Source organism: Giraffa tippelskirchi, chromosome 8, assembly GCF_054371585.1.
Source record: "Giraffa tippelskirchi isolate mGirTip1 chromosome 8, T2T-mGirTip1v1.2.pri, whole genome shotgun sequence".
In the NCBI taxonomy this organism is placed as follows: Eukaryota; Metazoa; Chordata; class Mammalia; order Artiodactyla; family Giraffidae; genus Giraffa; species Giraffa tippelskirchi.
Genome location: NC_137282.1, coordinates 109,704,058 through 109,992,415, shown reverse-complemented (window position 1 = coordinate 109,992,415; position 288,358 = coordinate 109,704,058). Strand labels below are relative to the sequence as shown.

At 44.0% G+C, this 288,358-nt stretch overlaps 2 protein-coding genes and 4 long non-coding RNA genes across 8 annotated transcripts; 3 read left to right on the top strand and 3 right to left on the bottom strand.

Annotated features, from left to right (window-relative positions):
- Positions 1 to 9,169: 9,169 nt before the first annotated feature.
- On the bottom strand, positions 9,170 to 12,709 carry LOC145516593 (uncharacterized). The gene is made up of 2 exons (XR_014061529.1): positions 12,179 to 12,709; positions 9,170 to 12,069 (listed from the first exon to the last, which is right to left on the bottom strand). It is a non-coding gene; the product is annotated as an uncharacterized LOC145516593 (long non-coding RNA).
- Positions 12,710 to 14,852: 2,143 nt separating this feature from the next.
- Positions 14,853 to 20,650, top strand: LOC145516592 (uncharacterized). The gene is made up of 3 exons (XR_014061528.1): positions 14,853 to 16,725; positions 17,680 to 17,769; positions 20,331 to 20,650. It is a non-coding gene; the product is annotated as an uncharacterized LOC145516592 (long non-coding RNA).
- A 78,780-nt stretch (positions 20,651 to 99,430) lies between these two features.
- On the top strand, positions 99,431 to 186,289 carry LOC145516591 (uncharacterized). The gene is made up of 6 exons (XR_014061527.1): positions 99,431 to 99,482; positions 113,390 to 113,503; positions 117,085 to 117,242; positions 184,294 to 184,521; positions 184,891 to 185,016; positions 186,061 to 186,289. It is a non-coding gene; the product is annotated as an uncharacterized LOC145516591 (long non-coding RNA).
- A 19,679-nt stretch (positions 186,290 to 205,968) lies between these two features.
- Positions 205,969 to 206,890, bottom strand: TMEM174 (transmembrane protein 174). The gene is made up of 2 exons (XM_081517971.1): positions 206,265 to 206,890; positions 205,969 to 206,074 (listed from the first exon to the last, which is right to left on the bottom strand). Exons 1-2 carry the CDS (start codon positions 206,888 to 206,890, stop codon positions 205,969 to 205,971), a joined length of 732 nt encoding a protein of 243 aa, XP_081374097.1.
- Positions 206,891 to 228,540: 21,650 nt separating this feature from the next.
- On the top strand, positions 228,541 to 271,023 carry LOC145516832 (uncharacterized). Of its 3 annotated transcripts, none has more exons than XR_014061797.1 (4): positions 228,541 to 228,854; positions 237,437 to 237,542; positions 263,243 to 263,332; positions 270,044 to 271,023. It is a non-coding gene; the product is annotated as an uncharacterized LOC145516832 (long non-coding RNA). The 3 variants fall into 3 exon arrangements; XR_014061798.1 differs by having other exon boundaries at positions 228,542 to 228,854; positions 237,437 to 237,546; XR_014061799.1 differs by having other exon boundaries at positions 228,553 to 228,622; positions 237,442 to 237,546.
- Positions 261,996 to 272,735, bottom strand: TMEM171 (transmembrane protein 171). The gene is made up of 4 exons (XM_081518549.1): positions 271,666 to 272,735; positions 268,859 to 269,568; positions 264,849 to 264,990; positions 261,996 to 262,270 (listed from the first exon to the last, which is right to left on the bottom strand). Exons 2-4 carry the CDS (start codon positions 269,499 to 269,501, stop codon positions 262,075 to 262,077), a joined length of 981 nt encoding a protein of 326 aa, XP_081374675.1. The 5' UTR covers positions 269,502 to 269,568; positions 271,666 to 272,735; the 3' UTR covers positions 261,996 to 262,074.
- Positions 272,736 to 288,358: the final 15,623 nt, after the last annotated feature.

Genomic DNA, 288,358 nt, shown 5'->3' with positions numbered 1-288,358 from the left:
GACCAGCAAGTCTGAGGTTTATTCATGCATCTCTGGCTTATACTGGGTATGTTATAATCTGTATCTAACCACCTAATTAAAAATAAGGATGTGAATGTGAAAATTCATTTTAACTGAGAGGGAGAGTAGTTCAGTAGACTTGAAATTTAGAACAAAAGTGATCAACTGAAATCATTCCAACTGTATAGCATTACAGGGTAGCCTTGAGAAGGACAATGGGAGAAATTAGAGGCTAGTTTTTAGAAATGATCCTGCAAAACTCTTTACTAGTTTATACAGATGTAAATTATAACATGGGCAGTTGAAGAATAATAACTTCATCTTTTTCTTTAGTACACTGTAAAAAATACTGTTTTTCATGATCATAATCATCTTCATCATCTCCCAAACTAACAAAGTTCATTCAAACTTAATTATTATATTTTAAGCATTGCTGGTATCAGACTGAATTTATAGCCCAAAGAAGACAGCAGTGACACAGATTCCTGTGCAAAATACACACAATTAAATTAATTACCTAAAAGGAGAAAGGATTTTTCTCAAGAGAGAAAATCTATGATCAGAGGTAGGTAGTCATAAGAGTGTCAGAGGTGGTAAAATTCTTAAGGCAAGTCCATTTTAAGTTCATTTTATATTTCCCATAGCAATTAGCACAATGCCTTGTACAAAATTAGTGTCAGGAAGATTCTGTCAAGAAGATAGGATTTGCAAACTTTGTTTGGAAAATCGCATAACGTTTACCTTCAAAACATCTTAAAGAAAATATAAGTTGTTATTCTGGTTCTGTTTTTATGTATTCTCTCTAAACTTTCCTCTTTAAAAGAAGGGGGGAAATGTGCTCCCTCAGTTTGTCCCAAGTCCTTCCTCTTAAATTGGGATCCTCTCATGGTTCATTCTATTTCTCCCACTTCCTGGAAAGACATGTTTCCTTGTGGAGGCTTTTCAGTGACTGCTTCCTCACAAGAGAACCAGAAACAAGTCTGGAGTGTCCATTCTCGGAGCCCTCACCACATTGTTGTCTGGACAATGTCTTGCAGCTCACACTGGAAAATTGTATTGTCTGTGTAGCTCACACTGGAAAATTTCACAGAGACTGTGCTTCTGAGTGAACTATTTTGGACTACTGACATTAGTTGACAATGCTTGAAAAAGACATGCGTGTGTGTTAATTGTTCGGTTGTGTCCAACTCTTTGCGACCCCATGGACTGTAGCCCACCAGACTCCTCTGTCCATGGGGATTCTCCAGGCAAGAATATTAGAGGGGGTCACCATGCCCTCCTCCACTGGATCTTCACAACCCAGGGATTTAACCCACGTCTCCCCGCATTGCAGGCAGATTCTTTACTATCTGAGCCACTAGGGAAGCTTCCAGGGAAGCCATAAATAGCCCTAATTCTTAGTCTGATTTTGAGGGTAAGATTACTAAATGTAAAGTAAAAGTAAAAGAATTCCTAAACATTCTGGGTTTGATATTATCAACCACTCTTGTCATGGTCTTATTTTTTCTCCTGAAGAGGCTTTCTCTTGCTTGTTCTGAAAAGAGAGTGAGCGCTGAGGCTTCCAGTTCTACCTCTAATTAATCAGCCTCACCTTGTGGAGGATTCTGAGGAGCGTCATGCTGGGTTAGGAAACCAAGAATAACTGTTGAAGTTTCCCACTAGAATTAAAACAAATGGGTGCATGAGACCACCAAGGCTTTTAGAAAGCAGCATCTATCAACATGTGTTCAAAGTCAACAGTGTTCAAGAATGTGCTATGCAGAAGCCCTGTGATGATGTTGTTTCACCAAAGGTACATGTACACTCTTGTAAAGAGGCAAGAAGTTGTTAAAAGGCTTGGATGGAAAAAAAAAAGCCTGGGCTCTCTGTCTCTCCTCATTCTCACTTTCTGAAGGCAAACCCACTCTATTTTTCCAAACAATTATTTGATATTCACATCTGATGATTTATCTCCAAATTAAGTGATTTTATTGCTACTTTTTGAGCTTTCACTCTTAACTATTATCTTTTGACTTCCTAGAGCAGACTACAAGGATCAAACACTCTTTTTCACCCCCTTCTATTGCCCATATTCACATGACCCATCAGTCTCCAACCCTGCACTCCCAAATATTTCTATATGCTTTTAGTTATATATATATATATATATATATATATATATATATATACATTCCCATTTTATGACCATTTAAAATGCTATTGTCAGCTGAGCTATGTAGTACACTATGATTGCTTTTCCTTTTCCCCACAACTTACTGTTTTCCCTGGCATCAATAATTGCCTTACTGCTTTTTTGCTTGGTTTTCTATATATTTATCACCAAATGAGCCCAAACTCTCTTCCAGTTATGAAACTTTCCTCTTAATAAGCTCAAATGCTTATTATATGTCCATTATATGTCACTCCAAAAGCCTTCTAAACCCCTTCAATCTTGCTTACTTTGTCTTTAGGCTTGTTACATATCTGTTGTCTTGGGTTTTCCCTTCATTACTACCTTGAAAGTTACCTTGGCCTCTGTCTTACGTTGAATTCTCTGTTTCTTGGATCTCATGTCTTCCTCTTTCTTGGTTTATTCAATTGTTTTGATGGAACACATCCTCCAGGAGTTTTCTGAGAAAGGGTAAATGGTGATAATGTTTTGAGAATTGCATTTCTGAAAATATCTCTATTCTACCACTCCACTTGATTAGTGCTGGGACTGGGTATAAAATTCTAGGTTGGAAATAATTTTCCCTCAGGAATGGAAGACATTTCTTCTTGGCTTTTATATTTCTAGCATTGCTGTTGAGAGGTCAGATGCTATTTTCAATTCCTGGTTCTTTGTACCTAAGTTTTAGGATCTTCTCTTTGTCATAAAGTGTTAAAATTTCACAATGATGAGACTAGGTGTGAATCTATTTGTATCCACTTTGACCAGAACCTAGTAGGTAATTACCTCTGCCAATTTTAATGAGTTATTGGATAATCTACCCCCTTACCTGTTTTCTTTGTCTCTTTCTGGAACTCCTATTCATCAGTGATCAATGTTCAGGGCTGGTCCTCGAAATTTCTTACTATTCTTCTCCTATTTTTCTATCTCTTTATTTTACCCTCAGGGATATTTTTTCAATTTCATTTTCAAAACTTTTACTGAGATTTTCATTTTTACTTCCTATGTTTAATTGCCTGTTTTTTTCAGTGTAGCATCTTGTTCTTGTTTCATGTATGTAACAGTCCTTTGCTAAAGGTTTTGTTTCCGTACGTTATTTTCTTCCAAGTTGTTGTATATTTGCTTGTTTGTTGATTTGGCCTCTTTTTTCTTATTAGAATTCTTCTTCCTCAAATGTTGGTAATCTTGCCGTCTATTGGTATGTAACAGTAGGATGCTACAAAGCTGAAAGGAAGTTCTGTGTGCAAAGCAGGGCTTGTCAGACTCAGCTTCATCTCACTCTGGGGTGATCGGGGTAGACCGTTTCATAGGTGACTCCCTGACGTCAGTTTCTAGGTCTTTTCTCCTAAGCTGGCCAGATTTATTAAAGAAGTCTCTTCTAATTAGGATGTCAAAATACTGTGGGATTAATTTCAACATTCAGTGTGTCAGCTTGCACTTATTCACCCTTTTTTTTTGTTGTTGGACACATTGTCCACCTTGATTTGTTGGTGTTCCTCAGCCCAACAGATCCTTGTCTTATCTTCTTTAAGGAAAACATCTCTATCTTCTTTCAGAGCATTGGAAGAGACGTGGTGTGGGTTTGGGCTCACTGCTTCTTAAGCTCAACCAGTCCTCTGGATATTAGCCCCATCATTATCCCCACTTCCAGAGGTAACTGGTACTGCCAATTCTTAGACCTATTGGGGATTTCGTGCCTCTCAGCTTTTCCTTGGGCTTCCCTGATAGCTCAGTTGGTAAAGAATCCACCTGCAATGCAGGAGACTCCAGTTCAATTCCTGGGTTGGGAAGATCCCTTGGAGAAGGGATAGGCTACCCACGCCAGTATTCTTGGGCTTCCCTAATTTCTTGGGTCTACTAAGTCATTGCCACTCCTTCAAGGGCTTTTCAGCTGCTAAAAGCACTTGTTATTGTTTCACCTCCTGTCTTCATTTACCTTTTGTTTTTTATTTGTTTGATTCCTTAGTTGTCACTTTAGTGGAATTTATGGAGGAAGTGGAGGCATATGTGTATCTAACCAACTATCTTTAACTGGAAGTTCACTCAGTAATCTGATATATTTATTAAAGAAAAATAGAAGTAACGTTCTACAGAGAAAGCTTCCCTTTTGTGCCTGACGTGTAGAATCTAGGGCTTATCATACATTGCTAAGTGAAATAGAAAATAATGTCTTTATCAGTTCTCTCTAATATCTGATCTGTAGGTTGCATCCTTGATTCACATCCCGGCCATGTTGGCCAGAGGTCCTGTGGCAGTCCCACACCATTGGGCCTATACTAACAATACAAGAGTCTTAGAAAGGGTTTCAGCCTCTCATTTTAGCACTCCGTTCTCTTCACCTACAGCCAGTCACTGAGTAATACCAGGGATGGGAGAGGAGGATCTGAAACTCTAAGAAATGCATTATTTCCCCTCCGTTATGGCATAGCCATGAGTTTGCCCCTCCAGCTGCCCTTCTTGACCTGTCTTTTCCCTGGTCACCTTCACAACTCCAGGACAGAGGGACAAGTACACACTTCAGTAATCCACTAAGGACTGCCCAGTCAATGGAATCAGGAACTAGATTCTGCCAAGTCACTCTTCTCAGAAACCCAGTGGATAAATACATGGCTGCAAGGAGGCAGCTTATCTGCCTCCCATTTGCATTACTTCTTTGGAAGGGGAAGAAGAAGAAGAAGATTTAAAAGTTTTTAAAGCCAAGAGCTCTCAATAGGGTTGATTCTTTGTAGGTGAGTTTACATGTGGGACTTCCAGCTATCTATTGATACTTACATACACATGCAGACACACACACACACACACTCCCCTTAATGCTTTTATGTAGGGCCAATGAGACCTAAATGAGTACCAGGCAAGCCTGTAATGGGAGAGAATCCTCAAAATGGGAATTCCGTAATCTCAAGGCAGTGTTCATGGGATGGGGGAAGGGAGGACTCTTGGCTTGGCAAGCGTGGGATGAAAGTCTGAGTGCACTGACTATGTAGACAGGCCTCAGGATTGCCTATGTGTTTGCTTTTAAAGTACCACCTAGGGACTTCCCTGGCAGTCCAGTGGGTAAGACTCTGTGCTTCCACTGCAGGGGGCGTAGGTTTGATCCCTGGTTGGGGAACTAAGATCCTGCATGCTACATGGCAAGGCCAAAAACACAACAACAACAAAAAAATAAAATACCACCTGGCTGTCTAGTATCTTAAGCTCCACACCCTGGGCATTTGTCAACTTTCGACATTTAATAGCTGTATCCCAGACATATCTCTGGCTCCAGAGCCGAGGCTTGCTTGATTTATGGTTTGGATGATTCACACAAAAACTTCTTGACATTCCTGCTTGGGTATGGAGTGTTGGCAAGAGTTCTCATCTAATGGGGCCTTCCTTTCCCTTTTCCTGCCAGCATGCTCCTGTGTTTCGAATTCAGATTTCTATTACTCAATCTGCTGCAGGGCTCAAGAGCTTGGGAACTGGAGGAATTCCTAAAGGTACAGGGAAGCTGCTCAGGCTTGGACATTAATGATACTGCTTATTTCAGCTACTTGGACAAGTGCCGCAGGCTCCATCCTGCTCTTGCTCCAAGCTTCTTTCAGAGCCAACACCATTTTCTGCATGTGTGTCTTTATACATAATTTTCAGTAAACTTTGCAGGCAGCTGTCTTTCTACAAAGGGGATCATGTGCCGGAAATACAGGAAACCACACAGCCCAGAAACAAAAAGACACTCGAGGTATTGTTTGGAGAACACATGTAAGATGTTAGAAACCACAACATCCTACACCTGTAGCAACATCTACTGCAGATGGGTATGTGCTTTGCAGTCCATTTTAGACTTTCACGCAAATGACTTCTAAGAAACAAACTCAGGCTGCCTTTCTGCCAAGTTCCCTGCTGTAGATGATTACTCCTGAAAGACCGCATACATTACAACTTTACTACCTCTGGAGCAAAGAGGAGACTTTATTTGCAAGGCTTTGCCCAACTCAAGCCAAGGTCATCAACTGAGGTTTCTGTCAGAGCAGTTTTGGCCCCAGAGATTCTGCTTGCTCTTTCAAAGTAAACAGGAGACCCAAACAAACCCTACAGGGCTCGTGCCTAACAAAAAGCAGACCCACTCAGTCACTCACTCACTCCTTTTTGTCCAAAAGTAGCACTTGCCACGTCAATATTAGTTCTAAGAAAAGCACATTAGCTCTGTGAGCTTTAACTCCCTCCTAATTGCGTTTTCTGAGGCTGGACCCAGGGCTCAGTGATAGACTCAAAGAACTCACTGTGTAGCAGGAAACTTTCCATTGACTGGGGTCTGAGCACCTTATCAAACAGAGATTTTATCTTTATTAGTTTCCTATTTAAACCCAAGCTATAAACACCGTAACCATTAACAGTTTCACTGTTCAGAATACATGAATGTTCTTAAAACTGATGACTATCTGCAATTTTGGGCAAGATCCAAGACTATAAACTCTTGTGTGCAATGAGAACCACAAGGGCAGTGAGGCTGGGAGCATCGGGAGTGTTATGTGTGGTTGACTGCCTCTTAGGAGGTATTTTAAAATTAGGGACTCCTTGGGGATTTCTTTCATTTTTGTTTTATTTTGTATTAATTCTGGGTTTTTCTGCCTGAGCCGACTTCTAAACAGGAATACTGGGAAGGCTTGGCGAAAAAGACCCAGAATGTTCTTCTATTAATTTTGTTCCTGGCTAACTTGAGTACCTTGAGCATGTGTGTCTGATGATCAGTTTTCTGAGCTGGTGCTTTATTCCTTTTATGGTGTCATGTGCATTCCTGCGTGCTCAGTGGCTTCCATCATGTCCAACTCTTTGTGATCCCATGGACTGTAGCCTGCCAGGGTCCTCTGTCCATGGAATTCTCCAGGCAAGAATACTGGAGTGGGTTGCCATGCCCTCCTCCACGGTGTTGTGTGAGGACCACATATGTCTCTTTGCAAAATATAAATTGATAAATCTAAGGCTCCTTTTGCCTTTAAAGTGAAGAAGGTTATTAAATTACCCAGTGTATTAATTTATCTGTTGCTATATATCAAATTATCCCCAAACTGAGCAGCTTAAAGCAATAAACACTGTAAATTTTTTTTTATTTTATTGAAGTACAGTTGATTTGCAATGTTGTGTTAATTTCTACTGTACACCAAAGTGATTCAGATATCTTTCTCTCTCCATATATATATATATATATATATATACATGCTTTTTCATATTCTTCTCCATTACGGTTGATCACTGGATAGTGAATATCACTCCCTGTGCTATGTGGTAGGACCTTGTTGTTTACTCCTTTTATATAAAATAGTTTCCATTGAGTCCCAAACTCTCACTCCATCCCTCTCTCATCTCCTTTTTCCCTTGGCAACCACAAGTCTGTTCTCTATGTCGTTGAGTCTGTTTCCCTTTTGTATAAAAGTTCAATTGTCATATTTTAGATTCCATATGTACGTGATATCATATTTGTCTTTCTCTTCCTGACTTACTTCACTTAGTATGATAAGCTTTAGGTCCTTCCATGTTGCTGCAAATGGCATTATTTCATTCTTTTTTATGACTGAGGAGTAGTCCACTATATATACATATACATATATATATGTATAAAAAACATCCTTTTTTATCCATTTGTCTTATAAACAAAAGTGGGGTCTGGCTACTCACTGTTCAAAAGCCATTAAAGAGACAAGGTTGGTGGAAAGGAAAGTTTGCTTTATTTTGGATGCTGGCAACCACGGGGAGGGTAAACTGTTCAAGGGCTGACTCCCCCACAACTGGCAATCAATGGGCAAGAGATTTCATAGACAGGAGGGGGTTACAGGTAAAGACAATACAGTTAGCTTTGATAGTCATCTTAAAATTGGTCATGTGGTGCTCCGACCAGCCTCAGTTGATTGTTTTAGGTACAGTTAGTCTTCAGTTCTAGGGTTGGTCTGTTCCCACTTCTCTGCGGTCAGTTCTTGGAACTGTGGCTATAGTCTACAGTATGCTCATCATGTGGTTAACTTCTTCCACCTGGTAGGGGTTTCCGTATCTATAAGACAGCTCACAGGATATGGCTCAGAATATGATCTATAGCCCATGAAGAAGAACTAAACTATTATTATTTAGTCTTGTTGCACTGTTTTCCTTTGTTTCTGCGTTTTTTCACTTTTCTAATTAAATTTATTCTTTGGCTAAATTTTTTCCACAGACAAAAGGCAGGCAGAGGACAATGGAGGCGAGGGCAGGGCCACAGGGTCCTTCTCCATTTCAATCTGTTGATGGACATTTAGGTTGTAAAACAATAAACACTTATCTCATAATTTCTATGGGTCAAGAACTCAGGATTAGCTTAGCTGGGTGGTTCTGACTCAAGGTCTTTCATAAGGTTGTAGTCAAGTGTTGGCCAGGGTTGCAATCATCAGATGTTTGTCTGGGGCTGGAGGATCTACTTTCAAGATGGCTCACACACATGGATATTGGCAGGAGATTTTGGGTTCTTGACACATGGACCTCTCCATAGGGCTTCTTCAGTGTGTGTGACACACCAACTGGCTTTTTCCAGGGTGAGTGATCCAAGAGAAAGCAAGGCAGAAGCCATGATGCTTTTATGACATAGCCTGGGAAGTCACACATTGTCAGGATATCCTGTTGGTTACACAGGTCAGCCCTATTCATTAATGGAGTGAGCTACACAAAAATGTTAATACCAGGAAGTGAAGATCATTGGGGGCCATCTTGAAGGTTGGTTACCACAAATCAGAACAATATTGGCAAATAACTAAGTGAATTAAAAGTGGTTATTAAGACCATGTTTGAACTCAGCATACTTCAAACATTTTCCCATGCTCCATTCACATCTGTCCTGAGCACAGAGTAGGAATAAAATATTCAAACCTTAGAGTCAGAGAGTAATGGTTACAAATCTGGCTAATTCATGTACTTGTTGAGCCAATATGCCCTCATTTGCAAAATGGATGCAATTCTGTACTTATTTCACAGGTTTATCAGAGACATTAATCAAAAGAACAGTACCTAAGTACTCAATCAATAGGTGGCATTTTTATTGATTATTATTGCTTTCACTATACAATTCAGCTTGAGAGATGAGCTCAAGTGCCCAACGTTTGCATCCTGGCATTCTTGAAACAATAAGTCTGGATATTGCCTAGGTTCAGGTTTGAGGAATACAATGGCTCAGTGACATTATCAAGCATGAAGGTTCTTTTTATCTTTCTTCTCTACCATCCTTGATATTTGTGTTCCATCCTTGATAAGATAACTGCACATGGTAACTGCTTCCACGTGGAGCATCATATCCTCATTCAACTACATACAAATGAAGAAGTCCCCTTCTTTTACTTCTTTTTGATGTGAAGAAAATCTTCCCCCACCCCCAGTAGAATTTTCCTGATAGTTAATTGATCTCAGTTGTGTTAAATGCCTATTTCTAAGCCAATCATGGGCAAAGGGTAAGGAATTACAACATGTTGGCTTAGATTAATCAAGGGTACTCCTTGGAGCTGGGGAAAGGCTTGACTTCTCGGAAGCACATGGTTATATGATGCCTTAAAAAATAAAATGAAAGCAAGATGGAGATGGCTTTGGGGTGAGTCAGCAGCATCTGTTTCAGGGTACAGGGAGATAAAACTTTTAGAATTTTGCATGGCTGAAAATGTCTTAATTTTGTCTGCACACATGAGTAGTTCAGCTGGCTGTAGAATTCTGGACTGGAAATTATTTTTCCTTAGAATTGTAAACACATTGCTCTATTCATTATCTTTTCACTTCTAGTGTTATTTTCGAAGTTTAATGCCATTCTGATTTTTGGTCTGGGACCTGTTTGTCTTTCTGGAAGGGTTTTGGAGTTTCTATTTATTCACAAGTTTCTGAAATTCTGTGAGTATACCTTTTGGTATAAGTCTTTTGTTAGTCTTTGTGCTATGCATTCAACTGGCCCTTCTGTAGTCTAAAGACTTAGTAAGTTCTGGGAAATTTTCTTGTACTGTTTCTTGGAAAAAAAAAAATCCCCCTCTATTATCTCTGTACTTTCTTCCTGGAATTTAATTTGAGTGTAGGATTTCCTGCATTGATCTTCTAGTTTTCTTATCTTTCCTCCCCCTATTTTCCATCTGTCTTTTTGTTCTTTTCTGAAAAAGTCTTCAACTTCATCTTAACTCTCTTTTACTGAATTTATTTTTGCTACCCTATTTTTAATTTTTATAATTTCTTTCTTGTTCTTTTAATGTTTCATTTTTAGAGCATCCTTTTTACGTTTTCTGGATGCAATACCTTTTCTCGTCTCTACAAGGATTTTACTTGGAAGATTTGTGCGTGTGTGTGTGTGTGAACATTTAAAAAGTTCTCTAACTCTTCTCAGCTACTTAGTTTTCCAATTTGGTTTCTGTCTTTTGTTAAGTAACTTCTTTAAAATATCTAGTGACTCTTCTTCACATTTTTACATATAAAAGAAAAAAGCACTTTACTCACTTCACTGTCTGCTCATAAGATACATCTTAACAGAGCAGACAGGAATGCCAGAGGCCTAATGACATTATGATGTAGTGCTCCCAGGTGAAATTGAGAGCAGTCATTGCTAATGTTTATTAAGTGAGTGTTATTTTATCTAATCCTCATAACTCTGTGATCTATGTATTATTACCATCCTCATTTTGCAGGTGAGGAAACTGAAGCTCATAGGGTTATACCATCTGTCCAAGGAGTGAGGAACATGAGCTCTAAATCATAATACCATACTACCTCTTAGTAGGTGAAATTTGTCCTTAGCATGGCCCACTTTCCCTCTCTCTCCTGGGCCCACTATTGAGTGTTCTTGCTTCCTAATTCTTTGGTGCCTTCCTGGTTTTCTTAGGTATCCTTACTTTGTCTTGATGCCCATTCCCTATTATTTTTCAAGATCCTCTGCCTTCCTATATTTCTTTCCCCCCTCTCCATTTCTCCTCCTACAATCAAAATGTCAATTTCTTAAATGGCACTATCTCAATCTGGCTTCAGAAGAAAAACAAATATATTGACATATCTCAGAATGAACACCCACCACTACCACTCCAATAACTAGCCTTTTAGAGGGGACTGGATCAGTTCTAATTAGTTGTGGAGTCAACATAGGTAACATTTCTTGATCCAGCACTGCACTGGAGGACAACAGAGACAATTGGTCTTGCTCATTGTTCCTAATGTGTTAAATTTTTAGTTGAGGAGACAGTTTGCCAAAAAGATAATCATAGTACATCAAGTAATTGTACGCTACTCTGTGAGATATTGAACCTTTAAAGACAGTGACTGCTTGACATCATAAAGGCAACTTGACCTTCCAAGTACACTGAAGTTTCAGAGGAAGGTGTGGACTCAGGGCAGCAAAGTCTGCAAGGGATGGTGCCCAGAAAATGCTTAGAGGGATGTGTGTGGAATCTAGAGAAGGGACAATGATGAGTAACTGGGGTGTCATGAGAGGTGGCCTAGGGCTATCCTTACTCAGGTCATCAGAAGAAAAGGGGTCTGTGGCAGAGTGCTCTTTGAAGCAAGGATGAGGAAGATGCAGAAGTAACAGATGATTCAAGGTAAATGTCACACCAGTTGCTCCCAACTTTGGTTCTCAACAGCAACAAAGCTGCAGAAAAAGAGGGCTTCTTCTTCAGAGCATGTCTCTTCTGAACTTTTGAATGTTTTTTTAGATGAAAATGCTTTCTTTCAGGCTTTCCAGGTGGCTCAATGGGTAAAGAATCCATATGCCAATGCAGGAGATGCAGGAGACGAGGGTCCCATCTTTGGGTGGGGAAGATCCCCTAGAGGAGGAAATGGCAACCCACTCCAGTATTTTTGCCTGGAAAATCCCTTGGACAGAGTCTGGAAGGCTACAGTCCATAGGGTCGCAGAGTCCGACAAGACTGAGCATGCACGCACGCTTTCTTTTAATATACCTGTAAAATCTGGAAGAAATACGATAAATCAATGTCTCAAGCTTTATCAGCTTCAAATTTAATCATGTTTCTTGAACCGAATTCCTCATAGTGTTTAAAGAGCAGTAAGAGAGCAGACCTTCAGTCAGTTTTCAAGACTTCGGATGAACTAGCAGATAGATCTTCATTCAAAACAAACAAATCCCTTTTCAACTTTAATCTTTGACTTTCAAAACCGAGCACCAGCCGCAGATCGAAAAACGCCTTCCGTGCTGGCCTTCCCGACCCCTGCTGCTGGGAGTAGGTCCTGAGTCCCTCTCGGCGCGTGCTCGGAGTCTCGGGTCCTCGGTGTTCAGGAGGCGCCGATTCGAGGCCGCCGCTCTAGGCGCCGCAAAGACACCGAAGGGTCTCCAAGCCGCAACCCAACGACCCGTGTTGAGCACGTCTGGCCTGTGCGGCTGGGATGTTAACTGTGGGGTGTGTATTTTTGGAAGAAAGCAAGACAGACGTTTCTCACAGAGTGGCAGGTCACTCGGCGCGGCCTGCGCCCTCAGGGCCGGTGGGAGAAGGCGCGTGGAGAACTGAGCGCGGCCCCGCGCGGGCCTCGACGTCCCCGGCCGCAGGGACGCCAGGCAGCCTCTGCACTCGTGTGGGGACGCCCCTCCCCAGCGGCCCCCAGCTCATTTTCCACTCGGCTGCTTCCCGGCCGAGCTGTAAACCCAACCTGACGTGGGCTCATTAATTTGGCAGCGACTGGAAGCCTGGGCCAGGGCGGCGCACCCGGGAGGCCTTTGTGCGCTCAGGGTCAGGTCAGAGGGCAACCGAAACACGGCTGAACCCTGCACGCGGATCCTGGGCGCGGGGCGGCGCGGCCCGAGCCGCTTCCTCCCGCCTGGCCGCCCAGCCAGCGCGGCTTCCGGAGCCCGGGAGCGCGGTGACCCGGGCCCAGCGCAGCGCCGGGCGGAGCCGGGAGCCGGCGCGCCCCGCCCGGCCTCTCTCCTCCAGCCCCGTCCGGGTGTTCTCTGGGAGGGTCTCGGGCGGGCTGGGCGCGCCGGCTCCTAGGCTTCCCGCCTCGGAGATTCAGTCTCCTGCCTGGGAGACTCCCTTGAGTTTCCGCGCCCCGCACCACCCCGGAGGCGCCGGCCCGGCCCGGAACTCAGAGCTTGCCGCCGACTCCGGGGAGAGCCCGCCCGGCCTCTGCCCCCGAAGCCCTGGGGCCGGGTATTGTGGCCTCTCCGGAGTTTTCTTGGGGATTTCGGCCCGGCGCCCGCGACGCCAGGCTCCGTGTTCTTCACGCACATGGTGCAGCCCTGACTTAATCGGCTGGCATCGAAGGCAGCCTCGTGAGCCTTTGTTTCCTCGCTCGAGCGGCCGAGGCGTGCATGCGTGAGGAGGGACGCACAGGTCCGGGCGGGGAGAGGAGACCGTGGCCCCTCTCGGGGCTCGCGGTCTAATTCCCCCGCGTGCTCCTTGGACCCACCAGGCTGGCAAGGGGCCTGCCAGATTTCCTTTCCCTCCTCCAGTTTTCCCGACGGGCGAGTTCAGACTTCGAAACCCCAGAGCCCGGATCACCAACCCAACTGTTCAGTCCTTCCCAAGGGCCTGCAACCCGGTGGCCTGGGGGGCTGGGGAGTGGGGGCGGGGCAGAAGGGTGGCTCTGTTTTTCACAAGTGACTCCAGCACAGATTAATTCTAGTAAGTTTCTCAGAAACAGAGCGGCTTCCTTCTGTGCCTTTAGGTGACTTTTGTGACATTTAGCAGCAAAGAAAACTATTTCCTCTGCCATTCAGAGCTAACCACGTGTAATTGGCCCAGAAGTCTGTTGTATTTTGGGAAACTGTTTGCGATATCCCATCTGTTTTCATCTCGCGGTTCAAACGAGTCTGTGTTTACCCTTCTGTCGGGGAAATTGGTTTACATGCGTAGCAATTTCAGTGCGACACCGAAATATTCCCTTGAACTAACGCTACGGGTCGGACAGGCTTTGTACTGCTAATAACCCTCCATTACGTCTGTCAGGAGACATTTACACAGCTTCTCGGTCGGTCCCCCATAAAGGAAATTTAGATCCTAGGTTTATCTTACTTATTTGAAAACCAACTGGTCTCCGGCAGTGGCCAGAGACGCAGACGCACGGGTCGAAGGAGGCGGCGGGGCAGCCCGGGAGCAATCGGGTCGTGGTGGGCAAAGCTCTGACGTGTCCTGGCGTTTGTGGGGTGGGCTAGGCTACGCTGACACTGAACGACCCCCGCAGCAGCTCCCTCCTTCCACCCCGCAGACTCGTTTGCGTCTCTCGATCCGCAGCTTCCCGCCCAGCTCCCTGCGTGTTTCGCGGATTGAGGCTGGATTGGAGGCGTAGGCGGCTCCGTCTAGTCGTTTCGGGAGCCGCAGGGAGATGGTTCCGGGCTCCCAGAGGAACACGGTTTCTTCCCAGGGCCGGGGCGAGAAAAGGGACCCAGTCAATGGAGCTTGAAGCGCCGGCCGGCATTGGTGCGGGTGGGTGGCGATCTCGGGGTTTAGGCCCGCCGGCAGCCGTGAGGTGGCCTCGGAACAGGCTCCGCAGCCCGGGAGAGTGCGCTGGAGTCGCGCCCCGGTTGTCCTGGGGCTGAGTAATTGGAGAAATTGCTCAGAAGTAGTGTCGGCTGCCCTGGCTGAGAGGCCCGTAATCAGCCCTTGGCATGTGTGCAAATGCTGATTTTGCGGGTGTTACTTAATCCACGCTGGCGGTGAAAAGCCTCGGGTTGGTGGCAGGCTCACCTCCCAGCGCCAGGCTTCTCGGTCTGGTCTGGGGAGCAGGACGTGGGGTGGGGTGACCGGGTGAGGGTGCGAGTCTGACGTTGGGGCTTCTTTGGCGCACGGATTGAGGACTGAAAAAAAGAATGTGAAAACGAAGCTGCTGACAGACGTCTGCCGCCTTTATTTGGGCTATTGTCCCAGGGTCCTGGTAGAAATTAGCCATTGCCTCTGCATCCCATGCTAACTTACTCTTTCAAGGGGAGGACTAGTTGGTAGAGGAAAAAACGGTAGTGATTTACACACAGTACAAAATGTGGCCGAGGTCGACTTGAAGAACGTACAAGAAGAGCAATATTCATTGATCATTAAACCTCCGCACCAGAGTCTGTGGAAGGCCGTAAGATCAATAAAGGGCTCATCTACAAAGGAAGACCCAAATTTTAGTCCTAGCGGTTAAAGTGACCTTTGTTAATTCCATTAGGGCAGAGACCCTCTCCTGGGTAAATGCAGATAAGGCCAGAACCCATGTCTCCACAGATAAAGTGTCCATCTTTTCCAAAGTTGAAAGGAAAAAGCTCCCACACAACCCTCATGATAACCAGCCGCCAGTTCCCTGTACTACCCTCCATTCCTTGTGTCATTTGACTTACTATCACACTGGCAATGAGTAATTTAAAAAAGCAAGATATTCTGGGAGAAAAGGAATGAAAATTCCAACCTACTTCATCCCTTATATTTCAAAAGGCAAATAATCCATTAACTCATGACTGTACTTCTTCCCACCCCCTCCAACAAAGGAGTGAGAACTTAAATTTATGTAACAACTTGGCTTTGGTCTCAATTATAAGGGGCAGTCTCTCTTTTCAGATCCTTGAGCACTTTATTTTGTGGCCTTTCCAGTACTTTCTACTGAAAACAAATCTACAGAGGATGTGAAAGGATCCTAGGTATAGAAGCTAGTTTTAGTCAATTGGTGAAGACAAATTGGAAGGTTTGTCCTGAAAAGTAATAATTTTAAGGTTAAAATTATACTTTTTTATTCATAGTTAGCATAGCCACAAAGTATGAAGAAAGAAACAGAATTATCTCAGAATATAGTAAAGACAAGGTGTTAATTTAATAGTTTTCTTTGTAGAGGCCGGCTCTGCCTTATTGTCATTCTTGATATTTGCTTTCCTTTGTCCGCCTTAGGCATCTAGTACAGCTGACAAAAACTGACACCAAAGAGAGTCCTCACACAATTTGTTTTTGAGAGACTGCTATTTGCTTAGCACTAGCAATAATGAAGGATATGACACGAACAGATATGTTCCCTGCCCTTTTGGAACCTCTGATTTGCTTAGGGAGAAAAGACCTAGAAAATTTACGGTATTCATGTCCCTTAAAGAGATAGGAAGGGCTGCACAGTGTTGCTGAGGGGACAAAATGAGGGGAGCAGCAGTTAGAACATGAAGAACGTCACAGTTCACAGGAATCTTTTCGGGGTCATCCAAGTGGTCTTCGGGTCATGTGGGAGACAAAACTGGATGAGCAGATTGGGAAGCTAGTATCCAGATGGGGCCTGGCTCAGCTTTGCACTTTTTCCCCTGACCCTTCTGCACCTGCAGTGGGCACTGGAAACAAGGACAAATCTAGAATTCATGGTGTGTGTCTGCCTTTGTAGGGGTGAGTTGGACAGGGCAAGGCCAAATACATTATCTGATCATTCTTTATCTGTGGGGATGTTAGGGAGCTCCATTTCCTAGCTGTTGACCCAGAGCCACTTACCTTGCTACCTGCATGGATAGGATGCCCAAATGTAACATCAGGAAAAGAAACTAACTGGATTATGAGCTAAAAAGTCATGTAACTTTTTTTTTTTTCCTGCCAGGATCTCAGCAGCTGTGTTGACAAACATGGCCCGATAAGACTGCCACCATCACAGGATGAATCTAAAGGACTTAATTGCCTGTGAGTAATTTACAGAAAGTACCTGAAATTTGGTATGTGATTGGAAAGAATAATCACAGTGGCACATCAATTGCATTTCTAATCATTTTAGAGACCATATTTACCTGGTTGGTGTTTGAAAGCAAAATAATTTTCTCTGCTTGAGAAACATGTTTGATTCTGTTCCTCCACATGCATTTATTTGGGAGAGTTAAAAACACATCCAGATAGAGTTGCTGTTTTGATTTTGCTCCCCCATCCCCCTCCCCTGCCCCCCTCCACCAAAACCTACACTTTGTCTGGTTTGATTTTTCAGACCACACACACAGAGGACTGAATGTTCCATAAGTGATTGTAGTCTTATCAGCTCTGTAGTTGGCAGAAGACTTGATCTTTGGCCACTTGCCTCTTCATGTTATTGCTCTGTGGGAAGAGGTGCCCCCGTCCCTTAATAATACGGGATGTGGTAGGATGACCCTCATGGCCCATCAGCTCTGTCATTTAAAACATAGCTAGTTTAAGTCCAGTTGGTCTGAAACCTGCTTTCTTCAGATCTTGCCCAAGATTTTAACCATAATCATCCGCAATGAGCGTATGCTGTCAGATCTACCAACCCGTGCCGTGCCAGAAGGCTGGGGCCTAGGCTGTGGTCAGTACCATGGCCTGGAAGAGCCTGGAGGAGCCCTTTGGGTGACATACCTTTTGGCACTTCCCTAATCACTCCATTTCGCCCTCCCCATCTGAGGGCTAAAAGCCCCACCTGCCCCTAAAATACCTGAAACAAAATACACATTTAGAAACTTTTGTTCACCTGTAAATGGTTAAATTTTTTCCCATGAATGAAATCATCAAGTACTTAGTTTTTATTTCCTACTTGAATGGGTATTCATGGGTGCATGGAAATCTTGCCCAGCACACAGAGCATTTAGCAGTCAGTTTCTTCTCCTTTGGAAAACCACCTATGCACGTTTTCAGAGATGAGCAGGGAGACCCGGAGCAAGTTCCTGTGCAGCCAGTGAGGCCCCAGCTAGTGGATGCCAGGCTCCTGGCAGAGCGGTGGATGAGGTAGGTAGAGGCAGTGGATGGGGAAGGGGAGGAAGATTGGTATGTGATCTAGAAAGTCTAGATTCTGATTTTCTTAGCTGGTTCTGACTATGGTATCCTATGCTGGTAGCCCTTCAGATGTGGTAAAGATTATGAGTATTGGGTGAAAAAGAACAAAAAGCCACTTTAAAAAAAACAACTCAAAAAGAAAAAAATTATCATGCTTGTTTTGATTCTAGTAGAGCAACAATCATACATAAATAAGATATAACATAGTTATTCCTAATGCATGTATATTTTTCCATCTATATTTCTTCCCTCTAGATACCCAAATAAAATATAAAATCAAAGTCAGCATTTACCATTTATCATATCAGTTCTGTATACTAATTTTTCCTTAAAATATACAGAATTTTTATTCTATGGACTTCTTTTGGGGCATAAAACTCACTTTACATTCTGAAAAACATTTTAAGTTGTTTCTTTAGCCAAGTTAGCTTTGCCCATTTTATTAACTGCACTTTTATACATTTGTTTATTTTTGTGATTTATAAAAATGTCCTCATCATTTTAATAGTCACCCCTGGGTGCATAGGCAATGGTTTAGAAAACTTCCAAAATATGGTAATACCACTATAGCAAAACACCATTACAGCAACAGAAAGCACAAACCCACTGAACATGAGCCCAGAACAACATTCCTCCAACTATCTGGGGAAAATAAACCAAAAAGAGCTATCTTTCATCATGCCTGAAAGGTCAACTAACCAGGGCTCTCAGGAGAACAGAGGAATGGTATTTTACAGAGGAGGGCCCCTTATGGAAGACCCTCTGCTTCCAGCTCCCTAGAAATGCACTGCAGGGTGGGGTATGGAGACTGAGCTCATTCGAAAAGCTCAGGAAGGAAGCAACAGAGAGCCTGTCCTACCTCCTGTGGCTATCTGGGGCTGCACGGGCGAATAGTCACATGTGGTCCATTAGAGCCGATGACCACTCTCGTTCCAGGTGTGAGGTCGGAGCTCATTTTTTTTTAGTTATTGTTATTTAGGGCTAATAAAGGGCTAAAGGAAAGATTCTTCCTTCGTGTTGTAGCATCATGATACAGAGATGGATTTTGAGTCCCAGCTGTGATTTTTTTCGACTTTTTATTTTATATTGGAGTACATTTAACACTGTTGTGTTAATTTCAGGTGTACAACAAAGTGATTCAGTTATACATACAGATGTGTCTATTCTTTTTCAAATTCTTTTCCCAGTTAGGTTGTTACAGAATAGTGAGCAGAGTTCCCAGTGGTATACAGTAGGTCCTTGTTGATGTCCATTTTAAATACAGCAGTGTGCACGTCAGTCCCAAACTCCCTAGCTATCCCTCCCTCCCTTCCCCTCTGGTAACCATAAGTTCATTCTCTAAGTCTGTGAATCTGTTTTGTAAATAAGTTCATTTTTATCATTTTTTAAGATTCTTCATAATAGCAATGTCATACAATATTTCTCTTTCTCTGTCTGACTTATTTCACTTGGTAGGAAAATCTCTAGGTCCACCCATGCATCGCTGTTTACACTAGCTAAGACATGGAAGCAACCTAAATATCCATTGACAGAGGAATGGATAAAGAACATGTGGTATATATATACAATGGAATATAGCTCAGCCATAAAAAGAATGCAATAATGTCATTTGCAGCAACCAGCTGTGATTTTTACTAGATGTTTGATCTTGGGTAAGTCACAAAGTTTCTCTTGGATTTTAAGTATGTCTCAATGTTAGAGACAACAGTGATGATGGCTTCTCCGAGTCGATAAGAGAATTAAATGAACTAACCTGTGTGAAAGCACCAGAGTCATATGTTGAAAGTGCTCTGTATGAGACTGTACTGCTGCCCCAATTTTTTCTTGAGTCTCAGTCATCTAGACTCTCTATTTGTCTTTACTTATGTGTAGCAAGCCTTTGCTGTTGTGAATTGGATCTGAGCAAATGCCTAAAGAACCCAGAGAAGGGAAGGGTAGCCAGTCTGAGCAAATGGCCCCATGTTGCACTGTGTCTGACAGCACTAGGCATGCAAATAAACACTGAGTCACCTGGGGGTGCAACACAGATTCTGGCAGAGCCTGGAGTGAAAGAAAGTGCAATGGAGCCGAAGGAAAGATGAAGGGGACTAGAGGATGTTCAGATGACTTTTGGCAGCCGTGTGGGAAGCAGTGTGGGGTCTTCATTTTTCACTTGTGATTTTTCACCACCTTCGGCTCTTCTATTTGTGTTTTCCCTCTTCCTACTGCTTCTTGAGTGGGACCAAGGGGTTATTCTGAGTTCTGTAGACCCTCAGGGGATCTTGCATTAATTAGACCAGGGATGCTCTTGGTTGGGATGAACCCATGGGCGATGGACTCAATGGACAATGCTTGATTTCTGGTTTTTATGAAATCAACAAGAAATGAAAAATGGAGCATAAAATATTAAATGCCCTGTTGGTTTCTAGTTAATCCAATAATCTCATTCTTCATGCTACTATAGATCCAGAATGATACCACCATTATTTGAAGAGATGGAGAATAAATACTAACAACTTCCCAAAACATTGCAGGGCTCTACAGTTTCCTTGAAACCTCCTTTTCGTTTGTGGATGGACTTGAACTTGACAGACCATGGAGCGTCATTGAGCATGCCCACTTTCATAGCAGTCTGAGCTTCATAGGCCTTGAGCTTATGGCATCCCTTCATGGTGGACATGGCGAAAAGTGTCGGACATGCCATTTTAGACTGAGCTCTGATCTCCAGACTGTGAGTAGTATAATTCATATCCTCCATGTAGCTTTGCCATTGACAGTTATTAGCCGAAAGCGTTGCTGCCAACACAAGTTTTGAGTAGATTGTGGTATAAACAGATTTCCTCTTTACACATTCTAATCAGTGCGGAAGGATTGTTTTTATTGAAACCGTATCTCAGCCTGTTTCTCCACACATGTAGGCACACATGTACAGAGTTTAAATTGTATTTATGGTTGGTAAATGTTCTAATTATGGAGCTGCATGTGTTCAGAGGGGAAAATTAAATCAGTGAACGTGGGAGGCCAAGATGCCCTTCCGCTCTGGTTTAGGTTCTTTATGGTTTTAGGCTTTGAGAAATCAATGCTGTGAAATGGTGGGTGACAATCCAGGAAGACATTTGATTCCTGACTGATTTATAGTGTTATCTATAGATTTTTTTTTCTTGATGAGGTGAAGTCTGATTCCTTATTGCCTGTGTCTTCTTAATGCGTCACAGAGCAGTTTCCAAAAAGCTGTTCTTCTGGAAAATGTCTTAGTCCTCTTTTTCCATATTAGAGTACATGAAATGCTAAAATAGAAGAGGGATGTAATTGACATTGTACCCCCTAACCCCTTCCCACACTACTGCCATGATGATGACAATGAGTAGATTACTAGTCACCAAGCAGTGCCCAGTCTTTGGAACTCACCTAAGGAGAGATTTTGACATCTTCCCCAGGGCTACTAAAGAATGCAGTCCTAACTTTAGCAGGCCAGTGTGTGCTAAAGGGTTTTGAAAGTAGCTGCTGCCACTGCTATATAGTTAGCTAAAGGATGTTGTAGTTTGCAAAAATGGGCAAAATATGTACTCCAAGGATATGTAGAACATAATCTAGCCAGCTCTACTCAACCACAGTAATTCTGCTGCCTCAGGCAAAATGCTTTCCTGGTATAAGTTCGAGCTGACAGATTACTGAGGGAAATTTTTGTCTCACCCACACTCCCAGATTATTCAGCTCACTTTTTTTTTTTTTAACACACCACTCAACCCTCCATGCAGACTGTGTGGTGTAGACCTGGCACCCTAAACTGAATAATCTCCTTGCTGACAGCCGAAAAGTAAAGGCATCTGTGGCAGTCGGATGGGGTGCCTCAGGTTGGTTCCAGATGTCAAGCTGATTAATGTTAGAGTCAGGGCTGCCAGCAGCTAGGCCTCGTGAGGGCACAGATCCTGGTGGTTGTGGCATCAGTGGGTAGAGACGTATGCTCATGTACTGAATACACGCCAGTCCTTCTGTGGCAGCTCAGTAGAATGCTCAGCGAATCATGGATTCTTCCAGCACGCAAACTCCAACACATCAAACTTTTCAGCCCTTCTTCATGGTTCCTAACCTAGTGGGTTTGTTCCCTTAAATTAACATCAGTATTTCTATGCTAAGAAGTCCAGTCCAGGAAGGCCCTAGTGGAAAAGCCCAAGATAAAGTTTGGATCTTTGTGATAAAAAAGCAATATATTTCTACGGTACTTCCAATTTTCCAAAGCATCGTTGTATTTACCTCCTTTCTCATTTGTAGCTTTAATCCCTGTGAGGAAGGCTGAGACAGGTGTAATCATGTAAGTGATCCAGGGTTTGTGTTTTGAAATACGCTGTGGATATAAGGTGTTATTGACTCTCCCCATCTTCATGAGCCCTATGAGATGGATGAAAAGTCTGAAGGTCATGCAGTTTAGTCAACTTGAGAACTTACTCACCACCACCCTGCTTAAATCAGTGTTTCTCAAAGTGTGGTCCCTGGACTAGTAGCATCAGCATTATCCCAGACATACTGGGTCAGAACCTCTAGAAGTGGGCCCAGCAATGTATTTACAGAAGTCCTTGAGGTTATTCTAATGCACACTCAAGACTGAGAACCACTGGCTTATATCAGTAATTCCCAGCTTGGGTTTCTTGGACTCCAGAGCTCAGTGGACATAATGATAAAACCCCGTAAGTGGTCTTTAAAACTGCATGAAACTTAATGAAAATCATACTTTTAAAAAACTGTATATTTTACTACACAGGGCTGATAAATGAATGTTGGGAAAGGAAATTGATTATTCATCAATGCTATTTGATATGCTTTCATGCATGCAGTCACTCGTTTAATCATTTATAGGTTATCTAATATGCTCTGTGTTAGATATTGAGAGATTCAAAGGTGGTATCGTCCCTACTCTTTTTTTTTCTTTCTTTTTTACTTTTTAAATTATGAAAGTATGATGACACATTTACAGGAAACTTGGAAAATACAGAACAAAGTTACATATAGTTCCACTATATATTACAATTATTTTTTAAGTAGATAAATATTTTTAGTTGGAATTTCAGTATCTAACTCTCAAAAATTAATAGAATAAATAGACAGAAAAGTAGAAGGGTATAATAGACCTGAAAAGTAATGAACCAATTCCACATAATTAAGATTTATACAATTTTCATGTAACAGTGAGATACAAATTCTATTCAAATTCCCATAGACTATAAATGTGGAGACACTGTGGTCCCTACTTTTGAGATAACTATAAGCTTATAAACAAATTATTGCAATACAATATACTAAGTACCAAATGACACATTAAACCGTACTGTTTTAGAAAGAAAAAAATCTGAACTTGGGGGAAATAATCTTCAGACCTGGCCATGTTACTGTTACTTTGTTACTTTAGGGCTTTGTGCTTGAACTTGGACAGTTCAGATGGGGAGAGATGGGATGGCAAGACAACACTCTCTTGATTCCCAACCACTCAGCTGAGAGCTGGCAGAAACACGAGCCCACCTCTGGGTTCTGGGTTTGCCCTCTTCTTGGAACTTCCTTTGTTTCCTGGGCTATAGCATTTCTGATTATGAGGAGTACGGAGGGAGTGTTTGGAATAGGCTCACAAAGGCTCTGTTAATAAGGAGAACTTGAAAAGGAGACCTGCAACATATTTCTATAGACTTGCCTCATTTTTTATTACAATGGGCAGTTACTGAAAAGGCACTTCTCTGTTTAACCAAGGACTTGAAACCAAACAAAATGTCCTCTTGATTCAGAGTCTGCTTGAACATTTCAGTTTTCAGTACAATTACTTTGGAAAATAATAGGTTTAATTTCAGTTCAACTGTTTCACAGGTCTTTGTCTTAAAAAAATAAATCCTTGATTATGTGGCGGGAAAAGAAAATACTCTGGGTTCATTTTGCTTTCAAATTATAGTGAGGTTTGTTCCTATTTGTCAGTTTCTTGGTTCTAGAGTCATAAGCCTAAGCAGATGCAGGGCCCACCTCTGTGTTTCATCTCAAGTTTGCTTTCTGTCTGTAATTCCACTTCTAAATGTCTGTATGCATGAAGTATATCCAGCATAACTAAAACAAGAGGGAAGGGAAGGGGCAGGGCAGAGATGTTAATACCGGGAAACTTCATATGTAACAACTGAAACTTACATGGAGAACATTAGCAATGCCTTTCTTCTGGTGGGGGAGTGCTTCTGGTTCTAAATGAGGTGTTAGTGTTTGTGGGGTGATAACCTTGTCCCACTGAATTATGATGAGAAAACAACCCAGTTGCCTACAGAGCCAAAAACAAATCTCAGAACTGCTTAACTCATCCGTCAAACAAATTGTATTTTAGGAAATGCAGGACAGACAAAAATGCACAAAAGAAAGGGAGATTTATTTATTTGTACAAAAGTAGAACGACAGGCGTTTGAGTGGATCCAAATAGCATTTAGGGAGGAAAAAAAATGTGATTCATTGCCAGCTATTAAATCTTGTTTATCCTTCTTTAAACTAACCAGAAACACATTTTGGGAAAATGCTAGTTAACAGTTTAAGCATTGACAGCCTCCTGTTGTGCCGCTCTGCCTTCCCTGCCTTCCAAGGGGAAGACGACGGGGTGAAGCTGTGAGCACTGTTTCCTCAGCCCGTGGCAAGGGATGAATTCCAGTCCTGCTTGTGAAGCTCACTCTCAGACTCTGAGAGAATTCTGTTAGTTTCCTCAAAGAGGAATGCTTACCTCATGATGGGGGCAGGAAGGTCCGTGTTTACATGATAGTTTCAGATGAAACACCCTGAAGGACACAAGACATTAATCAAAGACACAATGACTGATGAAGTCATGTGTCCTTTAGAAACGGCCATTTCCCCGGTAGCCAGTCATTATTACAGTGTCTCCCAGACCAACAGCTGGCCTTACCAAAGCTGGCTCCAGACCCAGCTCTGTGATCGAAATTCTTCCCAGCACTTGACAAGGATCTGAAAAGTTTGCTGAAATCCCACGACCCCCAGGTGGGAGAAAGCCCCTCAGGTTGCAATACATGTGGTGGTGGCCCCTTCCAGCCCTGCCCTGCGTTCTTCCTTCTACGGGGCTGTGTGGGAGCAGGCTTCTATGATTGTTTCTGCTGCCCTGTCCCCTACTCCAGTACCCCTTTATTAAATGTACTAGTATAATTATTTGGGTTGTCAATGCCCTTAGAATTTAAAGGGACTGTACCTACTATAGACTGTAGGGATTAACTTAATTAATTTATAAAAATATGCACATTTTTGGAAAAAAGCCACTACTATATATTTGCAGTCCAAGCAAATCATTCTGCCACCATGATTATCAGGATTTGTAGTCTTCATACTATCTAGAAAGGTGACTCTGTGAGTTTAAGACCAGAAAGAAAGGCCCAAGTGGACTGATTAGGTCCAAACAACTCCTCTCCTCTTCCCACTGCAGCGGTCTAGGCAGAAGGAAAATTCACGCAATGATTTGCTGACCTTCGAGCCTCAGAGCACTCATGGAAGGAACGTGCTCTTTGCCCTTGGTGGTTGCCTTCTCTCCTTTTTCCTCATAACCTTCAACTGTTCTCCTTCGCCCAACACATCACATTCCCTCATGTATTTCTATTAATACTATAAATTTCTTGAGGACACAACTTATTTGTTTCTGTATTCTCTTCTCTTAGCAGAGCACGTACCACATAAAGTTAGGCATTGAAAAAGAGTGGTCAAAATGCTCTTCTCACAAGTATTTAGGGCCTTCTCACCTGCCAGCATCATGAGCTACCTAGGCAGATCTGGAATTCCAGTTGTGCTGTTTCAAATCTTAAAAGATTATGCTGTGAAAATGCTGTACTCAATATGCCAGCAAATTTGGAAAACTCAGCAGTAGCCACAGGACTGGAAAATGTCAGTTTTCATTCTAATCCCAAAGAAAGGCAATGCCAAAGAATGCTCAAACTACCACACAATTGCACTCATCTCACACGCTAGTAAAGTAATGCTGAAAATTCTCCAAGCCACACTTCAACAGTACGTGAACCGTGAACTTCCAGATGTTCAAGCTGGTTTTAGAAAAGGCAGAGGAACCAGAGATCAAATTGCCAACATCCGTTGGATTATCAAAAAAGCAAGAGAGTTCCAGAAAAACATCTGTTTCTGCTTTATTGACTATGCCAAAGCCTTTGACTGTGTGGATCACAGCAAACTGGAAAATTCTTAAAGAGATGGTAATACCAGACCACTTGACCTGCCTCCTGAGAAATCTGTATGCAGGTCAAGAATCAACAGTTAGAACTGGACACAGAACAACAGCCTGGTTCCAAATCGGGAAAGGAGTAGGTCAAGGCTATATTTTGTCACTCTGCTTATTTAACTTATATGCAGAGTTCAGTACAGTTCAGTCGCTCAGTCTGACATCTGACTTTTTGCGACCCCATGAACTGCAGCACGCCAGGCCTCTCTGTCCGTTACCAACTCCCAGAGTCCACCCAAACCCATGTCCATCGAGTTGGTGATGCCATCTAACCATCTCATCCTCTGTCATCCCCTTCTCCTCCTGCCCTCAATCTTTCCCAGCATCAGGGTCTTTTCCAATGAGTCACCTCTTCGCATGAGATGGCCAAAGTATTGGAGTTTCAGCTTCAACATCAGTCCTTCCAATGAACACCCAGGACTGATCTCCTTTAGGATGGACTGGTTGTATCTCCTTGCAGTCCAGAGGACTCTCAAGAGTCTTCTCCAACACCACAGTTCAAAAGCATCAATGCTTGGATGAAGCACATGCTGTAATCAAGATTGCAGGGAGAAATATCAATAACCTCAGCTATGCAGATGACACCAGACTTATGGCAGAAAGTGAAGAACTAAAGAGCCTCTTGATGAAAGTGAAAGAGGAGAGTGAAAAAGCTGGCTTAAAACCCAACATTCAGAAAACTAAGATCATGACATCTGGTCCCATCACTTCATGGCAAATAGATGGGGAAACAATGGAAACAGTAAGAGATTTTATTTTCTTGGGCTCCAAAATCATTGCAGATGGTCACTGCAGCCATGAAATTAAAAGATGTTTGCTCCTTGGAAGAAAAGTTATGACCAACCTAGACAGCATATTAAAAAGCAGACACATTACTTTGCCAACAAAAGTCTGTCTAGTCAAAATTATGCTTTTTCCAGTAGTCATGTATGGATGTGAGAGTTGGACTATAAAGAAAGCTGAGCTGAAGAATTGATGCTTTTGCACTGTGACTCTTGAGAGGCCCTTGGACAACAAGGAGATCCAACCAGTCCATCCTAAAGGAAATCAGTCCTGAATATTCATTGGAAGGACTGATGCTGAAGCTGAAACTCCAACACTTTGGCCACCTGATGTGAAGAACTGACTCATTGGAAAAGACCCTGATGCCAGGAAAGATTGAAGGCAGGAGGAGAAGGGAATGACAGATGATGAGATGGTTGGATGGCATCACCGACTCAACGGACATGAGTTTAAGTAAGCTCCAGGAGTTGGTGATGGACAGGGAAGCCTAGCGTGCTGCAGTCCATGGGGTGGCAAAGAGTCAGACACAACTGAGTGACTGAACTAAGCTGAGGCAGGATCTGCACAAGTTCAAGGTGGTAAGACACATTTCCCCCCAGATAGCTGCCCAATATCTAGTATTTGGATGAGTCTTCTTTTTTCATTTTAATTAACTCTAGAAACAACATTTCAACCTTTTCCACCACTATCACCATAGCACCACGAAAACAAAAAAAGCAGCTCTCATCAACATCCTGTGGGTTTCCTGAGCATCTGCATTTTGAGGATGAGAATCCATCTGAACTATTGCAACAGTACCTACAGGATTTCTTGGATGAGAGGAACAACATAAAATATCCTGAGAGGTCAGAGGAAGATAAACTTCGATTAGAAGAAAGGTGTGCATTCTCTTCCAGCTGTTTGGCGGTTGACAGAGGGAATGAAGACAAAGGCATAGAAAGGAATGAAGAGCGTCATGGAATGAAGGAAAATATGGGCAGGAGATGGATCAGGCAGAGTGTTAGCAGGGGAGTCCAGCCTCGTAGTTCTCTGGCTTTCACTGCAGAACACAATGATAAAGGGAAGAAAGGCTTTAGAAAGTAAATCATTGAAGTTTCCAGGCACTATAGACTGTATTCCTCCAGAATTTGTATGTTGAAAAACCTAATCCTCAATGCAGTGGTATTTGGAGGTGGGCCTTTGGAAGATGATTGGGTCATGGGGGTGGAGCCCTCATGAATGGGATTAGTGCCCTTATAAAAAGAGGCCCCAGAGAGCTCCCTCACCTCTTCCTCCAAGTGAAGACATAATGAGAAAATGGCTGTCAGTAATCAGCAAGAGAGCGTTCATCAGAACCTGACTGACACCCTGAGCTTGAACTTCCAGCCTCTAAAACTGTGAGAAATAATTTTCCATTATTTATAAGTCACCCAGTCTATAGTATTTTGTTACAGCAACCTAAACTAAGACATCAGAATACAGTAGTGGGTTAAAAAATCTTATCAGCTCTTTGCACCTATTCACTTGACCACTGATGCATATTTTGGTGTTTCTGGAAAGAGAAGTATGAATGGGCTGTGGATGGGACCATAGGTTCAGGGGAGGAACTGAGCTCACAGCTGGAGGCAGTGGGAACTGCCTCCAAGGGCCCTCTGACTCTGGCCTGGCTTCCTTTGTTACACCACCTTCTTCTTCCTCTTTCCAGGAAGGCTGTGGTCTTCATCACATTCCAGCAGCAGACATGGGTTCACATCAAACCATCACACTGAACCCTCTGTGCTTAGAGCTTTATATCCAGGAGCATGACAGCAAGGACTGTATTGTCATTTTGCTCCATACTCCTGCACTGAGAACAAGAATCTCAAGAAGTAATGAAGTCTGTGACCCAGCAATTCCACTCCTAAGTGCACATGGAAGAGAACTGAAAACATATGTATATAAATGCTGACAGCGGCGCTATTCGTTAACAGCCAAAAAGTGGAAGCAATCCAAATGTTGATCAGCTGATGGATGGATGGATGAACTAATGTGGTATGTCCATACACTGGAATTAATATTAAGCTCAAAAGGAAATAAAGTAATGATACATGGTATAAGATGGATGAACCTTGGAAACATTATGCTAAGTGAAAGAAGCCACATACAAAAGGCTGTATACAATGCGATTCCATTTGGATGACATATCTAAAATAAGCAAATCCATAGAGAATGAAAGTAGATTTGTAGTTGCAGGAGGCTGGGGGTTGGAATAACGGGGCATGTGTGTGTACATGAAGTTGCTTCAGTAGTGTCTGACTCTTTGCAACCCTCTGGACCATAGTCCGCCAGGCTCCTCTGTCCATGGGATTCTCTAGGCAAGAATGCCGGAGTGGGTTGCCATTTTCTCCTCCAGGGGATCTTTCCCACCCAGGGATCGAACTTTTGTCTCCTTCATTGTCAAGTGGGTTCTTCACTACTAGCACCACCTGGGAAGCCCGGAATAATGGGGAGTGACTGCTAATGGGTATGGGATTTCTTTTTTGGGTGATCAAAATGTTCTGGAATTAGATAGTTGTGATGGTTACTCAACATTGTGAATATACTAAAATGCACTGAGTTATACACTTTAAAATGGTGAATTTTATCTCAATAAAAAATACAATTAAAAAAAAGTAATGAAATCAAGTTGCTGGTGAGCAGCAGTCCCCTTTCCTTCTTTCTTCCCTTCCTCAGCCAGCAGGGAACCTTGTTCAAACACTTGTACACCCTAGATCTGTATTTTCAGCTCTTCTATTGGGTCTTCCATCTTTTCTTCAATCTTCCAACCACTTCTCTGCCCTTTAGGGACCATCCTTTGAGACTCAAGTGGGTATTCAGTTCTGAGTATTCCTTTTGGTGCCTGCAGTCTGCCTTGGGTCTTAGGGACTTGATTGATCCAGATATAAATACCAAATTGCCACTCTGTCTCTGGGAACACTACACCTCTGAGCTGCTCTCTATGGAAGCTGGATTTCTCAAACATTGGAAGGCAGCAGGGAGGCTGGTTTAAGAGACTGACTGATAAACAAGGCTTGGCAAAAGGCCAGTTTAGGCAGTCTGGGTTTTGTTAGTATTTTGCTGCTGTCATTTCTGCTGTCATGAAACAAAGCCTTAGGGTGAAGAGTTGCCTCTATTACAGGGTTCCTGAGGACCCCTCAGTTTGCTCCTCTACCTGTTCCCTCCCCAGCAGGTGCCAGCACAAGCCCCTCCCTCAGCTGCTTGTGTGGAAGCCACACATCTATTTAGCCGAAAGCATGAGAGTTCCTCAGGGTACAAACCTCATAAAAGTAATAGCTGGGGCACTCATTGTGCCCATTCTGAGGGCTCCTGGCTGCAATCCTACCCCCTCCCTGCCCACCTCACACATGTGACTTCCTGCTTTGCTCTCTGGGCGGATGACTCGCTTTCCTCCTGGTCACAGGTGCCTCAATCTAGGCATTCATAGTCCGTGCTTATCTTTCACTCATTTTCTGATAAGCACATCCAGGAGCACTTTTATTCCCACAGATGAATCTGAAGGACAGACAAAATGGGAAGCTTCTTATCATACAAGGTCTGGGAAGAAAAGGGAAATCATATCCCACCCTGGTTTTTAAGCAGCATGCTGAGATGTGAGGCAAATGAGGTAGTACTGCCTTATCCAGACTAAAATAGTTTAAGCTGGTTAATAAAAATGAAAGCTTTGGGGTTTATTTTTTTAGCTGACAAATAAAGCTCAGAATAGTCAAGTGGGTTGAAAAATATTCAAGTGATTCACAACAGAATGCTGGCCGTTGGTTAGTCTACAAGGAGCACCAGTAGAACAAGCCAGGTCATTATCTGCAGATTTATTGAAAACACACAGCCCTAATCATTAACAGCTTACTGAGCTACCTCCTACCAGCCAAAGAGAAGATATTTTTGGAGTCAGCATTATATTTTTCTCAATTGTGTTTGTGGGTTAGTCAGAATTCTGTGGTGTAAGTAGCAGACAGAGATTCTGGATGAAGCAAGGAGAAGGGATTTTACTAGCATCTATCTGGTGTTCACAGATTGACAGGGAGCCTGGAGCACCAGGCCTGGGGAGGACAGTAACCAAGACTGCTCCAGAGTAAGGAAACCTGTAGTGTGGGAATGATACCATAGCTGGAACAGTTGGGATAAGGCGTGGGCGCCACCCTTGGGTCACTCAAGATTCAAAGTCTTGAGAGGAAGTATCCAACTGGTTGAGGCCTTATTGCAAGTGTGCCAGTCACTTTACTACCACAATGAGAGGGAAAAGCATCTAGTCTCTCAGTTTTTGTATAGGAAGTGGGTATCATCCCATCAAAACTACAGGGACTTCCCTGGTGGTCCAGTGGTCAAGAATCTACCTTGCAATGCAGGGGACGCAGCTTTGATCCCTGGTTGGGGAACTAAGATCCCACATGCCTGAAGCAACTGAGCTGCAGCTAGCGAAGCCTGTGCGCTCTGAGCGGCAAAGATCCTTCATGACGCAATGAAGATCCTGCCTGCTGCGACTAAGACCCCATGCAGCCAAATAAATTAATACTTTTTAAAAAACTGCACACGGGGGGAAGAGGTAATTCCTCCCAAAGATATCAGGGTGCTCACTAGGAAATGAGAACAGATGCTAACTGGATCAAAACCAATCATTGCTTCTTTCATTTGAAGCAGAAAACCACTTGAAACAAATGACGATAGCTTCTCTGTGAAAGAGTGTCCAGTTATCTGTAGGAAGTGTTTACAATGAGGCCTTAATTTTATGGGCATTCTGGCAAAGGTGATGTATGAGTATGAGCTAAAGGAATATCTGAGACTGTTACTAGCACTCCTGCTCAGCTGGTTGTGCAGACTTGACTGTGTCAGTGGAGACGATGTGAGCTAGGATTTATACACAGACAAATGACACGTGTATATAGCAGTCAATCAAATTAGGTAAAGGTGAGCTGAATAAACCTCCTTTGTGAGGGACTTTAGCCATTTTTTTTCTATCAAAAGACTTAATAGGTGATGAGCCCTTCAGGTACTGAGAGGTAGGGCGCTAGGAGACTCACAATGCACTTAGAACCTCTGTGGACTCCATTAGCATTCACAGTATATATATATATATTTCCCATTTACATATGCTGTTAGCCAGGGTCAGCAGCATGGCACCCGAGGAGCAGCAGCCTACCATCCTGAACAAGCACTTGGCCCATGAGTGCCCCTCTGGGTAATCCTGGGTAGGGCATGGTAAGCAATATTGTTAAGTGGGCTGTTTACTTTGCCTCTCCTATCATTTACACTTTGTTCTGGCAAAAAAAAAAAAAGTGTGGAACGTTGATGGCTGAAAAAGATCTACTATGATGGTGCCGGACCTGTTCCAAAGAAACTAAGGCGATGATCATGCTGGACCACATTGTAAGCTTTACAGCAACCCGTGTTCCCCTAAGGATGTGGTTGAGCAAACATGGGATAAAGTTCAACAGGCAATTAGGAACTGCAAGTCTTGTGACATTGTGGAAGAGATCTGAAATATCACAGCAGCCTTGGGAGACTTAGTAACAATTATATGAATGGGAGCTGGAAGAACTGCCCCCAGAGACATGTCATGACTTCAGGGGACTGGAGAGGATTGGGGGTGTGCTTGCCACAGCTTAGTTTTCTTGGAGCATGGAAGGAGGGAGCAGGCACTACTCCCTCTCCCAGAAACACCTCGTCACTCCCAGGAAGGTGCCTGCCTTGAGTAGCTGCTCTTTATCGACTGGTTTCTCAGAGAATTGACTCAGCTTTTCACTCTTGCAAAGCAAGTCAGCAACACTTTCAGAGAGGAAAGTCTGTTTGTCTATATAGTATTTAGCATGGTTTTGTGGTTGCAGTAGATATTCCATTAGGATTCTTGGTGGATAAACCGCAGATAACATTCTCCATGCCTCTTTGCATGTAATCTTAATAATGAAGTGCTTGGCCAATATTATATTGATTGTTGAGAATTAGGAATAATAATGGTTGTGTTTGCTGGAGAGCGTCTGGGGAAAGATAATTAGAAACATATTTTTGTCACAGCAATGAAACAGTTGTCATATTAGTTTTTTAAAGAATTCTTCTAAAAGAATTAGGATTACTTCTTTTTTAAGAACAGCTTCTAAAATAAAGACCATGATGTAATGCTAAAAATTAGTTTTGCTTGGGCAACTTAGAAATAAGTTTGTGAGAAGTAGAATACTATTAATAATGAAGAACTAACATGCAAGCTTAGCTGTTATGGTTATGCAGCCCCACCTCTAGAAAATTGGGCTTCCAGGAATGTATACACAGAATCAGTTCAGTTCAGTTCAGTCGCTCAGTCGTGTCCGACTCTTTGCAACCCCATGAATTGCAGCACGCGAGGCCTCCCTGTCCATCACCAACTCCCGGAGTCTACCCAAACCCATGACCATCGAGTCAGTGATGCCATCCAACCATTTCATCCTCTGTCATCCCCTTCTCCTCCCGCCCCCAATCCTACCCAGCATTAAGGTCTTTTCCAATGAGTCAACCCTTCGCATGAGGTGGCCAAAGTATTGGAATTTCAGCTTCAACATCAGACCTTCCAATGAACACCCAGGATTGATCTCTTTTAGGATGGATTGATTGGATCTCCTTGCAGTCCAAGGGACTCTCAAGAGTCTTCTCCAACACCACAGTTCAAAAGCATCAATTCTTCGGCGCTCAGCTTTCTTCACCATCCAACTCTCACATCCATACATGACCACTGGAAAAACCATAGGCTTGACTAGACGGACTTTTGTTGGCAAAGTAATGTCTCTGCTTTTAAATATGCTATCTAGGTTGGCCATAACCTTCCTTCCAAGGAGTAAACGTCTTTTAATTTCATGGCTGCAATCACCATCAGCAGTGATTTTGGAGCCCCCAAAAATAAAGTCTGCCACTGTTTCCACTGTTTCCCCATCTATTTCCCATGAAGTGATGGGACCAGATGCCATGATCTTAGTTTTCTGAACGTTGAGCTTTAAGCCAACCTTTTCACTCTCCTCTTTCACTTTCACCAAGAGGCTCTTTAGTTCTTCTTCACTTTCTGCCATAAGGGTGGTGTCATCTGCATATCTGAGGTTATTGATATTTCTCCCGGCAATCTTGATTCCAGCTTGTGTTTCTTCCAGCCCAGCGTTTCTCATGATGTACTCTGCATATAAGTTAAATAAGCAGGGTGACAATATACAGCCTTGACGTACTCCTTTTCCTATTTGGAACCAGTCTGTTGTTCCATGTCCAGTTCTAACTGTTGCTTCCTGACCTGCATACAGGTTTCTCAAGAGACAGGTCAGTTGGTCTGGTATTCCACACAGAATAGAATCCAACTATTCAGGTTTCTCCCATATTTTGTGGCTTCTTAATATAAGAATCATGCATTTTAATATAAGTTTATAGAACATTCTGGAGATACTTAAAGTCTGTGTCAGTTTGAAAAGGATTTAAATAGCAGTGACTAAATTGTTTTCATGTATAGTGTAGCATAAGAGATGGATAAATGTGGAAGGAGTATGCCATAGTCCTAGGCAACTTGATTTTTTAATTATAAATCTCTAGAGCCAGTTTAGGATGGATTCTTTGTAAAATCAAACATTAATATAGAATTAATATTGTGCCTATGACTTCATATATTCCTTTGGTATAGATTTATAGGGAATATAGTTTCAAATCTGTGTTAATACATGATTCTTCGCATTTCTCAAGCTTTAATATAATGGTGTAAAAACCACAGCATTTTAGCATGATGGAAACTATCATTGATTGGAGTGAGCACCAATCAGGAGGTTATTGTAATAATTTGAGGAAAAAATGCCAATGGAGCTAGTAAGAAGTAGCTGGATTGTTAATAGTTTTCGAAAGAAGACTCACCAGAATTTGCTGGTGGATTCCTTGTGAGTGTGGAAGGAGGACTCAAACATGGCTGCAGGGTTTTTGCTCTGAGCAGATAGAAGAATGAAGTTGCCATTTACTGTCATAAGGAGAGCTATGAGAAGAGCAGATTTTAGGGGAGAAATCAGGAGTTTGGTTTTGGATTACTAAGTTTCAGATGACTTTAAGACTTCAGGTATGACCTGGATCAAATCCCTTATGAGTATACAGTGGAAGTGACAAATAGATTTAAGGGACTAGACCTGATAGACAGAGTGCCTGATGAACTATGGACAGAGGTTCGTGGCATTGTACAGGAGACAGGGATCAAGAAAATCCCCATGGAAAAGAAATGCAAAAAAGCAAAATGGCTGTCTGAGGAGGCCTTACAGATAGCTGGGAAGAGAAGAGAAGCGAAAAGCAAAGGAGAAAAGGAAAGATATTCTCATCTGAATGCAGAGTTCCAAAGAATAGCAAGGAGAGATAAGAAAGCCTTCCTCAGCGATCAGTGCAAGGAAATAGAGGAAAACAACAGATTGGGAAAGACTAGAGATCTCTTCAAGAAAATTAGAGATACCAAAGGAACATTTCATGCAAAGATAGGCTCGATAAAGGACAGAAATGGTATGGACCTAACAGAAGCAGAAGATATTAAGAAGAGGTGGCAAGAATACACAGAAGAACTGTACAAAAAAGATCTTCATGACCCAGATAATCACGATGGTGTGATCACTCACCCAGAGCCAGACATCCTGAAATGGGAAGTCAAGTGGGCCTTAGAAGGCATCACTACGAACAAAGCTAGTGGAGGTGATGGAATTCCAGTTGAGCTATTTCAAATCCTGAAAGATGATGCTGTGAAAGTGCTGCACTCGATATGCCAGCAAATTTGGAAAACTCAGCAGTGGCCACAGGACTGGAAGAGGTCAGTCTTCATTTCAATCCCAAAGAAAGGCAATGCCAAAGAATGCTCAAACTACCGCACAATTGCACTCATCTCACATGCTAGTAAAGTAATGCTCAAAATTCTCCAAGCCAGGCTTCAGCAATACGTGAACCGTGAACTTCCAGATGTTCAAGCTGGTTTTAGAAAAGGCAGAGGAACCAGAGAGCAAATTGCCAATATCCTCTGGATCATCAAAAAAGCAAGAGACTTCCAGAAAAACATCTATTTCTGCTTTATTGACTATGCCAAATCCTTTGACTGTGTGGATCACAATAAACTGTGGAAAATTCTGAAAGAGATGGGAATACCAGACCATATGACCTGTCTCTTGAGAAACCTGTATGCAGGTCAGGAAGCAACAGTTAGAACTGGACATGGAACAACAGACTGGTTCCAAATAGGAAAAGGAGTACATCAAGGCTGTATATTGTCACCCTGCTTATTTAACTTATATGCAGAGTACATCATGAGAAACGCTGGGCTGGAAGAAACACAAGCTGGAATCAAGATTGCCGGGAGAAATATCAATAACCTCAGATATGCAGATGACACCACCCTTATGGCAGAAAGTGAAGAAGAACTAAAGAGCCTCTTGGTGAAAGTGAAAGAGGAGAGTGAAAAGGTTGGCTTAAAGCTCAACGTTCAGAAAACTAAGATCATGGCATCTGGTCCCATCACTTCATGGCAAATAGATGGGGAAACAGTGGAAACAGTGGCAGACTTTATTTTGGGGGGCTCCAAAATCACTGCTGATGGTGATTGCAGCCATGAAATTAAAAGACGCTTACTCCTTGGAAGGAAGGTTATGGCCAACCTAGATAGCATATTTAAAAGCAGAGACATTACTTTGCCAACAAAAGTCCGTCTAGTCAAGGCTATGGTTTTTCCAGTGGTCATGTATGGATGTGAGAGTTGGACGGTGAAGAAAGCTGAGCGCCGAAGAATTGATGCTTTTGAACTGTGGTGTTGGAGAAGACTCTTGAGAGTCCCTTGGACTGCAAGGAGATCCAATCAATCCATCCTAAAAGAGATCAATCCTGGGTGTTCATTGGAAGGTCTGATGTTGAAGCTGAAATTCCAATACTTTGGCCACCTCATGCGAAGGGTTGACTCATTGGAAAAGACCCTAATGCTAGGTAGGATTGGGGGTGGGAGGAGAAGGGGACGACAGAGGATGAAATGGTTGGATGGCATCACTGACTCGATGGTCATGGGTTTGGGTAGACTCCGGGAGTTGGTGATGGACAGAGAGGCCTGGCGTGCTGCAATTCATGGGGTCGCAAAGAGTCGGACACGACTGAGCGACTGAACTGAACTGAACTAAGACTTCTAAGGGAAGATGCCAAGGAATTCGCTGCAATAAAAGTCTGATATTCAGGTGAGAGGTCTGGGCTGGAGGTAGAAATCTGCGCATCATCAGTGTATATGTATATGGGAAGACTTGAGAGTGCGGAAGGATGAGGACCAAGGATGGAGAACCCTGGGACGTGCCAAGATTCAGAGATCAGGCAGATGGATGGAATCAGCGAGAGTTAACTCTGAAGTGGCCAGAGAGGGGGAAGAACCCAGGGAGAGTGGCGTCCCAGAGAGTTTGTAGGTGTGCTGATTAGAATTTATGAAGACATGGAGCTTTGTCTTTTATCTGTTATCAGAATGAAAGATATAATGCTTAGTGGCTTTCCAGTACTTTCTCAAAAACTTGTGAACACATCACTAGGACCTCAAAAATAATTTTGTTGGATCTATAAAGAGACCTGTGTATCAGGGCCTTCTGTGGTATGCCTTGCTGGAACCTGTGCAGGAGGACGCAGGAGGCCCAGCTCCAAGCCCGTCTCTGGGCAAAGCTCTCTCTGACCCACTCACCCCAGACTCCCTGTTCTGTGAAGTTCTGTGGAAGCCCTCACACCACTCAGGTGACCCCTGAAAGCAACCTTTGGTTGTTTTGCCTGAGTCTTACATCTCTGCACAGATGGTTTCTCGTGGTCCTTTAAGGAATCTATTATTTTGAGTCTCACACATTGCTTGGCATAAAGTAGGTATTTAATGGATATCTGTTGCATGAAGATAAAAAAATGCATGAGCTTATTTATTTATTGAACACCTTATAGTTTGCAAACATTGTTTTAGGTACTAAGGAAATGCATGTAAATCAAAGAAATAAAAATCTCTGCCTCACCCTCGTGGGTCTGACCTTTTAGAGAGAGGAAAGCAATGCATGTTCTTACAATACATGAGGAGAGGGCAGGGTGGCGAAAACTGAACTGCGAAGTGAAGAAGTCTTACTGAGTGCCTATCACGTGCCGATTGTTTTAACATGCCATCTGGAACTTCCCTGGTGGTGCAGTGGTTAGGACTCCGCCCTTCCACTACAAGGGGCATGGGTTTCATCCCTGATCAGGGAACTAAGACCCCGCATGCCTCATGGTGTGGCCAAGAGAAAAAAAATGTCGTCCAACATGCCACCAGTATGCAGTAAGTAGTATTGATCCCCATCTGAGAAATATGCAAACTGGGGCTCAAAATGCGAGATTCCCAAGATAATGGTGCTAAATTGGCAGAACAAGAATTAGAGTGCAGATCTCTCTGACTTCAGGGCCCAGATTTCTCACCAGTACACTGCCCTGCTTCTCAGTCTCTATTGAGCGCTAGTAGGTACATTCCTGATGGGAGAGTAGGTTCACTGGTGAATCTGGAATCCTCCACTCTCTCTTCCTGTCTTGGACAGGATCTAACTGAATAGCAGACACCTCTCTTGCCACCGGCCTTTGACGCTAAAGGGGCTTGATAGCCTTAAGCTATCTAGCTCTCAGGTTAATTTCCATTTAGCTACAGGTGCAAATCTAAAAGCCACTAGAACTTAAATCCAGGAGCCATTTCACAGTTTGTTAAAATGCCAGTTCCTACCGTATGACTAAGGAAACAATGATTCAGCTCAACAGTCTACCCACATCACCTAAAAATCAACAGTAATGCCCTCATAATCCCTGTTCCAAGTCATGCTCTGAATCCTGGACAACATTCCTGATTTATTGTTATTCTAGTGAGGTATGATTGACATAAATTATTAGATTGATTTCAAGTATACAGCATACCAATTTGATACTTCTGTATATAGTGAAGGGATCACAATAAATCTAGTTAGCGTTCATCACCATGTGTAGTTACAAACTTGTTTTTCTTGTGGTGAGTTAGTGTTTACGCAGAAGTGGAATTACTAGATCATATGGTAGTTGTATTTTTATTTTTTTGAGGAAACTTCATCCTATTTTCCTTAGTGGCTGCACCAACTTACATTCCCACTAATAGTGTAAGAGGGTTCACTTTCTTCCACATCCTTGCCATCATTTGTTATTTGTAGACTTTTTAATGATAGCTGTCCTGACAGGTGTGAGGTGATATCTCACTGTGTTTTTGATTTGCACTTCTTCATTGATTAGTGATGTTGAGCACCTTTCCATGTGTCTGTTAACCATCTGTATATCTTTCTTGGTAAATTTCTATTCAGATCCTCTACCTATTTTTCAAGTGGATTTTTTTCTGTTAAGTGGTAGGAATTTTTTTTAAAAATGTATTTTTGATATTAATGCCTTATGAGATATATGATTTGTAAATCTTTTCTCCCATTTGGTAGGTTGCCTTTTCATTTTGTTGATATCTTCCTTTGCTATGTAGAAGCTTTTTAGTTTGATGTAGTCTCATTAACTTAATTTTGCTTTTGTTGCCTTTGTGTTTGGTGTCAAATCCAAAAGTCACTGCCAAGAGTGATGCCAAGGAGCTTACCACTTATGTTTTTCTATTAGGAATTTTATGATTTCTGGTCTTGCATTCAAATTTTTAATCCAATTTGAATTGATTTTTGTGTGTGGTATAAGATAGTGGTCCAGTTTCATTCTTTTGAATATGACAGTCCAGTTTTCCCAGCACTGTCTGTTGAAGAGACTATCCTTCTCCATTGTATGTTCCTGGTTCCTTTGTTCTAGACTCACTGACCATATATATATATGGCTTTATTTCTGGGCTCTCTATTCTGTTCCATTGATCTGTGTGTTCATTTTTCAATCCAATACCATACTATTTTGATTACTATAACTTTGTAATATAGTTTGAAATTAGGGAGTATGATGCCTCCAGCTACGTCCTTTTTTCTCAAGATGACTTTAGCTATTCGGGGTCTTCTGTGGTTCCATAAAAAATTTTAGAATTGCTTGTTCTATTTCAGTGAAAAATGCCATTGGAATTTTAATAGCTATTGCATTGAATCTGTAGATTGCTTTGGGTGGTATGGGCATTTAAACAATTTTAATTCTTCCAATCCATGAATATAGAATATTTTTCACTTACTTGTATCTTCTTTAGTTGCTTTTGTCATTGTCTTACAGTTTTTAGTGTATAGGTCTTTTACCTCCTGGTTAACATTTATTCCTTAATATTTTATTCTTTATGGTACAATTGTAAATGATATTGCTTTCTTAGTTTGTCTTTATGCTAGTTAAATATTGGTGTATATAAATGCAACAGATTTCCCATATTTTGATTTTGTAGCCTGCCAATTTGTTTATTATATCTAATAGTTTTTTAGTGGAGACTTTAGAGTTTTCTTTATATGAATTCATGTCTTCCACAAATAATGCCAGTTTTATTTCTTCCTTTCCTTTGGATGCCTTTTATTTCTCTTCTATATTTTCTCTAACTAGATTTCCAATACTATGTTGAATAAGTGTCAAGAGTGGGCATCTTTTTCTTATTCCTGATCTTAAAGGGATAACTTAGCTTTTCACCATTGAATGTGATGTTAGCTGTGAATTTGTCATAAATGGCCTTTATTGTGTTAGGATATGTTCCTTCTATATATATTTTATTAAGAGTTTATATCATAAATGGATGTTGCGTTTTGTCAGATGCTTTTACTGCATTTATCGAGATGATCATATGGTTTTTATCCTTTCTTTTGTTAACATGGTGTGTTATGTTGATTGATTTATGATTGTTGAAGCATTTAATCATCTCTGGAATAAATACCGTTTGATTAAGGTGCAGTAAGTCTCCTACAAACGAATAAGTTCTGGTCTGAAAGCATGTTCTGGGTCCAATTTGTTCCTAAGTCCAACAAAGTTAGCCTAGGTACTCAACTAACACAATTACTGTATTGTAACAGGTTTATAATACCTTTCACACAGATAATACATAAAGAACAAACACAAAAATAGTACTGTAAAGTACACAAAAAAACAGCCACTTTTAGAGGATGCATGCATGTGACAACGTATGCCAGACACATAAACTAACTTACGTGGACTGGACATGTGAATCTGTGCAAGTTTCAACTTGAAGGTTCGTATATAGGGGGATTACTGTATATGATGCTTTTAATGTATTGTTGAATAAGGTTTGTTTATATCTTGTTGAGTATTTTTGCATCTTTGTTCACTGGCTTGTAATTTTCCTTTTTTTGTGTGGTATCATTGTCTGGTTTTGGTATCAGAGTAATATTGGCCATGTAAAATAAGTGTGGAAGTATTGCCTCATCTACTTTTTGAAAGAGTTTATGAAGGATTAGTATTAATTCTTCTTTAAATGTTTGGTAGAATTCACTAGTGAAGCTGTCTGGTCCTAAACTTTTATTTGTGGGGGGTTTTAAAATTACTGATTCAGTGTCCTTACTAGCAAGCACTCTGTTCATATTTTCTATTTCTTCATGATTATTTCTAGGAATTTACCTATTTCCGTTAGGTTGTCCAGCTTCTTGGTATATAATCATTTGTAGTAGTCCCTTGTGATCCACTGTATTTCTGTGAATTTGGGTGTAAGGTCTTCTCTTTCATTTGTGATTTTATTTATTTGAGTATTTTCTCTTTTCTTCAGTCTATTTTGTTGATTTTTTTTCAAACAAGCTCTTGATTTCATTGATCTGTTCTCTTGTTAGTCTCTGTTTCATTTATTTCTGTTCTGATCTTTGTTATTTCCTTCCTTTAGCTTTGAACTTCATTTGTTCTTTTCTAGATCCTTGAGGTATAAAACTGTTCATTTGAGATTTTTTAAATTTCTTGAGGTAGGCATTTACCACTATGAATTTCCCTCTTAGAACTGCTTTTGTGGCATTCCATAAACTGTGGTATGTTGTATTTCCATTTTCATTTGTCTCAATATATTTTTTTAATTTCACATTTGGTTTCATCTTTGACCCATTGGTTTGTTCAGTAGTGTGTTGATAAGTTGCCACACATTTGTAGATTTTCCAGTTTTTTTCCTTTTAGTTGATTTCTAGTTTTATTGTGGTCAGAAAAGATTTTTGGTATGATATCAGTCTTATGTTTATTAAGGCTTGTTTTGTGGCCTAACATTTGATTGATCCTAGAGAATGTTCCATGTGTACTGGGAAGCATATGTATTCTATTGCTTTTGGATGAAACGGTTTGTATTACATGAAACAGTCACTTCTCCCAATCTACCAAGACCAGTCAGTGTCCCTAGGGCTTCCTAGGTGGCACTAGTGGTAAAGAACCCCCTTGACAATGCAGGAGACATAAAAGATGTAGGTTCAATCCCTGGGTCAGAAAGATCCGCTGGAGGAGGGTGTGGCAACCCACTCCAGTATACTTGCCTGGAGAATGCCATGGACAGAGGAGCCTGGTGGTCTCCAGTCCATAGGGTTGCAAAAAGCTGGACACAAACTGCAGCAACTTAGCATGCACAGTTAGCACCTAGATTCAGACTGATTGGAAGCCAGACCCTCAGGCAACAGCTTTTAAAGAATGCAATATATACAGGCCTATGGGACTACAAACTTAAGCCCTGTTGTCCCCCAAGAGCCAGGTGATCTGGAGGTGTCCCTAGGGCTTCAGAAGAGTATGTACGCTACTTTCTGGGAGATAACCAATGAGTTGAAATGAGGCAGAAGGAGAATGTAAAGATGGCATTCCCCAACCTACATTTCCTGAGAGCACCTCCACATTCCCTAGTTGTGTGCCAAACCTGAAGCCTACCCCTCAGCAACTGCTCCAGGAGCAGCAGCTCAATATCTGTCATGGAAATGCTAGGGGTGTGCTTCAGTCTTCTGTCTGTGCATTGCCCTGGAGGTAGTTACCAGTCAAGGACTGTCTCTCTGACAGTTAACAGTCCCACAGGACCTGATAAGCAACCTGGCTTGTTTCAGTTTACTGTCTATGCAATCTACTCAAGAGCTGTCTCCAGTTTTTAGAGTCCCATGGGACCCAGGAACTCAAGTCCTTCTGGCTTCCAGAGTCAGGTGATCAAGAGGCATCTTCTGGGGGGCAACCACAAAAACCAGGTCACCAGATATAGCAGCCAGGGCACCAGCCATGTGTAGATGCTCCCCTCTAGGAGATACAGTGTGTGGCAGAGAGAGGGCAAAGGCAAGGCAGAAATGGAGTGTAAAGATGGCACAAGCTGAAAACAAAAAAAGGGGGGAAACAAAAAGAAAAAGAAGAAAGGAAAAAAAGAAAAAGAAGAAAATGATGGTTTCTGCTGGCTTAAGCAAGGCAGAGAAAGCTCAGGAAGATGGTGCCCACCAGCTTCTATCCCAGCTGATTATTCCAGCAAGTCCCTTCCCTTCAGACCAATCCTTTAAAATTAGGAAAGGAGTCTCTCACATGAAGTCTGAGTGCTTTTCAAAGGGCTGCTTCTGCACTGGGCCCTGGGCAGGCTGAGTCTGCATGTAAGCCATTTAAGAGATATTTCTCAGTTCACTACAGCCCCGTGGGTCCCCAGGCCATGCACCCCATTGGTTTTCAAAGCCAGATGTTCTGGGGGCTCTTATCCCAGGTGCTGGTCTTAAAACCCGGGGTGCCCAACATGGGGTGCAAACACTTTGCTCCTCAGGGAGAAGCTTTGGGTTTGAGTTCCCTCCCAATTTTGGGATGCCATGCCAGGTGTGGGATTTAGGAGAGATTGTGTCTTAGCCTTTTCTACCCACTTCGATGAGCTTTCCCTCTCCTTTGCCCAGTGTGAAGGGGTGGTTCCATCAGTTTTTATGTTTTTTTTTCCCCAGAGGAAATTTTTTCATACCTATGTATATATTCAGTCTGTCTGTGGGAAGAGACGCATTCAAGATCTTCTTGTGTCATCATCTTAAGCTGAATCCCTCTTGTATTATTATTTTAAAAGTATATTTCTGAATGACTCTGAGCACAGGGGAAAGCGGAAGCAGAAAAGGAAGATGTCCAGTCAAGACCCCAACTGTGAGACCCAAACTGTATGTGTGAGTAGTAATTACTTCCACGCCAGTAGTGGGTCACACCAATCATGGGCCACACTTCGCCTTGTACATCTTCTGGAGCCATGCTGCAGTGAAGGGCAGGGTGCCTGCAGGTATCCAGGAGGTAGCCCCCGTGTGTTAGTTCCACAAGAGCTGCTCCCCCCCAGGATGTGTCCCACAAGTACAAGCACAACGAGGCCTGTAGGACCTACTGCTCTCCTGGGATCCAGCCTCTGCATCCCCCCTTTCTTTCACCCTGAATTATGTATTCCCCACTGTGCCCAGAGAAGGCTGCCACCTGGGGACTTAGGGTAAGGCTGGTCAGCACTGGGGGTTCCAGCATGCTGTAAGATCACCCCTACAATGTCCAGTTGAGTCCCTGATGGGGTAGGGATGTGGTCAGTGAGCACCAGCACAGACTCTTTCTTTACCCACCTCTGAGGCCCTGGTCACCACGTGCAGAGGACTTGAAGAAAAAGGAACATTTAAACATATTGAGTTTCCCACTGGAAGTTAAAACAAGAAATGAAGCAACAGGGATTTGCTCCGTTCAGTTGCCTGAGAGCAGCTGCTGACCATGTCTTCAGCCCCCAGTGAGCAGAAAGCAGCACTTGCCCCGGGTCGGTACTGCTTCCATCCAAACCAAACTTCCCCTCAATGACTTCATTGAAAGCTGGTTTACATCATGAAGAGAAACTCCATTTATTTATTTGTAATAACTTTGGGATTTTATGGACCCACAAGAGGATGTAATTTAAGAAAATATTAGCAAGCTATTTCAAATACCCAGGTTTTGAAACTTGCTATGCCAAATAATCATCAATAGAAATATTTCAATATTAAGAATGAAAAGCTGCAGCATAACTTCCTTTGAGCAGGGCTTTGGAGGTGGAGAGGTTTTGCAATGTATATTTTTGGTCATGACATCCTGGGGTCCTAAGAAAAGACAACTGGATTTTCAGGAACCCGTTATGAACAACATATGACCTAATAGAAGTGGGTGCATCTAATGCCTCCCTTGTGGAGCTTTAGCCCTATAAATAACTTAGAAAATTCATGGGCTGATCCACTCTCTGTTGCTTCACTTTGAACATGGTGTTGGAGGGAATTACATGATGTTTTTATTAGGGTTTTAGAGACAAAATAATCCAAGGTTACCAAGAAAGAGGGTGAGCTAAGAATGGCCCCTTGCTGCAGAAATACGGTATTTTTCAAGTTTCCATACTATTAACAATCATATGTTAGTGATGTTCTTATTTCCTTAAATAGCCAACATCAAAAATCTCTGGAAATCATTCTGAACCATGTTCAACCCTATCCTCCTATTGGAAGCATGAGGGATCCAATGGTGGAAGACACAAATTCTTCACCCATCAAATCTTCATCTTTTATCTCCAGGAGACATGTGTTGAAAAGGGTGGATGTGTACACATGATCACGTGCTCATCTCACTGTAATTACATGCACATGCATTATACTTACGAATTCAGATATCCCTAACCCCGCCCCACTTGACTGATCTTCCTGAGTACACAAGTCTTGTTTATGTTTACAGCCCTAGGCCTACACTGTTGCTCAGTTGTTGAGTAAGTTTATGAAGTATTTACTATCCTGAACACTCTATTAAGTACTGAGGGCCAAGAAGAAGCAGAATCTACAAAAGTGACTGGGCCACTCTATCTCAAATTTTATGGAAAGAGAATTACCATTTCAGAGAAAAATTTAAGACCATAGCTAACACTTAAATCATAGTTTGTCGGTTATAAGGTCTTCTCTGACTCATATAAAAACACTTTGAGGGGGATACTTCCTCTATTTTTCAAGTGAAGAAACAAGAATCTGAAGGATAAGTGGATTTTTACAAAGTTGTAGAGCAGTAAGGGTTAAGTTGGGTCTTTCATCCTCAGGTTTGGTTTTTGCCCCATCATTTGGGTTTTTGCTTCCTCTCCCCATACCACAGTTTTCCCCAAGTCAGGGCACTGACACATACACACCTATTTTTTTCTTTCATAACAGCTTTATTGAGATAAAATTGCATATCACAAAGTTTACTTTTTGAAAGATATAATTCAGTTGTTTTTAGTATAGTCACAAGTAATCACCTCTATATAATTCCAGAACATTTTTTTCATTACCCCCAGAAGAAACCTCATACCCATCAGCAGTCACTCTCCATTCCCCCTTCTCCATTGCTCCTTGCAACCACAAATCTGTTTTTTGTCTCTGTGGATTTGCCTGTTCATATAAATGGAATAGAATGTATATGGAATGTGGAATATATATGAATGTTTCATATAAATGGAATCATGCAATATATGGCCTTTTGTGTCTGGCTTATTTAAGTTTGCATAATTTTCTCAAGGTTCATCCATGTGGTAGCATGTATCAGAACTTCATTCCTCTTTATGGCAGAACAATATTCCACTATGTAGATATACCACATTTTGCTTATCCATTCATCAGTTGTTGGATATTTGCATTGTTTCCACTTTTTGACTATTTTAAATAGTGCTGCCATGAACATTTGTGTACAAGTTTTCATATGAAGATACATTTTCAGTTCTCTTGGGTATATATACCTAGGAATGAGAATTGTTGAGGCATGTGATAACTCTATGTTTAACATTTGGAGGAACTTCCATACTGTTCTCCAAAGAGATTATACCATTTCACATTCCCCCCAACAGTGTAGGAAGGTTGCAGTTTCTCTGCATCCTCACCAACACTTGTTATTTTCTGCTTTTTTATTATAGCCATCCTGGTAGATGTGAAGTAATATCTCTTTATGGTTTTGATTTGCATTTCTCTGATGACTAACAGTGTTGAACATCTTTCCATGTACTTGCTAAATTTACATACCTTCTTTGAAGAAATGCTTATTCAAATCCTTTGCCCATTTTTTTAAAAGATTTTTTCTTGATGTGGACCATTTTTAAAGTCTTTACTGAATTGTTACAATATTGTTTCTGTTTTATGTGTTATCTTTGGCTGTGAGGCATGTGGAATCTTAGTTCCCAGACCAGGGATCAAACGTGCAACCCCTGCAATGGAAGGAGAAATCTTAACCACTGGACCACAGGGAAGTCCTAGATGGCATGTTTTTGTTTTCTTCAGATAAATATCCAGAAGTGGAATTACTGGATCATATGGTGGTTGTATTTTTAATTTTTTAAGGAACCTCCATACTGTTTTCCATGGCAGCCGTATCAATTTACATCCCCACCCACAGTGCAGGAGGATTCGCTTTTCTCCATATCCTCTCTAGCATTTATTATTTGTAGACTTTTTGATGACAGCCATACTGACCAGTGTGAGGTGGTACCTCACTGTGGTTTAGATTTGTATTTCTCTGATAATTAGTAATGTTGAGCATCTTTCTATGTGCCTGTTGACCATCTGTATTTATTCTTTGGAGAAATGCCTATTTAGATCATCTGCCCATTTTTTGATTGGGTTATTTATTTTTTTAATATTGCATTATATAAGCTATTTGTATATTTTGGATGTTAATCTCTTGTTGGGCACACCAGACAAATAGGAAGTCTTAAACCCCGGAGGTTTGGTCATCTTTCAGGTACCTCCTTCACAGGCGGCTGCTTGGGTCTGAGCCTCCCTTCCATTTAACCTGAAGATCTGTATATATCTAGATATCTGAGTTGAAAGGGGTGTTAGAACTGGTGCAGTTTAATCATGGCTTAGTGCTGCAATCACACTGTCCCAAGAACATTTTATGACTAACAGTCCCATCTCCAGGGTGTGCTGGGGGCAAGAGCCCCAAGGGAGGTGGCAGCAGTTGTAAGATGTCGAATGATCCTCTAGCATTATTTTAAACCTCCACAGAAACCTTGTCACCACATCATGGTTCTGGTTATATCCATAGCTGGAGCTACTTTAAGCTGTTATTACTCCCATGGTGGCCACGTTTTGGTTTGCCTATAGGCAGGGACCATAAGGCAGAGGATGGGCCAGAGGTGCCACTAAAGTAGCCACATGAAGATGTGTGGGATATAACAAAGAAACCATTGTCTTCATCTTTTTCTTCTGTACTATCTTAAAGAGTTTTTTTCTGGTATGATGTTAATTCTTGTTTGGCTACAACTTTGAAGTTTGTATGAAAAGACAACTAGCTAAAGGGGGGTCAGGAAAAGGGAACAAGTGCACTCCGCAGCAGAGGACCGTGGACATGGTGTGTAAACATACCAGAGGGAGAACGTTTTCACCTCTTCTGATTATATACTGTATGCACAGCTCGTGCTTTCTCCGGGTGTGGGTTTTGACATGGGCTGCCTTCCAGTATGGAGCTCTGGGAGGAAGCTCAGACCAGCCAGGGCTTGCCCTCACTGTGAAAGTGGGTGCAGTGATCTGAATACTTAGGCACTGTCCGTATCTCATCACCCTGCATTTTCCTCCAGAGCCACATGAGAATTTCTGGTGACCCACTGCTCACAGAGCAAGATTAGTAAAAGAAATCTATGGGAGACAGCAAGCTATGGGGACGTTGTGGGTAGGGTCCTGAGCCTCTCAAAGCTGCTTTCCCTTCCTTGCTCAGTTTATTTTGTGAGGAGTGTGGGTCAGCAGTAAAGGGACAGTGGCCACTTTTTGTGAGGGATTTGAGGAGCCTGTTCATACCCCTTCAGCTCAGGGAAGCTGCATCTGAGCCTTTGGACTATTGTTGGGTGCCTAGGAGACTGCGGGTCTGTAGTGAAAACCATAACAGAGACAAACAGCTGTGGGTATTTTCAGCTGGGGTTTTGGTGGGAAACCTATAGGCAGTGTGTGAGCACTGGGGGTGGAGGCTGTGAGGACGAAGGGAAGGAAGGCCTTTTATTTATTTTTTAAATTAATTGATTTATTTTAATTGGAGGCTAATTACTTTGTAATATTGTGGTGGTTTTTGCCATACATCGACATGAATCAGCCATGGGTTTACATGTGTCCCCCCATCCTGAACCTCCCTCCCATCTCCCTCCCCACCCCATCCCTCTGGGTTGTCCCAGAGCACCAGCTTTGGGTGCCCTTCTTCATGCATCGAATTTGCACTGGTCATCTATTTTACATATGGTAATATACATGTTTCAGTGCTGTTCTCTCATATTGTCCCACCCTTGCCTTCTCCCACATAGTCCAAAGGGAAGGCCTTTTAAATGGATCTTTCAGTATGACTGGTGGCTCAGACAGTAAAAATCTGCCTGCAATATGGGAGACCTGGGTTCGATCCCTGGGTCAGGAAGATCCCCTGGAGAAGGGAATGGCTACCCACTCCAGTATCCCTGCCTAGAGAATCCCATGGACAGAGAAGCCTGGTGGGCTACAGTCCATGGGGTCGCAAAGAGTCGGACACGACTGAGTGACTTTCACTTTCCGTATGACTGTGCTGCTTACTGAACATGGCAGCCTATTGGACACAGTCAGCAACTCCGCGGTGCTGGGAGATTTGCACCGGATTCTGGCAATGATGCAGGCTGGTGGAAGAGAGATTTTACAGAAGCAACAGGAAGTCTTTAAATGGCTTATAGATCACCCAACCTTCTTACTTCAGACTGTTCTTAAGCTACCTTTAAGATCTCCCCTGCCTTTCTTTGGCTCATCCTACTTAGCCAGGTAGATGACACTGCACCAGATGAGCAGTGGAAGAGTAGGCTGGGGTGGCTTCTGTTGAGGGTCACCAGGAGGCTGTGCAGGTGGCTGCGCTGGCTCTTTGGAGACCGCTTAGCTAAGAGACCAGGGAGAGGAGCTCTGTGCAAGTCCCTGAAATCACTCCCCACCTGACCTGCCACTCACTACAGTCCAGACCCCTTTTCCAGTGTGGTCCCCTTTCCTCTTGCCTCCCAAGAGGGGGCTTCCAATACCTTTATCTTCTTTGTTCAATTTAACTTCAGCTCATAGGTTGCTAATGTTGCACTAGCAATATACCTGTTGCATATCATAGTTTTTTTTTCATATTGTTGTGCAACTATTACTACCATCCGTCTGCAAAACTCTTTTCATCTTGCACAACTGAAATTCTATACTCACTGCACAATACCTAACTCCCAATACCTCCCTTCCTCCCAGCCTCTGGCAATCACTATTCTACTTTTTGTCCCTATGATTATGACTTCTCTAGGTACCTCATATAAGTAGAATCATATAGTATCTATCTTTTTGTGACTGGCTTATTTCAGTTAGCGTGATGTCTCCATGGTTCATTTATGCTATAGCGTATGTCTGAATATCTTTCTTTTTTTAAGGCTCAGTAACATCCCATTGTATGTACATACCACATTTTGCTTATCCGTTCATCCACTGATGGACACTTGCGTTGCGTCCATGTTTTGGCTATTGTGAATAATGTTTCTATGAACATGGGTGTACAAACATTGATTTGAGACTCTGCTTTTGATTATTTTGGGATATATACCTTAGAGTGGGATTATTCTATCACATGGTAGTTCTGTTTTTAATTTTTTGAGTATCTTCATTTTACATTCTTACCAGTAGTGTACAAGGGCTCCATTTCTCCATATCCTTGCCAATATTTGTTATTTTCTGTTGTTTTGTTAGTAGCCCTCCTAATAGGTACGAGGTGGTATTTCATTGTAGTTTTGATTTGCATTTCCTTAATGATTATTCATGTTGAGCATCTTTGCATGTGTTTATTGATAATTTGTGTGTCTTCTTTGGAGAAATGTCTATTCAAGTTTTTTGCCCATTTTTAAATCAGGTTGTTTGTTTTGTTGTTGTTATTGTTGAATTTTAGGAGTTCTCCATATATTCTGAGTAATAATTACTTATCAAATATATAGTTGCAAGTATTTAGTCTCTCCTATAATTCTTTATGATAAAATATTTAATCCCTGCCAGAACAGTGATACTACTGATAACTAACATTGAGCCTTTACCATGTGCCTGGTCCTACGTGCTTTACATACATTGTACCATATATTCCTTAAAATAAAACTAAATGATTATCTTAAACAGCATATTAAAAAGCAGAGACATCACTTCACTGACAAAGGTCTGTATAGTCAAAGTTATGCTTTTACCAGTAGTCATGTACGGATGTGAGAATTGGACCATAAAGAAGGCTGAGTACTGAATTGATGCTTTCAAATTGTGGTGCTGTAGAAGACTTTTGAGAGTCCCTTGGACATCTAGGGGATCAAACCAGTCAATGAAGGAAATCAATCTTGAATACTTATTAGAAGGATTGATGCCGAAGCTGAGGCTCCCATACTTTGGTCACCTGATGCAAAGAACTGACTCATGGAAAAGACCCTGATGCTGGGAAAGATTGAGGGCAGGAGGAAAAGGAGATGACAGAGAATTAGATGGTTGGATGGTATTATCGACTCAATGGACATGAGTTTGAGCAAACTCTTGGAGATTGTGAAGGACAGGGAAGCCTGGTGTGCTGCAGTCCATGGGGTCACAAAGAGCTGGACATGACTGAGTGACTGAACAACAAATGATTATCCCCAGTTTGCAGATCAAGAATCAGTGCTGGGGTTTGAACTCAGGTCTGCTGATGTAACAACCCTGCACTGAAGTTCTACACTAGACTCCTTCACAGGGATGTGTGCGGCCCAGGGGCCTGATGTAGCACAGGCATATTCTGTGGCAAGTCAACAGACCCACTTCTAGTCCTGACTCTGCCACTGACTCAAGGACTGTAGTGGGATGAATGGTGGTCCCCCTTCCCAACGTATGTCATGTCCTAATCCTTGTAACCTGTGAATATTACCTTACATGGTAAAAGAATGAGTATTTACCTTATGTAGCAAAAGATGTGATTAGCAATTTTGAGAGGAGGCACATATCTCAGTTTATCCAGATGGGACTTACATGCCATCACAAATGTCCTTATAAGAAAAAGACAAAGGAAGATAGCACAGATGGAAGATGAGAACATGGAGAGTCTCCCAGAGGAGAAGGCAGTGTGAAGACAGAGCAGAGAGATGCAGCCACAAGCCAAGGAAGGCCGACAGCTCCCAGAAGCTGAAAAAGGCAAAGAAGGATCCTTCTGCAGGACCTCCAGGGGAAGAGCCTGGAGGCTCTTCCTGGGCAACAGCCTGGTTTTGGAATTCTGGCCTTAGAACCATGAGAATATTTTCTGTTATTCAAGCTACCCAGTTTGTGGTATTCATTACAGCTGCCACAGGAAACAAATACAGACTCATCAGACCTGCGAGCAACTTCTCCGTGAAATTAGCATGTGGAGTGAGAACACAGTTTGGCTTGGTTACTTGGTTGCTGCACTGGAATCACCCACTATAGGAATCTCCAAAACTTAAAAACATTTGGGGGATTGAGCATCACCAAAAAGTGAAGCAGAACCATTGGGGTCTGGGCTCAGAAAATGGCAACTATAAACCCCCTCCAGGTCATTCTACTGGGGTCCAAGGTGATCTATCCCTGGTTTCTGAATCTCCATCCTTAAGGCTCTGAGAATCTATGAGTCTATTTCAGAGAGAACTCAGCATTCCCTGTCATCACTTTCCTCCAGAGTCTCAAGAAATGGTCTGAATTTCTGAGGAGAGAAGCAGAGCTTGCCAGAATAGAAATGGATGTCAGAGGAAGTCTTTCCAGGACCGCAGAGGGGAACAGAGAGCTTAGGGAGAAAGGGAAGAAGCCAGCAGGGCAGTGGGTGGAAATGAAAGCGCCTGGGAGGTCTGGGGAACCTTCAATAACACTGGATCGGACAACGGAGGGGGCTGTGGGGCCAGGGGGAGGCACCTGTGAAAATAGCAAATACTTGAGCCAGAGACGGTACACATCCTGCCCTGGATCCTTCAGGTTCCCCGCAGAGGCAGGGATCACAGGGCCAGGGTGACGTGTCTCCCACGATGTCAGCGTCCCTGAGGGCCTGGCAGGAATGTGCCGAGGAACTAGCTCAGGGGCTGCGGAGACATTTGAGAACGGCACAGGAGAGAGATAGAAGAAGGGATAGTCAGATCATCATTCCCAGAGACATAGCTTTAACCTCTGCCCCTTCCTGCCTGCCAGCCCTGGGAGATCCTGACAAGCCAGGAAACTTCTGTAGAAGGGGTGGGTGGGGCTGCGGGTGGGGGGAGGGCCTCTGCCAGGCGCCACGGTCTCCCCTCCACCACACAGCTGACAGACACTTGAGAACTTTCCTTCCCAAGCCTGTATCCTGCTGGTTCAGGGCAAAGTGTGCAGCTTTCCCACCAGGATCAGTGAGGAAATGGCCTGGTTTGGACTCAAACAGACTGCTGTGTTTTCCCAACAAGGCCTCAGCTCAGTTCAGGGAGCCCCAGCAATGCCCATTTTTCCAGGGTGCCTCTCCTGCCCTGCCTCCTCTGAGAACACATCACCTAGTGTCTGTAAGGCTTCTGCTTCTTGTTTGACACCCCTTATTTACAAAGCAAACAGAATGTTCCTTTTAACACACATCATGCTAAGTTTATTAATGCAGAAAACAATCCCAGGGGGCCGACCCCGGGGGACCCTTGAAACCTGCCAGCACAAACTCTTCAAACGCTCAGTGCGTCAGATCCTCCAGGACAATATTTCACACAATGGAGTAAAAATAATATTTTTCTTTGGGCCTTTCCAGCCGCTTTTGTGGCGAGCAGACAGAAATTATTTTCTTACTCTGCTCCCAGAGCAGAAATCTGGACGAAGCTGCGTTTATTTGTTTAACACAATGATTTCATCCTAAATGTCTCGACAGCAAATAGTTGGTGGTTTAATAAAGGGCCTTTGAAAGGAGGCTGGAGCTGGGGAGATGCGAGGCCTGTGGCTCTTGGGGCTGAGCAGCCACGGGCTACTGCGGCTGGGGCAGAGGAGGATGGGGGGCCCCCCTCCGGCCGTCTGGGGGCTCGGGGACATTTTGTGCTGCTTCCATCCTGGAGAAGGAAAGAGACGGGCCCTTTGGTCACAAACGCCAGCTCTTCTCCAAGACCAGCTCTGCCAGATACAGACAGACTCAAGCCCAAAAGCAGATACTCAAAGTTGTTTAAAGGAGAGAAGCCTTTTGTATTCATTCCTGCTTTTCCCCGATGAAAAATTATGTCCGTGTCAACCAAATGTTGGTTGCTGTTCTGATGCCAGCCCAGAGTTCAGAAGCCAGGGCTCTGATTAGGAGGAGGGAGAGGGAACCACGCGGGCTCAGGCTCATTGACTCCACCAACAAGCAGAACCTTCACTCCAGCCAACCGGGTCTTCCAACTTGCAATTAGAAGTGTCAACAGAAACTCAGAGAGGCTTGTTTGCACTTTACTTCTTTTCTTTGGGAAGAATTGTCAGACAGAGTAAAATGGAACCAATATACTCAGAGGAAAAGAGCCAGGGGAAGGTGGTGAGTGATATAAAAGTTGTGCAGGTGGTCCCAGATCTTTGGAGTCCAGCTCCCTCATTTTACAGAGGATGAGACAGGCCCAGAGAGGGCCTGTGATATGTCTGAGGGCACACAGGTAATTAGAGCTGTGACTGGAACCCGGGCATCTAACTTCCGGGATAAAGAGGGAAAGAGCCCAATCTAGCCTCACCGCTAACAAAACCAAAAAACTGAAAGACAGGTCTCATTTTTGCCAGTTGGGACTTCTGTGAAGCATCTGATTCAGTTCCTGCTGATTTGGTGCTTGGAATAACTGATTTGGATCTGAATCATTTTCCAGAAGAGATGCAAGAACCAGCATAGAAGAGAATATCTGTTCATGCACAGAGATATATTCCCAATTATAAAAGTAATACTTACTCATTGAAGATTATACAAGGATATACAAGGATAAACAAGACAACAAAGATTACTTAATTACTTTGCATACTAAGTTGCTTCATTTGTGTCCAACTCTTTGTAACCCTGTGGACTATAGCCCATCAGGCTCCTCTGTCCATGGGATTCTCCAGGCAAGAATACTGAAGTGGGTTGCCATGCTCACCTTCAGGGTATCTTCCTAACCCAGGGATCTAACCCATGTCTTTTATGCCTCCTGCATTGGCTCTTTACCACTCCTGGCAGGTTCTTTACCACTAATGCCACCTGGGAATCCCAATTACTTTAAGTACCTGTAATAATGTATTATTGAGCCTCTTGATGAAAGTGAAAGAGGAGAGTGAAAAAGTTGGCTTAAAGTTCAACATTCAGAAAAATAAGATCATGGCATCCGGTCCCGTCACTTCATGGCAAATAGATGGGGAAACAGTGAAAACAGTGGCAGAATTTATATTTTTGGGCTCCAAAATCACTGCAGATGGTGACTGCAGCCATGAAATTAAAAGACGCTTACTCCTTGGAAGGAAAATTATGACCAACCTAGACAGCATATTAAAAAGCAGAGACATTACTTTGCCAACAAGGTCCATCTAGTCAAGGCTACGGTTTTTCCAGTAGTCATGTATGGGTGTGAGAGTTGGACTATAAAGAAAGCTGAGCGCTGAAGAATTGATGCTTTTGAACTGTGGTGTTGGAGAAGACTCTTGAGAGTCCTCTGGACTGCAAGGAGATCCAACCAGTCCATCCTAAAGGAGATCAGTCCTGAGTGTTCATTGGAAGGACTGATGTTGAAGCTGAAGCTCCAATACTTTGGCCACCTCATGCGAAGAGTTGACTCATTGGAAAAGACCCTAATGCTGGGTAGGATTGGGGGCAGGAGGAGAAGGAGATGTCAGAGGATGAGATGGTTGGATGGCATCACTGACTCGATGGACATGGGTTTGGGTAGACTCCGGGAGTTGGTGATGGACAGGGAGGCCTCGCGTGCTGCAATTCATGGGGTTGCAAAGAGTCAGACACGACTGAGCGACTGAACTGAACTGATGCTGGGAAAGATTGAAGGCGGGAGGAGAAAGGGAAGACAGAGGATGAGATAGTTGGATGGCATCACCGACTCAATGGACATGCTGCTGCTGCTGCTGCTGCTGCTGCGTCGCTTCAACGGACATGAGTTTGGGTAAACTCCGGGAGTTGGTGATGGACACGGAGGCCTGGAATGTGGCAGTCCATGGGGTCACAAAGAGTCGGACATGACTGAGTGACTGAACTGAACTGAATTGAATAATGTATTACTGTTAATTTATTGGTATATCTCCTCTTGGAGAATGCTTTTGTCCTTGCTTCTATATGCTTTTAATTTATTTACTTAATCTTTAAATAAACTAAAATCTTCACTGCTTAAAAAAAAATGATTTGAGTTTATTCTTAAGCTTCTTCCCATATCATTATAGTCTCTCTGAAGCATGACTTTAGAAAGACTTTGTGGTATCCATCATATTAAATGACTGTCATAATTCCTTTCTCTAACACCCTTGAGTTTGGTCATAGGACAGAATGTCTTGGTGTAGGTCTTAAAGAAGAGTCCTTGAAAGACTGTCAGGCTGTGTGGGAAATGAACCCCAAATTCTTGCAACAATTGAAATCTTTCCTCTACTTCAGAGTAGCTTTGGATACCTCTCAAATCCAACTGCCTGTCCTGCCCTCAGCTCACTTTCATCCTTCCCATTTCTCTCTTTTTCCTACTTTCTTTCTAGACCTGAGACAGGCATATATTAATTCCTTACATCTTCATTGTATTTAACAACCTCAAAGAGTTTTTATAGAAATGGTCTCATTTGATCTTCATAAAGATCGTTTATGCCCCTACAACAGGGGCAAGGCAGAATGACCTCAATTTTATATTCAACGAATGTTGCTTGAGTGCCAACTGTTTGCCTTTTAGTAGCCACTGAAGGAGGGATGCAAATAAGTAAGTCTTTATTTCAAGGAATTTTTAGCCTAGTGAGCACTTTGAAGAACTTCTGTAGGTGATGGCTGTAGTTTTTATTGGCTTAGATGACCTACCTTCTGTCACATGGCTAGTTAATGGCTCTGGGAAGTGACCTAGCATGACTTCCACTTTCTGGACTCTATCCCTATACCCCATCAGTTAGTTAGGAGTTGATTCAGAACTGGGGACTGGTCAGGGCAAGTGGTTGATAGGAAGCCTGTAGAATTTCCTCCACCCCTTCGTCTCCAACCCTAGTATGAGGTCCTAACACTCAAGATGCTGAATTTCCCTAAGAGGAGTCCATGGACTGAAGCTTTCTTTGTGTTAGAGATAGTCATAATATAATTTATCTTTCAATGAACCAGTGGTTGTTTTGGATTAAACTACTTCTGCATTCCTCAAAGGACAAAAAGGAGGAAGGAGTTAATAGTTTCGGAGCATCTCCCAGGTCTCTGCTAGTTTCTGTACCCTATGCTTTACATGTATTATTTTGTTTAAATCAGAACACACAAGAAGTTTTATTCATTGCTGTATTGCTTGGGATCTAGTGCAATATTTGCCACACAATAAGCCTTGAATACATATCCAATGAATTAATGAATACTCAGATAAGAAATAGAGAAGGCAATGGCAACCCACTCCAGTACTCTTGCCTGGAAAATCCCATGGACGGAGGAGCCTGGTAGGCTGCAGTCCATGGGGTCGCGAAGAGTCGGACATGACTGAGCGACTTCACTTTCAATTTTCACTTTTCACTTTCACTTTTCACTTTTCACTTTCATGCATTGGAGAAGGAAATGGCAACCCACTCCAGTGTTCTTGCCTGGAGAATCCCAGGGACGGCGGAGCCTGGTGGGCTGCCATCTATGGGGTTGCACAGAGTTGGACACAACTAAAGCGATTTAGCAGCAGCAGCAGGTAAGAAAATGGAAATTCTGTACTAGGCAATCAGTACTAGGTCACATAGCTGTATGTGATGGACTTGGGATTCTATAGGGATTCTTCCTGGCTCTAGAGATGTGCTTTCCCAGCAGTCCACTCTGTGTCCCTCGGTAAGCTGTGTGCATGCTTGAGGCCATGGAGGGATTCAGTCGTCATGGGTGTGGTGGCTTGGAGCATCTGGTGCACTGCGCATGGACTCTCCATTTGGTTCATTTTTGCCTCTTTCTACAGTTCCTAGAACTTCGCTATGAAAACAGCACATGCCATCGTGTCTGCTGATGGACTGTTCCCTTCCTCTAAGTCTTTCTGAATGCTCTTTCCTTACATCATCATTTACAATGGCAGTTTGACTCCTTGAGAGTAGAGAGTGTGTTATTTTAAGTCCTGTAGTGTTTTTACATTCTTTTCAGAGATGTGGATAACACTGGCCTTCTTCTGAAGAAGTTAAAGCAAAACAAAACAAAACACAGTCAAGTTTTGTAAATGTTATCTCTAGATGCAGACATGTGCCATTTCTAGGGACCCATTGGGCAGGGTTTGCAGAGCTACTGCTGGAGCTGCACTTTTCCTCTGGGGATGGCAGTACTCTTCTTTGGTTTGAGTGCTAGGTCCTGGTCAGGGAGCTAATAGTTAGATCTTAAAGCAAAGACTCTTGCTAGCGAGACTGTCTGCCTAGCATGCATATTTTTAAATCCATGTATATGTCATTGTTCAAATGTCTTTGGAAATTTAGAATCTGGATGCTTATGTTTCATGCATTTCCAAGATGTAACATTCCTTCAGATTTGGAAAATAGAGCCTTATGAACTAAAATTATAGTTCCTTACTCTGAAGTTGAATAACATTTTACCATTTCTTCTTTCTGAATAATGAGATCTTTGCTAGTTATGTACATATTGACATCGAGAACACTGATGTCTAAAGGGTTATAGGCACTCTCCGGGAACATCTAGTTGATACTAAAATGCTCTATTAGGACTATTTGGGAAAGAAAATTAACGTGTGCCAAGGAGAGTGCTTTCAACTCGGCCTAGAACACTTTGGGTTCCTTTTTTTATTATCTTTACCCCTCTCCTATCCCAAGACTCACCCATTGCTCAAGTATGCAGTGCTCTTGACTGAAATAACACCAAGCAAATATTTCAACACCAGCAATTACTGACTGCTCCAGCAGGATTTGTCTTTGCCTCCCAAGTCTGAGTCTCAGTCCAGCATCTCTGAGAGATTTTTTTTTTTAAGGTGGGGAGGGGGCCTTCCAAAAGTGATGGTTTTATATACAACTTACAAAGGGTAATAGGATCCAGCCTGAAATTTTTTTTTTTTTTTTGGAATCCCAGAAAGTGACCTGACACTCCTGATCATGACTTTCCCCTAATGGAACTTAAATTGTGTCTTGGGGGCTCAGTAAGTTATCCAGTCAGCCCATTCGTTTCTAATCTGAACCAAATGTAAGCACACCCATGTGAAGGTGACCCGGGGAACTTTTTTCCCTGCCTTTTGAGACTTGCTGTGTGTATTCCTGACATGCACGCAAATGAATGATGTAATTGATCGGGGATACTAAGCAGACCACTCAGATGTAGCACCTGACTTTAGAATAGCTTACCTTCTGACTCAAAGTGACTGGGCATAGAGTCCTCCTAAAGCCTCAAAGTGCTACTGAATATATTAAATCTCCTTTGCTTATCATCAAATCACTTAAAGCACAATGACAGCCTGGCACTTTTAATATTCTTTTTATGACATGTCATGTCTATCACAGGTCAAAAGGGGTCTCCCAAACAAAGCAATAACTTTGAGTGAAAACTTATATAAAGTCTCTCTATTAGAAAAGTTTGTTTTGGCCTCCAAACATTGGCTTTTATGGATTCCTATAAAATCGTGACTATTTCTTAGTAGTAGGATTTTCCAAGCTTTGCAATGAAATTCTTGGTAATACTAGTTCACTTTAAAATGAAGAATGAGAGACTTTGACCTTAGGATAGACAGGCTGGCATGTTTTTCCCTATTCATGCTACTAAATACAGCTAGAACCCTGACATTATATATGAAACAAGTGTTGGGAGACTCTGAAAGATGGAAGGAAGAAGGCAGACCAGCCAGGGACAGGAGGCCCCGAGGAACAACATAGGGGTGAGTTCCCTGGGTTTTCTTGTTGCCTCGTATGTTCTAGACTTGGAGCTGAAGAAGTTCACCCCAGAAATGCCAATGGGTGCAGACATCAAATGCCCCAATAGAAGTCTGCTTTTTTTTAGCCAAAGCACTAGGAGGAGTGCAGCCCAGCAAAACAGAAAACTCAGCGCATTATAGGTCGAGGGATTTTTGCAGAAACTAATGCTTGTGACATTCATATGTCTTTTTTTTTGCTGTTGAGTAGGTTTGCTGAGAGCTCTTAGTGACCAATTATTTCTTTGGAATTTTCATTGGTTTATAGTTCACAGAATTGAAAAGTGAGACTTGCTTATGATATGATTTTGGCAATTCATTTACTATCCATGAATTTTCAGCAACTCCCCCTGCAAATTGCAAATTGAAGTAAGCAAAATGTCAGAAAATAAAGAGTATTTTTAAAGGATAACAAGCCAAAAGATATGCTTAGGAAGAGGTAGTGGTATGGAACCTTATCTCAGGTATACGAGTTCTTTATTTCTGTTGATTATTATGGGAACACAGTGCCTCATGGCCACAGGTGAGCTGTTCATAAATATTTATTGAGTTGAATTACTTTCTGCTAATTCTTCCTTTCCATTAACTAAGAAATTATTAAGAATAGTCACAAGCCCTCTGAATGTTTTTAAGTGAAAAATTGTTCAGACTTCTTTAGTGTGAGTGTCATCGGGGAGAGCAATTACCCCGTGCCAGGCACTGTTCTGAGAATTTTACGTATTTATTTTATTCAGTGATGATAACAGCCCTATGAGGTCATGTGGCTGTTGGTAGTCTGCCCGTATCCACACTCACTCTCCTCTACACCACAGACTCTTACTTCAAGCGCCTGAAATTCTCTGCTTTTCCCTCCCTGGCTACTGGAGCACATTCGCCCCACATGCAGGACCCTGGGATGTTAAGACGCTCAGAAGCAGCCCCCAACCAATGACAGAAGGGACTTGGTGGTAGTAACCCAGCTTCCTTACCCCTCAGGTGGGGGTATCTGGTATACATTGTACACACTCTTGTGTGAAGAGTACACACTCCTCGTGCAAACGAGCCCCAGTTGCTCACAAGTAACTGTTTCTCACTGCCTCCCCTTCCCGGTTTTGCTTCTCTACCCCTAGCAGGGTGTCCCAGGAGCACCTTCCAAGTAAACTCCTTCCTCTCAAATCGCTGTCCTAGAGCTTCGGGAGGCACCCAAACTAACAGCCCTGGGTAACATTACTGTCCTCATTTTGGAAATGAGGAAGCGGAGGCATTGAGAGGCTGGTCACTTGAATGTGGACAGAAAGTACGTGGCAGAGCCAAGCTTCCAAATTCAAGTTTTAGCTACCATTTTATAATGCCCTAACGACTCTGAGTGCTGACTGGGCATTAGGTGCCATAAACACTTCGTCCAACTTATTGGGCAGGTGATAAAATAGTCTCACATAGGTAATGTGTCAAATCCAACATCACAAGTAGTAAGTGGCAGAGTGAGGATTTAAGCTCAGGTCAGTGCACTTACCATCCTGCCACACTGCCCCTTTGGCACCTGCTGTGTTTAGCCACTTTTTGAACTAGATAGCTCTCAGATGGAGGTAAGCAGGGTCCAGGGCTCTCACTGGCAGGTCCAAGGGGGCACAAATTATAATCCTCAAATGGGCTGCACCCCTTGTCCTAAGTCTTTCTGCTGTTTTCTTGGTGTGAATTTCATGAGTCTGCCAGTCATCCTGGATCAGAGTCTCCAGGCTGTTTTCTTCCCTCAAGTATTACCTCTTCTAGTACTTACCTCTGCTCAGGAGTGGTCTGGATGCTGGTCTTCTCCTTGAGGAACGATGGAGAGAATCCAGGGGTGGTAAGGCAGTCAGTGATGACTGAGCCTTTTCTCTGTGAAAGGGAATTTGGAAAAGTTATATCACTTAATCCTCTTAGAAATACCTTAATAATTTCTCTTTTTCCCATTTTAAAAGCCAGGAAATGAGGTTAAGAGAGGCTAAGCAATTTGCCCAAGGAATTCACCCAAGGTTAAATAATTTCAAGCCTAAGTCTCTTGGGCTCTAAAGCAGTCCTCCTCCACTGAGCCAGGTGAGGGTCTGGCAAATCAAAGATACGTAGGAAGCTGCCAGCAACTTCCAGGGCACTTCTTGTCCAGCACCTGCTGAGAGGTGCCAGAGCATTCCTGATTATGATACCTAAAATCCCTGCTCAAATCCCAGCTGGCTGATGTTAATGCTCTGCACAGGGGCAGAGCTGTCATTCAAATGTTAAGCACTTTCCCTTCCCATCTATGAGCGTTCTCCAAGTGTTGAGCTTCGTGCTTTTACAAGATGCTAGTGAGAGAACGAGGGAAGATCTGGTTCCTACTTAAGAAGACTCTAATGGCTGGTTTGGAAAAATGGGCCACATGCAGATGAAGCAGCCAAATACCCATGTGACACTTGTATACATGTTACTTCTTATGAAGAGACTGGTAAATAGCTGGGTTTGCTGGTGTGGATTCGAAGCCCCTGTCTGTACACTTAACATCCAGTTCAGGATGCCATCACTTGAACAATACAGGAAAAATTGGAAAGGAACCAGAACAATATAGATTGCTCCATGACATTCAAACGATAAGAAATTTATTTTCCTAAATAAAAATAAATCTGTTACACATACTCACTCCTCTGGATGTTGAGAATCCTGAGACCAGTTGTTGGGATTCTGTATCCTCCCCACGTAAGAATCCTTGGGCTCATGGGGCAGCAGAGTCTATCCTCAGTCTGGTGGAAGGAAGCTGGCTCCCCTAGCATCCTCTCCTCTCCATACCAGACCTGGCTTCAGGGGCCTTCATGGAGAGTCCTCAGTCACGGGGGTCAGTGTCCCTCTCCATAGGCACTGGGCATCCTGATCCTGCCCCCTGGGGGTCCCTGTGTGTGGGTGGGCTCAGGCTTCTGTTACTCCTGGCACACTGTTAATGCAGAGCCCTTCCAAATCTTGGGAGACGATCCTGGGGTTGGGGTGGAGGGCTCTTACACTCAAGCTCAGAGTCCCTATTCCCTTCCTACTGTTAGGCTACCAGCCTAAGCTCACAGTCAAATTCCCTCCCTGGGCCTTCATCTTTGAAGTCTAAGGCCTAAATAAGGCCTAACTATGGGCGATCTCCCAGGCAAATTTTCTGAACCACCCTACATAAAACAAAACAAACACAGAGAAGGTGTTTATCGCCTCCCTCCATTACACATAAACAGACACACACACATGCACACACGCACACACACACATACGATGAGTAAGCAAACCGAGTCCTTTGGAAATGATAAGCTACTCCCCTCTCCCCATGTATTTATTAATATTAAAGGCTTTTACATACCAGCATATTATAGTGACTAAGAGCATCACTGTTTTCATTCATTTCTCAGCTCTGCCACTTGTTAGCTGATTAACCTTGGGCAAATGGTGTCACCTCTCTGTTTTCTGATGTGCAGGCTGGGGGTAATAACTATTTACATCACAGGATGTTGAGTTATGGCTACTAAAGCATTTCTTTAGCACAGTGCTTAACAACCACCCTTAGAGCAGAAGCACCCACCTTGTTCCAGCTCTGATGAGCTCATCAGAGCCCTCTGCTGAAGTCTAGGCAAAAATGGAGGGAGTACTTCTGAGCATCAAGGTGTTTTGAAATAAAACCCATCCATTATGGATTGAATTGTGGCTCACCTTCGAATTGATCTGTTGAGGTCCTAACTTCCAGCACTTCAGAACGTGACTGTGTTTGAAGAGAGGGCCTTTAAGAGGGTGATCAACTTAAAATGAAGCCAAGAGGGTGGGCCCTCATCCTATATAATATCCTTATAGGAAGAGATTAGGACAAGCAAGGAGACACAGCGACATGCAGGAACAGAGGGAAGTAGCAGAAGACAGTAGCTATCTGCCAAGGATAGAGACCTGGAACAGATCATTCCCTCAGGGCCCTCAGAGGAGCCAACCATACCAGCACCTGGATCTTGGACTTCCAGCCTCTAGAACTGGAAGAAAATACATTTCTGTTGTTTAAGCCACCCAGTCTGTGGTACTTTGCTATAGCAGCCTTGGATGACTAAGACACCATCTCAGAGCTAAACTACTGCCGATGTCTCTCAAGTGTATCATTGCTAGTCCTTGAACCTCACTCAGAAGGGTACCCATTGGCTTCAGGAACTGAAAATTGGTGATGTATAACATAAATCACTCTTCTGTTTTCATGCACTTACCTCTCATGGCACCCATAGGTTGGACATGTTAAAAGAACACCAAAATAACAGGTGTGGGGTCAGAAATTCCCAGAATGCACTAACGGAAAGGATTTAGTGCTGTCCACCTCAGGAGGTAAAATAATGCTTCTGGAAATTGAGTCAAAGGTTTACACAATGGTGAGAATGTGGAACTCTATGGAGAGGCTCTCTTCCTTATCCCATGGTTTTAAAAAAATAATCATTTAAGCACTACAAAAGCCCAGAGCCTAGGGCTTTTCAAGGGTCTACAAAATGTTTCGGAATGAAAAATTAAACTGATTTCAAGATAATTTCTTATAAAATGGCCAAGTTAAAATAAAAGCTAAAATGAAAACAAAGTTATAAAATGCCTTTCAAAAGGTTTTCAACCACATTTATGTTTAAACTAAGCTGCTGAAACATTTTAGTATAGTTGGTATCATGGGAGCAGTACCAGTAAAAGTTAATATGCCTTTGCATCTGTGAAAGAGTTAAACCAGTTCTGCCTCCTCTCCAGCCACGCCCTCCAAACTCGGACCAGGCTTGTCTGGGTTTAGGAGATGACAGTAACGGGGACAGGGTCTGCAGTGTGGGATGGGGAGAGCGAGAGGCTGAGGCTCCTAGTGAAAGAAAGACACGCCATATAGGAAGGTGGTCAGGAGTTCAGCTTAAACCAGGGTTCAAACCTGAATTCCGCCCCCCTCTTTGATCCTTAGTAACTTATTAAACCTATACTATAGATCCTAAACCTAAGCACAAAGGGGATAAGAATGCCTACCTTATAAAATTTTCATGAGAATTAAGGGAGAGGAAGAATGTGAGGTGCTTAGCTGTGGGCCTGGGGAATAGTAAGTGCTTAACAAACGCTATTGTTGCTATTGTCGTTGTAATTGCCTTAAACAGAGTCTCACAAGGGAGGGGGTGGGAGGAGTCTTGATTACTAAGAGTTTTTGAAAAATAGCAACTCCAATTTGTTTCTATTTTGGAAGGACTGATGCTAAAGCTGAGACTCCAATACTTTGGCCACCTGATGTGGAGAACAGACTCATTGGAAAAGACCCTGATGCTGGGAAAGATTGGAGGCAGGAGGAGAAGGGGATGACAGAGGATGAGATGGTTGGATGGCATCACCAGCTCGATGGACATGAGTTTGAGCAAGCTCTGGGAGTTGGTGATGTACGTGTGCTGCAGTCCTTGGGGTCGCATAGTGTTGGACATGACTGAGCGACTGAACTGAACTGAATTTTCTTTCTTTACTGTTGCAAACATTGCTTCCTCTGCCTCAAATCTCCTCCAAGTGTCCCCTCCTGGCACATTCCTACTTGATCTTTAAGGCTCAGTGCCTACATTATGGTACTAGTCATATATATCATAGTTAAATAGAGCTGACTTACCATCCATCCCAACCTCCTGTACTGGAAAAGCCTCCTCCACAGACAGTGGGAAGGTAAAAACTTTATTTTCTAGACTTTTGCAGCCTGGGTTGGCTAGAAAGTCTCTATCAGTCAAATGTGCTCTAAATTTGGAAGTCAGAGGGAAGACAGAGAATTTACTTCTGCTGCTGTTGATCACTAAGACTTGTACTTAGCTTGAGCCACAGAGAAAATAGTAAGTAGCTGTTGACTGGTTGTTGTTCCTGTTAGGGGAAGCACACTGACTGAAACCACCCACCCTGGCCAGGCACCGTAGTAACCATTTGCATGAGTTGTTTTACAACAGGAGATCCTGGTAAGGAACACGGAACTAACAAGCCACCACCAACCAGAAGAGTTTGGGAAAGGTCAAAAAGTGACACCACGGGTCCGACCACCTCCCAGAATCCTTGCTGACATCCATCTTGGATGAGCAGTGCATGCGCCACCAGGAAGGACTCTGAGTCAGAATGATTGATCAGAGACAACCTGGAAACTAATCCCATCACCATAAAAGCCAAGACTGCAAACCATGTGGCAAAGCAGTTCTCCTGGGTTCCCTTACCCCCCTGCTCTCTGCCCCTGGGGGCCCCTTCCCAATAAAATCTCTTGCTTTGTCAGCATGTGTGTCTCCTTGGACAATTCATTTCCAAGTGTTAGATAAGAGCCCCATTTGGGCTCTGGAAAGGGTCTTCCTTCCTGCAACATTCCCACCGTCAAGATAAATCAGCCTTGCAGAGAGGTTATGTGACTTGCTGGAACACAGGCCCCTAGTGAGGAGTGGCAGGCAGGCAGCGCTACAGAACCCTCTACTCGGGAGCCACTGTGCGAGGCCCCGGGGACTGACGGGTGGTTTCTGAGGATCCTGTGGCCTCAGGCATCTCTTCTGCAGCTCCAGTGCAGCGGGGGAAGAAATTGCCAGCTGGCATCCTGTTGCAGGAAGGGGGACCCCTTCCAGGGCCCGAAACGGGGCTCTTGTCTAACACTCGGAAATGAATTGTCCAAGGAGAGACACGTGCTGACAAAGCAAGAGATTTTATTGGGAAAGGGCGCCGGGGCGGAGAGCAGCAGGGTAAGGGAACCCAGGAGAACCGCTCTGCCACATGGCTCGCAGACTCGAGTTTTATGGTGGTGGGATTAGTTTCTGGGTTGTCTTTAGCCAATATTCTGACTCAGAGTCCTTTCTGGTGGTGCACGCATTGTTTAGCCAAGATGGATGCCAGCAAGAAGGATTCTGGGAGGTGGTCAAACATGTGGTGTCTCCTTTTGACCTTTCTTGAACTCTTCCAATTCGTGGTGGCTTATTAGTTCCGTGTTCCTTACCAGGACCTCCTGTTGTAAAACAACTCAGGCAAATGGTACTATGGTGACTGGCAATGGTGGGCGGATTCAGTCAGTGTGCTTCCCCTAACAATCCTAGGAATGCAAACTGCTTTGCAAAGATAGTTAAAGTTTGCTGGTGTTGGGGGACCAGTTGTATTTACTCTTCCAGGAGCAGAAAGACTTAAGACAAAACCCCTGAGAGCTGCAGTCCTCTCACATAAGGCGGTGTTCAGGACTCAAAGAACACAAGCTGTTTGTTCACAAACTTGCAGCCAGGGAACACTTTGGCAGGTCACTTTTGTTTCAGCAGGGGTTGGAAGGTGTTAGGGAGGTTGAAAGTAGCTTTGTAGAGTAAAAAGAGGAACTAGACCATTTCTGATAGGTTCTCTTCAAGGTGGGAGTTTGGGAGTGGAGTGGGAGACTTTCTCATTGGTCTTTGGGTACATGTGGAAGTCCTTCATTGGCTGCAAGGTGGCATGTGAGCAATTTGGAGACATTTCAAAAGAGTATTTCTTGTTCGGAATGGAAGATATTTTGAGTCTGGCCATTTCCTGGAATAAGGGGCTGGTGGGCGGTTGATGGGGTGATTTTTGCTGTCAAACTGTCATCATGGCCCCAATGGGGGAGTAGGGAGGCTGCCATCAAGGTAGTTTCTCAGCAGAGATCCAGAACAGAAGGCCCTTGGCTGGCTTCTCAGCCCAGCTGGTCACTAACTGGATGAGTCATTTCCCTGGACCTGCTTTTTATCTGTACATTGAAGGGTGGGACCACCCAAGAATGTCAAATTGCTGACCCTTGGGCCAAATCCAACCTGATTGTGTTTTCTTTGGCCCACAAATTATTATTAAGATTTTTACTTTTCATGCCATTAGGAAGGGTGCGCCTTCTCCAGTCCACAGCCCCTCTGCTTTCTGCTGTGTTATACCTGCCAAGTTCCTACCTGCAGGTAACCTGCTGCCTTGTAGACGTCAGCCCTGTGCCCCCTGACCTAGATGACCTCTAATGCCTTCCTGGTGCTGCCGCTCCTGTCTGTGGCCCTACCATTCTCAATGGCACCTTCTCACTTTCGCTGCCTCCTACAGTCATCTCACACCACCCTCTACAAATATTTGACACTCCTGCTTCTTGAGTCAATTATTCCTTTCAGAAAACTGGAGAGAATGATGTAATTAACTACCTGAAAGAAAATGAACAGAGAAACAAACTATGACTACCGAGACCCACAATGGAGGTGGAAGCCTGGGGCCTCATTTGACCTCATCCAGCTAACAGCAGTCTGATGCTTCCATGCTTGGAAGGAATCTGTCGGGAGAGGCCCATTTCACACTTGGAGCCCCAGCCTTCCCAGAGCAGGGCATAGAGCGGCCTCAGCCAGCCCCCAGGCTCCAGGGCCCATAGGCCAGCAAGTGATACACCCTCCCCCTCCCCACCAAGCAGCCAGGATCAGAATCAACACCCCAGGAGGGCAAATCCTTTCCTCATGCACTATGCCCAGGAACCAGTTACTCTGTCCCGATGTGAGGCCTGGATACTGTTGTGTCTTTGGATCCTTGCATCCTATCCTCAAACCACGGACCAGATAAATCAAGTTGAACTGACTTCAAAGCAAACAGTGAGCAGAGCCATCTGTGATTCATTCCTGAGCGGGGCCCTTTTCTAGTTATGTAACCAGAGAGATCCAGACAGAAAGACACAGATTGGAAGAACTTTTTTTTTTAAACACAAAACTTTACAGTATTGGGATAATTATAGCTGTCATAGCACTGATTAATTTAACCTGTCAGTGATTTGAGTCTTTCTCAGAGTGAGTGACCAGCTTTTTGTAATTGCATTCTATCTTCCCACTTCCATCCCTAAGTAAAGGCAACAGCATCCTGAGTTCACAACAGTTCCTTCAGAGCATCTGACCCTGGGCACCTTATTGTCAGGATGCTACAAAGGACACATCTCCCTGCAGACATCCACCTGGGCTCATCACACAGTTGCTGCCCAAGCCACAGTCTTATTAGAGAATACTCCTTGGTTCCCTACCTGAAAGAAGTGTGAAGCTTAAGTTGACCTGGGCTTTTGATGTGAATCATTCACAAATCACCCAAAATATACATTGTGGTTTGTAGATAACGGCAAATACTCCAGACTTTAAGAAACTATATTTTCCACACATTTGCAATTTTAAAACATTTTTTTCTAATTAAAAAAATTAAAATCTATCAATAAAGCAAACCAATGACTATAACAAAAATATATAATAGAGAACAAACTAGCACTTATCAGTGGAGAGAAGAGGGGAGTGAGGGGTGAGATAGAGGAAGAGGGTTAAAAGGTAGAAACTACTAGATATAAAATAAATAAGATATAGGGATGTAATGTGCGGCACAGGGAATATAGCCAATATTTTATAATAACTTTAGATGGAATATAATCTGTAAAAATATTGAATGACTATGTTATACACCTGAAACTAGTATAACATTGTAGATCAACTGCACTTCAATAAAAAATAGACATATTAGAAGTATCTATTAATGTTAAAATTCTCAAAAGCATAAACAAAAAATAATTATCCCTTATCCTTGCCTTGGAGGATTATTTGAATGGTAAGTGATGATAATATTTCTCTCCAGTATTTGTTTAATCTTTGCTCATATTTCTAGAATTGAAGCTATATTACATGGATAATCTTGTATCCTGAACTTCTACTTAAATATTTGCCCACATAATGAAAAACTTTGCAATCTTTAACTAGCAGCACTACTTCAAATGAAATGGATGTACCATAATTTTTAAAAATCCCCATTGGACAAAGGTTGTGTCCAATGTTTTACTAGTGTAATGCTTTTCAGGGACCATCTTTAACAATTCATTTCTATCTTCATTTCTGTTTGCTTTCATAGCATCTATTCCTAGTAGTGTAATCAACTCTGCATCAAAGTGTATGTAAATTTTGGAACATTCTTAATACATTTCACAAAGATTGAGCCACCTTTTCACCATTAAGTATAAGTATTTTTTTTAAACCTTGCTATTTTGACAAGTAAAAATGGAGAGTATCATATTTGCATTAATTTACCCTGCTTTGTTTACCAATTAAAAGTTACTTTTTAAAAAACTCTTTCTTAGTAATTTTCATTTTACCTCTTATTAGAGTAGACACTGTGCAAATCCACAGACTGAAGCTAGAGATGATTGTGAGATTCTTGGTGCAAAGATGCTCCCATCTCAATGCAGACCCTCTGAAGGCAAGAGTGGTGAGGTCCGAAAAGAATTGAGCCAGGATAGCAAGAGGAGGAGTAAGTCAGGGGTGGTTTCCATTCCTGGTTATGTGGGTTTATGTTTGTGTGTGACAAATTGCCCTCAGAACTGAATGGCTTAAAATAACAAATGGTTATTATGTCAGCTTCTGTGGGTCAGAAACTTGAGGGCGATTTAGCTGGTGCTTTGGGGTTTCTCCTGGAGTTTCAGTCGAGGCATTGACAGGCTGGAGGAGCTGCCCTCAAGGTGGCTCATTCACATGGCTGTTGGCTGGAGGCCTCAGTCCTCACACAGGGGCATCTTCACAGAGTGTCCTCACAATGCGAGGACAGCCTCCCCCCGAACAGATGATCAGAGAGAGAGAGAGATTAAAATGGAAGCCGCTGCCCCTTTTAGAATCTAATTGTAAAAGGGATGTACTGTCACTTCCGCCGTGTTCTGCTGGTCATAGAGACTCACACTATTACAGTGTGGAAGGGAAGGATAAGGAGCATGAAGGCCAGGAGGTAAGGATTAGTGGAGGCCATCTTGAAAGTTGACTTACCACCCTAGCTGGGCTCCTTTTGTGAGGAGAGGAGAGAATTAGCAGATAGTGGGAAAACTTCTCTGTGATTTGCAGTTTGCTTAACCAAATACAGTTCTGTTGTCATCATAAGGCTGATGATATCAGCCAATTTGCTTTGTCTCCATAAAATCTGTAATTAAAGGACCCTTTGCTTATAGTTAGAGACAGAAGAAACCCAGGGCCCAGGAGCTTGGCTTCTGGTCCATCAGCAGTAAACAAGCCATTCCTCCTCTTCTGGGGAGAGGGTAGACACTGCCGTGGTCATGCTAAGTTCCCCCTGACCTGTGTAATTGTCCATGTGACTAGCTATAGCTACAGAAATGACTCAGAGACCGTCAACCTTGCAGTGTGGCAACCTCAGCAAGGACGTGCAGGGAGACACAGGGTCCAGGCTGCATCACCTCTCCCCAACACGGAGTCCCCTCCCTGTGCTTAGAGCCTGCTCGCTCACCCTCAGCCAAGCCCCAGCAGGGCTGAGAAATGGCCGTGGTTCGCCTTAGAGACGTTCATTTTCAGGCCCCAGCAAATGCCTCTTTGTCTTCCAGGCAGTTCGTTTCAGCTGCCAGGGCTCAAAAAGTTCTTGCCTAAGATGGAGAATTGGGCAGAAGCGTTCCTACTTGGGACCGCATAAATGCCCACACAGTCTTCAATGGGCCAAGCAAGGTCAGCAAGCAGCTATAAATGCCTCCCTGACAAGGCCAGCAAGCCAGCCAGAGCTGAGCCTCAATCAGACCACTGTGCAGGGCAGCTGGGTGCCCGTGAGAGAACCTGGAGGACAGACTGGCTGGGCCGCCACCTCCGGGGAGGGACTGAGGCTGGGTTTCTTCTCCTAACCCATCAGTGTGCAGGAGGGAGATGACAGCAAGAAATGGCCTCCCAGGTAGCCTCCTTATGACAGGGTTCGCATTTACTCCTCAGAGGAAGCTACTGGGGCCTCGGCAGTAATTAGCTAATGCTGACTCCAGGGTTCCGGGTATGTAGACTGCAGACAATCAAGGCTCTAAGTGTGCACATGTGTGTGTGCACACATGCACAAGTATGTTTTTCCACTCATGTCATGAAAACACAAGAAACAAGGAAATTCAGAAGCCATCTCTAAAACATTATGCTTGACTATTCCCATTCCAGAATACTATTTGAGCCAGGCAGAAGTTTCTCTACAGTGTGTGAGAACAGGCTTGCCTCCTGCCAAGGATTGTTTTTTCTTGTGGTTGGTGGTCTGACATAGGCATAACTTGGTTGTAGGAGGGGGATTCCTAACCCCTCACTAGACATTAAAGAACTGCAGCTACGCTGTATTACATGTCAACGATCCTCAAAGGGAACAACAGGAAGACAAAATATATTCTTGTCTAAACTCAAAGATAAAAATACCTTTTGGTTTCCATGAGATGATACAAAAATGTATGTAATAAAGCCCTATTAGTGAATATATTTGGTTTAAATTTTAGAATTTACTGTATATTACCCCAAGGAAGTTTTGCAACAGATGCTTTGGCCAGTAACTAAAATGTGATTTCCCAAAGGTTCTAGAGGCTGGTGACTAGCATTCACAGTGACATGCTAAGTAGCCCCTCCCTGATGTATTTGCCAGACCCAACTCAGTGAAGGCTCAGTAAGTGTTCGTTGGATGGATTAATGAGTGAAAGAGATCCTTTCCTTTGAAGGCTAGCCTAGACTGTATTCTATCATGCAAACTTAAAGAAATCTCACTAAGAAAAAAAAACCTGAAAGGCAGTATTATAGTATTATATCTTTTGCAGGGGAAACTTAAAATAAAAAAAAAAAACCAACTATATATAACTATATATTTAGAAGAGCACAGAGAAAAATGACTGAAAGATTACACCTGGCACTGTTTTATTTATTTCACTGCCAGGTCTTATCTGTGGCATGTGAGACCTTTAGTTGTGACATGTGGGCATTAGTTCCCTGACTAGGGATTGAACCCAGGCATTGGGAGTGTGGAGTCTTAGCCACTGGACCCTCAGGAAGTCTCCACCTGGCACTGTTAGTGCTGATTACCTCTGAAGACTGAGACTGACTTTAGGTAAGAAGACTACCACATTTTGCATAATTTCTGCCCTTCTGCATTGTTCAACCTGGTAAAGCAAGTTTGTATCACTTTTTTTGGTTAAAAAATAAGAATTTTTAAAGGAAACTCACAATGTTCAGAGCACTCTACTATGTCATTCTATGGGAAAAAATGTTAATTTTTTATCAACAGAGAAACCAAAGTCTAAGAAAGTTCATCAGTTCTGAAGGTCAAGAAATTTCCTAACTTTGCATGAAATGATTTGAACTACCAGGCCAGTTATAAAAAGTTAGTATAATATTGAGAGCTACATCAGGTTCAATATTTATTTATTCAACAAGTACTTATTGCATGCTGTGGCTAGCTGATAGGTTTTTAAGTACAATAGGAACTGTGGCATAAAGGGTAATATCATGGAAAGAAGTCAGGGTTCTAGATGGATTTTTTTTAAGTCACCTAAAGTTCCTGTTGGAGTCAGAACCTCAGACCATGGTATTTCCTTTGTCAAGGTTGGTTATTACAGCCTGTTTTTCATCTCAATGCTTTATTTTTATTCCTTATCATGTAGAATGCCCATTTAACATGATGTGGTCATGTGATGTTTTTCCTATAGCTCTGTCATAATTGCAATTTTAAATATATAACAATCTATACACTCAAATAAAATAAACCTGCTAATGAGGGCTCAAGCTAACTACCTCAGGGAATTGCTCTTTTTGATTGTATTTTAAGGCCATTAAAATATTTGTTTAGTGATTTATTCATCCTGGAGACAGATGTAAGGGTCGGTCTATTTTTCACATTACACTGGAGTTTTCTTTTTAAATATCCTCCTTGGCCTTGTGGTGAAATGTACATTATGATACTTCCTCACAGTGACACATGCAAAAGTGTTATTCATCAAATGGTATTTTCGAGCATACTTCTCATTATTCTTTCAAGTACATAAACATAAGGAAGCCCGGTACTCTTCCCGCAGTATAAAAGGAATCAAAGATGTAGTACAATTCCTGACCTGCTTGGACTGTGTTTTAAGGACAGGGTCACCATATTTCACATAAAGTTCCCTCTTGTTCTTTTTCTTTCCCCTCCCTCCCCCTCACCGAATACATAACTGTACTTGGTCTGACGCTAAATCAAGGTAAATGAGACGTGACCTATTAAAAAGGAAATGAATAATTCGAAAGAGAGGAAAATTGCATTCCTGGCTAGAAGCATGGACGTCATGGCTTGAATGTATAGGTTTATTCCACCACTTCACTGGATGACTTTGCTTTTTGGGTGGCATGTCTTCCATCATCCAAATTACCTCATGAAATCAGCAAAGTAAGTCAAGCCACATTTTGGTGCTATCTACTTTCTATTTTTTTTTCATGGTTCTTTTTAATGGGTTCTTTTTAATGAATGAATGTATTACAGCAGACTTGTCTTTGAGGGGTCTGTGGGAATAGTTCTTATTAAAGTCCCTAAAATTTGATCCAAATCAGGAAGTAAATGATCTGTGAGAGTAGGCACATATATCAGTGTTTCATGGGTGAAACTTATTAGTAGAATCCCTCATGTCTCTAGTAGAGCCAGCCTTGCCTCTCCTTGCAGAATGTGGAGGAGGTGGTGAGCTTGGGGACCCATTCTCAGAAAGTCACTCAAGCAGTTCCTTCATGTCCAGTGGGCCAGCCTGAGTGGCACAGGGCTCATCCAAGGAGGCCAGGTTTAGCCAAACAGAGAAAAGGGTCAGAGGGTAGAGATTCTTTGGCTGCAGGGTGAATAGAACATCGTCTGGGTGCCTCTATTATATGTTGTGACCAACATGGCTTTGATCAGGCAACTTGCATAAAAACCACTCAGGGAGCTGGTTCCTTAGGCTCTGTGTCCCATGTCATTATCTTGAGAATTGCCACATCCTGCTCTTTGCACAACTTTTTGCTTTCTTTTTCTCTCTTTTTACTTATAATAAAGAGAGAGATGAGAAAAAGTTTTTTAATTAATTTTTATTGTCGTATGGGACTTCCCAGGTGGCTCAGTTGTAAAGAATCCACTTGCCAATGCAGGAGATGCAAGAGATGTGACTTCAATCCTTGGGTCAGGAAGATCCCTTGAAGGAGGAAATGGCAACCCACTTCAGTATTCTCGCCTGGAAAATTCCATGGAGAGAGCAGCCTGGCGGGCTACACTCTATGGGGTCACAAAGAGTCGGACATGACCGAGCATGCACGCAGCACACCTTGGAGTATGGTTGCTTTACAATGTTGTGTCAGCTTCTACTGTACAGCAAAGTGAATCAGCTAGTTCAGTTCAGTTCAGTCACTCAGTCATGTCTGACTCTTTGTGACCCCATGGACTACAGCATGCCAGGCCTCCCTGTCCATCACCAACTCCCGGAGTTTACTCAAACCCATGTCCATTGAGTCAGTGATGCCATCCAACCATCTCATCCTCTGTTGTCCCCTTCTCCTCCTGTCCTCAATCTTTCCCAGCATCAGGGTCTTTTCCAATGAGTCAGCTCTTTGCATCCAATACTTTGGTATTGGAGTTTCAGCTTCAACATCAGTCCTTCCAGTGAACACTCAGGGCTGATCTCCTTTAGAATGGATTATCAGCTTTATGTGTACATATATCCCCTTTTTTTGGATTTCCTTCCCATTTGGATTACCACAGAACACTGAGTAGAGTTCTTTGAGCTATACAGTAGGTTCTGATTAGTTATCTGTTTTATACCTACTATCAGTAGTGTGTATATGTCAATCCCAATCTCCCAATTCATCCCAGTCCCCTTTCCTCCCATGATGTCCAGTCTGTATCTCTATTTCTGTTTTGCAAATAAGATCATCTATACCATTTTTCTAGATTCTACATATATGCATTAATATATGATATTCGTTTCTTTCTGACTGGCTTCACTCTTTATGACGGTCTCTAGTTCCATCTGTTAAATACTCAGTTGTGTCTGACTCTGTGACCCCATGGACTGTAGCCCACCAGTCTCCTCTGTCCATGGGATATACCAGGCAAGAATACTTGAAGTGGGTTGCCATTTCCTTCTCCAGTGGATCTTCCCAACTCAGGGATCGACCCTGGGTCTCCCTCATTGCAGGCAGATTCTTTACCATCTGAGCCACCAGGGAAGTCAGTGGGTCCACCTATGTCTCTACAAATGACCCAGTTTTGAGTTTCAATACATTATAATCTGTTGTCCTCTTATGGAGTGAATAGTTCCTCTTATTTCCAGCCGGTCAAGGCCAATGTTGAGAGTAATAAGAAATAAATCTCCCTTACTATGATTAAAGCCACCATCAGCAAACACACTTTGTCAATGGGATTTTTTTGTATTAGTGTTTTTTTTTAAGTAATGGGGGTGTGAGGGGAGGAAAGCCCCCTCCAGTACACTGTTGCCGTGGGAGGCGCGCAGCAGGGGGCCCATGAGAACTGCTATTAAGTGAGTGTTCCTTTCTATAAGAGAGTCCTCAGGGCTCTTACTAAAGAGTTATGCACACAAAATCAAGAAAGGAGGTGTGTTTGCAATTGTCTTTACAAAAACTAACGAGGAAAAGCTTGAGTTGCCTATGAGAGACAAAAGCATGGTGCCGGTAACCACAGTATAACTTCAGAACATCATACTAAGTGTCGGGACAGCCAGTTCTCTCAGAGAAGGGGTTCAATTGTACTAAGGTTCTGTGAAACAGCGATACTTTAACCTTGGTGTATAAATATCCCTACATCTTTCCAGATTTGAGGAAGGACACAGTAAGAGCCCGACATTGATAGGATTACCAAACAGTGTCAAGTCGCTGCCAGAGAGCACTTCTGAAATGGAGTCCGCAGATGGAAAATGTCATTTTAGCATTTCACGTGAGCAGTGATCATCATTGCAATCAAGACTAAAATGGCCTACCTGTGCTTTCTGCTCACATAGAGATATTTGCCTTGGGACTATGTCAGTTACTAAGTTCTGACATATATAGACCTGAGATAAATTTGGACTTGCCCTCTCTCCCTCCTTCTCTTCATGATTCAAAATAACATAACAGCTTTCAGAGTTATTTATAACAGCCCCAAACTGGAAAAACAACCCCAATGTCCAGATGAGTGGATGAGCAAATCATGGTACATCCATATGGTAGAATCCTGCTCAGTAACAGAAAAGAACAAACTACTGTGCACAGTGACGTGAAGGGATCTCAAAAATGTTATACCGAGGAGGAAAAAAGATACAAAAGAGTACATGCTGCATGATTCAATTTATATGAAATTCCAGAAAAAGCAAAACGAATCTGTAATGACAGAGGACAGAGCAGTGGTTGCCTGGGGCTGAGGTGGGATATTACCAGCAAAGGAGCACAGAGGAACTTTCTGGGTGATGGAAATGTTCTGTATCATGACCATGGTGATGGTTATGAGGGTGTATGTATTTATCAAAACTCATTGAAATGTACACTTAAAATGGGAGTATTTTATTGTACGTAAATTTATCTCAATAAAGTTGGTTTCAAAACAAGAGCTGAAAACAGCATCAACAACAAACACTTGGCCCTGGAGTATTTAATTTGGGTCATGGAAAGTGCCTGTGATCTCAGAGGAAACACTCCAAACTGTTAGTTTTGTTTACTCCCAGGAAGTAAGAATTAGGAAGAGAGATGAGAGGAATGTATTTTGTTTTGTTTTATTTACTTTGTGCCCTTCTCATAAGTAGGTTATTACTTTTGTACTATGAAGAAGAAGAAAGAAGAAAGGATAAAGTCCGGGATAAGATAATGGTAGGCTGAGTGAGACCACCCCTTGCTCCTAACGTGCTTTCCTCTCTGGGATGGGTGTAACTATGTGTGTGGTTATTGTGTGGTTAAATCAACATCAGGCTGCAGGCTTGCAAGGGGGCAAGTCTCTATAAGACCCCCCGTGTGGAGGCTGAGGGCCCATAATCTGGGATGGGGGTGTGTGTGCGTGGGGGCACAGCTTCCCCAAGCAGGAAATAATGGGCCAGTCAGGTAGCCACAGGGATGGCTGGGGGAGGGTTATGCCAGCCCCACAGGACAATTAGGATAAGGGCCTTGGGGCTTCCTAAAGAGCTTCCCCGACTTTGCACAGATTCGGTGTTCCTGCCTCCCATCCCCTGGGGTTTTTTAAATTTCTTTAACAAAAAAAAGAGTTGGTGCATCTCAGCTGGGTTAAGGGGATAAGAAAGACTTTTATATTGCTTCCGTGTTTGTCGCTGAGTTTCAGAGAAAAGGAGAGCTGGGTGTCCTTGATGGCCAGACTTGGTGGTGACAGAAGGCATAAAAATGAGGAGAAAGAACCAAGGCTGCTTAAACAGACATTCCTACTGCCCACCACCCCCTACCCCCCAGCAGTTCTTCCAGGATTTTCTGTGAAAATTTGGGGGTGAGAGGTGGGCAGAGGGATGCTTGGTTATAATAACATATACCCAATAGAAAACAACTATTTAAAGATGAGCTACACTGCAATGTGGCTTTCCACATGGCAAGAAGCAGGTTTGGTTGGCCCCCATTTGCCAGGGTGATTTACAGAAGCCTTTGAACACCGATGCTTGTGGCCCTGTGAAGGCCAGTGACTAACTGACCTGTCTGTGTATGGTCCACTTCGGAAACAGAAACTTCCCCGGTGGCATGGGAAAGAAAACACCAACCTAATCCTGAAAGGGTAACTTTAAACCAAAGCCCAACCGAGAAAGAGAGCAGGAGAGAGACTGCCAGCTGAGCCAGGCCAGAAATAAAAGTCCCATTGTCCCAGCTGAGGCCAGCTCCAGGAGCACGCTCCCACCCCGCCTGGCTTGCTCTGCACGCTGACACTTCTGGTACCCCAGAGAGCGAGAGAGTGCATTCCAGAGGTGGGCAGCCTTCACAAGGAGCTGCAGCTAAAGGAGAAGTCACGCTGGAGGCACAGGGGTGTCAGGGAGGGGGAAGTTATGTCATGGAAAATCATTAAGCACTGATGGAACCAACCTCAAACCTGCCAGAAAACAGGGCTGAGGAATTTGGGAGGATTGGGTCCAGGAGAGGAGAGCAAGGGGTGGGTTAAGAATAGCAGAGGTGAGAAAGCGGAACAGTTCCAGCTCAGAGCAGAGGATGGAGGGGGGAGTCCAGGTGCTCGCAGGCTGCAGTGGTCATCTGGGCTTCCTGCTGGGAGCCGTCTCCATACTCAGGCAGCAGCTCACTCTTGGGGACAGGGACGTCTGGGGCTCATCTGCTTAACACTGGAAGGATAAAAATCCCCAAGATAAAAAATTTAAAGTAAAAGAAGGGAGAGACCACTGACAGAATGCAAAGTGGAAAGAGATGAGATGGGTGTCAGGAGCCATGGGTTTTAGTCTGTGACCCCAGCAAGTCGCGTGCCAGCTCTGGGTTGGATGTCAGAGTGAAGCCATCGGGCACTGCCTCTGCTGTCCTTTCTCCTCTTGATGTGCTGAGATCCTCTGAGTATGTGCCTCCTGGGTCCAAACGAGGGGTGGGTGGTTCTTCCCTGCCTTCTTTCCCCTTGTCATCCATTCTCAGGACTGCTCTCTGGAATCACCGAGGTCTCCCGCAGCTGGGAAATTGCCCCGTTCTCTGACTGAAACCTGTTCACATCAGAAATCTCAACCCCTCAAACTGGATGAAGGTGGGTGAGTGGAGCTTGGAGGCCTTCAGGGTCCTGAATGTTGGGCAGGGAAGATGCTGCCACTGTGGTGACAGGAGCCCAGGCAGAGGAGTCTGGGCATGATGCAGCTGTGCTTAGGAAAGTGTAGCTTTACATCCCGGGTCCTCCATCCTCATCTTCAACTCAAGAGGAAAAAAAAAAAGGAAGCTATTTCCACAATTTAAGAATAGTCTCAAAACATGTCCTTCATTATAAATGGGCTGCATTCCCAGAGGAGTTATTCATCTAGGTATGGTTCTGAAGCTCCTGGGTTCACACTCAAGCCTGGGGGTTTAGCCTCAGGTTTGGCTTTAACTAGTTCTGTAACCTTGGTAGAACCAGGATGCCTCTCTGGGACTCAGTTTCCTCATCTGGAAAGCAACAGGCTGTCAATATCTCCAGGTTGAGCCCTGAGGTGGTCCAGAACTACAAACATTTATTCAAGGTGAATAATGGATCCATAGGTGGCTCCTACCTGCAGTCAAAGGAGGTCCCCACAAAGGAGTGCTCGATGAGGAACGCGGAATCCAGGCAAGGAGGACAGAGAGAAAAGGCACATTCCCAAAATATGATTTCCTATGTCCCCTCACTCCACCCCATCCCGCCCTTCAGCCTCTAATTATTAAAAAATTAAAAAAGTGAGAGGCTGGGTCCTTGCAGATGTTTGCTGATGCCATGAGCACAAGCCATCTTTAGTGCACCGTCTCTGCCATCCTCTCCTACTTTTCCATCCTTGTCAGCCTGTAGAGGTAGAATTGGTGGGATTGTGAGCTCATGGAAGTGACATTCGGAGAAGGCAATGGCACCCCACTCCAGTACTCTTGCCTGGAAAATCCCATGGACGGAGGAGCCTGGTAGGCTACAGTCCATGGGGTCGCTAAGAGTCGGACATGACTGAGCAACTTCACTTTCACTTTTCCCTTTTATGCACTGGAGAAGGAAATGGCAACCCACTCCAGTATTCTTGCCTGGAGAGTCCCAGGGATGGAGGAGCCTGGTGGGCTGCCGTCTATGGGGTCGCACAGAGTCGGACACGACTAAAGCGACTTAGCAGCAGCAGCAGCAGGAAGTGACATTTAGCAGTGCCCTTGGTAGAGATACCTAGGAGCACATCAGGGCAGTCTTTTGCCCTGATGCATGCCCTTTCTCAGCAGCACAGAGAGCCAGAGCAGATGGCAGGGATGACTTCACAGTTGTGTGATCTTGGAAGGGCCCCTCACTTGGTTTAATGCTCCGCTGTCACCATTTTAACCGTTTAAAATAATTATTTAACAAGGGGTCCTGTATTTACATTTTGCACCAGGTCCCACAAATTATGGAACTGTCCCAGGAGGGAGCCTCGCCAGGGGGCAGCTTCCTGGATCAGGGATTAGTGGGGACAGATCTGGGCAGGGTATCCTTACCATAGTTGCCAGCTCCATAGACTGAGGGGCAAGAGATCCATGGAGTATGTGGACATTGCTAAATATATAGGTGTACAAGCACATGAAAGGAAAATATACTTGTAACTTTTAAGTAGGGAGGTTTTTTTTTTTCAATAAGCACAAACAAATGTATATATCTAAGGGGGTAGATACACTCCTGTAAATATATATGTGTATATTTGTTTACACATACCCAGAGATAAACCTTAAAATGGCTAGAGAGACCTTGAGCAATTTAAGATCAATAATGACTCAAATGTGCATGTGCTTTGCACTGAGCAGATTTTCTTAACTTGTTCAAAAGATTCTAGCAAGACATTTAGACTTTGAAAACTTTACAGAGGTGACTTTTGAAGAGAATATGATGGAGGACTCAGGGCATAAACCTGGGTCAGGACTGCCACTTGGACAGGAGGAAGTTTACACATTCGTCACTGTTATTATCTTTCAAAGGAGGTGTGCATATGCACCCTCTGGAAGGTCACAGAATCATGAGAATAAGAACTAACTTGTACTCATCTTTGGGTCTACCGTCTGCCAGCAGAGAATCTGTTAAATTAATATTTGCTTAATGAATGATTACTCATCTCTAAGGGGACAGAAATTTTTTCTTAAAAACCATAACATATTTAATTAAGGTGGATGATTATATATTTAGCTTTGGAAAAGTATCATGGATTAGTACAACACTGGATGACAAAGACCATTGACTATTATCTAGTCCAACCCTCTCATTTTATAGATTAGAAAATTGAGGCTCAGAGAGCCTAAAGAAGTTATCTGAGGTCACCTAGCTAATCTGTACCAGAACCGAGCTTTTCTGCCATCTAACCCAAGTGAATTTTTCCACTAACCCACCCTGCCTTAAGAATCAGGAAGCATAAATACAGAGTCTTAGGTGTTTACTCACCACTTATATATAGTTTCCCTAACCCTTCATTATGGAAAAGAAGAACGTAACTGTTTTAATTGCCACCTGCAAAAGGACTTCACAATCTGCTACAGTTGCTCTTTGGCAAACCCCTCGGAGAGACAATTTGAGATCTGAAGCAAAATGAGGAGGAAAGAAGGTTTAATAAAAAGCTTTTTATTTGTAGATTGGAATTAAGTGCTCTGTGCCAGACTGTTGGCTTTCTCCTGACTTCACCACTTGCTGCTTTAACGCTTCAGCGAGCAGAAAATTGGAGAGTAAGAGTGTCAATCACTCGGTCCTGCCAAGTGACACCCCCTCAAACCTAAGCGAAACGTAGTATTCTGCTTGCTCAGAACAGCTCCCAAACCGCCTCATCTCCATCCACACCACAGGTTCTGAGGAAGCTGCAGTAGTTATTTTGTTATATCAGAGCCTCTACCCGTTTGTATGATTCCTTAAAGCTGCATTTCTAAATAGGACCGTCTGGGTCACAGGTGGCCAATCAGATGCAGCCCCTAAGCCCCAAACTGCCAGGCAGGGCCGACATCAGAGCTCTCCTTTCAGGGAGGGTGGAGCACTGACCAGACAGCATTAAGGCTTAGCCAGGAAATTAGTGAGGTGCAAATTGCATGGTGGTGGCTGCAGGGCAAGAGGAAAATTGCAGGCCATTGCCTGGAGAGAGAGAGAAATAGCAGGGTGGTATTTTGGGGCCTGGCGACACTGGGCCACTGGGCATGCTCGTCGTCGTCATTGCCTTAAAACACCCATGCACGCGCGCGCGCGCACACACACAGCAACAACATTTTCCTGAAGTACAGTATATAAAGAGAAAAGTGCACAGTCATTAAGTTCAATGAACTGTCATAACCCTAACTGGTAACCTGGACCCAGATCAAGACAGTGAACATCCCCTCCGGTCCCATCCAGTCACCCCATTCCAAGGGGAACATCTGTTGTGATTCAGCCCTATCTCTTCAATGGTAGCCAGCTGAGGAGGAGACAGCCTGGTGGAGACAGTCCAGGTTCTTCCCACAACCCCAGGGCTGCAGGCTCCGCCTGGCCGCCTGCCGTGTCCTAGCCAGCTCGGCAGCACCCATGGATTTTGACCGGGAAGGGCTGGGAGATGAGCCGTGCGTGGGCAGCACCTGGAGGGAGAGGCCTGCTGACCGCAGTGGGCGGTGGAGGAGAGCGCGCCCTCGGGCCACTGGTCCCGCCTTCCCCGCGGCGGAGAAGGTAAGACTCCGGACTCCAGGCGCTTGGTCGTACTTGACAGCATCTGGCTGTTCACAGAGGGCTTCTTCTGTTTCTTTTTTGGTGTTTTTGTGGGTTTTCTCTCTTTGTAGGCTCTCCGAATTGCTTTATAGTGGTCAACCATTCTGAGGGAGGAGCAGGGGCGGTCTTGCTCCACCAGCTTCCTGTCAGGCGGCAGAGTCAGGCCTCCATGGCTTGGCAGCTTCCAGCCCGATTCTTGTGGCCTGGAGTCATGGCTGGTTTGGCTTAGTTTGCCACCTGGGTACAGTGGACTGTTTTACCCCGAGTTAGATGCTATTTCTGAGGAGAAGTGAGCCGTTTCAAACAAGTTTCACGTTCTGCTCTGAGGGATGGTTTGGTTTCTCTCTGGTGTAGAGTGCCCTCAGTGCTGGAGTCCATGTTTGTACCCATGAGAGAGAACCCATTTCCATGTGGGCATCAAGACTGACAGCCAAATTCTCTTCGTATTTTCAGTGGAGTGGGGAGAGGTGTTTACACGCTTATGGGAGGATATCTGTCCTGATTGGACAGACCTGTGGCTACATCCATGGTGTGGGGAAAAGAGTTCTCTTGCCTCTCTGGGTTTGCCTCAATATTCTTCTCAATGCCCTGGCCTCACGAGGTTTCTCTTCTTGCTAACACCACTCCAAACTTCTCAGACCTCAAGTCCAAGGAAGGCTTTTTAGCCTAATCTTAAATCATCCCAATGACAGTGATGGTGCTGTTGACCTCTCTGTCTACAAGGACATTCTCTTCTCCTTCAGCTGTAGGGATGTCACACCTTCAGAGTCTTCTCCTGCATCTCAGGTTCCTCCAGTTCAGTCTTTCATTGTCTCTTCTTCCACTCCTCTTCTTGGGCTTGTGCTTTCCCACGCTTCCATCCTTCACTCTCCGACTCTGCACCCTTCTGCTGGACCATCACATGCACCCACGTGGCTTCAGCCTTACATCTAGACTGCCAACCAGACTTATTTACTGAGTCTAAAGGTCCAGGTTCATCACTGGCCTCTTCATGGATCCTCTACAAGCATCCACAGCAATTGCTTTCAGCTCTGGGTGCCCACTAGAATCATGACACCTTTAAAAAAGTGTACCCTTTGTATGAGCTTCACTACCTGAGCTACTGATTCAGTTGATTTGAATGGGACCTGGACATCCGTATTTTTAAATCTCCTCAGGGAATTCAAATGAGCATTCAGAAATTAGGAGACTGAGGCACAAGATACATAAAGGTAAACAGCTGGGATGCTTTGGACAGAAAGTCCTTTGCATTCCTACACTAGGCCCTCCCCCAGGAAAATAAATCACAACTCTGGCTCTAGATTTTTCAAATCTCTATAATAGGCATTAACTGATGAATCCATGGCCCTGCTGGGAATCAAAATTGACTCTTGGGTTAGACATGAAAAACCTGAGGCTGAAAGATAAGACTGATTCAGAAGATTAGTTCTCCACTCCTTTCTCAGCATAACTGTCCTCTAACCCTGTTGGAATTCTGGGGTTGGTTTAGGGTGTTTTAAGGCCTTAAGCTCAGTTTCCCGGTCAATCAAGTGCTTCCCACTTTTCCCAATGCCCAAGATTCTCTGACTATAGCATGATCAGCAAAACAAGAACAGAGGGGCCGACAGGAGATGTGTTTCTAGACTAGTATTAGAGGCCATTAGAGGAGTCAGAACAATCCTGAGCCTCACTCAGTTTCTCTAACAATCAAAATGAAGGCAATTCCTACTTTTAGAAGGCGTGAGAAGCAAGCAAGAGATAAATGAAGTTGCTAAAATGTTATCATTATATTCTAATTTAATCCAGAAGTGAGTTTACTCACACAGGGCCTTAAGAGACTATCAATCATTTGCTCAGGAAACAGCTTTAGAGATAATCCCCTCCAGCCGCTTCATCTCACAGCAGAGGAAACTGAGCCCAGCGGTTAGGAGACTTGCCCAGGGCAAAGCATTGCTGGCCAGGTGTCAGGTTTCCCAGTCCAATGTGCTCTTCACTCCAGGCTTCCCTAGAGATCCATGCCACACCCAGGTGGCCCGGCTGGACCCTTCACACATCACCTTTCCAAACAGAGTGCCCTGTTGGGGGCCCAGGGTCATTTGTGACCTACCTTTGCCAAAGAGAACCAAAGCTCTTGTTCCCTTCTCCCCATCCTGCTTCCCTCTACTGAAGACTCTGAATGTAGGTGGTCTGAGGTTCTCTGCTTAGAGCTTCAAAATGTCCATGGCCTTCCTGCCTCTTCCTGCTGTCGCCTTGGGGTATCTCCCTGGTGGGATAAAATTTGGCAGTAGAGGGAGTTGTTAAAACTAGAAGAGTCTTGGCCCAGAGAGGATACCTGTTCTCTCGCACCAGAGAAACCTATGTTTGACCCTGGGCTGACCTTGGACCAAGTATGAATCCCCTTTAAATCTTCAGCTCTCTCACCTATGAAATGGACATCACAATGAGATCTACCTTGTAGGGGTTATTATGAGAATTAAATGAGACAATTTCCCTAAAGTAGTGATTCCTCATACATGACTGCACATTGGAACTACCTAAGGTACTTAAACGCACCCATCTATACACACACACAAACGCACTGATGGCTGGGTAATAACCCTAGAAATTGTGATTTAGTTGCTCCAGGCATCTGGAATTTTTAATTCCCTCAAGCAATGTTAACTGTGCAGCCAAGATGGAAAGCATGGCTGTAAAGGGTTCAGCATAGCACTTGTGCAAGTGATCAGTTAACTGATTGATTAACTTCTCATACAAGTTAGATAATGTTGATGACTCAAAGCTCCCTTCCCTACTGAAACCTAACAGGCCCTTTAAGGACCTTTCCTTTTGGATGTTCTGGGGAGGATCTTCTTCCCTTTCCCCAATCTCAGTTCTGCCCAGGGCTTGCTGAGTTTTCAGACACATTGGACGGTTTACTCCAGTTTTAAGAGGTCAGTGGAAGTGAAAAAGCTTCCAGATGGTAGGTGCCTGTCCCCAGACCCATTCCAAGTAGCTCCTGGCTGTGTCTATTGTGTCTATTAATCTTTTGGTGCCTTCCTTATATAAAAGGAAGGGCTGGGTTTTGTGCTAAGCAGTTAGGACACTGTCTTCTATAAGTGGGATGATAACTTCTGCCTTGAAAATAATTAGCTGCAAGGGAGAAATAAGGCCAAGTCCGTGCGCAAAGAGCTTTGAGACAGGCCAGGCATGCCGGCGGCCCCAATAAGCACTGGTTTCGGACTGTTATCTTCGCGGTGCAGATTTGTAGGTCAATGCTGATACCACCTTACAGAGATGGGGAATTCCGCTCGGGAAGGCAGCGGTAGTTTCCCAGCTGGTTTTACCAACACGTCGCAGACACAATCCCGAGAACCGCTCCCTTTGAGGGCATTTCTAGGGCCCTTCCCCACCCAAGTTCACCTCTCAGCTGCGCCCCGACAAGCTCCAGCTCGCTGCGCGAAAGAAGCGTAGAGCACAAGATTCACTTGCGCCGGGCGCTGCCTCTCGTGGAAAGTCGTGCGCCTCGCTGGGTTGCGCGTGGCGCGCCCAAACGCTCTCCGAAGGCAGCCGAAAGCCAGCGTTCTGGGCAGGGCGCGCACGGGTCAGTCGCCGGCCGGGCCCTCTCCCGGCCTCTCTCAATCTGGCAGGCCAGATCCCCGAGCCCCTAGGGGTCTGGTGCTCCGGAGGGTCGCGCCAGGAATCCAGACAGACGGCCCCTCCTGGAGGTTCCTCCGATGTGTCTGAGAAAACAAACCGCTGCCCAGGCCGCAGAGGACCCGGCGGCGGAGGAAGTGGCTCAGTGCTTGGCGGGACACACCACGCTTGACGCTGACTGCAAGCGGAGCACAAGGTCCACGCTCACGGTTCTTTGCCGCGATCGCGCGGTGGACTGCGAGGGCGATTCGCGGCTCTCCGTGCATTTCTTCTGAGACGACGCACTACAGTTCCAGCTCACGACCACCTGGGTTTTAATCTCAGAGAAGCCTCAGAGAAGCCTCAGTTGCTCCTAGCCCGTCACTCCTTTTTAGGTGGCATATAGTGTCAAGGCCAAGATTTAAAAGTCTGGGTTCCTATCCCTGCCTTGCCATTTATGGCCATGTGACCCAGAACAGATTACATGATCACTGCCTCAATTCCTCATCTGTAAAATGGGCACGATAATATGCCCACCTATGTCGGGTGTTGTGAGGAATCAATGAATGTAAAAATACCACAGTGTGAAGCACGTGATAAACACTATATAAGTATTTGACATTGTTAATAGAGATTATAATATTCACCTTGCAGGGTTGCTATATTAAATAAAATAATGTAGGTAAATTGCTTGTATTAGGTGGGAGGCAGATAAATATTATTTATTAGTATTCCTATTACTCCTGGGAAATCGAATTTCTTTCTTTTAAAAATTTTTTTATTTTGATTTTTGTTTTGATTAACAAACAATATTGTGATAGTTTCAGGTGAACAATGAAGGGACTAAGCCATACATATACACGTATCCATTCTCCCCCATCCTTTTTCTTTTTGTCTTTCTCTTCTTCTTTTTTTAAATCTTGGCCTCCTCACTTGCATGTGCTCACAGGGACAGAATGCTGTGATTTGGGGCTTCAGGCTCAATGTAAAATGGCCGCTGAATTCGTGCCCAGTTGTAATTTCCCTGGGCGTTTGGAAAGGTGTTCTTCAGCGTCGTCAGGCTAGGGCCACGCTTTTGTTTGCAATAGGGCAGTGAGTAAATTATATCCTGGGCTTAGCAAAGCAAGAAATAAGCTCATTCACAGTAGAACTCTTCGGATCGACTATTTCTCTTTTGTATTTGTTCTTGGACGTTGATGGTCCACTGCAGATTAATGCAACGCTGATGTGTCTTAATGTTAATGGTTGGGAGCTGAAGACACCCTGTCAGGGCCGCCTGGGCTGCATTTGGAACCACCAGCAGGCCCAAACTAGGGCAAAGAAGGATTCATATTGTCACTTTCTCCCTCTTTCATCCAATACTTCACATCTGAGTTCCTGCGGAAACACCTTTCGGGTTGCTAGTGAACTTAAACATCACTGCTTCTGCTCTTATAATTTTCTGCTCCAGCAAAAAGTGGAAGTGCCCTCCTGCGACCCCACTTTTGCCGCGGCTGGGAGCATTTAAACTTTATATATAAAACTTGGCTGGGCCAGGCAAACCGGCTCACCCAGGACACCTGCTGTGAAATATTAAAGGACAGAAGAGGCTGTCGGTGGCCTGAATGTTGGTGGTGGCAGTATCCTAAAAATCAGCCTGGGTGGCTGCTGAGACCCAAATCAGGAGTTGTACTCCTGTTCCCTCCCCAGGGTGCTGCTGGCCTGGCAAAGCACTGGCAATAAGGTGGATGCCTCTGGAAAAAAGAACTAGCAGCCTCTGCCTTTGCAGTTCATTTGGGGATCTCAGTCACTAGGGTGCTTCCAAATGGATTCAGACTCCTTGCCCAGGCCCAGAACTCTCCCAAGCACGACCACCCACCCCCACCCCCCCGCCCACACCTGCAACAGAATTTGAAGCAGAGGAGGGCCAGCGCGCCCCAGGCTATGGAGAAGCTCTGGGGAAGCGGGGCAACCGAGGAAAGAGAGATGCGCGCGTGTGGGCTCTGGATGCATCCAAGTTTCTACTTTTAAAGGAAGAACCAAGCGCCTTCCCTCGGCTTCACCAGAATGACAAATGCAAAAGAAAAATTTATGGCGGGGAAGATTTTAAGAAAGGGGGTCGGGGCGAGGGAGCGGTAGTGAGCCCGCGTGTGCGCGGGGGGAACCGGACTCGCCCGGGGATGTTCGCGGGCGCGCTCGGTTGCCCTCGCCTTAGACACGCTGTTGCTTATAAACTTGTTCCGGGCTTCAGGGCAGCGACGCCGCCGTTCGTGTTGGATGCCTTTCGTTCTGGAAGGGAAGGGCAAACAAACCAATCTTTGGCAACGCTCAACCTCCCTATGGCATTGCGATTCTCGAAGGTTTTCAATGTAAATGCGTTTCCTAAACTCCAAAGCGCCGATTCTGTTTGTTTGGGTGCAGGAAGGTTAAGCAAAAGCACTGGAGCAGTTCTTCGCGTTTCTCTTTGATTCTGCCTCAGATTTACGGGTTTTTATTCGGCGACCCGGCTCGGGCCGTCCACCTGCCCTCCCATGCACCCGGCATATCGAACCCCAGACCCCGGGTCCCCGCAGCAGCTCAGAGGGAGGCGATTGCAGAACTTAACAACCCCCTCCCCAGGACCTTGAGTTTCATCTCTTTCTTTTCCCGCTGCATGTTCAGTTTGTTTTCTCAAGACCTAAGCAATTTTTAATGTACTCTATACTTCCCGCTTAATCCTCATCGTTTATTGTATAATTATAGTTTCAAAGTGATTATGTAATTAAAATCATGTTTCGTTGCAGCAGGACTTCAAAAGGGCGGCAGACCCCCGCTCTGGCATTATTTTCTGGTGATGTAATAATTTCCCTGTGATATTTAAAATAAACACATTAGTTCAAGAATTCTAAACATGTCTCAAAGTATATAGTAGGCTTGATTGGCACGAGGCTGTGTTGTAAAGAAATGGTAAAACCTATCACTACTTTAATATATTTCTATGCTCCCATGCAGGGTAAATTATAGGGTAATGGGGCGCAGGCGATGGTAAGCTCTGTTTATATAATCCATTTCTTCACACGAGTTCCCATTGCTTTCCCTTCCCTTTGCTGTATGTGGTGGTTCTCTGATCCCCTGACCTCAGCCATGTGTTTTCACTTTTTCTTCTGATCTCAATTCCATGACCAGCGGGGAATAAAATACAAATTGAATAGTAACCATTCACAGGCCGCTCTTTTCAAACTGTTGTTAAAACCTCTTTGTCTTGTCTAGCGGTTGATAGATAAATGTGTTGTATTTCTCCCGACTTTTTCCCCTTCTTCTTCTTTTTTTTTTTTTTTTGCGTCTTGCAAAGGAAAAAATAACCCTCCTCAGCCCAATATGCTCTTTAAAAATTAAAACCTACACCTTTCAAACCCTCCCTTGCGCAGCCCGCTCTCCCTGCTCGACCCATTGGTTCCGCGGAGGTGGGAGAGTTGGTGGATGCACCGCGCGGAATAAAGAAGCGGCGGGAGCCGAGCTCGGCTTGGGGATAGACGCGGCGCCCCTGTGTGAGGTCCGCACCATTGTCCCGCGGCCCGAAGGTTCTTTTAGCATCGAACCTGTATCTCCTCTGAGGTCTTAGCGGAGCGCCCAGCATTGGCTCAGAAGTTAGGGGGCTGCCTCTCCTAGAAATCTGGAAGGAGCCTGGGAGAAGGAAGTTATCGTGAAAAATTCTTCCTTCTCCCGCCTTTTTCTTTTCATGGATAGATCTTCTTTGAAGGCGAGGTTGACAAGAGGCCCAGGTTTTACAGCTTTTCTCCCAAAGGAGAAACACATTGCCTCCTGATTTCTGCGCCTTGCCTTTACCAGATCTCTCTTCCTTCTACCTCCTAGGCTTCTTTTCGGGAACGTAAAGCCAAAGAAAATAATTGTAGAAATTTCCATCCTTGCAGCTTGCCCTTCTTTTCATCAGAGCTTCTTCGGGGTCAACGGCGCGGCAATGTCTTTGTTACTCCGCTGCCAGCGGGGGGCAAGTGGGGGCGAGGCGAGAGGGTGGAAAGGAGAACTTCTGGGGGCGCGGAACCCACTATCTCTGCATCTCCAAACTGCCGAGTGCTCCTTACTGTTTTAAACCGAGCTGACACTCCCTTCCGGGGAAGGGAGAGCGCCGCCGCAGGGTGGCTCGCCGCGCCCTGGGCGCACGGCTCTGCGGCCGACTGGGGCGCCCAGCGGCGGAGAGGGGAGCTCGCAGCCACTAGCGCCCGCACCGCCACGTCGTTCAGGCTGCCTGCCCGGGTAGGGTTTCCCGAGGGTGCAAACCAACCCGCAATCGGCGAGGCGACTTGACAGCGCTCTTCGCCGTCGGCCCGCGTACCTGTAAGCTGAGCCCGGCTCACATGCTTCACATTAAACCTCCGTGCCCGGTGCCTTTTCTCTTTTTTTCCTCCGAAAGGGTTCTTATAAACTTCCCTTCGTTTATTTAGCCTGGTTTTCATTGCTCCAGTTTTGCATGGGTTGCCTTTGTTTAGTTTATTAACCCACGGGGTTACTTTAACTAAACATTTGGGCTGAATACTTTGGGGTTGAATTTCAACGTTTTCTAACGAAATTACCGAGTTTTTTGAAGCCGCACAGAGAACACTGTGTTGAGTTTATTAGTCAATTTAACAGACTATAAGGGAGGGGAAAATATAAATGTAGGACAGTGCGGGCTCGTACCCAGTGGGCGGAAGCAGCTTGCGAACCCTCGGGGTGGAGGCTTCATTGGCGCGAACGGCGCGCGGGGACGGCGAGGGCGCGCTCCCAGAGACAGCAAAGCGCGCCCCGGGGGGCCCAGGCCTCCGCCGCCCGCGAGCCCAGCTCCCCGAGGCGCGCGCCCGAGCCAGTCTTGCGGCGCCAAATTCCGGTGCAACCGCGGGGCTCCCATGAACCAGCCGCCTGCGCAGAATTAGGGGACCGGAGAGGGGGCGGGGCTACGCGACTCCCGCGATCTCCCCAGGCTGTCTCCCGCCACGTGTTTATTCGGTGCCAGAGGAGGGGGAGAGCTCTGCATCAACAACTACACCCCCCCCCCCGCCCCGCCACCTCACACCTCGCCCCCCGCTCCCCGCCGTGGGATGATCTAGGAAAAGGGGATTGTGGTGGAACCGGTCTGAAAGATTGGAGACTTTCCGAGGGCAAACTCCCGTGGTGGGTGGCGAGCAGCCTGGCCGCTCCATCGTCCTGGAGACTGGAGGTCTTTGTTCTAAGCCCGAGGAAGACCTGGGGCGCCCTGGGGAGCTGGCCACACAGATCTACTCTTCGTTCCGGACCGAACTGCGCCATCGCACCGCCTGCTTGGTCAAAGGGAGCAGAAATGGTGAAGGGGGACATCCTGTCCCTGCTTCTCTGGTCGCTCCAAGTGGAGCAGTGAGAAAGACTAGTTTCCACAGCTTCTTTTCCTAGCCAGCCACTTCCCCTACTTCTCACACACTCTCATCCTCCACCAGAGTTTGGCACAGTGATGCCCAAGAACAGGTGGCCTGGCTAAACCATCCTTGACCCCTAGGCCTCTCAGAGGAAGCTGAGAACTTTGCTGTGTTTCATCACAGCAAAGTTGTGAAGGATGAAGTGGAAGCTGGAACACAGAAAAAAAACCCTTCAACTAGCTGTGGAGGGAAGAGGGGCTGGAGGGAATTTAACGCTGAGATTCCTTAACTGGTATAGCAGATTGATGAGCTTTACCTGGGTGAAAAGCGGGGTTTCTTACTACAGCATGCAGCTACTAGGGCCCTGGACCCCAACATTTTCAAATTTAGTTATAAGAAGTAGTACACACAAGAAGTTCAAAATTCACATACAAAAAGGGTGTAACAGAGAAAACCTCTCATCTCTCTCAGGCTCCCCATTCCCCTTCCTAGAGGCGACCACCACTGTTAGATTCTCGAGAACTGTTCTGGAGAAAATTGCAAGCTTTTGCTAAAGGCCTATCCACTTCTTTCCTTGCTCTGCTTCCACCTTCTGGCACTCCCTGTACACTTGCTGACCATTCAGTGTCTCTAAGAGAGCCCTTCCCACCTTAGAGGTTGTTGTTTGTCACCCCCTTTTCTCTAAACTTGTCCACACATCCCCTAGAGTTCTACTAGCCTGTCAGACTCAGCAGAGTTGGAAGGGATTTGCTGGTGACTTTTCCTTCACACAGAGAAGTCCAGTTACTTCTCCTCATGGTTCTCTGAGTCCGTGCTTTTCTTCTTCTACAGCATGATTTTGGGCTTTCTGTTCCCTTTCCTCTGTCACTACTCCAGGTCCTCTTTGGATCATTGGAACAGCCTGCCAATCAGCCTCCTATTCTTCCATTCTCTTTCTTTCAATCCACCTTGCTCTCACCACCACAGTGATTGTCTGAGGCCAACTTTGATGACACTCATCTGACCGAGAACCCCCATGGCTTTCCACTGCCACTAAGTCACCAGGCTGCAGACTGCTGCAGGATCAAGAACCCATCAGACCCCTTGCAAATGGTCACGTCTCAGCTTGCCTGACTCCGAGTCTACTTGGGATGACCTCAACTCCCCTCCCTGCCTTCCTGCCAGCCGTCTGCTGTGAGCAATTGTCTCACCTTCTTCTCCAGCACCCGATCCCTCTTCTGCCACCACCCAGACCTTTCCTCCAACCTTCTGATACCTGGCAGACCCTCATTCCATCTCCACTGGTCAAAATTCTTGAAGGTCTTGGTCAAAAACTACTCCCCACCATATGATAGCATTTCTTCCCCTGACCCTCAGAATGATTTGTTTTGACAACCACTTCTATAGATGTGTGGAATAATCATTTGGGTGTCTGTCCTATTTCCTCTCCTAGATTTTAATGAGTACATGTAAGTTCAGTCGCTCAGTCATGTCCGACACTTGGTGACCCCATGGACTGCAGCACGCCAGGCCTCCCTGTCCATCACCAACTCACAGAGTCTACCCAAACCCATGTCCATTGAGTCAGTGATGGCATCCAACCATCTCATCCTCTGTCATCCCCTTGTCCTCCCGCCTTCAATCTTTCCCAGCATCAGGGTCTTTTCAAATGAGTCAGCACTTTGCATCAGGTAGCCAAAGTGTTGGAGTCTCAACTTCAACATCAGTCCTTCCAGTGAACACCCAGGACTGATCTCCTTTAGGATGGACTGGTTGGATCTCCTTGCAGTTCAAGTGACTCTCAAGAGTCTTCTCCAACACCACGGTTCAAAAGCATCAATTCTTCAGCACTCAGCTTTCTTTATAGTCCAACCCTCACATCCATACATGACCACTGGAAAAACCATAGCCTTGACTAGACAGGCAAAGTAGTGTCTCTGCCACAAAGTACATGTAAAGCAAGCAATGATTTTTTCAGTTAATAATACTTCTCTCATGGGCTTCCCTGGTAGTTCAGTGGTTAAGAGTCCACCTTACCATGCAGGGGACACTGGTTCAATCCCTGGTCCAGGAAGATCCCACATGCTGGGGAGAAACCAAGCCAATGAGCCATAACTACAGAGCCTGTGCTCTGGAGCCAGGAGCTGCAACTACTGAGCCCACCTGCCCCAGCTACTGAAATCCACACACCCTAGAACCCACGGAAGCCACCTCAGTGAGGAACCCTTGAACCGCATAAAAGGAGTAGCTCCTAATCGCTGCAACTAGAGAAAGTCCTCACAGCAATGCAGACCCAATACAATAAAAAAAATAACAAAATAAAAATACTACTACTCTCACTATTCCTCTTTTCTCTCCCTTCTCATCCACCCAAAAAGAAGAAATAAAATTCCAGTAAACACTAAAATTCCTTTCTCTTTCTTAAATACGAGTTAATATTAGCTGTTAGATTATCTCATTGAAATGAATCTCACTGAGGTGTGACCAGTGTGTGGATTAACCCTTCTAGAATAACATGCTCCCACTTAAGAATGTGTGTGTTATAACTGAAGATCAGGGTTAAGATGACTAGCCAAATTCAGTTTCACAGATGGTCCTCCTCATGCTCTCTGTTCTTTAGGGATAGGAAAGCCAGCTACAGGGAGCAGAAGGAAATTCTCTCCCAAGTCCCCTGTGTCTTTTTGGTCAGTGGACTCCAGATTTCCATTAGCACAGCTTTACACCTCTAGTCTTCATACCTCCAGCCAGTGGGGTGCTGGGGAGTGGGGAAAGAAGTCAGAGCTCCACTTCTCCCCTTTCCATAGACTCCACCAGGAACCCTGAAATAAAATGCAACAGAGGTAAAACTGTTGGCCATGCCCATGTATCCCAAAGCTCCAACACCTTCCCCTGCAGCCAGATTGCTGTCCTTAAGCTCCTTGCAGAGTTGTCATGGGTCTGACCACACTTAATACTTGACTGTATGTCAGGGCTGTACATTGTCACCCTGCTTACTTAACTTATATGCAGAGTACATCAAACAAAATCCCAGGCTGGATGAAGCACAAGCTGGAACCAAGATTATGCTAAGAGTAATATCAATAGCCTCAGATATGCAGATGACACCACCCTTATGGCAGAAAGCAAAGATGAGCTAAAGAACCTCTTGATGAAGGTGAAAGAGGAGAGTGAAAAAGCTGGCTTAAAACTCAACATTCAAAAAATGAAGATCATGGCATCTGGTCCCATTACTTCATGACAAATAGATGGGGAAACAAGGGAAACAGTGAGAGACTTTATTTTCTTGGGCTCCCAAATCACTGCAGATGGTGACTGCAGACATGAAATTAAAAGATGCTTGCTCCTTGGAAGTAAAGCTATGACCAACATAGACTGTGTATTAAAAAGCAGAGACATTACTTTGCCGACAAATTTGGAAAACTCAGTAGTGTCCACAGGGCTGGAAAAGGTCAGTTTTCATTCCAATCCCAAAGAAAGGCAATGCCAAAGAATGCTCAAACTACTGCACAATTGCACTCATCTCCCACGTTAGCAAAGTAATGCTCAAAATTCTCCAAGCCATGCTTCAACAGTATGTAAACCATGAACTTCCAGATGTTCAAGCTAGATTTAGAAAAGGTAGGAGAACCAGAGGTCAAATTGCCAACATCCACTGGATCGTCAAGAAAGCAAGAGAGTTCCAGAAAAACATCTACTACTGCTTTATTGTCTATGCCAAAGCCTTTGACTGTGTGGATCACAACAAACTGTGGAAAATTCTGAAAGAGATGGGAATACCAGACCACCTGACCTGCCTCCTGAGAAATCTGTATGCAGGTCAAGAATCAACAGTTAGAACTGGACATGGAACAACAGACTGGTTCCAAATCAGGAAAGGAGTACGTCAAGGCTGTACATTGTCACCCTGCTTATTTAACTTATATGCAGAGTACATCATGTGAAATGCTGGGCTGGATGAAGCTCAAGTTGGAATCAAGGAGAAATATCAATAACCTCAGATATGTAGATGACACCACCCTAATGGCAGAAAGTGAAGAGGAACTAAAGAGCCTCTTGATGAAAGTGAAAGAGGAGAGTGAAAAAGCTGGCTTAAAACCCAACATTCAGAAAACTAAGATCATGACATCTGGTCCCAACTCTTCACGGCAAATAGATGGGGAAACAGTGTCAGACTTTATGTTTTGGGCTCCAAAATCACTGCAGATGACGACTGCAGCCATGAAATTAAAAGATGCTTAATCCTTGGAAGAAAAGTTATGACCAAGCTAGACAGCATATTAAAAAGCAGAGACATTACTTTGCCAACAAAGGTTCTTCTAGTCAAAGCTATGGTTTTTCCAGTAGTCATGTATGGATGTGAGAGTTGGACTATAAAGAAAGCTGAGTGCCAAAGAATTGGTGCTTTAGAACTGTGGTGTGGTGTTGGAGAAAACTCTTGAGAGTCCCTTGGACAGCAAGAAGATCCAACTAGTCCATCCTAAAGGAAATCAGTCCTGAATATTCATTGGAAGGACTAATGTTGAAGCTGAGACTCCAATACTTTGGCCACCTGATGCGAAGAACTGACACATTGGAAAAGACCCTGATGCTGGGAAAGATTGAAGATGAAGAAGGGGAGAAGGGGGTGACAGAGGATGAGATGGTTGGATGGCATCACCGACTCAATGGACATGAGTTTGAGTAAGCTCTGGGAGTTGGTGATGGACAGGGAGGCCTGGCATCCTGCAGTCCATGAGGTTGCAAAGAGTTGGACACAACTGAGTGACTGAACTGAACTGAAATGAGACAAAGCTATGGTTTTTCCAGTAGTCGTGTATGGATGTGAGAGTTGGACCATAAAGAAGCTTGAGTGCTGAAAAATATATGCTTTCGGACTGTGGTGTTGGATAAGACTCTTGAGAGTCCCTTGGACTGCAAGGAGATCAAACCAGTCAATCCTAAAGGAAATCAGTCCTGAGTATTCATTGGTGGGACTGATGCTGAAGTTGAAGCCTCAGTACTTTGGCTACCTGATGCGAAGAGCCAACTCACTCGAAAAGACCCTGATGCTGGGAAAGATAGAAGGCAGGAGGAGAAAGGAAAGACAGAGGATAGGATGGTTGGATGGCATCACTGACTCAATGGACATGAGTTTGAGCAAGCTCCAGGAGTTGGTGATGGAGAGGGAAGCCTGGCGTGTTGCAGTCAATGGGGTCGCAAAGAGTCGGAATGACTGAGCGACTGAACAACAACAATGCTTAACTGTCCTGTTTCATATAGAGATTCAATGACTTATGCTCTCCTCCACCCCCACCTCCACCATGGCAGGGGCCCTGGCACAGGGTAATACATTATTCAACAGGTATTTGCTGCCCACCCATCATTATGCCAAGCAAGCAGGTGGTGGGGTTACTGTGGTGACCGTGATAGATAATGGCCCTGCCTTTGTGGGAGCTTACCTTCTTGTTGTATTTGGGGCTTTAACCCCATGGCACCCTGTCTCAGTTGATGGAGAGAACACTCCCTAGAATGATTTGCTCAGCCCCATGGGTCAATTTCTCACCTCCAGACTTGGAAAGTTTTTTGAGATTGACCAAATCAATGAGCATTCAAACCTTCTAAATGTGAAGTATTCACATGATTGGATCTGGAAGTTTAATTGTGATTATAAAAGGAAATCTGATCGGTTCTGTGTAATAGCAAAAACAGACACACACTCCTGTCTCCCTCTCCCTACCCCCAAAGAAAAAAAAAAAACAAACACCCTGGAAAGAATCCGAAGTTAAAATAAAAAGCAGCTGGCAATAGGCCCATCGTGTGTGATGATAATTAGACAAATGTTTTCCAAGTATGGGATGATCTTGTGAAGACAATGGTTGGGGTGGGTGGTGGGAGGAGGCTTAGGAAATGGAATTTAGTAAAGCAGTGATTTCTGCCTGCCTGAAAAGGGTTTAAGTGGCACAGGATGTCACACAATCTCCAATTTGGTACTTTTTATTTATTTTTTTCCTGAATCCTGGAAAACATGTCTTCAGCTAAGAGAGTGAAGAAAAACTTGAGGCTTTGATTTACAAAAATTAAAGCCATGGGTAGGCTTTGGATCAAGGTTGTGTCCCAGGCCTGGAAAGCCTCATCCTTCATTGTCTCGAACCTTTCCTGCCCCGAGGAAAAAGAGTTAAGAGTCTTAAGCTGAAGCAGCTCTTCTGCCATCTGGGGCTCTGACTTGGTCGACCCTCTCCCAAATTATCATAATCCTGAGTCTGGAATGGATATAGATCTGGTTAGGGTGATGGCAGCTGCCTTCTGCTTCTGGGTGGCTTGGAATCTTCTGGGCAGGACTAGGTGGGGGCTGGGTGGAGGGGAGGTGGAGGGAACAAGGGAATCATCAGCAACCTGGCCGGCTCAGTGCAAAATTGTGGTCTTTCTCTCTCTATCCCCATCTCCCAACCAAATTTTACTCTTCAGAAATTATATTAGCCATTTACACCTTAGTGTGAATATTAAGGCCATGTGTTAAGCTTCAGCTTTGATTGTAAAAGAAAGTAATTTATCCCCCATTAAAAGAATTTCGAGTATGTGAGCATGTGGAGGAGGCTCTGGGTGGGCAAGAGAGTTGAGAGAGAAATAGAAAACTTTCCTAAGTTAGATAGGGCAGGACAGAGGAAAAAAACCCAAAAAACTACAAAACAGAACACTGGTGGAATCCCCTCAACCCCAGCAAGAGAGGTAGACCATGGAGAGTATATGGATTAGAGGCAGAAGAAAGATAAATGGAGGTTACTTTCCTTTAATAAACTGAACTATCGGTTCTCTGCTTCAAAGAGAGAAAGAGCAGATCACCTACAATTTCTACAGCATTTATCCTGAACTCTCAGGGACTCTGACCTCTCCCTTTCGTCCACCCTCAGGCTTTGCCCCAGATGTGTATTGTCCGTTGACACTGAAAATGGTGGCTGTCCTGTTCAGAATCAGCCTTGGAAGTGCTTACAAAGTGGGGGCAATTGTGAAGTCTGTTAGAGGCACATGGCATTTATGTCCCATCTCTGGTCAGTGGGCTTTGGTATTTACTGGTTTGCTTCTAGAAGAAATAAAAAGCAGTTTTTAGTTTTCTTTGTAAACAAGGAGGAGTTTTTTTAAAAAAATACAAACCATTTTTCTGAGTATAAGATGATATATATGCTGTGTGAAAATGCAAACAAATACAGAAAAGTAGTAGAAAAGTCAAAACAAAACCAAACTCAACATCTGACTCAAAAGTAAGCTGTTGTTAATACTTGTGAGAACCATCTCCTGGAGTGACTCTCTTTACATATAGGTGCATATAGGTATACCTTTCCCCTCTGTGGCGGAGCCTGCATGTCTTCCTGTGTTCTATGTCAATAAATATGGATCTGCATCATATTTCCCTTTTTGGGGGGTACATAATATACACACAGAAAAGTGCACACATCATATGTGTACAGCACCACAAGTTTTCAAAAACTGAACACACCTATGTAACCAGTAGGCAGATTAAGAAACAGAACATTTCCAGCCTTCCAGAAACCTCTCATGCCCACTCACAGTCACCACCCCTTTCCAAGACTTCTGTCCTGAGTTCCACCAGCCTGGGATTAGCTGTGCCTGCTTTTGAACTTCACATATGGAATCATACAGAACCACTCTTTTTTTCCTTCATTCACTCCACATTCTGTTTGCAAGATTCATCCACGTAATTATTGATCTGCCCTCACAACTATTTGGCCTTCTCTGCCTCCACATTTATGCATGACTGCTGTTAATGGACTTTTGTGCCTGGTTTGGGGCTATTATGACTAGATCTGATGTCAGCATGCTTTTGCATGTTGTCTGGTGGATGTATATACACTTATCCCTGGTGGGGATAGACATAGGAGGGGTATTACTGGATTGTAGGGTATGTATATATTCAGATTCAGTAGATACTTCCAGTTGCATTATCATTTTTAATGTTTTTATTTATTTTTTAAATTAATTTTTGTTGGAGTATAGTTACTTTACAATGTTGTGTTAGTTTCTACTATATAGCAAGGTGAATCAGCTATACATGTACATATATCCCCTCTTTTTTGGATTTCCTTTTCATTTAGGTGATCAGAGAGCTTTGAGTGAAGTTCCCTGCCATAAAAAGGAACAAAATTGTGTCATTTGCAGAGATGTTGTTGGACCTAGAGACTGTCATATAGAGTGAAATAAGTCAGAAAGAGAAAAACAAATATATGTTAATGCATATATGTGGACTCTAGGAAAATGCTATAAGATGTTTTGCCATTTTTAATTGCCAGATTACATGGAATGCTGTTTTATTCATGTACCACATTTACTTATTTATTTAACCAGACTCCTATTATGGGCACTTATTTTGCTTTCTAAGTTTTTCTGTTAAACCTAATAGAGGGACTGAATATGTACAAGACAGAGAGAAACTGCTCTCCATGCTTAAAATTAGAGCCCAGGCATGCTGAAATTTGTGTGGCTTGGGTAATTTTCACCTGTCGTGTCATACCTGCCTTTCTGCTAAGTTGCTTCAGTCGTGTCCGACTCCTTGAGACCTTGTAGACTGTAGCCCGCCAGGCTTCTCTATTCATGGAGTTTTCCAGGCAAGAATATTGGAGTGGGTTGCCATGCCCTTCTCCAGGGGATCTTCCCAACCCAGGGACTGAACCCATATCTCCTGCAACTCCTGCATTGCAGGCAGATTCTTTACCGCTGAACCACCTGGGAAGCTCCTGTTGTGTCATGCAAGGGAGAATAAAGCCCCAAAGTCTTGGTTTCATTTTTATTGCTTTTATTTGGTTATGACCTGGTAGGGGGGGTAGAAACGAATATTTCCAATAATCATTTTAAGACCTTGTGTTTTGTTTGATGATGAATCATTTTCATGAAAGAAAGGAACAGATAAGGAATAGAAGGCCCTCACTCCTCTCAAATAGAAAAGGAGAAATTTGGCATCTTGGGCTTGGTTGGGTACTTGGGCTTATATCACATTTCTCTTTCTAGATGGTCCTATGCAAGTATTCCTTAGTGAGTGAAGTTAAATCAAGCAAGTTTGAGTGTTTTTACATTATTTTTCTCATAGTATTAGCCGTTCTCTTTTGATAGTCATTTGACAGCATTGCTGATTAATTTCTTCTGTTCATTCAACAAATATTTTATTAAACACCTACTGTGAGCCAGTCACACTTCTAGGGTTGAGGATATACCAATAAATACAGACAAAAGTCCCTGTTCTTGGGATCTCCCTTTACAGCAGAGCTTAGGTTTTTAGAAACATTGGGAGTAGTTCCAATGTTCATAAGAGGACGATCCTGGGTAAGTATTTTCTTTATTTTGGTTTTCCTATGTCTGTCAAAGTTTGATTAAAGACTTTGGAGACCACTGACATGACTTGAGACTCAGCTCTTATCCTCTGAACATTGGTTTCTCATCTGAAAAATAATCATGATGATGCCTCATTAGAGGAATTGTATTAAATAGATAGCATATATAAACTACTGTGTCTAGAATATGCTAAGTGCTTAATACGTGGTCACCATTACCATTGGTATGTGCTCTATGAACATAATAAAAATGTATGAAGTATGATTTCTGCCCCACTGGGGTTCAATATCTACTCAGGAGGCCAGACTAAAAGGCAAGAAATGATCACTGAGCAGTACCAAGAGGATATAATTAAGTGGTTCAGTAAATTGTAGGGTGTTAACTATAAATGCCATAGGAATTCAGAGGAGGAAAAGATGGATTTGGGCTGGTGGAGGTTGGACCTGTGCCTGGCTCTGCAGGAGAGGGATAGAGAGGATTTGGAAGGTCCCTCCAGGTCCCAGAGACAAGACGGGAATGAATGAGAGGTAGGCCAGATGGAAAGCTAGCGTCCAGTCATGACGGCGTGGAGAAGCCAGCCATGGAATTTAGACTCAGTATGTAAAGAAAGAATAGGGACCTGCCTTAAAAATCCCACCCAGGTCAATCTAGGTCAAGGAAGGAGATGAACATATTCCTCTTTTTCATGCTGAGTCCTCGCCCAGTTGATGGGAGGCTGACGGGTGGATCACTGGGGGAGGGGTCGGGGGGGCGGGTCTTAATTTGGTTGTGTTGGGAGACTCTCTTGACAACTCACCACACTAATCAGGGATTAAGTTAGCTGGCTTGTAAAAAACACTTAAATAAGCAGCTTGGTTTTGAATGTTAATGTCAGGGTATACTGTATCCTACAAGTTCTAGCCCACGAGGATGGCATGTACTGTTTGGTTTGCCAGTTTGGGGCAGGATGTTATAAGATTATTTGGCAGAGGCATTGAGAGAACAAGCACAAGCCTTTTGTGCATCTTTCCCACCTCTCTGCCACCTTCCTCACAGAGCTGATGGGGGTGTGGGGCATTGACAATGCTCCTGTACTTCAAGGCCAGCTTCACAGTTTGGCCCAAGGATTCTGTGATCTCTGTTTCTGGCTTCCACCTCTGGTGTATGAATAACCATCATACATAGTGTTCAGAAGACATACAATCAGGCATGCCTAGTTGTTAAAAGGATCCTTTACACTCAGCCTTATTTAAATCCAGGAGACAAGAAGCACTGCACAAATACCAACTCGGTAGCTTTCTTCAAAACCCGGATCAGGGGAAGGTCATAGAATGAGGTTAGACAATCCCAGAGGGTTGGTTTTATCATACATTATGGTTGGGAACCTGAGTGGAAAAGCATCAGAATATAATAATCCAATTAAGGTATCAGGGTTAGGAAATCATGTTCCTACTTTTCAGATTAAAAAATGAAAGCAGAGAGTAATCAGATCATCTGAATTTGCAATCAGATAATCAGAAAATCTGGCCAAGGGAAAAGGCCAGACAAAGAAGTAGATCCCTGAAATCCTCCAGCAAATCACGCTACCTGGCTGCAATCTGAGGGGGATGATGAAATCTGTCTAATCAAGCAGTGGTAATTTACCACTTACCGTCTTATTTACCGTCTTATCACTTTTATGTGTATAGTTCAGCATACAATCTCCATAGTCCTTCTGATCTTACAAAACTAAAACTCTATACTCACTAAACAGCAACTTCCTATTCCCCTCTCCCCACCAGCCCATGGCCACTATCATTCTACTTTCTGTCTCTATGATTTTCACTACTCTAGGTGTCTTATATAAGTTGGCTCATTCAGTATTTATCTTTTTGTGACTTTCTTATTTCACTTAGCATAATGTGCTGCAGCTTCATCCATGTTGTAGCATGTGTCAGAATGTCATTCCTTTTAAAGGCTGCATAATATTCCACTGTATCTCTGTACCACATTTTGTTTATTCAGTCATGTTCATTTATTTTTAAGAGTATTTTTTAATTGGATATTTTGTGTAGGTTACATATTCACATGGTTTAAAATTCAAACTGTATGAAAAAGTAAATGGTGAGAGCCTCTCTTCTGCTTTTATCCCTCAGCCACCTATTAATAGTTCCTTTCTCCAAAAGCCACCGATATAGCTCACTTAAGATCCTTCCAGAGTAGTTTATACATATATGTACAAATGGTAGCATAATATACATGCTGTTCTGGCAACTTGCTTCTTTGATTTAATGTTCTTTGAAGGTGTTTACATACATAGGAAGTATGCTCACATGTGCATATGCATACACACATACATGGCTGCATAGTATTCTATACCATAATTTACTTATTAAGTCCTCTATTGATGGATATTCAGGTTGTTTAAAATCTTTGCAAATAATTTGACAATGAATAAGTAACATTTATCATTTTGCACAGGTGGGACTATTGAGAGGATAAATTCTTAGAAGTAGAATTACTTCACCAAATGTCAAAAGATGAAATTGTGATATACTTTGCCAATTGCCTTTTATAGGGGTTGCATCCATTTCTACCCCCAACATGTGTGAGAGTTTGTTTCTTCACATCTTTTCTTATATGTTGAATCATTTGTTTTTATTATTTATTAAATATAAGTAGCTCAAACTCTAGAAATGTTATAAACTATGCCATAAGCCCAGCAAAAAATAGCATTCTTATTTCTTTCTCTTTCTCCTTTCCTCTCCTTGGGCAATTTTTAGGCTCAATTTCTGCATCTCTGGCTAGACTGATTCAAATTGCAATAATAGGGAGTGTGGATGGGCGAGGGCTGGTCCTGGGATAGGGAGATTTTTGTTTGAGTCATCGAAGGGGACAGGTTAAAGGTGAGTAAATACTCTTGTCTAGTGGCTGCTCCATGACCTCCATGAAATGGTTCTGTGGCATGTAGCATCTTCCGAGCAGATGTCCACATCACAAATCTCCACAATTAGCCCTAATTGGCCACCTCCTTAATCTAAGCAGGAAGCATAACTTCCCAGCTCACAGGCCCTTCCTCCAGGCTAGAGGCCAGCCTCCCAGAGCAGTAGGACCCTCTGGGAAAGTCTATAGCTACAGCCCTATTGGGTTCTTGCTGGGATAAAGACCAACACCATCATGCTTGATCTTTGATAAACACTGCCTTCTTTTTAAAAGCTATTTCAAAGAGAGATGTTTTGAATTCTCTGATTTCTTTGACAGCAAATGATCTAAGTGCCACCTGGTACTGTAAACCCAGACAGCAGAATGAAAGAGTGGGACTAGGACCTCGACAGTCCCTTCTGGCCAAGCATATAGCAGGGGCTTCCTAGGTGTTCCTGAGGTATATATATACTCCTCCCTCAATCCTCATTGCTACTCTACCAGGTGTTATCCTGCCCATTTTGTCATCAAAATTCAAGAGAAGCAAAGCAACCTGCTCCAGATAACAGAGCTAATGAATAAGGGTCTAGCTTTAAAGTTGATGCTGCTCCCACAACTCCCCTCGTCTTCCTGTAGTCTACTACAAAGCTGTAGTCTTTGCTTCTGCAGTGCCTTCCTGTCCAGAGTGCCCCAGAGGTCTGGAATGTGCCCAGCAGAGCTGCTAGTGGACTCAGGCCAGCTCCAGACACTCTTCCTTGGGGCCTGGCAGATCCTGGGGGGTTTCAGAGTAGCTGGAGGAAGAGGGAGACAAAAAGAAGGTCCCACCTGGCGTTCAGAGAGAGTGTAGGGGTCCAAACCAAACCTTGAACACTGCCCTCTGTCTGGACCGCCATTCCTCCTGTGCCCCTCTGCAGCCCTTGGCCCCCTCCTCCTTTGAAATCACCCTTAGAGTGTTGCTAACTCTATTCATGGGCCAAGTCCTCCTCTTCTCCCTTCCAGAACATCTACTGTTGACACACTGACTTAGAAAACTATTTCCTTGTCTGTCACCAGATTAGGGAACTCCTTGAGGGCAATGTTTAACACTTTCTGATGCTCACTTTTGTTGCCCCAGATCCTTACTTGGAATAGACCTGTCAGAAATTTTGTTGACCTGAACTGAAATCTCTCACCTGATTCAGCAGTAGGTAGACAAGCACAGGAATCAAAGATGAAGCCTGAAGACCAGGTGGGGAGGTAGGCAGCAGAGTTGGAGGGGATGGTCCCTGGCTTTCATCAAGGGCTTGGGAAAAATGCTGGAGGCCCTTCTGCGGGGTGGCAGTCCCATAGTCATGGGTGGACAGCTTTGGTTGGAGGAAAAGGATCAGAGGAGACCATGTCTCAGTACTCCCCTGTCCCCCACATAAGCCCATCCTGCCTATTTCAACCCCACAGAGCTCTGGTTTTTCTCCAACTCCAAAGCATTCTCTCTGCACAACCTCACAGTCGGCCTGTCCTTATGGGTTCTGACTTCTGACCTGGGTCTTCTCCCTCCAAGTAATAACAGCAAGCAGAGTCTATGTGTCCAACTCTGATCTAAGCCTGGATATGTCATTGAATCCTCATGGTGACCCTATATATACGGTGCTGTTTTTATACCCTTCTACAGAAGAGGAATGAAAAAAAAACAAAAAGCACAGAAAAGTTAGTTAAGTTGCCCCAAGCCACACAATAGGGCCCAGATTCAAACCCAGGCAGTTTGGTTTCAGAATCCCTGCTCTTCTGACCATCCTAAGTGGAAGGCAACCCCCTTAAGGGCCATAGTCCCATCTGCTCCCCATGAACCCATGGACCCTGTGCAGTAGTAAGAATCTCAGTAACATCCCTAAAGAACAGTGGGTGATGAAGTTGCTGCCTCAGACCTGCCGTGGAACTGGCTCTGTCATAGTGTAGGTTATGGGGCACTGGGGCATCCAAAAACTTTTAATATGTCCTTTCATGAGTTTCACAGGCAAGGCCATTTTGGGGTATACACCACAACTTCCTTCTTCCTCACAGTCCTCCCTGTTCTGCACTTCTACACTGATGTGTCCCCCTCAGTGAGGGAAGAACCCAGCAGGCTTTCCCCCAGCGGTGCCAGTGTGTGTGCTTGCTCTCCGGTAAGGACACATCAAAGCCGTGCCAGCTGGAGTCTTACTAACCCGAAAGCCCTGCAGTCAGGCCTTTCCCATATCACCTTCAGTCTAGAAAGTGGACGCCAGAACCAGAGTTTCACGGGCTGGGGGTATCCTGGCCTTGCTGGTCCACTGCCTTAGATGGACCTGGGGGTTGGAGAAAGCAGATGCTTAGCTTCGCAAACAAGTGGGGATTTACCCAGTCAATTACCTACCCCCCCCACTCCCTGCCAGCCACTGCTCATTCACTTAGAATTCTTAAGAGGGAGAGGAAAAAAAGAGATGGACCTCCTGCTGCTGCTGCTGCTAAGTCACTTCAGCCGTGTCCAACTCTTCGCGGCCCCACAGACTGCAGCCTACCAGGCTCCTCCATCCATGGGATTTTCCAGGCAAGCGTACTGGAGTGGGGTGCCATCATCCTCTCCGATGGACCTCCTAGAGCAGCATAAACTAAGTCCTGCCCAGCTCATCCCCGAGGTGTGCCACCCGGCAGAGCTATCCTGAGGGTCTCCCTCCTCACCAGGCTGTGGGGTTTGCTCTGCATTAAGCACAGTTAGTGCCAGGAGGGTGTGGACTCGCATCTGGAAGAGAGTCATGCATTCTGCCATTCCAGAGGCCAAAACCAGCCCTAAACACCACACAGAGGACACAGGTTCTCCATTGGCCACCTGATGCTGGGGCTTCCCAATCACTCCTCTACACCCATCCCACCCCCTTGATATCAGCTCAGGGTGATTTATGCCAGGTTAGAAGTAAAGAGGCTGTTTTTAGTTATTTCACTCCATGTGCCTCCTGCAGGGGGGCCAGCTGGTAGACCGCCTGCCGGAGTGGGCTGCTCAGGTTTTCATATGCATTTGCCAAGGCTCCCACTGATGCAAATGTCATGGCTGGTCTGGAATTTGAAGTTTAAATTCCTTGATTTGGGTCAACTCTTTTTGCAAAGTGAACCTGCTGACAGTCTGCACAGAATGAGTAGGTATGAACTCTGATTCTAAAAGGACATGACAGATCTTCAAAGAAAGACATCAGAACTTGAGTATATACAGTGGTCACTTGTGAGGTCAACAGTGACATTTTTCTTGCCCAGAACAGTTTTGGAATCTGTCTCTGGAACTCCAGGACTGACAGTCTCTTCTTTTGCATGCCTGAGGAGTAGCATAGATTTCTTTTTTTGAAAGTGTATTTAATTTTTGGAAACTTTCAAAAATAATTCAGAGCCAAGTCTGGTGAATCAGGCCAGTGATCAAGTTGGGTGAGACCATTTGGGACATAAAAATCAAAAAGCACAGTTATCAAGTAGTGTATATAATATTCCTTCTGGACTGGCTCTAAAGACCTGCAAAAAAAAGAGAATAGAACTGTTTCAGGCAGTCGCTGTCTCCCACAGTATTGAAATCTGCTTTGAAGGGCTAGCCTCTAGTTGACTAAATGGGTTGTGAGTTACTCGTTTGAAAATATAAAAGTCAGTTTCCTTATTACTTAAAATCATGCACATGTATGTAAAAACTCCTCCTGTTGAATAACCATGTGATTTTGTTGGTGTATAAGCTTATTAACCAGCACTGTGTTTCCTGTATTTATCATAGGCCATGAATTTATTTCAATAGTCCTACCGCTGCTCCTGAGTTTTCCTTGGCGGCCATCCAGTTCCTGAATGTACTGCCGAGCAAGGAGCAAGTAGTTTATCATAACAAGAGGCTGGGATTATTGTTGAGAAAAGCAGAGGGAGGTCGCATCTGCACTGCCGGCCAGGCCAGCTGAGCTGCAAAGGAGAGAGGCGGGCCCCTGCTTCGGGCTTCTTTTCTGTCCAGTGCAGTCTCCCAGGGTCAGCCATCCCACGCTGCCCAGTCCACTTCACTGTGAGTCACTGAGTCCTAAACCTGAGCTTGGCCTTGGGTTTGGCACCTGAGAAGGTTGAAAGAGAAGACAAGTACTATGAAGAAGGTGCAAATTGAAAAAAAAAAAGGCACAGGGTAATCAGGAGGGAAAGATCCCCTGGCAGAGGCAAAAAAAGGGATCCCAGAAGGAGGTGACATCCGGGCCCCAGCCTGCAGAGGGTGGTGTTGGAGGGTGGCTGGAGCCCAGGTTGGTGCAGAGCCCACAGCCTCCTGTGTCTTCACCGAGAGCGGCATTCCCAGCTCAGCAATGACAGCTGGGCCAGGGCTGCAGATGGGATTACAGCATTAGGTGAGAAGTTAATCACAAACATGAATCAGCCTTGTTTTTTCCTTCTCGGCTTGGCTCTGAGCCCTGCAGGGGGTGGGCAGGGCCCCTCGCTGGATGTACAGGAAATCATACTGGGGGGGGAAACATGAAGCCAGCCATTTCTCACCGGGGCCACGCCGTTACCTGTGTTTGGAGATTACAGGGGAATTTACTACATTACATAGGAAGAGAATCCCCTCAGGGTGGCAGGCAGGAAGAGGAACCGTTTCAGGGGCCAAGTGGCTTCTTGGGTTCCACATGGGCTGTGACCCCAGGGCAGGTTTTCATTTCAGCAAGCCCCACCCCCACCGCTGCTCTGAAGCTCCCACTGGATTGAGCTGCACTTGGGTTGGAAACCCTTTTTTGGCTAAAGGTTCTGTTCTCTTGTCTTCCACCCCTAGAAGGTCACCGTAGATAGAAAACCTACTTCTCATCCAAACTGACAGGACTGGGTTAGGACCTGTGGTTCTGCCAAAAATCTTTCCCTCCCCAGCCCTCTTCTGGAATGTCCTACACTCTCAGCTGCCATTACATTCCCTCATATTCTTCCTTCTTTACTCTGGAACATCCCACTTATCATCTAATATTTGTAGACTGGCTGTCAGTCACGTAGACAATGGCTGATGGCATTGACCTCCTCTGCTCTGGAACCCTCTTGCCCTCAGCTTTCAGATTCGATAAATGCTGCCCCTCTGTCTCCACATGGACCCGACAGGCCAGCTGTCCAGTGAATGCTATGCTGACCTCAGAGTCACACCATCACAAAATATTTCCCTCCTTCTGAATTCTGTTTGCAAAAATTCTCAGTTGCCAGAAGTTCTTTATTTATTTATCTGCAGCAAATCTTAGTTCCAGCACACAGGACCTTTTCGTTGTGGTATGTGGGATTTAGTTCCCTCACCAGGGACTGAACCCGGGCCCCCTGCATTGGGATCGTGGAGTCTTAGCCACTGGACCACCAGGAAAGTCCCTCCTGCAGTTCTTTACAAAGAAAAGATCTATGCCATTAGAAGAAGGTAACCCTCATCAGAATCTTAGTTAATCTCCATAGGTAGCCAGGATGGCTAAGGATTTCACTTCTTTGTTTCTTTCATGTTTTTAAAGTATTAAAGTTATTGTACATTACGTGATTAATCAGAAAATGTTAGCGAGTCTGACTTTGCAGGTCATTGCACAAGCCTGCAAATATTCAAGAATTCCATTTAGATCTGGGTTTGAATGTCACATCTCTATGCAGCCAAGGAAGGCTGATACTCCTCTTCCGCTCCCAGGAAGTCTCATCTGAGAAGCAAGCAGTAGGGAGCGCTAGAACCAATGAGGTTTCTTACTATAAAAACAGAGTCAGTCAGTCCACTGCTGGAGTCAACACACAAGTGGACTTTGGCAGTCTGATGCAGAAGGGAGAACTTGCAAAGGGAGTGGGATGGTGCAGAGGACAGATCAGGGAGTGAGCTGCCACAGGAAAGGGTCAAAATGATGTGCGTGACCAGACACCAATATGTGTCCTTCCAGCCTGGACAAACGGACGCCAGAGGTTATGCACACACGATACCCTCAAAGTCAGAATCACTTGTTATCAACAAAGCCCACAGTCACTTCCAGGCAAAAGCAAAAAGATCACACACAGACACACATGCACACACTGACCTGAGACATGGATAAACAAGCACGCTGTCCAAAGCCGTCACCTCTCTGTAACAGACTGCAGGGGTCTTCTTGCAGGTCTCTCCTGGTGTCTTTCAAACCTAATTATTCTCTCAGACCTCTGTCTTGACATTCAACACAGCTGAGCACAATAGCAGACCATCTCAGGCAGGATTTGCCAGGACTGAGGGGTTGGCATCCTTCCTTGGGAAGGGGCAGTGGAGCTCAGGAGGCCTGGTGCAGTGAGGGGCGGAGGCAGGGGACGCTGTGCCCAGGGAGGATACAGGGATGAGCACTCACACTTGAAAATCTCTGAGCTGACCTCAGGAGCCAAATTCACAAAAGTCCCATGGAAGCTGGCCATATTGTGCTGTGATTTCCTTAGCCTCGGGCACAAGGCAAGTTGACTGGGGAGCACCCTGTGGTGATAGGGAACGGAGAGGTTCAACACTTTTGAGTTTTTAACTTTCCAGTGACACTTGCTTGGAAACAGGCCCCTGGGAAACTGAGGTCATGATCGGTTCTTTAAAAACCCTGCACCCTGGCCAACTTCTAACGAAAATTCTTCTGTGCACCGGAGAGCCCCCAGGAGAGTCACCTGAATGAAGGCCCCTCGCTCTTCAGTGGCTGATAATTCCAGCCCAGCTGTAATTCTCATTCCAGGTACATGAGAGAGATTTTTACACACACACACACACACACACACACACACCCTGCGCCAGGTACATGAGAGAGATTTTTACACACACACACACACACACACACACACCCTGCGCCCATCAATTGAAGGATTTGTGGCTATAGAGCTAACATGTTCTGAAGACATAGTTAAGGAAACGTCCGGGTGGAGGACCTGGCTGCTGGCAGCTTCTGTTCCCACCCATTCTGTCCAGCAGCAACTGCTCAGCTGCCAGGGGGGAGCTGCGTTGCACACAGGAGGAACCAGAGGTCTTTCCAGAGCAACCAAGTGCTTATCCACAAGGGAGAGGTCTGGTGCCAGGGACTGAAGGGAGATCTCAGAATGTTCAGTCAAAAAGCTATCTACTAATGGCCCTACAACCCCCAGAAGGCCCAGCGCCTTCTTCAATGCAGGATATACAGCTTGAACAGCAGAGCTCCCTCCTCATCCAACATTTATAACACAATCCATCCATTCAGTGTGCTTCCCCAATCTGAAGAGACTTTTAGAACGTGTAAATGCTGATTAGGAAGAACCAGTTAGAGAAAGAGGCTGAAGACGCAGGAGAGAACAAGGATGATCAATGGGAAGAGATTTGTGAGGAGGCAGGAAGCTGGAATCCAGAGGACAAGAGCAGGGTTTGATCATAAGTAGGGAAGGGAGGCTATTTCACTGTCCCCTAGGGAGAGGTGGAAAGCTGGGGCTCAGATGCCATCAGGTTTGTAGGTTTGGTGGTGGGAGGGAAGGAGTCTGAGGCTGTCACCATCCCATCCAATTTGGTGTGTAGGCACGAGTGGTCTTATGCCACCTGAGTGCTTTTGCAAGTGCAAAGTTAGAATTAGATAAGCTCTAATTAAAGTATACTGATTTTTCTAAACTCTTCACTTTGGAGGGCTTAATCAGAGAAGCTGGAAAACGTCATGGGGCTGTCACTTTGTAGAGTACCCAGAGAAGGCAGGTCCAGCAGATTCTAGGGGCAAAGCCCCTGACCAGACACGTGTCCAGGGACCGTGGAGCAGCCGTCAGCCTGGAGCCTGGAGTTCAGTCAGCAAGGAGGCCACGGGGAGTGGCTGGGAAGCTGATACTGTGTTGGACCTGCAAAATCCCTTAAATGTGATTATTCAAATGATGCCCTTTCTCTATCGACTTAAAAATAAAATAATATATACCCTGTTTGTCTTAAATGCGAGCACCTCATTTGTTTTTACAATGCTGCTCACACATCTGGTACTCAGTGAGTGAATAGATGGACTTGGCTCTCTAAAGAATGAGAATGTACCTGTGGAGTAAAAAAGAAAAACAAACTGGGAATGATGGAAAATCTATTGAAGCAATCTCTACTTCCTCTCAATCCTTAGGGATTACAGGGCTAATTTCATACTTGAGTTAAGGATTTTAAATCCTCAACTCCACCACCTGTCCACTGTTAATATCTTGTTTATGTAGCCTTTCAGGTATTTTTTCCTATGATTATATTCTTTTCTTCCTTCTACTTTACAGAAAAGGAATCTAACTGTACATCTTCTCTTGGGAGCTGTTGTTTGTCTCTTAGCAGTACACTGTAGACAACTTGACCCAGTGTCAACAAGTACCATTTTAGTTCCCAGCACTAAGGTGGAGTGGATACATGGGTAGACATGAGATCACCACCCACATGAGTGTAAAATGCTAAGAGAAGGGACACCTGGGGGACATTTGCCTTTAATGGGCAGGTAGAAGCAGAGGGACCCATGAAAGGCCAGAAAGTGGGCCGACAAGATGAGGGAAAGTATGGTGAAGTGGTGTCACAGAAGAGAGGAAGGAGAGAAGTCCCAGAAGGAGGAGGAAGCCAGTGGTCCCTGCCATGCTGCTGAGAGGTTCAGGCAGCCAAGGGCTGAGAGGGAGAGTTTGATTCAGCAAGAGCAGAATCACTCACTTCGTATTTTCCCACTCCCCCCAAATTCCTCACGTTATAAAATGAGAAGAGAGATTTTTGTTCTGTCAATTGGACAGGAACATTCCTTAGCCTAAAGTGATGGTGTGAAGTTTGTGTTTTGAAAGTGTTTTGGTTAGAATCACGTTTAGCTGCCTTTAGGACAAATTCGAAGACAGCCTTAGCTAAATGGGTTTTATTTTGCTCAGCTGAGAAAAAGTTTTGAGAGGGGGCAATCAAGGGATGTTCAAGGTAGTCACCAAGAACCTATACCCCTTATAGCTGCTTACTCCACCAATCTTAAGGGTTTCATCCTCATGGTTGCAAAGTGCCTGCTCTGCCTCCAGCCTTCATTCCCACCAAGAAGACAGAAAAAGGAACGTGCGAAATTCCCATAACATCTGAGTGTTTTCATCAAAAACCCCATCCCATAAACTTGGTTTATAGAGCATTAGCAGTACTGGGTAGCATGGCTCCTCCCATATATACAAGACTCTGAGGATAGGAATATTTTCATCTGAGCATATTGCTAATCATTTCTTGGCAAGGCGAATAGATGCTAGGGGGACAACCAGCAGTGTCTTCTGTGGGGTGATTATATTAAGCCTGAACATAACAGCATGCAGCCTTCTTAGTTTTATTACTTTTTTGTGAGAGACATAAAAATATTAAAGCATTCCATTTGATTCTAATTCTACCAGGAAGTAAAGAATAAATCACCATCAGTCTTGGGCCAGTTTTCCTCATAATGTGGGGGAGTTAGAGGGATTAGTTTCAGCTAAACCTCTGGGTTCCAGCTCTTTGGGTTTTACTCATATAAATATATATATATGTTTTATTCATATATATATTTTTAATTAAATTCCACCTTGCAAAAGTAGGTGGAAAATCCAAACACAGCAAGTTGCTAGGAGACCTAAGGACCTTTATTAGGTGAGCTGTTTGAGGCCTAGATGATGGAATTTCTCTCACCTGATGACAGACATGCCTGACACCTGTTTAATTTCCAGAGCCACGTGGAGGTGGGCAGTTTCAGCTCTGAGCAGTGGGAGCCACCCCATCACCCGGCCTCGGTGAGTTCTACAGGAAGAGCTGCTGCCCGCGCTCTGAGGTGAAAGGACAAGGTAAGCTGCGGAGGTAGAGAAAAGGCTTCTCCACCTTTCTTCTTGCAGCTGTAAACCTGCCAGAGCGGCTCTATTTTTCTCCAGGAACCCTCTGCCCTCTCCCTGTTACGGCTCCCTCCCTGGAGTGCTGGTTTCCACACAGTGAGCTGCGAAGAGAAAGGGTCTGTGAGCAGCAGCCTGCAACACCTGAGGCCATCTGCAGAGGCCAGGATCAATTTGCTTCTCCTCCAAGCCTGTGCCATTTCTTTGCCCCGGCTCCCTGCCCTCTCACCCCCACCCCTCCATTGCTAGAATAATATCTTTGTTAGCTAAATTGAGCACATGCCAGATGCAGTCCATCTAAATGAGCAAGTGCTTTCTGGGACTCGGTTTAATGAAAGAAAAGCCAAGCAGAGCTCAGTCAGTGTGCCAAACCCTGGCCGCTGAAAAGAAAACCATATTATTTTAAGAGGACTGTGTGTGCCAGTTCATGGGCAGACACCAGGAAGAGGCAGAGTACCCTTAGCAGGATCTTCATTCCTGCCCGGCACCCTCTGGCCCAAGCTGAGATATAGCTCTGGCGAATTTCCATTCCGTAATTCATTTAAGCAGGATAAACAGAGCTCCTGCTCTGGAAGGTCTGGCCCTGAGTAAAGGCATTTGGAGTCTCTGGGGGGAGGGGGGTCCCATGTGAAAGGTAGAAGAAAAACAGGAGTCAGGTGACATGAGATGCAGCCAACACTGCCACCAAAAGGCCAGGGCACCTAGATAAGTGACTTTGGTCTCTCATCTGTGAAGAGATTTCTGCTTCGTAGATTCCTGAGGGCTGCAGAGGTCTTTAGTTTCCACAGATATTTGATTTAAATTGCATTGAAAAAATTTTCCAACTATATAAAAAAAGACATAAATAAGACATGAGCAAATTTTTAACAGAAGACTGCCAACATCTTCATTATAATGCCATCCAAATACCTCTCTGTGGGTAAACCTTGGAATAAAGCTGTTCTTCCATCTAACGGAAGAGTATCTCAAGGTTGCGAGGAATGTTCTCTTATATAAAACTGTTACCATATGCAACTACTTTATCTGAATGAGAATTTTTTTCCCCCTGAATATTGTGCAAACAACTGTTCCATAAATAAACTGGATGCAGAGGCAGGCTCAATTGCTCTTATCCATCTAACTTCAATTTGGGGGTCATAATAGCCTTATTATACTCATTGCTTAACCTACAATTTAACTTCATTTTAACTCTGAAATACATTCATACTAATAAAATACTGCCCTGTCTCATTTTCTGTGTAGGTGTTCTAATCTGGTTATTTTACTAAGCGGTTTGAAAATCATGAGAGAGAGAGGCTGCTCAGGGGCCTCCTGCTCTCGCTTTCTAAGTTTCAGGAACTGAATGCTCTGCTGTGGGTCAGGTGATCACCAGGCAGGGGTTCCACAGGGAACGGGCAGCAGTGGGCAGAAGTTTGCGGAGAGGGCAGATAATGAAACCCTGTATTTATTACTATCAAGTGCTCAATAAATATCTGTTTGGCAGAACCAAGCCTTGAGACAAGTCTCAAGCCTTGAGAACCTTGAGTGTGGTCAGTTCTAGGTTGTTGAAGATTCAGGAACCCACAAATAGGCAAAGGACGTAGCTTTGCCAGACCATGAGCATATTAGACTGGTTGCCACAGAGCAGTTATAGGGCAGAGGGTTTAGTGGGAGAAAAGAACAGAAACTTTGGGACTTGCAAGAGAAACCTCCCAGCTGGTAGAGCTCAGTCCTTTATCCTTGCTGCTGCTTTCAGCAAAGTGTCTGTTTAGGACCTCGGGAGGGCCTTGTAGCCTGCTGCCAGGCTGCGTCTGTTCCCTCCTCCTGGAAGGAGTAGGAGTGATCTCCCATCTGTGCTCCTCTGTCAGCTCAGTGGTTCTCATTCTGTATAGAAATCACCTGGAGAGCTTGTTAACACAGATTCCTGGGCCCCACCTGACCTGCCTCCTGAGAAATCTGTATGCAGGTCAAGAAGCAACAGTTAGAACCAGACATAAAACAACAGACTGGTTCTAAATTGGGAAAGGAGTACGTCAAGGCTGTATATTGTTACCGTGCTTATTTAACTTATATGCAGAGTACATCATGCGAAATGCTGGGCTGGATGAAACACAAGCTAGAATCAAAATTGCCGGGAGGGAGAAATATCAATAATCTCAGATACGCAGATGACATCACACTTATGGCAGAAAGTGAAGAGGAACTAAAGAGATGAAAGTGAAAGAGGAGAGTGAAAAAGCTGGCTTAAAACTCAACATTCAAGAAATGAAGATCATGGCATCTGGTCCCTTCACTTCCTGGCAAATAGATGGGGAAAGAATGGAAACAGTGAGAGACTTTATTTTCTTGGACTCAACAATCACTGCAGATGGTGACTGCAGCCATGAAATTAAAAGACACTTTCTGCTTGGAAGAAAAGCTATGACCAACCTAGACAGCATATTAAAAAGCAGAGACATTACTTTGCTGACAAAGGTCCATCTAGTCAAGGCTATGATTTTTCCAGTAGTCATGTATGGATGTGAGAGTTGGACCATAAAGAAAGCTGAGTGCTGAAGAATTAATGCTACTGTGGTGTTGGAGAAGACTCCTGAGTGTCTTGGACTGCAAGCAAATCAAACCAGTCAATCCTACAGGAAGTCAGTCCTAAATATTCATTGGAAGGACTGATACTGAGGCTGACTCACTGGAACTGACTCATTGGAAAAGACTCTGATGCTGGGAAAGATTGAAGACAGGAGGAGAAAGGGATGACAGAGGATGAGATGGTTGGATGGCATCACCAATTCGATGGACATGAGTTTGAGCAAGCTCCCGGATTTGGTGCTGGACTGGCAAGCCTGGCTTGCTGCAGTCGAGGGGGTTGCAAAGAGTCAGACACGACTGAGCAACTGAACTGAACTGAACTCTCAAAGATCCTGCTTCAATAGGTTAAGCACAAGGCCTGAGAATGTTCACTTCTCTCAAGCTCTCAGGGGAGACTGATGCTTCTGGTCCCTAAATGAGACTGAATAGCACTGACTTAAATATTGGTAGGACATCCTCTGCACTGCACAGGGGACCTCGGAAAACAGGAAGATCTGCTCCTTCCTTGAGTAAAGGGGACAGAGTGCCTTCCTTCCTGATCTGTGGATGGTGGGGGTTAAAGAGAAACCTCCAGCAGAGATCCACAGGGTGAAGGAGGGAAATCCCAGACACTTGGAGAAAGAAGGTGGGGTAGCAGGCTCCAGTCTGTATTCCAAGCGGTTGTCTACCCCAGAAAACAAAATTAAGGTGGAAAGCAAGGTCCAGTCAGGAGCAAGCCCTTGCAAAATAAGAACAGAAAGTGAAGGAGAAACAAAAGTGCTCAGAAGACATTCCAAAGTTGGGGCTGGCAGGTTGTGCTTATCTAAGCAGAGTGATGAGGCACTTTCTTGAAAATTCTGTTGGGAAGAAGAGTGTTCATGTGATCCCATGAACAAATCTTACCTGATAGTAGCAAATAGAACCAGAATATGTGGTCTACTGACAGACCACTTACTCCCTCCAATTTCCTTACGCTTCTCTTGTTATTCCCACAGTAAACATCTTTCTTTGGTGAAAAGATGCCATGGTGTCCCCTGACCCCATTGTTGGTTTGAAAAGTTATGCTACAGCTCAGCTGGGTCTCCCAATGGGCTGCTGTCCTTAGATGCAGTGGCTCAGGAAGCAAAGGCTCAGCCCTTCTGCCAACACGGTGGTGAGTACAGCGCTGTTATTTCAAATTTGCTCTTATAATTCCTCTCTAAACCTTTGGAAAGAAACAAACAGATGTCCTACAGTGCAGGGTGTTGTGTGTTGTGGCTTCAGTTGGGGAAATCATATGACTAATTTGTATAAACTTATTAAAATATTTCTTTCTCTCGTAAGTTAGCCACAAACATTAATTAAAGGATCAAAGAATATGTATTTGGGCTTATAAAATCTTCAGACCTGGCCAAAGCCAAAGGAAAAACTATTGAGTGTTTTGGAACTTTAGAAACAATTTTTCGAAATGACCATATTGGAATTGAACATTTCTCTTTAGCAAAGTTAGACTCCAGAAAGGCAAACAAAAACTAAGACATCAACCAAATTGTTTTTAAGAATTATCCTGTGGCAAGGTTATTTATTTCACTTGGTAGAACAAACCTAGAATATATTTGTGCTGAGTGATCCATATTTTACATATGGTAGAGACAGTCCTCAACTTAAAAAAAAAAAATGACAAAAGTCACTTTAAAGTCAGTGTTGAGGAGAAAGAATATATTTTATTGTAGGAAAAAACTGTTATCCATGGTGGAAAAGGTGCAGAATAGGTGCACACAGGCTGCTTGCCTGGTGTTTAGGTTGAAGAGTGGGGTGAGGATCACTACCTGAGTAGTGGAGCCTGGCTCTTGTGACCAGGACCTGGGGGGAGGGGACTACAGAGAGGAAGGAGACCATCCTCCCCTACTTTTATGACTGCCTGAATGCTGGAAATGAACTCTTATCTTTTCTAAATAAATGCTCATTTTTGTTGAGCATCCTGTATGCTAGACATCAGGCTGGGCTGAGAGAGATAATGAACAAGACTGAAAGATTCCTGCTGTCAGGGAGAGAATAGTTCAGTGGGAAGGACAGGTGAATTTTTAAAGAATTAAAAATGGAACCTTCTGTAATCATAGGAGCACCTGACTCAGATTTAGGGTATCAAGGAAGGCTTCCCAGAAGAAGCAACAAGCAACCTGAGCCCTCAAGGATATGGGGTCAGAGGGTCAATGGGAGCAGGTGCTCTCCAAGCAGAGGAAACTGCATGGACAAATCCCTAGGACTTGAGGTGACAGGCTGGTGGGGGAGGGAGAGAATGTGATGGAGTCCTTCCTGGAAATGTTGGTTGACATGTTCGTGAGATGTGGGTTATCTTGTTGACAACTAGGTTCCAGGGGGGTTGCAACTCAGGAGGGTGCGGTTCAGAAGGGTGGTATAGGCTGAGAGTACAGACACAGGAGTCATCGGCATGCAGATAGTGAGAGGGGATGAGTCACCCAGATAGAGTGGGACCAAAGAAGCCAAGGAAAAGAGTTAACAAGCAGAGAGGTCACTGGGGTCAAAGGCTTTGGGGAGGTCATGAATTGCAATTTCCATTGCTTTCATCGCCATGTCACGGTCATGGGTAAGAGCAGTTGCAGAGTGGGGAAGTGAGCAGAAGAGAGACAAAGTGCAAGGAGAGAGGGGAGGTGAAGACGTGGAAAGCAAGAGGGTGGGAAGCAGCTCTTCCTAGATGCCAGCTGAGAGGCAGCAAGGCAGAAGTAGATGGCGAGTTTATGGACAGCATTTTGTGTTGATTGAGGTGGGAAAAGAGGTTAAAGGAGCTGATGAAGAGAGAAAGATTGAAGGTGCTGGAGAGCAAGGGGAAGGAGCTAAGGAAGGTAGCAGGGAAGGCAGCAGAGGTGGGATCCAGCAGGCAGAGGATGGACAGAGCCCAAGTTGGGAGAAGAGGAGCCTGTGTATGGTGCAGGGGGGTGGCAGGCCGGCCGGTTAGTGGCAGGAAGCTGAGGAAGTATGGAGGAAGGCAGAGTCATTCCCTGAGAGTCGGGGAAGGAGGATCAGAGGCTTGGAGGTAAGTGGAGGGCTGCCTCTGCCCCTCCCCGAATGCCTGTGTGCCTCTCCCCTCAGGCCCGTAGGGTCAAAGTGCCCACTTGTGCCTTGATCTTCAAGCTGCGTCCCTCCATCCCTACCTGCCACTCATCTCCTTTTATATCCCTACCTGCCACTCAAACTCCTTTTATATTTCATCAGAAGTTCTATTCCTCAGTCTAGCTGTCTAGGTGTTAGAGGGGCAGCAATCTGATCAAGTAGATTTATGCTTGTGTCTGAATCATCAATGGCTCAGAACCCTTTTAGAGAAATTTACATTTCTGTGGACAGGATTTTGTTCTAAATAAACCTCAGATTCAAGGGCTTTCAAGTAGAGGAACAAATGGAGTTAATAATTTTAGGCAGCAGGCCAGGATAACTATCTGGAGTTTGTCTGTGAGGGTATCTTTTATCCACAAAGTAATCCAAAGGACAAATGCCAAGGGAACAGAAAGATCTGTAGAGGAGACCAGGCCAACTTTATGATGTAGATGGAACAGATGCCCTGAGAAAATTTCTGCACATTCTACCAGCTCTAGCTGTTCCAGACTCCAAAATGGTCCAGGATCCAGAGATCAGGGCTCCTGAAACAACCAATGCAATAAAAAGCAGCACCAAGGTGAACCCAGCTTCTACATGGCACAGCAGCTCCTGCTGTGTTAAGCTCCCGGTACGTGGCACGTGTTCAGCAGGCTGCTCTGTCCATGGGATTCTCCCGGCAAGAATACTGGAGTGGTTGCCATTCCCTTCTCCAGGGGATCTTCCCGACCCAGGGATCGAACCCGTGTCTCTTGCATTGCAGGCAGATTCTTTACCGTCTGAGCCACCAGGAAAGCCCCATAAATCAAATTCATCGTGGACGATTAAAATTGACCTTACAGATTGTGTCCACTGATGGAGATGATAATTTGCAAGAGGTCAGCACTAACACTTTATTTTGTCATCTCTTGTTGCATCTTAGGGCACTGGACTTGTTAAAATATGGTTAGGCTGGAAAAGTCTTTATCTGTGAGCTGTGTACAAAATGTGTGTGTGTGTGCGCGCTCCCTGTTCTTTTGGGCCTGGCGGGGGTCGGGGGTGGGGGTGGGTGGATGGTATGCTAGTACAGATAGAAACTCTACTTTTAACAACCCTGAAGTTTATCAGTACATGTGCTCAGACTCAAAGTGTAAAGAATATTGCATTCTGAGTCAGAAACAATTTTTACAAATATTTTTTTGACTTTTATTGTTAAAAAAATGATTTTTTGTGTGTTTTGGAAAACACAAAAAGCCCAAAAACAAAATGAAATTTACCTGTAATCCCAATTCCCAGGGATTAATCCCTGGGATCTATTTTGATCCATTTCATTTTAGTCTTTCACCTCTGTCTGTCTCTGTCTCTCTCTGCCTTCTCCCACCCCTCTTTGTCTCTTTCTCTTATTAGGGATCATATCTCTACATAATTGTGTATCCTGCCTTTTCCACTTAACTGAATCAGGAAATGTAAAAGCAGTAACAGAACCTTTTTATTTCCACATTTTCTACTTTATTTCTGTCTGCATCTTTCCCTCTTTTTTTTTTTTTTTTGCCAGTATTTCTTTATTTTGGAGTATTTCCATTTTCATCAAAGTTCAATTCAAAATGTAAAACAGTTTATGCTTTTTGAGTTTTATTTCCTCCCTACACTTGTTAAAATAGACCAGTGAAAGAAAAGTTTTCCAGGTTATGATAGATCCACCTCCAACTATATAACTGGTTCAATTTAGAGTCTTAGGATAATGATCTGCCACCATATGTGGGTTATAACTTGAGGTTTGCATAAAAATGTGTCTTGGATTAACTGACTATGCCACAGTGCCTGGTAACTGGCTTGTTTCTAGGAAGTTAAATGCCTGAATTTTGCTTGATGTCATCAGTAGAACTTTCTGATGAAAGCAAATAAAACAACCAATTAAGTATGTGACTTCAGGTGTGGTCTCCTCCCTGGTAGAGGTGTGCTCGTGTTCAAGAAGATTTTCTATAAGGGAGGCAAAATGCCTTAGAAAGCAATTATCTTATTTAAGCCTACACTTGTCTGGGGAACTGAGGTCAGCCACAAAGTCGTTGGAAAAAAAAGCACTGTCTGCCATAGAAAGCAGTTTCTTTGGTGGGGGAGGTGGGGTGGGTCAGTTTGAACAACTTTGCTTTTGAACTGGGAATGACCTCCTGAGACCACGAGCCTGTGTCATTAAACATAGAGCAAACCTCAGGATGAAGGCTCCCCCTTGCCCTTCAAATCACTCCCATTTCAAAACAAAAACACAAACAGAAATACTTTAAACTTCGCTTTCCAAGGCTAATGCCCTCCCCTCAAACTGTCTGTTACTGCTTCTGCTTGGATTATTTTCATTTGGGTTGTGTTTTTCTGACCGAGGGCCAGGCCCTTGTCTTTGTGTATTTGTAAAGTGCCTCATCTACTTACTAGTCTTTAGAAATTACAGACAAAAACAGGAATGCAAGCGAAACTGGCAGCTAAAACCTTGCAGCTTTTCTGAACTGATGCTATGCCTGAGAACCAGAATGGAATATTTTTATAAGGCAATATTGAAACATTCTAGTACCAAGAAACTAAATTGAGTCTACATTAGCTGAATATAAAACAGTGCCCCAATTTGGCATGGTGTCTGCCACTCACATGGCTTGTTGTGATGTCGCGTTAACGAGCTGCTGCTCTGTGGTCAGTATAGAAGGGAGAGGATCCTACCAGTGAGGGAGCCGCATGATGGTGTCATGACAGTGATGGTTGAGTTTAGACTTCACGCCGCCCTTGGTCCTTTCCTGTGCCAACCCTCTGGAGATGCAGAAGTTCCTCTGGCATGAGGCTTTTCGTCTTATGACATGTATCTGGCTGTGCTCAACTGGCAGAATTTAGGAGCCACAGGAAGAAGAGCCCATCGTTGGAGGGACACAGAAACGTGAATGTTTGGATAGAGCTGAGAGGTGCTATGAGGCCAGGTCAGCACAGTGGAAGCAAAAGGGAGGCAAAGTGGACAAAGCAGAAATTCCCTCTTCCTTCCTCCCTCCCTCCTTTTTCGTCCTTCCTGCCTTCCTTTTTCCTGACCTTGCTGAGGTTGGGTATAGAAAAATGGGGTCTGTGAAATCTTTCTTAGAAACTTTTTTCTTACTTCTGTAGACATGATTGTATTAGATGTTCTCTATCATTTAAAGATGTATTTGTAGACCAAACGAGAAGAGAGCTATAGAGTTGTTGTTGTTGTTTAGTCACTAATTCGTGTCTGACTCTTTGCAATCCTATGACTGTAGCCCACCAGGATCCTCTGTCCATGGAATTTTCCAGGCAAGAATATTGGAGTGGGTTGCCATTCCCTTCTCCAGGGGATCTTCCCGATCCAGGGATCAAATCCTAGTCTCCTGAATTGGTAGGCGAATTCTTTACTACTGAGCCACCTGGGAAGTCCAAGTGCTGTATAAAATCAGTCAATTACGTTAGACTAGCATATCTGTCTTTGTGCTTGTCATTGGCCTGAGTAGAAAGAAGTATAAAATTGATTAAAAAAAAAAAAAAGCATTTGAATGCCTTTTGTTTGCTATTGCATTTATTCAGTATTTAGTTAGTGTTTAAAAAGTTTCTCCTCCTTCTCCCTTCTTTCCTTCTCTTCCTTCCTTCCTCTCAACTGAATTTTGTAGTAAGTTGTCTCTTCCTCACTTTGGCTGTAGACAAGACTTTGAAACGGGAGAAATAACTCAAAAATAACCTTTGAGATCCTAATGTCATAAACTCTTGCTCAGCCAAGTTTAGAAGGGAATTCATATGTGAGGTGGGGGGTGGACAACAGAATAGAACTCAAAGAGGTTTGTACCTAAATGTCCCCTCTTCCAGAACACAGTGATGACCTTAGAGTCCTAGGGAAGCCGGGTAGCCTAACCAAACTCCTTACAGGCTGAACTGCCCCCAAATGGGCTGGCAGCCTGGGTTGCTTATGCCACCAAGGTGTCAGCTCAACCCAGCTAGGGGAGAATGAGGCCAGGAAACTTTTAGTTGGCTATACAGGGGTACTGAATTTAATGGCCCCGGCAGTAGCCGAGGTCGCTGAAACAGAATTCTGAAACCAAATTGTTCCACATGGAACACTGCTATCCTTCTCTTTAAAGCAGCCCTGGGAAAGCATAAGTAGAGCCTAGTGAGAATATATGTTTTTAAATTTCATTCTTCATTTCTGAGATCAAGAACTGAAAGACGTGCAAATATCACCAAAAAATCTGGTTTGGAAACTTACAGTTAAGCTTTTATCACAGATTTGGTTTCAAATGTACGTTGTTGGGGGGAAGCAGTTAAAGTATAAGTTTTAGAACAATTGTTACTATTATAAGAGGATTTTTTATGAGAACATTGTTCGATGTAGTCACATTTCATTTCTAAAAATAGCCAAAGAACAAAAATGATTCACAGATGTTGATTTATGAGAAAAATAGTGAGCTATATAAACTGAAATGTATTTGAAGGAAGGATAGAGCCCCTTATTAAAAACCATTCTGTAAAAAGCACCTCTTTCTCCCTGACTCCCCAGGAAATTCCAAGTCCTTTCTGGACCCACAGCACATGGGGCCTGGTGTGCATCAGGACAGCCAGCCATCCAGTGGGACCTTCCAGGGTACTGTGCTCTGATAGGAGCCTGCTGAGGGTGGGTTCTCTGGCATGGCAATTCTCACTAGTTAGTCCACGTCAGAATCACCTACAATGCTAGTTAAATGCAGATTCCCAGGCCCCACTCCTAGAAGCTCAGATTCAGTATGTTTAGAATGGAGCCCAGGACTCTGCATACGAAACCAGCCTTCCAAGTCGTTCTGCTGCAGGTGGTGCATGGACAATACTTTAGAAACCCTTCTCTGAGGGATGGACTTCCCAGGTGGTACTAGTGGTAAAGAATCTGCCTGCCAATGCAGGAGATGTGGGTTCGATCCCTGGGTTTGGAAGACCCCCTGGAGAAGAAAATGGCAACCTACTTCAGTATTCTTGCCTGGAAAATTCCATGCACAGAGGAGCCTGGCAGGCTACAGTCCATGGGGTTGCAAGAGTCTGACATGACTAAGCACGTACCTCTGAGGGATCCCACTGAAATCATTGCCAGAATCAGAATCCTGTAGTTGCCAGTTAGGAGTCATCTCACCTATCCAGTGGTTTTTATTTTTATTTTATTAGCACTCGCGGGAGTCTTTAATACCTAGGCTTTGGGAGCCATAAAAGGAGAAATTAGAAATGATATGGATTGAGTCTGTAAATTGTTTACTATACAGTTAACCTGAGCATAATCATATAGATCAGGCTGACGTTACTAGAGTGTGTGGTTCTGGAAACACACCTAATCCTGCTGTATGGTAGGATTGTCAAAACAGTCACCTCCCCTCCTGACCCTATCCCACCCCCTGCAGTTGTCCCTGGGAGAGTAAATGTCCTTTTTGCAGGCAGGCTTGGCCATGTGACTCAGTTTGGCCAGTGAAACGTGGGTCGAAAATGGTAGTGCCTCTTGGAGCAGAAGCTTCAAAAGCCAAAGTGTGGTTCTGGCCTCTCTCTGCCTTCTGCCATGTGAGCAGCATGTCCCAGGTAGAAACTGCTCCTTTAATATGGACCTAAGTGGGGAAGAACAGGGGCCTAGCTACAGCAGAGCCTGAAGCAGACAGCTTCCAGGAGTGAGGGAGAAACCTTGTTGACTGCTTAAGTCCCAGAGACTGCCTTGTTGTTTGCTACTGCAGCCTAACCTAGCAAAACCAGCCGCTAATACAGCTCCTCGTTAGTCCTGTATTAGCAAACTACTAAGCCAGGCATGACTAAAGGAAATGTCTTGGTCCTAACTCTTTCTGGAATTTTCTTTGGTCATCTGAATTCTTTGTGTTCTACACCATTGTGTGTTTCCTCTTCATAGCTTACTTAACATATTAACATGCAGAAAATTATGAGTTGTAAGTGTTCAAAGTTCAGAATGAAATATCAAAACTTCATCAGCTGTCTTTCCGTAAGTTATTTTTTTTTATTGAAGTGTAGTTGGTTTATAATGTTGTGTTAGTTTCAGGTGTACAGCACAGTGATTCAGTTAGACACACACATATATATTCTTTTTCACATTCTTTTCCCTTATAAATTATTATAAACTATTGAGTATAGTTCCCTGTGCTATACAGTAGGTCCTTGTTGGTTATCTATTTTACATATATTAGTGTGTACATGTTAATGCCAAACTCCTAACTTATCCCTCCCCTAAGGTATTCTTAACTGCATACAACCCAGGAAGCTCCCTCTACTTTCGACATGCTTTGCAGAGTGGCCTTCCTCCAATTACTGATGAACAGGACCACAGTCTATTGGTGTGGCGCTGCAGCTTCTTGCCCACCTTTCTGTTCCTAATGCTGTGATCTGACTTAGTGTCTCCATGGCTACGGCAGTGAGATACAGTGTTTATTTGCTTCTATTTTGTGGCAAGAATAAAAACAATGTCCACTGGAGACCATGCTTTTAGAGCTCCAATATGGGCTCCCTAATATTTCCTGTATAACATTATCAAATATCTCTGTGGAAACTGGGCTTTTATCGTTTGACCATTTCGTGTTCCCTCTGAGTTAAGCTAGTGTCCTTCTGTCCCTGTCAGAGCACGCTTGTAAGTACAGACGGCTGGGAGAGAAAGGGATGAGTGGCCGCTAGCTTGCTGAGAGTTTCCCAGAGGTCATAACCCACCTTTGCTCCGGGGCTGCTGTTGGTGATAACCTACTTTTTAAAAAAATCTAAGTGTTTTGTAGTTGATTTATAGTGTTGTGTTAATTTCTTCTGTACAGCAAAAGTGATTCAATTATATATATACACATTCTTTTATATCCTTTTCCATTATCGCTTATCTCATGATCCTGAATATAGTTCCCTGTGCCATACAGGAGGACCTTGTTGTTTATCCATTCTATAGATGATAGTTTGCATCTGCTAATCCCAAATTTCCAGTCCATCCCTCCCCACCCTCTTCCCCATGGCAACCCCAAATCTGTTCTTTATGTCTGTGAGTCGGTTTCTGTTTCATAGATATGTTCATGTGTGTTGTGTTGTAAATTCCACATATAAGTGATATCACATGGTATTTATCTTGCTGTTTCTGACTTACTTCACATAGTATGATAATCTCTAGTTGCACTGATGTTGCTGCAAATGGCATTATTTTGTTCTTTTTTATGGCTGACTGATATTCCATTGTAGATATGCACAGTTCAGTTCAGTTCAGTCGCTCAGTCGTGTCCGACTCTGCGACCCCATGAATTGCAGCACGCCATATCACAACATCTTCTTTATTCATTCATCTGTTGATGGACATTTAGGTTGTTTCCGTTTCTTGACTATTGTCAATAGTGCTGCTGTGAACATTGGAGTACATGTATATTTTTGAGTTCGAGTTTTGTCTGGATACATACCCTGGAGTGGGATTACTGGATCCTATGATCATTACTGATCCATTTTTCTGTTAATCACACCTAGACTTTTGCCAGGTCAACTTCCAGGTTTTCTACATTGCCTTGGGCTAATGCTCTGAAGGTAGTGTAAGAACAGAAAAAGGAATATATTCAATGATAATGGTTTGCAGCTTAGTGGGAGATTCAGCCCAGATTCTTACTTTCCAGATCTCTCTCCAAGTCTCCTTGGTCTCCTCCTTCCTCTGTTCCTCAGTGATGAGGAGTGTGGGGTGAGGTTGCCCACAGCTCCAGACTCCCAGCCTCGAGCACAGAAGGACTCTCTTTTTAGTCTCAATCCTCAGGATCATCGATTCAACAAATATTTTATTGAATACTTACTGTGTTCCAGGCACCATTGTAGGTACTTGGAATGCATAGGGGTAGGAAGAAGGTCCCTGTGGGGTGGGAGATGGGAGCCAGAATTATGTTCCATAAATATGGTTTCCAAGAACCCAAGTCTATAAATCTCATCAGGGGCCTCAGTAAGAAGGATCATTTGTCAGCTGGGGAGATATCTGAGAACGTGACAGTTGCACAACACAAACAAACTGTACCTTTTCAGCCCACCAAGCAGGAAAACTGTACCTTTTCAGCCCACCCACATGGGCATGATCTTATATAGCATTTTTTATTTAAGTTTTATCAGTTCTTTATAAGCCTTATGCTATCACTCCTCATTATCTTTACTCTGAGCCAGGCTTGTGGCTCATGCTATTGGCTTCATTTCTTAGGAACCTCTCCCCCCCAAAAAACCACAAAGAAACAAAAATGGGAGCAATTATAGGGAGGAGCTAAATGTAATCAGTGTCGCCAAGAATTCTGTCAAAACATAGCTCTTCAATGGCCACCAGGTTTCTCTTCTGAAATGAGTCAATAGTTTTCTCACAGCATTTCTCAAAACTGTTTTATTCAAGTGTTACTCACTCAATAGGGCCCAACTCTTTGCAATCCCATGAACTGTAGCTGACCAGGCTCCTCTCTCCGTGGAAGTCTCCAGGCAGGAATACTAGAGTGGTAGCCATTCCCTTCTCCAGGGGATCTTCCCCACCCAGGGATTGAGCCTGGGTATCCGGCACTATGGGCAGATTGTTTACTGTCTGAGCCACCAGGGAAAGTTACACCATCTTTGTGACACAGTCTATTCATCTCTGTTTGGGAGAAGTAGAAATAGATAGTCTTGTGCAAGTAGGCCCTGGGCCACCATTTTAACTTTACTTCTGCTCTATCTAGACACGCAGTAGGGCTTCAGGTGCTGCTGTTGTTCAGTCGCTCAGTCATGTCCAACTCCTTGCAACCCCATGGACTGCAGCACTCCAGGCTTCCCCGTCCCTCACCATATCCAGGAGCTTGCTCAAGCTCACGTCCATTGACTCAGTGATGCCATCCAACCATCTCATCCTCTGTCATCCTCTTCTCCTCCTGCCTTCAATCTTTCCAAGCATCAAGATCTTTTCTAATGAGTTGGCTGTTTGCATCAGGTGGCCAAAGTATTGGAGCTTCAGCATCAGTCCTTGTACTGAATGTTCAGGACTGATTTCCTTTAGGATAGACTGGTTGGATCTCCTTGCAGTCCAAGGGACTCTCAAGGGTCTTCTCCAGTACCACAACTCAAAAACATCAATTCTTTGGCATTCAGCCTTCTTTATGGTCCAACTCTCACATCCATGCATGACTACTAGAAACACCATAGCTTTGACTAGATGGACCTTTCTTGGCAAAGTAATGTCTCTGCTTTTTAATATGCTGTCTAGGTTGGTCATAGCTTTTCTTCCAAGGAGCAAGCGCCTTTTAATTTTATGGCTGCAGTCACCATCTGGCATGATTTTGGAGCCCCCCAAAATAAAGTCTGTCACTGTTTGCATTGTTTCCCCTTCTATTTGCCATGAAGTGATGGGACCAGATGCCATGATCTTAGTTTTTTGAATGTTTAGTTTTAAGCCACCTTTTTCACTCTCCTCTTTCACCTTCATCAAGAGGCTCTTTAGTTCTTCCCTTTCTGCCATAAGGTTGGTACCATCTGTATATCTGAGGTTATTGGTATTTCTCCCTGCAATCTTGATTCCAGCTTGTGCTTCATCCTGCCTGGCATTTCACATGATGTACTCTGCATATAAGTTAAATAAGCAGGGTGACAATATACAGCCTTGACATACTCCTTTCCCAGTTTGGAACCAGCCTATTGTTCCATGTCTGGTTCTAACTGGTGCTTCTTGACCTGCATACAGGTTTATCAGAAGGCAGTAAAGTGGTCTGGTATTGCCATCTCTTTAAAAATTTCCCACAATTTGTTGTAATCCACACAGTCAAAGCTTTTAGCATAGTCAATGAAGCAGAAGTAGATGTTTTTCTGGAACTCTCTTGCTTTTTCAGTGATCCAGTGGATGTTGGCAATTTGATCTCTGCTTCCTCTGCCTTTTCTAAATCCAGCTTGAACATCTGGAAGTTCACGGTTCACGTATTGCTGAAGCCTGGCTTGGAGAATCTTAAGCATTACTTTACTAGTGTGTGAGATGAGTACAATTGTGCGGTAATTTGAGCATTCTTTGGCATTGCCTTTCTTTGGGATTGGAATGAAAACTTACCTTTTCCAGTCCTGTGGCCACTCCTGAGTTTTCCAAATTTGCTGGCATATTGAGTGCAGCACTTTCATAGCGTCATCTTTCAGGATTTGAAATAGCTCAACTGGAATTCCATCACCTCCACTAGCTTTGTTCATAGTGATGCTTCCTAAGGCCCACTTGACTTCACATTCCAGGATGTTAGGCTCTAGGTGAATGATCACATCATCGTGATTATCTGGGCCATGAAGATCTGTTTTGTACAGTTCTTTTGTGTATTCTTGTCACCCCTTCTTAGTATCTTCTGCTTCTGTTAGGTCTGTACCATTTCTGTCCTTTATTGTGCCCATCTTTGCATGAAATGTTCCCTTGGTATCTCTCATTTTCTTGAAGAGATCTCTAGTCTTTCCCATTCTATTGTTTTCCTCTATTTCTTTGCATTGATCACTGAGGAAGGCTTTCTTATCTCTCTTTGCTAATCTTTGGAACTCTGCATTCAAATGGGTATATCTTTCCTTTTCTCCTTTGCCTTTAGCTTCTCTTCTTTTCTCAGCTATTTGTAAGGTCTCCTCAGACAACCATTTTGCCTTTTTGCCTTTCTTTTTCTTGGGGATGATCTTGATCATGCCTCCTGTACAATGTCATGAACCCCCGTCCATAGTTCTTCAGGCACTCTGTCTATCAGATCTAATTCCTTGAATCTATTTGTCACTTCCACTGTATAATCCTAAGGGATTTGATTTAGGTCATACCTGAATGGCCTAGTGGTTTTCCCTACTTTCTTCACTTTAAGTCTGAATTTTGCAATAAGGAGTTCATGATCTGAGCCACAGTCAGCTCCTGGTCTTGTTTTTGCTGGCTGTATAGAGCTTCTCCATCTTTGACTACAAAGAATACAATTAATCTGATTTTGGTATTGACCATCTGATGATATCCACGTGTAGTCATATCTTGTGTTGTTGGAAGAGGGTGTTTGCTATGACCAGTGCGTTCTCTTGGCAAAACTCTGTGAGCCTTTGCCCTGCTTCATTTTGTACTCCAAGGCCAAACTTGCCAGTATCTCCTGACTTCCTATTTTTGCACTCCAGTCCCCTATGATGAAAAGGACATCTTTTCTTTGGTGTTAGTTCTAGAAGTCTTGTACATCTTCATAGAATCTTTGAATTTCAGCTTCTTCAGCATTAGTGGTTGCGGCATAGACTTGGTTTACCGTGATATTGAATGGTTTGCCTTGGAAATGAACAGAGATCGTTTTGTCGTTTTTGAGATTGCATCCAAGGACTGCATTTTGGACTCTTTTGTTGACTATTCCATTTCTTCTAAGGGATTCTTGCCTGCAGTAATAGGTATAATGGTCATCTGAATTAAATTCACCTTTTCCAGCCCATTTTAGTTTGCTGATTCCTAAAATGTCTATGTTCACTCTTGCCATCTGCTGTTTGACCACTTCCAATTTACCCTGATTCACTGACCTAGCATTCCAGGTTCCTATGCAATGTTGTTCTTTATGGTATTGGACTTTACTTCCATCACCAGACACATACACAGCAGGGCTTTGTTTTCACTTTGGCTCACGCTCTTCCTTTCTTCTGGAACTACTTCTCCACTCTTTTCCAGTAGCATATTGGGTACCTACTGGGGAGTAGTAGGTGTTCATCTTTTAGTGTCACATCTTTGTGTCTTTTCATACTCTTCATGGGTCTCCAGTTGGAGATTTGTAAAGCTATGTTGTGAATGGCTATTTTGTAAATGAAAATATGCCTTTGATTTTGACTTAGAGATAGTGAAAGCAAACAAAAACAGAACCAGAATGGAGCTGCTTCAGACCAGCTAGGGAGACAGCACAGCTGAGAGGCCAAACTAGAACCAGAAGTAAGAATAGAAATTAGGTATTTACTTGACCCCACCACAGAAGTAGCTAAGAAAATTGTGGAGACTCATTTTATTGTAACAGGCTGTACCTTCATCACAAGAAAGGCAGTTCCATTTAGGGGAAGAAGACAGTAGTTGTGAGTGGTAAATATAAGTCCATTGAAGAGTAAGGATGGGGATTTCCCTGGTGGTCCAGTGGCTAAGATTCTGCACTCCCAATGCAGGGGACCTGGGCTCACTTCCTGGTCAGGGAACTAGATTCCACATGCTGCAACTAAGAGTTTGCATGCTGCAACTAAAGATTCCTCCTGCTGCAGCTAAAAAAAGATTCTGTATGCCAAAGCTAAGACCCCACAGCCAAACAAACAAATAAATATTTTTTAAAAAAGAGTAAGGATGGTTGGCCCCATGTGCCCATAGGAAAACATTAACCCTGAGCAACACTCAGAACACATGTGAGCCTCCTAAGTTACTTCACAGAGCATAGGATGAACAATTTCTAGGGAAAGAGTTAGGGTGGGGGGAATTCAGGCCAAGAAGATGACCCAAGCAAAGACCTGGAGGCGAGAATTAACACAAATTGTTGAAGGGGCTGCATATTATTTCTGACCCAAGTCATGAGGTAAGAAGTAGGAGGAAAGTGAGGGGCTGAGGTGGACAGTGTCATTTAAAAAACTTGACTTTGTTCTGTAGGTGCAGGGAGCCATTGAACGGCCTGCTGTAGATTTTGACTGTTGTTGGGAGACAATTCCCTATGAGTTTGTCCCTTTTCTACATGTCATGTGAATGAGGCACTAAATCATCTCAGTTCCCTGTTGCTTCTTGAGAACCACAAGGTCAACACAGTGACTCAGGCAGAGGCTGTAAGTGCAGTGGGGGTTCTGTCTCTGTGAGAAACCCTAAGCTCAGGAAGCTGAATCTTTTATCATTTTATCGTAGGCTGCAAGCAAAGCTGCCTGCTCTTTGTGTGTCTAGCTCCATCTTCCAAGGATGCTTGCTACACAAACATCCTCGGAAGAATAATCCAGGACAAAAGGGTAGTTTCCCAGTAGCTTGGTATGCTGAAAGTTATAAAGTCCTTTGTATCTGACCCAGGAGTCTCATGTATTCTGTCAACGTCCATGAAATTGCTAGCATCCAGGTTGAGTAAGGTAAACCTGAGAATTTTCCTGATTTTTGACAGCTGTATGTTGGTCCAATAGTTTGGAGGCTGTTGCAGTGATTCAGGTGAAGGATAAATTCCTTAACTAAGGCTGTGAAAAGCAGTATAGAGAAGAAACAATAGATTCCAGAAATATTTAGAAAGTAAAATTGATATGACCTGTGATGGTTTGGATTGGAAGAATTGGTAAAGGAAAGTGATTATAGATGATCCCAGCTTCTAATTTGGATGCTTGAGTCATTAGTAGACCTTCTGCCTGTGACAGTGTTAGACAAGGAACCTGGATTGGGAGTAGAATGATCAGTTTAGTTTTATACCTGTTGCCTTTGAGGTGCTTATGGGACATCTAAGTGGGGAATGACCAGAGGATACCTTAATATAAATGTCTGAAACTCAGGGGAAGATATCAGGACCTGTTTCAAGACTTAGGAGGCTTTGGTATGTAGGTAAGTGTGGTAGCCAGCCTCCAAGATGGCTCCTTAATGATCCTTGCCTCCTAGTATTTGTTGTCTTGTGTAGTCATTGTATCAGAATTGGTCTGTATAATCAATAGATGGTACATATACCATCACCAACAGATGTGACAATATATGACAATATATGACTGTGACAATATATTCCTTTAGGTCATAAAGGAAATTGTGGTTTATGCTTTGGTCTCTCTCTTGGATTGCTTGTTATAGGGGAAACTGGCTGCTGTGTAATGAGGACACTCAAGTAACCATACAGAGATGGATATGGGTGAGCCATTGTGGAAGCAGGTCCTCCAGCCCAGTTAACACCTCAGAGGTCTGCAGCCCTGGCTGGCATCTTGGTTACGACCTCACAAGACAGCCTGAGCCAGAACCACTCAGTTCAGGTGTTCCCAGGTTCCTGACTCTTCAAAAAAAGCTATGTGAGGGACTCCCCTGGTGGTCTGGTGGCTAAGACTCTGTGCTCCCAATGCACAGGGCCTGGGGAGCCTGGGTTTGATCCCTGGTCGGGGAACTAGATCCTGCATGCCACAATGAAAACCCCGTGCAGCCAAATAAATAACAAATTAAATAGATACTTAAAAAGAAGCTATGTGAGATAATATTAACTGTTTTAGGTTACTAAGTTCTGGGGTAATTTGTAGTGCAGCAATAGAGAACTGATAGACAGGTGGTAATTGAAGTTGTGACCCCCTTCAGACCTCTTTACTTTCAGCAGATGATCCCCCGTCTTGACTTGGTAGAAAAAAATGTCAACAGGCTGTGACACTTTGACATGTTCCACCTCCCACTCCACTGCTCCCTGTTTCTAAAGGAATTAGTTCTGAACCCATATTTACCTTTCCTCCAGCCTTAAAGGAAGACTTACCTGTCTGATTTTGCAACAAAACAATGGCTCTTTAATTTTACATAGTAATTTCCTGGGACTCTTGTAACAAAGTACCACAAACTAGGGTGACTTCAAACAAGAGAATTTTATTCTCTCCCAGTTTTGGCGGCTAGAAACCTTAGATAAAAGTATCAGTAGGGTTATTTTCTCTGTGAAGGACCCAGGGAAGGATCTGTCGCATGCTCTTCTCCATAGCTTCAGTGTTTGCCAGCAATCTTTGATGTTCCCTGGTTTGTGCCGTGCAACGCTAATCTCTGCTTCCATTCTTCACTCTACAGCTGTCTTTTCCACTCTTCTGAGGACAGTAGTCATATTGAATTAGGAGCCCACCTTATCCAGGATGACCTCATATTAATTTGTATCTTAATTGTATCTGCAACAACCCCATTTCCCAATAACCTCACATTTTGAGGTTGCGGGTCTTAAAATTTCAACATATTTTTTTGGGAGAAAAATTCAACCTATGCCACTGTGCACAGGAGAACTGAGGACCCTTCCTAGTTCTCATCTCATTTGACACTGCTGATCACACTCCACTCGGAATTCCCCCTTCCCAATTTCAGAGGACCACTCTTTCTTTTCTATCCACATAACCAAGCTCAGTCTCCTACCAGTGAGTTCTCTGAACTTGAGTATTTGGCCTGCTTTTCTCCCAAAGTTACATCCTATGTCTGGTGATTTCAGTCATACTCATGGCCTCAAAATGCACCTAAACCTCTACATTTAGTCTAGGCAATGTCTCTGAGCCTAGACCCAACCAGCTAGACAGATGAACCTCAGAAGCCTCTTGTCCAAAACTAACCAACCTCTTAATTTCCTCTTCCATACTTGCTTCCCCTCTCATAATTCCCTTTCTCTATAAATTTCTCTCCTGTTCCCAAGTCCCCTAAGTCAAATATCTGGATCTCATTTTATACTTGTCCCCTTCTGTGCCTGAGTCACTTCAATCCTACCTCCTAAAAATCTCCTAGATCTGGTCCCTCTGCTTCACCTCTTGCCTGGTTCGGGCCCTCATCATCTCTCATTAGACCAGGGCCACACTCTCCTCACTTGTCTTCCAACCTCCATTCTCTGCCCCTCACTCGATCTTCCACACTGCTGCTGGAATCCTCTTCTTATCACTGATCTCATCTAATCTTGTCACTCTTGTATGTAAAACCCCTCAATAGATCTTCTTTGTCTTTTAGGATATAATCCAAGGTTTCCCCAGCTGTCTTCTAAGGCTAACCTCACACAAATCTCTTGTCCTTTTTACCACTTAGTCCTATATCTAGCCAACAGGATTATTTATTTCAAACTCATGTTGAGTTCTTCCATGCTTCTGGGGCCTCTGCTTCCTTCTCTCCTCCTTTTAAAGCTTGGTGATGTAGCCATTAAAGTGTACTTTTCAGATCTCTCATTACAGGATATATAACTGACCAGGGCCCCAGCTTGTATGCTCTGAAATCCATTGCTGCATTTTCAATAAAGACTAATCCCATGGGATTCTCCCAGCTATTGAAAGAGTCTGGCAGAATATTAAGGCAAGCTCTTTCTTAGGAGACGCAGAACTTTTCAACAGCCTGCTTTGGCTTGAAGACTCCCTGTCGGCCTTGCTGAACCTTTCTTAGATGGCCAACTTTCCCTCCCTCTCTTCTTATTCCAGGTCAGACTTATATAAAAGGACTCCTTTTTAGCCTCCTTCCCTATCTCTTTTCACAAGTATCTCCTCTGATGAAGGTGTTTAATTCCATCTTGGTATCTGTTTCTCAGAGGATTCAGACTAACATACCCAGCTTAAGTGTCTCAAAGCTTCATCTTTTAGGAAACAGAGAAAGAAGAGCAATTTAAGCCTAAAGCAAGGAGAAAAAAGAAATAATAAAAATAAGAGAAAATGTAAAACAAATCTGAAACAGAAAAACAGAAATCAACAAAACTAAAGGCTGATTCTTTAGGAAATAAAATTGATAAACTTCTAGCCAAGGTAACCAAGAGAAAAAGAGAGAAGACACAAATCACAAATATTAATAATGAAAGAGGCATGATCACTGCTGATGCCATGAGAATTTAAAGAATAATCAAGGAATACTGCAAACAACTTTATGCTCACAAATTTGATGACTTAGATGAAATAGGCCAATTCCTTTAAAGGTACCAAAACTTACACAAGGAGAAACAGATAATCTAAATAAGCCTTGATCTATTAAGGAAATTGAATCAAAAATTAATAATATTCTAAAAAAGAAAGCACTAGGCCCAGTTGGATGTGGGGTATCTCTTTTTGGTGGGATCCAACAGTCTCCTGTAGATGGTTGTTCAACAGTGAGTTGTAATTTTGGATTTCTTGCAGGAGAAGATGAGCACACGTCCTTCTACTCCGCCATCTTGAAATATCCCCCCCCACACACACACAAAAAGATACCCCACATCCAAGGGCAAAGGAGAAGCTCCAGCAAGATGGTGGGAGGGGTGAAATTACGTTTAGAATCAAACCCCATACCCACCAGAGACCCTTGGAGGGCTCAAACAAACCTTGTGCACACCAGGACCCAGGGACCCCACAGAGACAGAGACAGAACTGAGTTTGAGTGTCTCCTGTGGAGGAATGGGTCAGCAGTGGCCTGCCACAGGGGCAGGGGCTCTGGGTGCAGCAGACCTGGGTATGGCATAAGCCTTCTTGGAGGAGGTCGCCATTAACCCCACCATAGAGCTGCCAGAACTTACACAGGACTGGCAAACAGACTCTTGGAGGGCACAAACAAAACCTCGTGCACAGCAGGACCCAGGAGAAAGGAGCAGGGACCGCACAAGAGACTGACCCAGACTTGCCTGTGAGTGTCCAGGAGTCTCCGGCAGAGGCATGGGTCAGTGGTGGCCTATTGCAGGGTCGGGGACACTGAGTGTGGCAGTGCATGCACGGGACCTTCTGAAGGAGGTTGACATTATCTTCATTACCCCTTCCATAGTTTGGCCTCAGGTCAAAGAACAGAGAGGGAACACAGCCCCACCCATCAACAGAAAATTGGATTAAAGATTTAGGAGCACGGCCCCACCCATGAGAACAAGACCCAGTTTCCCCCTCAGTCGGTCTCTCCCATCAGGAAGCTTCTGTAAGCCTCTTATCCTTCTCCATCAGAGGGCAGACAGAATGAAAACCACAATCACAGAAAACTAACCAAACAGATCACGTGGACCACAACCTTGTCTAACTCAATGAAACTATGAGCCATGCCATGTAGGGCCACCCAAGATGGATGGGCAATGGTGGAGAGTTCCAGCAAAACGTAGTCCACTGGAGAAGGGCATGGCAAACCACTTCAGTATTCTTGCCTTGAGAACCCGATGAACAGTATGAAAATGCAAACAGATAGGACACTGAAAGATGAACTCCCCAGGTCAGTAGAGGCCCAATATGCTACTGGAGATCAGAGGAGAAATAACTCCAGAAAGAATGAAGAGATGGAGCCAAAGCAAAAACAACACCCAGTTGTGGATGTGACTGGTGATGGAAGTAAAGTCTGATGCTGTAAAGAGCAATATTGCATAGGAACCTGGAATGTTAGGTCCATGAATCAAGGTAAATTGATTGATCAATGTCTCTCATAAAGATAGATGCAAAGTTCTCAACAAAATATTAGCAAATCAAATTCAACAATGTATAAAAAGAATTATAATATTATGATCAAGTGGAATTTATTCTAGGTATGCAAGATTTGTTCAGTATATGAAAATCAATGTAATCTACCACATCCACAGGTTAAAGACAAGTATCAATGATCATATCAGTAGATGCAGAAAAAGCATTTGGCAAAATCCAACATTCATTCATGATAAAACCTTTCAACAAACTAGGAATAGAAACTTCCTAACTTGATTTTTAAAAATCTACAAAAAACCTATACCTAAGATCATGTGAAGGAACTCAGAGGTTTGCCATTAAGATCAGAAACAAGGCCAGGATGTACCCTTTCACCGTCCCATTTTTAATATCATACTGGTAGTCCTAGCTAATGCAATAATACAAGAAAAAGAAATAAAAGGTATACAAATTGGAAAGAAAAAATAAAACTGTCTTTGTTTCAGATAATATAGAAAATTCCAAAGTATCAATTTAAAAACTCCTGAAAAATAGTATAACCAGGTGGCAGGACACAGATTAATGTACAAAGGTACCATCTTTGATTCTCCCTTGTTCCCTCTCAAGCAGTCTTAGTAATTCCTCCTCAGCCCTCCAGTGTCACTTTTCAGCACATGTGGCTCAGGTATCTATCCAGATACTCAGCACCTTCCTGATGCATACGAACTTCTGATTTCTTGTCCAGTGCTGTGTGCTCTTGAACAGAGAGTGAGTTACTCCTCCAAAAATCTTCCTGGCGAAAATTTCACTTTACCTGCTGTTTTCCAACAAAATCTCTTCTTGCTGAAGTAAAGGAGAAAAACATATGATAATCTCACTTGGGTCATTTCCCTTTTGAGAAATGTCATTTTTATTATTATATATTTATGTATATTTATATTCAGAAATGTCAAAATGCTAGGACCCACTGTCCTGGGACAATACTTTTTCATTTGATATCCCTAGCTATCTTAGACCCAGTAGGCAAATGATAAGAATTCAGTCCCCAAGCGTGTATATGACAAATAGAGGAGACACTATCACATCTGGATTCTGACATTGTCTCAGTCCTTATGTCAACAAAGTGGTTTTGATATGATTTTATGCTATATGGTAAGTTGTTGCCAAATGGCCTGAAGAAGAGCAGTGTTCTGATGCAAATGACAGAAATAATGAACATGTATTGATGTAGTGGGAGACTTGCAAGGGGGGAGGAGAAGGTATAGCAGCAAAGTCCACGGGAACGAGTGATACAGGAGAATGAACGTGTGAGGGTACTGTGTAACAACTCTGAGCCCTGACCCCTGTCCTGGCAGGGCTCTGAGTAGCCAAACCTGTTATAATCACGTGGGGGTTTACCTTTAAAATTCAAGGTCACCCTGTTGGAGAGGGAAGAGAGTGTCTGCAAGGGGATGATTCTCGTTAGAGTAAGCTACTCCATAATCACTTCATGATTTCCTCTCCCCACCCAAATATAAATGTTTATCATAATTCCTCTTGTCTAATACGGATGGTTTTTCAGTTTCCATTGGTTGAACATTGCTTGTTCTGATGGCCTGTATCCTTCAGAGTTAACTAAACTTTTTATTTGTAGGGTTAGACACAGGTGTGATTCTATGCTTTGGGAGAAGATTTGGCCCAATTTAAAAGCTCATTGCAATGAAACAAATGAGTTTTTGGACAGCTGACTCTCTCTTAAAACACTAATCCACCACTTTCAAACATAAAATTAAGACCTCACATCAAGAAGTCATGAAGGCTCCTTATCAGCCTGGTTTAAACTTCCTGTTAGTGTCAATTAGAAGGGGCTGTTAATGGATCTATACAACACTGATTTATTTAGAGAGTGTCTTGTGCCTGAGAACTGCCTTGGCAAAGAACTGTGCTAAACATAGAGATACACACTCCATGCCCATTGGGTTCACATAAAAGGGAAGAAATACGCAATGGGGGTTTACCTCAGTGGGGTGAGGCTTGATATTTTCCAGATGGTAACACCACAAGTGAATTCAATAGAAATATCTTTAGAAAAAGATGCTTGACTATTAAATAACAATGAATATACATCAAGCCCTCTTTACATCTGGGCTGGGAGTGTCTCCTGTCCCTAGCTACAGAGGGGGTGGTCTCCTCTGTCAGTGGGAGGCCCCATTAGATGTCCCATTAGGAAGAGTATTCTGGCAGGGTACATTCTAGAACTGGAATATGGTCCATAAATAGATTCGGGACTTTTCTTGGGGTGAGGAGAGGAGAGGAGAATAAAGCAGCAGAGGAGAGTCTTGGCTTAGTTGCAGGACTCAAATGATATGCATTGCGTGTGAGAGAGCGGGCGTTTCCTCCTGACTCTGGGGAAAGGTCAGTAAACACGAACAGTGAGGGAGCATAAAATGGAGTGGGTCAAAATGCTGATCGCACAATGGCTCAGACATGAACTAACCAAGGCTCCAGAGTCATTGGTGAGACTGGAGGCTATCTAGAGGGAACATGTGTGTGAGCTATTTAGGGGGTGGGGACAGGCAAAGTCAGGTACTTTATAAGTTTATATCTAAGGAAATCAAGGTGATGGTGAGAGTTTCACTGCGTTTTCTGCTTTGTCACCGTGAGTGTGCATGTAAGTGTATGTGTGTGTTGGCAAATGGACTTAAGGAGGCCCCAGAAGAGGAAGTGGAGGTGGAAAAGACTCAGGTCCTGACTGCTTTCCTGGTCCCTACATGGTCCCTTTCTATGCTCACGAGGAGGCACGAGTGCTTGCTTCCAGTTTTTGGCTACAGCATATAGAATGCCCAGTGAGAACTGCCAAAGAATTGGGTTTTCATGTCAGGCTCTGTGAGTGGACAGTTTCAGAGATGTGCAGCTGTGCGGTGCTCTCAGCTGCTCCATCCTTGACCCCCTCGAAAGCAGTGCCGATGAAGTTTTAAGGCTCATCCACATACAGACAGAGCCACAAACCTCCGACAGAGTCTTGATACCATCAGTGATGGACTTTTTGAAGACCTATTGAAATGTCTCTGAAACTCTGATCTCTAGCAGTATTTTACAAACTTCCCTTAAGAGGAGAATTACCTGGGCTTCTTAAACCACAAATTGCTGGGCTCCAATCCTCATCTGCTGAAACAGAAATTTCTGGAAAAGAGGCATGGTAATTTATATATTTAACAACTCTTCCAGGTGTTACTTGTCATCAGGGTTCTTAGCTTTGAGGGGCTTTTGAAAAATGCCTACGCCCAAGTACAGTGGTTCAGCTGTTGTGAAATGGGACCCCGGCATGGAATTTCCTAGGGTGACTGTGATAAGCACTTAGGGTTACTCTGGGATACAATGTGTGTAGTGGTTCTCCTTGAAAGCTGTGGAGTCAGGCTGCCTGAGTTCAGGCTCTGCTGCAGCTTCTCTCCGTGCAGCCCCAGGCAAGTCGTTTAACCTAAGTCTCCGTCTCCTCTGCTCTAAAACAGGAGCTAGGATATGACTTGTGTGGGTGCTAAGTTGCTTCAGTCATGTCCGACTCTTTGCAGCCTTTGTAGGCTGCCAGGTTCTTTGTCCATGGGATTCTCCAGGCAAGAATACTGGCATGGGTTGCCAGGCCCTCCTCCAGGGGATCTTTCTGACCCGGGGATCAAACCCGAGTCTCTTGAGTCTCCTGCATTGCAGGCGGATTCTTTACCACTGAGCCACGAAGCCCCATGATATGACTAACCTCCTACAGTTATTTTGAAGATTAAAGAGCTAATTGTGAGAAATACCTGACACACTGCAAGCACTCAATAGGTTTCAGTGTTCATTTTTCATTTTGCATGTGCCTCCGTGTTAAGAACTGGGACACGAAGATGAAGATGTGACACCCCCCCCGGGGCCCTCAGGGAGTTTGCCATCTCTAATGTCATCTGTGGGATGGGCCATTGAAGCAGTATGGACTAAGCGTGTGAGCTCAAAGGGGCAGTGAGCGTCTCTAGCAGGAGGAGGCAGTATTGGGGAGGTGCAGGGGAGCTGGGGTTTGAAGGACGGGCAACCTCTAGCCTGACTGAGAAAGTAGCAGGTGAGTAATCCCAGTGGGAAGAGCAGAGCGTGAGCAAAGGGAGTGAGTGGGATCTCAGCAGATGGTGTTTCAGCACAGTTGGGCTTAGTTTTGGGGAGATGAGCCTACAAGGCAGATTAGGATCAACTTCTGAAGGTGATATTGGGGGTTTGGGTCTTTGAGCAATGGGGACCAATCACCAGAGGGTTTTCAGGTTGGTAAGTGACATAATTGAGTCTCTTTGTTTCAGAGCAATAAGGCTGACAAGAGCTTGTGGGATCCAGAAGATAGGAGTGGAAATTTCATTAATTCATTTAGCAGATATCTTTTGAGCATCTACTGATGCCAGACACGAGATGCTGATTTACAGTAGCAAACCTGAGTCACTGCCCCCACAGCTAGAAGGTGGTTGCTCAGCTAATCTGTTAATTGTCTCTCCATTGGGTCAAGTGTCTGTCCTTAGCCCAATCGTCTCAGGCTTGATCTCTGAGTAAAAGAGGCAGCTAGGGCTGGGGTCAGGGGTGAGGCTGAGGGAGGAAAGGGAGGTGGACCAAATAAAACAAAGTTCTTTTGAATGTAACTCTTGTACCACCACACCTCTAGTTGTACTGTTAAAACAGTCTTAGTGATGTGAGAAAAAAGTAAAAATAACATTACCATCACTTAGGAACAGTTTCTAAATATTGCCCATGTTTAATAAATCCAATGAAAGCTTATTTTAAAATACTAAAGCAATGTAATATTCTTTATGATTCAAGCAGGTCCCATTCTGACCTCCTAAAGCTTCTTTAAGATTACTTATCCTAAAATATTTTAAATTCCCTGAATGACTCAAGTGGAAATAGGTCAACATATTATTTTCTTTAAATATTACACAAACTCAAAAGACTTTTATGTTTGAATTTTTAAATGCATTATATTTCACCTTTAATATATATTTGTCCAGTATGCATATAGATCATTCAGTTCTGTAAAGTTAACCAAAGCTGAAAGATTAATTCTAGTGCTGAGTTTTTTTACATATGTTTCTTAAAAGCCATTTTTGATAAGAATGAAATCATGCATCAAACTAAACCAGAGAGCCACTACAAACACAGAGTTCAGGGGAGATACAAAGCTGAAGATGTCATAATTTCTGCATCCTTAGTAATACATCCACAGGGGAGAAAAAAGAAAACTTAAGAAAGAAGATTTTGGTCTAGAAGATGATATAGTAGAATGTCAGTGTATTTCACTCAAAATGAAACTTCCAGAGTAAAGGCTCCTGTCCCATCTCTGATGCACTCCCGTGAGCATGAGCCATGGCAGGATGTCCTGAACAGGCAATGGGAGGGATAATGGTAGTAATATCTGAACTGAATGAGTGAAACCATACCAAGTGCTTGGAATTCTATTTGGCACATGGTACAGCCTCTGGGAGAGTTGGCTCTTACTGTCCCACTGCTGCCATTCACCCTCACCTGAGCTAAAAAGGTTTTGTCCAAGTAAATCACCCACTCTGAGCTCTCAACTCAGCTGGCCTTTACTCCAGCCATCTCCGTGGTTACTGACCCTAGGATCCTGACTCTGTCCCTGTTCAATCAGCACAGGCTCTGGGCTTTTTCTGTTAGATATCTCTGAACCTACAAACTGCCAGCTCCCCTTCTATTTTAGTTTGAAATCACCAGGAGGCATGAATGGTGAGAACTGTCACACAAACATATCTCCACTTACTCATGAACTCAAATATTTAGGTTCTAAAGGAAGTGTAACTTTTTCTCTGTGGTCTCTCTTTTTTAGCCACCTTGGAGGGGTGGGGGGTAATGAAAAAACTTACAGAAGAATGAAATCCCAAAGAAACAGCTTTAGGAGCTGAGAGGAGCCAGAAATTCAGTATATTTAGGGATCCCTTGTGAAAACACAAAAACAAAAATGCCTCCTGCTGCTTCAATATCTCTATTCCACTGATGCCCCCTCCCACATCATTTGCTTTAAAAACAAATGGAAAAAGCCAGAGCGTTGATGGCAGTCACTCGGGAGTTAGAGTATGTCCTGCTATAGAAGAGGCATGCTCTTTCACAAGAGACAGCTCTGTCTTGACTGACAAGCCCTTAAAAACAAAAACCGCAAGTCAGTGCTGTACACACACACACACACACATGCAAGCTCCTGGGTTGGTTGGAGGAGGCTCCACAAGAGTCTGGGTTTGATTTGCAGGATTATGAATTGTCTTGAATGTTTTGAGAAAAGTTTGAGGATTTGGTGGATATTTAAGAATTAGAAGTTTTATTTGAGAGACATTTAAGGATTAAGAGTTGGTTATTTGAGAAACATTTAGGGAAGACCTCTGTCCTTAGCTACTTTCATGAAGCTTCTTTGTTTCCAGGAAGTTTGAAGTTCTTTAAAAGGGAAATTTGCTCCTGATATTCAGGGGTGATGATGAGTGTGGTCTTAACTGCAAAGACAATGAAACAACAAGTGAAAAATCTCAAACACATCTTGAAATTCTTAATCTGGATGCCCATACCTTCCACTCTGAAAATTTAAGATTCTGTATGTTGTGTATGTATTTTAAAGCATCATATTAACTTTTGGGCTATGTGAGAGAATGTTTCTCTTGAATTTTTTTTTTTTCAATTTAATAAGTGTGATTGGTATCTCATTTAGTCTTAAATTCTGTGATTACTAAGGAGGCCATATGTATTTCTATGTGTGTATTTCCTTTCCTGTGAATTGTTTGTTCATGTTATTTTCACAAATTCATTTTCGAATTTTAAGGGTTTTTTCTTAGCAATTCATAAATCCTCTTTCATTAATTATAGAATATGTCAGACCTACAGAAAAGTAACAGATACATTTAGAGCTTCTTTTATAAACTTCTGGGATCTGACTTTCCACTCCCTCTCCCAGATGTAACCGCTTAGAGTTGCTATATATCTTTCCACTCCACATTTTAATATTTTTAGTCTTTGGTCATCACATACACACATAGTAATGATTTGTAAATTTTAAATTTTTGAAATTTGGGATAACATCCCAAACTAAGCATTCTACTCCTTGCTCTTTTTGGGCCTCCCAGGTGGTGTAGTGGTAAAGAACCTGCCTGCCATCGCAGGAGACCTAAGAAATCATGGTTCAATCCCTCAGCTGGGAAGATCCCCTGGAGTAGGGCGTGGCAACCCACTTCAGTATTCTTGCCTGGAGAATCTCATGGACAGAGGAGCCTGATGGGCTACAGTCCATAGGGTCACAAAGAGTTGGACATGACTGAAGCAACTTAGCATACATGCATGCACTTGCTCTTTATAAACATTATTATATTACTGAGATTTATCCATTATGACAAACTATAAGGTCCAGTTCATTCTTTCTAATGGCTGAATTGGATTCAACTGTATGAACATACCATAAGTTATTTACTGCACTATAAGACACCTCTTTACATGATTTATTTAAGTCAGTTTAGTTCAGTTCAGTCTCTCAGTTATGTCTGATTCTTTGCAACCCCATGAATCGCAGCACGCCAGGCCTCCCTGTCCATCACCAACTCCCGGAGTTTACCCAAACCCATGTCCATCGAGTCAGTGATGCCATCCAACCATCTCATCCTCTGTCGTCCCCTTCTCCTCCTGTCCCCAATCCTTCCCAGCATTAGGGTCTTTTCCAATGAGTCAACTCTTCGCATGAGGTGGCCAAAGTATTGGAGTTTCAGCTTCAACATCAGTCCTTCCAATGAACACCCAGGACTGATCTCCTTTAGGATGGACTGGTTGGATCTTCTTGCAGTCCAAGGGACTCGCAACAGTCTTCTCTAACACCACAGTTCAAAAGCATCAATTCTTCGGCGCTCAGCTTTCTTCACAGTCCAACTCTCACATCCATACATGACCACTGGAAAAACCATAGCTTTGACTAGACAGACCTTTGTTGGCAAAGTAATGTCTCTGCTTTTAAATATGCTGTCTAGGTTGGTCATAACCTTCCTTCCAAGGAGCAAGCGTCTTTTAACTTCATGGCTGCAATCACCATCAGCAGTGATTTTGGAGCCCAAAAAAATAAAGTCTGACACTGTTTTCACTGTTTCCCCATCTATTTCCCATGAAGTGATGGGACCAGATGGCATGATCTTAGTTTTCTGAACGTTGAGCTTTAAGCCAACTTTTTCACTCTCCTCTTTCACTTTTATCAAGAGGCTCTTTAGTTCTTCTTCACTTTCTGCCATAAGGGTGGTGTCATCTGCATATCTGAGGTTATTGATATTTTTCCCGGCAATCTTGATTCCAGCTTGTGTTTCTTCCAGCTCAGCGTTTCTCAAGATGTACTCTGCATATAAGTTAAATAAGCAGGGTGACAATATACAGCCTTGACGTACTCCTTTTCCTATTTGGAACCAGTCTGTTGTTCCATGTGCAGTTCTAACTGTTGCTTCCTGACCTGCATACAGGTTTCTCAAGAGACAGGTCAGATGGTCTGGTATTCCCATCTCTTTCAGAATTTTCCACAGTTTATTGTGATCCACACAGTCAAAGGCTTTGGCATAGTCAATAAAGCAGAAATAGATGTTTTTCTGGAACTCTCTTGCTTTTCTGATGATCCAGCGGATGTTGCCAATCTGATCTCTGGTTCCTCTGCCTTTTCTAAAACCAGCTTGAACATCTTGAAGTTCACGGTTCACATATTGTTGAAACCTGGCTTGGAGAATTTTGAGCATTACTTTACTAGCGTGTGAGATGAGTGCAATTGTGCGGTAGTTGGAGCATTCTTTGGCATTGCCTTTCTTTGGGATTGGAATAAAAACTGACCTTTTCCAGTCCTGTGGCCACTGCTGAGTTTTCCAGATTTGCTGGCATATCGAGTGCAGCACTTTCACAGCATCATCTTTCAGGATTTGAAATAGCTCAACTGGAATTCCATCACCTCCACTAGCTTTGTTTGTAGTGATGCTTCCTAAGGCCCACTTGACTTCTCATTCCAGGATGTCTGGCTCTAGGTGAGTGATCACACCATCGTGATTATCTGGGTGGTGAAGATCTTTTTTGTACAGTTCTTCTGTGTATTCTTGCCACCTCTTCTTAATATCTTCTGCTTCTGTTAGGTCCCTACCAGTTCTGTCCTTTATCGAGCCCATCTTTGCATGAAATGTTCCCTTGATATCTCTAATTTTCTTGAAGAGGTCTCTAGTCTTTCCCAATCTGTTGTTTTCCTCTATTTCTTTGCATTGATCGCTGAGGAAGGCTTTCTTATCTCTCCTTGCTATTCTTTGGAACTCTTCATTCAAAAGGGAATATCTTTCCTTTTCTCCTTTGCTTTTTGCTTCTCTTCTTTTCCCAGCTATTTGTAAGGCCTCCTCAGACAGCCATTTTGCTTTTTTGCATTTCTTTTCCATGGGGATGGTCTTGATCCCTGTCTCCTGTACAATGTCATGAACCCCTGTCCATAGTTCTTCAGGCACTCTGTCTATCAGATCTAATTCCTTGAATCTATTTGTCACTTCCACTGTATAATCATAAGGGATTTGATTTAGGTCATACCTGAATGGTCTAGTGGTTTTCCCTACTTTCTTCAATTTACGTCTGAATTTGGCAATAAGGAGTTCATGATCTGAGCCACAGTCCGCTCCCGGTCTTGTTTTTGCTGACTGTATAGAGCTTCTCCATCTTTGGCTGCAAAGAATATAATCAATCTGATTTCAGTGTTGACCATCTGGTGATGTACATGTGTAGAGTCTTCTCTTGTGTTGTTGGAAGAGGGTGTTTGCTATGACCTGTGCATTCTCTTGGCAAAACTCTATTAGCCTTTGCCCTGCTTCATTCTGTACTCCAAGGCCAAATTTGCCTGTTACGCCAGGTGTTTCCTGACTTCCTACTTTTGCATTCCAGTCCCCTATAATGAAAAGGACATCTTTTTTGGGTGTTAGTTCTAAAAGGTCTTGTAGGTCTTCATAGAACCATTCAAGTTCAGCTTCTTCAGCGTTACTGGTCGGGGCATAGACTTGGATTACCGTGATATTGAATGGTTTGCCTTGGAAACGAACAGAGATCATTCTGTCGTTTTTGAGATTGCATCCAAGTACTGCATTTCGGACTCTTTTGTTGACCATGATGGCTACTCCATTTCTTCTAAGGGATTCTTGCCCACAGTAGTAGATATAATGGTCATCTGAGTTAAATTCACCCATTCCAGTCCATCTTAGTTCGCTGATTCCTAGAATGTCGACGTTCACTCTTGCCATCTCCTGTTTGACCGCTTCCAATTTGCCTTGATTCGTGGACCTAAAATTCCAGGTTCCTATGCAATATTGCTCTTTACAGCATCGGACTTTGCTTCTATCACCAGTCACATCCACAGCTGGGTATTGTTTTTGCTTTGGCTCCATCCCATCATTCTTTCTGGAGTTATTTCTCCACTGATCTCCAGTAGCATATTGGGCACCTACCGACCTGGGGAGTTCATCTTTCAGTGTCCTATCTTTTTGCCTTTTCATACTGTTCATGGGGTTCTCAAGGCAAAGTACTATAAGATAATTCTTTATAAAAATATATATTAACATTATTTTTTTAGTGGTGTGTGTTAGTTATTTACAAATATATTTCCCCGTGTGTTATTTTAATAATTTCTATTTTTACAGAAGTATAAACTGCTGATTGTTTCCTCTGTGATTTCTTCTATTACCTCAAAGTAGACAGTGTTTTCACCCCTCCAAAGAGCAAGAAGTAGCTTTCATATTTTGTTGTACTTTTTCTGCGATTTTTCTTTCCTTTTAGTTTAATTCTTTAGTTATGGTTAAAACTTGGGGGGGTGGGTAGTGACAGGAGCACACACATAAATCCCTCTAATATCATTATCAGTTGTGCCAGCAGGCTTTACTAAATTCTCCATTTCTTTGGTTATAACTTCTTTATCACATACTTTTAAATATAACAAAATTTAGTTTTGGACCTTGTATCTTATTTAATTGATATGTTTGGTGTTACTTCAGTACTTAAGTCCTATTTTATTGTTGTTGTTTTGAAATATATTTTCAGAGCTGACAGTCCCTATTGCTTCTCTTTCTCAAAACAGTCTTTGATACTACTAGTCATTTATATTTTTTATCAATTTTATTAAAATTTTATACAGTTTCAAGGTAAATTGTGTTGGACTTTTTTATTTTTAAACTGAGATTGGGTTAAAACTCACATTAATGGAGGAGGAAATGACAGCCTACTCCAGTATTCTTGCCTGGATAATCCCATGGACGGAGGAGCCTGGTGGGTTGCAGTCCATGGGGTTGCAAAGACTTGGACACGACTGAGCACCCATGCAGAGTGATTCCCTTCCTTCCAGGGGAGAAGCAGGGGTTGTGACTACAGTATGGGGACCACTGAGGTTACCTCTCCCCACAGACCTCTGTGGCCTGGCCTCCTCCCCAGGAAAAAACAAAAAAACACATTAATTTGGGAGAATTGATATTTCCTTTGTTTTATTCTTCACTTCAAGGCAGTTTCCAGTTAATTCCTTTGCCTTTTCCTTTTATTCAGTCATCTACCAAAACATATTTTGACTGATATTTGAAATATTTATTCATTTCATTTTTATTTGTCTTGTAGCATGCAAAATTTCCAAAATAATATTAACGTTGTTAAGGCCAACTATGTTCTGGATTTTCAAGTGACCACATCAAATTTATCTCTGCCTAATTTTGGATACTGGTTTAAGAAATCATTCTCTGCTCTGTTACCTGTCACCCTGTAATGTTTTTTTATGTGGACGTCTATTAAAATGATCATATTCCCTCTTAGTGACTTGTATCACTATATTTCATAAATTTCTCTCAATTATAATAGCCTTTAATTTTGAGATAAATATGAAATTTTATGTATCATGCTTTGTATTCAACATAAAATGTTCAATTCTGTTTCCTCCAGTTTTGCATTTTCCAAATATCTATAGTTTTGGTTTGTTTATATTTGTTGGATTTGGTATCAGAATTGTGTTTGCTTCACCAGATGATCTGGTACCTTTGCAGGCATGCACACGTAGAGAAATACCCATCAGTCTGACAATATGGCTTCCTTCTGCTGCAGTGACTTCTCTTATTGATGAGTTTAGGGTAGAGCAGGCCCCCACCTCCTGCCCTCTTCTTGGGAGCCAGCCTGCCTACACAGAACATGCTTTCTGATCTACAACTCCTGGCCACACATTTTACAAGACAAGCTCCATCTGGGGAGCATGTGGTAGTTCAGTGCTGCCTGTGGCAGAGGGTGTAGATGATTTTAAAGTTTAGTTCTGAAAAATTTATGGCTGTCACACATCTATGCTACATCCTCCAATGCAGCATTTATTAGCGGTAATTATTTTGATTTTCATCTGTTTAATCTCCTTACCTATCTCTCACTTAATTCTGACTTTTGGTGTGGGGAGAGGGCCCCCTAAACCCTAACAGACCAATATATATTTAAAAGGAATTCCAGAAAGAGAGAATAAGATGAAAGGAAGAAAAAATGTAGTGGATGGTGATGGCAACACAACTCTGTGAATATATTAAAACCACTGAAGTGTATGCTTTTAATGGGTGGATTTTATGTTATGTGAATTATACATCAGTGAAGATACTTTTAATAAAAGATAATAGCTGAACATTTTAAGAAGTAATAGAAGTCACTAATTGTTTCAGAAATTACAGTGTAAATCAAAATGAAAACATCCCCAGACAGATCATAACAAAAGAGAGAAACTCTTAATACAGAAAAGAAAGGTAGACAGTCTATGCAAGAATGGCAGTTAGCTTAGCAATCTTCTCAACAGAAGCCAGAAGGCAATGAAATAATATCTGCAAGGTACTGACAACTAGAATTCTACACCAGCTAAACCATTGGGTCAAAAGTCAGGGTGAAATAAAGACTTTCTCAAAGTCTGAGATAATTTACCATTAATGCACCTCCACTGAATAAATCCAAAGTAGAAAGAAGAAAATAATAAGACAGGAGCAGAAATAGATCAAAGATAAATCAAAGTTCAAATAAAGAGAATCATCAAAGCCAATAATAGGTTCTTTGAAAAAAACTAATAAAATAGACAAACTTCCTTCAAGATTGATCAAAAAAGAGAAAAAAATTCACAAATACAGAAATTGAGACTAGAAAGGGGTCCTACCTAAATATAAAGATTTTAAAAGTTATAGGATAATTTTTTAACAAGTCACTAAATTTGAAAACTTCAACAAAATAATCAGTAATCCTAGAAAAAGATAAATTATCCAAGCTATGGATGAAATAAAAATCCTGAATAAAGTATCAGCTATTAAGAAATGGAACCACTAGTTTAAAAACTTATAATCATTTAAGGAACTGAGCAACTTCACTTTTGCTTTTCACTTTCATGCATTGGAGAAGGAAATGGCAACCTACTCCAGTGTTCTTGCCTGGAGAATCCCTGGGACGGGGGAGGCTGGTGGGCTGCCGTCTATAGGGTCGCACAGAGTCGGACACGACTGAAGCGACTTAGCAGCAGCAATCCAAGTATTACACAAACTGTTTCAAAGAAAGGTAGAAATGTCCCAAGTTACTCTACCTATGATTTCTGGGTCCTCATTCCCATTTCTCAACTATTTTGGCTCCTACATCACTATGAATCTTTCTTCTATCTTCATTCTCGGTGAATACGATGTACACTTAGACAACCCTTCCAATAGTCTGAACACTGGTTCCTTGATCGCCTTTCCTCTGATGATCTTGTCCCCCACTGCTCACCCCTGTAACTGGAACCCACCACAGTCTCAATTTCATGCATCCCCTCTCTACCCACCACCTCTAATCACCTCCTTGTATCTTTCCAGCCACTTCTTTCTTGTACTCTGCATTCAAAAACCTTTGCAGCTACCAGAGCCTCTATCTACTGATCCTGCTACCTTTTCCACTGCTCCTTATGCCCTGGTGTCCCCCTCCCTTCCCACCTTACCTAGCTGAAATTCCTCAGTGCCATTGCCCCTTTCTCCTTAGTCCTTCTCACTTGGCAAAATCATGATCCTAGTTAAATCCAACTTTCCACCTACTCTGAACCTGCAGAAGAAAAATGCACACCCAATCTGAAGGGTCTATATTAAATTCAGGATCACAAACCTCAAGTGAGCCTTACTGCTCCCTGGCAGACATACTATCTTTCCTAGTCCATTTATCTCCTGCTCCCACACTTGATTATTTAATATCTTTCCCTTTTTTTCTCAAATTCCCACATCTCATCCCTCTACCTTCCCACCTACTAAAAACCTTGTTTTCCACCTCACTGAGAAAACTGAAGCAACCAGAACTTCCACACTTATTACCTTTATTTTTTATATACTTTCTTGAGATATAATTCATATACCATGAAATTTACTCATTTAAAGTATACAATTCAGTGGTGTTTATTATAGTCACAGAATCACCACAATTTTAGAACATTTTCATTACCTCCCCCTATGCCCTGTACCCATTACAGTCATTCCCCATTTCTCCCAAATTCCCCTCCCTCCAACCCCTGGCAATCACTAATCTACTGTTTGTGTCTATGGATTCACCTATTCTGGACATTTTATATAAATGAAGTCATACAATATGCAGTCCTTTGTGACTGACTTCTGTCACTTAGCATTAACTTTTTAAGTTTCATTTATATTGTAGCACATATCAGTACTTCATTTCTTTTTATGGCCAAATAAAATAAATCATATTTCATTTATTCATTAATCTATTGATGGACACTTGGGTTTTCCCAAGTTGAGGCTGTTATAAATAATGCTGCTATAAATATTTATGTACAAATTTCTGTGTGGACATAAGTTTTCATTTTTCTTGGGTATATAACCAGGAGTAGAATTGCTGGGCCATATGGAAACTCCATGTTTAAATTTTTGAGCAACTGCCAGACTGTTTTCCAAAGTGGCTACATCATTTTATACTTCTACCCACAGTGTATAAAAGTTTCAATTCTTCCATATCTGCTCCAACACATTTTATTGTCTCTCTTTAATACTTGCTTTATTTTTACAACAGCTCTTATTTTCTAATATGCTATATCATTTATTTATTTCTTAATTTTTTTAGTCTCTCTCTCCACTATAATGTAAACTCCATGAAGGCAGGGACTTTTGCCCTTTTTCATCTATTTTTTTCACTGTTGAGAATGCTTAGAACATAGGAAGCACTCAGTGAATATTGGTGGATGGGAATTGATTTAGTATAACTAATACCAAAACCAGACAACAACTTGATAAAAGGAAGATTAAGTGAATTTCAATTATCAATGCCAAATCAAAAATTTAAATAAAACATTACCAATGAAATAGATTAAGGTTATAAAAAACATATGTACCTCAGACAATATAAGCTAAGAAAAGACAAAGCTAGCTACACATTAGCCAGCTACTGGGAGACACAGTGCCAAAGATTCCATGGCAATGTAAAACAAAAAGTCAGAACTGAATTTTGCTTCCTAAAGGGCCCATAGCTTATTAACCATGAAAGAAGCAGAAAAACAAATCAAGGAACCAGTTTTCCCTCAGGAAGCCAGCAGGCCAAATGGGTGCCAACTTGGCACCAAGTTTTGTTGTAACTTGGTCCGGCTCTTGAGCAGGCTGCTGCACAGGCACACTGGTCGTAGCAAAGCTAGAGTGGGAAGGAAAAAGTAAACAGGAAGAGGGTGGGGGTACTGTTGGCCCCGAGGCCCGAGGCAGTGCAGAATCCTAGTGAGCACAGGCAGCAGCTGGTGTGCCATGCGGTCCCATCCAGTGTGCTGGGTCCAGTGTGCTAGGTGGGTACTGAGTCAGGCAGTCAACCCTCCCAGTCACCACCCATTCCCAGCGAGACCCCACCCACTGACCAAGGCATAGGTGGAACCCCAGGGGTTCCTAGCAGGGACCAGCCAAATGGGTGGAAGACAGGGTTCCAGTTCCAGGATTCCAGGGATAGGGGTGGGTGCAAGGAGAGGTGGGATGAAGCTCTGGATGGCCGAGAAAACCAGCTGTGGAAATTGACCAGTACCGTGTGGAATAGGTGTTGTATTTGGGGGTAGGGTAGAAGATGAAAGGAGACACAGTTTTACATATTTGGCACTTGGTTTTCAATGCTTTGTTTTTTTCAAGGGGGAGGTATCTATCCATTCCCTGTAGGGCCTTTCCAGCCCCCATCTAAAAGTTACATTCCTTACTCCACCCTAACGGGGCCCTAGCAGGCGAAGCAGGGCACCCAGTAAGCTTCTGAAATGTATCAATCGCCTCCGACCCCTGAATAAAGAGACTTTCCACAGTAAAGAACCTGCACCCACACAGTCTGCCTAACATTTGCTTTCTTCCTTTGGGCGGCCTCAGATCGCCCCCCAGGGCAGGACCGTGAGATTCACGGGACATCTGAACTCTGCCCACAACACTGTTTAACCCTACAGCTATCCCTCCGGCTGCGCTGACCTTTGATGGGGGAGGGGGAGGAGGCAAGAAAACCACCCTTCTTTGACTCGTTATCCCATCCCACCCTGTCACCTCCGTTTTCTACCAAAACACATGTACGTTTGGGGTTAAAAAAAAAAATCTTGTCTTTCATCTGGGCTGTGTTTTCTTTACCAGAGCAAGTGCGTGTGGGAGGGGCGGCGGAGGGAGAGAGGGCGGGGAAGGGGGTACCAAAGTGCCCAGCAGTCGGAGCACCTACAAAAACAATCCTCTCTTGGTGAGGCGCGGAGGGAAAATCTTACTAAGCAAAGTGAGTTTGCAACGCCGGGAAGGTTGGGCGGCTCACGGTGGACAGTCCTGGGCGACGATGGGGGAGGGGGGTGCAGATGAAGGGAAAAGAGATGGAGAGGGGGAAGGGCAAGAGGAGGGGGAGGGGACGGTCCCGAGCAATTCAATGGCGCTTTGATTTAACAACTCCAAGCCCTTTGAAAACATTTTGCCAAGAAAAGCTTGCCATCAACACGTATAATCTCTTATCAGAGGCCCCTGAAAGCCCGGGCCCTGGGGTTAATTCCCCCATCGCAATGAGTTTGAATCAGCTCTAAACCCGGAGTGACATGAAAGCGCCCGAGCCTCGGGCCGCACAGAACCCACTGCGATCCGCCGACCGGGGAGGATTACGGGGCCTGTTGCGCGGCGAGCTCGCCGGCGGGACGGGCAGGCTCAAAAGAAAAAGAATAATTAGGGATAATTGCTTGTGTCCAAACACAAGCATTAAGGCCCCCTGTTCCCCTTTGGGACTTTGTGAGCCAGAATGAAAGAGACACCCCCTGTTTTGACAGCTGGGCCAGCGGCCTGGATCCGTGACCGAGGGAGGAAGCGCTCCCGGCTGCTGGGAACGCGGCCGAGCCGGGCCACGGGTGGGCGGGGGGCCCGCCGCCCAGGGAGCCGGCCGGGTCCACGCGCGGGGCCCGCTTTCGCGTTCATCCCTCCCGGAGCTCGGGGGGAAGAGCGGGTTGTCTCCCCGCCTGGCGCCTGCGACCTCGGAAGCCCGCCGCAGCCCAGGGCCTGCCGCGGGGCTGGGCAGCGGAGGCCCGCGCACTGAGGCGCTTGGCCGAAGGAGGCCAGAGACCCAGGGACGTGACGCCCGAGCCGCCCAGGGCGTTGGATGCGTTAGAGCTCCCGGGGTTCCGCTACGCAGCTTTGCTCCCTGAGACCCACTAATGCTCGTAAAATGGGAACGAACATCCGACCCCACCTCCACGGGCGTGGGGCGGCCTGCGCCACAATTAGAGACACCCAGATCCCAGGGTGGTCCCAGCCACATCCGGCTGCGCCCTTGAAGCCGAGACGCGCGTAGGAGGCCTCCCTTCGTGGTTTGGAAGTGACAAGAGAATTAAACGCAACTGGGGAAACGAGCTTAAGGTGCACCCTATGCATCAGGGCTCGGCAACATGGCCCACAGTCCCGAGGAGACTAGCTTGATGTTGGGGTTTGGGGCCAAGGCTTTCCGGAGGAGGCTGAGCAGACCTCGACCAACGGTCTCCGGGGGCCGAGCTTTCCGGGAGCGTGGCCGGTTTGCCCTTCGTAGTCCGGGAAACCACGGTTCCCGGAAAGGCCAAGCCAGGCCCGGAAGGATCCTTGAAGGAGTGGGGTGGGCAAAAAGTGGCTCCTGCCAGCTGGATGCCAGCTCCCGAGGCTAGGCGAGGGGAGGGAGGAAGGTGGAAAATGGAGAGAACCTGAGGGAAACACGCTCTTCGAGACCACCCGCAACACCTGGACCACCCAGGGCGAGGCCTGGAACTGCGAAGCCTTGAGGCCTGCTTGGCCAACCGGCTTGAAAGGCCAGAGAGGGGACTGCCTTCTTCCAGAAGGCCGACCTTCCAGAGGGGTATCACCAACCGGGGACTCTCCATAGCGGCTGGCAGCCCCAAAGTCGGAGGAGTCCCGGGCCACCCTCTTAGATGCTCAGCCTGCACTCCACTTCCAAATACGGATCATATGCGGGGCTGAAGGAAGGGTAGGGAAGCAGCGCGGCCAACACGCGGGCATGAGCGATTAATTAAAGGGAAACCACATCCGACAAAGAAGCGTTTTGTGAAAGGAGCCCAGTCGGAGAGGAGCTTCTGACCCTGCAGCTGTGGTCCAGACGGATCTGCCTGCGACTGGGCCCTCCAGCAGAGGACACGGGCATAGGGGCCTGCTGGCCCAGCAGAAGGGACCTACCTGGCTTGCAAAAACCATGTGCTTTAAATAAAGCTCAAGGTTAAAAGTTGCTGGGTTGGCCTGGGTCCTGGGGAGGTGGCTCGGGTGATCTCTGAGGCTCCCCTGGCTGGCTGTGGCCACCTGGGTCCCTCACTAGAGCCTTCGCGACAGCACTGTGGTACATACCGGCCCTGCAGGCTTCTACATTCATTCACCAGGACAAGCAAAGCCAGCCTGCGTTCACTAGACAGGACTATGCTGCAGACAGAGATTTAAGATGGAAATGTTCATATCCAGACAAAAACACACACTTGCTGACATTTTTCTGCCTTTGCTCTCACCCCTTTCTTTTCGGGGGAAAACCGGATGACAGCAAGATTGCCAGGAAACAGAAAATGCTACTTGCTGAATATCTATTCTCATTTTACGTCTAATTGCCAGTGTTTATCAAAATACCCTCAGCTTGTTGAGGATTAAATACAAAATAAAGTTTATAACTGTAGGCAGATTTTTAAAAATTTTTATAATTGTAGACTTTGTATAATTCTCTTGGCCAAAGAATACTTGGGAAAATTCTAAATGAGGGAAGGTGGTGTGTTTCTCTGACGTGAAAGAATGAGTTATCCCACCTCCCTCCTGAGTATAAAAGTCAGGAAATAATTTTTTTAAAGTCTTGATTTGCGAAGCTTCCTTCCATAGAAATGGGTGATGCTATCTGAATCTTCCTATAAAGGCACACGTTTCAGGTTAGTCTTCAGATTTAAAGGCAATCAGTGCTTTATTTATTTGTTCTGGGGGAAGGGGAGAATACTCTGATGACAGCCAGGGAGACCTTTCTGCTCCTTTCTTGTGATTCAGAAATCCTTCCTCTTCTCTCTCCAGCTGCTTCTTCAGGCTGCCCTAAAGAGAAGGCTTTGGTTTGAGGTTTTGTTTTGCTTTGTTTTTGAGATTTAATACTGCATATATTTCATCACGCCATACTGGTTTCAACAACATATAAAACCCGTGAAATTTAATATTCAATTTCAGAACTCTGGCCAAGAGATGAAATTATGATACCAAGAAGAAGAAAAAGAAAAAAAAAAAAACACAAAAAAGAGATTCTGAGGAAAATGAGAACTTCCATCAAATCTATACTTTCTTGAAATTACACTTCTGCTAAAGCTGCCTTGTGGGCCTGTTCCCTTGGTGGGCTCAAAACAGGCGAGACAAACCGAAAAAAAGGTGTGAAAATGACGTCAGAATCTGAAGTGGTGCCCTGCAAACGTCAGTTTGGTCAGTTTGGCGTTGGGGAGAGCCTCCACACTTCACGCCTGCGGGGTCGCACCCCAAACAGCCTGGAAACCAAAGGGCGTGAAGCAGGAGGAAGGCCGGTCCTCGCCCGCGGCGGCGGCCGCATGGGCCAGGCAGGCAGGCAGGCCGGCCGCCCCGTGGAGGTGCGGGTCTGAGCTTGGACGGGGCGGGGGTTGGGAGGGTGAGTTCGGAATCCTGAGTTGCTAGCGGCCTTCTCAGGGACTTGGAAGGGATCTGCAAGTGAAGTTTAAGCCTCCTAAGTTTGATGACAAATTCGCTTTGGAGTTTAAAAAATATATTTACCCCACAAGTAAGTCCCCGCTGAGGAGGCCACCAGACCGCTCCGACCAGCGTGGACGCCGGCAGGTTCTACGAGGCGCGTGGACGCGGCTTGGGCGGTGAGGGCTTCGGCGTAATTTACGAATATCCCTAGGAGTTTGGGAGACTTTAAGGAGCTCCCCTTGGAAGGTCTGAGCGGGGAGACCGGGGCGTGGAGCACCTCTCCTGTGGAGAGCCCCCCCTCTACTTTCTGTTCTGACCCGGGAGCGCAGGGCGACCAGGGCCTTGCGGATCGCCCCGGAGGCCGCCGCGCACCCGGGTCTCCCAGCGTGTCTCGCGACCCGCTGCGGTTGCCGCACGAGTCCCCGGGAGAGGGGCGCTACGCAGGTCCCGGGAGCCCGCGAGTCCGGTCAGCTCCCGCCGGAAAGGCGCCGGAAGCCACGGGCTCACGACACAGAGGAGGGCCCGCGTCTCCGCATTGGTGCGGCAAGGTGGGCTGGGTGGTGAGGGTAGAAGGCAGCGAACAAGAAGAGCTTTCAGAGCGGGGAAGACCCCTTTCCACCAACGTAGGCCAAGGAAACCCTCCGGGGAACCGAGACCTGGGCGATGGCTGGCACTCGCTCACCCTGCTTCTCCTTTTAAGAAGCAAACCCAAGTTCAAATGGAAAGGCTAAACGATGTTACCCACTTCTCCAAAGAGCTGCATATTGCCTTCACATTGCCTGCGCTACTACAGCAATGAAACGTGTTTTGTGGGATATGTTAGAATTAATGATAAGAAAATCTATAATTTTTAAATACAAAATACAGATTTTTTAAACAATTGTCCCTATACACATTACATGCATGCAGTATGTGCATCCATTCATATATAGATACGTGTATATTTGAATATATACTGTGGACTCAAATTTGCATTCTAAAACTGCAAAAATGCAGTCGTGTATCCCATCACATATGCCATGCCTGAGAATGCTGGTCTTCTCAAAGGCCAATTAAAATGCTATTTTCTTTTACTTTTTACTTAGAACCTCCAAAACAGGAGCAAACTGTACTTTTAGAATGTAATCATTCTACACATGAAAAGATATCATTTATTAACATAAATCGTATTTACAATGGAATGCTTAAAATTCTTTTTTTCTCTAATATAACCTGACTTAAGGGCATAGGGGCTCCTTTTCTTGGAGGGAGCCTTAGACACAGTCAGTTCTTGGCTCCCAGAGCAGTACCTGATGCTGTAAAACACTAAATCTGGACAGATTTACACAGAACAGAAGCTTTAATTTCACCATTCAAATTCCAGCCAAACAGCTTTGGGGATTTTTCTATGTTCCAGACGCCCTGAATGTTTTTCCAGGTTGTATGCTTGAGCCCTAGCCTATGGCAGCTCAACCAAAATCTTGACATTATTAAACACAGAAAGGAGATGTATCATCATGTTTTTTTTTTAATTGTGTCCACATGGAACGAAGACATCTTATTTTAAAGATGCAACTACTATAACATTGATGAAACAGTTTATGCATATATGATAAAAATTTGAAGAAGGGCTTTATATGTAAGAAGTATATCGTTTTATTTGTGTCCTTGAAACTGTCTTCAGTTTTTTCTAAACAATAATTTTATGAAGACAAAAAAATAAGCTGTTCAAGATCATTTTTCCAGACACCAGCTGAATGAAACTGATTTCTTCCCATTGAGACAGGCATGGGTTTTTCTCTAACTTTAAAATAAATGACTACTAACCCTCATGCATGGAGAAGGCGATGGCACCCCACTCCAGTACTCTTGCCTGGAAAATCCCATGGACAGAGGAGCCTAGTAGGCTTCAGTCCATGGGGTCGCTAAGAGTCACGACTGAGCGACTTCACTTTCACTTTTCACTTTCACGCATTGGAGAAGGAAATGGCAACCCACTCCAGTATTCTTGCCCGAAGAATCCCAGGGACGGGGGAGCCTGGTGGGCTGCCGTCTGTGGGGTTGCACAGAGTCGGACATGACTGAAGTGACTTAGCAGCAGCAGCAGCAGCAACCCTCATGCACTGTTGGTGGGAATATAAATTGGTGCAGCCACTATGAAGAACAGTATCGAGATTCCTTAGAAAACTAAAAGTAGAGCTGCCGCACAGTCCCCCAATTCTACTCCTGGACATTTATATGAAGAAAATGAAAACACTAATTAGAAAAGATAGTTGTACCCCTATTTCATTGCAGCACTAAATAGAAAAGCTAAGATATGCAAACAACCTTAATGTGCATCAATAGATGAATGGATAAAGAAGATGTGAGATCTGTCTATCTCTATATCTATCCCCCCCATATATAGATAGACAAGTACACATAATGGAATATTACTCAGCCAAAAAAAGGAATGGAATCTTGTGATTTTTAACAATAAGAGTAGATTAGAGGGTATTATGCTAAGTGAGACCATAGTCCATAGAGTTGCAAAGAGTTGGACACAACTGAAGTGACATAGCATGCACACATGGTTAAGTGAAGCAAGTCACAAAGAGAAAGACAAATGTATGATTTCACTTATATGTGGAATCTAGAAAACAAATGAATACACTAAAGCAGAAACAGTGTCATAGATTCAGAGAACAAGCAGGTGGTTGCCAGAGGGGAAGAGTATGGAGGAAGAAGAGAACTAGATGAGGGAGATTAAGCAATACAAAGTTCCAACTGCAAAGTAAGTGAGTCACTGATATGACATATACAATGTGGGGAGTATAGTCAATAATTACATAATATGTTTGTATAGTGACAGATGGTAATTAGATATCATGGTGATCCTTTTGAAATATATAGAAATATGGAATTCACTATACTGTATATCAGAAACTAACATAGTTTTGAGATCAATTATACTTCAAAAACAAACAAACTCATAGAAAAAGAGATCAGATTTGAGGTTACCAGAGGCTGGGGTTGCAGGAAGAGGAAACTGGATGAAGAGAGTCAAAAGGTACAAACTTCCAGTTATAACATAAATAAGTACTGAGGATGTAATATGTTATACAACATGATAAATATAATTAATACTGCTACATGTTATATATGAAAATTGTTAACAGAACAAATCCTAAGAATTCTCATCACAAGGAAAACAATTGTTTCCTATTTCTTTAGTTTTGTATCTATTTGAGATGAATGTTCACTCAGTTTATTGTGGTATATCATTTCATGATATGTGTTAAGTCAAATCATTATGTTCTACACCTTAAACTTGTGCAGTGCTTTATGCCAATTATATTATAATAAAAAGAAGAAAAATAAAATGAATAAAATAAATTACTACTGTTTACATTGGTAGAAAACCAGAAGCTGTTTTCCTCTACTGCTAATGAAAAATATACTGCATTTTCCCCAGGTGAAATGTGGAATTTTAAAACTGGACTGCCAGGTGTATCACCATTCATAAATAACATTTCAGTGCTATTTGGGGGGATGGGAAGCTCTTCTATTAGGCCCTGGCTACATGGAGTTATACTCTCAAAATGCTTATAACTGACCACAAATACACTTCAGGACATACTTCATGTGAAAAGATGCAAGTCAAATACACATGTACATTCTGCAAAAGCAAAGAAATTTGCACTATCAGAGTTAGGGCAGAGAATACACTAAAAATAATTCTCCCTGATACATTGCTGGTAAAATAATTATGGATATTTTTTTCCTGACATAGATTAGTCATATATATATGAAGCTTGGTGCAATCAGGAGATGTACCAGCATTTCTACAGAGCCCTCTCCAAAGCACCCAAGAAGTCTGAAAGAGTTAAGGTACTCCCTACATCTTTCTTCTCTTACAGGCCCTGCTGGTGGAGAATAGTGGAAAGTACAATGTACTGAGTTAAACAAATATTTAACTTGTTCCATGTCCAAGGCAAATCAGATTTCAGGCTAACATATGGGCTCCAGCTCAGGCCTGGGGACATGGCCTCAGTTTGGACCTAGGACTAAATGATGTGTGTGGTCATTGTTGGAGGCTCTGGCTGGGCCAGATAGACACTGGGTTACCCACCTTTCCCAGGACTGTGGAGAGTCTGAGCTCTGCTTTATTCCAGAACCCTTAACAGGCTAGAGCTCTCTGAGGTAGGTGCAGCATTGTTGCTGTAGATTCAGAATTTAAACTCTTACTTGACTGGCTGAGTTCCTTTAGGGAAATTACTGATTTGGGCTTCCCCACATTTTGCACCATGGTAGACACTTGATACAGGTCTGATGGATGACTAAAATCATTCAAGTTCCTGTTAAGGAAGATCCCCTGAGTTAGGGTCTTTGGGTCTTCAGGTGACTTCAGAGCATCTAGATGTGGGCTGTCATACAGTCACCTCTGGCCACATGTGGATACTGCTGCTTCGGGTGTAGCTTGTCCAAGTTGATACATACCATAAGCATAAAACATGTACTGGATTTTCACAGCTTAGTATGAAAGAAAAGAATATACAACATCTCCATAATTTTACACTGAGTGTATATGAAATAATACTTCAGACATATTGGGGTAAAATATATTTGTGATAGCTGCTTCTAAGGCGACTGCTAATGACCCCAGCCTCCTGCTAATCATGAAAGTGAAAGTGAAAGTTGCTCAGTTGTGTCCGACTCTTTGTGACCCCATGGAGCCTGCCAGGCTCCTCTGTCCATGGAATTCCCCAGGCCGCAATACTGGAATGGGTAGCTGTTCCCTTCTCCAGGGGATCTTCCCGACCCAGGTCACTCTCTTGGTCTCCTGCATTGCAGGCAGATTCTTTACCATCTGAGCTACCAGAGAAGCCCTGCTCTTCATACGCATATGTAATCCCCTCTCCTAGAAAGTAGGCTGGACTTACTGGCTCAATTCTAGCACATAGAATTTGGCAGGAGTGATAGGAGGGATAGATCACAAAAAGAAAGACTACAGCACCTTTCTTGGGTTCTCCGTCTCTCCCTCATTAGCTTGCTCCCTCCCTGTCTCTCTCTCTCTACCTCAGAGCCCAGTTATCAGTGAAGAACAGACTCTCGTGCTGAAGATGCCAGATGGAGAAGAGAGGCCCTGAAGAATCCAGCTGCTGGCCACGGCCTTGCTAGGAGGTAGACCCGCCTGTCCCGGCCAGTGCTTTACATGATGTAGCCAGACCACTAGCTTGACTGCACACTCAGGGGAAGCCCAGAGCCAGAACCATCCAGCTAAGCTGCTGTGCAAGCTGACCCAGAGCAAGTGAGCAACAATTTTGTTGTTGCTAAGTCTACATGTGTATTTTAAGCTAAGGTTTGGGGTTATTTGGTGCCATGCTGTGCTGTGCTAAGTCACTTCAGTTGTGCAAGACTCTGTGCGACCCAGTGGACCGAAGCCCACCAGGCTCCGCTGTCTGCGGGATTCTCCAGGTGAGAATCCTGGAGTGGGTTGCCATTTCCTCCTCTAGGGGATCTTCCTGACCCAGGGATCAAACCCTTGTGTCTTAAATCTCCTGCATTGGCAGGTGAGTTCTTCACCACTAACACCACCTGGGAAGCCCAATAATATACTATTATTTAAATTAATTTCACTGCTTTCTTTTCACTTTTGAAAATGTGACTACTAGAAACTTTTAAATCATTTGTGTGGTTCACATTTTATTTTCATGGGCTCAGATGAGGCAAAGGTTCTCCGGGTTTAATTTGAGATTCTAGGGAGCTGGACTCAAATTTATGATATAGACAACCATGAAGTACTTAGATGTTGTTCAGTCACTCAGTCGTGTCCAACTCTTTGCGACCCCATGGACTGCAGCACGCCAGGCTTCCCTGTCCTTCACTATCTCTCAGAGTTTGCTCAAACTCGTGTCTACTGAGTCATTGATGCCATCCGACCATCTCATCCTCTGTTGCCCCCTTCTCCTGCTGTATGCTGCTGCTGCTACTGCTGCTAAGTCGCTTCAGTCGTGTCTGACTTTGTGCGACCCCATAGACAGCAGCCCACCAGGCTCCCCCATCCCTGGGATTCTCCAGGCAAGAACACTGGAGTGGGTTGCCATTTCCTTTTCCAATGCATGAAAGTGAAAAGTGAAAGTGAAGTCGCTCAGTCGTGTCCGACTCTTAGCAACCCCATGCACTGCAGCCTACCAGGCTCCTCTGTCCATGGGATTTTCCAGGCAAGAGTACTGGAGTGGGTTGTCATTGCCTTCTCTGCTCCTGCTGTATAAATCCTACCAAATATGTTATAACCTCTAACTCCTTGACTAAGCCAATTTCTGATTAAAGTGCCTGTGGCTTGAGGTCAAGAGTACTCTGTTCTGAGTTTAGCCCCCCAATCAGTTGGACCCCCTACCCAGAGAGACCCATTTTAATATTTCCTCCAGCCCTAACATTTTATGGTTCAACAACTGCTCATTTCAGCATTTTATTGCCACCAAGGGGTAACAGCAGCATTGCTGGTAGCACTGGTGTTTTGGGTAATAATGAAACCACATTAGCAGCTCCGCTCGTCCCAAATGGTCTCTTAGCAAAGAGTGGTCAGTGGGTCAGGATGAGGGACAGCCTGAGACAAAGCCACTCTCCCCAGCACACCCATAACTACTCCCACCATCCTTTGCACCCTCCACAGCCTTTCCTAGAATTCTTGCATCTCTGTTCTTCACCTTCCTTGACATCGACGATACCAGAAAACTGTGTTTTCACTTAGGAGTGTTGTAACTAAGCTTGAAGTCAAGAAGAAATGAAGGTCTTAGCTTTCTATTTATTTATATTTACAGAACCACAGAGAGCCAAGGTGCTAATTAGGAACACATTTTAGAAAATTGTATTTTGATTGCATTTTATTTTTCTCATACAATGACAAGTTCTCATAAGTTTTCAGTTGCTTTTCCATCTTTTGACCAGAAGGCCCCTGATTTGAATTTCCTCTACTCTGGTAATTTACAAATAATTCTAGAACTAGAATGAACATAGTATTCTGTGCGTTTTTGTTACACTTAATTAAGAAATTATCTTCCTTTTGTCTTAAATACATTTTATTTTGACAGCATGATTGCATATGTAATACATGGCACTTCAAAGGGGGATGATTGCTCGAGCAACATTTTGACCAAAAGCAGATAATCTACTAAAAGACTGTCACTGATAGTTTCAATCACATAAAAGTGATGTCTGATAAATGTTGCTGAAAATATTCCAGCTTGGACTTATTGGGTGATTAAGTGAAGGGCAGGGACTCTTACACAAGCTATTATTTTATAAATGTTAGTTACTGTAATTTTGTACAAAAAAAACTAAACAGGTTATTAATATAAGTTAGAATTATTTTTGCAGATGGCAATATTTATTCTTTCCCAATATTTATTTTATTAGATCTTTCATTTATGAATTTGTGTAACAATATTTTAGCAGAGTTTAGATTTTTCTCTGCAGATGAGTTTTAGAAAGCTCTTGCTAAATCTTAGAGGTAATCCTATGAGGAAATGGTAAAATGATGTCACTTATATGGAGACTATTACAAATTTGAGTTTTGTATTCAGTGACAATTTGAATTCTAGATTTTGATGTTCAGTTTTCTAAATGTATATAAGTTTTTCCTAAATAAAGTCATTAATGTTTTCTAAGTACACAAAATAAGAAAATCAACCATCTTAAATGATACCAAAACTTTCCTAAGTTTCCAAAATAATGGGATTAAAGTCGTATGTGTCCTATTCTGTTTTCCATAGGCACTAACTCCAGACATCACTTCACAGAATGAAACAAACTGGCTTTCAAAACATGTGCTTCTGATAACTTTCCAAAACAAGTAATGAGCAGCACAGCATGTTAGAGTAGGCTTATGTAAATTAATATCCTGGAAGTGATGGTTCTTAGTTTCTCATTTTTATTCTCATTGTCAAACCAGTTTCCTTTGCTTTAGCATTAACTATTAAGCACTATACACCCAAACCTTGGAGAGCCTTTTTCTTTTTTTTTTTTACATTTTAAGGGACAACATAATTTTTTTTTAAATAAAGAAAGCCATTATTTTACCAGTGAAATTCTGTTACTGTCTTCAGGGAATGATGATTTATATTATTAAGGTTTAGAACGTGGAACTTTCTATCTTCAGCTCTTGGAATCCAATTAAACCATTTTCATGCCTTTGCCTCCTCTGTCCTTCCCTTCCTCACTCCTCCTCTGTGTTCACCTCCTTGACCATTTCGCATCCTTCACCACGAACAGTCTCATTCTTCATTCTCTGTAGCTGTCTCTCCAAGGTGGACCCTCTGCCTTCAGTGATCCTGCACTTTCAGGCTAATCCAGCCACTGGTGACTAATTCTGTCCCCGCTCGCTCTCTCCACCTCCCCGGCCCACACCACACTCAGCAGCACATAGAATGCTCTCTCCTCCTCTCTTCCCAAGGGGCTTGCCGCACTGACCCAGCTTCAGCAGAGGAATGTGCTCGTGGGACAAGGAGAGGTGGAGGAAGAACTTAGCAGAAAGAAGAGTTGATGTGCAACTTTAAGTATGCATAGGATGCTTGTGGTTGTCTTTCTAAAGTTCTGCCTAGGACTCCCCCAATGCCCCCCAGACACTCCCACATAATTTGCTGTTATCAGGCATGCAAATATTTTTCTAATTCTGTAATTCTAATCCTGCCTTACAAACAGGTGCCTTTTAGTGCCATCGGGATAAAACACATGTGTGGCTATTACTCTGTTGCTTTGAAAAGGTGATGAAGGGCATCAGGCCTATCAAGTCAGGCCATCCCTGGGTAATTTGCCATGAGCCTCTGTGTGGATCCAGACCCTCCCTTTGTTTGAGATCAAGCACATGAATCTTCAGATGACTGACAAAAGTGGACTTGTAACAACATTATTTCAGGAGGATAATATAGCCCCCATAAATTCCTTTTTTAATAGTTTATTGCAGGCTGTAGGCCATTGACAATGACTTTAAGGATGAAGGAAAATAGTTCCTTGTTGCTGCTAGTCTCTAAAATCACTTTAAGACTTTTTAGTACCCTCAGAGAAAACCTAGGCTTTCATGAAATGAAATGAATAATAAGAAAACCACTCTTAAATAGAGGAAGAGAAAAAGAAATATCTGAGATAACGAAAGAGATGCTCTGGGAGCTGTTTCCATGCAAATAAAATTTCAACCCGTTTCACAGCCATTCTTCCACATCTTACTTTCCTGGGTGATTACAAAAAAAAAACCAAAAAACTGAACAAACAGATTTCTAAAAGCCTTAACCATAACTATGTAGAAGAATGAAAATGAGTTGGAACTAGTTCATTCTCAGATTAGCAGGAGGAACTCTGGCTTTCATTTCGTTTCTTGCTCTGTTGGGGTATGTCAGATTATTCCTTGAGTCAAGAAGATCCCCTGGAGAAGGGAATGGCAATCCACTCCAGTATTCTTGCTTGGGAAATCCCATAGACAGAAGAGCCTGGTGGGCTACAGTCATGGGGTCGCAAAGAGTTGGACACAACTGAGCAACTAACACACCTTCATAAATGCACATTCACAGATTAGCAGGAGGAACTCTGGGTTTCATTTCATTTCTTGTTCTGTTGGGGTTCATCACTTCACTACTGATTCTTTGCAGTGAAAAAGAGACATTACAATTTTCATGGAGAATCTCATATTTTATTAGTATTTGTAAATCTTGACTTCAAGTGATAATGCAAGAGATCTTTAACAATGTCAGTTCTTGTAGTTTCAGACCACACACCAGTACCTATGCCATAAATGGCCATGGTGAAGTAGAAAATAATGTTATGGACGTTTAATTAGAGAAGAGTGTTTATAAGAGCTTGCACATCTATTTTTCTTTTCCTTTAAAAATTTAAAAAACATAAAATATATAAGCCCTCAAATAGCTTTTTAAAAAGCAATTCTTATAAAACACGCATAGAGTTAAAACCATGCAAGTCAGGTACATATGTGACTAATCATATTTTTGATGTATCTCTCTACCTAATCATTAACTTTAAATGCCATATAAGAATTTGTAATCCACCATAAATTATTTCACGAAATAATTTAAGAGGGCTGCTGACTAATGTGAAACATTCTAGTTTCCACTAGAAGTTGGCTGCCAAATGTTGTAAAAAAAAAAAAAAAAAAGAGTCCCAGATATAAGTTGACATAAATTATTGTGAATATAAATCTCTAGTGATCAAGTGGTGGTTAGAGATTACTGCGTTTAGAAGATACGGAAAAACATATTAAACACCATGAAGTCTTTCCTGGTTCCATTTTACATATGAGGAAGCTGGATCTTTTAAAATCCCCTCAAAGCCTTTTAACTTTTTTAATGCCCTAGATTCAACGTCCTACATTTCAAAATATATTGTAATAGAATTTATTGAGCATCGAAAAAAGGGGAAATCATAATTAACAGAAAGACTGCCTAAGCTCTATTTTTAAAATGTAAGTTAGATCATTTAGTTTTCAACTTTTATTTTTTCAAATGTTTTTCTCAGAGTATCCTTTTTGCAGCAAAAAAATTAGAGTAACTCAAAATGATCATTATCCACAAAACAGTTACGAGGGCCCCCTGCCCCTGCTTTTCAAATTCTTAGGTTCTCTGCGAGGTTGAAGACATCTGAGTGGAAATAATGTTCAGATTATAAAAAGCAGCAGCACATGAGTGAAATCAGGCAGAATCGGCCTGACAGGGGGTCAGAAACCAGAACCAGTGACAGGCAGCCACTCCAATGGCAGCATTACTCAGGTAGAAATCCATAATTAGCTGAATTTTTTGAGTTTAAAGGATTACTATGAAGTGTAGGGAGAAAATAGTAAGTCTAGTTGAGAAAATTAATTCCCTTTCCAAATCCTCATGCTTTTCTTCAAGATGTGACTCCAAAGAAAGACAATTACGTCAAAGAGGGTTAGGGGCCTCATTTTGAACACTGCCTTTTAAGCACATTCTAGAGGCTTATTAGACAGCATGTAAACTGTAGACAGCAGTGCTTCCACCACCCCAGTACTAAACATCTGTGCACCAGCTTCTTGGGAGCAGAAATGGAGACATATGCATGTTAACATATCCCAAGAATATAGTCACAAGAGAAAATCTACCTTTCACCATATATGGCCATTATGCAACTCTATCCAAGACCTTGATGGAGATATTTATGTAATATCTTCACTCCTTCTCCCTCTAGGTTGGCAGAGGTTTAAGGGAATACGTTGGGGAGTTCCCTGCAAAGTTGGTCTTCTAAACTGTGAATGGCACTGATGGAGAAAAGCTGAAATGCTTTTTTGAGCATGAATTGGACTATCTCCATGTGGGTTATATCAGAGACTTTATCAATCTTTCTAAAAATATAGATATAAAAATTTATAGTTGTTATATACACTAAACATTCTATTTGTGTCACAGATTTTTCAGTAGTTTGTGATCTTGACCCATGTCTTTGAGGATTATCTCAGTATGCATGCGATTCTAGTGATGGGGAAGAAAATCCATGGGATAAGTGAATACCAGGTGATATTTTACAAGTGACTTTAAGTGACTTCAGGAAATTATCCAATACGGCTAGATTAACACCTTACTGATGATTAGGGAAAAGAAATACAATTAGTGGGAAGTATTACTATAATAGTATTCCAAAAGAGATGCAGTGTTAAAAATGACACAAAATTTTTTCATGAGTGTAATTTGCATAATTTAACTGGTATGAAAATTAGCATGCTTGAATGTAGTGGACATTTAAAGAACATATAGCAGGCATGGTAATGTAGTCAAATGAGAAGCTATGATGTTTTGTTACAAAACTTTAAGTATGTGGAGGGAGGTGTCAGAAGGCCTGGGTTCTAATTATGCTTTGCAACTTTTTTTTTTTTACTAGCTTTCTGACTATGGCTAAGTCTCCTCATCAGAAAGAAATGGAGATAATAATATTTGTCTTTCTTACCTCACAGTTATTACAAAGATAAAATAAGATAACATAGAAAATTGCCTTGAAAACTTTCAAATACTACAGAGGCACACATTACGATTATCATCATATTCTCAACCATCCTGCAGTAATGGGATGCCATTTTCATGTCAGTGCTAATGTAGGACTCCCACTGGGAAGAGAATAATCAAAAGAATGCCACTGCCTCCACTCAGGCTCTCTAGAAGGAGCCCTCTGAGCCCGAGGAAGGGCCAAGCTCCCTCTCTAAGCATCACCCACGACTCCCGATGGACTCGCCGGCCAGTGCGTTCACCAGGAGGAGAGTTCGTGCACTCATGCTCACAGAGAGGGCATGGCCCTAGGAATCGCCCTCCACCTGCTGGTCTCTCACACATGTTAATAATAAAAGCTCTTCTCAAACCTCTGGGATCAGCATACATCTTTGGAAAACAGAAGTTGCCAATGCTGCCGGTCGTCTCTCTTAACACAGCTGAACTGCACTCACTGCTTTCCTATTGAGCTCACCCTTCCTGCAAAATACATCAAATTTAAAACGTGTTAAGTAAATTAAGTTACCTAGGAGAGATTTTAGCTCAGGGGAGCGGGGTAGTACTTAAAAATGTTAATTATCTGGAGCACAGAGCTTAACATTCTGGACTCCAAGATGGTTTTTAAGCCTATTTAGATTTTCTCCAAATTCTTTAAGGCTAATGCAACTTCTAAATGTATCTAGTAATCTCTAATTATTTGTGGAAATGGTAGATGTGAGAAGTCCAGATTAAATCCACAGATAATCCCAAAATCCCATTTTAGCCAACAGCATGGCTCTTTTCCCACCAAGCCCAGTGCTAGGAGGACCGTTAAGAAGAGTAAGGCTGCCTGGAGCTCTAAGCTCCCCGGTCTCCTGCCTACACTGTGATGGAGATGTTAATGAATCAGCCAAACTGGCAGGAAAAAAGTCAGCAGAAAAAGAGTGGAAAATCAGGGGCCTGGGCCACTGCCAAGCTAGAAAAGCAGACGCCGAGGAATTAGAAGGTGCCAGGGTCCTAGCAGAAGGAAGGAGCAGCCCCGGAGCCTTGCCTTGGGAGACCTGGGCTAGTTTCCAGAAAGAGCCAGGCAGTTCTACTCTGTAAAGCTGTCACCCTCCAATCATTGCTCTCTGCCCAGTTTGAGCAGCTGTGTGTTCACCCAAGATGAACAAGACCAGGCTGTAATCAGGAGGCTCCTCTCTGGGTTCATAGCACCAAGGCAGTGGACTGACTCAAGGACTCTCCTCAACAGAACACTATTTACTCACAGGATGAGGAAGGAAGAAGACAAAGATTCTGTTTCTAGGACTCCTTTGTAAATCCCACTGGCCTTCACTTTAGCCTTCTAGCACCTCTCCGTGCTTATTATTTCTAACTCGACAGTTCGTTAATGTCAGAACTGCGGTGTTTCACCACCCTTTTGAATCCAGGTCTACTTTCAGTGAGCATAAAAAGTTTACAGGGTCTGTACAGGTATCTGACATTCCAAAATAAATATCGGTGAAACAAACCAATGCAAGTCATTTTAGGATAAAGTTTTTATTTTAAGATGAGAATATTTCATTGAACAATTTAATGCCTACTCAGTACCCACAAAGATGCAATTTGATTTTTGATGGGCTTACTGTTCCCTTGCCTTCCTTTCCAGGGCCATTTTCATTTGTGTTGGAGCTCTCTGGACTAGTACTTTTGGCTGGTGCTGGGTCAAACGTGTCAGGAATACATTTGGAAGCAGGAAGGAAAAGAGAAATGGAGATGATTTGATGAAGGGAAATGGAGACGAGTTGATGAAGGGAAGAGAACTGGGCTGACCTGAAGTTCTTGGTGTGAATGATGGAAATGTGCAGAAGTTTGTACTAAAAGAGAAGAGAGCTGACGTGGAGGGGCCATGGTCAGGGAAAACAGAAAAAGAAATGGTGTCCATGCAATTAGGTATGAAAAACTGCCTCCTGAATTTAAACTTTCTGGACCACAGAGCTCAGGATTAGCAGAACTGATTTATGATCTGAACTATGTCCTTTAGACTCATGTCACCTCCAGGCCTCTGTTTCTGCAAAACGGGGCCTGCCGGCGGGGGGCATACCCGGTCATCAGATGCCAGGAAGGTGGTTAGCTCTGAGCAGAGAGGGATGCAGAGCGACGCTGGCCACCTTCCTCCCCAGGGCGGCCTTCCCGTCAGAGGCTGCTGTGACTGTCCCCCGGCTCTCGGGGCGGCGGGACCCCTCGGCCGTCACAGCCCCCTCACTCCTTAGCGTCTGCCAGGGCCGGGCCGGTCGCTGCGGAGCGCGGTCACTCCCAGGGCTCAGGGCCCGAGCGCGCGCGCGATCTCCGCGAGTCCCGCACTCCGCGCGCGCCCGAGCTCCTCGGCGGCCGGTGTCCGCGGTCTCTCTGTCCTGCCCCCCTGCGGCCATCGCGGGCAGAGCAGCACGGCCGCTCCTCCGCCCTGGCCGGCCCGAGTCACCGCCGCTGCCACCTCGACGGCGGGCACCAGGTTGAAAGGCTGCGCTCTGAAGGGGACAGAGGGATTCCCGCGGGACCCAGGCCCCCTGAGATCTTCGAGAAGGTTACGGCAACCGTCCCGCATGCCGCTTCCGTCCAGAACAATGACAAGCGGGGGAACCCTCTCCCAGAGCCAGGATGGCCACCTAGTTGACAATAACTTGATCATCTATCGCAGGAGCGCAGTGGATCTGCAGCGTGGAGGTAGGAGATAGGGGGCAGGGTGCAACCTGCGGTTCAGCACGACAGGAGAAACTTGGACAGCCGGCACCTTTGCAGATCCGGGCTTAGGTATTTATTTCATGTTAAGCCCCCTTCCCACTCACTGCCTCTGCCCGCCCAGAGAGAGTTGCAAACGACTTCCACATCCCGAAGGACGATCGGTGCACGGCCTTTCCCTTAGCCGATCCAGCCAGCCCAGTTTCGGTTGCCAAAAAATGTTTCCCATCTAACACTTCTCTCACAAGGACAAAATATAATGTGTCTAAACACGGTGAGCTTCCTGTCTGGGCTCCACTCACCCTCGTTTCCCACTTAGGAATGAGACTTGAGTAACAAAGGTTAGCGGGAAGCCTGTTTTCCTTTGTACATCCTAGATCTCTGCTGGTTCAGTGTCTTGTGTCAGGTGAAATTATTCATGAGGCTCTGAACAGAGTTGATAAGTCTTACTCCTTCCCCCTTGAAATTCCAAGTGGATTTAAATCACTCCTGGGTTGCTTCAGAGGGCCTGTGTTTTATGGGAGTTCTCTAGTGGGCTTTGAAGTATTTGCTTACCAAATCTGTTTCTCAGCTTCCAGCTCCTGAATAAATTACCCACCCCTTCTCCCCACTGCTGCTCCCCCTGCTTGCCTCAGCGTGATCTGTGGGGGTATTCTCTGGACAATAGGTTGGAATGTGTGTTCTGGGACTATTGTTCAGTGGCCAGTCCTAGGACACTCATTTGCTACATGCCTGACTGAGAAGTTTTGATGGTCTGATGGAGTAGGAAGGGAATGGGGGCCCTTGGACCATGTTCTGTGCACAGGTTTACTTCTTGCCCGCAGGATCACTTAACCAGTGTCGCCATTTACCATCTTGGGCCTGGTTGCCTTGCGGCGAAAATGGCCATGAGAACAGTCGTTTAAAGAACATATCCCAATCCTCGCGTTGAAAACATCTTAGAGTTTCCTTAAGGGTTGCCACTTGCCAGAGGTGAATGTTAACTGATGTCAGACAGGTCTGTTGGGAAGAATGTAGATTTCTATTCATTCTTTTGTATAAGAGCTAGAGAGGGTAAGGGGAAATGGCAGCCTCGGCCCTTTAGTGAGCCAGGAGGTATTTTTCGCTGTTGGCCAAGCCACTTAAAAAAGCCCTGTTGTCCAGCCTCCTGTGTCAGTGGGATGGGACATGGCTAGCTGTCCACTTTGGTGCCTGCTCTTGACGTCCCCATGCCTACCATGTCACTAAAATCACCATTTCCATCACTCAAGCCATGTGTGGAAGAGGTAATCAAAGACTCCCCGGGAGATTCAAGAGCAGCCACTTCTGGGGTTGAGATTTGTCACGTTTCTGGGCTTCACCTCACCAGGGACCTCAGCTACACAAGGGTTTTCCTTGATTCTTCCCCTGGGCCTTCCCAGACAAAAGCAAGGACCCCATTACCCTTTTCTTATTTAGAGTTTTACTAAAACAACAACATCATCATCAACAACAAGTAAAACAAACAAGAAATCAAAATATACAAAAGCATAAACGTCTGGTGTGTTTACCCAGCACAGATTTCTGACCCTAAAATAATTAAAGCCTGTCAGACTTGGCTGAGCCTGCCTCTGGCTGGGGCTCACGCCTTCCGATTCCCTGTCGCCCACATCACTGCTGCCTCATTAGGAGCAGGGGATCCCACCACTTTGCTCCTTGGTCCTCCTCTTTGTGCAGGGCGGGGGAGGGGGTGAACTTCTGGTTTGGTTGGGTTCCCACTTTTGTGCACTCCCCACCGATGGCCTCTGGGCCTGAAAAAAAGCATTTCCCAGGCTGGGGTCAAGGTTCCTCCCCGAACTTCTTGACAGTCCTGGGATTTCCCAGAGACCCCCCAGCACGGAGGTTCAGAGCCCTCACCTGTCACTCTCTACTCTCAGGCAGCCAGCCCAGGCTCCAGCCTGGGGCCCCACCCTTCCAGAAGCCTGCCTACTTGGTATTCACCCCTCCCCTCCTCTCCCCCAGCCAGCCAGCACCACTGAAAACCACCTGTTTTGTGTTTTGAAAGCCTGGAAGCACCCCCATCCCCCGCCCCCACAGACCTCCCACTGAGTCCCAGTTTCCCATCCAAACTCCAGATTTGAGTTCTCAACTCACTTGAAGAACAGAAGAGCTCCGCTGCATATTCAATTCTGGCCTTTCCTTCCTGGCCGAGCTTGCCAATGGTCCCCCCCTCACGAGAGGAGTGGTCTTGTTAAGTTACAAGCTTGGCAGGCCCTGGGGCAGTCCTCAGACTTGTCGGAGGTCAGAGTGCCTGCCAAGTCAGAGTCATCTCGGCAGGACACTGTGTCACCCATCAGTCCCCTCAAATGTTCCAGGAGTAATTTTACAAGCAAACACTATGCCGTGTACTATACATTGAAATCACGACCACGAGTTACAGGTTCACACACACGCACACGAAAGAAACTATTGAAGTCTCTGATTAGCAGTTTCTGAATATTCTGGTGATGCTAAGTTAATTTTTTCAGCAATTTAAAGAAATTTATTTATTTATTTATTTTTGGCTGTGCTGGGTCTTCTTGCATTGCGGGCTTTCTCTAGTTTCGACAAGCCGGGGGCTACTCTCTAGTTTCGGTGCTAGGGCTTCTTACTGTGGTGGCTTTTCTTGTTGTGGAGCACGGGCTCCAAGGCGCGAGGACTTCAGTAGTTGCAGCTCTAGAGCACAGGCTCAGTGGCGCGTGGGTTTAGTTGTTTCGCTGCATGGGCAATCTTCCCGGGTCAGGGATCGAACCCGTGTCTCCTGCATTGGCAGGCAGATAGATTCTTTACCACTGAGCCACCAGGGAAGCCCTCAGCAATTTTTTTAACCTTCTGCCAGCATTTGCTACCAGGTAACTGGGAGCATGTATCAAAGGTTGGAGAAAAAACTGAAGAACATAAAACATTAACAACTGACAAAGTTCTTCCTGTATAATGAGCTTCCCTGGTGTGTCAGACAGTAAAGAATCTGCCTGCAATGCAGGAGACTTGAGTTCCATTCCTGGGTCAGAAAGATCCTCTGGCGAAGGGAATGGCTCACCCACTCCAGTATTCTTGCCTGGAGAATTCCATGGACAAACGGGCCTGGTGGGCTGCAGTCCATGGCGTCTCAAAGAGTCGGACAAGACTGAGCGACAGACACTTTTTCACTTTTTCTATAGTAGGCAGAATAGTTGCCTTCAAAATTGCCTGCTTCCTAATCCCTAGAACCTGTGAATGTGTTACCGTACAGAGCAAATGGGACTTTACAGATTTGGTTAAGCCAAGGATCTTGAGATGGGGAGATTGTTCTGGATCATCAGGATGAGCCCAATAGAACGGCAGTGATGGTCTCAAAACTGAAAGAGTCAGAGTCAGAGAGAAATTTGAAGATAGAAAAGTGCTGGCTTTGAAGATGGAGGAATAGCCCCAGAACCAGAGAATGCTGGAAGCCTCTAGAAGATGGAGAAGTCACGGGGACGGAACCTCCCCAAAACCTCCAGAAGGAACACAGTCCTACCGACATCTTGATTTTAGCCCAGCAAACCCCACTGCAGACTTCTGACTTCCAGAACTGTCAGTTAAAACATTTGCATGGTTTTAAGCCATTGGGCTTCCCAGGTGGTGCTAGTGTTAAACAACCTGCCTGCCAGTGCAGGAGACGTAAAAGACGTGGGTTCAATCCCTGGGTCAGGAAGATCCTCTGGAGAAGGAAATGGCAACCCACTCCAGTATTCTTGCCTGGAAAATCCCATGAACAGAGGAGCCTAGTGGACTACAGTCCATAGGGTTGCAAAGAGTCAGACACAACAGAAGCGACTTAGCACACACAAACACAAGCCATTAAGTTTGTGGTAATTTGTTACGACAGTATCAGAAAACCAATACTGTCCATTAACTTAATTGTTTATGTGACTTGAGGAGAGAAGAACCTTCTTTTGGATGTGATGGGAACACTCTGGAACAACACGAGGAATGAAATAGTATCCCCTTTTGATTTTTCTTCAATAGTTATCATTTGTCTTTTCTCTGTTGCCACCTACACCAAGGCAAGGCCTGGACTAGTCACTGATAAACTAGCAAGAACCTTGGGTGGTAGGTATTGTTATGTAACATCTTACCAAGAATGAAGCCGAGGTTCAGCATAGTACAGCACCTGCCCCTGGGTCACACACCAGGGGCTGATAGGTGGAAAGAAGGGACACCAGTTCTACATCAACTACCTCCAAAGCCCTTGCTGTTTCCTGCAACTTATCTTTAGGCCCCTTCTCAGAGAGTAGCTAACAAGCTACTGTTCTTCAATGCCATGCTGTTCCATCCACAGGAATACTCACACTACTCCAGCCAGAGGAATGCCTTTTGCTGACATGGTAGGTGGCAGATCACAGTCAAAGCTGCTGCTTGGAAAGCTTCTTTCAGTTGCAAAAATAAAAAAAGGTTGGATTTGGCTAGAAGCGTAATCAGGAAGTCTTAACCTGACACTGGGTTTAGGTTCACTTACTGCCCAGGTCTGTGTGTTGTTTTATGGAATCACAGAGTGAGTTCACACGCCGAGTTCATCTCAGCGTGCAGGAGCAGGGGATTCAGAGCTCCTCTCACCTGACCAAACCTCCGCCCTATGTCAGCTGTTCATACGCCCCACGCCTTGGGGAGGGGCAAGGAAGGCACCAGGAGGTGATCTGCCTGTGGTACCCTTTGCCCAGATTCAGTGATTCCCCATTCTGACCACACATTCAAACCACCCAAGAAACTAGAAAAACCTGTCCATGTCGGGGGGGGGGGGGGGGGGCCAGCCGAGCCATGTGAGCCACACCCCTTATGGCGGGGCCAGGAGTGTCGAGGTACAGGTCACACCCAGGTGATTCCTAATGTCAGTCAGGACCACTGCAGGACCCCAGCTAGGCAGGCTGTATCCTTGACCTGAGCTGTGTGGATGCTGGTGCCGTGATATGTGCTTATCTGGATATGTTAGCTCTGCTGAGACAAAGCCTTGGGGGCTTCAGAGCATCCCCCTTGGAAGAGCAGGTGGAGCCTTGGCCCACACTGTGTGGCCGAGAGAAGGGGCTCGTAGGGTGCCCTGCCATCCTACTCTGCCCAGGACCCTGGGGGAGAGGGGTGTTCCCAGACAGGAGACGTGCTTCATCAGGATTAAGTGCTTGACTATTTATTGAGTGCTGTAATCAGGAAAGTCCCTGACATTTGGAGAGGGGACAGAATCTAGGGCCGGGTAAATAAATTCTCATGCTTGGGTGGAAGCGCTGTGGCATCAGAGAAAATATGTTTGTGTGTGTGTGTGAGAGAGAGAGAGAATGTGAGTGGGCATGGATGTGCATGTGTGAGAGTATGTAAGTGTCCCATGCGTATGCATGGGGGTTGTACATTCACGTAGGAGAGTGTGTGTGCACGAGTGTGTGTGAGGGTGTGTATTTGTGTGAGAGTGTAGGCATTCTGGGAACCGCAGACCTCACCAACCCCAAACCACCCTGCTGCAGTGGCTTCTAACACATCTGAGCGTGTGCCAACCGACCTGCCCTGAATCCTGCCGGGAGAGCAGCCCTGAGTGGTTCAGTGAGCTCAGGGGCAGACACTGTACATTTGTTCTGCTCTATGACAGTATAATTAGCTTTTCCTCTTGTGAGGAGTGAAGGGGCAGTGTGCTTTCTGACAGCTGTGGGAGCTGCCTTCCTGCCTGGATGAATCTGGGATCCCCTGATATTGTTACACCTGTTTAAACAAGGCACAAGATAGGTATTTATTTGAAGTTCAAGAGGTCATATGAGCCAGGGTCTAAATATAGACCTGGATATAATTATAAAGATACTTCATTCCTTGTTCTGAAAGACTTTTGCAACCTTTGTTCCCTTGGATGCTTGGGCAGTTTCCTTAAACACGTGTACTTCCCAGAATGAGGAAAGGCAGGGTTGAGGCTGCCTCATGGAGACTGGGGTGCAGGGCTAGGGAGCATGGAAGGGCAGACCCCCAGACTTGGCTGATCCTCAGGAGCACCAGGAGGAGTTGATAAAGATGCAGAGCTCCTTCTCTCCCTGGAGGCTGTCTCTGCTTTGGTCTTGGAGTGGAGGACAGGAATTTGTATGTTTCAAGCCCCCCAGGTGATTCTGATAACTACCCAAGTTTGGGAATCCCTGAACTAAGGCATGGGGGTACTCCTCCCTGTGAGGCATTTCTGGGACTAGGTCAGGGATACTAACAATTGCTATTTCTTGAGGACCCCTCCCATACAGGCCCCCATCATTCCTCCTAGTTTGTGGATTAGACCGCTGAGTTCTTCCATTCATTTCTGGGCTGATACAGACTGGGCACCTCAAGCAGGAGTTCATGTTTTTAGGTCACAGGTCTGTTTGAGATTTTGATGAAAGTTATAATGATCTCATTATAAAACTGCACATGCACACAAGATTTTGCATAGTTTTGCAGGGTTCATGGAGCCCCCATCCCCAAAGCCCACCCAAGGACCTCTGGTTAAGAATGCGCATCCTAAAGGACATTCCCTAAGAGGAGTTCGCAATCAGGCACAGTGAGCTGGACCCTCTGCAGCCTGAGAGGGGCTTCTGGGGCATTTACTGTGGGGCTGATAGGGTTCAGGGCCCATTGAGGGGAGCTGTGAATACCAGAAGGGAGGGTGGGGTACAGCCCTGGCTTTCAGTTTAGTTGGTAAGACATGACTGCACAAGAAGAAAGACAATGTGAAGTTCAAGGTGATTATGCCAAGCCCAAAGAAGGACTGGCACTCTGCATTGCAGTTCAGTGAGCTAAGCCGTCACGGGAGGGCCAATAAAGTTGGGAGGTGACAGCTGAGCCTAGCCGAAACCTGGCCTGAGCTTGGCAGAAAGAAGAGAACTCTGGGCAGGGGGATCTTGGTGATTATTTGGGGAAGGAGGGGAGAAAGTCATGTCCATAACAGAGACAAGAAACGTCAGGACAGTAAAGGAAAAAAAAATTCTGCATACTAAGAAATGAATCCCAACCCCACCCTTTCCAGAAAAAGGAAAAATGCTTAACAGAGTGATAACCTTTGTGGTCATTTTATAATATGTCTTCATTGAGAAATTAATTATTTTAATATAATGCTAGATAATTGTGCTTTAAAGAAACAATTATGTTTTCAATTACCAAAAAAACCAGAATTTATTTAAAATATATTAATTTAGATAGTCTAGTAACAGGACCTAGGGCTTCCCCGATGGCTCAGCTGGTAGGGCTACAGTCCATGGGGTGGCAAAGAGTTGGACATGACTGAGCATGTGTGTGCGTGTGCACACACACACACACAACAGAACCTAAGGTAAAATTACATGTGTACACCTGTCAGTTTATCTCTGAGACTCTGTGCAGAACCTCATGTGCAGATTATGTCATAAGTCTAACTTTGAGACTCTCTGTGTAAATGGTGCATGCTAAGTCACGTCAGTCGTGTCCAACTCTTTGCAGCCCCACGGACTGTAACCCACTAGGCTCCTCTGTTCATAGGATTCTCCAGGCAAGAATACTGGAGTGGGTTGCCATGCCCTCCTCCAGGGAATCCTCCCAGCCCAGGGATCGAACCCTCATCTCTTACATCTCCTGCATTGGCAGACGGGTTCTTTACCACTAGTGCCACCTGGGAAGCCCTCCTGTGAAAATGGATTTGAACCAAATGACCCTCCCACCTACCCCCCACTCAGAAATCGACCCTGTCACAGTGTGTCTGGAGGTCTGTGCAGGAAAAAGTGGGGGAAATAGATGTGTGGGTTTGGATGCTTTGGGAGAAGGCTTTGGAGTCCCACCGAGTTTCCTCCTTTGTCCTGTAGGGGGAGCCGCTGCAGTTTTGAGGGAAGTACCCAGAGTCCCGGGAAAGTGAAGGGCCGAGGGCTCTGGATGAGGCAGAAACTGGAGGCTGAAAGAGTGGCCGAGAAATAATCGAAGAGGGACACATGCCAAGAGAGGCTGGTCAAGGGCTCCAAGAAGGGAGGGTCATCCAGCCCTGTGGCCTAGGGGAAATGATGGAGAGAGGAACCCTGGTTTTACTGGAGGGCAGGCAGTGGCTGCCTCACAGACAGAACCAGAATCCCAGGGTATGAAAGGCGAAGACAAGCGCAGCATGAGTTTGTCCTCTAGTGGGAGGCAGGGAGGCTCTCCACGTAAGGCATCTCGACTGCTTCTTCCCAGTCAGAGTCTGCTAACAGTTCCTTACAATACGATAGCTGCAGAGAGGGTCCTCTGCTCACCTGACGCCGTTTTGGCTGAAGGGTGTTCAGATCCAGAGGAGCACTTTTTTTCTCCAGCTGTTTGCTTTGTGCACAACATGGCACCATAATGTGAGACTTGGGTTCTTTAATTAATCGAGGAATTTCAGCAACTCCAAGGCAAGATATTGTTTAGCCACTAAGTCATGCTAAGAAAGTGTTTGTTGCTCAGTCATGTCTGATTCTTTGCAACCTCATGGACTGTAGCCCGCCAGGCTCCTCTGTCCATGGGATTTCCCAGGTAAGAATACTGGAATGGGTTGTCATTTCATTCTCAGGGGATCTTCCCCACTCAGGGATCAAACTCACATCTCTTGCATTGCAGGCAGATTCTTTACCACTAAGCCATCAGGGCAGTCCCAAGACAAGATGCCTTGTAGATATATGCAGAATGTTTTAATAACAATTAAACATATGAATATGAATAATGGAAAACAAAGCTAAGAGTGAATCTAAGATTAGGTGGAGACAAAAATAGGGAAATGTACTGGCTGGGATGGACTTTGGTCTTCTAGAATAGCAGGAATACGCATAGAAATAAACTTATGTGGAAGTAGAAGGAAGTGTGAGGTCAGATACCTGTTTTCCACAGTGGTCCTGGGCCCTAGAAGTTTCAGAAATTACTTTGTCACTGTCTGGGTTAGTGAAATGATTTCTTAAGCAAATAAAGCAGCTTCCTGCTTCTCAGTGTAATTTCTTTGCATAACAATGAGCTTACTAAACAGACTCAGAATTTATTGCAAGATCCTTTAACCCATTTAAAAAAAAAAGATTGAAAACATACCATGAATCTGATTTCCCATGTTTAGACAAAGCTACATATGACTGCTTTTAAAGAATAATAGCAACATAAGTTAGCCCTATTGTCATTTGAAAGAACTCCTTGCAGTGGGATGGGACAAGTGACTAGTTCTGCCCAATAAAATATGAGTCATCTGCTCTCAGCAGATACCAGATCCACAGTTGTCATGATCTTGAATTTCCCAGCCTTCAGACTGTGAGAAATAAATGTTTGTTGTTTAGAAGCCACCCCGTTTAAGGGATTTTTATCATAGCAGCCCAAACAGACTAAGACAATGGCCACTGGCATTATTTCAAGTTTTTCACTATTATTTACAATGCTGCAGTTGACATCTTTTGTGCTCAGACATGAGTTTGGAGAGTTTCTCTCAGTTCTCAGCAGTATAACAAAAAAATAGAGTTGTTTGGAATATGGATTTTCAGTTCTGCTTGATATTGCTAAATGATTCTTGAAGAGGCTGGACCAGTTTACACTGGGGGCAGCTATTTTTTGAGCTTACATTTGATGGTCATAACTTTGCCCTGTGTCCTAATACAATGTTATGCATTTCACCTTTGGACATCTAAACCAACTACTCTTATTCTGGATCCTTGTGTTTACAACATTTTTTAGGCTTTAAATTTTTAAAACAGAGACATATGCATTGTAAAAAAAAAAATCATAAAAGTACAAAGAGCTAGGTAATAATCACCTGAAATCCTTCCATTTGAAGAAAACCACCACTTTTATTTTGGTGAATATCCTTCCAAACATTTCTGATGGAAATGGATCTGTGTGTGATGTTACATAAATGGAACCAGACTATGCTAGTTTATTGCCTGTCTTTTTACTCAATGATCTCTTCTGAATACCTTTAGATAGCTTTCCAAATCTATAAATCTCCTCTGATTTCTTTTCCTTCCCTGGGGTTGCTTTGAGGTCAAAAGATGAGAAGAAGGGAAGGGAGAAGAGAGAACCAGCAGTAGCAAAGTGAAAGTTGCTCAGTCGTGTCCGACTCTTTGTGACCCCATGGACTATACAATCCATGGAATTCTCCAGGCCAGAATACTGGAGTGGGTAGCCATTCCCTTCTCCAGGGGATCTTCCCAACCCAGGGATCAAAGCTAGGTCTCCAGCATTGTGGGTGGATGCTTTACCAGCTGAGCCACCAGGGAAGCAACAGTAGCAAAGGGCTTAGTATATGCTCCATCTCATTTCTCCAGTCATCCTGAGAGGCAGGTGCTGCTGCCCATTGTACATATGGGGAAATGAAGGTCACAACAACAGAGGGTGATGGAGTCAGCCATCAGTAAGGTCTCTGCTTATTCTACTTGGTTTGGTCCACCTACTCACCTTCTGCCCATTTCCCTCTGGGTTCCCCATAGTCGTCTGAGGATGCAACAAGTGATGGGGATTTGAAGACCCAGAAGATATGATGCCCAGGTGTCACCACAGTCTTGGTAAATCATGGTGAGAACATAAAAATCTGCCCCACTGAGGTAGGCGTCTACTTTCTGTCTTCCTGAAGGCACTCAGAGGGAGTTGATCTGGAACCATCTTAGAAGAGAGGGTGAAGGGACCTGCCTTGGGGGGCAGGGGATGGAAGCAGCCAGATCCTTAAAGAGGGTTCGAATTTCTCCCAGATTTGGAGAGGGAAAGGGAGGGTCAGGGAACAAGGGGAGGCAGAGATTTGATTGCTAGTACATGTCCTGTCTGTGGCCAGTGGGAAGGAGAGCTGTGAGTGCCTCTCTGAGCCCCAGGAGTGCCCGAGGACTGTGATGACCGGGATCAGCTGTGGCTTTCTGTAGCCCCAGGAGCATTGGTAGTGGAGGAAACCACCAGGGTCCAAGGATATGGCCTCCTCCCCACCCCCTGCCATTTAGCACCTCATAAGCCAGGTTTCCTCTAGGCTCTCAGGATTAGATGAGGAAGTGCCCTAATTTTTTGGAAGTGAAAATTTTTATGGAAGCATAGTTGATTTACAATACTGTATTAGTTTCAGGTCTGCAACAAAGTGATTCTGTTGTATATTTTTTTCAGATTATTTTCCATTATAAGTTATTATAATATGTTGAGTACAGTTCCTATGCTATATGGTAAATTGTGGCTTATCTGTTTTATGTATAGTCATTGTATATGTTAATCCCACATTCCTCATTTGTCCATTGCCCCTCCTCCTCTCCCCTTTGGTAATCCTAAATTTGTTTCCTTTGTCTATGAGTCTGTTTCTGTTTTGTATATGGATTCATTTGTATTATTTTTCAGATTCCACAGTCTTTCTCTGTCTGACTTACTGGACCATCCATGTTGTAGCAGATGACAGTATTTCTTTTTTATGGCTGAGTAATATTCCATTGTATGTAGATGACCACATCTTCAGATGTATGCCATGTCTGTTGGTAGGAATCTGGGTTACTTTCATGTCTTGGCTGTTGTAAACAGTGCTGCATGACATTGGGGTTCATGTATCATTTTTAATTAAAGTTTTTAAAAATCTTTTCCTGATACATACCCAAGTGTGAGATTGCTGGATCAGTGGATAACTCTATTTTTAGTTTTTTAAGGAACTTCCATACTGTTCCTCATAGTAGCTTCACTACTGTACATTCCAACCAACAGTGTAAGTAGAGGCTAAATTTTATTTTGGAGAAATAGAGGGATGGGACATTCCTTGAAATTGACATTGTGGCCTAAAATTCAGGGCTGACAATATGGGCATGTGAGCCATGCAGTCACCCAGGGCCTCACACCCAGAAGAGCCCCATACATGGTTTAACGCTCTGCTCTCTCCACCTTGAACCTCTTGCTTTCTGAACAAGGAGCCCCACATTGTCATTTTGCACTGATGTATGAATTAGTAGCCAGTCCTGCAAAAATTCATGGCCCTACATCCCCGCGTAGCACAAGTTTCCAAATCTCACATCTTTAGCAGGAATCCTCACTGAGGGCTGGAGAAATTAAAGAGGATGGTAACCACGGGTCAGACCCACTGCCCGCTGCATGCACCATGCCCGCCTCGTGCTTTCTGCACTGTTTTCTTTCTATAAGCAATGCTTGTTCACCAAAGGGTAGGCTACATCTAAAACAGAGCTAGATATAAACATAGTAAATATTATTTTAAAATTAAATGTGAAAACCATGGTGGTGCATAGAAATGGAAGCTGAGATGAAAGTGAATCTGCTGTGGGGTGGGGGGCATTTTGGGTGGATTTCAATGAAGCAAGCTTGAAAGTGCCAGGGAGGCCTGGATGGTAACATGTGCATCCATCCCAAGCATCCCAGCTTGCTCCCAGCGTGAGCCTGGCCTGATGCTGACACTTTGGAGCATTTCTCCCTGCAGAGTTCCCTCTCATTCTTTGTCCTTTAATTTGCACAGAGCTTCAGAAGTTACACATCAGTGTGGAGTCTTCGTGTATATTTGGAACTGAATCATCCACTTTTGAAGCTGTCAGATCTTGATGTTTATGAAGTCTCTGCAGTTGGTTCCCAGGTTCTTGGGGCTTATATGACTGTTTTATGGAGTGAGGACACTTTCTCTACCAAGGTTCTGAAATTCACACTGCTCCCGCCTAAGGCTTCCAGAAGCCTCTGCAAATACCTGAGTGTATGTAGATACTGGGCAGAGAGGTTTGGGATGAGAGCTTTGGGTCAGCAGGTGTGCCCAGGAGCTGGGGGGCCGGGGCGCAGGGTCCCTTTAACACAGACCTCTCTATACCTCTTCTCATTCACCTCTCTTCCCTATAATCTCCTTGCTCCTTAATTAACACAGACACTGCTGCCTCTGTGTTCTTACTGGTCGCGTTAATCACTCGCCAAGTCTGTATTCAGACACACACCAAAGTGCTCAGAGGAGGGAAATGTTGTCAGTACCTTCAGGCTACATTTTATTAAGGGCTTTCTGTGTTCCAGGCACTGCTCTAAGCATGTCTCATGGTTGATTCTGTTTAACCCTCAAAACTACCTAATGCTGCAGGCAGAGGAGAGAAACAAGACACTGAGACGCTCAGGAAATTGACACAAGCTAGCAAGTATTGGAGCCAGAATTCAAAACCCAGCTGAAGCCACCAGTGAGACCCCACACATGGTACCCAGCAAGCAGGTACAAAGAGGAGGCTAATTATAACAAAACCCCCAGAGTAAGGGTGTCAACTGACACCAACTGAGAATTTGGGGGTCTTTGGAAATGAGTGCGGCCAGGAGGCAGCAGCCTCACTGGAGAGATGGTAGCACCAAGCACAGGAGAAGCACTGGCCCTCTTACATCCCCAGGCAGTGACCAGATAAGGATGGGGCTCCCTGTGGAGGCCATGCCAGAGACACTAGTGAGCAGTCAGTGACAGGGACCATTCTGAGCACTGCCCAGTGCGGGTCACTCAGGTTGTCTTCTGGTCCCACCCACCCAAGGGCACTGGGACAACCTCTCCAGTAGAAGGTGCGGTCACCTCTACACAGAGCAGGGTTAATGAAAGACCTGGTCCAGCGGAGGCTTGAGGGAGACTGGGAGGAGAGCTTGTTCTGCTTTGTGCCCCAGTGATGGAGTAGAAGGCAGCAGGAAGAGTCTTTGCTCCAGGTAATAGAAAGAGCTGGCAGAGCTAAACAGAGGTGTGGTCTCATCCAGTGAACAGAGGGAACATCAGGGTGAAACTCATGAAATTGCCTTGGAGCTAGGTCAAAGAAGAAGGATACTGGTAATTGCACTTGTTAATTCTTATTTAACGTGGCTAGTAGCAGGGTGAACCGTGAAATTCCAGATGTTTCCTAAAGGAAATCAGTCCCGAATATTCTGTGGAAGGACTGATGCTGAAGCTGAAACTCCAATACTTTGGCCACCTGATGCGAAGAACTGACTCATTGGAAAAGACCCCGAGGCTGGGAAAGATTGAAGGTGGGAGGAGAAGGGGAAGACAGAGGATGACATGGTTGGATGGCATCACCGAGTCAATGCACAGGAGTTTGAGCAAGCTCTGGGAGTTGGTGATGGATGGGGAGGCCTGGTGTGCTGCAGCCCATGGGGTCGCAAAGAATCAGACACGAGTGAGTGAGCTGCTCAGGGAGGACAGAGGTCAGATAGGGCCTGAGATGTTCAAGAGAGCCTTGAGCCCAGAGGAAGGAGTTTGCTCTAGCTGAAGCATTTCTCTACACAGGCGCTTGAGGCCAAGACCAGTGTCCTGTATCGTTCGAATCCTGGGTTGAGCTGGTTTGACCTGGGCACACACTACGCTGACACACAGGCAGCAGTGGCCAGGCTGGCTGTGTCAGCTGAACATCACAGGAACCCATGGGCTGGGTGACCACGGGAGGCTTCTTAGAGGTGGTGGACCTTGAACCAATCCTTCAAGGATGGGTGGTAATTAAAACAGAGAAAAGAAAAAAGTGAGATCTGAAGAAATCTACAATTCTACAGGTATTTTAAAACAAAAAGTCACAAAACACTATAGACACCATGATTCCTTTTTTGTTAAAAACTTGTATGAGTATACACATATGCATGCAGACACTTGTATCTATTCAAAGGTGGTTTAGTCTCTAAGTCATGTGACCCCATGGAGTGTAACCCGCCAGGCTCCTCTGTCCTCTGTCTATGGAATTTCCCAGGCAAGAATACTGGAGTGGGTTACCATTCCTTCTCCAGGTGATCTTCCTGACCTGGGGATTGAACCTGAGTCTCCTGCATGGCGGGCAGGTTCTTTAGCAACTGAGCCACCAGGGAAGCCCCAGGGTGATATAAGGAAAAATATTTATGAAAATGTTAGCTGTGTTATCATTGGGCATTACTTTCTTCTTTGTATTTATCTGTATTTTCTAATTGTTCAGCAGTAAGCATGTATTATTGTGTAACGTGGCTTAAAGGGTAAAGAATATAAGCTGCCTGAAGTCCTGTTGGCGTGTAGATACTTCGTAAGTTGCTACCTGCTATTCTGTGAGTTAGAATTCTTCCTAGGTGTTACTGAGGTAATGGACTCCACAGGATTTCCGAGGCTCCTAGGATACAGAACAGAATGGTTTACGAGCACACACTCTGAAGGCTTGCTCGAGGCCATCTCCTCAACTTGTTGGTTAGTGAAATGGAATAATGATGGTACCTACATCTGATGCTCTTTTGGAGTACTCCAGAAATGTTACTATTGGCTCCTCTGTCTCTGTAACTCTCTCTCTTTTACATACACACCTACTCTCTCTTACTTGAAGACTGCTCTCAATTATCCACATGAAGGTAGTGTAGATGAACCAGGGCTTCTCAGCCTTCAATATGCACATTAAAAACCTGGAAATTTTGTGAAAATGCAGGTTCTGCCTTAGGACAGCTGAGCTGGAGCCCTAGACTCTACATTTCTAATGAGCTCCAGATGATATCCCGCTGCTGATCCGTGGACCACCCTTTGAGATGTGAAGGTGAGGACAAGTTCATGCCCTTTTTGGACATCCTAGAACAAATGCTCTCCAGTGGACTCAGGTATTACCTGTCACATGGACTCCTCTTGGGCAGTATTGCATCATCCTGTTCCTCTGGAAACATAAATACCTACTTCTGTGTGTGAGATTCTGTGCTGGATTCTGGGACATCAAAGTCTCTGTTTTAAGGCAGGGCCCCTGCCTTAGGAGCTTATATTCAACACCTAAACATAAAAAAGTAGGCAGTCAGTGAAAGGACCTATTCTGAGTGCTGAAGAAGGGCTGCAGACAGTGAATGAGAGCGAGACTCCAGGGTCTATTCTGAATTCTGTAGAGAACTTCAGTCCAAATACTTCCTTTGAAACGCTGAGGAGTAACACATGCTCCAGATGCAGGGATGCATTAATAAGTCTTAAGTTTTAATGTGAGAGTCATGTCTCTGTATATAAATATATGCTCCCATAGGATTCATGAAGTTGTGGTGTATTGTTTTCATAGTTACCAGTCTTCGTCATTCCTCATTAGCGGGGGAGCTGGAGGAGGAGATATGGAAGTCATCTGGAACATAAATACACGGGCTTGCGGCCATACCACACCACTGACTCCATTGTTTAAGGAACATGTTTGTCTCATTCAGCTGCATTTTGTGGGACTTTCAGCTCCTGCTTTATTCCATTTGAAAATTATTATTTGCTATGGAAACAGTGATGTCAAATTGGTACAGGTGGGACTTGGGGCCATGAATAAATACAAAATAGTTCATCACAAGGGGCTTGAGTTATTATTAGGCCTAGGAGTTGCCCATTTGTGCAGGTCACCCCTCACAGACCCCATGTTTTGGAGGGAGCAGTCTGCCAGGCGGGGGTGGGGTGTGGGTGACTTACTTGGAAGAGAGTGTCCATTTTGTTTTTCATTATTTTAATTGACATATAGTTAATTTACAACATTGCGTTAGTCTCTAGTATACAGCAAAGTGATTCAGTTATATATATATATACAAAATATATCTTCTTTTTCATATTCTTTTCCATTATAAGTTATTGCAAGATATTGCATATAATTCCCTGTGCTATACTATGGAAACTTGTTTATCTGTTTTATATATTAGTTTGTATCTGCTAATCCCAAACTCCTAAATCAGCCTTCTACCCTTTCCCCTTTGGTAACCATAAGTTTGTTTTCTATGTCTGTGAGTCTGTTTCTGTTTTGTAAATAAGTTGATTTGTATTATTTTTTAGATTCCACATATAAGTGATATCATATGGTATTTGTCTTTCTGTGTTTGACTTACTTCACTCAGTATGATTCTCTCTAGGTCCAAGAAGGTGTCTGTTTTTAAATAGCACAAGTGTCTTAGAATACAGAGCCCTGCTGCAACAGGACGTGGTCTGCCCACAGACCGTGTGGGGAGGAAGAGAGAGGGGACCTCATGCGGCACGTTAACAACGTGATCAAATGTTAGAATATTTTCTTGAGTGGTTGTTGCCTTAGGAAGCAAGAGCTTTTTTTGGAGATAAGGAATTTCTAATCAGGTGGGAACACTTTGAAGTGGCAGCTCCGAAACGAGTCTCTCTGGGAGTGCTTGGAATTGAGCAGACCTGAAGCTGCTGGGCAGAGAAGGCAATGGCACCCCACTCCAGTACTCTTGCCTGGAAAATCCCACGGACGGAGGGGCCTGGTGGGCTGCAGTCCAGGGGGTCGCTAAGAGTCGCACATGACTGAGCGACTTCACTTTCACTTTTTACTTTCATGCATTGGAGAAGGAAATGGCAACCCACTCCAGTGTTCTTGCCTGGAGAATCCCAGGGACGGGGGAGCCTGGTGGGCTGCCGTCTATGGGGCCGCACAGAGTCGGACACGACTGAAGCGGCTTAGCAGCAGCAGCAGCAGAAGCTGCTGGGAGCTGCCTTGGGGCCCAGAGAGATTCTCCAGACCTGGTCCACAGGGAGAAGATGTAACAAGACTTCCAGCAATATTGACTCTTTTTTATCAGGTGCTGAAGTGGCAACCCATTACAGTATTCTTGCCTAGAAAATTCTACAGACAGAGGAGCCTGGTGGGCTACAGTCCATGGGATCACAAAGAGTCAGACATGACTGAGCAACTGACCCAATTATCTTCCAGGTGTTATATGCTTTGATTCCCCCAGTAAACCTTATGGCCTGGATAGTAACGTTGCGTCCAGCCCACGGATGTAGAAACTGAGACTTAGCAGGGCCAAGAGCTCGACAAAGGTCATAAGAGAATAATTGAGAGAGATGAGCCCATTCTGATTCCAGAATCTGCTTTCCTGGTCTATGTCCTTAAAGACTGAACCACAACCCTAGAGGTGGAATGTAATCTGCCAGAAGTTTTTACTTTCACTAGACCCACAAAACTTATGCCTTGGCCTGGACAGAGCATCCATCAGATCAGGGCCTAGGGAGACCCGGGGGGTGACCGGGCTCTGCCTGCCGCTCTCAACTGGTGAAGGTTGTGAAACTGTAGCCCCAGGCTGTGCCAGGACACCGCCGAACCACTCACAGAGCCCCTACTGGGGCCCCAAGCCTGTGCTGAGCCTCCCAGCACAGGGAGAGGCCCAGGGTACCCCTGGGCAGATAAAGGAGACAGAGCGGGGATAGTTTTGGAGGTACACTCAAAGCCATTCAGCCAGTAAGGGGCTGAACGTTTGGGTGCAGAAGCTGACCCTTGACCGCTGTGCTCTGCTGCCTGCAGGCCAGAGGCCTGGCGACTGCTGTGTGAGAGGCCCCCAAGAGCCAGGGTGTGATCAGGGCAGGGTTGGAGGCCCCTTAGACTATTGCCTTTGACAAGGCTGAGGGCGAACCGAGGCCAGAAGAACCCTCAGTTAAATTTGCAACGATTTAACCACACATGTTCCAAACAACCCAATAAAAAATGGGCAGACTTAAAAAGACATTTCTCCAAAGAAGACAGACAGATGGCCAAAGGCACATGAAAAGATGCTCAGTTCAGTTCAGTCGCTCACTCGTGTCCAACTCTTTGCGACCCCATGAATTGCAGCACGCCAGGCCTCTCTGTCCATCACCAACTCCCGGAGTTTACCCAAACCCATTTCCATCGAGTTGGTGATGCCATCCAACCATCTCATCCTCTGTCGTCCCCTTCTCCTCCCGCCCCCAATCCTACCCAGCATTAGGGTCTTTTCCAATGAGTCAACTACTTCGCATGAGGTGGCCAAAATATTGGAGTTTCAGCTTCAACATCAGACCTTCCAATGAACACCCAGGACTGGTCTCCTTTAAGATGGATTGATTGGATCCCTTGCAGTCCAAGGGACTCTCAAGAGTCTTCTCCAACACCACAGTTCAAAAGCATCAATTCTGCGGCGCTCAGCTTTCTTCACCGTCTAACTCTCACATCCATACATGACCACTGGAAAAACCATTGCCTTGACTAAACGGACTTTTGTTGGCAAAATAATGTCTCTGCTTTTAAATATGCTATCTAGGTTGGCCATAACCTTCCTTCCAAGGAGTAAGCGTCTTTTAATTTCATGGCTGCAGTCACCATCAGCAGTGATTCTGGAGCCCAAAAAAATAAAGTCTGACACTGTTTCCACTGTTTCCCCATCTATTACCCATGAAGTGATGGGACCAGATGCCATGATCTTAGTTTTCTGAACGTTGAGCTTTAAGCCAACTTTTTCACTCTCCTCCTTCACCTTCATCAAGAGGCTCTTTAGTTCTTCTTCACTCTCTGCCATAAGGGTGGTGTCATCCGCATATCTGAGGTTATTGATATTTCTCCCGGCAATCTTGATTCCAGCTTGTGTTTCTTCCAGCCCAGCGTTTCTCATGATGTACTCTGCATATAAGTTAAATAAGCAGGGTGACAATATACAGCCTTGACGTACTCCTTTTCCTATTTGGAACCAGTCTGTTGTTCCATGTCCAGTTCTAACTGTTGCTTCCTGACCTGCATACAGGTTTCTCAAGAGACAGGTCAGATGGTCTGGTATTCCCATCTCTTTCAGAATTTTCCACAGCTTATTGTGATCCACACAGTCAAAGGCTTTGGCATAGTCAATAAAGCAGAAATAGATGTTTTTCTGGAACTCTCTTGCCTTTTCGATGATCTAGCGGATATTGGCAATTTGATCTCTGGTTCCTCTGCCTTTTCTAAAACCAGCTTGAACATCTGGAAGCATTGCTAATTATGAGAGAAATGTATATCAAAGCAACAATGAGGTATCACCTCACAGTGATCAGAATGGCCATTATCAAAAAGTCTATAAATAACAAATGCTGGAGAGGGTGTGGAAAAAAAGGAACCTTCCTACACTGTTGGTGGGAATATAAGTTGGTACAGCTGCTCTGGAAAACAGTATGGAATTTCCTTATAAGCTAAAAGAGTTACCATATGATTCATCAACTGCACTTCTGGGCATACATCCAGAAAAGACAATAACTCTAATTTGAAAAGATATATGCACCCCAAGATTTTTTGAAGCACTATTTACAATAGACAAGACATGGAAGCAACCTAAATGTCCATCAACAGGTGAATAATAAATAAGATGAGGTACGTGTGTGTATGTGTGTATATATATATATATATATGTAATGGAATATTACTTAGACATAAAAAAGTAATGAAATAATGCCATTTGCGGCAACATGGATGGACCTAGAGATTATCATATTAAGTAAGTCAAAGGTTTTTCCAGTAGTCATGTATGGATATGTGAGTTGGACTATAAAGAAAGCTGAACGCAAAAGAATTGTTGCTTTTGAGCTGTGGTGTTGTAAAAGACTCTTGAGAGTCCCTTGGACTGCAAGGAGATCGAACCAGTCCATCCTAAAGGAAATCAGTCCTGAATATTCATTGGAAGGACTGATGCTGAAGCTGAAACTCCAATACTTTGGCCACTTGATGCGAAGAACTGACTCCTTGGAAAAGACCCTGATTCCGGGAAAGATTGAAGGCAGGAGGAGAAGGGGACAACAGAGGATGAGATGGTTGGATGACATCACCAACTCAATGGACATGAGTTTGAGCAAGCTCTGGGAGTTGGTGATGGACAGGGAAGCCTCGCATGCTACAGTCCATGGGGTCGCAAAGAGTCAGACACAACTGAGTGACTGAACTGACTGAAGTCAGAGAAAGACAAATATCATATGATATCACTTATATATGGAATCCAAAAAAAATGATACAAATGAGCTTATTTACAAGACAGAAACAGACTCACAGACCTAGGAAACAAACTATGGTTATCCAGGGGAAAGGGCAGGAGAGGGATAAATTAGAAGCTTGAAATTGACAGATACATACTACTATATATAAAATAGATAAACAGCAAGGTCCTACTATATTTCCCAGGAAGTTATAATGGAAAAGAATCTGAAAAAGAATATATGTGTGTGTGTGTGTGTATATATATATATATATATACACATACACACATACATATACATGTATGTATATGCAAAAGTGAAAGTGTTGGTTGCTCAGTCGTGTCCAACTTTTTGCGACCCCATGGACTGTAGCCCTCCAGGCTCCTCTGTCCATGGAGTTTTCCAGGCAAGAACACTGGAGTGGGTAGCCAATCCCTTCTCTATATCAGCTATACTTCAATAAAACAAATAAATGGCTGCACATGCTTCATCCTTCTCCAGGGCCATCGCCTCCCTCTCAGCACCCAGAGCCTTTTTCCTGACCTGTGGCTTCCCAGGAGGAGTTTGCCGCTGCTCCATCCACCTGTGCACACGTTCCACGGGTATCACTGAGTGATTCCCATGTTCCAAACTCTGAGCCTTTCAGGGAGGGGCTGGCAGGGCCCTATGAGCTAGGCCCCAGCTTGAGGGCCAAGGTTGGTGAGAATGAGGCTACATCATAAATGCCGACTTTGCCGTTACTCTGTATCCTCTACGTCTACCTGTAAGAATTGAAAACTCAGAGAAGAAGACACAAAGAAAAAAAAAAATTCCCAGGAGAAAGCATAAGTGAAAAAGCCATCCTCCAGTTCTAATGGCATCTGGATGTGACAGGGAAAGGCTCTCGAACTCCACAAGCCAGGGCAGTATCTGGATGAGGTGTGCAGCCTGGTAAGGATGGTGTGTGTGGGAACGGTGCTTTGCAAACTCTGAACTGACACTTGAATGTGGGTTGCTTGTTTTAATGACATAAAATACATGTCTTAGAAATATAGCCAAGAAATGAAGCTCAGGAGCTGGGGCAAATTAAAAGTGAAATTTGCAATTATGTAAGCCATTCAGGGGGCTTCCCAGGTGGCTTAGTGGTAAAGAACTCACCTGCCAATGAGGGAGAAATGGGTTCAACCCCCAGAGAAGAAAATGGCAACCCACTTTCAGTATTCTTGCCTGGAAAATCCCATGGACAGAGAAGTCTGGCAGGCTACAGTCCACGGAGTCGCAGAAGAGTTGGACATGACTTAACGACTAAAGAGCAAGAAGCCATCCAGGGACCCCAAATCAAACAATGCCTTAATGTTTCACAGGTTGCTGGTTTGCGGTCCAGTTTCTAGATTTCCTTTTGAGTTATTTCTTTCCAGAAGGTATATCCATCTCCCTGCTGTTCTCTGCCACCACGTTTCTCCTCCACCTCCACCCAGGGCTGTGACATATGTCTGTGCAGGTTGTCCCCAGCACAGCTGCGGGCCGTGGGGGGAGGCATTCACATCAAAGTCTGCCTGAGTCAGACCATCGATTCTTAAACTCAGCTGCACACCAGAGTCACTTGAGGGACTATAAACATTATTGATGTCTTGGTCCCTCCTCCTCTGACTTAACTGGTCTAGGTGCAGTCTGGGGACTGGGATTTTTAGGCTGCTCAGGAGATTCTAATATGCAGCCATGTATGAGGACCACTGAGTTGGACTAGCTAAGAATGGCATCCCTTGAAGATGTGTGCAATACAACCTGCTAGCCCTTCCACTCAGCCCTGTTTGCCCCCAGACGTAATCTTCAATGACCCGAACTCGCTAGTGGGAGAGATCACAGGATAAATACACACTTTTCTGCCTTTTGAGTCATGTGTTCCCTCGGGCTGAGATTGAGGTTAAGGCAAGTGTGGGTACTGATCTCTGAGCCTTTGAAGGCTCTCTTACACTTCCTGCACCCTTCTGAGGGACAAGGGAAAGGCAGGGGTCTAATCCTGCTGAAATCTTGGCGTTTTTCAAGCCTGGTTTTGGAGGCTGCCCAATTCTGGTGCTCTGCCCAGGGTGAGCATGCTGTTTTGATCGCCTGGCTGAGAGAGTGATTTAGGTCCTCAGAAGAATCTGGCTTGTTTCCCCTGGTACCTAGGTCATTCCCTGATTATAAATCAACCACTGTTAGCAGCTGCATTTTGCTCTTCCAGGCCAAAAGGGAACTGTGCAGTCTTTACTGAATTAGCAACTTAATTGCACTAAATATAGCTCTAATACCCCCAAAGAAGTTATGGCAGCTCCCAAAGGTGTCTGGCTTCCCACCCTCCCCCCTTACCAACTTCCTCTCCAAACTCAAGAAGCAGGTTAAACTCTGAGCAATTTGAACTTACTAAATCACAAGCTCCTGGAATGAACACACTTTGTTTTGCATATGTCAATATCACCAGCTCCTGCCATCTGAATTTAATGTCACTGTTGCCACAACAAATAATGTCCTTCAAGTGGGACAAAGGGGGAGACCAAAAATCCCACAAAACCCCAGAGGAATGAGTCAAATATGTGACACAAGCAAATCCATGGAGTCAAGGTTCAGTCAAAAAAGCTCGCCTATTTTACAACCTAGATGCTCTGTAACTCATTGATGCTCCCCACTGATGACTGCATCTGTCCTTCTAAACTTACAAGTTGAACTTCTTTGGCTGAAACCTTGCATCTGGCATGTGTGTTTATACTTGGCATTTCAGAATTAATATTTTTGGTTCGCAGAGGGATCTAAAAGAAACAGTTTCTGAAAAGTTCCAAATTCTTGAGCAGATATTTGAATCTGACTGAAATGAGTGAGAGAGAGAGAAAACCAAGTATGGAAGAGGCTGATAGTGATTACCCAATATCTGTTCTACTCTTTTTCCTTTGCAATGGAAAACGGTATTGTTTTTAATTTAAATTTTTTAACACCAAAACCATTTTGTATTGGTGTACAGCCGATTAACCATGTTGAATTGTTGAAACAATCACCAAAGTCTCAGGTGAACAACGGTAATTTTTAAAAATTACATTTCCCAGATGTCCTTGCAGCTTGGTAAGGCCACAGACCAAATTCTGGTCAAAGAATTAGAAGTGGAAGTATGACATGGAACTTCCAGAAACTCTTGAAAAGAATCAAGTGAGATAGGAAGTGTATCCTTTTTTCCTTTTCTTTTTCTCCTTCCTTCTCGATTGTAGACAGAACACTGGAGCTTCAGTAGCCATCATGGACCATGAGATGCCTTTGAAGAGGAAAGCCAGGTGCCGAACGAAGAAGGCAGAAAAATAGGCCACTGATGATGTAATACAAGGGATAAGCTTTGTATTATTACTATCCATCTCTGGATTTATTATATGTGAGAGAGCAATAAGTTTATTTGGGGTTTTTATTTATATGAAAATAAGTCTAGTCCAAATTGATAGCAAAGGATAGGGTAAAACTAATAGAAAAGTCCTTTCTTATACCGTGTCAGTACATTTTTGCCCATGTTAGTCCATCTGCTAAAGTGAATAACTTGATTTGAGAGCTTGGACATGACTATTTCTTGTGCTCAGCAAGGTTAAGCCACAGGCTTAAGGTTACCCAGGTTACTTATTAAGTGGCAGAGGCACTATGCTTTTACTTAAATCTGCTGTCTCTGTCAGGGGAGCATGAGTCAATAAATACAACTCTGTAGGGTTTGCAGTTTTTCATCAACAATATTATGTTTAAGCCTCAGTAGGCTGTGCAGGTCAGGTCTGGCCTGAATCCGTCCCAAGCCCAATGAGCTGGGGAGACATTTGTTTACCCCAAAGATGCTGAACCTGCTTGGAATCTATTGGACTCTGTGAGTAAGGCTTCTGTGTGTCTCTCTTTCATCCAGCCCCCACCTATGATGCCCCCGTGTAAATGGTAATAGACTCTGTATAACAGGAGACTGTTGAAGTTCTGCAGAAAGTTGCCTTTGCTTAGAGGATTTCAGTTACAGGTGGTTCCATGCACAAGGTGGGTTGCCCTCCTACAACTGGACTTTGAAATCCAGTCAGTTACTGTGTTGACAATGTAGTGCGAGAGAGCCTTCTACAACTGGCATGGCTAATCGGCGGCATGAGATATGTCAACCCAACAAAATGAAAGAGAAGGAAGAGGAAAGCCTTTTTGTTTATTTGGGCCATTCTGGTTCAATGAGTGTGGGTGATGATGAGATTTATTCAAGAGAACTTTAAGTCACGCCCAGGAAATACCAATGAGGGGGCAAGCTGTCTGCTTTTCTCTCCATACCCCAAATAGTCTGTTTTCCTAAAGTGGAGCAGACCTGTGAGGGCAGTGGTAGGTCCTGGAGTGAAGCAGTTTCCTCCATGGACCACAGGGCTCTGAGGGCCCAGGTACACAGTGCTTGGTTCACTGCCTGCCAACAGGATGGGCTTCCTAAATGTTTGTCACTCAAAGAGTTGAATGAATCCCTGAGTTCCTGCAATACTAACCCTGAAAAATGCTTTTTCAGCATCACACCTTAAGACAGTGGTTGACATGGAACCATGGAAATACCTTTGAAATAGTTATATCATCCACATAAAGATGGCTCCTATGTAGCTGGTCTTAGCATTTTGTCACACTTAAAGGAGGCAGAATTAGATTCTGCTGTGTAGAACACCGCAGCATTTATTTCTCTCCTTTATTTATGTACCATGTGTGTTGCGGGATCTTAGTTCTCTGACTGGGGATTGAACTCATGCCCCTAAAGTGGAAGTTCAGGAGTCTTAACCACAGGACCACCAGGGAAGGGACCACCAGGGGATTCCCATGTTACTCTCTAATTTTTTAAAAAATCTTAATTGAAGTTGTTACAATATTGCTTCTGTTTTATGTCTCAGTTTCTTTGGCCCTGAGGCATGTGGCTCTTAGCTCCCTGAGCAGGGATGGAACCCACACCCCCTGCATTGGAAGGCAAAGTCTTTAACTACTAGACCTCCAGGGAAGTCCCTTTCTCTCTAATTTAAAAGAACTCTTAAGTAAATTACCAGGCAGCATCATAGTCACTGGGGACCCAGCCTTCTTCTATCTTTCTATTCCATCTTTGTAACGAGTAGCTTCCATCCTCAAGGTCATCTCTTTGTTCAAGATAACTGCTGAAGATTCTGTGATTATATATAAATTGTAGTCTTCAAGGAAGAAAAACGAAAAGTCAAGAAATGAATTCCCCAGCTATCTGTTTTCCAGGCAGTCTTCAAGGAACCCCCTTCCAAAAACTACTTACATCCAGTTAGCCAGAACTTAGTCATATGGCCAAACTTAGCTGCAAAGGAGGCTGGGAACTGTAGTCTTTTACAGGGCACTTGACCACCTCCCCCTGGTCCCCCAATAATATATTTCAGCAGTTCTCAACCTTTTTGGTCTTAAAAACCTTTTATACCTGTGAAATTTACTGAGGAGCCCAAAGAATTTTTGTTTATGGACTATTAGTATTTCCTATTTACCCTATTAAAATAAAAATTTTAAAAGGATAAAATATTCATTTATTCATTTAAAAATTATAATGCATGTGTCAAATCAACACATTGTACACTTTAAATATCTTGCAATTTTTTGTCAGTTATACCTCAGTAAAGCTAGGAAAAAAATTAAAACAACTCCAGGACCTTCAAAAATATTAAAAAATGAAAATTACAATTATTATAAACCTTTTTGTATTAAATAGAATATTTTTCCAAAGCAAAAAAAATTAGAAATGATATTGTTTTCATTTTTGCAAAGTTTTTATTATCTTACTTAACAGAAAATAGTCAGACTCTCAGATCTTATATCTGCTTCTACATTGAATCTGTTGCCATATGTTGTTTTGATTGAATTTTATGAAGAGAATTTGGCCTCACACAGATGTATAGTGGGAATATGTAGAAGTACTTTAAAAGCTTTTCAGATAATTCTGTATATTCTTCTTGGACACTAGACCAAAACCTAGGTGGTAATTTCTGAAAGGCTAGTTGCAGTGTGGAATCTGAAATTGTATCAATGAACATTTTGTACTGTTACATTAAAATCCATTGGTCTGTCTTGCACTCTGAATGCATTTTCCCCACAGATAATTTTGTAATATCCTGTAGTGGTCATGTGGAAAATATTAGTTCACTGAGTTATACAGACCTTTCAAATGTTGAACCATTTCATTACATAAATTTTTAGAAATTACCTTCTGAAATATCAATACTGATCTGTAAAGCAAAGTCCACTTTTAGAGAAATTGTCAAGTTCCTGATGATAAATAGAAGGTTTCAGAAACTCTAATTTTCACTTGAAAGGTTGAAAGTTATCATTGGCAACAAATACTGTCAGTTATTTCCCTTGGAGTGACACGCTCACTTTGTTCAGTTTTCAAACATGTCTGCTAAACGCCCAAATGAATGATGCTGATGCCTCCTGCCACAGGCCTTCAAGGACCACAGGGTGAGCTAGGAAGTCAGTTGCTGTGACTTGAGCACAGGGACCAGGAAGGTGACCCCCGAGGGTGAGCCCCCTGGTCTCTGAAGGACTCAAATGAGACGCAGACACACTCCAGCCTAAACCTGTCCTCTTTGAGCTTTGCAGACAGAGCTTTCTGTTTCCCCTTTGCAATCTATTTGCCTCCTGAAAAATTCCAAGCATGTTTGTGGGGCTCCTGTTCAATCTGTTAAGGGATCAGGGCATCCTTCCTGGCTGAAGTGGGATCAAACCAGCCCCACAGGCCCTGGAGGAGGAGTCCCAGATTCCAGGAGGGAAGAGGGCAGGGGCAGCTGCTGCAGACACAGTTTCCTACACACCCACTTGGGGAGGTGGGGGAGGGTGCAAAGGTAATCCCTGGGGATCCTCCTGGTGCGGAATCGGCTTACTTAGGTGGCCTCGTTTCATCTCTGAAGGTGCAATGGCGGTGGCTCAAGTGAATGGCTCTCTGCTGTGAACAGTTCTTCCCAGTGTGAAGAAGGCCAGGTTGAAACAAACCATCAAAGAAAGAACCACGTGGAATCAGGTCTCTGACTCTGTCTGCGTGCTGCTGTTACGTTGACGCTGGTCAGTGTTTTATCCCATGGACAGAGGACTTCAGCAACAACATGTATGTGTGAAAATTCTTCCACACACATAGTGAAAGCTCTGTTCTTTCTCCCAGAGACTTTGTATGTATGTGTCTATGTAGAAGTGTTATTCATATCATATTGCATTGTGTCCATCTATATACCACATTTGTTTCTGTGTGTCTTGTGTGTTTGTTATATGTATAAGCAACAGTGGCAATGAAAATCATTTATTCAAGGACTCAAGAAGATGAAAAGTGAAAGTGAAAGTCACTCAGTCATGTCCAACTCTTTTGCGACTCCATAGACTATACGGTCCATGGAATTCTCCAGGCCAGAATACTGGAGTGGGTAGCCTTTCCCTTCTCCAGGGGATCTTCCCAACCCAGGGATCGAATCCAGGTCTCCCGCATTAAACGTTACAAACATTAAAAGTACGTGGAGGAGAAAAGTGTATTCTGCAATGGAAATGCAGACATAGAGAATAGACTTGTAGACACAGTAGGAGAAGGAGAGGGTGGGATAAATTGAGAGAGTAGCATGGAAACATATACATTACTATATATAAAATAGGTAGCAAGTGGGAATTTGCGGTGTGACACAGGGAGCTCAACCCAGTGCTCTGTGATGACCTAGAAGGGTGGGTGTAGGGAGGGACATTGCGGGGGGTGGGTGGTTCAGGAGGGAGGGGATGTATGTATACCTGTTGCGGATTCATGTTGATGTATGGCAGAAACCAACACAATATTGTAAAGCGATCATCCTCCAATCAAAAAAGAAAAGTACATGGAGATAGATCATTTGGTTTTCTTCTTATATTCTAAAAATAATTTTAGGAACAGGAAATACATGAACATGGTAAAAAAATTAACTAGCATGAATTAAAGTGATAAAGAAGTCTCCCATCCTCTGCCACAGACATAGTTATTACCAGTTCTTATGTCTTCTTTAAGAGATATATATATTTAAAGAAGAGTATACACACACATACCCCTTAAAAAAAAAATGTGTTCACTTAAACTAATGAAAGGTTAGAACAGGAAAATCACATAAGCTTCATTTCCAGCCCCTTGTGCGTAAGCGCAGACTCTGGCATACACATTTGTGTCTCATGATTTACACATGTGTAGGTTTTGTGCTGGAAGACAAATTCTTTGTTACAAGAAAACTTCTGGAACCTAGAAAACTGACTTCCTTCCCAGTTCACCTGGTTATTAATCTTCCTAAAAGCTCAAGACAAATAAAATCCCCATATCTGAGACCTTTTTGGTATCCCAGAGGCAGGTGAGAATCATTCCCGTGGAGTTGTCTTCACTTTCTGATTTGTCATCAATTCTTAAGAGCAATCCAGTAAAGGTTTATTTAGTACAGCTCTCTGTTGATTTTATAACCAACTGCTGACTGCTTGGGACATAAAATCTTGATGATTTACAGGTAGTGAGTGGGCAAGAAATCCATAAATCACATTCTATAATAAAAGAGTATAGGTGAACAGACACACTCACACAAACACACACACACACTTTCAAAGGAAGAGTTGTAGGTAAGACCAGAAAATAGATTAGTTTTTAATTTGAGACTTGAGAACTCATTGGTAAGAGGCCCACAGTCAGTAGCCTCAGAGAGTTCAGTTATACCAGGTGATGGTACAACTTTTTTGGTGTAGAGCAAGAGGTTTTATTTCTTAAAGAGGAGACACTGGTTCTCACTTTCGAAATGTTCAAAGGAGTTTTTATGGTCTCTGGAGGAAAAAACATTTTTTTTCCTAAAAAGTTTTACCAACCAAGCCAAAGATGCTTATGATTATCAGTTTTCTGATACTGAAACTCTTGAGATTATTATGCAACAGATACTTCTCCAACACTTGAAGATATTTTTATTTTCATGAAAATTATTTTCTAGGATGATGTTTGGGAAAAAATTCTCTAACAATAGGCTAAAAGTAGAAAAAAATAAGTTTCTAATTCCACTGGAGTCCTAGAGTTTCAGGGAACTTACAGAGAGGGAAATATGAATTGAAAAATATCTTGAAAAACATTTGTTTGAAAAGCGAAATTTAATAAATATGACTCTGCTACCATGTCATGCCAACTCTCTGCCTCTCAAAATATAGTATCATGTAGACAGAAATTTAGGATCCATTTAGGCAAAAGCCAATCTCATTTGGATACTGATTCAAACAAAACAAAGCAGTAAAAAAAATTAAATAAAATAGAGAAAATCAAGAAGGTTTAATACTGACTAAATATTTGAAGATATTATGGAATTATAAATTTTAAGGGTGTAAACAATGGTGTTGCATTTTTGGGGAGCCTTTATCTTTTAAAGCTACACAGAGAAATTTTTTAGGATGAAATGATTTGATGGTTTGGTTTTGCTTTTTAAAAATCCAGTTAGTGGCGGGGGGACGGGGGTGATAAAAGAAGTAAGATTGGCAGTGAGTTGAGGGAAGTTGAGGACTACATAGGGGTTCGTATACTAGTCTCTCTACTCTTCTACTTCTTTGAAATTTTTCATACTAAAAGGAGCTAAGTTGATCTATTTGTTTGTTGTCTATTTGAAAAGTTCTTCATTTATTCATTTCACATTGATTATTTAGTAGGAGCTGAGTGTCAGTTATGGGGAGGCCTCTGCAGGAGGACTGTAGTAAGTGCCAAGGGGTGTGAGCAGTAGGCTCTGCAGACAGTGCCTGGCTGTGAGGTGCTTCTGAGGTGAGACACACCAGCACCCCCTCCCGCGGTGTGGGGCTTCTGCTTAGCGTCACTCCGCTGACCCGACACGCACCACGGCTGCTGAGGAGCCCCAGAAGTGGGAAGCTGAAGACAGATACCCAAGGCCAGCTTATCACAAGTAGGTTATTTTTATACTGTACCCCCCACCCCACCCCAAAACTGTGGGGTGAGCATTTAAAAAGCTGTTTTGGAGCAGAACCACGTTGTGCATTTGAAACTTAGACCCATGCCTGGTTCAGTGGAACAAAAGAGTAACTGATGGCAGTCTCCAAAAAAACTCACCTCCCAGGGCCCTGCAGGAGGACGTGGATGAGACCCACACTGCAGCGGAGACCTCGGCCAGGGCGGGGAAAGAAGCCTAAGAGCTTTGTGATAACTTCTTCCCTTCGGTGCCTGAGCCTCATCTTCCCAGCTTCGATGGTCCTTTCCTGCTGCGTCAAGGTCTCCAGCTGTCAGCAGTGTGTCAAGCCCAAAGCCCCAACCCAAACTAACTCCTGAGAGATGTTAATATTTAGTTCTTAAAAACCTGTCTCCTTTGATTGACAAGCTTTGTTTGGAATTACATGTAAACTGAAGAGCCTGCCCAGCCATGGCACCCCAGCAAAGACGGAAGGTGGAGGAGAGGGTGTCTCCTGGTACTCTGGACTTCACCAGCAAGGTCAGTATCACACCGTATACACCTCTGGGTCTTGCTCTAACCAGCAAGTGTTCAGAATCAGATTGCATCTCCCTCCTCATTAAAACTCTTCAACGACTTCCCAGTAGTTCTGCAGACATAGGCTAAGATGTTTGACAAGTCCCATGGGTTTTGATTGGGACACCAGACTTTTCAGCCTGTACCTACAGTCAGGGCCACATTTCACACCAGGAATCTCAGAGTGGACATCACAGCCGGGACCAGGCAGACCCCAAGTCACTATCCCCAGTCATGTTCCTCCACTCGGCCCTGATAAGATGCTGAGAGAAAGAGTGAGTAAAGGCAGATTTTCAGACAATAAACCTGAAACTCTGCCAGTGTGTCCCTGCTGGCTAGAGACCTTGTGTGAGTCCAGGGGCCACTCAGTGGACTTCCCATCATGTTGAGCCCTGCAACCCCGAAATGAAGACAGAAAGAGAGCAAGGTGGGGTTGTTTGAAAGCCAGAGAGCTGGTGGATATGATTTCCTGGGTGTTGGAAGGCAGCTCTGTTTGGGGACTGGAGCAGCTGTGAAATATAAAGGTATACACAGCCTGCAAGTTTCCCTCCAGTACCATCCCCCCACTCCATGATCTTGCCAGGCTCCCCCTCCTCCTCTTTATCTAGGGCCAGCTACTGTTCCTTTAGCTCACAGCATAGTCCCCAGAAGTCCAAGGAGTCTGATGGCATGGCTGTCTCTGTAACAGTGCTCCCAGGGTTCTACAGGGCAGTGGTCCTGACTTCACTTTTGCAAGGAAGCTCTGATGACACTTCTGACTAGTCCAAGTCCCCCTCTTATGGTTCTGGGACCAGAAATAAGTGATCAGTATCTGTCTCCCTCTCTAGACTAGAGGCTCCACCAGAGCAAACCCACAGCTCCTGTTCTGTGGCTTTGCTTTTTCAGCGATATATCCCCACTTGATGGCCTCAGTCCTGACACAGAAGAGATGACGAGATGAGATTGTCCTCTAAGTCATGTCTGACTCTTGCAACCCCATGGACTGGGGCCTACCAGGCTCCTCTGTCCACGGGATTCTCCAGGCAAGAATACTGGAGTGGGTTGCCATTTCCTTCTCCAGGGATTTTCCCCACCTAGGAATTGAACCCAGGTCTCCTGCATTGCAGGCAGATTCTTTACTGACTGAGCTACAAGGGAATTCCAAAGTAAGACAGAGGAGATGCTCAGCAAACAGGTGCTGAATTCCTATTTTCGGAGCCCCACTTCCCACCTTGAACCATCAGCTCTGATGCTCTGTCTTTAAAAACATAAATTACCTCTGTGTTAGCACTTTTTCTGTCTTGGGACAGGTGGTGTTGAATGACTTTACTGCCTGGAACTAAACCCCACCAAGGCCAGACTCCAAGCATCACTGCGACAAACTGGCTATCCTACCCTCCCACCTTCCACACTCAGATATCCTTTCCTAACATCTCTTTCCCTTTTGAGCTACCCTTGCCACTCGCCAGAACCCAAATCCAGGAATAAAAGTTGTGCGGGAATGAGGATGAGGAGGGAGAAGGAGGAAGGTGTGTAGGGTGCCCCTGGTGATGCTCCACTGTGTCCCTGTCACCAAACATCCTCCCTGAACTGATGGTCCTCAGGCAGGAGTCCAGTAATTCATGAATGCATTGAGTGTAAAGCTAGTTTCTATAAAATGAATTGTATTTTTTCAATTACCTTCTATCAGTGAACATGAAAATGAATCCTCATATACAGAGATTTCATCCCTAAGATGAAATTTGTTAGAGTACAAATCACAATAATAATATCAAGCTTATTTTAATCATATCTTGGAAAACTAGATATCTCTGATCAAGATTAGTAAAAATCACTCCATATACAAACGCAGTACCCAGACTCTAAGGATTGCTATGTCCTGTCTTCCTTTGGTATGAGCTTCCCTTTCCTTACATGGCCTGTCCTCTGTAGCCTATGGAAAATACTTTCTTTTAAGCCCTGATGGTTTTATCTGTCTCTTCTAAAGTCTGTGAGTCTATTCTGGTTGTCAGTTCAGATTCTTGGAGGTTAAGGGTACCAAAGATTTTTGTTTTTAATAAAGAAGATGAGCTTATCTTAACCATAAAGATTGTTTCTATGACTCATGATTTTCCAGGTGTTGACACGGAGGCTCTCTTCTGATTTATCAGATCTCATCTATGTGAAGGGAAGTGATCATGTTCTGTTGGCCCCTGGGTCCAGCCCAGATCCTGTCCTGGGGTGGATGGGCTTCATCCTTGCTGAAGAGAACCTCAGCAACCAAGAACTGCTGTGACCCAGTGCTAATTAAGGATTTATTGACTTTATTGCCCCATTATTATTTATTTTGTATGTTTAATCCAGCTATCTAATACTATTCTAACAGGAGATGTTCTTTTATTCTACTTAATTCATTTATTTTTGCAGACTTTAAGATATCCAGAGTCCTCCAGGGACACCAGATGGCCACCAAGTTCTTACAAACATGCAGATCCCCTTTAGGGGCTGAGAACAGGCCCTGGAAAATCTCCATTTGAGCCTGTTTTCTGTTCCCTGCTTCCTTGCCACCCCTACTCTCACTACCGTGGGAACTCCCAAAGTCAGAGCAGTAGTGATTTTTCCCTTGGCTGTGCTGTACTGTGCTGGGCTTAGTTGCTCAGTCGTGTCAGAATCTTTGCAGTCCCGTAGCCTGTAGCCTGCTAGGCTCCTATCTCCATGGGATTCTCCAGGCAAGTATACTGGAGTGGGTTCCCATGCCCTCCTCCGGTTCCCTTGGCTCTAGAGCTCAAAGGAAGACACCAGTGCCTCCCAGTGGGAAAGGGATGGGTGGTGGATAAACAGGTGAAATTCTTGATCCTGAACCATATCCAGGGGATTTCTAGTTCTATCAGAAGGACATTTCCCCACCCCTGCCTAATTTTTACCAACCAGGGAGATTCAACCTCCCACTTCTCCCTGCCCCCACCCTCCCCAAATGGTATCTGTCAAGACTTCCTGGTTAGACAGCTCTGCTGTCTAATTTCTGAAGGTCACGGCACAGAACACTTCAGCTGTCAGCAACAAAACTGAAATGTTGTGCCCTCAGCCTCACAGTCTAGCGAGAAGGGGAGCATATCTCCTCATATGGAGGAGGGGAGAAGCAGGCAGCGTCCTCATCTCCCAGCGGTGTCTCTTCTAGCTGCTCAGCATCAGGGCTGGACCTGAAATGGAAGCAGAAAGGACAAGATGCCTTACAGCCCCCAGCACGACTCTCGAAAACGATGCCACCGTCACAGCAACAGGCCACATAGAGATCCACAGTCTCCCACCCCCTCCCTTACAAACGGAACACAGCCATAGACTGTGACTACCGCGGCTGGGAGGGGATCATCCTCACTGCACACACCCTACCTGCCATCTCCACCGTCCGCAAAGGAAGGGTAGTCCTGGTCGTCAACAAAGGCAGCATTCTCCGGAGGGTAGATGGTGTAGTACTGAGGGGGGCTTGGCATGCTGGCCGCCACCCCTCCAGGCGGTATGAGGCCACAAGGGTTCACCACCGGCTGCAGGTAGCCAGTGTTCATCCCCGTAGGCTCTTGAGAGCCGTAAGGAGGAGGGATATACTGCACCACAGTGGCACCATGGAAGGTGATGGGTTGGTTGATACCAGTGAACACAAAGGATTGTCCTCCCGCCGTCGGCTCTGAATCCGGGAGTCTCTCCTCACTTTCTTTGCACCACTGGCAGGACAGCATTTTGAACTTGCACACGGCAATCAGGATGAACGTCACCCCCACCGACAGCAGGATGGGCCCGAGGAGCTGAGTCCATTCGAAGTGGGAGACCCCTTGGTATTTGATCCAGCCCATGATGGTGAACGTGACCCCCACCAGTCCCAGGAAGATGCCCGAGAAGAGCAAGGTGGCCCCCGCCTTGTCGTCGTCTGACACCTGGATGTCGGCGGTGCTGGGTGTGTACGGAGTGACGGAGAACATGTTGAGAGGGAAGTCCTCCATGCGGCCGCAGCCCGGCTCCATTGTCCTCGTGCCCGTCCCAGGGCAGAGGGGTTGTGAGAGCTCCTGAGCGCAGAGCCCGGGAACACCTGGCTCAGATTAGTTATGGAAGAACTTTGGGCTTCTGTGGTTAACAGAGTAGAACATTCAGAGGCCTGAACTTTGTTTAGAAGAATAAAGGTCTGAGAAGTGAAGCCTGAAGCTTTCTCATAAATTTCATCAACAGTTGGAGGCCTCTGATTTGCAGTTCTATGACAAGCGCTCTCTCTTCCACATTCATTCATTCACTCATTCAGAAAGTTTTTACAATGAGCACATTTTATGTGCCAAGAGGTACTTTTTTTAGATGTGTCAGGGGCTGCTCCAAGACTCTGTTTTGTTGTTGTTTAATTGCTAAGTTGTGTCCGACTCTTTGTGATCTCATGGACTGTCAGGTGCCTCAGTCCTTGGGATTTCCCAGGCAAAATTACTGCAGTAGGTAGCCCCTTCCTTCTCCAGGGGATTTCCCCCAACCAGGGATCAAACCCTCATCTCCTGCATTGGAGGCATTGGGAGGTGGATTCTTTACTGCTAAGCCACCAGGGAAGCTCTGTTCACACCCTACCCAAACCAAGACTGTAGAAATGGCAGAGGACCTCCAGGGTCCTAGGTTGTGCAGGGGCCCTAGATATGTCCACCACGTGCTCAGGAATCTACCCCAACTTTGCTGCTGGGTCAGCTCACTAGAAATAGGCAGAGACCTGTCCGAGGATGGTCTGTTTTCCTCCCCACCTCAGGAACCTCTAGTTGTGATGACACAAACTTTCACAGCAAGTCTCACAGAGTCCTGAGGTCCTGCTCTTTCCTGACCAGCTCCAAGTGCCTTTGCTGTCAGCATCTGGGGAGCAGTTGCTGCTGTGGGAGAGGAGAGACACCTTTGAAGCCTGTCCATGCACCGCATCATTGGCAGAGAATCGGGTATGACCTGGGGTCTCAGGGACACGCGCACTTCAGACCCTCACTCAGTGGTGGGAGCGCAGTCCTCGGTTTCCATGCCGAAGTAAATAGCTGCATTTTCAAGCCTCCTGTGTTTTTACAACCACATCCAAGCTGATTTCAGGAAGAAAACTTGCCCTTTCATGATGTGATCTGTCATTCGTAACTACAGAACTTCAGAACAGCCCCATCGATATTATTTTAAAAGACTTTTTTGATGTGGACCTTTTTAAAGTCTTTATTGAATTTGTTAGAATATAACTCTGTTTCACGTTTTGGTTATTTTGGCCACGAGGCTTGTGGGATCTTAGGTCCCCGACCAGGGATGGAACCCAACCCCCCCTGCATTGGGAGAATGGAGTCGTAAGCCCTGGATCGCCAGGGAAGTGCCCAGTCCCTCCAGTTTCATCTTTCATGGAACAGTAACTGGAGCCCTGTTCCTGTCTCCAAACAGATGTCTCTCTTCAGTGGTTAAATATTATATCCGCTCCCTTTCGCAGGCATGAGCTCAAGGTCCAGAAAGAGTTGTCCTCTTGCCCTGTGGTAGGGCTTCCCAAACTTGCTTGATGATAAAAATCACCTGGGCCACTATTTTAACTGGCAACATCTGAGTTCCCATCTCAGCTCAACAGAGCTAACATTTCCAAGGGAAGGAAAATGCCCCAGGTGGCTCTTATCATCAGGAATCTCTGGAAACCCCACGTTAATCCCAAGTGCTCCTGGGAAACCAGGGGGCTTTTCTCCCCTCCAAAATGCCTCTCCCTGCCACAGGACAAGGCTTGTGATCAGCTTCATGGCCAAACAGACGGGAAAGCAAGCAAATGACCCTCTCAGGTATCTCCCTGCAAGCGTCCTAGAGCAGCAAGGATGGAGCTTTGTTGCAATAGGTGTGGTCTGCCCTTTTTCCCACTGGGCTAGATCAGAGATCCAACTTTTCTCGTTAATCACGAAAATTCTGGTCAGCTAGCCTGACGTTCTTTTCAGGCGCTTAACCCCTGAGTTAACAGTTGGACTCTGAAAATATTGTTTTTCTAAATCATTCAGCTCATGTTTCACATTTGTCTTTAGCTACAGCCACTTGCAATTAAGATAAGAACTGAAAAGTGAAAGTTGCTCAGTGGTGTCTGACTCGTTGCAACACACGGACTGTCCATGGAATTCTCTAGGTCATAATACTCCAGGGGATCTTCCCAACCCAGGGATCGAACCCAGGTCTCCTGCATTGCAGGCAGATTCCTTACAAGCTGAGCCACAAGGGAAGCCAGGATAAGAACTGGAAACACGGAAAGAGTAGGCAAGAGAGATCACCTTCCTGCAAATAGCCCCTGAATCCAAAACTAGAATGGCTTCCAGAGCACACGGGTAAGAAAATCCTAGCTGTACTTTCTTTTTATTTCATTTATTTTTAATTGAGGTGTAGTTGATTTACAATATTGTATTAGTTTTAGGTTACAACAAAGTGATTAAAAATTTTATAGATGATATCTAAAGTTATTATAAAATACTGGCTCTAGTCCTTTTGCTATACAATTTATCCTTGTGGCTTCTTTATTTAATACATAGTATTTTGTACCTCTTAATCCCCTACCACTGTCTTGTCCCTCCCCCATTCCCTCTCCCTCCTGGTAGCTACTGGTTTTTTCTTTATATGTACAAGTCTGTTTCTGTTTTGCTATATTCATTCATTTCCTTAATTTTTTTTAATTCCACATATAAATGATAGCATACAGTATTTGTATTTGTTGGCTGACTTATTTTACTAAGCCTAATACCCTCCAATTCCATCCATGTTGTTGCAAATGGCAATTTTCATGGCTAAGTAATATTCCATTATATTTATATACATATATATATACACACACTTCATATTCTTTATCTATTGATCTGTTCATGGACACTTAAGCTGCTTCCGTATCTTGGCTACTGTAAATAATGCTGCTGTGAAAGTTGAGGTGCATTTATCTTTTTCATTGAAGTATAGTTGATTTACAATATTGTGTTTCCAGTGTATAGCAAAGGGATTTAGTTATATGTATTTTTCAGATGATTTTCCTCTATAGGTTATTATAAGATATTGAATATTGCTCCCCATGCTATACAGTAAATCTGTTTTTTATGTAGAGGTTTGTATTTGTTGACCCCATATTACTAATTTATTCCCCCCACCACCACCACTTTTCCTCTTTGGTAACCATAAGTTTATTTTCTGTGTCTGTGAGTCCTTTTCTGTTTTGTGCATGTATCTTTTTGAATTACTGGTTTCATTTTCTTTGGATATATACCCAGAGGCAGAATTGCTGGATCATATTATAGTTTTATTTTTAGCGTTTTGAGGAACCTCTGTACTGTTTCCATAGGGGCTACACCAATTTACATTCCCACCAACAGTGTAGGAGGGTTCCATTTTCTCCACATTCTAACATATGTTATTTGTGTTCTTTTTCGTGGTAGCAGTTCTGACAGGTGTGAGGTGATATCTCATTGTGGCTTTGATTTGCATTTCTCTGATTAGCAAAGTTAGAACATCTTTTCATGTGATTGTTGGCCAGGTGGCCATTTGGGAAAATGTCTATTTAGGTCTTCTCTTCATTTTTCTATTAGGTCAGGGTTTTTTATAGTCAGTTGTATGAGCTGTTTATATATTTTGCATAATAACTCCTTATCGGTTGTATCATTTATAAATATTTCCTCCCATTCAGTAGGTTGTCTTTTTATTTTGTCAATGGTTTCCTTTGCTGTGCAAAAGCTTTTAAGTCCCATTTGCTTATTTTTGTTTCTTTTGCCTTAGGAGAGAGATTCAAAAAAGCTATCGCTATAATACATGTCAAAGAGTGTTCTATGTTTTCTCCTAAAGATATGATGTTTTCAAATAAGTTCTCTGCTCCTTTCTCTCTTATTTCTCCTTCTGGGACCTCTCTAATGTAAATGTTAGTATGTTTGATGTTGTCTCAGAAGTCTCTTAAACTGTCCTTATTTCTTTTTGTTCTTTTTTTCTGTGTTTTCCACTAACTACTCTTCTTCCAACTCACTGATCCATTCCTCTGTATCACTTAATCTAGTGTTGACCCCTTCTAACGTATTTTTCATTTCAGTTATTGTATTCTTGGGCTCTATTTGATTCTTCTGAATCCCTTCTAATGCTTTGTAAAACTTCTCACTGTGTTCATCCATTCTTCGCCCAAGTTCTTTGATCATCTTTATGATCATTACCTCAAACTTTTCTTGGGTAAATCCACTTTACCTAGTTCTTCTTCTGGGGTTCTAGCTTGTTCCTTGATTTGGAAAATATTCTTTCTGCTTTTAATTTCTACATATCTGGTAGATTGAATATATTTCCAACATTGGAGAAGTGATCTTTTGTAAGAAACGTACTCTGTGTCCCAGGATTGCACTCCTCTCTGGTCACCAAAGCTATATACTCTAGGGGTGCCCCGTGTGTGGGCTACCTGGGTCTTCCTGTGGTGGTGGCTGACTACTATAGGCAGTCTGGTAGGTGTGGCTGGCATTCAGTCTGTTTGGTTGCCAGGCCCTGGTTTGTGTGGAAGCTGTTGGCTGCTGGTGAGGGGGGCCAGAATACAAGGCAATTGGCTATGGAACTCTAGGGGATGCCAGGGCTAGTTTTGGTTCACTAGTGGGAAGAGCCAGGTTCTGGGGTACGTAATTGTGGGACAAGGATTTCCAGATCTAGTGACAGCCTATTGGTGGGTGGGGCCAATTCCTGACACAGCTGGCTGTGGGTTCCAAGGTGTCCCAAGGCTGGTATTGGCCCCCTTGTGAGAGGGACTGGATCCCAAGATGGAGTCCAAGGTGTCTCTAAGCTGGTGTTGCCCTGCTGGTTGGTGGGGCTGGGACCTGAGTTGTCCTAGAGCTAGAATTGGCCTGCTGATGGGCAGAGCCAGGGCTGAAGGGGTTCTGAGCTGGCATGTTAGCTGAGTCATGCAGTGGTCCTGAAGCTAGTGTCCCCTTGCTGGTAGGCAGAGTTGGGGTCCAGGAGTTCCTAGGACTGGTGCCTACCCACTGGTGGGCAAAGGTCTGTATAGTCAAAGCTATGGGTTTTCCCAGTAGTCATGTATGGATGTGAGAGTTGGACCATAAAGAAGGCTGAGCACCAAAGAACTGATGCTTTTGAATTGTGGTGTTGGAAAAAGCTCTTGGACTTCAAGGAGATCAAACCAGTCGATCCTAAAGGAAATCAATCTTGAATATTCATTGGAAGGACTTGTCTTCCTCAAGCAGGACTCCCAGGCTGAATCTCCAATACTTTGGCTACCTGATGTGAAGAGCTGACTCTTTAGAAAAGACCCTGATGCTGGGAAAGACTGAAGGTAGGAGGAGCAGCGGATGAGAGAGAACAAGATGGTTGGATGTCATTACCTACTCAATGGACATGAGTTTGAGCAAGCTCCAGGAGATGGTGAAGGGCATGGAAAACTCACATGCTACAGTCCATGGGGTTGCAAAGAGTCAGACACGACCGAGTGACTGAAAAACAGCCACAGGGCTAGTGGCAGCAAACTGGCAGGCAGAGTCAGGCCCTAGACTCTCTGGTTGCAGAGTCCAGGCTGCTCAGAGCTGGTGTCAGACTGCTGGTGGTTAAGGCTGATTCCAGACACTGATGGCTGTGGATTCAAGGTTGTCCTGAATCTTGTGTCAGCCCACTGGTGAGTGGATCCCGGGGGCAGCTGGCTGAGGGGCCCAAGGTGTCTCGAGCTGGGTGGGGCTGCTGGAGGGCAGGGTTGGGGCCCAGCAGGTCTGGGGGGATGGTTCTGCCCTACCAGTGAGTGGGCTGGGTCCCACCATGGCAGGCTGCAGGGCTGTGTTTATCCTAGGGTAAGTGCCTGCCCACTGGTGGGTGAGGCTGGTCCCACATTAGAACCCACTCGCTGATGGGCAGGACTGGGGCTCAGGGGATCCTGGGATTGGTGCCTGCTGCTGAGTCTTCCGGTCTCTGGTTGGAAGACCCTGGGGTCTTGGGTCTAGTGCCCATGCACTGGTATGTGCGGCTAATTTCTGGGCCCTTTGGTGCACAGGGCTTTGTCTAGTGATGGCTGTGGATTCAGGGAGCCCTAAGGATGCCTGCCTGCTGGCAGGTGGGGCTACGACCCCACCTGGCTTGTTGCTTGGCCTGAGACATCCTGGTACTGGTGCCTACAGGTTAGTGGGCAGGGGGTGGGACTGGGTCCTGAGGCTAAGAAGCTGTAGGGAGGGTTACAAAATAGAACTTGCCAGCACTAGTGTCCACAAGCTTCCCCAAATACCTCCTGTCAGTGCCTATGCCCCAGGGTGAGCTCTAGTTGCCTCCTTTTCAGGAGACTCTCCGAGATCAGCAGGTGGGTTTGACCCAGGCTCCTTTCAAATGACTGCTTCTGCCCTGGGTCTCAGACAGTGTGACATTTTATGTACGCCTTTTAAGAGTGGAGCCTCTATTTCCCACAGCCCTGTGAGGCTCCCAGTAGTAAACCCCACTGGTCTTCAAAACCAAATGGTCTGAGGACTTGTCTTCCTCAAGCAGGACTCCCAGGCTGAGGAGCCTGGTGTGAGGTTTAGACCCCTCAGTCCTTGGGGAAGACCTCTGCAATTGTAATTATTCTTTCATTTGTGGGTTGCCAACCTGGGCTCATGGGTCTTGACTATGCTGTGACTCCACCCCTCTTACCTGTCTCATTGAGATTCCTTCTTTATATCTTTAGTTGTAGAAGATCTTTTCTGGTAGATTCCAGTCTTTCTTACCAATACTTGCTGTGTAAATAGCTGTAATTTTGGTGTGCCATAAGAGGAGGTAAGCTGAGGTTCTTCCAACTCCACCCTCTTGTCTAACATCTTGGTTCAGACCCCTCCAGTTACACTTTTAAGGTCACATTGACTCAGCCTCTCTCACTGAAAACTCAAATCCTGTGTGTGTGTGTGTGTGTGTGTGTGTGTATAAATTTGAATCTCCTATGTATAGATAGATACCAATTTTTAAAAAGCTAACAAACTGCATTCAATAGCTTATAACAAGTATTATATATCATAACCAACTGAGATTTATTCCTAGAATGCAAGGATGATTCAACATATGAAAACCAATCAGTGTAATGCACTGCATTAACAGAAGGAAGGGAAAAGACCCCATGTGCTCATTTCAATAGATGCTAGGAAAAAAAAGTGTCAATATTTATCAAATACTTATAATGAATCAGGCTGTAACTATTCTAGATATTTAATATACATACTTTCATTTCATCCTTTTGACAACCTGGTTACAATCAAGAGAAGTATGCTGATTATTAAGCTGTTGTGAGTCTGCTCCAAACCCACCCTTTGATACTTTGCTTTGGCTGAGACTCTGCCAAGGACATTTTCCTTTGCCCAATGGTTCCATATTCAGTTCTGCTAACATAGGGCATTAGAGGGAGATCGCAAGGTGCAAGGAAGGAGAAAGCAATTACAATTGAGCCTTGAACAACAACTGCATGGGTCCATATAAACTGTTTTTTTTTTTTCAATAGTAGATATACAATAGTATACAATCCGTGATTGGTTGAATCTGCAGATGCAGAACTAGAGATTCAGGGAAGCCACAGATACCAAGGGCCAACTATAAGTGATGTGTGGGTTCTTGAGCTGTGTGGAAGGTCAACGTCCCTAACCGCTCCCATCACACTGTTGAAGGGTCTACTGTACTATTTCCTGTCTTGCTTGCTGCTACTGTCAGTGTCACCCCAGTAGCAGTTCTTCATCCTAGCAGTAACAGTTCCAATTTTCAGTTTCCCTCCACACACCCCCCAGACCCAGCCTCACTGTGCCCCTTCAAAAATACCACCAGCAGCCAAACAATGCGCTCTCCTCAGAGATTCAGTCTTTCTCTTTGTAAATAGATTACTGCTTTATTTTAAAAGGCTATAACTCAGGGACAGTCAGACAGCAGAGGTGCACAGGGCAGGTATGGGGAAAGGTGTGCAGAACTCCCATCCTCTCTCGGAGGGCACCACTCTCCCCGAATCTCCACGTGCTCACCAACCCAGAAGCTCTCTGGACCCTGTCCTCTTAGACTTTAATGGAGGCTCCCCAGAGATTCTTTATCTAAACTCCTGAGATGCCAGCACAAGCTGAGTGACATCCTTTATTCAGAAAGCCAGGTGCCAGCTCCATAGGGTCCCATCTCTGAGCTTTTACATTCTAATGTATTTCCAGCCTCTTCCCTCTGTTCCCACACCTATTTTTATTTTATATTTTTTTTACTATCTCTGAGTTACCTCAGAGTTCACTTTTTGCTTTTTCAGTCCTCCAATACCTGTTTAAGTAGTTTCCTAAATTAAGTCCTCTCTATTAAAATAACTAATATGGTGTGGGTTTCCCTAACTGGATCCTGGGACTTCCCTGGTGGCTCAGGGGTAAAGAAGCCAACTGCAACACAGGAGATGCAGGTTTCATCCCTGGGTTGGGAAGATCTCCTGGAGGAGAGCATGGCAACCCACTCCAGTATGCCTGTCTAAAAAATCCCATAGACCGAGGAGCTTGGCGGGTACAGTCCATGGGGTCACAAAGAGTCAGACATGACTGAAGTGGCTGAGCATGGCACAGCAACTGTATCCTAATACACAGTACCAACAGTGCATTTAGGAAAGACCTACAAAGATGGGATTCAGGAGTTGGTTTGGTCTTTTTCTTGCCCTTACATACAATGCTAAGCCCAGTGAAAAACGGGACATTAGCAACCCATGGCATGCAGTAACATCAAAATTAATCAAAACATTACCTGCAGTAGGCTGCAAAAAAGTGCCTAGTGAAGAAAGAGCCTTAGGGACCAAGTGGCTGTCACCTAGAATGGTAGGAACGATGGGCTGCGAGAATTGTGGAATGGAGATGGCCACTTTGGAGTGCCTCCGAATACTTACAAAAAGAAAAACAACCATCTCAAGTCTCTAAAATCTCAGCCCAAGTAATGGTGAGAAAGCCAAAGAGTTTCTACTGACCTTAAAAGAATCTATTCTTTCTAGTATCTACAGGGCTCACTGAAAATCAAACACAAAACTTAAATATGCCATTTACATAATTACAACAAAAGTTTAATTCCCAACCTCATCAAGTTTCTAATATGAAAGTTAGGAGATTGATTGTGAAGCATTGGGAACTTGAGACTTGGAATGAGGACACCCGTGTAGGCTCAGAGGAGGTTGAGAATCATGAGCTTTGAGTCATTCTGAGCCATCCTTGTTGGCAGAAGCAACTCTCCCCATTTATTTTACCTGAATATGCTATAATAACCTTGCCTTCACCAGCAAAGGATGCCTATTCTCAAAATTTGTGCCAAGTACCTCTTACTGCTCTAAACATATTAGATTTCAGCATACTCTAGGGGTATATAGTATATTCTCTTCTGACTCAGGAAAAAATGGAGAACTCTGCAAAAGACTTATAAGATTTTAAAAATTTGTATTGGCATAAATGTGGAGAATATGTGTAGAAATTAATCCTAAGGATGCTAGACCAAGGAGAATAGAAAATAATATTGGACTGATAAATTTTTGTGTAGGTGCACTTAACAGATATTCTAGATTTAATGTTAGTGCTATTAATTTATTGTTACTTAATGTAGTCTAGATTTAATGTCAATGCTAATTTGTATAGCTGGAGGTGACCTTACTAGTATACTTGGTTGGTTGATTGGTACGTGGCTTGTATTCAATGAGGTTGAGACACCAGAAGTTCTCTGGTATAATGTACAGGAATTCAAAGCCTTTGAGAGAGAGAGCTATTGGAGCGGACTTTTTATGACTGACCTTTATACCTGTTTTCCACCCCTTGAGCCCTTCTCCAAGGATTGAGAAGTACACTAGTGCAGAGAGAGCATCAATATCATTGATAAGCTTGCCGATAGCTGTCTTCTCTAGGCCAGGTATGATATCAAGAGAGATCGCCAATGAGGTGGGTCCCCTTATTTTAGTGGTGATGATGTGGGAATTTCAGACTAGTAGAAGCCAAGAGAAAACACTTAATAGCCAGAGAGAAGATGATTGCATTTATTATAATGGGTATTTTGACCTACCGTAATCTCTGGCTATGGCTAATTGTTCATTGTGTCCCTAGGAATGAAATAGATGAGTATACTACTAAAATGTTACTTGGTGTGCATAACAGGAAAAATTCCAGATCTGGTGACCAAAACCTGACTCGTGTCATCACAACAGAGAGTCAGGCTTCTTATTCAGTTTTTGAATCTAATCCATTCATAGACCTGGAGCACCTTGATTGGAGGAGAGGCTGGTTCCCCTTGAAAAAGAACTTTGCCACACTGATACAATAAATATACTTTATATCTTCCTCCAACTATTTTTCAAAGGACATAGAGCCCTTTGCCCAAACCTCTGGGGACTGATATACCCTGAGTCTGAACTGACATTCTTTCTAGGGACCCAAAATGCCACTGTGGTCCATAAATAAAAGTGGGGGCTTAAGGTGGTCAGGTGCTAAATGGAATTTTGTCTTATTGAATGACAATGAGACCAGTAGGTCTGTGAAACTACCTGTGTTTACTTCCCCAGTTCCTGAATGAAAAATTAGAATAGATATACTTGGCAATTGGCAAATCCCCACATTGACTTTCTAATCCGTGCAGCAAGGGCTACTATGGTAGGAAAAGCCCAATAGAAGGCCTTCCTTATCAGGACAGAAAAATAAAAGCAATGATGCTTTCCTGGAGGAAACTGCAGAGATCAGTGTCGTCATGAAAGACTTGAAAGATACTGGGGTGGTGATCACATCCTATTTAATCCACCCCTTTGATTTCTTAAGAAGGCAGGTAACTCTTAAAGAATGGATGTTTATTATCACAAATTTATCAAGTGGTGATTCCAATTGTAGTTGATATTCCAAATGTAGATTTTAACTAGAGAAAATAATCATAGGCCCTGGCACCTGATACACAGTGATTGATCAAAAAAAAAAGACTTTTTTAAAATTTATTTATTTATTTTAGTTGGGGGCTAATTACTTTACAATATTGTAGTGGTTTTTGCCATACATTGACATGAATCAGCCATGTGTTTACATGTGTTCCCCAGCCTGAACCCCCCTCCCACCTCCCTCCCCATCCCGTCCCTCTGGGTCATCCCATTGCCCCAGCCCTGGGCACTTGTCTCATGCATCGAACCTGGACTGGCATTCTGTTTCACATATGATAATACACATGTTTCAGTGCTATCCTCTCAGATCGTCCCACCCTCACCTTCCCCCACAGAGTCCATAAGACTGTTCTATGCATCTGTGTCTCTTTTTCTGTCTCTCATATAGGGTTATCGTTACCATCTTTCAAATTCCATATATATGCATTAGTATACTGTATTGGTGTTTTTCTTTCTGGCTTACTTCACTCTGTATAATGGGCTCCAGTTTCATCCATCTCAGTAGAACCGATTCAAATGTATTCTTTTTAATGGCTGAGTAATATTCCATTGTGTGTATGTACCACAGCTTCCTTATCCATTCGTCTGCTGATAGACATCTAGGTTGCTTCCATGTCCTGGCTATTGTAAACAGTGCTGCGATGAACACTGGGGTACACGTGTCTCTTTCAATTCTGGTTTCCTCGGTGTGTATGCCCAGCAGTGGGATTGCTGGGTCATATGGCAGTTCTATTTCCAGTTTTTTAAGGAATCTCCACACTGTTCTCTATAGTGGCTGTACTAGTTTGCATTCCCACCAACGGTGTAAGAGGGTTCCCTTTTCTCCACACCCTCTCCAACATTTATTGCTTGTAGACTTTTGGATAGCAGCCATTCTGACGGGCATGAAATGGTACCTCATTGTGGTTTTGATTTGCATTTCTCTAATAATGAGTGATGTTGAGCATCTTTTCATGTGTTTGTTAGCCATCTGTATGTCTTCTTTGGAGAAATGTCTGTTTAGTTCTTTGGCCCATTTTTTGATTGGGTCATTTATTTTTCTGGAATTGAGCTGCAGGAGTTGCTTGTATATTTTTGAGATTAATTCTTTGTCCATTGCTTCGTTTGCTATTATTTTCTCCCATTCTGAAGGTTGTCTTTTCACCTTGCTTATAGTTTCCTTTGTTGTGCAAAGGCTTTTAAGTTTAACTAGGTCCCATTTGTTTATTTTTGCTTTTATTTCCAATATTCTGGGAGGTGGGTCATAGAGGATCCTGCTGTGATTTATGTCAGAGAGTGTTTTGCCTGTTTTCCTCTCAGAGTTTTATAGTTTCTGGCCTTATGTTTAGATCTGTAATCCAGTTTGAGTTTATTTTTGTGTATGGTGTTAAAAGTGTTCTAGTTTCATTCTTTTACAAGTGGTTGGCCAGTTTTCCCAGCACCACTTGTTAAAGAGATTGTCTTTTCTCCATTGTATATTCTTGCCTCCTTTGTTGAAGATAAGGTGTCCATAGGTGCATGGATTTATCTCTGGGCTTTCTATTTTGTTCCATTGATCTATATTTCTATCTTTGTGCCAGTACCATACTGTCTTGATGACTGTGGCTTTGTAGTAGAGCCTGAAGTCAGGGAGGTTGATTCCTCCAGTTCCATTCTTCTTTCTCAAGATTGCTTTGGCTATTCGAGGTTTTTTATATTTGCATACAAATTGTGAAATTATTTGTTCTAGTTCTGTGAAAAATATTCAACATAGTTTTGGAAGTTTTGGCCACAGCAATCAGAGCAGAAAAAGAAATAAAAGGAATCCAGATTTGAAAAGAAGTAAAACTCTCACTGTTTGCAGATGACATGATCCTCTACATAGAAAACCCTAAAGATTCTACTAGAAAATTACTAGAGCTAATCAATGAATATAGTAAAGTTGCAGGATATAAAATTAACACACAGAAATCCCTTGCATTCCTATACACTAACAATGAGAAAACAGAAAGAGAAATTAAGGAAACAATATCATTCACCATTGGAACGAAAAGAATAAAATGCTTAGAAATATATCTACCTAAAGAAACAAAAGACTTATATATAGAAAACTATAAAACACTGATGAAAGAAATCAAAGAGGACACAAATAGATGGAGAAATATACCGTGTTCATGGATTGGAAGAATTAATATAGTGAAAATGAGTATACTACCCAAAGCAATCTATAGATTCAATCCAATTCCTATCAAGCTACCAATGGTATTTTTCACAGAAAAAAAGACTTTTTCTGCATCAGTTTATAAGAGGGCTTCCCAGGTGGCACTAGTGGTAAAGGACCCACCTGCCAATGCAGGAGACATTACAGATGTGGATTTGATCTTTGGGTCAGGAAGATCCCTAGAAGGAGGGCATGGCAACCCACTTGAGTAGTCTTGCCTGGAGAATCCCATGGACAGAGGAGCCTGGTGGGTTACAGTCCATAGGGTTGCAAAGAGTCGTACTGAAGTGACTTGGCACGCAGGCAGTCCAAAAGAACCAGTTCTTTCTCTATTCTCTTTTCAAAATTTTTTTCAGTGTAAATAAACTGTCTCAAATGACTTATAGTATCTCTGATCAAGTAAGTCTCTTCCTTCAGTTTTCAATTTTTATTTTTACTATTGTGACTATATGCACAATAAAAATGTCCAATTTTCCCTTGCAGTTGTTGTTCAAGAATATTTAGCATTGAAACTTGAAAAATATGTGTTAACTAAACCAACATTGTGAGCCTTTTGTCCTTTTTTTAAAAAATTTATTTATTTATCTATTTTTTTACTTTACAATATTGTATGGCTTTTGCCATACATTGACATGAATACGCCATGGGTGTACATGTGTTCCCCTTCCAGAACCCCCCTCCCACCTCCCTCTCCATCCATCCCTCTGGGTCATCCTGGTGCACCAGCCCCGAACACCCTGTATCACGCATTGAACCTGGACTGGCGATTCATTTCACGTATGATAATTTATGTACTTCATATGCCATTCTCCCATATCATCCCACCCTCGCCCTCTCCCATAGAGTCCAAAAGACGGTTCTATACATCTGTGTCTCTTTTGCTGTCTCGCATACAGGGTTATCTTTGCTGCTGCTGCTGCTGCTGCTAAGTCGCTTCAGTCGTGTCCGACTCTGTGCGACCCCATAGACGAGGGCCCAGCGGGCTCCGCCGTCCCTGGGATTCTCCAGGCAAGAACACTGGAGTGGGTTGCTGTTTCCTTCTCCAGTGCATGAAAGTGAAAAGTGAAAGTGAAGTCGCTCAGTCGTGTCCAACTCCTAGCGACCCCATAGACTGCAGCCTACCAGGCTCCTCAGTCCATGGGACTTTCCAGGCAAGAGCACTGGAGTGGGGTGCCATTGCCTTCTCCGGGTTATCTTTACCGATTTACTAAATTCCATATATATGCGTTAGTATGGAGAAGGCAATGGCAACCCACTCCAGTGCTATTGCCTGGAAAATCCCATGGATGGAGGAGCCTGATAGGCTACATTCCATGGGGTCACAAAGAGTCGGACACGACTGAGTGACTTCAGTTTCACTTTCATACTGTATTGGTGTTTTTCTTTCTGGCTTACTTCACTCTGTATAATAGGCTCCAGTTTCATCCACCTCATTAGACTTTTGTCCTTAAAGTGAGCAATCAATTCCTTCATTTTATCCAGAGTGTAAACTTTTGTACCAGTGGAATAGTTCTTCTCCAATGAATACAAATAAGAATTCAACTCTGAATTCAGAAAGCCTGGCTGGTAAATTTTCACAATGATTAATAATCACTAATTTTAAGTGTGTTGAAAGCATTTGCATTCAATACACACTTTCCTTTTTAAAAAAACAAAACTTTCTTTTATTTAATTCCTCTAAATAAAAAAATGCAGGGGCAAATTCTCTGGGATGGGATTCTCAGTGAAAGCAATGGCTGCTGGAGATACCTCAGGACCCCACCTTATTGAAAATTTCTATACCAGGTATTGTCTGATCAACCGGGAAGGTCCTCATAGACATTATAAATTAAAGTTATCTCCCTTGGGCTCCCCTTGTCTCCATCTCCAGCTGCATCAGATACGTAACTAACTGAATCAGAGACAAAATGACTCAAGATACAGTTACAAAAGTGAAAATTAGTCAATTAAAACTAAATACTTAAACAACTAGCAAATTATTTGGTTAAATCATTGATGTTCATGCTTTTAAAATGTTAAAATCATTCTTTCACTAATTGTTCAAATACCACATTAGAATATCTTTTCTTATGAGCACCCTTTTCAGTTTGGCTGCCTCTTTCAACCCAAATATTTTTTCTGCCCTCTCTAGAGTCACCTCCTTCTGAAGCAATCATGACATTTTCCTTGCAGGAAATTTCAGGCAGTGTTTTATTGCTGGTTTGATTGTGGTTTATAATTTGGATAGGCTTTGCTTTCTTATTGACACCTTGTATTTATACTTCCAGACTTTTTTTTTCTTTACAAGAAGTTTACACATTTTATAGAAATGGAATTGCATGAAACTATGTTATTCTTCAACTGTTTTTACCTAATAGCTCATGCTATCTTTCCCCATCAATACAATTTATTTTTTAATATTCTGACATAGATAATTGTTTCATACAATTAGAGCTGGGAGTTTCTCAACAAGAGGTATCTAGATATCAGATAGAAATCAAGGGTTAAGTTCATGGTTTTTTTTACAACTGTAATAAAATCCATAATCTGTATGAGAATCCAGGGTAAACAGTTTTCTCCCCATAGAAAAACCTTGTTTATTTGATTAGACAAAAATAAAATAAGCTGCATAGGAACAATTTCAAAGTCCAAAGAGACACCAACTTTGTTTGAAGGCTGTAATAGCTGATATGGCATCTCCTTACTACCTTGCCCAGCCTCCTCTGGACCCCAGCAAAATACTCAGAAGCCTGTGAGCTAACACAGGAGTTTTTGAACACTTTTCCGTTGGTGAAGAACCAACGGAAAACCAAAATAACCTTCAACCAAGCCACATGCTCTACACTTGAAAATTAAAGCATTTTGCTGACTGGCCATGACAGTGAATGGACAGTATTAAGCAAGATTCATTAAAAAAAAAAACAAACTAAAACCCTCCCACCCACTGGAATATACCTAATAAGCTAGTTAAAAATGACTTCCCTTACCCCACCCACCCTCTCACCTGCGCTGAATTTAGGGAAAAAGAAGGGAAAGAAAGGAATCTTACCACTCTAAAAATAAGAACACTGCAGAAACACGAAAAATCTTCCTCTGAAAAAGATAACTACACAGACTGCTAGAAACACAAAGAACTCTTCCAGAGCTGGTTATTTAAAGAAAGTGAACACTTTGCTACAAACATTAACAGTCAGTGTGCTCTGAGATAGAGCCTTAAGAAAAATACTACCTGAGCTTGTAAGTTAGTACAATCATTAAAAGGGGGTCAATCCTAAAGGAAATCAACCCTGAATATTCATTGGAAGGACTGATGTTGAAGCTTCAATTCTTTAGCCACCTTATGAGAAGAGCTGACTCATTGGAAAAGACCCTGATGCTGGGAAAGATTGAAGGCAAAAGGAGAAGGGGAAGGCAGAGGATGAGATGGTTAGATAGCATCACCAACTCAATGGACATGCATTTGAGCAAACTCTGAGAGATAGTGAGGGACAGGGAAGCCTGGCATGCTGCAGTCCATGGGGTTGCAAAGAGTTGGACATGACTGAGCGACAACAAAGTAGGAGGTCTACACCCGTGTTCAGTTCAGTTCAGTCGCTCAGTCGTGTCTGACTCTTTGGGACCCCATGAACCGCAACACGCCAGGCCTCCCTGTCCGTCACCAACTGCTGGGGTCTACCCAAACCCATGTCCATTGAGTCAGTGACACCATCTAACCATCTCATTCTCTGTCGTCCCCTTCTCCTCCTGCCCTCAATCTTTCTCAGCATCACAGTCTTTTCAAATGAGTCAGCTTTTTGCATCAGGTGGCCAAAGTATTGGAGTTTCAGCTTCAACACGTGTGGGTGCACAAAACTTTTAGAACTGTTACTGGTTAAATGATAATGGAAAAACATCCCACCAGGCTGGCTTGTTACCTTGTAAGATCAGTTTTTAAAATAGGCATCATTGAGGTATGTATTCACCGTGACATTTTTAAACCAAATTCATGAGAATGACAGTGGTCTTAAGGACCCTCTCTTCCAACCAAAACAAAAATTAAGCAAGGGGACGAAGAGAGGTGGAGAGAAAATACAGTATTATCTTGGTAGTGTGCTTCTCTATTTTATCAAGTATTTAATCAACAAGCAGAGGAAAAGAATAACCTATCGAAGAACATGTTACAGGGTAAACAATTTTTAAACTTAGGTTAAGCACCGTTGGGGCAAGAGTATAGGAAAATAGTCACCCTTAAATCTAATTGGTGAGAATATGACTTGACACAACTTCTTTTTTGGAGGGGAGCAATTTGGCAATATCTATTAACATTTAAAGTGCACATATAATTGAATTCAATTATAGGAATGTAACCTACATATATCCTTTAGATATCTGCACAAAAGCGTATTTTAGCAAAATAGACAACGAATCACTGCCTTTGGGGAAAAAAGAATCTAAATGTCCATCAGTTGCTGCTAAGTCGCGTCAGTCGTGTCCGACTCTGTGCGACCCCATAGACAGCAGCCCACCAGGCTCCGCCGTCCCTGGGATTCTCCAGGCAAGAACACCGGAGTGGGTTGCCATTTCCTTCTCCAGCACATGAAAGGGAAAAGTGAAAGCGAAGTCGCTCAGTCGTGTCCCACTCTTAGCGACCCCGTGGACTGTAGCCTACCAGGATCCTCTGTCCATGGGACTTTCCAGGCAAGAGTACTGGAGTGGGGTGCCATTGCCTTCAGTAGTGGCCTGGATAAATAAGTTATGCTGATAAACAATGGGGTATCCTGTCACTGTTTCAGAGAGGGTACACTCTCAAGTCCTGTGTTTCCTTTTCTATCACTTTTTGTGCCTTGGAAGAGAGAAGAACAGGGTGTTCAATTCTGACCTATTTATGTTTCTACTTGGGAACAAACATTGGTTGTGTGTGTGTTTTTTTCTGTCATTGTTCAAGAGCAAGGCAGGTCTATGTGAATAGGTATGGAATAATCTCTAAGATGTGCTGTGGACTGAAAAAAAAAAAGCAAAGTGAATAGTGTATTTACTATGCTATCATTTTGCAAGGGGAGCAAGGTATACTTGTCATTGAAGGTACATGCATAAAATATCACTGAAAGGATGCATAATCAATCGGGGAAGAGAAATGGGAGAATGTTTCAGTTGTAGAACAAACTACCCCCAAGCTCTGTGACTTAAAATGTAATTCTCTAAGTTGACTGAGTTTTGCTGGGCAGTTGGCTAGGATTGCAGTCATCTGTAAGCCCAACTGAGTTGGATGTCCAAGATGTTTCACTCACATGGCTGAGTTATTCTGGCTGTTGCTCAGAGTTCTGCGAGGGTTGTCTACCAGACCTCCGGCCTGGAGACTTTCCAGGGGATTTCTCTAAGCACGGCAAGTGGGGTTTGAGAGGTAATGTCTGAACAGCAAGTGTTTCAAGAGTCCCAGGTGGAAGCTGCACGGTGTCTTGTTAATAGCTTTGGAAGTCCCAGAATATCCCTTCCATTGCATTCCATTGCTTGAGCAAGTCACTAAGTCAACCCAGATACAAAAGGAAGAGAATTAGATTCTTCCTCTCTAGGGGAAGAATGTCAAGGTCATAGTGCAAAAGAACATGTGAAATAGGAGATATTATTGTCACTCTGGCAAATACAATCTTTGTCTGTGCTACTCCTTGAATTTTTGTCTGTGAACATCCAAGTATGCCCCAAGATTTTAAATCAAGCGTGTTTGTCTGCTTATTCACTTACGGTTGGTCAGTAGCCTCTTCTTTCTTTACTGGCAGATTCTCAGTGGGACCTGACTGACACATCTGTTCCCGTCATCAGTAACGTTAAATTCTGATTTGTTCTGAGTTTCTTGCATATTTCTGCTGTTTCTCAGACTTAAACATCATTTCAATTTTTAAGCATGAATCCACACTCCTAGTTAAAAATTATAGTTTTGAAATGATTACAGTTCAGAGACTTGAATGAAAAGTGACACTAAAACCACAAAAGCGAGCGTTCAGAGCTGATCAGAGAGCTCTGGTGGGAAGTGAGACTAAAGGCAGTCACATTTGTTAATGAAACATTTGACTGAACACATTGTGGTGGGAAGTAAATTGCTTTGTGGAAGCTGGGTGGGTGGGTGTTATGTGTTTGAGCAAATGCCTTTAAAAAAATGTTTGATAGTGACAAATTCGTCTTTCAGCAATCTAGCTGCTCAGCCACGCTCCCACAGTGTGACCTGTTTTGCTGCTGTGTGGGCCACACTGACTTTGATTTGATTACAGATGAGGTACCACCAGTTCCCTAATAGCAAAAAAAAAAAAGTATCAACTATTTCAACCGTTCAAAGCACATAAAAGGCAAAATAAAATAAAATAAAGCCATGAGCTTGGACAACATGCCAAAACAGCAATCTACTAGTTTTGCTTTCAAATACGTATCTCAAAACCCTTCAAGTTTTCTAAAATTCAGAAAGAATTTCTTCCAATTTGGGTAGAAGTGACACTACATGGCTTCCCCTACCCCTAGCATATTGTGGGGCGAGGGGAGTAAAAGGGGCTGGAGGGGGAACAGAGCAGAAGGAGGGGGCTGGACACTCTGCTCTGCACAGCAGACCAGCATCAATGGACACTGCAATGGTCCATGCAACGGATTGCAGTGCAATCATCCTGCAATGGTGAGATCAGAAAATCAAGCAAGGTTTGGAGGACATGTTTGGATTCTCAAGGAAATTTGTCCATGGGCTCAACTCTGCATCTAGCTGCTATGAGAAGAAAACAGAGTCAGAACTCACAGCTTCTGATCCTGCTTGTAAGTCCAGACTCTAGACTGGTTCTGGTGTCCCTCATAAGGCAGGTACTTCCTTGAGACGTACCTATCATTAGGGCTAGAGCAGGGAAAGCAGGCAGCTGTCACTGAGAGAAGCAGCTAGGGTCCAAAGCCATGCTCCAACCAGTTCTGTGCCTTCAGAGGGCCAAGGTTGCAGACTTCAGGGAGCATGAGCAAGGCCACTCATGTACTCAGCCACACCCAAAAAAGAACTTGTGGCAGGAGGATCAGTGCATAGTAAGGATGGAACAGATGTGGAACCTCAACCGTGAGAGGTGAATCTGAACTATATGAATGTCAGGGGTCTATAAGTCAGGTGGGGTATTTGGGGACATCTCAATAGTAGGAATTGTCCACTGCTCACCAGTTTTACTTACTTGAATTGCATCTGACTGGTGGCAGAGAGTTATATTCACCTTTTACAATAAAAAGTCACGACGGTGGTTGAATCAGAGCTGTGTGTGAGTATGAGTCATTCATGTCCAGCTCTTTGTGACCCCATGGACTATAGCCTGCCAGGCTCTCCCCTGTCCATGGAATTCTCAGGCAAGAATACTGTAGTGGATTGCCATTCCCTTTCCTGACCTAGGGATCGAAACTGTGTCTCCTGGATTGCAGGTGGATTCTTGACCATCTGAGCTACCAAAGGAATCCCTGTACTATCAGAGCGTACTATAATCACATTGAAAATCAAAATGGTCTTTGTTCTAAGAATAACAAGAATCTTTGGGGCAGGGTGTGGGGATCATTGCTGTACAGGATCTGTATGCTTATCCCATCCTGTTGCTTGAGCTTCTGTGTCCTGGTGAGGGACATCTTTGTAGATGATTAACCTCAGAAACAGGGAAATGTGTTATCTGGCCGAGGAGCAGCACAGGAGGACAGTGTGTTTTCTTGAACTGTTTTTAAACCGCTCTTCTATGAAGGGCAGGCACGTGCGTAAAGCTGTCTGCTGAGCCCTTGAGTCAGTCTGTCCGCAAGGGGCACCAGGGCAGGCAGTCCTGGGGTGTTCCTCCGATGACCTTTTTTCTAACTGAACTGAATGTTACCTTGTTGGGGCTGGAATTTAGGTCACAGCCACTAACACTTTTAGCAAACAATAAGGTAGACCTCCCAGGGGCTCAGCTTGCGGTCTGAGGATTTTCTGATGGAGTGGGTCTGCGTTGGGCAGTAGTTCCTTTCTGAATTCAGGAATGTGTGTACTTGTGTATTCGCTTCCTACTGTGGTCATAACCACAAACTTAGAGGCTTACAAAGTCGCTCATGTTAGAGTAGGTCAGGCGTCATCTTACCTGGAGGTTCTGGGAAGAATCTGCTCCCAGGCTCCTTCAGGTTGTTTGCAAATTGTACCCTGTACAGATGCAGGAGTGGAGGCCCGGTTCCTTGCTGGAAGTCACGTTCTGCTTCCCCGCTCCTTCTCTCATAGCCCTCTCCATCGTCACAGCAGCACTTCCCCTCACTCTCAGACTTCAGATCCCTCTGACTTCTCTTCTGCCTCCTCCTTGCCTTAATCTTGTGCTGTGACAACCACAGAAAGTTCTCTGCTTCTCTGAAAGGTGTGTATGATCAAATTATTATTGGCCTTAAGGCACGTGGGGTCTTATTTCCCTGAGCAGGGACTGAACCCACACCCCTGCACTAGAAACAAGGAGTCTTAACCACCGGACTGCCAGGCAGGTCCCACGTACGATTAAATGATACCCACTCAGATAATCCTCTTTTAGGTGGACTGTGCCATAGAACGTAGCACAATCACAGGAATGCTATCATATCCACCGTTTGAGGGGGAAATGGGTATGGAATCCTTTGGGGGAGGGGGAGGGCTTTTTTTTTTAGAATTCTTCCTACCATATTCTGGTTCTGTTGCTAAGAGCGAGTTATTTACGAGCAAGTGACTCAGCTAAGAATGACCCGCTGGGCACGCATAGGTTTCGATATTGCTAAGAAAGTGTAAGTAACAGCACCACAGTGGGTCTTATGATTCTTACTGAGTCCACTTGACTCGCATGCAGTTTTGTCAGGGTGCAGTCTGAGGACCAGCAGCATCAGCGTCACTCAGGACTTTGACAGAAATGCAAATATGGGGCTCCACCCAGACCTACTGAATAAGGTGCTCTGGGGTTGGAGTCCAAAGTAACCGAATGATTCTGATGCTTGGGCAATTAGGAACTGTTTCTTTAAGGTAAGTCTCCTCTTCCCTTTTTTGTGGAAATCGTAAGTCAGAGACGGGCCAGATAGGTCATCTCTAAGCTTACTTCCAACAACGTATGATTCTGTGAATATTATTAAAATGATTACACTGTATAAACAGGGTAAAAAAGGGTACATGTATACACCATTGTGTGTGTGTGTGTGCGCGTTTATACACACAAAGTGGTTAAGAGTGAGCTTAGGCTCTGTAGTCTTTCCTGTGATCAAAGCCTGGCTTCACTGATCACTAGATATCAACTCCATCAGCTGCTTAGATTCTCTGAGCCTCAGTTTCCACATTTATAAAAGAGACTAATGACAGTATCTGTGTGATAAGGGTATGAGGAGCAAGTGAGATGACAGAGAAAGAGAATGGTGTATTGTAAGCTCAGCAACTATCAGCTACATTTATTTATTATTTTTTAAAGAGCTTATTTATCTATTTTTTAATTTCTTTGGGTGCAGAGGGTCTTAGCTGTTGCACATGGAATCTTTAGTTGTGGTATACGGACTCTAGTTCCCTGATCAAGGATCAAACCCAGGTCCCCTGCATTGGGAGCATGGAGTCTTAGCCACTGGACCACCAGGGAAGTCCCTGAGCTACATTTATTTTTATCTTGCTACATTTCTTTACACTTCCCCTTTGGGTCCTTGAGGAGCTGGGTCCCTGGTAGGGTTGAACACCCATGCCCTTGCCTGGAGGCCCTGAGGCCATTGCCTGGGTACTAAGGATTAGCTGCCACTAGACCTGAAGGCCAAGATGAAACTTCTCCCATTCTTAGTGTCAGCAAAATCCTATTACAGCAAAGGAAGACATATAGGTGAAGTGTATATGTAATTCTAGGATGGTATTTATCTTCTCCTCTGGGAAGTTGAAAATCACAAGGTGGAAAACTCATGTCTTAATGTAGAATCAGCTGAAATTTGGAGAGGGACTGGAAACAATAGGTCTCTGATGTCTCTGTGTGTGCCTGTTTATAGATTTGCTTATTTTTGGTTTTGTATTTTGTTGTTTCTGCAGAAATAGTTGAGCCTGGAACAGAGCCCAGATGTGCCTCTGTATGAAGCTTAGGTAGAAAGTGTGCCACCTGGGGGAACAGAAGGTCCCCTCCATCCCACATCCCACCCTGCCCTCACCAGCCAAGCCTCACAGAGATCTTGCCAGGCTTGCTGAGAGGCAGGAATGGGAGATGGAGTCCTCATGGACCACAAGCAGGGGAGAGAGGAGTGGCCGTCTTTTTTCCAAGGGTAGCTACGCTCCTCTCAACCTTCTGGATAGTTCTCCGTGGTGCTGGTATGGGGAAAACGGCGGAGGTCATCCAGGGTGAATCACTGCTGCCTGAAATGGAAGCCAGTCTCCAGGCGTCAGCAGGGGAGGGGCTGATCCCTGCTGCTGCTCCCACCCGCAGCCTCTCCCCAGCCTCCACAGGGCCCCCGGAGCCTCACTGCCACCAGGAGAACAGCTGCGCCTGCAAGAGACACTGCTCTGCTAATAGCCATGATTAACCTCGGGAACTCTCCGGGCAGGATGCCAACCCGGTTCTCCATCCGGGAAGGAGGCATCAGAGCTAGCAGATATCTGTGCTATTGGAGGTGGATCTCTGGCTGAGGTCTTAAGCAGCTGCCTTTCTTTTCTGTGTCTAATGAAATCCAGGGAACTCCTCCTCTCACCTCCCCTAGGAAAATGCCCTCCAGCCTCCAGGGAGAGGTGAGCTCCCCCAGTGAGAGTTCAGAGGATCTGGGATGTTTGGGGAAGGCCTGCTAGTTCAGAGAGTCAGAGGCCCAGAAGTACCTCCATAACTGCTCTCGCAACCTAACACCTCATTCCCCAGCCATGTGCTCTTCATGTTCATCCTTTTGGTCCCCTTCATCCAGACCAAATAGTACAACTGGGGAGGTGGTGATTAAAGATATTTTGTTCTCCCTTTTGCCACTCTAGAAAACCCACCGATTTCAGTTAGTGAGAAGTGTGTATAACAGAGCATTCTGCCGTACTAAATAGGGTTTGCAAAATGTCACTATGGAAGGAGCCTTGGTTGTTGTGATTTAGTCGTTAAGTCGTGTCCGATTCTTGCGACCCCATGGACTGTAGCCCGCCAGGCTCCTCTGTCCACGGGGATTCTCCAGGCAAGAATACTAGACTGGGTTGCCGTTTCCTTCTCCAGGGATTCTTCCCAACCCAGGAATCAAACCCAGGTCTTCTGCATTACAGGCAGATTCTTTACCGACTGAGCTTTAGGGGAAGCCTGGAAGGAGCCTTAGAGATTAGCAAATGGTGCTGAGTTTTAAAAAATTTAGGAATAAAATGAAGTGATAGTACAATATAATACATGAAAATTCAAAGTCCGTACATGAAACAATACTCATGTTATAAAACTACATACCTACTCAAAGAGAAATATCCTTCGTATCAACGTGGTTGCCTATTGGAAGAAAAGGGATCAATGCTGGGAATGGAAAAAGCAGGAGCCAAAAATGGAGAAAGGAGAAGGAAGGAGAAAGGGGAGGGGAGGGGAGGAGAAGGGAGGGGAAGGGAGGGGAAGAGAGAAACTAGCTGTAAAAATAATGGTAGCAGACAATGTCTTGAGGAGTGTGAGCAATTCTACTCTTGAGAATGAAGTTCTAGAACAAAAGTTAAAGAAAGGAAGCAAGCCCTAACTAGTCTAGTCCTTTTATTTTACAAATGGAGAAATGGAGACTCAAAAAGATGACTTATTTGGCTCTATAGATGGCAGAAGCCAGGTATTTTGATTCCTACTTCATTGCCACCTCTACTGCATCAAACTGCTGCACATGTACTTATGATACCTCCTTGCCTCCTCTTCTAATGAGTAATTCATGCAGTTACAGTTTTAACTAGAGACGTTGATCATTGCTGGCCCAACTCACATCCCCTACTCAGAGAAGCTGAAAGACAGAAGCCTTGCTGGATACCAGATGATGCAGCCCTCCTCTCGAGGAGGGCATTTGACCCAAGGACAAGCCTTCCCTAGATAGGGGGAAGGATGGCCAATCATCATGATTTGCCTGGTCTGAGGGGGTGCCCAGAACACAAAAATTTCTGTGCTAAAACTAGAAAATTCCTAAGCCAACTAGGACAAGTTGGCAACCCTAGCAGAAAGGGACTTATGAGCTGTGTAGCCAAGTTCAAAACAATAACAAGGGCAATCAGCTTCTCAGTTAGAAACTGAGAAAGTAAAAGTTTGAGGCCAGGTGCTAGAGTAAAAGTGCTGATACAGAGAGAGGGCAAGGAGAGTCGAGCTGCCATGTTGGCCATATGTAAACAAAACTGAAGAGCAGGAACTATGGATGAGTAGAGGACACTGATTATATTTTAGGAAAATTGACTTTCAGTAGCTTTTTACTTAAAAACCACCATAGCCAATTTCAGATCCTTGCAGAGACTCTTTCCAGATGCTTCTGTTTGCTGCTGCTGTTTCTGCTTTCATTGCCAAGGAGAAGACTATAGCAGATGACTCCTCTGTATTAAAAACAACTCTCTCCAGACCAGTGCTGCCTATCTTCCAGATTAAAAAGAAATAAGCAAAGTGCAGCACACTTAGAAATTTCAAGTTGGGAAAGGCAAAAGTGACTTCCTGATTCCCACCTCACTTCTTCTGGAGCTCACAAAGCTCTTAATTAGCCAAAGTTGGTGTAACAGATCGTTTTTCCCAAAGATAGCAACAATAGCATTTCCTATTTCTCCTTTTCTTCTTACATTGTTGCTTGGACGTTTCTCTCATTAAGAGATGGAGTCTATGTTCCCTGTATTTTAAACTGATGGGCTTTTGTGACTGTCTCCTAGAATATGGTGGAAGCAACACCATGTGACCTCCAAGGCTAGGTAATCAAACACAGCTTCCACATTGTTCACTAGTGTATTCAATCTGGAAGACTTCAGTTGCCATGTGGACCGTCTGATTGCCCAGAGCCCGCCATGCTGTGAGGAAGCCCAAGCTGCTCCATGTGGAGAAACCACACACAGAGGTCCTGAGACTCCATGAGGCGAGAGATCAGTGTCTGGCAAGCCCCAGCTGCTTCATCTCTTCTCTCTTCCAGCTCCAGCTAGCAGGTGATTACAACTTCATGAGAGACCCTGAGCTGGAAGTGACGGGCCAAGCCATTCCTTAATTTCTGACCCAGAGACCCATAGTTTATAAGAGATAAAAAAGTGACTATTTTTACTTTAATCCCCTAAGTTTGGGGATGATTTTTATACAGCAATAGATACAAGAATCAGCTGACCTTGAAGAGGTCATAACACCTGTGGCCTGATCTCTCTTCAGAACGATGCCTGCCACAGCAGGACCAGAAGAACCTAACTAAATGAGCAGAGAGCCCCACACTCCAAGCTAGCGATATACCTCCACATTTGCATGAAAGACAAATCAGGTAGTAACCAGTCTTCTAGAAATAATTGCTCATTTTACTAAATGACTCACAAAACATCCTTGATACATGCAAGTATTTCAAATAAAAAGAAAATTATTTTTCTTTATGAAAAATGATCTAGACTCAACTTTTGGGGAACATATCAATATGTGCTAAATTCTAAATGCAGGGCCCACCACCAGCAGTTGAAAGCAGCTGTGTCTTCTAGGCACCAGACCGCAGGCAGCTAGCCCTGATGCTGGCCGACACATACAGGGCATACAGACAGGAGACCAAACACAAGACTGTAAGAACAGGCAAGAGAGCTGAGCCTCTTGGAGGATGAAATTGAGTTGGGGTTTTAGGACTGCACATTTTTTCTTTAACAAGGAAGTTTCAAGTTTCAGTTGAGCACATAATTGTCTGGGTAGAGAATACATTCAATTCAATCTCCCTTCCAGCAGGTGTAGCCATGTGACTAATTTCTGGCTAAAGGAAGTGAGTGTAATCGATCTATGTCACTTTTGGGATGGTGCCTGTGAAAGAAATGGGCGAAGCTCTGGCGATGAATGGTGGTGAAGGTTGCACAACCATATGAATGTACTTAATGCCCCTGAATTGCACACTTAAAAAGAACCAAAATGATAAGTTCTATATTATATGTATTTCCCCCCAATATGAATGAATGAATGAACAAACAAATAAAAGCAAGGGGCCCCTCTTGCCCTTTCCCCCTCCCCTGGGTGCAGCGCAGACATGGCAGCAATAGCTGGGGCAGCTGTCAGAAATTGTGCGATGAAGCTGAATATCAAGGATGGCAATGAAACCACATAGGATGACTCGCATTCCTGATCTCTGGACAGCCTCTTGGGTCAGAGCCACCTCTCTAACCCTCAGCTTCCTCCAGGCTGTTTTGTGAGAGAATAATACACAACTGTCTTACTAAGCAACCTTAGGATCTGCTTGTTGGTATAGCTTAGACTGAACCCTGACTAGTGAAGCAAAATTGCAGGAACATTATCTCTTTCACCAAATAGGAGAAATTCTAAGGTGATCACTTTACCTGAGTGACAGTAAGAGGTCGCTGATCTCATCTGTGCCCCCCTGCTCCTCACCACTAGTGGGAAGAGATCATTCAGCTCAGGGACATTTCAAGGTTACACTGTGAAAGGAGAACAGTGTTAGTGAATGGAATGTTTGTTTCTCTGTGGGCGTGCCTCTCTACAGAATGCCGGAGTCCAGCTCCAGCAGGTCCAGGGGTTCCCTCAGGATGGACGGTGTCGGCGATGCGAATGAGAAGACACAGCGAGTCTCAGCGTTTCCAAGTGTCTCCCAAGTGTCTTCCAACTTTATTATTTTTAAGACAGCTTTTATATTTTTTGTGGTACATAGAAACAAATGTAAAGTATAGAGTCATACCAATTCAGCTTAGTGGGCATACCAATTTAGCTTAATGGGCATATGAATTCAGCTTAATGGGCCTATCAATTCAGCTTAATAGGCCAGCAGTTTTGACCTTCATCGAAACCGTTTGCATGTTTTTAGTTACCAAAAGCCTCATTTTGTTTACATCATCTTCTGGCCTGGTGGCCTGCTAACACCTTGTGACTCTCTATTGATAAAGGTTGATCAATCAGAATACTTTTGTATAGGGCACATCAGGAAAGAATTCATCAACAGGAAGTTTCAAGGTAAAACCTGTTTTTGGTAATTTACTCTATGCCTTGAGCTTTAACAGAAAAGAACGTAGTTCCATAAAGTCAAAAAACAGCAAGCTGAAGGTCAGCTCTAAGTAAGAATCATCAGTTAAATCTACAATTGTCTTATTATTTGTATTAAAGCTAAACTTTTATTTATATAAATTTTTAACTATTATGCTTTTATTATATAGGCTGTTAAGAGTAAAAACATAGTGAGTAAATATAGACTAAGTAACAGTTTCATAAAGCAATATTTCTTGTATTTCCTAACAAGCCTTTTTTCCTGCGAAGGGTTTTGTGCCCATAGGGGCTTTCTGTGTGGAGGCTCTCAATGCTGTTTTATTATTAAGGAGCAGTTATGCATATTAGCTCTAAAGGCACAGGCTTATTTATTAAACAAATTAATATGTTAGCAAAAGGAATTTAGATCAGCATACTCTATATCCCAGATAATTTTATTTAGGGTGCTACCATTCAGGGGCCTTGTTGATATGAGGTTTCAGAATGATCTTTTTTAGAAGGGAATCAGGAAAGGCCTTTTGCCTAAGTCATAGAAAATAAGAAGAGGTTTATTATAGTAAACATCAGAAAGACAGGTATCTTTAAGGTGAGCGCTGAGGCAGCCTTCCGAGAATCCCTGAGGCCTGAGAAGCCGTGCTCAATCATTCCTCTTTCCCATGACTCTGTCATGGGTGGGATCTCGTGGGCTGGCTCCCAGCAACAGAACTTGACCTGAGCCACAAGGGACCACCAGCTACGTTAATTCCCTGTAGCCCTTTCAGTGGCTTCAGTCATAGTAGCAGCTGGTTGGAACCAGGACCCTGTAGGGCTAGCCAAGTTGGAGAAAGGGGAAGAGAAAGGAAGACTAGGGGAGGGGAGCTCCTGGGAACCATCAGAGATTAACTGTAAATGGATTGAACATCCTGGTCCAAATCTCCTTAGCGGAGCCTGGACACCCACCCCCTAGCTACTGAGACTGTGGCCAAGAATAGGTCACAACTTTCCCAAGTCAGAGAATTGCCACTGCCCACACCCCCTCCCATACACACACCCGGTAATGGGAGCCGTCTCTCCTAGACCCGTAACAGTGTTGCGACCGCTCAACTTCTTGAAAAATCCTTTGTATCCTGTGCCCCCGTTTCCCTCCCTCCCGGGCAATCTCTCAGTCCAGCCGCTCAGTCGTGTCCGACTCTCTGAGACCCCATGGACTGCAGCACGCCAGGCCTCCCTGTCCATCACCAACTCCTGGAGTCTACTCAAACTCATGTCCATTGAGCTGGTGATACCATCCAACCATCTCATCCTCTGTCGTCCCCTTCTCCTCCTGCCTTCAATCTTTCCCAGCATCAGGGTCTTTTCCTATGAGTCAGTTCTTCTCATCAGGTGGCCAATGTATTGGAGCTTCAGCTTCAGCATCAGTCCTTCCAATGAATATTCAGGACTGATTTCCTTTAGGATGGACTGGTTTGATCTCCTTGAAGGCCAAGGGACTCTCAAGAGTCTTCTCCAACACCACAGTTCTAAAGCATCAATTCTTTGGTGCTCAGCCTTCTTTATGGTCCAACTCTCACATCCATACATGACTACTGGAAAAACCATAGCCTTGACTAGGTGTACCTTGTCGGCAAAGTAATGCCTCTGCTTTTTAATATGCTGTCTAGGTTGGTCATAGCTTTTCTTCCAAGGAGCAAGCATCTTTTAATTTCATGGCTGCAGTCACCATCTACAGTGATTTTGGAGCCCAAGAAAATAAAGTCTCTCACTGTTTCCATTGTTTTCCCATCTGTTTGCCATGAAGTGATGGGATTGGATGCCATGATCTTAGCTTTTTGAGTGCTGAGTTTTAAGCCAGCCTTTTCAGTCTCCTCTTTCACTTCCATCAAGAAGCTCTTCAGTTCCTGTTGCTTTCTGCCATAAGAGAGGAGTCATCTGTGCCTTAGGGCAATCTCTAAGCCTCCCTATTTATTCCCTTCCCCCTACCTGGGGGAAATTACTAAGGTCCTTATCCCCAAGCCCACCCAGCAGCCGGATCCAGTAGAGTAATTTCGGCCCTTAACCTGAGATGCCCCACTCTCGTGTGACGTCTCACACGTTTACCACACGTTCCCCAATCACACTCTTCTCTGGCTCTGCCCCTACTTGCTAACGGTGGACCTTCCTAAGGAAGAGTTTCAGAATGTCCCACCCTTCCCTCCTCTGCTCTAAGACCTCACTTGGGCACTGTCTCAGGCTGCTGGTGAGTTAGAGGTCTGAGGGGAGGCATTTTAATACCAAAATGTACCCTTTTGGAAGAGATGTGTAGCCTTTTGTAAGGAGTGCCTTTTGCAAGGTGCCCGCATAAACCTGGTTTTCATTGTTTAGCAAACAGGGCCACCTGTGCCTTGTTTTGCTTGGGACTTGGTTTGGCCTGCAGGATTCAGCTGGGGAATGCCTGTGCAGGCTCAGAGAGTTCAACCGTGTAGGAGTGGGGAACTACCTAACCATTCACCTCTTTTCTACCTAGGGCAGCAGAGACATGGCCCCTGCCCAGGTGTCCCTGACATGTTTTGAGACCACCCTCCTTCCCCTAGGGAGCTGCCAAGAGACCCAGAAATCCTGCAGAGCTGCAGGCAGGTATTTGTAATGCTCTTTGTTTCTAGAATTCTGTTCAAAAACAAGCACTTAGAAGAGTTTGGAGAAAATTATGATTCTAGCCATGTGTTCAGAAGTGTACTTCTCTAAAGAAAAGTTTGTAGACTTGGGGCAAGCCATAACACCTCAACATTAATTATTCTTCACTAGTAGTAGTAATAACTGTCCTCATCACCATTATTATTGAGAGTAGGTGGGAAATGTAGAAAAGTCATCAAAGTTGAAAGTACGGAGAAACTCTAAATGCCCTTCACCTTTTTCAACAAGGATTAACATCTACCAGATTTGCTCTGTCTCTCTGCATTTGTGTACAGAATTTTGTTCTTATTGAACCATTTGAAGGTAAGTTGCAGGCATCGTGACATTTCAATTGTAAATACTTCAGCATATATCTCCTAAGAATAAAGACATGCTTCTACCCAACCAAAATAGCATTAGCACAGCTGAGGCTATCAACATTCTGGAATATTATCTAATAGCCAGACCATAGTCAAAAATTCCAGTCATCTTAATAATATCTTTTACAGCTTTGTTTTCACCAAATTGGGATCCAGTTGAAATTCACAGAGTGCATTTGGTTATTAGTATTTATTTGGTCTTTAGTCTATTAGAACTTTTTTCAACTGAAGTAAAATTAACATTCAATTTTAATGCATCCATTTTAAATGTACACTTGATGAGTTTTATACACACACACACACACACACACATACACATATGTATACTCTTAGAACAATCACCACATCAAAATATAGAAAATGTTCCCTCATGTCAACTTTGCAACCAAGTACCCCTTCACTGCCCTGCCCCAGTCAACCACCGGTCTGATTTTTTTATCACTATAGATAGCTTTGCCTGGTCAAGAACTTCATAAATCCAAGAATTTGGATTTGCTTCTTTTGTGTCTGGCTTCTTTTGCTCAGCAGATTTTTGAGAATCATCTGTCTTTTTGTATATATGAGAAATTTGTTCCATTTTATTGATGGGTAATAGTCAGTTGTATGAATATACCCGATCATTTATCCATTCACCAATTGATGGACTGAATTGCTTCCAGTTTTATGCTATTGTGATTCAAGCCACTAGGAACATTCATATGTAACTCTTTTTGTGGACATGTATTTTCATTTCTCTTGAGTAAAAACCTAGATTTGAATTGCTAGATCATAGAGTAAGTGTGTGTTTAACTTTATAAGAAACTGCCAAACTGCTTTACGAAGTGCTTATAATGTTTTATACTCTTACAGGAATATATGAGTAGTTTCTCCACATTCTTAACAATACTTCATGTTGTCAATCTTTTTACTTTTGTTCATTTTACTGGGTATATCTCAGTGTGGTTTTAATTTGCATGCCCCTCATAGCTAGAGATGTTGTACATCTTTTCATGTGTTTATTGCATATATATGTGTATACATATACACACATATATACTTTTGTGATGTGTCTATTCAAATATTTGCTCTTTTAAAAACTAGGTTGCCTTTTTGTTATTGATTTGTATATATGAGTCCTTTGCCAGGTTTATGTATTACAAATATTCTACTCAGTGACTTGAATTTTCATTTTTTAATGGTGTTTTTTGAAGAGCAGTTTCAATTTTGGTGAAATCCAGTTTATCAATATTTTAAGATTGGCACTTTTCTGTATCCTAAGAAAATTTTGCCTATCCCCAGATTTTTCTTTGTTTTATATTAGAAGTTTTTTAGTTTTAGCTTTTGTATGTAGGTCTAGAATTCATTGAGTTAATTTTTATATACCGTGTGAGATAGGGGTTGAGGTTTTTTTCATACATATGTTCAGTTGTTCTAGCACCATTTAAGAAGACTGTTTTTTACCCATTCTATTGCCTTGACACCTTTGCAAAAAAAAAAAAAAATTGACATTGTGTATATGGGTCTACTTCTGAATTCTATTTTAGTCCATTGTCTAGTCTATGCCAGTCTCACAGTATCTTGACTACTATAGCTTTATAGTAGGTCTTGAATTCAGTGTGTGTTTCAGATTTGTTCTTCTTTTCCAAAGTTATTTTGAGTCTTCTGGTCCTTGTCATATAAATTTTATAATAAACTTCCCATTTTCTTTTTAAAAAATAGCTGTTGAGATTTTGGTCGAGATTGTACTGAATCTTAATCTGTTTGGGAGAACTGACATTTTAACAATACTGATTCTTCTGATCCATGAACATGGTAAATCTGTCCACTCATTTGGACATTTCATAGAGATTTAATTTAATTTTTTAAATTAATTTCATAGAGACTGTTTAATTTTGTTCAACAATTTATTGTAGTTTTCAGTACACAGTCCATATATTTATATGTAAGCTTATCTGAAAACAAATTTTTATATTATAAGCAGTATCTCATTTTCCAGTTGTTTTTGCTGAATAAGGACATACATTTAATTTCTGTCTATTGACCTTGTGTTCTATATTCTTGCTAGGTTCACTTTTTGGTTTTAGTAGCTTTTTTGTGGAATCCTTAGGATTTTCTATGGTCACAACCATGTTTTCTTCTTCCTTTCCAATATTTATCCTGTTTTTTCTTGCCTTTTTGCACTGGCAAGGACCACATAAAATGTTGACTAAAAATGGTGAAAGAAAACTCCCTTCCTGTCTTTGATCTTGCAGGGAACTAGTCTTTTACCAAAATATGTGGTGCTAGCCAAAGGTAAATAGGTTCAGAAAAAGCATTTTACACATTTCAAAACCCATTCGTGATTAGAATTCTGAGTAAACTTGGAATCAAAAGTCAAAGGCATCTATGTTGTCTTCCTTCAGAGACTGTTGAGTTTTGTTTTCACAGGCAGTTAATTCATGGACTGACTTGATTCTTTCGGGACTTATTCTTAAGCTTTGCTGAGGTAGCTTAGCTAAAGTGGGTTAGCCCTAATCCTGAGGTGTGGCCTTTCTGGTAGTCTGCTCCTAAAACCCTCCGTGCTCACTGAGGCCTTCCCATTCCGGTCGGTCAGAACTCAAGCGTCTCCCAAGCCTGCGGGCTCCAGGAGTTAGTGTGTTTACAGCTCCCTGGTAACCTTTCTTTCCCAGAGTGTTGCTTTTTAATCTAACTTGTGGTGTCTCCCACTATATGTGCACAGCCTAGTATTTAGCCAAAGACTCAAAAGGAAGGGTCTAGAACTCCTTCTCTGTGCAGTTTCTTCCTCTAAAGTGCAAATTCCAGCTGCCTCAGCCTCGCCTCCCCCTCATTCAGAGTCTGTCTTGTCAGCTCAGTGAGAAGTCTGTATTCTGTTTGCATCTCCCTCCCCAAGCTGGGAATCCAGCAAGTGCCTCTGGTAGAAAACTTGAATGATTGTAGGGCTCACCTTGTTTGCTTCCTTTCTCTCAGAGAGTCCAGCCCTGTGCTGCCAGTCATTTCATGTCTGCAAACAATTATTTCATATGTTTCACCCAGTGTCCTAGTTGTATATACCAGAATGGCTAGCCAGCACTACTTAGCGTGTCATCAGGGGAAGCAGACAAGTTATTTTTAATGACCAGTTAGGTCTAAACTTATTCTGAAGAGCAAGAGAGAAAATATTCCAGGCCACACTGTTTCTGTTGCAGTCACTCAGCTATGACACTGGAGCTCAAAACTAGCCATAGACAATCTGTAAATTAATAAACGTAACTGGTTTCCAATAAAATTATATTTACAAAAACAGACAGCTGACCTGCTACTCATAGTTTGGCAACTTTCGATCTAGAACAGTGCTTCTGCCCTCCTTTACCCCATGCTGTAAACTTTTTGAAGAGTCCAAGCCAATCATCTTACGGATTTCTCCCAAATCTAGATTGATCCAGTTAGTTTCTCAAGGTATTGTGTAATGCACTCCTTCATCCTCTATATTCTCTATAAACTGTTAATTAGGTCAAGAGGCTTTATAAGAGTCAGGTTAAATATTTGGGGGTGAGAATGATGTCATAGGTAATGATGGGAATATTAATCTTTGAAAAAACCTCATCCAAGTTGATCCAACTGCGTTTTAATCATTGACTCACCCATCCATCATCCATCCATCAAGGTTCTACAACAAGCTGACCCTCTGTCATATGTGAGGTTGAGTGCTCTGATGGATACAGTGATGCAGCCAAGTCTTTCCTCAATGACTGGGTGACAGAAAAGCACAGAGCTAGAAAAATCAGTGCCTTACTCCATCTTTCTGGGTCAGAGCCAAAGGGCTCATTTTATCTGAAATAGTTATAAAAATATAGATTCACCAACCCCTCAGATCCAGTGAAACAGAACCCCATAGCAAGGTCCAGAAACCTGTACGTTAACCAATTCCATGGTTAAAAGAAGTCAAAGGAAAGCAAATTGCGATGAAAGTTAATTCCTAAGGGGAGAAGCCACCCACCTAGGAGGAGGCTACATTTTCCTCTGATTTACCAGAAAGGTAGACATAATGGACATCCCTAGGGTCTGACAGTCCTTCAGTTACAGGAGAAAGAGCATCCTGGCCCTAGTGACTGTGGTGATTTTAAAATATGTCATGAATTCTTTGGGGCACCTTCCTTCAAAAGGTAGAAATTAATTTCTCTCCCCTTGACAGTAAGCCAGACTTAGTGATTTGCTTCTAACAAATAGGTTATGGTGGAGATGATCATCTATGACTTCAAGACTAAATTCTGAAAACCACTACAGCCTCCCCCTTGCTTTCTCTTAAATCTCTTACTGAAGGGAATCCAGGCATCATATTGGGAAGGACTCCAGCAGCCCTGTGGCTATTCCCATGGAAAGAAACTGAGGCCTCCTGCCAAGAGCCAGCATCACCTTGTCAGCCGTGTGAGGGACCATCTTGGTAGTGGACTGTCCAGCCCCCATCAAGTCAAGTCAGAGGACTGTGACCTCGGCTAACATTTTGACCACCACCTCCTAAGAGACTGCAAGCCAGAAAAACCCAGCTAAGCTGCTCCTAAATTTCTGACCCACAGAAACACATGAGATAATAGGTTTATTTATTTGGGAATCATTTGTTATGCAGCAATACATAATTAATAATACAGAGACATCACACATGATTTTAGAACTGCTGCTGAAACTGTGCCAGTGAGCCCCATCTGTCTCTCCAACTTGAGAACATCATTACGCAGGGCTCTGCACGCTTTCCTGTTGAACACATGTGTCTTCTCAACTGGTGGCTGACCTCACAGTGAAACTCCTAGGCAGAAACCTGTGCCCAGCCTCCAAAGAATCGGAAGTTGGAACATCCACCCACTGAGTGAACTATGTTTGGAGATGATGCCATTGCCCCGTCCTCACCCACAGAGTGTTCTTTTGAGACTTCTGTCTGAATGGATGGCAGCTGAGCAGCCCCACTCCTGGCCGGAGAACAGCTCTACTAGATGTAGAGTCAACAGCACATGTGGGTATCAAAAGTGCCACCTTTGTTTCATTAGCCCCATGTTCTAACAAAACCTGCCAACTGGCTGTGATTTTGAAAAAGATTATAACATTGCTCTGGTGCCAGAATTCTCTAGTCAATTTGATAAGACCTATGAAGAAAGGTTAAATGTTAAGGGATCGCCAGTATTTTTTGGTTTACAGTGAGTTTTGGGGGGGAGGGAGCAAAGTACAGTGTAGTGACATTTCCTTGTCGACTTGATTTTGTTTTATATTACTCTGATAGGTACAAATGAAAAATGAGGTGGTTTGAATCAAGGAAGATTTGAATTAAATTTTTAAAAATTAGACTACAAGCCAGTAAATAATGAGCAAAGAATATAAACTGATAGTTCTCTTGACATTTGAAAAGATTCTCAATCTGACTCATAGGTTATTGTTGTTCAGTCACTGAGTCGTGCCCGACTCTTTGCGACCCCATGGACTGAAGCATGCCAGACTTCCCTGTCCTTCACTATCTCCCAGAGTTTGCTCAGACCCATGTCCATTGAGTCGGTGATGCCACAGGTAGAGAAGTATAAATTAAAACTGCCCTGAAATACAATCTTCCACCTAACAGATTGGCAAAAATCCAACAGTTGGATTTGAATGACATGTTCTATTGATGAACCGTAAGGAAATAGGCACTTTTATATCTTGCAAAATGGCATACACCTTATGGAGGAAAAATTTTCAATATCTAACAAATTGACTGGTTTGATCTGCTTGCAGTCCAAGGGACTCTTAAGAGTCTTCTCCAACACCAGAGTTCAAAAGCATCAGTTCTTTGGTGCTCAGCTTTCTTTATAGTCCAACTCTTACATCCATACATGACTACTGGAAAAACCATAGCTTTGACTAGATAGACCTTTGTTGGCAAAGTAATGTCTCTGCTTTTTAATATGCTGTCTAGATTGATCATAGCTTTTCTTCCAAGGAGCAAGCATCTTTTAATTTCATGGCTGCAGTCACCATCTGCAGTGATTTTTGGAGCCCCCCAAAATAAAGTCTGTCACTGTTTCCATTGTTTCCGCATTGCCAGAAAGTGATGGGACTGTATGCCATGCTCTTCGTTTTTTCAATGCTGAGTTTTAAGGCAGCCTTTTCACTTTCCTCTTTCACTTCCATCAAAAGGCCTTCAGTTCCTCTTCGTCTTCTGCCATAAGGTGGTGTCATCTGCGTATCTGAGGTTATTGATATTTCTCCCAGCAATCTTGATTCCAGCTTGTGTGTCATCCAGCCCATCATTTCACATGATATACCCTGCATATAAGTTAAATAAGCAGGGTGACAATATACAGCCTTGATGTACTCCTCTCCCGATTTGGAACCAGTCCATTGTTCCACGTCTGGTTCTAACTGTTGCTTCTTGACCTGCGTACAGATTTCTCAGGAGGCAGGTAAGCTGGTCTGGTATTCCCATCTCTTTCAGAATTTTTCACATTTTGTTGTGATCCACACAGTCAAAGGCTTTGGTGTAGTCAATAAAGCATAAGTAGATGTTTTTCTGGAACTCTCTTGCTTTATCAATGATCCAATGGATGTTGGCAATTTGATCAATCTGCAAGGAGATCAAACTAGTCAGTCATAAAGGAAACCAGTCCTGAATATTCATTGGAAGGACTGATGCTGAAGCTGAAGCTCCAATAATTTGGCCACCTAATGTGAAGAACTGACTCATTGGAAAAGACCTTGATGCTGGGAAAGATTGAAGGCAGGAAGAAAAGTGGACGACAGAGGATGAGATAGTTGGATGGCATCACCGACTCAATGGCCATGAGTTTGAGCAAGTTCTGGGAGTTGGTGATGGACAGGGAAGCCTGGCGTGCTGCAGTTCATGGGGTTGCAAAGAGTCAGACACAACAGAGCGACTGAAATGAACTGAACAAAATTAAATATGCATTTACATTTCAAAGTAGCAATGTCACTTCTAGAAATTTACAGTGAAGATGCATCTACTCAAATAAAAAACAGCATAAGCATGAGGTTACTCATTGTGATACTATTGTAATATTAAGAGACTAGGGAGCTTCCCTGAAGGCCCAGTGGTTCAGGATCCACCTGCTAATGAAGGGGACACAGGTTCAATCTCTGGTCCAGGAAGATCCCACATGCCACTTAGCAGCTAAAGCATAGGCACCAGAACTACTGAGCCCTTATGGTGCAACTACTAAAGCCTGTGTGCCTAGAGCCTGTGCTCTGCAACAAGAGAAGCCACCACAACGAGACCCGTGCATCACAACGAAGAGTAGTCCCTGCTCACTGCAGCCTGAGAAAGCCCACACACAGCAGCAGAGACCCAGCACAACCAAAAACTAATTTAGAAAATAGGAACCATCTAAATGTCCATAAAAGTTGAACAAACCATGAGATATTCACGTAATGGTGTGCATGTATATGCGTGCTCAATCGTGTCCAACTCTTTGTGATCTCACGGACTGTACCCCACAAGACACCTCTGTGCATGAGATTTTCCAGGCAAGAATACTAGAGTGGGTTGCCATTTCCTCCTCCAGGGGATCTTCCTGATCCAGGGATTGAACCCGTGTCTCCTGCATTGGCAGGCAGATTCTTTACCACTAAGCCGCTGGAGAAGCCCAGTATATAAATATATATATATATATATATATATAGGTGGTTTCCCAGGTGGCCTTATTGGTAAAGTACCTGCCTCCCAAGGCAGGAGACGTAAGAGACACAGGTTCGGTCCCTGGGTCAGGAAGATCCTCTGGAGGAAGGCAAGGCAACCCGTTCCAGTATTCTTGCCTGGAGAATCCCATGGACAGAGGAGCCTTGTGGGCTGCAGTCCGTGGGGTCACAAAGAGTCGGACATGACTGAAGTGACTTAACACACACACACACACACACACACACACACACACACACACACACACATACATATATATGCACATGGAAGTATATACTTGAAACTAATAAAAATATATATATATTTTATAAATTTATTTATTTTAATGATGACCTAAAGGGAATGGGTGGAACAGGGTAGATGAGAAAGGGGTGGAACCAAGACTTTTCTAGCACATTTTTTCATATAGTATATGTTTTATGTGTTCAAAAATTAAATCAAAATTAATCTTAATACTGAATATTAACAGGAATAAATGACTGTAATTGTATATCAAGTCAGTAATATAAAAGCAAAGAAAAACAATTATCTAAATAACTTCCAACACACTATTCTAAGTTTACATATGTGCTTAGTAAGATATATTTTAAGGATTTAAAAAATTCAAAAAATCATTTACTTTACTCAGTACTTTTAATGGTAGTAATATTGAATTGTAATCCAAAGAGAGAAAGAATTCCAAAGCCAGCAACCTACTATGGAAAGAGGAGACCCTTAGAAGCTGGACTACAATTCTGGCTTTTTTCCAGAGCCAGAGGGCACCTCAGACATGGGCCAGGACAGGAACGGAGCGGCGACCTGCCCAAAGCCACACACATCTAACCAGCTGTGAAGGCCCCGCCCCGGCACACAGCCCTGAAGGGCACAGGCCCTCCTGAAGGACATCAGGCTCTGCCAGGTTCGACCCATGGGATTGATAACAACTGTTAGTGTTCACAGAGTGGCTGTGGGGGAACAGCTTGGCCAGCTGACACCTGCAGAGCTGTACTTAGCCCCCAACCTGCAGGCTCCTTGGAAAACTCCATCTGGAAAAAGGGCTGAGAGAGCAGAGCTTCAGAGCCTGAGAAAGGAAATCTTGGAGGAAACAAAGCACCTGAAGACTTGAAGGAAGGTGGGAGCACCAGAGTGTCTGGCGGGGCCTGGAAGACTTGACAGACGGGACAATGGTTACTTGCTACTTGGGGTCTGGAACCACCAGGATGGCCCTGAGCTTGAGGAAGAACCACAGACCCTCTAGGGACTGGGACCTCACCAAGCCTCTGTAGTCATACTAGATCCTGGTTCCCTCTTCTGGAAGAGACAGTCCTCCTCCTCTGTGAAAACCCCTAATAAGCCATTTGACCCACACAGCACCTGTTGGTAGGATTCACTGGCTCATTCAAAGGCTTTTAAGGAAATTCCTAGGAGTGGTTTGCTACATGACACCAGTGGTGGCTCATCTGCCCTAACCAAACTGTCCTGCCCAGCTTCCGCCCCTTCAGACCTGAGCAAGCTCCTGGAGAACTTGTAAAGCAGTTAAATCACCACCCAACTCTCTTCCTCATCAAGTTGCTATCTGTCACTTTGTCCCCTTAGGGAGGGAGAGCATTAAGTCACCCTGCACTCCTAGCCTTGGTCCCATTCATCTAGAGGGCTGGGCACCCGCTAAATGAATCAAGGTGCAGACAGAATTTCTAAGCAGTCACATGCTTCATTCAGCAGGAATCTCCTCCCATCCCCCAAAGCATTCCTTACTAGCAAAAGCTCCATCCATGTCCTCCACTTTGTTCCTGTTGGGGTTCTCGGATTGGTGGCAGCATGCATGATACTCCAGGAATCCCAGGTATGCAAGATCCAGGAGGGCTTATGGCATGAAGCACCCAACCATGCATGGTTGCCCACCAACATTTAGAGGACATTTTACCCCTCCACCCACTCAGCACTGAGAATGGAATATTTCCTACCATATCAGTGAACAAAGGATGTCAGCAAATGCAGCCCCAACTTACAGTGAACTGGTGAGCTCCAAGGGAAATCAGGAAGGAGAGAATACCTGCCATCTAGCAGCCATCAGACTGCAACCACTCCCTATGATGAGCCCTGAGGAAATTCAGTATGTGAAAACACAGGATACTAGCCCCAGATAGCTGAGGTGCGTATCAAAGGAACGATTTCAGTGAGCCCAGACTCTTGCATCTTCCTATACCTAGAAAAGTACCAAATTCCTTAACTTGGGATGTCTGGTTTTCTTTAATTTACAAAAATCTTTTGATGTTCAGATTACTTGCCCTTTGTTGTAAAACTCCTATGCATCAGGGCTTCCCACCTCACCTCCTCGGAACATTTCTCTCTGGGTTACTTGACATGCTGCCTCCCGAGCTTGAGTCCTAAAAATTTCCACCAAATAAACAATGACTCTCAACTTTGAGCTTGGTTGTGTTTTTTCGTTTGACACCACTCCCACAGCGTGCTTCCTGACCTCCCTTTCCTCTGTAGAAACTTCTATACCAGAGACTCAAGGATCAGCATTTCCTGTGTTCAGAGTGGCAGCTAGCAGAGCCCAGCCCACCACACTGATTGGCCCGTCATGGGCTGGGAGGAACTGAGAAGAAGGAGTCCTGGCCGAGGCAGTTACATACTTCTGCCCACTTGGACGATCTTGAGCATTTTCCATTTCAACCCAATTAGCATTTTCCTCCACTCTGTCTCATCTTGATAAATGTCATTGATGCTTCCAGTTTGTAGACACATAGCCATCTTGACCTCTTCCAACACAAAACCATGCCTTCCTTAATAAATGAGTCCAAATTTCCTCAGTCTGGAAATACAGGAGGAAAGGGTAGGTGACATCATCCTGGCTTTGTTTCCCCACTCCCTTGGGGCTCTTTCATGAATCACATTGGAGAAGGCAATGGCAACCCACTCCAGTACTCTTCCCTGGAAAATCCCATGGAGAGAGGAGCCTGGTAGGCTGCAGTCCATGGGGTTGCACAGAGTTGGAAACGACTGAAGCAACTTAGCAGCAGTAGCAGCAACAGCAGCGTGAATCACATGCAGAGTGGTGTAGAAGGCTAGGACTGGGCAACACTGCAAAGTCTCCATCAGCACTGGGGACTGACCAGGAACTCACATGCTACCCCTCAAAGATCCTTAGTGCAGGCTGGGAAGTATAAACAGAACCCTCTGGAAGGAACTGAAGTCAAAACAAGGAGCTCATAATCCCAGATAATCTAGCCCACAAGATGTTGCCTCTGCAGTTTCGTTCTGCTGTCCTCTTGGTGATGTTTCCCAGATTCAGAGATGATTTGGGCCAGGTTGAAATGGGACTCAGGAATTTAACATGTTCAACAGTTATCTTGGTTCTTATCATCATGGATCCTTGCAGATCCAACCAGACTACCATATCTCTTTTGCCCATCTAAGGCTGCCCTTCCAAGGTTGACTTCCTATTTCTAGATTCATCCCCTTCCTGTGACCTGCCCTGGAGTGATGACCCCCTTCAGGAGAGACCCACTACTCCCATGGCCTCAGTCCTCTACATGTTAAGCACACCAGAAGGCCAACAGTCATATTACACAAGGTTGTCACAGAAGCCACCTTAACTTTTTTTTTTTACTTTTTAAAATTGAAGTATAGTTGATTTGCAATGTTGTGTTAATTACTGCTGTACAGCCAGTGATTTGGTTATACACACACATACACACACACACATGCTTTACAGAATTTTGTTTTCTGTCAAACCTCAACATGAATCAGACATAGGTTTTCATATATCCCCTCCCTTCTGAACCTCCCTTCCATCTTCCTCCCCATCCCACCCTTCTAGATTGATACAGAGCCCCTGTTTGAGTTTCCTGAGCCATACAGCGAATTCCCATTGGCTATCTATTTTACATATGGTAATGTAAGTTTCCATGTTACTCTTTCCATACATCTCACCCTCTCCTCCCCTCTCCCCATGTCCACAAGTCTATTCTCTATGTCTGTTTCTCCATTGCTGCCCTGAAAATAAATTCTTCAGTACCATTTTTCTACATTCTGTATATATGCATTAGAATACGATATTTATCTTTCTCTTTCTGACTCACTTCACTCTGTATAATAGTTTCCAGACTCATCCACTTCATCAGAACTGACTCAAATGCATTCCTTTTTATGGTTGAGTAATATTCCATCGTGTATATGTACCACAACTTCTTTATCCATTCATCTGTCAGTGGACATCTAGGTTGCTTCCATGTTCTAGCTATTGTAAATAGTGCTGCAATGAACAACGGGATACATGTGTATTTTTCAACTTTGGTTTCCTCAGGGTTTATGCCTAGGAGTGGGATTGCTGGGTCATATGGTGGTTTTATTCCTAGTTTTTTAAGGAATCTCCATACTGTCTTCCATAGGGGCTGTATCAATTTACATTCCCACCAACATTGCAAGAGTGTTCCCTTTTCTCCACACCCCACCCTCTCCAGCATTTATTGTTTGTAGACTTTTTGATGATGGCCACTCTTAGTGGTGTGAGATGATATCTCATTGTACTTTTGATTTGCATTTCTCTAATAATGAGCTATGTGGAGCATCTTTTCATGTGTTTGTTAGCCACCTGTATGTCTTCTTTGGAGAAATGTCTGTTTAGGTCTTTTTCCCACTTTTTGATTGGGTTCTTTGTTTTTCTGGCATTGAGTTGTATGAGCTGGTTGTATATTTTGGAAATTAATCCTTTGTCAGTTGTTTCATTTGCTGTTACTTTCTCCCATTCTGAGGGTTGTCTTTTACCTTGGTTATAGTTTCCTTTGCTGTGCAAAAGCTTATAAGTTTAATCAGATCCCACTTGTTTACTTTTGTTTTTATTTCCATTGCTCTAGGAGGTGGGTCATAGAGGATCTTGCTTTGATTTATGTCATCGAGTGTTCTGCCTATGTTTTCCTCTAAGAGTTTTAAAGTTTCTGGTTTTACATTTACGTCTTTAATCCATTTTGAGTGTATGGCATTAGGAAGTGTTCTAATTTCATTCTTTTACATGTAGTTGTCCAGTTTTCCCAGCACCATTTATTGAAGAGGCTGTCTTTGCCCCATTGTATATTCTTGCCTCCTTTGTCAAAAATAAGGTACCGATAGGTGCATGGGTTTATTTCTGGGCTTTCTATCTTGTCCCATTGGTCTATATTTCTATTTTTGTTTCAATACCATACTGTCTTGATGACTGTAGCTTTGTAGTATAATCTGAAGTCAGGAAGGTTGATTCCTCCAGCTCCAGTCTTCTTTCTCAAGACTGCTTTGGCTATTCGGGGTCTTTTGTGTTTCCATAGGAATTGGGAGATTTTTTGTTCTAGTTCTGTGAAAAATGCCATTGGTAATTTGATATGGATCACATTGAGTCTGTATATTGCATTTGGTAGTATAGTCATTTTCACAATATTGGTTCTTCCTACCCAGGAACATGGAGTATCTTTCCATCTGTTTATATCATCTTTGATTTCTTTCATTAGTGTCTTATGATTTTCTGTGTACAGTTCTTTTGTCTTTTTAGGTAAGCTTATTCCTAGATATTTAATTCTTTTTGTTGCAATGGTGAATGGGATTGGTTCCTTAATTTCTCTTTCTGATTTTTCATTGTTAATATATAGAAATGCAAGTGATTTCTGTGTATTGATTCTGCATCCTGCAACTTTGCTAAATTCACTGATTAGCTCTAGTAATTTTCTGATACTATCTTTAGGGTTTTCTATGTACAGTATCATGTCATCTGCAAACAGTGAGAGCTTTACTTCTTTTCCGATCTGGATTCTTTTTATATCTTTTTCTTCTCTGATTTCTGTAGCTAGGACTTCCAGAACTATGTTGAATAATAGTGGTGAAAGTGGACACCCTTGTCTTGTTCCTGATCTTAGGGGGAATGCTTTCAGTTTTTCACCACTGAGAATAATGTTTGCTGTAGGCTTATCATATACGGCCTTTACTATGTGGAGGTAGGTTCCTTCTGTGCCCATTTTATTGAAGAGTTTTAATCATAAATGGGTGCTGAATTTTGTCAAAGGCTTTTTCTGCATCTATTGAGATGATCATATGGTTTTTATCTTTCAATTTGTTAGTATGGTGTATCACATTGATTGATTTACCTATATTGAAGAATCCTTGCATTCCTGGAATAAAGCCAACTTAACCATGGTGTATGAGCTTTTTGATGTGTTGCTGAATTCTGTTTGCTAAAATTTTGTTGAGGATTTTTGCATCCATGTTCATCAGTGATATTGGCCTGTAGTTTTCTTTTTTTGTGTTGTTTTTGTCTGGTTTTGGTATCAGGGTGATGGTGGCCTTGTAAGTGGTGGCCTCCTCTGCAATTTTTTGAAAGAGTTTTAGAAGGATAGGCATTAGCTCTTCTCTAAATGGTTGATAGAACTCTCCTGTGAAGCCATCTGGTCCTGGGCTTTTGTGTTTTGGGATGTTTTTGATCACAGCTTCAATTTCAGTGCTTGTAATAGGGTTGCTCATAATTTCTGTTTCTTCCTGGTTCAGTCTTGGAAGATTGAACTTTTCTAAGAATCTGTCCATTTCTTCCACGCTATCCATTTTATTGCCATATAGTTGTTCATAATAGTCTCTTATAATCCTTTGTATTTCTGCCTTGTCTGTTGTAACCTCTCCTTTTTAATTTCTAATTTTGTTGATTTGATTCGTCTCTCTTTTTTTCTTGATGAGTCCAGCTAAAGGCTTGTCAATTTTGTTTATCTTCTCAAAAAACCAACTTTTAGTTTTATTGATCTTTACTATTGTTCTCTTTTTCATTTCTTTTTCATTTATTTCTGCTTGGATCTTTATGATTTCTTTCCCTCTACTAATTTTGGTGTTTTTTGTTGTTGTTCTTCTCCTTTTTCCAGTTGTTTTAGGTGTAAGTTAGGTTGTCTATTCTATGCTTTTCTTGTTTCTTGAGGTAGGATTGTGTTGCTATAAACTTGCCTCTTAGAACTGCTTTTGCTGCATCCTATAGGTTTTAAGTTGTTGTGTTTTCATTGTCATTTGTTTCTAGAAATGTTTTGATTTCCTTTTGATGTCTTCAGTAACCTGTTGGTTATTTAGAAACGTGTTGTTTAATCTCCATGTGTTTGTGTTTCTTACAGTTTTCTTCTTGTAATTGATATCTAGTCTCATAGCATTGTTTTTGGAGAAGATGCTTGATATGATTTCAATTTTCTTAAATTTGCTGAGGTTTGATTTGTGTCCCAAGATGTGGTCTATTCTGGAGAATGTTTCATGTGCACTTGAGAAGGTGTATTCTCCTACATTTGGATGGAATGTCCTGAAGATATCAATGAGATTCATCTCATGTAGAAAGAAAAGAGGAACTAAAGAGCCTCTAGATGAAGGTGAAAGAGAAGAGTGAAAAATCTGGCTTAAAACTCAATATTCAAAAACAAAGATCATGGTATCCAGTCCCATCACTTCATGGAAAACAGATGGGGAAACAATGGAAACAGTGAGAGATTTTATTTTCTTGGGCTCCAAAATCACTGCAGATGGTGACTGCAGCCATGAAATTAAAAGATGCTTGCTCCTTGGAAGAAAAGCTATGACAAACCTAGACAGCGTATTAAAAATATATCATTTAAGACTTGTGTTTCCTTATTAATTTTCTGTTTTGATGATCTGTCCTTTGGTGTAAGTGGGGTGTTAAAGTCTCCTACTATTATTGTGTTACTGTCAATTTCTCCTTTCACGTGTGTTAGTGTTTGTCTTATGTATTGAGGTGCTCCTATGTTGCGTGCATAGATATTTGCAATTGTTATGTCTTCCTCTTGGATTGATCCCTTGATCATTATGTAGTGTCCTTCCTTATCTCTTGTAATAGTCTTTATTTTAAGGTCTATTTTGTCTGATATGAGGATTGCTACTCCAGCTTTCTTTTGCTTCCCATTTGCAAGTAATATATTTTTCCATCCTCTCACTTTCAGTCTATATGTGTCTTTAGGTCTGAAGTGGGTTTCTTGTAGACAGCATATATATGAATCTTGTTTTTGTATCCATTCAGCCAGTCTGTCTTTTGGTTGAAGCATTTAATCACTCACATTTAAAGTAATTATTGATATATATGTTCCTATTGCCATTTTCTTAATTGTTTGGGGTTGATTTTGTAGATCTTTTTTCTTCTCTTGTATTTCTTGACTATATAAGTCCCTTTAACATTTGTTGTAAAGCTGGTTTGGTGCTACTGAATTCTATTAACTTTTGCTTGTCTGAAAAGCTTTTTATTTCTCCATCAATTTTGAGTGAGGTCCTTGCCAGGTACAGTAATCTTGGTTGTAGATTTTTCCCTTTCAGTACTTTAAATATATCCTGCCATTCCCTTCTGGCCTGCAGAGTTTCTGCTGAAAGATCGGCTGTTAAGTGTATGGTGTTTCCCTTGTATGTTACTTGTTGCTTCTCCCTTGCTGCTTTTAATATTCTTTCTTTGTGTTTAGTCTTTGTTAGTTTGATTAGTATGCGTCTTGGTGTGTTTCTCCTTGGGTTTATCCTGTATGGGACTCTTTGTGCCTCTTGGACTTGATTGACTATTTCCTTTTCCATGTTAGGGAAATTTTCAACTATAATCTCTTCAAAAATTTTCTCATTTTCCTTTTCTCTTCTTCTGCTGGGACCCCTATAATTCGAGTATTGGTGCGTTTGATATTGTCCCAGAGGTCTCTGAGACTATCCTCAGTTCTTTTCATTCTTTTTACTTTATTCTACTCTTCAGAAGTTATTTCTACCATTTTATCTTTCAGCTTACTGATTCATTCTTCTGCTTCAGATATTCTGCTGTTGATTCCTTCCAGAGTATTTTTAATTTCAGTAATTGTGTTGTTTGTCTCTGTATGTTTATTCTTTAATTCTTCTAGGTCATTTTAAATTGATTCTTGCATTTTCTCCATTTTGTTTTCAAGGTTTTTGATCATTTTTACTATCATTATTCTGAATTATTTTTCAGGTAGTTTGCTTATTTCCTCTTCATTTCTTTGGACTTCTGTGTTTCTAGTTTGTTCCTTCATTTGTGTAGTATTTCTCTGCGTTTTCATTATTTTTTTTTAAACTTATTGTGTTTGAGGTCTCCTTTTCCCAGGTTTCAAGTTTGAATTCTTTCTTCCTTTTGGTTTCTGCCCTTCTAAGGTTGGTCCAGTGGTTTGTGTAAGCTTCCTATAGGGTGAGATTTGTGCTGAGTTTTTGTTTGCTTGTTTGTTTGTTTGTTTTTCCTCTGATGGGCAAGGCTGAGTGAGATGGTAATCCTGTCTGCTGATGATTGGGTTTGTATTTTTGTTTTGTTTGTTGTTTAGATGAGGCATTCTTCACAGGGTGCTACTGGTGGTTGGGTGATGCCGGGTCTTGTATTCAAGTGGCTTCCTTTGTGTGAATTCTCACTATTTGATACTCCCTACAGTTAGTACTCTGGTAGTCTAGGGTCTTGGAGTCAGTGCTCCCACTCCAAAGGCTCAGGGCTTGATCTCAGACCTTATGAAATGCGTCAAAGTCAGCTAAGATGAAAATTCCTGGGATAAATGCTTTATTGTGATATTCTTTTTATTGCAGTGGTCTGAAGGTAGACTCACAAAATCTCCTGAGATATGCGTGTAACTGATGCATCCACTGTGTCTCCACTATAGCCAGATCGTCAGCTTCAGCTTCTTAGTGCCCGAACAAGGTCTTCCTTATTGCTGTGTCCAACCTCTGACAAGGAGGAAAACTTAGTGCACATTCCTCAAACCTCTGAATTGTTATGTCAATGGATATTTAGGTTGTTCCCATGCTTCCTGAGAAACCTGTATGCAGGTCAAGAAGCAATATTTAGAACCAGACATGGAACAACAGACTGGTTCCAAATTGGGAAAGGAGTATGTCAAGGCTGTATGTTGTCACCCTACTTTTTTACCTTATACATGAAATGCTTATATGCTTATTTACCTTGTATGCATCATGCGAAATGCTGGGCTGGATGAAGCACAAGCTGGAATCAAGATTGCCAGGAGGAATAGCAATAACCTCAGATATGCAGATGATTCCACCCTTATGGCAGAAAGAAAAGAGGAACTAAAGAGCCTCTTGATGAAGGTGAAAGAGAAGAGTGAAAAATCTGGCTTAAAACTCAATATTCAAAAACAAAGATTATGGTATCTAGTCCCATCACTTCATGGAAAACAGATGGGGAAACAATGGAAACAGTGAGAGACTTTATTTTCTTGGACTCCAAAATCACTGCAGATGGTGACTGCAGCCATGAAATTAAAAGATGCTTGCTCCTTGGAAGAAAAGTTATGACAAACCTAGACAACATATTAAAAAGCAGAGACATTATTTTGCCAACGAAGGTCCATCTAGTCAAAGCTATTGTTTTTCCAGTAGTCATGTATGGAAGTGAGAGTTGGACCATAGAGAAAGCTGAGCACCAAAGAATTGATGCTTTTGAACTGTGGTGTTGAAGAAGACTCTCGAGAGTCCCTTGGACTGCTAGGAGATTATTATTACTCTAATAATGATTATTATTATTATTATTATTATTATAGATTATTACCCTAATAATTAGTAATGTTGAGCATCTTTTCATGTGCGTATTCAGTTCAGTTCAGTTCAGTTCAATCCTAAAGGGAGTCAGTCCTGAATATTCATTGGAAGGACTGATGCTGAAACTCCAATACATTGGCCACCTGATATGAAGAGCTGACTCATTAAAAAGACCCTGATGCTGGGAAAGATTGAAGGCAGGAGGAGAAGGGGACGACAGAGGATGAGATTGATGGATGGCATCATTGACTCAATGGACATGAGTTTGAGCAAACTCTAGGAGTTGGTGATGGACAGGGAAGCCTGGTGTGCTGCAGTCCATGGAGTTGCAAAGAGTCAGATATGATTGAGTGACTGAACAACAACAACAACATGTTATGAACAAAGGGGTGCAGGTATTTTTTGAATTATAGTTTTGTCTGGATATATGCCCAGGAGTGGGATTTCCGGATCATATGGTGATTCTATTTTCAGTTTTCTGAGGAACCTCCATATTGTTTTCCACAGCAGCTGCCCTAACTTACATTCCCAGCAACAGCGTAGGAGTGTTCCTTTTTCTCCATATCCTCTCCAGCACTTGTTATTTGTAGACTTTTTAATGATGGCCATTCTGACTGGTGTGAGGTGGCACCTCACTGTAGTTATGACTTACATTACTGTAATAATTAGTAATGTTGAGCATCTTTTCATGTGCGTATTCATTTCAGTTCAGTTCAGTCGCTCAGTCGTGTCCGACTCTTTGCGACCCCATGAACTGCAGCACGCCAAGCTTCGCTGTCCATCACCAACTCCCGGAGTCTACCCAAACCCATGTCCATCGAGTCAGTGATGCCATCCAACCATCTCATCCTCTGTCGTCCCCTTCTCCTCCTGCCCCCAATCCTACCCAGCATTAGGGTCTTTTCCAATGAGTCAACTCTTCGCATGAGGTGGCCAAAGTATTGGAGTTTCAGCTTCAACATCAGTCCTTCCAATGAACACCCAGGATTGGTCTCCTTTAAGATGGATTGATTGGATCCCTTGCAGTCCAAGGGACTCTCAAGAGTCTTCTCCAACACTACAGTTCAAAAGCATCAATTCTTCGGCGCTCAGCTTTCTTCACTGTCCAACTCTCACATCCATACATGACCACTGGAAAAACCATAGCCTTGACTAGACGGACTTTTGTTGGCAAAGTAATGTCTCTGCTTTTAAATATGCTATCTAGGTTGGCCATATTCTTCCTTCCAAGGAGAAAGCGTCTTTTAATTTCATGGCTGCAGTCACCATAAGCAGTGATTTTGGAGCCCCAAAAACTAAAGTCTGACACTGTTTCCACTGTTTCCCCATCTATTTCCCATGAAGTGATGGGACCAGATGCCATGATCTTAGTTTTCTGAACATTGAGCTTTAAGCCAACTTTTTCACTCTACTCTTTCACTTTCATCAAGAGGCTCTTTAGTTCTTCTTCACTTTCTGCCATAAGGGTGGTGTCATCAGCATATCTGAGGTTACTGATATTTCTTCCGGCAAACTTGATTCCAGCTTGTGTTTCTTCCAGCCCAGCATTTCTCATGATGTACTCTGCATATAAGTTAAATAAGCAGGGTGACAATATACAGCCTTGATGTACTCCTTTTACTATTTGGAACCAGTCTGTTGTTCCATGTCCAGTTCTAACTGTTGCTTCCTGACCTGCATACAGGTTTCTCAAGAGACAGGTCAGATGGTCTGGTAGTCCCATCTCTTTCAGAATTTTCCACAGTTTATTGTGATCCACACAGTCAAAAGCTTTGGCATAGTCAATAAAGCAGAAATAGATGTTTTTCTGGAACTCTCTTGCTTTTTCGATGATCCAGCGGATGTTGCCAATCTGATCTCTGGTTCCTCTGCCTTTTCTAAAACCAGCATGAACATCTGGAAGTTCACGGTTCACATATTGTTGAAGCCTGGCTTGGAGAATTTTGAGCATTACTTTACTAGCATGTGAGATGAGTCAAATTGTGCGGTAGTTTGAACATACTTTGGCATTGCCTTTCTTTGGGATTGGAATGAAAACTGACCTTTTCCAGTCCTGTGGCCACTGCTGAGTTTTCCAAATTTGCTGGCATATTGAGTGCAGCACTTTCACAGCATCATCTTTGAGGATTTGAAATAGCTCCACTGGAATTCCATCACCTCCACTAGCTTTGTTTGTAGTGATGCTTACTAAGGCCCACTTGACTTCACATTCCAGGATGTCTGGCTCTAGGTGAGTGATCACACCATTGTGATTATCTGGGTTGTGAATTTAGCCACCTGTATTTCTTCTTTGGAGAAATGTCTATTTAGGTCTTCTGCTCATTTTTGGATTGGGTTGTTTGTTGTTGTTGTTGTTGAGTTTATGAGCTGATTGCATATTCTGGAAATTATAGCCCCTGATTGTATCATTTACAATATTTTCTCCCACTCTATAGATTGTTTTTTCATTTATTTATGGTTTCCTTTGCTGTGCAAAAATTTGTAAGTTTCATTAGATCCTTGTTTTAAATTTTTGTTTTCATTTCTGTTTCCTTGGGAGACTAGCCTAAGAAAACATTGGTAAGATTTATGTCAGACAGTGTTTTGCCTATATTCTCTTCTAGGAGTTTTATGGTGTCATGTCTTATGTTTAAGTCTTTAAGCCATTTTAAGTTTATTTTTGTGTATGATGTGAATGTATATTCTAGTTTCATTGATTTATAGTCAGCTGTCAAACTTCCCAATAGCACTTGCTGAAGTGACTTATCTTTTTCTCATTGTATAATCTTGCCTCCTTTGTAGCAGGTTAGTTGACCATAGGTCTGTGGATTTATTTCTCGGCTCTCTGTTCTATTCTGTTGATCCATATATCTTTTTTCGTGTCAATACCATTCTCTTTTTGGTTGCTGTAGCTTTGTAGTGTTGTCTGAAGTCTGGGATGGTTATGCTTCCTGCTTTGTTCTTTTTACTCAGGATTGCTTTGGCAATTCTGGGTCTTTTATTGTTCCATATGAATTTTAGAATTATTGGTTCTAGTTCTATAAAAAATGTCATGGGTACTTTGATAGGGATCACATTGAAGAGGCCACCTAAACTTTAACTGCCCCTCCACTCCACTCCAGTCTCTCAGATGGAACTTGGATGAACACATACTTACCTTCCCCTTCAGCTTTCATCCTCTGAAATCTGCTTTGTTGTCTTGCCCCACTCCTCCATAGCTCGTAGAAATACTAAAGGAACCTGACCTTGTTAAAAAATGCTTCAATTTTAGTAGAATTTCTTGATTGGGTCCACTTAACTTATCCCTGGGGGAGGACAAAGATGTCACAAGAGGGGCTTTTCATAGTGTAGAGGCAGCATGGTAGCACATGGCATGGGTAGTCCCACCTGTTGTAGACCTCATCACTATTTTCTGTAAAGTAGAGCATCACACCTCCCAACACCATAGGAGGAAAATATGGTGGAAAATTTCTTATGCTCCTGATGATAATGTTTAGTGTTCAAAACAATACATGAAAAGATGCTCAACATTATTTGTCATGAGGGAATGACTTCATCAGTGAAGTCAAAACCATAATGAAATACCACTTCACACAAAGATGACAATAATAATAATGATAATAATATTAACAGAAAATAAGTGGTGCCGAGGATGTGCAAGGGTGGAATTTTTTACATGGTTGGTGGGGATATAAAAAAGGGGCAGCCTCTGTGGAAAACAGTATTCAGTTCCTCAAAAACTCAGCAATTCCATATCTATGTATATACCCAAAAGAATTAAAAATAGATACTCCAAAAATACTTGGATACAAATATTAATAGCTACACTATTCACAACTGCCAGAAGGTGGACACAACCCAGATGTCCATCATGAATAAACTGTGGTATATACATACAATGGAATATTATTCAGCTCCAAAAAGGAATGAAGTATTGATACATATCACAATGTGGATGAAGCTCTAAAACAGCATGCTAAATGAAAGAAGACAGACACAAAAGTTCACATATTGTGTGATACAACTTTTATGAAATACCCAGAAAAGGTAAATCTAGAGAGCGAGAAGGAGGTTGGTAGTTGCCACAGGATGGGAAGGAAATAGTGGGGAGAGACTACTTACTGGATATGGGGTTTTATTTGGGGATGAAAGTATTTTGGAACTAGAGATGGTGACTACACAACATTGTGAATGTACTAAACACCATTGAATGGTTCCCTTTAAAACGGTTGAACTTATACGACTAATTTCACATTAAAAAAAAAAGTTAACTGATAAAAAGACAAGAAGAAAATCAGTAACAGCCCGCCAGATGGGTTTTCAGAGCTGTCATACTTTTTTAGAAACTTAACAGGTGAAGGATGCATCTTCCTATGATTAAAGGATTTGTCCCAGCTTGGCTGCCCAAGACCCACCCAGTCCTGCAATGAACGTCTCTTGCTTAGGGTCCCCTTGCAATGCTGTGGCTTCATCAGCTCTCACTTGGCTGAATACTGAGGAGACGGATAGAGGTAAAACACTCTCCCACCGGAAGGTCAAACTTATACCTAAGCATTTCTAACTGCCATTTAAGTTTACTAGCATATAAAAGTAAAACGCCCAGTTACAAACTCTAACTTTGAGCCATTAAAAAGGCTCTTGATTATATATAAGAACTTGTAAGTGTTTAAAACTTAACTCTACCTAGAAGTTTTGGCTTAATCATTTTAAACAAGTAACAGCAGAAGCAAGTGGTGATAATCTACCTTTTGTCCTAATTTTAGAGTGTGAATAATTAACCTTCCAGGGGGAAAAAAAGCAGAATTTTAAGAGCAGTTCAAACCAATAAATGTTCAGTTTAGAAATAGGTCGGTCCTGCTGGTACAGACTGTTACTCCTGATTTATTGCAGTGGCAATTCCCATGAAATCAGTCATTACTTCAGTTAAACTATTGAAGCATTAACGCCTTAAATTCTGCTTTCAGGCACTTAAATGTTGGATAATACTGATTTTTATGGGGATTATGGTAAAAAGGGCTTGTGGTAAAAAGCATAAAAAGTTCACCTTGTTGCCACATCAAATTTTGTCAACAAAAATGCTAAGTTCCTACAAATTTCTGATTCTAAAAATAAGCTTTCCCCAGATAAAATCGATAATACTTAGTGATTATTGTTTAAGGTTTATATCTAGAATAAATATCTATTATAGTACCCAACTATACAAGTGTTTTCGTTCAGCAATAGGCTTATGAGAATAAAAGCTTGTGGTGCAGACAGTTGGGCACTTTATAATACAGAAAGACACATCCTTCCTGAACCTCTGTGGGGGACTCTAGTTACCAAATGTCCCAAGAAATTTCTTCTCCAAAATGTCACATCATTGTAAGAAGGCTTTCAGGCATCAGTGTGTTGGTAACTGCCCCAGTGTAGATTACCTAGTTAACCTAACTACCTTCTTTCAAAATGAAAAAAATAGAAAAAAAAAGGAATAGGAAGAGGAGGAAGAAAGAGGAGAGGGAAGAAGAGGAAGAAATAATAAATGAGGAGAGTAATCTGGTTTCCTTGCCCCAGAAGCAATTAACATTGGAAACCCAATGGGCCAAGCTAAACATTAACCACTGCTTTTGGTTAGCCTTTGACAGCACAGGGTAGCGATATCCACCTGGCTTTCAGAAACCAGCTAGGTGGGTTCAACATCTAACCTCACCATTGAGAAGCAATGTGACCTTGAATAAGTTCATCAGCCTCTCTGAGCCTTTGTCTCTTCACGCACCAGTACAAATGATCCCACCAATCTCCCGGAATTGTAGGTCTCAGTGAGCGAACCTGCTTAAGCTCCCATCTGGAGGCACCCTGCCTCTCCCGTGATCTAAAGCACTGACGGCTTAATCTAGAAGGTTTGTTACTGATGTTGATGCTATACCAAGAAGTCAGGACACAGCTGATGCTACTGTACTTTTTATTAGAAAACAAATTAAATAAAATAGTGATTGATTCTATATAAAATTGAACTCGAGTCATGGTTCATGGCAGGGAAGTCTCAGAAGATGGAGACAAGGATGTGGTAGCAGCAGTTTCTTTTTCTTCGTATCTGGGAGGCAGTTCGGGTAAGAGATGGAGAGTGTGGGAGGTCTCAGAGGATGAAGCAGTCCCAGAAATAGTATATATAGATTGACAGTCTCTCTCAGAGGCTGCGCCTGGGCCCTCAGGAGTTGGGGACCTGTGAAGAAGAAGAGGAGGGAACGTGAACGGGAGAAGAGGGCACCAGTCATCACGCTTAAATACCAGGTTCTTTTCACACGTTTAATTAGACGCATTTGGAAGCGTTTGCAAGGGCTTCCAGAGTAATTTCTCCCCATATAAATTTTGCATAGATATGTTTTAATTTCTTACCCTTTACTGTCCTTAGAGCTGATTGTCATATTAAGACAATTTCATTCCTGTTGTCATTCCCCTTGTCATTAAAAAGACAAAGGGTACAAACATACAGTAAAGTGAAGTTGCTCGGTTGTGTCTGACTCTTTGTGACCCTGTAGACTGTAGCCTGCCAGGCTCCTCCGTCCATGGGATTTTCCAAGCAAGAGTACTGGAGTTGGTTGCCATTTCCTTCTCCAGGGGATCTTCCCTACCCAGGGATCGAACCCAGGTCTCCTGCATTGTAGGCAGATGCTTTACTGTCTGAGCCACTATTCACACAAACATATAGACGCCTTTCAAAAAGAACATGCATATACACACACAGCTACTCTTCTCTGCTATTTCATCTGGAGACAGCTAACATAAGGGAGACAAACTTATGCAAATAGAAAATTAAATCATTAAGCCAAAAACTTGAAGGGAGGTGGGAAGGCATACTGGTTAACGGAATGGGTTCCAGCAAAGCGCAGACCTGCATCTGAATTTCCACCCTGCTGCTTTCGAGCTGTTTGATCTCTAAGCCTCAGCTTTCTCATCTGTAAAATGGGGGTGATGACAATGTCTACATTCTAAGTAACTATGAGAATTATATAAGGTAATGGAAGAAAAGCCAGACTCTGGCATAGCAGCAGCAGGGGGAGTTGTTTTTAGTAGAAGAAGTAATAGACATGTATCTATTTATCTCTGCGAAATTCATCACTGGAGAAAAGAATACAAAAATTCACAAACAGAATTCTCCAAATTCCAGAACCTAACCTCCCTTTCATCCACACAGGGCAACTCCTGCATTCATCCCTGGTCAGATCTCCAGCTCACCACCCAGTTTGGAGCACTAGACTGTGTATCCTAAAACATGAATGACCAGGTAAGGCACCACTCATCCCTAGCAAGCTCAGGTCCCTAGCAATCTCTTGGGTCCCGCTTCTTACTGCCTTTAAAAAATGCGTGTCTCAAAAGTCAGTTTTCACTGAGTGCTGCTCTGCCCTGTGAGATTTTCCAGCGATCCTGCCTTCACTTCCTACACTCTGGGTTCCCAACCGGGAGGTACAGTGCCTTCCCCAGCCCTGCTCATCCCTGGCGTCTCTCAGAACTCCTTTCTTTCATACCTTCCCTGCCTGTGGATTCTCCACAGGTCTCTGACACCTCTGCCCACTTGGTTTCAGCTGCCTCTTTGCCATTCCATCTCCAGGACCTCAGTTCCCTCCAAGCTCTGGCCCGTCCAGTCTCCCTCCAACGCCCACGCCTTGCTCTCCTTCCACCACAAGCCAGTCATTCTCTTCTCCTGATTATATGAGCTCATTCCCATTCTCCTCAGTCAGGGACCTTCCCTGTCCCTGTCTCTCAACCTTGACGTCACGACCTCTGATTTTCCCATCATCCTCCACCACAGGCTCCCTCCCATACTCCTCCTCCCCCCTCTTTTTTTTTTTTTTAATAAATGCTCTATCATTTTATTTAATTTGGCTACACCAAACGGCATGTGGGAATCTTAGTTCCTTGACCAGGGATTGAACCCACGACCCCTGGAGTCGAAGCACAGAGTCTTAACCACTGGACCATCAAGAAGTCCTGCTTCTCCCTTTCTGATCACCACAGTCCCAGGCTCCTGTTACCTCCAGCCTGTCCATGATCATGAGTCAGCCTCCTAATTAGTCTGGCCGTCCTCAGCCTTTCCCCAGTCGGAGCTGAGCTAACCACTGCTCACAGTCCGTTGCTGTAACTCCTCAACCTTCAATGGCATCCCTCTGCCTCAAGAAAAAACACTGACATTTACACTGTTTAATGTGACCCCAGGCAGGCCTCCTAATTTGTGATAAATATGGGAAGCCTGGGGGATGTAAATGGGAATCTAACATTTCTCTTCAAGCAATCTGAGAAGACTCTGAGGCCCAGGGAACAACTTAAAATTGAGGGGAGAAGACTGGCATGCTCAAGGCAGTGTGCAGGCTAATTTCAGTCAATCACTCAAGTTTCCCCATTACATTCTGGGGGTCTCCTGGGACCCCCACACCTCCCACAGTCTGCAGTAGCCTAACTTAGCAGGGGCCTCCCGAGTTCTGGTCCAGTGCGCGGGCTGGCTGACAGGTTGTTCAGCATTTTGAGGCTCAGCCTTGCTACAAGGACATACAGATGCCTGGAGAAGGCTTCCCATGAACCTGGTGTAACCACTCTTATAATTTTGAACTTATGTGCTACCCAAAGTTTCCTGGAAGGTACTGTGAATATTAAGATGATAATTTTGACATCATGTCAGCAAAATAGATGCTCCTCCTTGATGATTACACCTGTATCACGGCATAAAGCTGACTTGGCCTGAAGACAGGCACAGGCCTGAAAAGGGTCGATGTTTCTACACTTCAAGTTCAAAGGGAGAGTCTTACCCAGAGTGAAAAATACTGTAATATGAAGGTGGGCTTTCATCCGGAAGCAAACTGTCAGCCCCAGGGCTCCGAGTAGCTGCAGAAGCTGAAGACTCGGGAAAGTAAGGTGGTGGAGGGGGTGGGAATATGATCACGGCATCACCTAAGGAAACACAACATTTTGTTGAAGACAGTTGAGTAATAAATGTAAGCAAATGAGCCAGAGCTAAAGACATTAATTATACATTTGGCCCATCTATAGCAAAGGTCAGAACACCAGAATTGAAAAGTAGGCCTATCAAATTTACAGAGGCAGAGAATAGAGGTCACTAAGGAACTGGAGGCAAGGGCAACAGCGTTCAAGTTTAATAGAGGCAGAGATTCTGTTCAGGATAATGGAAAACCTCCAGGAATTGATAACGGTGATGGCTGGTTATACAACATGGTGAAGGGACCGAATGCCACTATACACTTAAAAAATGATTAAATTGGCAAATTGTAGGTTATACCTTTTTTACCATACTAAAAAAAACTGACCCTACATTTCATAGCAAGTCTCAGCTAAAGCGTTTCTGGCAAGTGTTTGCTAACAATGTTCCTTACCTCCCCTGGGATGTCTAGTGCTGTAAAGTTTTTCTAACTTCCAACTTACAGTTTTAATTCTTCAAAAATCAGCTGTTGGATAAAGTGCCTCTGCTCCTCAAATGCAATTTCAGCCTCTGAACAAATGACAATACAGCCACAATATAGTCCCTCATCCCTATTTCCACAAATATGGTTTCTGTTCTCATTGGGTTTTTTATCTATCAATGTTTCTTCCCAGCTTTATCAAAGAAAGTCAAACTCAACGAAAAGCTAGGGTTTTTCCCCCCCTGCATTTTTTATTGCTACTGTTCACTCCGAAACACATCCCTGTGTTTTGGGGAGGAGAACTGGGGACCAGATACAAGCTCAGATTCCAACTCAGAATGTACCAGATGAGTTGCCCAGAACCTTCTAGACATGTGGTGGCACCACTATGAAGAGGTCAGAGGGCAGCCTCTGATAAGCTGGCCACTCTAAATGACAGCTCGGGAAGAAGGAAGGAGGAAAGAGGAATTTACTTCCCTGCAGGGAGGAGACTGGTTTATACTGGTGGCAGTCCTGATGCTCGCAGGGTTCTCTAAAGCTACCAGGTTCCACTTGCCAGCTACTACCCGGCATGGCCCAAACAAGGCATTTGCCCTCTCTAGGCCCCAGCCCCCATCTGCAAACTGCAGGCTGTAACTGTACCTGCCTCAGAGGACAGATAGGAGGACCAGATTCATGTGAGGGGTTAAGACAGTGCTGAGCATGGAACAAGCTCTCTCAGGGGTCATACACCCTCAGAGGGACTTTCTCCACACCCACCAGCAAGAGGCACCTATTTTCATGTCTGAAGAAACACTCCCAACTGGCCATCTAGCCAGTGGTTCCACTCTCCACCTTGTTGCCTCAAATGCCTCCCCTGCAGAAAATGCATAAATTCCATCTCTCCTTCTGCAAGGAGATGGCAATTTGAGCTTAAAATATGCGTGGCTGACTGAAGCTCGAAAAACAATAGTGGTTGTCTTGGGATTCTCATTTAATTTTTTCAGAAGGTCTTGGTAGGTCAGAGGAAGGTAGATTGAGTGTTCACTTTAATTACACACTGCAGGACAAAGGAGCTGGAAATAAGCCTCCAAAGCAGGCCAATCACCTATCAAACACAGACAAGGAAGTACTCAGTCTCCAGCCATCTCTGAGGCTGACCCATCCCTCTGCCAGGGTTGCTCCCAGCCCTCTTGCTCTCCCTGGGAAACTCCCGGCTCCCTGGGGTTTCCCTCTCACTATGTCCTGCTGGACTTGATGTCCTCTGTGAGTTGACCAGTCATCTGCTGGTGTATGCAGAGTCCAACACTAGGTGTGCCCACAACATGCATACCATGCCTCTTGATTTATCTACTCTGTCTTCTACTCTGGGAAGAGCTGAATTTCGGCACTTAGATAAGATTTGCCTCATATCACCCTCAATTTCCCTCGTAAGGCAGAACTGACCATTGATAGACAATGTCCAGAGTCTCAACAATTGTGCTAAAAGGCATGATTTCTAAAGATGTAAACCCTATTCCATAATATCAAAGGAGAGAAAGACAGTGAATTACAGTGCCAGATTTTCACAAATCTGATAGGACTTAAATGGTTATATGGAAAAGATTTTAAATTCTTAGTGCCAACATCAGGGCAGAAAAGCTCAGAGTCACCGCACCCCTGCTCCAGCCCTGCTCCCAGCTCCCCTTGATTTCAGTCACCAGGAGTAAGGCTGGACCCCCAAACTCCCTGTTAATAAACCCAAAGGGCACACTCAATACACCCCCACCTAAGTGGAAGAACATGAGCGTCCCATGAGTGTATTTAGTTGGCCTGCACTGTGTTCCCCAGAAGAACTAAGAACATCTATAATAGTGGGTGAGCCTTTTCATCATTTAACAATGACTCAGGACACCAGGTGAAGGATGAAGCCTGCAGAAATAGAATTACAGCAAGTGTGCCAGGAGGGCCTATGTGAGCATATGCGTGCCCACCGCCTCAGTTAGGATCCTGGCTCTGCCACCTGCAAGTTGGTGACCTTAGGCCAATTCTTTGGGATCCTTGAGCCTCGGTTTCTTCATCTTTTACATGGAGACACTAAGTATGTGACACAGTGGACTGTTGAGGGCATGGATGAATTTCACTTAACAGGCTCTTGAAGAGCGCACACTAAAAGACTTAGATCGTTATTTGGCCCCAAAATAAGCTCTATATATGTGTTAGCAATTATTAACAAATAACTAGTGTTGATGTCACTGTAAGTATATAAACACACAAATAAGTAAGCTGGGAGCTTCAACCCTGACCAAACACAATGATCATCTATAAATCCATCTGCCCTTCCTCTCTGAGGCCAATACTATGCAAGGCCCACAGCACAGGGAACCCCCACAGTGAGAACTGCCGGCTCAGCAGACAGCCTCACCTACCAGAAACAGCTCACTTCTTCCCTGTTCCCTCCACAGTTTCTGCTCTGTAATCCCCTTTGCCCACCCAGCTTCTTAGATGTTAAGGCTGTGCCTTCAGGGTGGGAGGCTGAAATAAAACAGTGATTTGCAAAAATAAGCAGCGATGGGGGGTTTTCTTTCTGTGTGAAGGTGAGGCCAGAGCTCCTGATGTGGTTCGGTGGGGGCCTGACTCTGGAACATGGTGATGCAGTCTTCTGCAGGGGGACCCAAAAGGAATCTCCGGGCATCCCACAGGGGAAAGAAGTGACCAGGGCAGTCACATTTCATCTGTATCTATGCCCCTGCTCCCAAACTTTGCCCCGACCCTGAAGTCAAGGACAAAATTACAGAAAATGAAGAATAAAGTGGACAAAAGTACGAAGACTCCTTCAAAACGTGGAAGACCAATGGACTTGCAACAGACTCAGAATCCTAGGATGTCAGTGCTGCCAGGAAACTCAGAAATGCAGTGGTCATTTTACAGACACACAAAGTAAGGCCAGGAGAAGTTAAGGACTTCCAAGGGCAGCCAGTCAAGGATAACCAGTGATGAGAACCCACGTTTTCAACAACCAGAACTGCCATAAGAGTTTGGTGTGAGAATAACAGGGGAAACAGGGTCATGTGGCAGGTCCCTTAGGTGACAGAAGGCTCCCAGGGTAGCCTCAAGGATCCTCTCACTGTCCTCTTTATTTGCCCTGCAACCTCAGTCAAGGTCACAACTCAATGTCACGATGCTTTTGTTAGATAATAGGGTATTTCTGGGAGGAAAGGATGTGCTGAGGGATTCTTATGGGGATAATGACAGAGGCAGAACTGTGTCTGTGTGCATCTGTGTGTGTGTGTGTGTGTGTGTGTGAGGGAGAGAGGGAGAGAGAGAGAGAGAGAGAGAGAGAAGGACAGAGATGAAGAGAGAGAATTTAGGCCAGACCCAAGAGCAGCTTTGATGCTGTACCCACGGTGATATGAACAAGCAAAGGAAAGACAGCGACCCACCTACAGTCACCTGGATGGGCTCCAGCCTCTGGGTTTGTCTCTCTTCACTTTCAGAAGCATCCTGGGCCCCATTCAAATCGTTTCTCTTCTTAACGTGGGCGACCACGAAGAAACACAATCCCACAAGCACAATCAAGGGACCCAAGATCTGCAGGGACAGGAATCCACAGATCTGGGGCTCTGAGTCAGCTGTGTCTGTCTCATTCAGTGGTTCCTGCATCCAGTCTGAGCCACACCCAGGTACCCAAATGCCCAGTACGCTGATGAGCATACCACTCGTCAGGAACAGAAACCCAAAGATGAGACACTGGACAAACTGGCGGCTCTCCCCACAGAGGAAGGGTCGGCCGGAGTCCCCCTGGTTGTTGCCTCGCAGGCGCTCCTCAGTTTGCTGAAGTCGTGCCCGGGAGCGGGCCAGGATCACAGCCCCCAGCCCAACCACTGCACACGTGGGTCCAGCGATCTTCAGCACCATGCTGCAGTCTGGGAAGGTTTCGTATTGGCACGCTTGGAACCCAAAGATGGAGAGCAGGACTCCCACACACAGCAGGATGGCACCAATGACAAAAAGGAAGAAAATGAGCTTGCTGACATGCCTGTCTCTCTGGACCCCATCTGGCTCGGCAGCAGCTGTAGGAGACATGGCCAGGAGAGGCCCCTTGTCCGAGGTGGGTGGGATGTGTTTGTTCCCTTCGATGGTTTTAGCAGCTCTGCAGACATAACCAAACACCAAATTATAAAAGGGGCACAGGTGTTCCTGACCTGCCCTGTTCTATTTCCAAAATCACACTAGGATGAAATCATAAGAACAACTTTGTGCAACTGATACACTGTAGAACAATGAGTTGGTTCATGAGTCAGAGGAGCTGGCATTCAGAAACTCCTGAATATGTAATTTTATAAAGATGTAAGAAGGGGAAATGCATTTACCATGCACCTAAGAGTATCTTGAAAACTCAAAACCCATACAACAAAAGTAACTGGGTGTGGCTTTTCCTGTTATGAGTCTTATGGACTCACTTCCCCAGGCCAAAAAAACACACACACACACAATGGTAAGTGAAGGAAGAACCACACAGATTGTTTTGATTTACTGACATCCCACATTTCATCACAGCTGCTCTGAGCATTTCCAAGTGGGTAAATTTTCTCCTTCAGTAACTAACTTTCCATTTCCTGTTTTAGACTGCAGCAACTTTCCATTCCTGGCTTTATTCTAAGGCTCCATCTACAGAAGACCCAAGTTCAACAGTTTCAACTGAAGGTGAAGGCGGTTCAGGAACATAGTGAGTTTGGGAGATTTTAAGTTAATTCTGTCAAAATGTGACTCTTGAGACCTCAAACAGGCACACACTGGGGCTGCCTTGAAATCTGGTGGTTTGGTTACTGGGTCTCAGATGACTTGAGGGGTCTGGCACAGCGGGCCACGTAGCACCTTGTGCCCCAGGTGGGCAGGCGGCCTTCTGCTTGCCTTCCTTTGTGGTGCCACCCACTTCCACAAAAAGTTTCGGCCCCATTAAAAAATATGCAGCCAATAAAAATCACCAGTTACAAAACACTAAACAGCAACAGAACTTTGACTCTGAAAGAGTATACATGAAATCAAGTGGGAAAGCACCTTCCACAAGACCACGGAAGCCCTGTACTTCAAGGGTCTCCTATATTAAATGTACCCCCCCAAGCAATGGGTAAAGAGTTGTCTGCTTTTACAGACTGACTTTATCAGCCAGTTGCCTTGTCTGACGCTAATGAATGGAATATTTTTCCAGGACCCTTCTAGTCAGGGCACTCAAAAAGACAACCCCAGTGTGAAGAACATATTCACTTACTCAAAGAAAGAAAACTTGAAAAGTATTTTATGCCACTTGCATCCATGATCCCATGAAAGAGCTAGAGATTGAGTCGCAAAAGCCAAGGCCATCTTGACAAACACAAATCATGTCCAAGTAGTGTCAGTTTCAATAAAGAAAGGAAACAGCTGATCTTATTCTAGGAAGTGCTTTTCCAGGAATAAGTAAGATAAAATCAGAAGGAAGTTGGAGAGAGAGAAGGAAATAGAAGTGGGAAACAAGCTTGTGCTTTAAACTTGGACAAACTATATTTATGAAGATGAAATTAAGCTGAAACAAACACTGAAAATACTGCACTAATTAAAAAAAAGAAAAGATTCTGAATCCTGTAATATCTTTTGCTGGTCTGGAGATAGAGGTGAAGAGTGACTCTGTGCTACAAAGCCCTATCAATTCATTGTAGGGTGGTGGTTTGACTTGGTTGTGAGTCACAAGGCTTCAGTTGCCTTAAGGCAAATTCCCAAATACTAGTAAAGCCTAAATTTGGATGTGTAGCTTCCTTTCCATGGACTAATGGACTAAGTACTTGGCATGAATCCCCCATTCAAATTAGTATGTGGGTAGTTCGTCCATCTCTCCGCCCCCGACCCCCGACGCGCTCACAAAGTGGCACGGGTATCTGCAGTAATAGGAAAGTAAACCTTTCCCAAATACCAGCCTACACTTCATTTCGCCAAAGCCAAATCCGCCTCAGAACGCTGTTTGCCAAAGGACATTTCCAAATAAGCAGCAGGTCACCACGTCCATAGCGCTGTGTTTGGAGGCTGACGCCAAGAGAGGCAAAGCCCTTCCTGGGAAAGACCTTTGTGGGTTTCGAGAGACAGCGCTCCCGCGGGAGCAGGTTCCGCGCTGCGCCGCTCCCCGCACCCCGCCTGGACGCTAAACTCAGCGCTCGCCCGGCGGCCGCAGAGCGCTGTCCCCAGGGCTGCGGAAGAGTGCGGGGCCAGGGGCGCTTACCTGAGGCTCGGTCCTGCGAGCGCGCTGCCTGCGCCGGCAATCGGCTGGCAGCACGGGCCGTGGGCACCCGGCAGAGCGCGGCGCCCGCCCCCGCCCGCGGCCTCGCCGGCGCCCGGCTGCCCCGCGCTCTCCACCTGCGCGGAGGGCGGGCCGCGCGGTGTTTACAGAGGAGGCGGTGCGGGGCGCGGGGCGCGGGCAGGGCCGGGCGGACTGGCCGGAGCTGGCCGCCGCCGGGTGCCGCCCTTGCGGGCCAGAGGCGCGCCGGCTCCGGGCTGGAGAGTGAGGGGCAGCCTCGGGGCCCGGGCAGCTCCGCGTCCGTACCCGTGCGCTCAAGGAATCCGGGAAAAGACCCCACGCACCGCTCTCCGCCCCCCCCCCCCCCCGCCACCACCTCCTTGGCCTGTGGCCCTCGGGCAGGGGGCGGCAAGTTGGGGTTCTCCTGGCTGTCCCAAGTCACAAGGCGACGGTCGAGATCCAGGCGGCGTGTAGGAGCCGGTTCCCTTCCGGGCCGAGAGCCCAGAATTTGGGCTGGGAGTGGGGGAAAAGGGCAGCTCGCTTGACAGCCGCCTAGGCAGGGGTCCCCGAGTTCCCGCTGCGCCCTCTGCGACGCTCCACCCAGTGGCCTGTGGCCCTCCTGCCGCTCCGGAGATCTTGGCCGGAGTCAGTGGAGCGAGCCTCTCGCCGCGAGCGCCCGGACGAACAGGTTATAACACCAGGTCACAGAAACGTGCGCTCCATTAGCGTGTGAGACGAGGATCCTCCCTGCCCGAGCCGTTCAGACCTTCGGTCCTAGCTCCCAGACTCACGTATGGTCACAGTCCCTCTTTGCCATCGAACTCCCTTCCCGGTTCTCAGTCGCTAATGATTTGCCGGAATTAAACTGGTAACTTTGCCCTTGAACCAGGCGGTTTGGGGATGGGTTTGCTAATCCCCGTGCTATTTGTAACCTGCCCCGTATAACACGTGACACGGAATTAACTGTGCCAGTTTCCACACCAGAGGTCAGGGCGCTGTGAAAGGTGAGTCAGGCTCAAACGGGAGCGCCCTGAGCCCTTCCCCATCCCTGCCACTCCTCTCCGGGGTCCTGTCCACTTCTGAAACCCAGTCAAGAGTTCACACCCATCGCCTTAACCTTTTGAAAGAGTAAGCACCTTGCATAGCTAATACAGCAAGTTGTTCCCAGTCGTTTTCCACTGCAGTGAAGAAGGAGTTGGTTTAGCTGATTACAGAAGTGAGAGGGAGACTCAAAGAAGGGGCCAGAGGGAGGCAAATAGGGAAGGGTGGCCACCTGGGCTCTGCGGGCACAAGGGCTGGGTGGGTGAGACAGGGCTGCCTCAGGGAGGAAGGCTGGGCAGGGTCCAGTGGGAGGGATTTGCTGGGCCACTGACCCCAGCGGGGGAAGATTATTACTGCCTTGAGTATCAACACTCCTTGCTCTGGGCCAGGGTCTGTGTTACCGACTTCACCTACAGACAGCCTGGGTGGGGCTCTCCTCTATGTGTCTCCAGCAATTCCAGAAAGGTTACAGGCAACAGGGGAGCTAAAAAGTTTAGTTTTCAGCTGAGAAACCGCAGCCCTAAGAGATGTAAAGTGACCTCCACAACTGGTTAACGTGGAGCACGGGCCTGAACCAGATGTCCTGACTGTTCCTCCCAGGGGACGCCTGTCACCCAGAGGACACACAAGGCCACAAACTCAGAAAATGGCTTTTTTACTATGTGGCTTTTTGATCATTACAACAAAACAGACACCGTTTCCAAGGACACTGCGGCAATCTGTGTCCGGGTGGAGCTGAGCTGGTCAAAGTGTCAGGTTCTACCACCTGCTGAAAGGGCCTCCGAGCACGCCCAGCCAACGAGCAAATACCCAGCCGTGGTGATTACACAACAGCAGGAGCGTGCAGCTTTCTAAGAACACAGCCCTGACTACAGGATCTGCCTCTACACAGGCCTGCTAGCAACTCCTTTCTGTACAAGGGGCTTTCCTGCTCCTTCCCCTACGCATTTTTTTCCTTCTTCCTTATTTGAAACTCAATCTCCGGCCCCTTCGTGTGTGGGCCTGCGAGGGGCCTGTTGATACAGCTGCCCCTCCAGTGCCACATGACTGCAGGCTGGCCACACATGACAGATTTGAATGTACTGGCACCAAGGACAATCAGATTAGTCTCCACTTGGGATGTCTGCTGTTGGACTGTTTGTGTCTTTTGGAGCCTGTTTGACTAAATTAAACTCCTTGGAAACCAATCACCAGTCAAGTATGAAAGACGTACCCACCAGCCTTCAAGGTGCTTATCTTTGTAGCAGACCTGTTCTTAGGAGATTGGATGACCTTGTCACTATCTAAAACCTGGTGGCCTTTTCCAGCCCATGTGGTATGAAAAAAGATCAGTCCAGTCTGAGTCTTTAGAAAAATAGCATCAGAACAAGCCTTAAAAATGGATGAATCTTGAATTCAGGAAGTGAATATTCCTCAGTAAAGCTGAGGAATGCATCCATTTATTCATTCAGCAAATATTTATTGAGTGCTGACTATGTGCCAATAAGAAACACAAAATCCTTTTGCCTCATGGAACTTGTGTTTTTAATGAGGAGAAAGGCAATAAAATGTGGAAATTACACAGAGTACTAGAAGGTGATTGGGGGTCCCAGGTGGCATGGTGGTAAAGAATCTGCCTGCCAATGCAGGAGACAAGGCTTCCATTCCTGGGTTGGGAAATTTCCCTGGAGGAGGAAATGGCAACCCACTCCAGTATTCTTGCTGGGAAAAATCCCATGGACAGAGGAGCCTGTTGGGCTACAATCCATGGGAACGCTATTGAGTTGGACACTGCTGAGCGATTGAGCAGGCATGCAGAAGGTGATAAGTGCTGTGGAGAAAAAGAAATCACAAGTGGAGATTGGAGAGTGCTGGGGAGATTCCAGTTTCATAGAGTAGTTAAGGAAGGCATCTCTGAGAAAGTGATATGGCAGCAAAAACTTAAGGGGAATGAGAAAGCAAGCATATTGATATCTATCATCACATAAGAAATGATCTGCAAAGGCAGAGTTTAAACAACAAAGGTTTATCCTTTTTCATAATTTCTGAGGGTCAGGAATCTGGGAGCAGCTTGGCAGGGTACGGTTCTGGCTTGGAATCTCTCATGAGGCTGGGGTCAAGCAGTTTGCTGGGGCTACCTCATTTGAAGACCTGACTGGGGCTGGAGGATCTGTTTTCAGGGTGCCTTTCCCCCATGGCTGTGGGCCAAAGGGCTCAGTTTTTCACTCTGTAAACCTCTCTCCACCGCACTGCTTGAATGTTCTCAGGACGTGGCAGGTGGCTTCCTCTGGGGAGCGTGATTCAAGAGAGAATGAATGAGGAGGAAGCTGTAGTGCCTTTTATGACATAGTCTCTGAAGTTCCACATCATTGCTTCTGCTTTATTAGGTTCCTTAGAATTGAGTCACTAGGTCAAGGAAAGAAGGATTAGGCCCCACCTCTTGAAGGGGAGAGTATCAAAGAATTTGTGAATATATTTTAAAACTGTAGCAGAGAAATGTGGAGATATTTCGGGGGGAGAAGGGAAGAGGACTTCAGGCAGAGGAAACAGCAAGGACAAAGGCCCTGAGGCAGGAGCAGGCATAGTGTATTCAAGGAAGAACAAGAAGCCAGGGTAGCTTGAGCAGGTAACCAAGAGGGAGAGACTCGGAGGAGGTCAGAGAGAAAAGGTGTGTATGTCACGTCTCTAGATTTTGTCAGGCTTAGTAGGCCATTGTGAGTATCTCCTCGCCCTCCCCCCCACCCCACTGGCCACTCTGTACAGCTTGCAAGATCTTAGTTCCCCAACCTGGGAATTTTCCCAGGCCCCCAGCAGTGAAAGCACAGAGTTCTAACCACTGGACCACCAGAGGATTCCCCATTGTAAATATTTTGAGTACAATGAGAAGCCTTTTCAGGGTTTTTTAGCTGAGTGTGATTCATCTGACTTATTTTAAAAAAGAAAACAGGGTTCCAGGTGTGAATAGCCCTGGGAGGAGGAAGTGGAGATGAAGAGATCATTAAGGAGGCCATTGTGAATAATCCAAGAGAGAGATGACCGTGGCTACTGTTTGGAGGTGATCAACACAACTGGATTCTGAATGTGTCTCATGCATCTCAAAGATAGAGTCAGCAGAGTTTTCCATGGATTGGATATGGGTTTTGACCCAAAGGTTTTTGACCTAAAGAACTGGAAACATGGTTCTGGCATTGACTGAGACTGCATGTAGCAAGGTTGAGGGTGAGGCTACCCAGATTGGTTTGAAAATTGATGCTTTCAAACTATGGTGCTGGAGAAGACTCTGGAGAAGTCCAAGGGACTACACAGAGATCAAACCAGTCATCCTGAAGGAAATCAACCCTGAATATTCCTTGGAAGGAATGATGCTGAAGCTGAAGCTCCAATACTTTGGCCACCTAAAGAGTCGACTCATTGGAAAAGACCCTGATGCTGGGAAAGATTGAGGGAGGAGGAGAAGGGGGCGACAAGGATGAGAAGGGGGTGACAGAAACATCATCGACTCAATGGACATGAATTTGAGCAAACTCTGGGAGATAGTGAAGGACAGGGAAGCCTGGTGTGCTGCAGTTCACAGGGTTGCAAAGAGTCAGACATGACTTACTGACTGAACAACAACAACAACTTTGAGATGTCCATTAGACATCTGAGTGGAGAAGGTGAGGAGGCAATGGAACGTATTGTCCTGAAGTTCAGGAATTCTGAAAGAAATAGCTGCCTGTGTCTGTCAGTGATGGTCATTAGAACATCAACAGGGTTGGGCCCATCCTCTAGAAGAGTTGACACGTGCATATGTGGCTACTGAGGGCTCCAGGCAGGCAGAAGGCAAGGGGCCGACTGATGCCTGACACTCCCCAGGGCACTGTCAACCTGGAGAAGCAGCTCAAAACAAGTGATTGGCTCAAGGCTGTAGAATTCAGTATGCTCATTTTTCAGAATTCACAAGATTGCAGAAAGACAATTCATCAGTTGAGTCTGCCAGCTTCTGGCTTTTCTTGTTTCTTTTGGTTGCCCTCTGGTTCTGCTCCAGATTAACCCGAGCACCCAGAGGCATGCATTCCTCTCTTCCAATTCCTGACACTTCTTGAGGCTCCCCTGGGGTACAGGAATTTGCTCTGAGTGCTTTCTTGGATCTATGTTTCAACGCATATTCTCAGGACTCCCAGCTATGCCTCTGAACCAGGCTGGGCCTCCACCAGCGGCCTAACCCTGTGGAGGGTGCTGCAGGCAGGGGAGACCAAGGTTCCTCGGGCATTTTCCTCCTCCCCACCCGGGTGTTAGCTGTTGACCCAGGGGCCTGAGAGCTATATCTGAGGTGTGTTAGTTGATTCAGTTGTATCCGACTGTTCGCAACCCCATGGATTGTAGCCCACCAGGCTCCTCTGTCCATGGGATTTCCCAGGCAAGAATACAGAGGTTGGTTGCCATTTCCTTCTCCAGGGGATCTTCCCGATCTGGGGATTGAACCCGGGTCTCCTGCACTGCAGGCAGATTCTTTACTGTCTGAGCCACCAGGGAAGCCCTCCGTATCTGAGGGGGGATTTGGCAAACTTGAGTTGATAGTTTCAGTTTGGCCCCTTGGCTGACCTCCAGTGCAAAGATGAATTTTTTGTAGAGTCATTTTGTTGCCTGGGATAAATATTGCCTGGGTGCTGTTGATTTTTCATAGCTGCTAACGGCTCAACTTGAGTGTGGCTAGCTGGAACCGGGGGTGTGGAACACAAGAAGTTGTTTGAGAGAAAATGAAAGTGAGGATTTGCCACTTGGTTTTATTGATGGAGGCCTTCTCACTATTAAGGGAGAGAGAGAGACCCTTCAACAGAGGCGGCAGCCCCTGGGCAGATACTAGAGGAGGTGTGGCTAGTAAGATGTCCATGGAAATGCAGGGGTCTCCTGTTTTCTGGCATCTGCTTTTGGCTCCATCAAATACCTACAGCTCACTGGGTCCCAAAGAATGAGTCATTCCTCCCAGCATATAAAAAAGGGATGAATCAGAATTCAGTTTAGATCTTGGCTTTGCCACTTATTAGCTGTATGACCTTGGGCAAGCACACAACTTTTCTGTGCCTCAGTGTCCTCATCTGTAATAAGGAAATAAGCAGACCTACTTCAAAAGATGCCTGGAGGAGGAAGTTTCTGGCCCATGGAGGGCCATCAGTAAATATATTCCAGCTAATTGCCTCGTCTTCCATCTGCGGCTCCTTCCCCACAATCTTCAGGAAGGTTGATCTGATAAATCCATAGAGAAGGTAGAGACAGAGGAGATGCAGGTCAGGGTCAGGATGCTTGGTGAGGGCAAGGTGAGTCATGTTGACTTTGAATGCCAGCTCAACTCCCTTCTTCTGAAACATATATCCCAGTATTTCTCGGCATCGCGCAGGCCTGTCACGTGATCTCAAAGATGAGCCCTGCAAGTGGCCACCCTGTTGTTCTCTGCCTCTGCTTCACCACCATCTGCAGCCACCCAGCCTTCAGGAAGGCACCTCTGCTGCGGGTGTCCCTGGAGGGATGTAGGGACCCTTCCAGATGCTCCCCCAGCCAGCCAGGGGCCGGGGTTCGGGTCCTACCTGCCCAACCTCGCCCATGTCCACCTGACTGTATCCACCCCATCACTGTGCCCTCAGTTCTGGCTTTCCACGTTCTGGCTGCCACTGATGATTCCAAAAAGGACTCAAATCAGTCTACAGTGTTGTGAAAATAAAGCCAGGTGAAATAAATATGACAGTAAATGAGAAAAAGAAAGAAGAGAGAAAGAAAAGGTAAACTGTATTTCCCACCTGGTTCCTGCAGGGTGGGCTTGAATCCTTCTGTTGTGCATTCGAGTCATTTACCTTTTGAGGATCAGATCTGGAAACATGCCTGAGATGTTGGAGATGGCTCTCCAAATGGCCTATCTGACCACTGAGGGGCTGGATGTGGGGTTCCCAAAACCCAGCTGAGGGTCCAGTGGGTGGGGCGCAGCCCCCCTGTGTGGCATCGGTTATCTCCTCATGATCACACACCCAAGCCCTGACTTCTGCTGCCACCACTGCTGGCCTCGAAAGTGAAGCAATAAGAGCTTGGACACCTGAGAACCGGGCGTCTGACAAAGGTGGTTTGGCAGGAAGCCATCTCCTGAGTGCCCTGTTTTTAACAGAAGGTCCCTTGTCACAGACACAGAATGCAGGTAAAGCCAGGGCTGGGGCAGTGCTAATTCCAAAAGAAGGAAAAGAAAGCTGCTTTGGGTTTTCTTTTTCTTGTTAACCTACCTCACAGGGTTATTGAAAGGATTAAATGAATACAGAAAGACCTACTGTAATTTGTGCTTGGATGCAGATCGGGGAGAAATATTTTCTCCTAAACTGTGATAACAGCTAACCCTACATAAAACCTGCTCTGTGTTTTGTGATGTCTGCCTCTTAGTCTCTTGCATTTTGTAATAAGCTGATGAGGTGGGTATGGCTGTGCTCCATTTTACAGACACACAGAGAGATGAGCAGCTCCTGTCTGGCCAGGAAGTGGCCGAGCTGGCCTTGACGCACCAAGCTTCTCCCCTCTCGTGGGTGAGCACAGGAGGTGGCAATGGCTATTTTGTTAACATCAATTTAGAGTCAGCCACGAACAAGCTAACAAATTCCCATCCATTCTTTAATTCTCCAATTAAATGTCACTTCCCCAAAGAGACCCCCTCATCGGAAACAGCCCTAGTTCCCCCACACCACCCGTTGTTTTCAGAGTACTTGGTAGTTTTCATTCAAGGCACTTATCACAAGCATAGTTATTTATTATCCCGCTGCTGTTTATACACGGTGCCGCCTTCTGCCTTTCCTGTTGCTGTCTTCATGGACCTCCCAGACCTCCTGCCATGTGGCTCAGATGTTGGCACCAGGTGCTCAGTTCTCTTCCATTTCAAATCCTACCTACGCCTGGATGCATTCAACCTCGCATGGGGGGCACCTGGCCTTCTCTCCAGTCCTTCCTTTCTGTCCGCCTCAGGGGCTGCCCCCCACCAGCTCATGCTGCACCACAGTTGACCTGAAGCAGCTCCTCCTGCAAATGCAGGAACTGCACCATCTCTGTCCGTCATGCTCGTACAGTCATTTCAGCTACAACCATCCTGCACACTCACCTGGACACTGCACCTGCTCCAGAGGCCGCCTCTCCCTTCTTCACATCTTTCTTATGGACTTACAGTCCACGGCCGACCAGGTCAGTGGCACTCTTTCTAATGCTCTGCGTTTCCAGGCCTGCATCTTTTCGTCACACCATCTGCCATCGGCCTTTGCTCACTTGTCTGCTTTGCTCAGAGCCAGCACCTCAGCAGCTGAGCACTGCTGGTGAAAGACCAGCTCTAGGCTCAATTGCTCTCTGTGTAAATCAGCGTGCCCAAAGCCAAGAGCCCTAGGCAGTGCCTGGCAACCCAGCCTGGTTTTGCTCCTAGACTCACTTTCCAACAACTGTTCCAGCAGGTGGCCCAAGGCCCAGGGAGCCTTTTGCTCCACCCTGGTGACACCCTTGATGGTCCAAACCCCTGCCTGGCCAGCATGGTTCTTCAAGAGAAGACAAACCCTTGGCCAAACCTGTTCCACCTCAGATGCCCCTGGCATGGGGTCCCGGGGTTACACCTCCTGAATTTGTTCTCAGATGCTTGGTCCCTAAAGCAGAATGGCTTCTAGCTCGAGCCAGGGGCTTCAAGCCCTGGACTCCTGCTGAGCTAGTGCCAGTTCTTCCTTCACAGTGACCCCGCCCTGACACTGGACCCATGTCACCATTCTAGGCCCCCTTGGGATGAGTTCTTCCTCAAGGGCCTAGATTATCTCCTGCCAAGGCCAAAGTCAGAACCACCTCCATCCATCAGCAAGATGTAAGGGAGGGAAGGTAATTTTCGTTCAACTCTTCAGACTCCTTGGCTGAAACCCCGTGATAAAAGAATATTAACAAAAGAAAAACCGACAGAAGTTTACTATCATGGCTACCTCCTGGATATATGGGAGATACCCAGGGGAAAATGAGTAAGTCCCCGAGGTGGCCTAGAATTCAGGCTTAACTACTGCCTTAGTGGGAAAAGAGAGGAGGAATGGTGGCTTCTTAGGGGAGAGTAAATGGTTTTTAGGAGAGATGAATGGGCCCCTAGAGAAATAGATGGGAGGTGTGATCATTCTTGACAGAGTTTGCTGGGGTGTGGTGTTGACTTCTGGAACTTCTCTCCTGTGCTTAGAGTCAGTCTTCCCTGGTTGATGAAACTCCTGAGAAGGGGATTTATGACAATTGAGTTTTGTTTGGAAGATCTGTCTTCAGGTAGACAAGCGGAGTTCAGAGAAAGACTCTGCATTTGCTGTTTTTTAAAGTGCCTATAGCAGTAAGAATAATTTTTACACTCTAAATGGTTAAAAAAATTTTGAAATGAGAATATTTTGTGATGTGGAAAATATATATAATGTATATTTTTTCCAAAGCATAATATATTTATTTCAAAGAAATGTAGTAAGGTGATTAATAAATGCTCTTGTATTAAAACTATTACATTAGGATAAAATTCTGTGGGGAGGAAGTATATGGAAATAAAAGTTTATAGTAACAAAAACCGTGTAATATTTGATATATTGAATAACGTGAATGTTAGTCACTCAGTCATGTCTTTGCAACCCCATGGACTGTAGCCCACCAGGCTCCTCTATACATGGAATTCTCCAGGCAAGAATACTGGAGTGAGTAGCCATTCCCTTCTCCAGCTGATCTTTCTGACCCAGTGATTGGACCCAGGTCTCCTGCATTGCAGGCAGATTCATTACCATCTGAGCCACCCTAAAAGTTGGCTAATTTTTAATAAGATATTATGATAATTTCATGAACGAACAGGCTAAACCAAGTTAATCATATGCACCCCGTGTTTTGTTTCAGTAGCTGCCAAAGATACCTGAAGTACCTGCAGGCTCCCTATTCCCTCACAATCCCACTCACATGTGAAAGCAAAGATCTCAGACATCTCAGTTCAAATTCTGCTAGACATACAGATGCTTATTAAACGTGTTAACTTGCACAAAGCAGTGTATATGGCTGCCCATCCCATGAGCGTGAGGACGCCGACCTGACAGGAGGTGGCACTGACCTGTTCTGGAGCCAGAATTCTCTAAAGCTCAACGAGCATCAGGTCATCAGACATCCTTGTCCATCAGCTATTGGCTGACCCGGGAAGGGCTGAGCCACTGGTACCTTCCCTATGGGCCAGTCGACCTTGCTCACTCTAGAGTAAAGGATACCTCTAAAATCATAGCCACCCACAAGTCTTGCATACCTCAAATGCCCCAGGGAAAAAGTCCATCGCTAACTTCATTGTGCCAGTTAACAGACCACTATTTTCACCAATAAAACCACGCTTTGGACCCTTACGCTAATTAGCCAAGTCCAGGTGTGGGTTGAGATGAGGATGCAGAAGCCTCTGTGGGAGCCACCTGACCTGTGGCCTTTCTGATCTTAGCTGACTTCTGGATATCCTAACTGACCTGTTTGAGTTTAACCTGAGTAGCATGCACACAATGTCACACTTAGCCGCAGAGTTTTCAAATAAATCACAGACATTGAACAGTGAGTGTGTACCCTATTAGGCACCTGTTAAAATGAGGTGTGTTTTATTTTTAAGTGTATTTATTACATGACATAGGTAGAAATCTTGTCTACTTAAATTTATGATGAAAATTTTACACGCCAACTTTAAATGAGCAAGGGGCTGTGCTGTGTGTTCTTAGTCACCCAGCCGTGTCCCACTCTTCGTGACCCCATGGACTGTAGCCCGCCAGGCTCCTCTGTCCCTGGGGATTCTCCAGGCAAGAATACTGGAGTGGGTTGCCATGCCCTCCTCCAGGGGATCTTCCCAACCCAAGTTTCCCACATTGCAGGCAGATTCTTTAAAGTCTGAGCCACCAGGGAAGCCCAAGAACACTGGAGTGGGTAGCCTATCCTTCTCCAGGGGATCTTCCCAACTCAGGAATCGAACTGGGGTCTCCGGCACTGCAGGCAGATTCTTTACCAGCTGAGCTACCAGGGAAGAACAAGGGACCACACAGTTTTAAAAATGAGTTCACAGTCAGCCTCAGCAGGGCTTTCTTTGGTGGTGGTACGGAATGTCTCCTTGGCTGTCCTGCCCCCTCCTCGTCCTTTCCCTAGAACCCTCAGGGCTCTGTGCTCCAAAAAGTCAGGTGGAGCAGCCTTTACGACATCGCCGAGTTCCTGGGATACTGTCTCCCAGCAGAGGGGCCCATCTGGCCTTATAGTTTATAGCCGAGAGGCTCCTTGGGAGATTCTTTTCTTTTTTTAAAAATGTATTTATTTTAATTGGAGGCTAATTACTTTATAATATTGTGGTGGTTTTTCCCATACATTCACATGAATCAGCCATGGGTGTACATGTGTTCCCCATCCTGAACCTCCCTCCCCATCCCATCCCTCAGGGTCATCCCAGTGCACCAGCCCTGAGCACCCTGTCTCGTGCATCGAACCTGGACTGGCGATATATTTCATGAAGATCTGTCCGAGGTGGTGTGCTTCCTCTTCTTAAACTGAGAGGCCCCGATTGCTTAAATAGCAGCTTTTCTCCTAAGAAAAAAGCTTTACTTTACCAATGCCCTATTCACAACACAACTCTATGTATATTTGATTTGTTTGTTTTGTTTTAAAGATCTGTATGCTGTATTAGACTAAAGCTGAGCGCCGAAGAATTGATGCTTTTGAACTGTGGTGTTGGAGAAGACTCTTAAGAGTCCCTTGGACTGCAAGGAGATCAAACCAGTCCATCCTAAAGGAGATCAGTCCTGAATAATCATTGGAAGGACTGATGCTGAAGCTGAAACTCCAATACGTTGGCCACCTGATGCAAAGAGCTGACTCATTGGAAAAGATCCTGAGGCTGGGAAAGATTGAAGGCAGGAGGAGAAGGGGACGACAGAGGATGAGATAGTTGGATGGCATCACCGACTCAGTGGACATGAGCTTGAGTAAACTCTGGGAGTTGGTGATGGACAGGGAGGCCTGGCGTGCTGCAGTCCATGGGGTCGCAAAGAGTCGGACACGACTGAGCGACTGAACTGAAGCACCAAGAGAGCAGGGAGGTGTTTGAACTGCTCCCACCATATTCCTAGGGCCTGGCAACATACCTGGTGGAACCATGATGAAAGAAAGTTAGTCACTCAGTTGTGTCCGACTCTTTGTGACCCCATATACTGTAGCCCACCAGGTTCCTCTGTCCATGGATTTCTCCAGGCAAGAATACTGGAGTGGGTTGCCATTCCCTCCTCCAGGGGATCTTCCTGACCCAGAGATTGAACCCAGGTCTCCTACATTGCGGGCAGATTCTTTACCGTCTGAGCTACCAGGGAATAATGGTAGGTGCTCAATGAATATTTGCTGAATGAAGGATGAGATGACTTGAGATGGGATGAGATGGAAATGAAACAGAACCAGGAGATCCCCTGTGTCAAAGCTAATGATGGTGGAGGAACTAGGCCAGCAGTTAGCTAAGTGGATCTGGTGTTTCTAAGGAAACTGGATAAAAGCTTCTGGGGACAGAAGACAAGCCAGCCAGGTCTGGATCCATGCAGAGCAAATCAAGAATTCTGGAAATTCGTAAGGCTGAGTCTAGATATGAGCTGACATAGATAATAATTCCTTCTTACTGGTCCCTGGTTGTCAGGCTTCCACATTCCCCCACGGCTCTCTTCAGCTGTGACGGCTCATCTTTCACTTCCTGCTTTCTTAGCCTTACCAGGAGCTCCTGTTTTACAGAGGTCACTGCCTCATCAACTTTTCAAACTCATAATTTTATATTTGGTCTTGTTATTCATGTTTCTCAAATGTGTTTGACGGAAGCCTATTTCTGCTGACTGTACTTCACCTGCCATTTGTTTTCCCTGTTGTGCTGCTCTCTATTTTGTTTTATCCTTTTTTAAAAACAATCAATGCATAGACATTTAAAATTATTACTTGTTTTTGGATAAGGTCAGTGTTTTGTGGGCAAGATATTGATAGGAGTTATGTGCAGAGAGCGGACAGGCCTGTGTTCCAAGCTGTAACAGGTATTCTCCTGTGATGTGCTGTGGGTTGTGAGAGTTGATTCTTTTAGACGTCACTCCCCCCAAGCCAGCCAAGATCGCAACTATCGAGTTCCTCTGCTGGAGCCTTTCCTACAAATACGGCTTGTACATGTGATTCCATATTTGACTCTTCTTCCCCACATTTTCTTGGAGACAAGTCAGAAGAACTCCTGCTGCCCGGCACTTGCTTGTTCTCACTGCTGACGAGTTAATTGTGCCCTTGGAATGGTTGTCTCCTGCCTTTGGAGAACCACGTGTATTTGGTTTTGTTTGGGACGTGCACCTACAGTTCCAAAGGCACCCTTCCCGCTTGATGTGTTTGCTTTCACCTGGTGACGAGGTGCTGGGGAGGAGCGAGCCTTCCCTCGTGTCCGACAGCAAGGCCACCCAGGTGATTCTCATGCCCTGGGTGTCATTGCACTGATAGCTCTTTATTAATATTATGTCTAGTGGTTTTGAGTCATACATGTCCTCTGGCTTTGTCCAGGGGGTAATTTGCATTTCTGTTTCTCATTGTCATCACTGTCTAGGGACAGTTTTGAAGGGGGAGAAGAGGGCAGCATTTGTTGTAAAGGAGCCATCACCTGGGCTGGGAGGGTTTTGAATGTTGGTGATGGAGGAGAGGGAGAGAGGCAGGCATCCCATGTGGAGCTAGAGACCGGGATAGACGAAGGTCAGGGGTTGGAAGAGCACTTTGGAGTTAATGGGACAGACTAGGTTAAGCTAAGGCACTGCACGAGGTCAGGGCAAATGTGAGACACATTTACTTGGGAAAAGTCAGAAATCCTTCCCTGCCAGATGGGATGTGTTCTCTGAGCTCTGTAGGCACAGGAGGGGCTTCCCAGGTAACGAATCCAAATGCCAATGCAGGAGACACAGGAGATGTGGGTTTGACCCCTGGGTGGGGAAGAGCCCCTGGAGTAGGAGATGGCAACCCACTCCAGTATTCTTGCCTGGGCAATCCCATGAGGTCATGAAGAGTCGAACACAACTGAGCGCATACATATAGGCACAGGAGAACCATTGAAAGTTTATAAACAGAGCCTTAGCAGGTCATAGCTTGTAAATCAGATTGAAAGTGGATGGAGCATCAGACAAACCAGTGACGAGATATTGCTGACACCTGGTAGAGAAGTGCTGAGGAATCAACCTCCTGCCACACACACACACACACACTTTCTCTCTCTTGAAATTGATTTATTCATACTATATAGGTCAACAAAGATTCAAGCTGGTTTACAAAAGACATAATGCAACTACATAAAGTGAAATAGCAAATGCCATGCTATAGTATAGAGTCCTGCCCGCCCACCACCTACACCAGACTTGAGTTCTTTGAGGACCAGACCTACATACCTTGAATGTCTTTCTCCTCCCCTTTGGGAGGCAGGCACATAAGAAAGAACAGAGGAAAGGGGGAGCTAGGCCGAGAGGAAGATGCCTGTCATCTCCTCTCTCTCCTGCGGACTTAGTAGGCCAAAGAAGGGGTCACTGGGGGAGGCAGGGGACACCCTTGCCTGGGAGGGACTTGAAAATGGGGCCGTGGAGCCCTCATGACATCTCCAGGCACCATCCCCCTAGGACGTCTCTCAGACATGTGGAGGCTGCTCTCCGGGGTTGGAGTTCAGGGGGAGGTGGAGCTCAGGGATGCTGAAACTCATGCTCAGCCAGGAGGAGCACACACTGAAGGTGATGGGGTGACCCTGCCCTACAGGAGCCATCTTTGTCTTTTATACAAACAGGTGAACTTCATTTCAGACACTATCTCCCCACCCTCACTCGTAGATGCTAATCCCGCAGAACCTGCTCTCCTCAGCTGCACTTGGATCTGCTTAGATCTTTCTGGCATTGTCAAGTTAGGAGCCATTGTATTTTCCCATGTGAAAACCCTTAGGTGAGACGCCAGCTGGGGAACATCAACCAGACTTGTGAAACCTGCTTCTCTCTGGAGCCAATTAAAGGAACGTGGATGGGACCTGGAAGACCCACATCTCATCCTGGCTCTGAGCAGGAGCCAGGGAGTTTGTTTAATTTTTCTGTTAATTTTTTGTTTCATTTCTCAGTTTCCTCATCTGTAGAGTGGGGTGAGATGATCCCTTTCCTTGTCGGCCTCTGTCCTGAGGTCATAGAAGAGAGGAACGCTTGCTGGCATGGGAGCAGCAGCAGGAGCCCGCCCAGCAGAGGAACCTTTGCTGATCTAAGACTTTGAAAGGTGGGCCAGGCAGGTCCAGGCGTGGTCCTCAGTCATGTCCACTAACAGTTTGACCTCGTGTCAGGAACGAAGCAGTGGGCACCCATCATGCGGGCTATGAGCAGAAAGGAGCAGTGGCTCTGGAGGCAATCCCAGTCCCGACTCTGCCGCTGCCTCGCAAGGCGGAGGGGCAGGATAAGCCCTGGAGCTCAGCGGTGGAGATCTTTCTTCAGCCCCAAAGCCTTTACTCAAGCTCAGTCTTGAGTGTGGACAACCAGGAAGGCCCAGTGTTGTGGAACAGACCTTGGGCTGGACTCCCTTGGAACATTAGCCTGGTCCGCTCTGACCTGCCCCTTCTCCCTACACACAGAGAAGCTGGACCCAGAGAAAGCAATGTTTGCCTAAGATCACACAGCTGGTTCATGACAGAGTCAAAATGAAAGGCAAACAATCCAGAGATCTCCCATGTGGATGAAGATGGATTTCAGGATGAGCCCGTAGAAGCGGGAGGATGAATGGAGGAGGAAGCAACCAGAGGTGAGTAAGAAACAGTGAAGGAAACTTGGCCAGGAAGACAGAGTCCCGAGGGAAAGAGAGGCCTCAACTGGTGCAGCGGGAAAGATGGGTGCTGGGAAGGGGGTCAAGTCCGTTGAAAAGTGGGGTGGTGGCAGGAAGCAACTCAACTTGTGCCACCAAGACAGCTCTGTCAGTGGGGAAAAAACACCAGTACCCTTCCAAGTGAGGGTTCCTATAAGTGCAGGGCTCCTAGAAATTGCTGGAACCGGGATTTCCTATATGATATGCATGAGTCTGTGTCATTGTTATCATGCAAATAAAGGCTTCCTAATTGTTAAGGACATAAGCTTGAGTTAAAGCTATTGGGAATTCAAGAATAGTAAATAAGATCAAGATCAAAATAATAAATATGATAAAAGTCGTAGTAGGGCTAACACTTAAAAAGGCTAAGGTTGCTCCTCCAATTAAAAAAATTAATAGGTGGCCAGCAGTAGCGCTGCCTGTTAGTCATATCGCTAAGGCTGTTGGCTGAATAAATAGCCTAATGGTTTTGATCATTAGTAACATAGGAATAAGTGGAATGGTTGTCCCTTGGAGTAGAAAACAAAATGTTCCTTTTTGGGGGGTGGGGAAATTCAGTAATTACAGTTTCTGCTCATAAGGGGATGGAAATTCCTAGATTTATTGAGCATTGTGTAGCAGATGTAAATGTATGCGATAGAAGGCCTAGCAGGTTTGTTTAGCCAATAAATAAAATAAGTGATGTGAGTGTTAGGGATTGCCTTTACTTGCATGCTTCTCATATAGTGAGGGGGCTTGCCTGATGGCTCAGCTGGTGAAGAATCTGCCGGCAGTGCAGGAGACACAGGAGATGCAGGTTCAATCCCTA

Coding starts and splice junctions, on each gene's coding strand:
- TMEM174 (XM_081517971.1), bottom strand. CDS start 206,890: ATGGAGCCGGGCTGCGGCCGCATGGAGGACTTCCCTCTCAACATGTTC. Junction 206,075..206,264: donor GCGGACGGTGGAGATGGCAG/GTAGGGTGTGTG, acceptor CTTCCATTTCAG/GTCCAGCCCTGATGCTGAGC.
- TMEM171 (XM_081518549.1), bottom strand. CDS start 269,501: ATGTCTCCTACAGCTGCTGCCGAGCCAGATGGGGTCCAGAGAGACAGG. Junction 264,991..268,858: donor GCCCATCCAGGTGACTGTAG/GTGGGTCGCTGT, acceptor GTGTTTCCTTAG/GTGATGCCGTGATCATATTC. Junction 262,271..264,848: donor TACAGTATTTTTCACTCTGG/GTAAGACTCTCC, acceptor TCTTCTTCACAG/GTCCCCAACTCCTGAGGGCC.